The following is a 255821-nucleotide window of genomic DNA, read 5'->3' as shown; positions in this document are numbered from 1 at the left end:
GTTTCCTGACGCTTATTTACACCTCGTCAGAAAAAAGGCCGCTAATTAGTGATCATATAAAAGGACCTCTTGTTGCAGCGTTTAGATCACCCCTGATGAAGGCACTAGACAGGAGTGTCGAAACGTTGGGTCTATGAATTGTAACTTCTTCGGTTACATTCATTAAATCTGCAAACCAGTGTAGCATCAAACTATGTCTGATTGTCCACCTGGTTGCCGTGTGAACTTTAATAAATTTTTTCTAAATTATATGGAACCGTCCTTTAGTCTATATCATGAGAGGCCAAGAAAATTCAAATCTTCTCGTTCTAAGCTAATGGAAGTCCTTACGTAATATTCATTTTGATGATGAGAAGAGTTGTAAGCTACAAATAGAGTTGATCACAGCCTTTGAAATTGATTATTTGATTTATTTTCCAGATTATTAGGCTTGAACTTTGAAATATTATTCATCTGTTCCAGTGGAAGGCAGTTCCGTTGTGATTCACTTCGATTCTGCTGCCACCATCCATTCATCATCAGCAAGACATCCATTGTACACGCTGTTGATAATAAAGCTGTCGCCATATTCGGGAATTGGAGCGATAACGATAAGGTCAGCGATTCTGTTTGGATATCAGACCAGGGTTCGTTCTTCAGTCGATTTAAATCGAACTAGTTATGTTTGTTTGATCCCTTTGCATTGAAGATCAGCTCGTTAGATGAATATCCGCCTGCGTAAAGGACAACTCTTGCCTGATAAAATCATTCAAAACTGTTGCTGCTTGCAGAGAACTCAGTTTCCATCTAAAACATTTAAATCCATCTGAAATATTACTTGAGGTAATTTAGTATTATCAACTTAGTTGATGACGTAAATTGGCCACTGTAAAGAGTTCGAAAGCTGACATTTCGAGTGTTAGACCTTCGTCAGAGCAATGGACGAAGAGCTAACGCTCGAAACGCCTGCTTTTAAACTCTTTACGATGGCCAATCTACTCATCAACTCAGTTGATCATACTAAATTACCCTGTTATACTCTCCTACCGACGCAGCATCACAGTTTCTTTAGAAACTTACCCCCTTTGTATATTTTAAATCTTACTTAGCCACGAATGTGAAGTTACGCATGTCACGATGTCTTCCAAAGTTTAGAGCGAGGACAATCGAACCATGAACACCTAGACTTTTTTTTTTTTTTGCCTTTTTGTCATCATCTAATCACAAGCTCACTTCATGTCGGGGCGCACTCATTTTATATATGTTGAATCAGGTAAGAGTAATTAATGGCTGACAGAAGCGAAGTTTTCTGTTGGCTAAAATCCTTCTTCCCGGGAATGAAATTGGAAAGACTTTCGCTACAATTTGAAACAAAGGGTTTCCGTTGGCGAAGGTCTCTTGCGTCAGTTAAAACGGAGGATTTGGACTCCTTCTTCCCGTTCCCTGACAAGCTGCTAATAGGGACCTTAAGCACCGAGAACTTTCATAACGACGGCGACGTCGGTGGACGAAAGAGACTGAGGTGAGGACGGCGTTTTTCCCGCCAAAAAAAGCAAACCACGATGGCGACGGCAACGAGGACACGAAAAAAAAAAGATCTAATTGGCAGAACAATAGCTCAGCACGTGCGTTTCATAACTTTGTACATTTCTTAGCCGTCCCGTGCAAAACAGCAACGTGAAATCATCACAACTTGCGTCGTCTACGAACAGAAACCGCGACGGCAAATTATTTTAATTTCCATTAGGAACTCAACACTTCCTTCCTACGTGATGCTGAAGTTGAGGTGTGGCGCCGTATGAGACAGTAACTACAGGCAGCCATTTTCGAAATTCTAATTAAAGGCAGAAATTCATTTTTTCAATCGACATCTTCCATGGCGTTGCCGTCCTGACTGCTTAAGGTCCCTGATATAAACCTTTAGCACCCTTCATTTTCCGACAGCAACTTGCCGGGTTCTTTAAAAATAAACAAATCTAAGACTTGTCGAGAGATACTTTTGCTTATCAATGCAGACAACAACATTTCGGACGAAGAATTTGTTCCATTATGCGACAGTTATTGTTAAAAAAAATCCAGATTTCGGCTATCAATCGTATCATGTTTTCGATCAAGAAAAAATGAATTCAGCTGACTGAAAGGCCCGCTTTCGAGTTGAAAAGGCAGAACTTCCTCGCCTTGCAGATTCCCGTAGTGTTCCATTGCAAACAGAGAAGCATTTTTGATGGTTTGGAGGAACTGTGTGTGCTACTGAGACGAACAAGTTATCCCTGTAGATTCAGCGATATGATTCGATATTTTCCAGGACCAGTTTCTTGTTTTTAATGAACTTTTGTTTCAGAGGGACGAAAACATGACGCAAGTATGCTTGCTGACTCTGGGCTTCTGAACGACATGGGGAACTTCGCCTTTTCCTCAGCTGACCAACCTATGTGCGTTTTTGGCGACCCTGCTTATCCCCTCCAGATTCATCTTCAGGCGCCATATCGTCAGGGACGTCTAACCCAACAAATGGAAGATTATAATAAAGCAATGAGTACAGGACGAGTGTCCTTGGAATGGCTTTCCGGGGACATAATAAAAACAATAGAATAAAAATATAAAGATTGGTCTAAGCAGCGTAGGAAAAATGTATATTGTATGTTCCTCTATTAACGAAACAACAGCTGCACTATCCGCGACGGCCATCTTGTTTTCGTTTTTTTTTTTTCTCTGATGAACTAAAGCTCTGTTCCTTTGATGCACCCGTGATCTGAGCGATCTTGGGTCGCAAATCCTAATCCGGATCCTCCCAAAGGAACACACCTTTAGTTCATCAGATCAGTTACCATGACAGCTGGCGCGAAATCGTAGAGCGCGTCAACGGAATCGCGCGCTAAATTTGAAAACGAAAACAAGATGACCGTCGCGGATAGAGCAGCTGTTGTTTCGTTAATAGAGGAACTTTCCGATAAGGGGTCTGTCAAAACATCAAAGTAATCCACTCCAGTGGCGGAATGAAGCAAGTTCAGCGTCTAGTTTACGTTGGAGGCGTAGCGCTGAATTTCAATCGCAGGTTCACCAATGTAGGAATTACCGTACACTCGATTTCCTGATTTTACAATAACACTAAATTAATCCAAAAAATATGTCCAATTTGTTCGAGAAAATAATCGGTATAGTCCGTATTTGCTTGTGACAATGACTCTTTGGGTACTTGGGAAATCTTTTTCCGTGTCATTCTACAGTCTTCCCGAATGCACTTTTTTATTCCTGACTGAGATGGCAAATGACCAGGGGGAGAAATTCCATGCAGTAAGAGACGCTGTTGAAGCTCACTTGTATACACAGTAGGTTTTCTTAATTTCTTGGTTCCAAATATTCAACAATAGTGGCTGACAACTTATTCCGAACCGGTGTTTTCAGCGGTGGAGCCAAGGAGGAGTTAGTGTCTTTCGTAGAATTGAACAACTTTATTTACATACCCCACGCTAAGTCGCATGTTTTGTGTAATTTGCCTTTGCGATAAGCCTCGATGATGCAAGTCAAGTACTCTTTCCCGGTAGCCTTGTGGCAGAGCCTTACCATTATCGTATATTCCTTGCTGTCGACTGACACTTAGTTTGCATTCACCTTTGCGAAAATGAAATAAAAAACTCTGCGCACCATCAGAAACCCAAAAAACTGCTCGAAGTCAGTGAGCCAAATTGAACTTACCAGCCTAATTTATGGGCACAAAGGCCATTCCAAGCTAAAAAAATGTTCAGCCGAATCACCCGAGACGTTGATTTGAAAAAAATTAAAATTATATTTTCCCGTCAATGATGTGATTAGACAGTGCTACAAAAATTGCGAATTCTTTTGTCTATTTTAAGAGCTCTTATTGGATAATCATCAAAAAGAGGCAGAAAGAAGAATCAAGCATTCACGGTTCGAGTGTCCTCACTGTAAGACTCTCCAAGTTGTTTGCAATCCTCGTTTCCTTGTAAATCATTATTACCCCTTTATTTGGTTGACTAAGGAAAGAGAGTGTAGAGTAGTGAGGAGAGTGAAGTTATACGATATCTCAACACGGTTGAAAATGACTCACAACCACAACCTACTAATGATAAAAACGAAACTTTCGTGCGACAACTTTATCTCAAGACTTTATTTCAAAATGAATCAATAAATAATCACGTGTATAGTGAACACATATGTAAGTCAGCTACTGTTATTTAACCACCTCACTCAGGAACGTACTTGTTTATCTTTGTCCTTAATCAGTTCCCGACCTTTAGATCATAATACAGCAAAAATTAAATTTGCAGACGTCAAGGTCATACTGACGAAACATTATCACAAAAAGGTTCCGCTTCTAGCTGTCACAGCTAAAGGGGTTTAAGCCTTATTCTTTAGCCTCAAATTAAAAATTACCCTGCCAAACATTTAACCCAGGATCTACTAAAATGCACCTGTATAAACGAAAAATGGGCACTTTTACCATTGGACCGACATTCCCATCTCTCGGTTGAATTGATTCAACCTCACCCCACCCCCTTTCCCGCACAGAAAGAGGAAATAAATTCTGAAAATCAAAATATTCCGTTACTTTCTTTCCTCTGACATTAGAATTCTTGATTGTTCTTTGAATCGAAACGTGTTATTACGTCATAGATTCGACTTAAACTGTGGTATAAACGTTGGCTTTCTTCTAAATCTACGTTTGCAGTGAAGGGGGATGCGATGGAAACAAACATTCACGTATGTTGGAAATGAAAACTTACCAAATTTGACTGCTACCATCCCTCCAGAGTGAAGGACTAACGCTCGAAACGTCCACCGAACCCACCCCATCGACGCAGCACCGCAGTTTCTTCTTCGCGCGATAGCTTACTTCATAGCTCAACTCAGTTCCTCTTCTTTCTAAAACTGAATAAGTCAAACAGACCAAATCCTCTACGACGAAACATGACTTTTGCTCGTAGAGGAAGCCAACACTTAAATTGCAATGGAGGACTTATTTTTTTAGCGTCTGCACGTAAGAAATAGGGTTTCCTGTGATTCTGATTTACGACAAATTTTGTTTCAGGAGCTTTCGGAAAAAAGAAAGTGCGTTTACAAGGTTGAGCGAATTTCGAGTGGCACATCAATAAAAAAATGAATATTTTTGTGCGGTCGCAGAATCTCCCGTAACCCTCAATTTTCGATCATTTATTTGGTAGCTATGGTAACGGTATAGCCTTCTTAAGATACCTTAAATAAGTGCCATTTTAATTTCAGTTCTTTTCATTATTTGGACTGAGCCTGCTTTTACTCTCCTACTAGTCGTTAGGCGTAACGGCCCATGGAAGTGAGAAAAACACTGTCTTGTTAACTGGTTCAATCTACGAGTTCGACCTTATGGTTTTTCTTGGTGTTGCGTAAACTATTGCTGGAGAGAAGTTTCGTTTTTGAATAATCATTATTCACTGACCTTCAATCTGTTGCACGTATTAAGCCATTTCATTATTGCTTTATCCAGAAAACCAAAAGGCAATTAATCTTTTATATTTCTGTGATAATTTGCTTTTCATTTAGCCCAATTAATAACGTTTGCGTAGTCTCGCGTTTGTTTTGCATTCACATTGAAAAAAAACATTGATTTTCGGAATGTTTATTTTATTTGAACAATTCGCCGGTCTTTCAGAGTAGATAAGTAATTTAATTTTGTAAAGTCATCAATTTCTTGATATGATATCATTAGTTTGGTAAATTCGTAAAGAAAATATGAAAATAGAACTGTGAAACAGCTATGAATTTGACTCAAAAATGTATTTCATAGATGCAGGTGGGTAAAAAATGTCTGTATTCGAGTCACGTGGCCAACCAAGCTATAGTTTAACTCGGTTCCCTTGGCATGATGGGATGCTAGTACGCGAGATTACCCCCCAGCATTTCATCAGTCTTTCTTAATAATTATTCGGTGCCCTTTTATACTCCTGGGTGGATAGAGGCACTGTGAGAATGAAGTGTTTTGCTCAGGAACACAACACAATACCCGGTCAGGTCTCGAACCCAGACCTCTCGAAACGAAATCCAGCGCACTGCCTATTGGGCCATCGCGTCCGTAGGTAGATAAAAAAAATGGTCGGTTTAAGTTAAAATGTCATATCAGCGCGGCCTATTTTTCATTTTCAACCAATTTATCCCTTGGGTTGATTAAGAAATGGTTGTTAATAACAAAGAGAATCTACCACAGACTTTGAGTTGATCATTTGTTTATTTTCCAGATAACGAGGCTTAAAATTCGGCAATAAGCACAGCGAAAAAACCCCTTACATTAGCAACCCAGCTCATTCCTTCACCCAACCCAAATCATGCAAGAAAAATGATACTACTGCCTCAAATCTTTTCCATCTGATCCGGAAGAAGACAGGTCAGAAGGTTTTATTTTGATCCTGTAATAAGAAAAAAAACACCACAATGATTAACCAAAGGCAAATATTTGTACCATAGTTGAACTGCATTTTAGAAGTTTCACCTCTATTTAAGTCAATTTTTCTTGAAATTGGAAATTCCTCCTACCGCTGCCATCGTTTTCCTTTTGAACACCTTGTTATCTCATTAGAGACCTCTCAATTTAAATACGAAAAGGGGGGAGATCTTCCTAATCCATTCTCATTGGTCTTTTTCCCCATTACGAAAGCCATTTTAAAAAACCATTTGAGCCACATTTATGAATTTAAGAAGACAGCTGTTATTACGGACAGGGTGACAAATCGCACTTTTTGTCAAGAGAGATAAACCTCTGTGATTTCATTTTTTTTTTATTGTTTTGTTTGTTTGTTTTTTTTTAAGAAAAGAATGCTCATCACCACATATAAATAACTAAGCGAATTAAATGAGACACAAAACACACATTTTTAAAACGTTTTAAAGTTTCCGCTAATGTATTTGATTTTTTAAACGATTACTTGTGCACATGCTTACCTAACAGAAGCGGCAAGTTTTGGGGCAATTACGCTTCATGTAATTTTTGTTTTTCGTGCATTCACTGTTTGCTGCCTTAGATTTACAACCTTTGACTTTATCCTTACAAACTGAAAGGAAAAAAGTAAAGCAGTGTAAATGTAAGTGCATCGCGTAATCTTATCAGATTTCATCAACATTTCTGTTTGAATCGTATTCCCGGCCCTGAATCAGGATCTCTTCATGCCTGGTCACCCGTGCTGCCGGACCTTTTCTTTTTTCCTAATCTCGCCTCTCTACTCGTTCCTTGTGAATTAATTCCTATGTAATTCGTTTCAGTGAGTGAAAGAGCTGTAATTATACAAGGGCCTATACAGAGGGTCGCAATTAAATTCAACGAGAACTCACCCATTGTGGTATATGGCATGCGCTGATAAACGCAAAGGTCTTTTTTTTTCTTTGATGTCTTCACAAGAATCACTTAAATTTAATGATGAACTGGCATGTTGACTGCAAAGAAAGCTAACAGTTATGTGGAGGAGGCCGTCAGGGAAGGAGTAGAGGAGAGGGGGGGAGGGGTGGAGGGGAAAGAGCTTGAACGTTTTTTGAAGAATAACACTATGATTGAAAAGTCAGGGAATGCCCATTGGTATAGATGAATTGGCAGCAGAATCAAAATGTAAGCACAAGAAAGGGATAAAAAGCATTACATGGATCTATTATCGCAAATTTTTGTAACGTTATGGGTAATCTATTTCACTTCTTGAGCATCATGCATACCTGGACAGACTCCGCAACTTTTGGAGCAATTGAACAGCATGAAATTTGGATTTTTTCCGCATTCACCGATCGATGCCCAGAATTTACAATTTTTGTTTTTATCTTTGCAACCTGACGGAAAAAAAGTAAAGCAATAACATGTAAGTGCATCGCTTCATCTTACCAGATTTCATCAACATTTCTGTTTGAATCACATTCCTTTGAATCACATTCTTCTGAATTAGGATCTCTTCATGCCTGGTCACCCGTGCTGCCGGACCTTTTTTTTTTTCTTAATTTCGCCTCCCCAATCGTTCCTTGTGAATTAATTCCCATGTAAGTCATTTCAGTGAGGAGAAGAGCTGTAATTACGAGGGACTGTGCAGAGGGTTGCAATTAAATTCAACGAGAATTCACCCATTGTGGTATGTGGCATGCGCTAATAAACGCAAAAGGTCTTTTTGCTTTGATGTCTTTACAAAAATCACCCAAATTTAACGCTGAACTTGCATCTTGACTACAAAGAAAGCTAACAGTTATGTAGAGGAGGCCGTCGGGGAAGGAGAAGAAAGGGGGGGGGGGTGGAGGGGAAAGAGCTTGAACGTTTTTTTGAAGAATAACGCTCTGATTGAAAAGTCAGGGAATGCCCATTAGTGTATATGAATTGGCAGCATAATCAAAATGTAAGCACAAGAAAGAGAGAAAAAAGCATTACATGGATCTATTCTCAAAAAACTTTAAAACGTTACGGGTAATCTTTTTCACTTCTTGAGTATCATGCATACCTGGACAGATTGTGCAACTTTTGGGGCAATTGATCACCATGAACTTTGGATTTTTTTTGCATTCACCGCTCAATGCCCATGATTTACAATTTTTGTTTTTATCCTTGCAAGCTGACGGAAAAAAAGTAAGGCAATGAAAACATAAACTCACTCCTAAAGAATTCCGTGAGTCAGATTTCTTTAACATGTCCCTTTGAATAATATTTCCTTGCTTCTTTTGGAAAAAATCAATATGGCAGTCTTTCGTTAGGAAAGCAACGATTTTACCAGTCATTCTTCTTTGCTCGTTTACCTCTCCCTTCACTTACTATCAGCAATAGATTCAAATCCCTTGCTATCAGTCAGGGCCTTAGTTAGAGTGTTCCACTTCAAGCATAATTTTGAGTTTAACAGCGAGGAAAAATAATCAAGCATCTAGCATAAAAAAAAAAAAGTACAAAAAAAAGGACAAAACTGAAAAAGCAAACAAAAAGTAATAAAGAATGAAATCGAGGCCAGGCCTGGTTACAAAGAAGCAAAAAAAATGGCTTACAGCAGTTCTGGAAGTTCTCATATTGCTTGTAATGCAACACAAAAGTGATGCTAACTGAGCGTAATCGTGACATTTTCTGAACATTAAGAATTCACTAAATAGTGTAACATATCGAGCATAATGTGGCGAACCCTAGCCTTGGATCCGAGCTGACTATAGTTTCCTACATCACGCCCCACCACTCTCCAATGTAGAAAGTTTTCATGAGGGGAGGAGCTGTAACCAACCAACTCCAGCTCACAATCTCTCCTCCTTCGCATTCAGAGTCACTTGAAAGAATTTTGAGCTTCCTTCTGCACTTACCAGCCGCCACAGACAATGCACAGCTCACGAAAATCAACAAAATGACCAAGTTTCTCATGTTTAGCAAATATCTACAGAGAGACAAAAATGAGGTAGAATTTATAATATTATCCCATTCAAACATAATGTTACATCCGTGGATCGGGTTTTGGTTAAATCAACCATAAGTAATGGTGGTAGAACTGAGTGGAAGCCCAATTAATTAGTTCTGTAATCATAGGAGTGATAAAGGAAATGAACCGACTCATTAAAGCAGTAACGGGCGTGGATGACAGAGGAAGTGAATTCATCAAATTCAGATAATCTTTAAATTCTCAAGATAAAACCCCGTTTTTCTTACAGCAGATTTTGTTCTAAGAGTTTTCCTCGCAGTTTCTCCGAGGATCATGTGGTAAAGGTTTTACATGCGAAAGAGGGTGAAGGTCAGGATTTTTGAAACGACAAGATCGATGACTGTTTAGAACTGTTACTGGTATATTAGGAAACCTACTAGTCCTGCCAGAGCGCCATGCCCCACTAAATGATAACGATTACTGATCGAATCTAACCAACACAAAAAATTTGGACCAGAAACAACCTCATAAAGGTTTTTTATTGCTAAGTTTTGAGAGAATTGGCTCGAACTGACTTTTGTTTTTTGGCTCAAAAGGAACAGTTCTTTGATATTTTGCCTCTGTGCTTCTGTGATGAACGATCGGTTATAAGAGAAACTGTACATACCGTGAATCTTCTTGAAGTTTCAACGATTCCACAAGTCTGAATTCACGCAGTTTGGAACCTGTGAAGAATGGGCGTGAACGTATATAAGTTTTCAACCGTGTTTCATAAAGAACGAGGAAGTTATTGTGCAAAAGATTGTCTTTCGTCATCTTAGGCAGAGACTTAGCATAAGTGGTCTCCGTTCTTTTAAACTTGAATCAGCTTAGCATTCTAAGACGATCCATAACCTACCTTGGTTGTGTTCTGACTCAGTTCTCCGGGAAGGACACTTCTACTAAACGATTGTCGTTTTGCCGTTGATTTTTTATACAAATCAAAACCAGAATACACTGTCAATCAAGCATATTCCTGAGCGGTTCTGTAAGAGAAGTCATGAGATCAATATATTTAAAAAAACAAGGCGTTTTTTAAAAAAAAATTGATAACAAGACTGTTGAAGACGGAAATTGATTAAAACCCCGAAGGAATTAGTTCGGGGAAAAATACAACTCAGATATCTGTGAAACATGGGTAATTTTTCAGCAAAAAGTGCGATGGTTGGTTTACTTAGCGTTACTGAACAAATGTAGTAATGGTAATTAAATATACTTAATTTCTATACTTTTGCCTCATCTGGTCTCGTATTACATTGCAATATTTATCAACCTATCAAAATTTATACCTGTGCTTTAGCATGTCTTATATTCAATTTCTGATACATATTATTTACCAGGGGGTTGGGTGGGGGTCCTTATGATCTCCAGTGAGGATAGAACAAGTCCGAAAGCTGAATGCGGCAATCAAGACAAAAGGCACAGTTTTTCCCATGCAGACTAACATACACCAATGAATAACTTTTTTTTCGGCTAGTTTGCTTTCTTTGCTTTGCTGCGTGTGTCGTGGAAAATTCCAGACCGTGGTCCCTATTGTAAAAAGATAGATTGTTTACGAGCGCGTGATTAGCCGATAAGTTTCGAGGATTGAAGATTCCGGCCCTCAAAGATGCTTAAAAATAGCTCCCATGTTGTTGTGCGTCTGCAATCAATTTGTTATTCAATTAGTACTTAGATTATTTCTCACAGGTAGAATTTCGGTCGGGCACCTTTTTCATATTGTGATCGTGAAATTGACATGGAGACAGATGTTTTTACGTAAACACAAGTTCCGGCTAAAAATTGGAATATTTCCATGTTGCGAAAAGATGTTTATTTACGAAGAAAATGACTTTAAGTTATAAAGAATTGATCCTGCACAGGAATTTCCTGACAATGACCCTTCTCACATTTTTAACCTCTTTGATATTCTCGTTTTTTAGGTTAAATCCATGTTGAATTCCCAATCAACAAATTAGTTCTTAAATTTTACTATAACATAGCTAGTAAATTTGTCTAATCAAAGTCAATTGCGTGAGCGTGCTTCATATTTCTTTTGTGCACGCTCATGACGTTAGCAAACAAATCCCTTGAGGAAAAAAATTTGAAAATGTTATAAAACAATTGATTCATACGTCAACTGTGCGTTCATCGGGATATGAAGCACTTGGGAGGTTTGGAGAGCACTCAAGAAGCGGGAGTTGCTCTCGGCTACGATTCAAGCAACTCTTACGCATCTTTCGTGCTCTCAAACTTCCCGCGTGCTTCATATCTCGATGAACGCACGCTGACGTATGAACCAATTGTTAATTGTAACATAGCGCGCGTGCTTGCCCCATATAAGTCCTATTGAGCCGCTATACACTCAAAAAGCTAAAGTTGCTCTCGGCTGTGTCTCGAGCTACTCTTACGCAGTTTTCGTGCTCTCCAAACTTCCCGTGTGCATCCAGAACTCGATATACGCATGCTAAGCATGAACAAATTCTTAAATTTAGCACGTTCGACATCTCTTTTCCTCAGAGGTGACTTAAGGTGTAAACAAGTAGTACTTTTCATCCTCCGCACTGAATTTATAATCAGGTAACTCTTACGAATAGCACCCAGTTCCTTTAAAAATACTTTTAACAATATTGTGCTTTGGATAAAAGTCATGTGCGCCAATTTGTTATTCAATTGGTATTTAGCTTGTTTCCGGAACCTCTCAAGTGATATACGACATGAGGTCTGGATAGAAGCAGATATGTAACGAATTTAAGAAAATGAACGACACTTTTTAAAGACATGTTTCGATAGTTATTCTGTCATCTTTACTTCTGAATAATACAAAGTACAAAGTTTAATTTAAAGTGTGTAACAAAATGCTGATTGGACAAAACAAGCAACAGTAACAGAATAATGTATGCTTTTACAAGGAAAGTTTTAAATTAACATGATAAAGTTGATAATTGTGTAGTGTAGGTTTCTCCCATTGAATGCGGATAGCTTCTTAGATTTAAAGTTGAAAAGTTGTGGAAGCGTGATCTAAGATGTTAAAACACTCATCAGAACAAAGAGGCGACATTGTGGAGAGTTATGTCTAGACGTCTTAAAATGTAAGAGGTCCTATCACTGACCAAGTGCTCACGTACGCGTGTGGATAAATGCCGAGAGGTTTCGCCAACATAGTAGGCGTTACAGCCCGCCCATAAAAACTTGTAAACCACAAACGTACAGAGCCCACGAGGGATTGGGTCTTTCACACCAAACATATTACCTATTTTAAAAGATGAAAAATCCAACTTAACATCGATGTTGTTACAATAACGCTTCACAAATTGGTGAGCCCTTTTTTGCTTGACCACAGTAAAGGGCCAATGTAAGGTAATTTAAAATAAAAGGTAGGCGTAGGGTCTGAAACGGAGACCGGGAGATTGCACTCATTATGGGTGAGCGTCAGGTACCGATTGACAACCCTTTCAACCAGATGGGCTGGAAAAAGATTCTTTTCAAGGATTTCAGTGAGTTTCTTGATGTCTTCGTGGAAACCCGACCATGCGTTGTTGATCTTGTAGACTCTATCAACAAGAGTGCAGGTGAGACCCAGTTTGTAGGGATAAGGTATAAAACTAAAATAATTAGTCTACAGGCCCCTGAAGATTTTCTTACGGTAAACACTTGTGACAGAAAAATGGGTCTCATTGTTGATTAAAACATCGAGGAAAAAATACCATTCCTTGAACTCGATATATGACATATATTGTGCTTTGGATAAAAGTCAGCGGGTCTTTTTTAACTTCTTGTTTGGACTCCTGAAACTATTTATAAATAAATATATTTGATGTTAATAAAATCATTATGCATCGTTGTTTATGAATACGAACTTTCAAAAAGTTTAAACGCTTACCTAATTTTTAAAATGTACTATGGGCCTTACAATTTTACAAAAGTATAATACAATATGTTCATACAAGTAAAATCCACAAATGTATACGTTATGTGACGTGTTAAGTTCCCTAAAATCCCTTAGTTACAAGTTATTGGCATGGAGGTACATCATCGGAGAACAACTTCTTTTAAAGCGCTCGGTTTTGTCATAACGAACGGCCTGTCATTGTCACATAGGGAGCGCCCATGCACCCGTTATCGGATTCGTGGAATCACGCTTTTTTATCTTGGTGAATAGTTTGCTTCCTTGTGGTAAGTGACATACACTCAGCAGTTACTACCTTATTTTTTAATTACTAGTGGAGTCGTTTCTTGGAAGTACATCTTTAATTGGAGAATCGGTGAAAGATTCGTGTGATTCTACCGTTATTTAAAAAGGCTAACTCTGATAGTTTAAAAGAGCTGAAAATCGTGACAAAATGCAGAATTGTACCCTCTTTCTGTATGAAATCCTTAATTATAATCGACTCACATTAGAGTCCCAGAGTTCTGAGAAATATATGGGAGGAGAGATGAAAAGAAACATCTCTTTAAAAGGGAATAATAATGCTAAAAATAATAGAAAAAAAGGAAGAAGTCTGATATATTCTACAGAAAAAGTTTAATTTCCGAAAGTTACAAGAGGCTTCAGAATGAAACGTGCGAGTGCTTTTGGTGAAACCGAAGTTTTATATTTTTTCGCTAAGTTCGCGTTCGCTACATGTTCGCTACATGTTCGCTACAAGTTCGCTACATGTTCGCTTCATGTTCGCTTCATGTTCGCTACATATTCGCTATATTTAAATACATGTTCACTTCATGTTTTCACTATTCAACTTCGAGCTCGCTACATCAGCAAACCCCCTGAATAACTTTTCAAATTACAATAATTAATAATTACTGCAATCTCTCAATACCTTCTACTCGTAGCTTCGGTCGCCAAAATATACTCTAATTGTACGGCCAGCAACTCACCTCATCTGCTCAAGATTCTAGATATAAGTAACTAGATTTGAAATGGTAGCAAGACAACGTATGGAAATGTTTTCGTTAGTTAAGATATTCGTAGCAAATTACACTTAGGCAAGAAATGTTCTCCCGAGCATAAACTTTGCGTTCTAAACTTAGGCGTAGACTTACAACAACAAACGATCGAGATTTACATGAGTATGAATATTACCTATGAAAGTTAGAAACTCCAGACATAAATTTTTAAAGTTACATAATTGTACAAGTGGCTGGGTGCCAATATATTGTAAACTCTCCTTAGTTCTGTGGTAAATAAAGTATTGAAATAGTCTTCCTCATAATGTTGGTGAAATCGACTTAGGTGTAGTGAACTTCGGTCGCGGCAGTTATCGGGGGTAGGGGGGACGCTTACTCGTGTAAACACTGAATTCAACGTGACGAGAAACTTCAACGCTCAAAACGTCCGCTTCTAAACTCTTTGCGATGGCCAATATACGTTATCCACTCAGTCGATAATTCTAAATTACCTTGTTATACTCTCCCACCGACGCAGCATCACAGTTTCTTTAGAAACTTACCCCCTTTATTCATTTGAAATATTACTTAGCTACGAAAGTAAAATTACACGTCAAAATGTCTGTTAAGACTCTCCAAGTTTACTGTTTGCAATCCTCGTTCCTTTGTAAATCATAATTACCCCATTTTTGGTTGACAAAGGAAAGACAGTGTAGAGTAAGGAGAGTGAAGGTATGTGATATCTCAACACGGCTGAAAATGAATTACAACCACAACCTACTAATGACAAAAACGAATCTTTCGTGAGACAAATTTATCTAAAGACTTTATTTCAAAATGAATCAATAAATAATCACGTGTATAGTGAAGACATATGTAAGTCAACCACTATTATACGACCGCCTAGCTCAGTAATAGAATACTTTATCTTAGTCCTCAATTCTGTTCCTGCACTTTAGATCATAATACAACAAAGATTAAATATGTAGACCCCAAGGCCATTATGATGAAAAAGTATCACAAAAAGGTTCCGGTTCTAGGTGTCACAGCTGAAGGGGTTTAAGCCGTTTTCTTTAACCTCAAATAAAAAATTACCCTGCCAAAAATTTAACCCAGGATCTAATGAAAATTAATGCACCTACATAACCGAAAAATGTGCACGTCCACTGATGGACTCACATCCCCATCTCGGTGGATTTGATTCAACCTCCTCTCCCCACCCCACCCCCTATAACAGAAAGAGGAAATAAATTCTGAAAATCAAAATATTCCGTTATTTTCCTTCCTCTGACAATAGAATTCTTGATCGTTCTTTGAATCGATATGTGTCATTACGTCGTAGATTCGAATTAAACTTTGGCATAAATGTTGGCTTCCCTCTAAATCTTCGTTTGCAGTGAAGGGAGATATGATGAAAACAAACATTCACGTATGTTGGAAATGAAAACTTGCCAAAATTGACTGCTACCATCCTCCCAGAGTGAAGGGCTAACGTCCACACAACCCACCCCACCGATGCAGCACCACAGTTTCTTCAGAACCTTAACCCCCCCCTACTCCCCACCCCCTATTCAAATGCACGATGGCTTATTTAATAGCTCAGCTCAGTTCCTCTTCTTTCTAAAACTGAATAAGTCAAATAAACCAAATCCTCTACGACGAAACATGACCTCTTGCTAGCAGAGAAAGACAACACTTAAATTATTATGGACGAATTATTTTATTAGCGCGTACACGTAAGGAATATGGTTTCCTGTGATTCTGATTTACGACAAATTTTGTTTCAGGAGCTTTCCGAAAAAAGGTTCGTTTACAAGGTTGAGCGAATTTCGGGTGGCAGCATCAGTAAAATATGAATATTTTTGTGCAGGCGCAGAATTTCCTGCAACCCTCAATTTTCGATCATTTATTCGGTAGCTATGGTAACGGTAGAACCCTCTATAGATACCTTACATCAGCGCCATTTTAATTCCGGCTCTTTCTTAACTTGTCGTTAGGCGTAACGGCCCATGGAAATGAAAAAAACACTGTCTTGTTAACTGGTTCAATCTTCGAGTTCGATTTATAGTTTTTCTTGGTGTTGCGTAAACTAAAGCTGGAGAGAAGTTTCGTTTTCGAATAATCATTATTTACTGACCTTCAATCTGTTGCGCGTATTAAGCCATTTGATTATCACTTTATCCAGAAAACCAAGAAGCACTTTATCTAATTCTGTGATAATTTGTTTTTCATTTAGTTCAGTTAATAACATTTGCGTAGTCTCGTGTTTGTTTTGCATTCGCATGAAAAAAAAACCATTGAATTTCGGAATGTTTATTTTATTTGAACAGTTTGCCGGTCTTCAATTTCTTGATATGATGTCATTAGCTTGGTAGATTCGTAAAAAAAATATGAAAATGAAATTGTGAAACAGCGTCAGATTTAACTCAAAAATGTATTTCATAGATACAGCTGAGTAAAAAATGTCTGTATTCGAGTCACATGGCCCACCCGGCTATAGTTTAACTCGGTTCCCTTAGCATGATGGGATGCTAGTACATCGCGAGATCTCATCATGCCTGGTCACCCATGCTACCGGACCTTTTCTTTTTTCCTAATTTCGCCTTCCCACTCGTTCCTTGTGAATTAATTCCCATACAAGTCATTTCAGTGAGAGAAAGAGCTGTAATTACGAGGGCCTATACAGAGGATTGCATTTAAATTCAACGAGAACTCATCGATTGTGGTATATGGTATGCGCTAATAAACGCAAAAGGTCTCTTTGTTTGAAGTCTTTACACAAATCACCCAAATTAATGCTGAACCGTCATGGTGACAACAAAGAAAGCTAACAGTTATATAGAGGTGTCCATCGGGAAGGAGTCGGGGGGAGGGGGGAAGAGCTTAAAAAATTTTAAAAAGTTATGGGTAATCTATTTCACTTCTTGAGCATCATGCATGCCTGGACAGACTCCACAACTTTTGGGGCAATTGAACAGCATGTACTTTGGATTTTTTCCGCATTCACCGTTAAATGCCCAGGATTTAAAATGTTCGTTCTTGTCCTCGCAAGCTGACGGAAAAAAATAAAGCAATATACATGTAAGTGCATCGCTTAATCTTATCAGATTTCATCAATATTTCTGTTTGAGTCACATTCCTCTGAATCAGGATCTCTTCATGCCTGGTCACCCGTGAAGCCGGACCGTTGCTATTAAATTCAACCAGAACTCACCCATTGTGGCTTATGGCATACGCTAATATACGCAAAAAGTCTTTTACTTTGGTGTCTTTACACGAATCATCCAAAGAAAGCTAACAGTTATGCAGATGTGGCCGTCGGGGCAGGAGTAGGGGGAGGTGGTGAAAAAGTATTTTTGAATAAAAAAAACTATGATTGAAAGGTCAGGGATGCCCATTTGTGTGTACAAAATGGCAGCCGAATCAAAATGCAAGCACAAGAAAGAGATAAAAGAGCATTACATGGATCTATCATTACAAAATTTTAATTATGGGTAATCTATTTCACTTCTTGAGCATCATGAATACCTGGACAGACTCCGCAACTTTTGGGGCAATTGAACAGCATGTACTTTGGATTTTTTACACATTCACCGTGAAATGCCCAGGATTTACAATGTTTGTTCTTATACTCGCAAGCTGACGGAAAAAAGTAAAGCAATATCCATGTAAGTACATCGCTTAATCTTATCAGACTTCATCAACATTTCTGTCTGAATCACATTCCCCAGAATCAGGATCTCCTCATGCCTGGTCACCTGTGCTGCCGGACCGTTTTTGTTTTCCTAATTTCGCCTCCCCACTCGTTCGTTGTGAATTAATTCCCATAGAAGTCATTTCAGTGAGGAGAAGAGCTGTAATTAAAAGGGCCTTTATTGAGGGTTGCAATTAAATTCAACGACAACCCACCCATTGTGGTATATGGCATACGCTAATATACGCAAAAGGATTTGGCTTTGATGTCTTTACACGAATCATCCAAAGAAAGCTAACAGTTATGCAGATGTGGCCATCGGGGGAGGAGTAGGGGGGAGGGGTGAGATCCGGCAGGGGTGGGGTTGGTGTTAAAAAACAAAAAGTATTTTTGAATAAAAACACTATGATTTTTGACGCATTTAAAGAATCCTAGGGAATGCCCATTGGTGTATATGAAATTGGCAGCAGAAAATCGGAAATGTAACGCACAAGAAAGAGAGGAAAAAAAAAGCATGACATGGAGCTATCGTCACAAATTTTAAACACGTTATGGGTAATCTATTTCAGTTCTTAAGCATCATGCATACCTGGACAGACTCCGCAACTTGTGGGGCAATTGAATAGCATTGTGACTTTGGATTTTTTCAGAACATTTCACCGGTTTAAATGCCCAGGATTTTTACACTGTAACGTTCTTATCCTCGCAAGCTGACGCGAAAAAAAAAAAGTAAAGCAATATTACATGTAAGTACAGCGCTTAATTCCTATCAGACTTCCGCAAACATTTCTGTTTTAAGTCTCATTCCCCCTAATTCAGGATACCTTCGATGCCTGGTCACCAGTGCAGGCCAGGGACCGTCCCCCCCCCCCCTTTTTATCTTCCTTCTTTCGCTTCTCCCCACTGGTTCTTTGTGAATTAATTACTATGTTGTAAGTCGTTTCAGTGAGGAGTAGAGCTGTAATTTTTTATATTTTAGGCTGTAAGATCGCCGCAGTGCAATGGCTTGCCGACCCTAAACGACTCTAAAATACCCAAAGCAACAAAGAAAAAAAAACTTAAAATACCGCCAAGGTGAGGGGGGCACACCCACGCGGGGCCGGCCCACCAATTCGGCGGGGGGGGAGTCGTGTTTGGGGTTTTTTTTTTTTTTTTTGAGCGAAAAAGATCGTCAAGTGATCAAAACAACACCGGCCAGATTATGGTCACGTGCTCGGCAACGACTTGTAGAAACCGATCATATATTCATGCTTACCATCAGAACAGTCACGATTGCATAGAAAAATAACAAAACCGAAACGACTATTAAACGAAAAAGGACCGTAAAAATTGGCGTTAAACGGACAGAAATTATGCTGTAAATTAACATTTCTTTTCTGTCCATGCGTGTTGAAGTGTGGACATCTTGTATTCTGCAGCATACGCCTTTATTGATATCTGAAGGGGACTATACCAGCAACTCAACTACTCGCTACATCTAGTTACAAGCTCGGCTTTTATAGGTACGGTTGAGGATCTAGAACGTTCAGTAACCAGTACAATAGATTCTATTTATATATTGATTCAGGGATGAACCAGCTACTTCTAAAAAAAATTCTGGAAGATCACACAACAATGGGTACATGTTTCCGTGGGATTTCCAATTTCCATGTACCACAGCTCTCTCTGGCACTCACAACCACTTAGTGATTCTCGGCTGCTATCGTTATGTTTAGCGGATGGACGATTCGAAGATCATTCAAATTTCGCGACTAATTACGAGGAGTTCACGCCAATTTGCATATCCCAAAAGTCCCCACAAAAAACTCGTTTCTGCGCTATCGCGTATCCGCGAGTTAAAAATAAATAAGGAATAACATATTTTTAAACTTTAAGACTAGGCCTAGTTAAAAATTAGCCAGGTACCATAAAAAAACAACAAGAAAAAAAATGGCTTCCAGCAGTTCCAGAAGTTCTCATATTAATTGTGATGCAACACAACAGCGATGCTAACTGAGCGTAATTGTGACATTTTCCGAGCATTAAGAAATAAACTAATGATGTAAAATATCGAGCATAATGTGGCGAACCCTAGCCTTGGTCACCGAGCTGATTAAAATTTCCTAGATCACATCCCACCATTCTCCAATGTAGAAAGTTTTCATGGGGTAAGGAGCTGTAACCAACCAACTCCAGTTCACAATCTCTCCTCCTTCGCATTCAGAGTCACTTAAAAGAATTTTAAGTTTCGTTCTGCACTTACCAGCCGCCACAGACAATGCACAGCTCACGAAAATCAACAAAATGACCAGTTTTCTCATGTTTAGCAAATCCCTACAGAGAGACAAAAATAAGATAGAATTTATAATTTCATTCAATTCAAACATTACGTTTCATCCGAGGATCGGGTTTGGTTAAATCAACCATAAGTAATGGTGATTGAGTATAAAAAAGTACGAAGCTAAAAAAAAAAAAAAAGTAATGAAGAATGACATATTTGAGTAGAAGCCCAACTAAGTCTGTAATCAGAGGAGTGATAAACGAAATGAACGACTTACTGAAGCAGTATCGGGCGTGAATGGCAGAAGAAGTGAATTCATCAAATTCAGATAATCTTGAAATTCTCAAGTGAGGTAATAACTGTTTTTTTTTTCTTACAGCAGATTTTGTTCTAAGAGTTTCCCTCGCGGTTTCTTCGAGGATCATGTGGTAAAGGTTTTACATACGAAACAGGGTGAAGGTCAGGATTTTTGGATTTTATGTGGTCTCTGTTTTTATAAACTTGAATCAGCTTTGCATCCTAAGACGAACCATAACCTACCTTGGGTGTTTTCTGTCTCAATTCTCCGGGAAGGACACTTCTAATAAACGATTGTCGTTTTGCTCTTGAGTTTTATACAAACCAAAACTAGAACACACTCAATCAAATATAATCCCAAGGGGATCGGTAAAGGAAGTTATGAGATCAATACAATTAAAAAAAACAAGGCGTTTAAAAAAAAAAAAAAAAAAAAAAAAAAAAACAAGACTGTTGAAGACGGAAATTGATTAAAGCCGTATAGGAATTAGTTCGAAGAAAAATACAATTCAGATATATATAAAGCATGGGTAATTTTTTTTTCCAAACAGTGTGATAATTGATTTACTTAGCGTTACTGAACAAGTGTAGTTATACTAAAAAGTTATATCAACGTTTATTATCTGGAATATTTAATGTATTTAATTACTATATTGATTATTTTCGAAACCTCCCACTCAGAAGCGATACTATACTTATTCCTTATCTGGTCTCATACTAAATTACAATATCTATCAACCTATCAGAGGTGATACCTGTGCTTATAGAAGCAGATATGTAACGAATTTAAGAAAATGAACGACACTTTTAAAAATAAAAAACATGTTTCCACAGTTTTTCTGTCATCTTCAGTTCTATGTGCTCATATTTCTCTGCTATGTCGTGGATGATATTACCAAAAGATCTGGATAGAAGCAGATATGTAACGAATTCAAGAAAATGAACGACACTTTTAAATCAAAAAACGTTTCCACAGTTCTTCTGTCATCTTTAGTTCTATGTACTCATATCATCCACGACATAGCAGAAAAATATGAGCGTATAGAACTGAAGATGACAGAAGAACCGTCGAAACGGGTTTTTTTATTTTAAAAGTGTCGTTCATTTCAAGAAATATATTTAAGGTGGCTCTATAGAGAACTTTACAAGGCTTTGGATATCACATATGCATAAATAATTTCTCCCTTGGCAAATGTTTATCACATAGCACTCGGTAGAAGGTCAGTAATAAAAACCTACAGCCTTGGACTACTATGGACGACTCTTTCAGAACCTAAATGTTGTTGCTATGGCAATTACTGATAAAAATTCATGGCTTGTTTTTGAGTTATTATTTTTTTCTTCAAATAACAGCCCCTAGTCAGAGCAGTAGACGAAGGGCTAACGCTCGAAACGTCAGCTTTTAAACTCTTTACGATGGCCAATTTACGTTATCAACCCAGTTGATAATACTAAATTACCCTGTTATACTCTCTCCACCGACGCAGCATCACAGTTTCTTCAGAAACTTACCCCCTTTATTCATTTGAAAAATTACTTAGCCACGGATGAAAAATTACACGTCAAAATGTCTTCAGAAGTTTAAGACTCTCCAAGTTTACTGTTTGCAATCCTCGTTCCTTTGTAAATCATTATTACCCCTTTTTTTGGTTGACAAAGGAAAGAGAGTGTAGAGTAAGGAGAGTGAAGTTATGTGATATCTCAACACGGCTGAAAATGACTCACAACCACAACCTACTAGTGACAAAAACGCATCTTTCGTGCGACAAATTTATCTCAAGACTTTATTTCAAAATGAATCAATAAATAATCACGTGTATAGTGAAGACATGTTTAAGTCAACCACTATTATATGACCGCCTAACTCAGGAAGAGAATACTGTGTTTCTGCACTTTAGATCATAATACAACAAAGATTAAATATGTAGACCCCTAGGCCATTATGATGAAAAAGTATCACAAAAAGTTTCCGGTTCTAGGTGTCACAGCTGAAGGGTTTAGGCCTTTTTCTTTAACCTCAAATAAAAAATTACCCTGCCAAAAAAATTAACTCAGGATCTAATAAAAATTTAGTGCACCTTACGTAGCCGAAAAATGGGCACGTCCATAATGGACTCACATCCCCATCTCTCGGTGGATTTGATTAAACCTTCGCATGTTGGAGATGAAAACTTGCCAAACTTGACCGCTACCATCCTCCCAGAGTGAAGGGCTAACGCTCGAAACGTCCACCGAACCCACCCCACCGACGCAGCACGGCAGTTTCTTCAGAACTTTACCCCCCCCCCCCCTCCCTCCCCGTCCCCTATTTAAACGCGCGATGGCTTATTAAATAGCTCAGCTCAGTTCCTCTTCTTTCTAACACTAAATAAGTGAAACAAACCAAATCCCCAACGACGAAACATGACTTCTTGCTAGTAGAGAAAGCCAACACTTAAATAACTATGGAGGAATTATTCTATTAGCGCATACACCTGAGGAACATGGTTCACTGTGATTCTAATTTACGACAAATTTTTTTTCAGGAGCTTTCAGAAAAAAAGGGTTCGTTCACAAGATTGAGCGAATTTCGGGTGGCAGCATCAATACTGCACACCTTCGACTTCCCCTTTGTTATCTACTGCATCATATTTGACCCAGTCTCTGGCAATTGGGGCATTAAGCATTTCGTCGGTGAATCCAAATGCATCACACAGTGCAGTGGCCTGCGGTGCCACTTCTCGACACAGGTCAGCAGCTGCCTTCCCAACTTTAGCCCCAGTCCACGTAGACATCAGCCCCGAGGTGGTGAAGTAGCCGAGATCCTTCTTGATGACTGACATGATAGAGATGATGAAGTTTCTGGAGAACTGGTTGCAGACCAGGGTCAGCTTTGTCAAGAGCTTTGCCAAAACATTCACTGATGAGTCGTTCACCATACGCACGAGCAGCAGCTTGGACAAGATCCTGTTCCATGTACATCCAGGTGTCAAATCTTCCCTCCTTCCCAGCCTTCATCATCTTCATTCCAAGGCTCAAAAATAGATCTTTCTCTCGTGACTCTAAAAGCTCCTACAAGTATTTCGGGTTGTTGAGATTGGCCCAACCGAAGATCCGGGTCACAGCCTTCGGCACATAGCTGGCCGCTACCTCCAACATGGATGGCTTGAGACTCATCAGCCTTTCTGAAGCCACCTTCTGCATCAGGACTGAGTTGTCCCCTTCGGCTGTCATGGAGGAATGCGAACCAGCGATACCACTGCCAAACTTGTTACAGGACAGATACCCTTGGCCCCCACACCTCTCGCGGGAAATGGCAGCTGTTTCAGCAACATGCCAGCCAGTTATAGCCTTTATAACACAACACATAATCACCACACATCCGCATTCTCAGATCCATCAGCTGCCTATGAAGGAAATGGAATGATAAGATCTTAAACAAAGCTGTATCAGGACCTCGCTGAGCCTCTGCTGCTCACAGTTTTCCTCGAGCTTTACTCTCGCAAAACTGTTCACTCGTTGGAACAGATAAGCGTATTTTCAACTTCCAAGAGTGGAATAATAACATTGTCCACTAAAAAACAAGGACAAAAATACACGTACTGTTCCAATCATTCTTTGTTAGACACAAGACGTTTTGCAAGGCCACAGTACCTGAAAAGCCCAGCGATCTTTTATATATTGCAGTGCAAAATCCATGGCGTAAGTAGCAGCCAGAAGTGGCACCAGAGCGTTCTGTTGGAGCTGATACTTGAGAATGGGTGTGTCAGATTTGCCATCAGGACCCACTGTAAAGCGAGTTGCTGAGTAACGGATGGCAATGGCAAGACAAGCTTTGGCTGCACCTTAAGACATAATAAGACATACCGCTATTTCCTTTTCTTGTTCTTTACAGTGGTGCAAAAATCCAGAACAGAGTGTATAGGTGCAAACAACTAACCTTAGAGCCTACAAAGCCCATTCAAGTCAAGGCAACACTAAATTCTAGATGTTACAGATAAACCTTCCCCCCCCCCCCCCCGGAGAGGATGCCGATTCTTTGCAAGGTTACCTCCCCAAAATTTCATCAGGCTTCCCTGACAATTCACTACTCATTTATACTCCTGGTAAAGAGAGGCACTCTGAAAGAAAAAACCTCACGGCAAAAAGAATAACCTCAGTCACTTAGATAATTCTAAGGTATTTTTAATAACAGGAAGATGTCGCTGGTTGGAGTAGCAATCTTCTCTTTTGCGTTCGTTTTAGCGATATACCAGCTTAAAAATCGCGATATTACCTAAACGACAACAATGATGAATAGACACCTTCCATACCCACAACAGTAACTCTAAACCAATTTGGCTAACCTGCGAAGGGAATGAGACCCAGTTATTTACAATTTTTGATTCATTTGCAGGTGGCCCCGATGTTTTTCTAGTTTATTGTGACATGACAAATATCCGTCTATATAAGTGGACATCGCAAGGGTATTGTTGCGTTGTAACGTCAAATGGATGCTTTAACCAAGTGGAGAAATTTCTACGACCCTTTCCCCTCGGTGTTGGCTTTCGTTATTATGATTAAATTAGAAGAGGTGCTTTGAACGGTTGTACAAGCGATTATATTCCTTCATGAGATTCTGTTGGCAAGCTACAGATTACGGCTTACGAGTTAGAAGGTCTTCACAAAAGAGAATTCGTCGAGAGTGTTAAAAAAAGGACCCCTGATTATAAAAAAAACGCACACTCGGTTGAAAAGATATGTGTTCCTGTTAGGCAAAGCACAGATATTGCTGCCGCTGAGGTTGAGAACATGAAGAAGTGGGCGGATAAAAACGAGATGTCTCAATTTTACCAAAACATAGGAAATGTGCATACACGGCAAAACTACTAAGTTATCGCCTTCAGAATTACCAGGAATAAAAGGAAGCCATGGCTAAAAATATTAGGAATCACATTTCAGGAAGATGCTACGAACTGGGACATCCATATCGACGATATGCTATCCAAAGCCAGTAGTTGAATGTACATTCTAAGGGTATGCAAATCCTATGGATCTTCCAAAGATCAACTCAATAATTTGTTTAACTCGCTCGTCATGTCCGTATTCTTGTATGGGATTGAAGTTTGGGGTGCAGCTTACCAGCGAAAATATCTAGACAGAATCGACTGGTTTCTCAAGAAGGCCCTCAGGTTTGGCTTCACCACAAAGAAACAACTGTACTTGACTAAATTAAAGATAGGGACTCTAAGCTTTTTAACAACGTAATCAGTGATGATCATGTACTTCATGATTTTCTACCCCTAAAGAGGAGACGTGTGCCCCGTGAGTCAAGTATGACTTTATATTACCTAGAGTTAAAACCGAACGCTTCAAGCATTGTTTCCTCAATAATTGCCTCTTCAATTAAATTCACCATATATAGGGAACTTCATAATATTACATGTTGCAATGCAACGATTTATACATATTCCTAAATATACTCATAATTTTCTTACTGATATATTGTAAAGTTACACGTTTGTTGTTTCTGATTTATTAAAGACAGATTATCATTTTTATTATTATTATTTTTATTATTAAAAGAATGGAAACATAATTTTTTGAAGCGCTTTCGGCCATTAAATCTTAATCCGTGATTTCATTTAGTATTTGTACTTTAGAGGGGTTTGTTACTGTGGTACTGTATGAAAAAAACACGTCTATATAATAGAAACTAACTAAATAGTTCAGTTCTTCTGCATGAGTGTAACTTAAGTTGAGGACCTAAGGAACCAAATTTTTATTTAAACGTAGAAAGCTTTCGTCCGAATATCCTCAGTGATACAGGTCTAGTATTTTTACACGGTCTTGCCCTTTTCCAGGACACAATCTCCATCAAACATCCCCGGCAGCTTACTTATCAATTACAGGCAGTTCGAGGTCTGCAGCTGGTAGACTCTCGGTCCCTTCTTCAGAAGAAACCCTTGGTTGTTCAGGGAGAAAACAAAGTCGTCGAAACTACGAATCTGCAGTCGTATATCCTATCACAAGTAAACATGAAAAAAAGGTGTTTTTCAAACTGAAACTTTTTTAGATGAGATCCCTCTGAGAGAATCATTCAAGAAGAAGTGACTGGCAAACCAAGCACTTCAGACACACATTAAATGATTGCGAAACTTCAGGGCGCGCGGCACGCCAGTGGAGCAACCATATTTAAGAAAAAGTACTCTTAACTTGAACTTTGTATCTCCAGATTTAATGGGTGGAAAAAGGCGAAAAACAAAGACACCTTCTTAATCTTATTTGCCTACTTAAATTTCTAAAATCATCGAGAACCCAACGACTCTTGGAATGTAATCTCTTAAGTGCTGATATCAAATATTTTAATGTTAATTATAGAAAGGAGTGCCAGCATTTTGATACATTAGAATCAATGAAAAAATGCGCACAATCTGCTCACGTGAGGAACATGCAGGAAAATATATCCCAAATAAATAGCGCCCATATGAGAAGCCGATCTACTCTCGCTCTAATTGCATTCATTTGTTAGAAAATTAATCTTATTAAAGTTAAGTTCTTACTAAAGAAAAGCGTCCCAGTTACCTTCGCAACAATGAAAAGTGAGTTGTATTCCCTCTCTGAAATGCGACTTAGCTCTGCAACGAAGCGTTTTGACTGCAAGATAAAAAGAATTCAGCAATCACGGACTACAACTCCTTCTTAACAAACTGAGACAAAGTCTCCCAAATAAAACCATAACAGGAATGATTCAACAGACCCATAAGGCGAATAATCCATTATTGAGTACCCGTCTCACCGCAAAGAATGGCGTTTGCTCTACCCTTGGTGGCCTAAAATGGAGTTTTCTGTGCGAATTTGATGCTTGTGTGTTAAAAAAAGAGATTTATAAGCGAACGAAGGAAAAATGAACGCAGTTAGCTCTTCTGTCAATTATTTAAGACAGACTTTGCTGGGTACGTGACGATGAGTACCGAACCTCCTTTCATACGAAGACTAACCTGTGCTCTTGAGCTCTTTCCGGAGCCATGTTGAGAGCGTTGAAAATCCAGATTTCCAAAGTCGTGGTTAAACGTGTCCAGGAGCTTGTAATTCATGATCTCCACCACATCCTTGCCGTCTTGTTGGCTAGCCTTTTCGCGCATCTCAAGCCGTGATCGTTAGAAATCGCCTCCTTGTACGCGGAATGGCGTTTCTTTCTGTAAGTTTGCAAGAAAAAATTTTTGCGGTTCGATGTTGGGGCATTTCTGTTGGGAGATGTTTTCATTACAAGCAATGACGCAAGCATTGACGGCACAACACGTACAAGAAAATAATTAAAAAATCAGTTCAAAACAAATAACATTAATTGGCACACATAGAATGGAGTTTTTTAGTAGAATGATGGTAGCAAATTTTTGCAGTGTTTTCTTTTGATAGAGTCTTATTTCTGCGGAAAACCGAAGACTATAAACAAGCGAAGAGGTAAATACCTTCTTCATCCTTTCAGCCTTTTTAGTGCACTGAGACCTGCATTCTCGGCGGCACATCTTGTTTAATCAAGGCTTTTGTTTGTGTGCGCGGTCGCGTGTGCGACAATTCTGCTTTTGTTGATTAACGGTAAACTAAAATCAATACGCGACTTTTTCGCTTTTTTGTAAGTTTATGAAAGAATTTACAATAAACTTGACCGATCTTTACTCCCCAAACAACGGTGCGCCTTATAACCAAGTATTTTAGCGATTTTCTCAGTTTGAAAACATGCAATAATGAAGTTGCCGAATTGGGGGTGCGTCTTATAGCCAAGTGCGCCTTATAACCGAATAACTACGGTAATAACTACTATAATAGCTCTCGGATATTTCTACGCGTGCTCTCTACACTGTTATCTACAAAAAATTTCTATGGTACTGACAAGGAGACATCGTTAAACAATCAAGAGCTTCTTTAAATGGTGATGATGATATCTATCTTTCTCGTTACCTTAATGCTTGATTCAACAGTAAGACTTTATGGCGCAATTAATGTTTATACCTGAGTGAGTCTTATGAGTGACTCAAGTTGCCTGATTGTGATAGGAGTACTATCCGCACTGTGATGCTGTTGTCTTAAGTCCAAATAAAAATTCTACAGAAGAAACATAACTAAGTCAGCGACAAATGAATCGGAAAATGAAAAAAAGATTAAAAACTTCGAAGGGATTTTAGCCCGTAGTTCCTCGATACCCGTTGGCACTACTTCAACTAGGTTACAAAGCCACCTTAAATCTCTTTCTAGGCTTTACCTGATAAGAATACTAACTTTTCTCTGGTTTTTTCCACTGTTCACATCGACGCTGTTTTTGATTTAGTGGTTCATTTCGAGACCGAATGCTTCTTCGATCGTTTTGATGCAAATTTACCTCAGAGGACCTCTTGACTCGCATGCAAATTTGGTTAGTAACTCGTGCAGTAAGAGATGCCCTCTTATGTAGGTAGTAAACCTAGAAATGGATAACTCGCTATAAATGGGTTCTTTTTGACATACTAAGCGGTCAGATAACAAGCGACGCACTGTGGAAGTAAGGTGAGGTATTTTTTTGGAGAATTTGACCATATTTTTTTCGTTCCTAAGAGCGGTCGTAAATATTCCCAGACAAACTCTTATAATATCGTGGTTATCTGAGCAATTAGTTGATTTGATGTATGTTTACTTAGCGTTACTGAACAAATGTAGTAATGGTAATTAAATAACTTAATTTCTATACTTTTGCCTCATCTGGTCTCGTATTACATTGCAATATTATCAACCTATCAAAATTATACCTGGCTTTAGCATGTCTTATATTCAATTTCTGATACATATTATTTACCAGGGGGTTGGGGGGGGGTCCTTATGATCTCCAGTGAGGATAGAACAAGTCCGAAAGCTGAATGCGGCCATCAAGACAAAAGGCACAGTTTTGCCCATGCAGACTAACATACCCCAATGAATAACTTTTTTTCGGCAGTTTGCTTTCTTTGCTTTGATGCGTGTGTCGTGGAAAATTCCAGACCGTGGTCCCCATTGTAAAAAGATCGCTTGCTTCCGAGCGCGTCCTTAGCCGATAAGTTTCGAGGATTGAAGCTTCCGGCCCTCAAAGATGCTTAAAAATAGCTCCCATGTTGTTGTGCGTCTGCAATCAATTTGTTATTCAATTAGTACTTAGATTATTTCTCACAGGTAGAATTTCGGTCGGGCACCTTTTTCATATTGTGATCGTGAAATTGACATGGAGACAGATGTTTTTACGTAAACACAAGTTCCGGCTAAAAATTGGAATATTTCCATGTTGCGAAAAGATGTTTATTTACGAAGAAAATGACTTTAAGTTATAAAGAATTGATCCTGCACAGGAATTCTGACAATGACCCTTCTCACATTTTTAAACTCTTTGATATTCTCGTTTTTTAGGTTAAATCCATGTTGAATTCCCAATCAAACAAATTAGTTCTAAATTTTACTATAACATAGCTAGTCATTTGTCTAATCAAAGTCAATTGCGTGAGCGTGCTTCATATTTCTTTGTGCACGCTCATGACGTTAGCAAACAAATCCCTTGAGGAAAAAAATTTGAAAATGTTATAAAACAATTGATTCATACGTCAACTGTGCGTTCATCGGGATATGAAGCACTGGAGGTTGGAGAGCACATCAAGAAGCGGGAGTTGCTCTCGGCTACGATTCAAGCAACTCTTACGCATCTTTCGTGCTCTCAAACTTCCCGCGTGCTTCATATCTCGATGAACGCACGCTGACGTATGAACCAATTGTTAATTGTAACATAGCGCGCGTGCTTGCCCCATATAAGTCCTATTGAGCCGCTATACACTCAAAAAGCTAAAGTTGCTCTCGGCTGTGTCTCGAGCTACTCTTACGCAGTTTTCGTGCTCTCCAAACTTCCCGTGTGCATCCAGAACTCGATATACGCATGCTAAGCATGAACAAATTCTTAAATTTAGCACGTTCGACATCTCTTTTCCTCAGAGGTGACTTAAGGTGTAAACAAGTAGTACTTTTCATCCTCCGCACTGAATTTATAATCAGGTAACTCTTACGAATAGCACCCAGTTCCTTTAAAATACTTTTAACAATATGTGCTTTGGATAAAAGTCATGTGCGCCAATTTGTATTCAATTGGTATTTAGCTTGTTTCCGGAACCTCTCAAGTGATATACGACATGAGGTCTGGATAGAAGCAGATATGTAACGAATTTAAGAAAATGAACGACACTTTTTAAAGACTGTTTCGATAGTTATTCTGTCATCTTTACTTCTGAATAATACAAAGTACAAAGTTTAATTTAAAGTGTGTAACAAAATGCTGATTGGACAAAACAAGCAACAGTAACAGAATAATTTATGCTTTTACAAGGAAAGTTTTAAATTAACATGATAAAGTTGATAATTGGTGTAGTGTAGGTTTCTCCCATTGAATGCGGATAGCTTCTTAGATTTAAAGTTGAAAAGTTGTGGACGCGTGATCTAAGATGTTAAAACCCTCATCAGAACAAAGAGGCGACATTGTGGAGAGTTATGTCTAGAGGTCTTAAAATGTAAGAGGTCCTATCACTGACCAAGTGCTCACGTACGCGTGTGGATAAAAATGCCGAGAGGTTTCGCCAACATAGTAGGCGTTACAGCCCGCCCATAAAAACTTGTAAACCACAAACGTACAGAGCCCACGAGGGATTGGGTCTTTCACACCAAACATATTACCTATTTTAAAAGATGAAAAATCCAACTTAACATCGATGTGTTACAATAACGCTTCACAAATTGGTGAGCCTTTTTTGCTTGACCACAGTAAAGGGCCAATGTAAGGTAATTTAAAATAAAAGGTAGGCGTAGGGTCTGAAACGGAGACCGGGAGATTGCACTCATTATGGGTGAGCGTCAGGTACCGATTGACAACCCTTTCAACCAGATGGGCTGGAAAAAAGATTCTTTTCAAGGATTTCAGTGAGTTTCTTGATGTCTTCGTGGAAACCCGACCATGCGTTGTTGATCTTGTAGACTCTATCAACAAGAGTGCAGGTGAGACCCAGTTTGTAGGGATAAGGTATAAAACTAAAATAATTAGTCTCCAGGCCCCTGAAGATTTTCTTACGGTAAACACTTGTGACAGAAAAATGGGTCGCATTGTTGATTAAAACATCGAGGAAAAAATACCATTCCTTGAACTCGATATATGACATATATTGTGCTTTGGATAAAAGTCAGCGGGTCTTTTTTAACTTCTTGTTTGGACTCCTGAAACTATTTATAAATAAATATATTTGATGTTAATAAAATCATTATGCATCGTTGTTTATGAATACGAACTTTCAAAAAGTTTAAACGCTTACCTAATTTGTAAAATGTACTATGGGCCTTACAATTTTACAAAAGTATAATACAATCTGTTCATACAAGTAAAATCCACAAATGTATACGTTATGTGACGTGTTAAGTTCCCTAAAATCCCTTAGTTACAAGTTATTGGCATGGAGGTACATCATCGGAGAACAACTTCTTTTAAAGCGCTCGGTTTTGTCATAACGAACGGCCTGTCATTGTCACATAGGGAGCGCCCATGCACCCGTTATCGGATTCGTGGAATCACGCTTTTTTATCTTGGTGAATAGTTTGCTTCTTGTGGTAAGTGACATACACTCAGCAGTTACTACCTTATTTTTTAATTACTAGTGGAGTCGTTTCTTGGAAGTACATCTTTAATTGGAGAATCGGTGAAAGATTCGTGTGATTCTACCGTTATTTAAAAGGCTAACTCTGATAGTTAAAAGAGCTGAAAATCGTGACAAAATGCAGAATTGTACCCTCTTTCTGTATGAAATCCTTAATTATAATCGACTCACATTAGAGTCCCAGAGTTCTGAGAAATATATGGGAGGAGAGATGAAAAGAAACATCTCTTTAAAAGGGAATAATAATGCTAAAAATAATAGAAAAAAAGGAAGAAGTCTGATATATTCTACAGAAAAAGTTTAATTTCCGAAAGTTACAAGAGGCTTCAGAATGAAACGTGCGAGTGCTTTTGGTGAAACCGAAGTTTTATATTTTTTCGCTAAGTTCGCGTTCGCTACATGTTCGCTACATGTTCGCTACAAGTTCGCTACATGTTCGCTTCATGTTCGCTTCATGTTCGCTACATATTCGCTATATTTAAATACATGTTCACTTCATGTTTTCACTATTCAACTTCGAGCTCGCTACATCAGCAAACCCCCTGAATAACTTTTCAAATTACAATAATTAATAATTACTGCAATCTCTCAATACCTTCTACTCGTAGCTTCGGTCGCCAAAATATACTCTAATTGTACGGCCAGCAACTCACCTCATCTGCTCAAGATTCTAGATATAAGTAACTAGATTTGAAATGGTAGCAAGACAACGTATGGAAATGTTTTCGTTAGTTAAGATATTCGTAGCAAATTACACTTAGGCAAGAAATGTTCTCCCGAGCATAAACTTTGCGTTCTAAACTTAGGCGTAGACTTACAACAACAAACGATCGAGATTTACATGAGTATGAATATTACCTATGAAAGTTAGAAACTCCAGACATAAATTTTTAAAGTTACATAATTGTACAAGTGGCTGGGTGCCAATATATTGTAAACTCTCCTTAGTTCTGTGGTAAATAAAGTATTGAAATAGTCTTCCTCATAATGTTGGTGAAATCGACTTAGGTGTAGTGAACTTCGGTCGCGGCAGTTATCGGGGGTAGGGGGACGCTTACTCGTGTAAACACTGAATTCAACGTGACGAGAAACTTCAACGCTCAAAACGTCCGCTTCTAAACTCTTTGCGATGGCCAATATACGTTATCCACTCAGTCGATAATTCTAAATTACCTTGTTATACTCTCCCACCGACGCAGCATCACAGTTTCTTTAGAAACTTACCCCCTTTATTCATTTGAAATATTACTTAGCTACGAAAGTAAAATTACACGTCAAAATGTCTGTTAAGACTCTCCAAGTTTACTGTTTGCAATCCTCGTTCCTTTGTAAATCATAATTACCCCATTTTTGGTTGACAAAGGAAAGACAGTGTAGAGTAAGGAGAGTGAAGGTATGTGATATCTCAACACGGCTGAAAATGAATTACAACCACAACCTACTAATGACAAAAACGAATCTTTCGTGAGACAAATTTATCTAAAGACTTTATTTCAAAATGAATCAATAAATAATCACGTGTATAGTGAAGACATATGTAAGTCAACCACTATTATACGACCGCCTAGCTCAGTAATAGAATACTTTATCTTAGTCCTCAATTCTGTTCCTGCACTTTAGATCATAATACAACAAAGATTAAATATGTAGACCCCAAGGCCATTATGATGAAAAAGTATCACAAAAAGGTTCCGGTTCTAGGTGTCACAGCTGAAGGGGTTTAAGCCGTTTTCTTTAACCTCAAATAAAAAATTACCCTGCCAAAAATTTAACCCAGGATCTAATGAAAATTAATGCACCTACATAACCGAAAAATGTGCACGTCCACTGATGGACTCACATCCCCATCTCGGTGGATTTGATTCAACCTCCTCTCCCCACCCCACCCCCTATAACAGAAAGAGGAAATAAATTCTGAAAATCAAAATATTCCGTTATTTTCCTTCCTCTGACAATAGAATTCTTGATCGTTCTTTGAATCGATATGTGTCATTACGTCGTAGATTCGAATTAAACTTTGGCATAAATGTTGGCTTCCCTCTAAATCTTCGTTTGCAGTGAAGGGAGATATGATGAAAACAAACATTCACGTATGTTGGAAATGAAAACTTGCCAAAATTGACTGCTACCATCCTCCCAGAGTGAAGGGCTAACGTCCACACAACCCACCCCACCGATGCAGCACCACAGTTTCTTCAGAACCTTAACCCCCCCTACTCCCCACCCCCTATTCAAATGCACGATGGCTTATTTAATAGCTCAGCTCAGTTCCTCTTCTTTCTAAAACTGAATAAGTCAAATAAACCAAATCCTCTACGACGAAACATGACCTCTTGCTAGCAGAGAAAGACAACACTTAAATTATTATGGACGAATTATTTTATTAGCGCGTACACGTAAGGAATATGGTTTCCTGTGATTCTGATTTACGACAAATTTTGTTTCAGGAGCTTTCCGAAAAAAGGTTCGTTTACAAGGTTGAGCGAATTTCGGGTGGCAGCATCAGTAAAATATGAATATTTTTGTGCAGGCGCAGAATTTCCTGCAACCCTCAATTTTCGATCATTTATTCGGTAGCTATGGTAACGGTAGAACCCTCTATAGATACCTTACATCAGCGCCATTTTAATTCCGGCTCTTTTCTTAACTTGTCGTTAGGCGTAACGGCCCATGGAAATGAAAAAAACACTGTCTTGTTAACTGGTTCAATCTTCGAGTTCGATTTATAGTTTTTCTTGGTGTTGCGTAAACTAAAGCTGGAGAGAAGTTTCGTTTTCGAATAATCATTATTTACTGACCTTCAATCTGTTGCGCGTATTAAGCCATTTGATTATCACTTTATCCAGAAAACCAAGAAGCACTTTATCTAATTCTGTGATAATTTGTTTTTCATTTAGTTCAGTTAATAACATTTGCGTAGTCTCGTGTTTGTTTTGCATTCGCATTGAAAAAAAAACCATTGAATTTCGGAATGTTTATTTTATTTGAACAGTTTGCCGGTCTTCAATTTCTTGATATGATGTCATTAGCTTGGTAGATTCGTAAAAAAATATGAAAATGAAATTGTGAAACAGCGTCAGATTTAACTCAAAAATGTATTTCATAGATACAGCTGAGTAAAAAATGTCTGTATTCGAGTCACATGGCCCACCCGGCTATAGTTTAACTCGGTTCCCTTAGCATGATGGGATGCTAGTACATCGCGAGATCTCATCATGCCTGGTCACCCATGCTACCGGACCTTTTCTTTTTTCCTAATTTCGCCTTCCCACTCGTTCCTTGTGAATTAATTCCCATACAAGTCATTTCAGTGAGAGAAAGAGCTGTAATTACGAGGGCCTATACAGAGGATTGCATTTAAATTCAACGAGAACTCATCGATTGTGGTATATGGTATGCGCTAATAAACGCAAAAGGTCTCTTTGTTTGAAGTCTTTACACAAATCACCCAAATTTAATGCTGAACCGTCATGGTGACAACAAAGAAAGCTAACAGTTATATAGAGGTGTCCATCGGGGAAGGAGTCGGGGGGAGGGGGGAAGAGCTTAAAAAATTTTAAAAAGTTATGGGTAATCTATTTCACTTCTTGAGCATCATGCATGCCTGGACAGACTCCACAACTTTTGGGGCAATTGAACAGCATGTACTTTGGATTTTTTCCGCATTCACCGTTAAATGCCCAGGATTTAAAATGTTCGTTCTTGTCCTCGCAAGCTGACGGAAAAAAATAAAGCAATATACATGTAAGTGCATCGCTTAATCTTATCAGATTCATCAATATTTCTGTTTGAGTCACATTCCTCTGAATCAGGATCTCTTCATGCCTGGTCACCCGTGAAGCCGGACCGTTGCTATTAAATTCAACCAGAACTCACCCATTGTGGCTTATGGCATACGCTAATATACGCAAAAAGTCTTTTACTTTGGTGTCTTTACACGAATCATCCAAAGAAAGCTAACAGTTATGCAGATGTGGCCGTCGGGGCAGGAGTAGGGGGAGGTGGTGAAAAAGTATTTTTGAATAAAAAAAACTATGATTGAAAGGTCAGGGATGCCCATTTGTGTGTACAAAATGGCAGCCGAATCAAAATGCAAGCACAAGAAAGAGATAAAAGAGCATTACATGGATCTATCATTACAAAATTTTAATTATGGGTAATCTATTTCACTTCTTGAGCATCATGCATACCTGGACAGACTCCGCAACTTTTGGGGCAATTGAACAGCATGTACTTTGGATTTTTTACACATTCACCGTGAAATGCCCAGGATTTACAATGTTTGTTCTTATACTCGCAAGCTGACGGAAAAAAGTAAAGCAATATCCATGTAAGTACATCGCTTAATCTTATCAGACTTCATCAACATTTCTGTCTGAATCACATTCCCCAGAATCAGGATCTCCTCATGCCTGGTCACCTGTGCTGCCGGACCGTTTTTGTTTTCCTAATTTCGCCTCCCCACTCGTTCGTTGTGAATTAATTCCCATAGAAGTCATTTCAGTGAGGAGAAGAGCTGTAATTAAAAGGGCCTTTATTGAGGGTTGCAATTAAATTCAACGACAACCCACCCATTGTGGTATATGGCATACGCTAATATACGCAAAAGGTATTTTGCTTTGATGTCTTTACACGAATCATCCAAAGAAAGCTAACAGTTATGCAGATGTGGCCATCGGGGGAGGAGTAGGGGGGAGGGGTGAGATCGGAGGGGTGGGGTTGGTGAAAAAAGTATTTTTGAATAAAAACACTATGATTTAAAAGTCAGGGAATGCCCATTGGTGTATATAAATTGGCAGCAGAATCGAAATGTAAGCACAAGAAAGAGAGAAAAAAAGCATGACATGGATCTATCGTCACAAAATTTTAAAACGTTATGGGTAATCTATTTCACTTCTTAAGCATCATGCATACCTGGACAGACTCCGCAACTTTTGGGGCAATTGAATAGCATGTACTTTGGATTTTTCCGCATTCACCGTTAAATGCCCAGGATTTACAATGTACGTTCTTATCCTCGCAAGCTGACGGAAAAAAAGTAAAGCAATATACATGTAAGTACATCGCTTAATCCTATCAGACTTCATCAACATTTCTGTTTAAGTCTCATTCCCCCTAATTCAGGATCCCTTCATGCCTGGTCACCAGTGCAGCCAGACCGTTTTTATTTTCCTTCTTTCGCCTCCCCACTGGTTCTTTGTGAATTAATTCCTATGTAAGTCGTTTCAGTGAGGAGTAGAGCTGTAATTTTTTATATTTTAGGCGGTAAGATCGCCGCAGTGCAATGGCTGCCGACCCTAACGACTATAAAATACCCAAAGCAACAAAGAAAAAAAAACTTAAAATACCGCCAAGGTGAGGGGGCACCCCCACGCGGGGCCGGCCCACCAAATTCGGCGGGGAGTCGTGTGTTTTGAGCGAAAAAGATCGTCAAGTGATCAAAACAACACCGGCCAGATTATGGTCACGTGCTCGGCAACGACTTGTAGAAACCGATCATAATTCATTCTTACCATCAGAACAGTCACGATTGCATAGAAAAATAACAAAACGAAACGACTATAACGAAAAGACCGAAATTGGCGTAAACGACAGAAATTATGCTGTAAATTAACATTTCTTTTATGTCATGGGTGAAGTGTGGACATCTTGTATTCTGCAGCATACGCCTTTATTGATATCTGACGGGCTATACCAGCAACTAAACTACTCGCTACATCTAGTTACAAGCTCGGCTTTTATAGGTACGGTTGAGGATCTAGAACGTTCCGTAACATTACAATAGATTCTATTTATATATTGATTCAGGGATGACACAGCTACTTCTAAAACATTCTGGAAGATCACACAACAATGGGTACATGTTTCCGTGGGATTTCCAATTTCCATGTCAACAGCTCTCTCTGTCACTCACAAACACTTCGTGATTCTCGCTGCTCCTCGTTATGTTTAGCGGATGGACGATTCGAAGATCCTTCAAATTTGCGACTAATTACGAGGAGTTCACGCCAATTTGCATATCCCAAAGTCCCCACAACAACTCGTTTCTGCGCTATCGCGTATCCGCGAGTTAAAAATAAATAAGGAATAACATATTTTTAAACTTTAAGACTAGGCCTAGTTAAAAATTAGCCAGGTACCATAAAAAACAACAAGAAAAAAAATGGCTTCCAGCAGTTCCAGAAGTTCTCATATTAATTGTGATGCAACACAACAGCGATGCTAACTGAGCGTAATTGTGACATTTTCCGAGCATTAAGAAATAAACTAATGATGTAAAATATCGAGCATAATGTGGCGAACCCTAGCCTTGGTCACCGAGCTGATTAAAATTTCCTAGATCACACCCCACCATTCTCCAATGTAGAAAGTTTTCATGGGGTAAGGAGCTGTAACCAACCAACTCCAGCTCACAATCTCTCCTCCTTCGCATTCAGAGTCACTTGAAAGAATTTTAAGTTTCGTTCTGCACTTACCAGCCGCCACAGACAATGCACAGCTCACGAAAATCAACAAAATGACCAAGTTTCTCATGTTTAGCAAATCCCTACAGAGAGACAAAAATAAGATAGAATTTATAATTTCATTCAATTCAAACATTACGTTTCATCCGAGGATCGGGTTTGGTTAAATCAACCATAAGTAATAGTGATTGAGTATAAAAAAGTACGAAGCTAAAAAAAAGACAAAAAGTAATGAAGAATGACATATTTGAGTAGAAGCCCAACTAAGTCTGTAATCAGAGGAGTGATAAACGAAATGAAAGACTTACTGAAGCAGTATCGGGCGTGAATGGCAGAAGAAGTGAATTCATCAAATTCAGATAATCTTGAAATTCTCAAGTGAGGTAATAACTGTTTTTTTCTTACAGCAGATTTTGTTCTAAGAGTTTCCCTCGCGGTTTCTTCGAGGATCATGTGGTAAAGGTTTTACATACGAAACAGGGTGAAGGTCAGGATTTTTGGATTTTATGTGGTCTCTGTTTTTATAAACTTGAATCAGCTTTGCATCCTAAGACGAACCATAACCTACCTTGGGTGTTTTCTGTCTCAATTCTCCGGGAAGGACACTTCTAATAAACGATTGTCGTTTTGCTCTTGAGTTTTATACAAACCAAAACTAGAACACACTGTCAATCAAATATAATCCCAAGGAGATCGGTAAAGGAAGTTATGAGATCAATACAATTAAAAAAAAACAAGGCGTTTAAAAAAAAAAAAAAAACAAGACTGTTGAAGACGGAAATTGATTAAAGCCGTATAGGAATTAGTTCGAAGAAAAATACAATTCAGATATCTATAAAGCATGGGTAATTTTTTTTTCCAAACAGTGTGATAATTGATTTACTTAGCGTTACTGAACAAGTGTAGTTATACTAAAAAGTTATATCAACGTTTATTATCTGGAATATTTATTGTATTTAATTACTGTATTGATTATTTTCGTGGATGATATTACCAAAAGATCTGGATAGAAGCAGATATGTAACGAATTCAAGAAAATGAACGACACTTTTAAAATCAAAAAACGTTTCCACAGTTCTTCTGTCATCTTTAGTTCTATGTACTCATATCATCCACGACATAGCAGAAAAATAAGAGCGTATAGAACTGAAGATGACAGAAGAACCGTCGAAACGGGTTTTTTTATTTTAAAAGTGTCGTTCATTTCAAGAAATATATTTAAGGTGGCTCTATAGAGAACTTTACAAGGCTTTGGATATCACATATGCATAAATAATTTCTCCCTTGGCAAATGTTTATCACATAGCACTCGGTAGAAGGTCAGTAATAAAAACCTACAGCCTTGGACTACTATGGACGACTCTTTCAGAACCTAAATGTTGTTGCTATGGCAATTACTGATAAAAATTCATGGCTTGTTTTTGAGTTATTATTTTTTTCTTCAAATAACAGCCCCTAGTCAGAGCAGTAGACGAAGGGCTAACGCTCGAAACGTCAGCTTTTAAACTCTTTACGATGGCCAATTTACGTTATCAACCCAGTTGATAATACTAAATTACCCTGTTATACTCTCCCACCGACGCAGCATCACAGTTTCTTCAGAAACTTACCCCCTTTATTCATTTGAAAAATTACTTAGCCACGGATGAAAAATTACACGTCAAAATGTCTTCAGAAGTTTAAGACTCTCCAAGTTTACTGTTTGCAATCCTCGTTCCTTTGTAAATCATTATTACCCCTTTTTTTGGTTGACAAAGGAAAGAGAGTGTAGAGTAAGGAGAGTGAAGTTATGTGATATCTCAACACGGCTGAAAATGACTCACAACCACAACCTACTAGTGACAAAAACGCATCTTTCGTGCGACAAATTTATCTCAAGACTTTATTTCAAAATGAATCAATAAATAATCACGTGTATAGTGAAGACATGTTTAAGTCAACCACTATTATATGACCGCCTAACTCAGGAAGAGAATACTGTGTTTCTGCACTTTAGATCATAATACAACAAAGATTAAATATGTAGACCCCTAGGCCATTATGATGAAAAAGTATCACAAAAAGTTTCCGGTTCTAGGTGTCACAGTTGAAGGGGTTTAGGCCTTTTTCTTTAACCTCGAATGAAAAATTACCCTGCCAAAAATTTAACTCAGGATCTAATAAAAATTAGTGCACCTACGTAGCCGAAAAATGGGCACGTCCATTAATGGACTCACATCCCCATCTCTCGGTGGATTTGATTAAACCTTCGCATGTTGGAGATGAAAACTTGCCAAACTTGACCGCTACCATCCTCCCAGAGTGAAGGGCTAACGCTCGAAACGTCCACCGAACCCACCCCACCGACGCAGCACGGCAGTTTCTTCAGAAACTTACCCCCCCCCCTCCCTCCCCATCCCCTATTTAAACGCGCGATGGCTTATTAAATAGCTCAGCTCAGTTCCTCTTCTTTCTAACACTAAATAAGTGAAACAAACCAAATCCCCAACGACGAAACATGACTTCTTGCTAGTAGAGAAAGCCAACACTTAAATAACTATGGAGGAATTATTCTATTAGCGCATACACCTGAGGAACATGGTTCACTGTGATTCTAATTTACGACAAATTTTTTTTCAGGAGCTTTCAGAAAAAAAAGGGTTCGTTCACAAGATTGAGCGAATTTCGGGTGGCAGCATCAATACTGCACACCTTCGACTTCCCCTTTGTTATCTACTGCATCATATTTGACCCAGTCTCTGGCAATTGGGGCATTAAGCATTTCGTCGGTGAATCCAAATGCATCACACAGTGCAGTGGCCTGCGGTGCCACTTCTCGACACAGGTCAGCAGCTGCCTTCCCAACTTTAGCCCCAGTCCACGTAGACATCAGCCCCGAGGTGGTGAAGTAGCCGAGATCCTTCTTGATGACTGACATCTGATAGAGATGATGAAGTTTCTGGAGAACTGGTTGCAGACCAGGGTCAGCTTTGTCAAGAGCTTTGCCAAAACATTCACTGATGAGTCGTTCACCATACGCACGAGCAGCAGCTTGGACAAGATCCTGTTCCATGTACATCCAGGTGTCAAATCTTCCCTCCTTCCCAGCCTTCATCATCTTCATTCAAGGCTCAAAAATAGATCTTTCTCTCGTGACTCTAAAAGCTCCTACAAGTATTTCGGGTTGTTGAGATTGGCCCAACCGAAGATCCGGGTCACAGCCTTCGGCACATAGCTGGCCGCTACCTCCAACATGGATGGCTTGAGACTCATCAGCCTTTCTGAAGCCACCTTCTGCATCAGGACTGAGTTGTCCCCTTCGGCTGTCATGGAGGAATGCGAACCAGCGATACCACTGCCAAACTTATTACAGGACAGATACCCTTGGCCCCCACACCTCTCGCGGGAAATGGCAGCTGTTTCAGCAACATGCCAGCCAGTTATAGCCTTTATAACACAACACATAATCACCACATCCGCATTCTCAGATCCATCAGCTGCCTATGAAGGAAATAGAATGATAAGATCTTAAACAAAGCTGTATCAGGACCTCGCTGAGCCTCTGCTGCTCACAGTTTTCCTCGAGCTTTACTCTCGCAAAACTGTTCACTCGTTGGAACAGATAAGCGTATTTTCAACTTCCAAGAGTGGAATAATAACATTGTCCACTAAAAAACAAGGACAAAAATACACGTACTGTTCCAATCATTCTTTGTTAGACACAAGACGTTTTGCAAGGCCACAGTACCTGAAAAGCCCAGCGATCTTTTATATATTGCAGTGCAAAATCCATGGCGTAAGTAGCAGCCAGAAGTGGCACCAGAGCGTTCTGTTGGAGCTGATACTTGAGAATGGGTGTGTCAGATTTGCCATCAGGACCCACTGTAAAGCGAGTTGCTGAGTAACGGATGGCAATGGCAAGACAAGCTTTGGCTGCACCTTAAGACATAATAAGACATACCGCTATTTCCTTTTCTTGTTCTTTACAGTGGGTGCAAAAATCCAGAACAGAGTGTATAGGTGCAAACAACTAACCTTAGAGCCTACAAAGCCCATTCAAGTCAAGGCAACACTAAATTCTAGATGTTACAGATAAACCTTCCCCCCCCCCCGAGAGGATGCCGATTCTTTGCAAGGTTACCTCCCCAAAATTTCATCAGGTTCCCTGACAATTCACTACTCATTTATACTCCTGGGTAAAGAGAGGCACTCTGAAAGAAAAAACCTCACGGCAAAAAGAATAACCTCAGTCACTTAGATAATTCTAAGGTATTTTTAATAACAGGAAGATGTCGCTGGTTGGAGTAGCAATCGTCTCTTTTGCGTTCGTTTTAGCGATATACCAGCTTAAAAATCGCGATATTACCTAAACGACAACAATGATGAATAGACACCTTCCATACCCACAACAGTAACTCTAAACCAATTTGGCTAACCTGCGAAGGGAATGAGACCCAGTTATTTACAATTTTTGATTCATTTGCAGGTGGCCCCGATGTTTTTCTAGTTTATTGTGACATGACAAATATCCGTCTTATAAGTGGACATCGCAAGGGTATTGTTGCGTTGTAACGTCAAATGGATGCTTTAACCAAGTGGAGAAATTTCTACGACCCTTTCCCCTCGGTGTTGGCTTTCGTTATTATGATTAAATTAGAAGAGGTGCTTTGAACGGTTGTACAAGCGATTATATTCCTTCATGAGATTCTGTTGGCAAGCTACAGATTACGGCTTACGAGTTAGAAGGTCTTCACAAAAGAGAATTCGTCGAGAGTGTTAAAAAAAGGACCCCTGATTATAAAAAAAACGCACACTCGGTTGAAAAGATAAGTGTTCCTGTTAGGCAAAGCACAGATATTGCTGCCGCTGAGGTTGAGAACATGAAGAAGTGGGCGGATAAAAACGAGATGTCTCAATTTTACCAAAACATAGGAAATGTGCATACACGGCAAAACTACTAAGTTATCGCCTTCAGAATTACCAGGAATAAAAGGAAGCCATGGCTAAAAATATTAGGAATCACATTTCAGGAAGATGCTACGAACTGGGACATCCATATCGACGATATGCTATCCAAAGCCAGTAGTTGAATGTACATTCTAAGGGTATGCAAATCCTATGGATCTTCCAAAGATCAACTCAATAATTTGTTTAACTCGCTCGTCATGTCCGTATTCTTGTATGGGATTGAAGTTTGGGGTGCAGCTTACCAGCGAAAATATCTAGACAGAATCGACTGGTTTCTCAAGAAGGCCCTCAGGTTTGGCTTCACCACAAAGAAACAACTGTACTTGACTAAATTAAAGATAGGGACTCTAAGCTTTTTAACAACGTAATCAGTGATGATCATGTACTTCATGATTTTCTACCCCTAAAGAGGAGACGTGTGCCCCGTGAGTCAAGTATGACTTTATATTACCTAGAGTTAAAACCGAACGCTTCAAGCATTGTTTCCTCAATAATTGCCTCTTCAATTAAATTCACCATATATAGGGAACTTCATAATATTACATGTTGCAATGCAACGATTTATACATATTCCTAAATATACTCATAATTTTCTTACTGATATATTGTAAAGTTACACGTTTGTTGTTTCTGATTTATTAAAGACAGATTATCATTTTTATTATTATTATTTTTATTATTAAAAGAATGGAAACATAATTTTTTGAAGCGCTTTCGGCCATTAAATCTTAATCCGTGATTTCATTTAGTATTTGTACTTTAGAGGGGTTTGTTACTGTGGTACTGTAGGAAAAAAACACGTCTATATAATAGAAACTAACTAAATAGTTCAGTTCTTCTGCATGAGTGTAACTTAAGTTGAGGACCTAAGGAACCAAATTTTTATTTAAACGTAGAAAGCTTTCGTCCGAATATCCTCAGTGATACAGGTCTAGTATTTTTACACGGTCTTGCCCTTTTCCAGGACACAATCTCCATCAAACATCCCCGGCAGCTTACTTATCAATTACAGGCAGTTCGAGGTCTGCAGCTGGTAGACTCTCGGTCCCTTCTTCAGAAGAAACCCTTGGTTGTTCAGGGAGAAAACAAAGTCGTCGAAACTACGAATCTGCAGTCGTATATCCTATCACAAGTAAACATGAAAAAAAGGTGTTTTTCAAACTGAAACTTTTTTAGATGAGATCCCTCTGAGAGAATCATTCAAGAAGAAGTGACTGGCAAACCAAGCACTTCAGACACACATTAAATGATTGCGAAACTTCAGGGCGCGCGGCACGCCAGTGGAGCAACCATATTTAAGAAAAAGTACTCTTAACTTGAACTTTGTATCTCCAGATTTAATGGGTGGAAAAAGGCGAAAAACAAAGACACCTTCTTAATCTTATTTGCCTACTTAAATTTCTAAAATCATCGAGAACCCAACGACTCTTGGAATGTAATCTCTTAAGTGCTGATATCAAATATTTTAATGTTAATTATAGAAAGGAGTGCCAGCATTTTGATACATTAGAATCAATGAAAAAATGCGCACAATCTGCTCACGTGAGGAACATGCAGGAAAATATATCCCAAATAAATAGCACCCATATGAGAAGCCGATCTACTCTCGCTCTAATTGCATTCATTTGTTAGAAAATTAATCTTATTAAAGTTAAGTTCTTACTAAAGAAAAGCGTCCCAGTTACCTTCGCAACAATGAAAAGTGAGTTGTATTCCCTCTCTGAAATGCGACTTAGCTCTGCAACGAAGCGTTTTGACTGCAAGATAAAAAGAATTCAGCAATCACGGACTACAACTCCTTCTTAACAAACTGAGACAAAGTCTCCCAAATAAAACCATAACAGGAATGATTCAACAGACCCATAAGGCGAATAATCCATTATTGAGTACCCGTCTCACCGCAAAGAATGGCGTTTGCTCTACCCTTGGTGGCCTAAAATGGAGTTTTCTGTGCGAATTTGATGCTTGTGTGTTAAAAAAAGGGAGTTTATAAGCGAACGAAGGAAAAATGAACGCAGTTAGCTCTTCTGTCAATTATTTAAGACAGACTTTGCTGGGTACGTGACGATGAGTACCGAACCTCCTTTCATACGAAGACTAACCTGTGCTCTTGAGCTCTTTCCGGAGCCATGTTGAGAGCGTTGAAAATCCAGATTTCCAAAGTCGTGGTTAAACGTGTCCAGGAGCTTGTAATTCATGATCTCCACCACATCCTTGCCGTCTTGTTGGCTAGCCTTTTCGCGCATCTCAAGCCGTGATCGTTAGAAATCGCCTCCTTGTACGCGGAATGGCGTTTCTTTCTGTAAGTTTGCAAGAAAAAATTTTTGCGGTTCGATGTTGGGGCATTTCTGTTGGGAGATGTTTTCATTACAAGCAATGACGCAAGCATTGACGGCACAACACATACAAGAAAATAATTAAAAAATCAGTTCAAAACAAATAACATTAATTGGCACACATAGAATGGAGTTTTTTAGTAGAATGATGGTAGCAAATTTTTGCAGTGTTTTCTTTTGATAGAGTCTTATTTCTGCGGAAAACCGAAGACTATAAACAAGCGAAGAGGTAAATACCTTCTTCATCCTTTCAGCCTTTTTAGTGCACTGAGACCTGCATTCTCGGCGGTACATCTTGTTTAATCAAGGCTTTTGTTTGTGTGCGCGGTCGCGTGTGCGACAATTCTGCTTTTGTTGATTAACGGTAAACTAAAATCAATACGCGACTTTTTCGCTTTTTTGTAAGTTTATGAAAGAATTTACAATAAACTTGACCGATCTTTACTCCCCAAACAACGGTGCGCCTTATAACCAAGTATTTTAGCGATTTTCTCAGTTTGAAAACATGCAATAATGAAGTTGCCGAATTGGGGGTGCGTCTTATAGCCGAGTGCGCCTTATAACCGAATAACTACGGTAATAACTACTATAATAGCTCTCGGATATTTCTACGCGCGCTCTCTACACTGTTATCTACAAAAAATTTCCTATGGTACTGACAAGGAGACATCGTTAAACAATCAAGAGCTTCTTTAAATGGTGATGATGATATCTATCTTTCTCGTTACTTTAATGCTTGATTCAACAGTAAGACTTTATGGCGCAATTAATGTTTATACCTGAGTGAGTCTTATGAGTGACTCAAGTTGCCTGATTGTGATAGGAGTACTATCCGCACTGTGATGCTGTTGTCTTAAGTCCAAATAAAAATTCTACAGAAGAAACATAACTAAGTCAGCGACAAATGAATCGGAAAACATGAAAAAAAGATTAAAACTTCGAAGGGATTTTAGCCCGTAGTTCCTCGATACCCGTTGGCACTACTTCAACTAGGTTACAAAGCCACCTTAAATCTCTTTCTAGGCTTTACCTGATAAGAATACTAACTTTTCTCTGGTTTTTTCCACTGTTCACATCGACGCTGTTTTTGATTTAGTGGTTCATTTCGAGACCGAATGCTTCTTCGATCGTTTTGATGCAAATTTACCTCAGAGGACCTCTTGACTCGCATGCAAATTTGGTTAGTAACTCGTGCAGTAAGAGATGCCCTCTTATGTAGGTAGTAAACCTAGAAATGGATAACTCGCTATAATGGGTTCTTTTTGACATACTAAGCGGTCAGATAACAAGCGACGCACTGTGGAAGTAAGGTGAGGTATTTTTTTGGAGAATTTGACCATATTTTTTTCGTTCCTAAGAGCGGTCGTAAATATTCCCAGACAAACTCTTATAATATCGTGGTTATCTGAGCAATTAGTTGATTTGATGTATCTTTGATCAAATACCGCAAACCACGAGGATGAAACCTCATTCTTGTCGTCATGACAGTTTGGGAGTTGTCTTGTCAAACAAAACGGTCCAATGGGTTAATTCAACGTCATCAAAGACCCACATTTCCCTTTTTATTGAAAACCGTAAACCACGTGGATAAAACCTCATTGGCTGTCATTATGATTGTATGGGAGGTTTCTTTTCAAATAAAACAGCCTCTCCCTAGTTTAATTTTGCACATCGATACTATTCCTAGTCTAAGAAAGATCTGTGCAAGCCTCAGACCAACGAAAATATGCAGTGTGACTGGGTGCCCATACAAACTGATAGCCTAGGCAAACTTCCAGGATTCCACGAATCTGAGATTACCTACTCGTTCGATCTCCCTGAAATTCCAGCCGAAGCAAAAGAGGTCCTCGTTTATACATTCATGACTACGATCGGAAATGGTTCCTTTCAGCGAGGCTACTACGAGATTTTCACGAGTGGCGGTGGCAAGGATTTCAAGCAGTACATGAACGTAGCCACTGGCGATGGCATCAACATTGTCAACTCCATCAACGCATGGTTTCCTGTCAAGGATAAGAGGGAGTTGAAAGTGAAGTTGTATCACCCCACGAGTCTGAAAAGTAAGAAAAAGCACATTGCAGGCGAGCTGGAAGCCCAGGAATGGAGTGATGTGTACATCATCGGTTACAGAACCTGAAGTTCAACTAGACTCTAGCACTTTCTGGTGGAGCACCATGCCTTTGACATTTAGCACGTAGACATATTTAAAGTGCGCATTTAAGGAGAGAACATAACTTGGTTTTTCAATTTTTGTGTTGTAGATTTTGAAATGTTTGTCAAGGGTTAAATTAAGCTTAATAAAGAACGCTAATGTAGGAGTAAATGCGTTTTCAATTTTGTATGATCTTACACAAAGAGGGACGAACCGTAATAATTGAAGTGAAGACTGGTTAGTTGGATACCTTAGCTGATATCCCTAGCCTTGTCTCTTGTGGTCAAGCTATGACTGATGTTGCATGGATGATGGTAAATTATGACCTCTTAAATCTTGACAAGGTGGGGACTGATGCACGACTTACTAACCAAATTTGCATGCGAGTCAAGAGGTCCTCAGTACGTGCTTGCCCTATATAAGTTCTATTGAGCCGCTATACACTCAAAAAGCTAGAGTTGCTCTCGGCTGCGCCTCGAGCTACTCTTACGCATTTTTCGTGCTTTCTAAACTTCCCGCGTGCATCCATAACTCGACGCTAAGCATGAACAAATTCTTAAATTTAGTATGTTCGAAACCTCTTTTTCTCAGAGGTGACTTAAGGTGTAAACAAGTAGTACTTTTCATCCTCCGCACCGAATTTATGATCAGGTAACTTATACGAATAGCACCCAGCTCCTTTAAAAACTACTTTTAACAATATTGTGCTTTGGATAAAAGTCATGCGCGCCAATTTGTTATTCAATTAGTATTTAGCTTGTTTCCGGAACCTCTCAAGTGATATACGACATGAGGTCTGGATAGAAGCAGATACATGACGAGCCAGAGCAAACCGGATGTTAAAAAAATTCGTGGGGTTTGGTTGCTATGGTGTGACGTCATGATCCAGCTCAGTAGCTATCATCGCTCTCGATTTGTGGTTTCAACAGGGGAGCGTTCGGTGATTACATTAACACCGTTGTGTACAACCTCAAATGGCGTCAATCCTGTTTATTTTGAGGGGCTGGATTTTTCTTTTGACATTTCTTGAGGTTGAATTTCAGACATTACTCACAAGAGCGGGAAATTTGTTCTCATTTCGATCAGGTGCTGTGCGGCATGGATGCCTTTGATATTCGAAGAGCTGAATTGCTGCACTCCACGAGCGATTCGAGGGACTGGTATCTCCTGAATTCCAAAATATGCGGCATTCCTGTAGGAAAATTCATGTCGAGTAGCCCTTTGGTGTCAAGCTTTCCAAAAGAATTTAACACAGTGCAACTCTCGAATCTTAAAAATGGCGGGCACTTGGATCGACGACTAGTTCACAAAGAAGAGGTATTCATAGCCTCTTCTTTCGGCGTTGTTTCCGCGATACTTCGGCAAAAACTAAAAGCGGGCGAAGAAGAAAAGTACAGTTGGTTGGTTGATGGCATCAAAAGCCTAAATATTGGCCAAGATAATGAAGATTGCCAAACAGCGACTGACACACGTGACAACAACAAGGACAAAATTCATGACCCTGTACAAACAGTATTTGGAGTCGATTCAAGGTCAGCCATATCCATAGAGGATATCGAGAAGAGTCAAGATGAAAATCTTAAGCTTAAGGCTGAACTTGAAGTTGTGCTTTCCCAGTTAGAGATGAGTGAAAAACGGCAGTCAATGGACGCTGAGCTCAGGCACACAGGACCCGGCAAAGGACAACCCGGACAGTACAAGCGATATGTGGACCTTGATCGGCGATGTTTGCGATAAGTTCCAGGTGCCTCTTGCATCTTTATTCGCCGATCAGGTGGACCAGAATGTTGAAGTGGCTAAAGTGATGAGCGATATCGCAGAACAGCTGCTGAGAAAAAAAGACCCGAAGCAAGCCCTGGAAGCAATACTGGGGGACAGTGCCCCAAAATTCTTTAAATCCCTTCGTGCGCCCGATTGGACGTTGCTTTACTTCAAGCTGCAGTCCCGGATCCCAGACCAAGGATGGCAAACCTTGTTGAACTTTACAAAGTTAGGGCGAACTAAGGTAAATCATTTTATCTTTTTCAAATCATTTTGTATTGCCAGTTAGTGTGTTTGATTAAATTGGTGAGTGGGGAAAATCTGCCACCCCTGTATTTAAATTCTGGTCAACTTTATCCGTTTCTTTTGGAGGTCAAAATTTATTTAATTATGATATAATAAAACAATATACCGATGCAAAGTACAAAGATAAATAGAAAAATAACAAACAGAAATATTGTTTTTCCTCTTTCTTTTTTTATTGCTAAACTTTGTCAAGGGCATGGCTGGAGGGGTTCCTGAGGTGCCCCTGACCCCCCACCCCCCTTTCACCTTTGTAAAAGTGTCTACCCTATAGCAATTGCAAATTGTGAGGAAAACAGGTGATAATAATAATATTTAGGTCTTCAATGGCTAAAATATCACATTAAGAAATGCATTTAGCAGACTGCTAAATGCGCTATTATGATTTCATAATTCAATGCCCATCATTAAGTTAGGAGTTCAATTAAATGAGTTTAAACTGTTTTTTTTTTCTGTAGGATCAATGTTGAAGCCCTAATAAAGGAAATCAATGCCCAAAAAAATGCCATCAAGAAAAATGGAATAACTATTGATGGAAGACACTTTAAAGTCAAATTTACAGGTGATTAAATATACTTTCCTAGGCCACTGTAGGGCCAAGGAAAAATATCCAGCTTATTGCTGGAGTTCCTTTATATATTGAAGTTATATTTATTTTCAGAATTACATGTATTTCTTTCTTCTGCTTGCTATTAAAACATATAGTATAATAATAATATTGTAGAATACCTCCATCTGCTGAATTTGTAAGTGCCTAATGTTTCACGTGAGCACTGGACTCCAGATCAAGCAGTCCGGATTGAAACCCTAGCCGAGGCCATTGTGTTGTGTTCCTGGGCAAGACATTCAACTTTCACAGTGCTTCTCTCCACCCACAAATGATATAAATATATATTTGTGTGTATCAATTGGCAAATTTAATGCTGGGCAGGGATAACTCTTTTATTGACCAGCATCCCATCCAGGGTGCAGTAGAAATACTCCTAGTCCCTTAGTGGTACTGAAATCCGGATAAGCTTTGACGCTGGTGGGTGACTTCTGGGCCCAAACCCAGACCTTACCTTACTTAATAAGGGAGACATAGTGATCTGCATTGTAATTATTAGTGGTGAGTGTGCTGAACTTGAGATCTAGTGATCTGGGTTTCAAGTCCTGGCCAGAGTAATTGTGTTGTATTCATAGGCAATACTCACAGTGTCTGAGCTCAGGGGATTGAAAAAGTACCAGTGAACTTAATCCTGGCATGTATAACCCTTTGATGGGCTAGCGCCCCATCCGGGTGCGCATAGAAATACTCTTGTCACTTTATGCTCCTGAATCCAAGGTAAGGGTACAAAGCCTGATGGGCCACTATAGGCTTGAATGGCCCTTTACCTACTGCTAAATTACCGACTCCATCACCTTAAAAAAAACAAGACTTAAGAATCAATTTCCTCATTTTCTTCTTGGATGTGTTCCTAAAGATTGTAACCATCTGCATTTCTAAGTCAGGCTGTAGAAATGCTGATGACAGTAAATGCAGACTGATTAATTAAAATAAAAGGCATTTTGGGATGTGATCCCAGAAGAAGCCTGTTAATGGACATTAAAATCATATTTGTTAATGTCGGGATGTGACATTCAAGAAAATTTAATTATTCATCTTGTTTTTTTATGACAGTTACGCTTGATTACAAGGCATTGATAATGCTTATCAAACGAAAGAGTAAAGATAATGAGTCAGATGAAGAAATGGAAGGTCTATGTCAGAGAGGGTTGGACACAGAGTGCTGTATGTTCTGTAAAGTTATACGGGTAAGTTATCACAGAAGTATCCATGAAATGTAGTTCCTATGTCACTGGATGTGCACAAGTCATTTTATAATAGTGTTTTCACTGTAAGTTTTGGTATATGGGTAATTAAAATTCATACTCAACTTCAACTTCTTCACAGTTTTTAATTGTATCAAGCTTGTTAAGGATACTATTATAGACAAAGGATTCAATTTCAATTCAATCAATTATCAATTACTTTGATTGTGTGCCTATTTATGGACGTAGTTACAATTTTTTTTCTGTTTTCCTATTGGCTTGTAATCAGATCCTTTAGTGTCACCTCACATTTTCCATAAGATTTTGACTTCTTGTCCATTGTTTGCTTTGTTTGTTGTCTTGATTCATAATCTTTGGCACGAGTGGGACCGATATTTTATGATCGTTTATAAATCGTTGTTAACCGTAATCCTTGGTTTCCTTGTTTTGTGGTTCCTTGATGTCGACCTGTAAAATAGTCCTGTTACTCAGCAAACATACCTTAGCGATACCCCTTGAATTTTTGTCTTGTCTTGTTGCAAGCTGTCACTATCTGGTAAACAATAAAATATCGTTCTCTATTTTATTGCAGGGATGTGCATGTCCAGGGGTTGAACGTGGTGAATCCTGTGCAGAATGCTTTATCAAGAGCAAGGCAAATGTTGGAGGGTCAGTAAGCCCATTTAATTTTTTAATGCAATCATTTTACAAGGGCAGCTGTATGTTATTTATGTGTTTTTGGTTATGTGATTAATTTTTTTGTACACACCTCAGACTTTAGACATGCATCTATGTATTAAATTTTGATTACAAAACTATTTTCAGTAAACAAGTATTTTATTAATCCCTGTTTAGCCTTCTCCATTATACCTTACATTAATTTTCTATGGTTGTAGATATAAGCGTTATTGTCCTTAGAGAAACTGCAGACAACTTCCTAGGAATTAGCTTGACTGTAATTGTGCATAATTACAATCTGGCATAATTGTAATTACATTATATGCACAGGAGAAACTGATAAATACCTAAGCTTGATAATGTTTAGGTATAAAATAAAAGGTCAACTTTCAGTAATTTTTGATATTACTTCTCCTTTGCTAATATTTTAGATGGAAGGGTGTTAGGGATGACTTGCTGTTTCTCCTTGAAGAAGAGTTGTATGATGTAAACCTATGCGCTCTTCATTGCAAGCTGCGGAATACAGAGCAGTTGCTATGTTCACTGGGAATGTTTGCGTATGAGTATGGGAGCCTTAAAAATTGCAATGCTGTTTTAGCCGAGTATGGACCAGACAGTATGAAGGGAAGGGACAGAATCGTAGTAAAGACAAAGCCTGGCCAGGAAAGTGGTATTGAGCGGCACATCATTCAAGTGTTGTCATTCTCAGGTATACAGTCATACATCAGATTGATGCAAACAGCTATTGTGACAGTCACTTTTTCTACAAAAGACTCCAACAGAGTAAATAAGCGTACTTCATTGACCATAAAATTCAAGAATGTTTTTTTTCCTCTCCCTCTTTTCCCTTGGCCAAGTGCTAATACCAAGCCAATGTAGCTAAACAAGTCATGCAACATAAATACAACAACCAACACACAACTAGGAAAGTAAATTATGTTGTATTTAATGCCATATCTTTAATACTATAATTAATGTATTGTTTTCTTCAAGCTTTTAGAACAAAAAGACTATTCCTTACTTAGTGTGGTTGTCAAAGCTGATAACAATAACTAACAATCATACAGAAAAATGAAAAGCTATAGTAACCATGAACTATTGTTAACTGAACAACTTTTAATCCCCACCCCCAGCCTAAGGTGATTTAACAACTTTAGCAGTATTTACTAAAGCGTGATCTTTGTATCGTTTTTAGGTTCAACAGAACGCAGGTTTCTTGAGAACATTGAAGAAATTGTCACCCAGTCACTGCCATTAGAAAACCTGAGAAGGTTTTTTAAAGACAAAGATGTTGCTGAAACATACTTATTAAATCAGATTACATTCTGTGAGGAAATGATCCAGGTAAACTTCCAAGGAGTTAGGAAAAAGAGGAACACTGACTTAGTGTGATAAGGAAAGTGAACAATATTGTTGCACATGAAAAGTAACTAAGGAATTTTACCAAAGAACAATGCAGGAGTAAGAAAAGTCTGGTTCACTTTTCATTTTTTCAGCAGATCTACTTGTTCATTATCTAGATTGAAATCATTGTGTTACATAAACTTTTAAGCCTAAGCTTCAGTTACGAGATCTTCCTTTTTCAGCATAAATCTTTGATTTCTTCAGAATACCAGTAGAGACCCTCAAATGTTATATGTCCTCTCTGGTTCACCCAGGTTGAAGTCCTGGCATAGTTGTATGCCTGAGTGCTTCTGGGATATATAACATAATAAGTATTTTGGTTCGCACATGGTAAATCGAAGTTCTAGCAAGTGTAATACATCCTCTTTGGTTCACCCAGGTTGAAGTCCTGGCATAGTTGTATGCCTGAGTGCTTCTGGGATATATAACATAATAAGTATTTTGGTTCGCACAAGATATTGAAGTTCTAGCAAGTGTTATATATCCTCTTTGGTTCACCCAGGTTGAAGTCCTGGCATAATTGTATGCCTGAGTGCTTCTGGGATATATAACATGAGCAGTACTTTTGGTTCGCACATGGTATCGAAGTTCTAGCAAGTGTTATATATCCTCTCTGGTTCACCCAGGTTGAAGTCCTGGCATAATTGTATGCCTGAGTGCTTCTGGAATATATAACATGAGCAGTACTTTTGGTTCGCACATGGTATCGAAGTTCTAGCAAGTGTTATATATCCTCTCTGGTTCACCCAGGTTGAAGTCCTGGCATAATTGTATACCTGAGTGCTTCTGGAATATATAACATGAGCAGTACTTTTGGTTCGCACATGGTATCGAAGTTCTAGCAAGTGTTATATATCCTCTCTGGTTCACCCAGGTTGAAGTCCTGGCATAATTGTATACCTGAGTGCTTCTGGAATATATAACATGAGCAGTACTTTTGGTTCGCACATGGTATCGAAGTTCTAGCAAGTGTTATATATCCTCTCTGGTTCACCCAGGTTGAAGTCCTGGCATAATTGTATACCTGAGTGCTTCTGGAATATATAACATGAGCAGTACTTTTGGTTCGCACATGGTATCGAAGTTCTAGCAAGTGTTATATATCCTCTCTGGTTCACCCAGGTTGAAGTCCTGGCATAATTGTATACCTGAGTGCTTCTGGAATATATAACATGAGCAGTACTTTTGGTTCGCACATGGTATCGAAGTTCTAGCAAGTGTTATATATCCTCTCTGGTTCACCCAGGTTGAAGTCCTGGCATAATTGTATACCTGAGTGCTTCTGGAATATATAACATGAGCAGTACTTTTGGTTCGCACATGGTATCGAAGTTCTAGCAAGTGTTATATATCCTCTCTGGTTCACCCAGGTTTAAGTCCTGGCATAATTGTATGTGCTTCTGGGATATCTAACATCGGCATCACGACATCACGTCAACGTGAATTTTGGAGACATGCATGCCGAAAGATTTGGTAAGTGTTTATTATTATTGTATTTGGTTATGCCTACAAGTCCAAGGTGTGCTATGCTTATTATTTATTGTTAGAGTGCCATTTTTTTTTCTCAAGAGTACATATATCTGACTTTCAAAATCCCACTGGTCTAACAAAACTTTTTATGATTATTTTGATTCTAGTTCTCAAATTTATTTTTAAATTTCATCCTGTCGTATGTGTAGCAACTGAACTAAATGAGAAATTGTTTCTAATCTACAGCATTATGTTGAGCAATTAATTTTGTTACTTAAATGTTTGACCACAGTTTGCAGTTTTGTCAAACATGACCAAACTGGCTGGCATTTTCCTTATGACCGACTGTCAGTTCTAGCTCATGATTTCTTATATAATACTGGTAAATTCTCAGTCATATTGATCATTGAAGTGCTTGCCATATGCACTATTCCTTGTGTTGTCCTTTATGTGAATCGCATACTTATGTTATCACTGCAACACACTTATTAAAATTATTGCATCTGATGTTTTGTAGCACTACACCAAACTGAACGAGTCAGGAAAGTTTTTTAGAGATTGGGAAACTCACACTGACACACTTGACATTGCCAGTACAGGTAAGCAAATTCACTTTTCACTGGGTTCAATGTAATACCCAGCTTAGTGAGTTTGACACCTGCAGACAAAACAATCCGGTTATAGGCCCCCCGATAACCCCCCTTCCCCCCTCTGCTGGATGACAGTGCTAACTGGAAATTTTGCTTTCATATGACTTTAAATTAAAAACGAATTTAGATCAACATTACCATGGCTTGTTTCCAAACGCTTTTCAATCCGCTAAACCTACCCAAAACCCTTTACAAAGTTTTATTATATGGCTGCGATAGTACGCGCGCTCAGATTGGTTAATTAGCGGTCCGTAATCCCCCGGTAAACGCCCACGGGCATAGCAGATTTTTTCCGCCACGGTTTTGGTTTACAAAACCTAGCGAACTTAGTGACTTTCGCTGAAAGGAACTTCGTTAAAAAAGCAAGAAATTGAACAAAAAACGTATCTCTTCTTTAACTATGCGTTCTGAAAAACATTTCTTTTCTGAATTTTATTATCCTGACGAAATTGTGACGGAAAATGAAGGCAATGTAGAAGTTCACTCTATTTCGCGCGCTTTACCTATTTGAAGCCATATTATAAAAAAACTTAATAACCTTGTTTGCTCGGGCTTTACTGTAAAATTCCATAATTTCGGGCTGAAATTTTGATTTATGGACCTCGCCCAGAGGCTCGGTCCATAAAGCAAAAATTTCTTCCCTCAGTCTGGAATTTTACAGTTAAGCCCTCGCGCCCGGTTATTAAGTAGTTAGTATTAGCCAAGGGCTTATAACCGAAATTTTACAGTATCAAAAATTTAACATGCTGAATTCGCACTATAACGAACGGCCTGTCATTGTTACTTAGGGGAGCGCCCATGCACCCGTTATCGGACCGTGGAATCACGCTTTTTTATCTTGGTGAATAGTTTGCTTCCTTGTGGTAAGTGACATACACTCAGCAGTTACTAACTTATTTTTCAATTACTAGTCGGAGTCGTTTCTTGGAAGTACATTTTTAATTGGAGAATCGGTGAAAGATTCGTGTGATTCTATTTTTTGTGATTCGTTATTTAAAAAGGCTAACTGTGATTGTTTAAAAGAGCTGAAAATCGTGCCCTATGGTTTCGTGTTATATGGTTTTCACAAGACAAAATGCAGAATTGTTCCCTCTTTCTGCATGAAATCCTTAATTATAATCGACTCACATTAGAGTCCCAGAGTTCTGAGAAATATATTGGAGGAGAGATGAAAAGAAACATCTCTTTAAAAGGGAATAATTATGCTAAAAATAATAAAACGTAAGAAGAAGTCTGTTATATTCTCCAAAAAAAGTTTAATTTCTGGAAGTGACAAGAGGCTTTTCAGAATGAAACGTGCGAGTGCTTTTGGTGAAACCGAAGTTTTATATTTTTTCGCTAAGTTCCCGTTGGCTACATGTTCGCTTCATGTTCGCTACATGTTCGCTACATGTTCGCTACATGTTCGCTACATGTTCGCTACATGTTCGCTACATGTTCGCTACATGTTCGCTTCATGTTCGCTACATGTTCGCTACGTGTTCGCTACATGTTCGCTACGTGTTCGCTATATTAAGCTATTCAACTACATGTTCGCTTCATGTTCTCAATATTCAACTTCGAGCTCGCTACATCAGCAAACCCCTGAATAGCTTTTTAAATCACAATAAGTAATAATTACTGCAATCTCTCAATACCTTCTACTCGTAGCTTCGGTCGCCAAAATGTACTCTATATGTACGGCCAGCAACTCATCTCATCTGCTCAAGATTCTATATACAAGTAACTAGATTTGAAATAGTGAAAGTCAACGTCTGGAAATGTTTTCGTTAGTTAAGATATTCGCAGCATATTACACTTAGACAAGAAATGTCCCCCCGAGCATTAACTTTGCGTTCTAAACTTAGGCGTAGACTTACAACAACAAACGATCGAGATTTACATGAGTATGAATATTACCTATGAAAGTTAGAAACTCCAGATATAAACGTTTAAAATTACATAATTGTACAAGTGGCTGGGTGCTTCTGTGGTAAATAAAGTATTGAAATAGTCATAGTAATAGTATAATGTTAGCGAAATCGACTTAGGTGTAGCGAACTTCGGCCGCGGCACTTATCGGGGGTAGGGGGGACGCTAACTCGTGTAAATATGGTATTCAACGTGACGAGAAACTACAACGCTCGAAACGTCAGCTTCTAAACTCTTTACGATGGCCAATTTACGTTATCAACCCCGTTGATAATACCAAATTACATTGTTATACTCTCCCACCGACGTAGCATCACAGTTTCTTTAGAAACTTACCCTCTTTATTCATTTTAAATGTTACTTAGCCACGGAAGTAAAATTACACGTCAAAATGTCTGTTAAGACTCTCCAAGTTAATTGTTTGCAATCGTCGTTCCTTTGCAAATCATTATTACCCCATTTTTGGTTGACAAAGGAAAGAGAGTGAAGAGTAAGGAGAGTGAAGTTATGTGATATCTCAACACGGCTGAAAATGAATTACAACCACAACCTACCAATGACAAAAACGAATCCTTCGTGGGACAAATTAATCTCAAGACTTTATTTCAAAATGAATCAATAAATAATCACGTGTATAGTGAAGACATATATAAGTCAACCACTATTATATGACCTCCTCATTCAGGAACAGACTAATTTATCTTTGTCCTCAATTCTGTTCCCGCTCTTTAGATCATAATACAACAAAGATTAAATATGCAGACCTCTAAGCCATTATTATGAAAAAGTATCACAAAAAGGTTCCGGTTGTAGGTGTCACAGCTGAAGGGGTTTAAGCCTCTTTCTTTAACCTCAAATGTAAAATCACTCTGCCAAAAATTTAACCCAGGATCGAATAAAAATTAGTGAACCTACACAACTGAAGAATGTGCACGTCCACTAATGGACTGACATCCCCATCTCTCGGTGGATTTGATTCAACCTCCTCACCCCACCCCCCTATAAAAGAGAGAGGAAATCACAATATTTCGTTCCTTTCCTTCCTCTGACATTAGAATTCTTGATCGTTCTCTGAATCGATACGTGTTATTACGTCATAGATTCGAATTAAACTTTGGTATAAATGTTGGCTTCCTTCTAAATCTAGTGAAGGAAGATGCGATAAAATCAAACATTCACGTATGTTGGAAATGAAAACTTGCCAAACTTGACTGCTACCATCCCCCCAGAGTGAAATACTAACGCTCGAAACGTCCACCGAACCCACTCCACCGACGCAGCGCCGCAGTTTCTTCAGAAACTTACCCCCCCTACCTACCCACCCCGTAGTCAAATGCACGATAGCTTATTTAATAGCTCAGCTCAGTTCCTCTTCCTTCTCATACTGAATAAGTCAAACAAACCAAATCCCCAACGACGAAACACGACTTCTTGCTAGTAGAGAAAGCCAACACTTAAATTGTTATGGAGGACCTATTGTATTAGCGCATAAACGTAAGGAATATGATTTCCTGCGATTCTGATTTACGACAAATTTTGTTCTAGGAGCTTTAAAAAAAAAGGTTCGTTTACAAGGTTGAGCAAATTCCGGGTGGCAGCATCAATAAATGTATGAATATTTTTGTGCGAACGCAGAATCTCCTGCAACCCTCAGTTTTCGATCAGTTATTTGGTGCCACTTTAATTTCAGTTATTTTCATTATTTGATCTGAGCCTGCTTTCACTCTCCTACTTGTCGTTAGGCGTAACGGCCCATGAAAATAAGAAAAACACTGTCTTGTTAACTGGTTCAATCTACGAGTTCGATTTATGGTTTTTCTTGGTGTTGCGTAAACTATTGCTGGAGAAGAGTTTAGTTTTCGAATAATCATTATACACTGACCTTCAATCTGTTGCGCGTATTAAGCCATTTCATTATCACTTTATCCAGAAAACCAAGAGGCAGTTAATCTATTACTGTCATAATTTTTTTTCATTTAGCTCAATTAATAACACTGGCTCAGTCTCATGTTTGCTTTGCATTGACAAAAAAAACATTGATTTTCGGAATGTTTATTTTATTTGCACAGTTTGCCGGTCTTCAATTTCTTGATATGATATCATTAGTTTGGTAGATTCACAAAGAAAATATGAAAATAGAATTGTGAAACAGCGTCGAATTTAAATCAAGTATGTATTTTGTAGATGTAGGCGGGGAAAAAATGTAAATGTCTGTATTCGAGTCACGTGGCCCACCCAGCTATGGTTTAACTCGGTTCCCTTGGCATGATGGGATGCCAGTATACCGTAAGGCATTTCATCTTCCCTAATAATTCCTCGGTACCCTTTTATACTCCTGGGTAGAGAGAGGTACTGTGAGAATAAAGTGTTTTGCCCAGGAACACAACACAAAACCCGGTCAGGTCTCGAACCCAGACCTCTCGAAACGAAATCCAGCGCATTGACTATTGGGCCATCCCGTCTGTAGGTAGATAAAAAAAAATGGTCGGTTTAAGTTAAACTGCCATATCAACGCGACTTATTTTTCAATTTCAACCAATTTGTCTCTTCCCCTTCGTCTTTCCTTGTTTTGAACCTCTTGGGGTTAATTGAGAAATAGTTGCTAATAACAAAGAGAATCAACCATAACCTTTGAGTTAATCATTTGTTTTATTTTCCAGATGATGAGGCTTGAAATTCTACAATAAGCACAGCGAAAAAAAAACCCTTACATTGGGAACCCAGCATTTTCCTTCACCCAATCCAAATTATGCTGGCAAAATAAGACTACTGGCTCAAATCTTTTCCATCTGATCAGGAAGAAGACAGGTCAGATGTGTTTCACTTCGATTCTGCAATAAGAAAAAACAAAACAAAACACCACCGTGATTCACCGAAGGCTGAGGTTTGTTCTATAGCTGAATTGCATTTTCGAAGTCTCACCCACTTAAGTCAATTTTTCTTGAAATTGGAAATTTCTCCTACCACTGTCCTCGTTTTCCTTTTGAACTCCTTCGTATCTCATTAGAGACCTCTCAATTTAAATACCGAAAGGGGGGAGGTTCTCGTTCGTTCTGCAGCGAGCGTGATTGTGCATTTTCCTCTAATTTACTCACATTGGTCTTTTTCCCTTTTATAAAAGCCATTTAAAAACCATTTAACCCACATTGATGAATTTAAAAGGACAGCTGGTAAGAAGGACAGGGTGACAAATCGCACTTTTTTCGAGAGAGAGTAAATCTCTGTGACTTTTTTAAAAGAAAAGAATGCTCATCACTACACGTAAATTAGTAAGAGAATTTAACATACCATTAAAAAGAAACACAAAATTTCAAAACCTTTTAAGGTTTCCACTATTCTATTTGATTTTTTTAACAATTACTTGTGCGCATGCATACCTAACAGACTCTGCAACTTTTGGGGCAATTGAACAGCATGAACTTTGGAATTTTTTTGCATCTACCGACCAATGCCCAGAATTTACAGAGTTTGTTCTTGTTCGTGCAAGCTGACGGAAAAAAAGTAAAGTAATATAAATGTAAGTGCATCGCTTAATCTTATCAGATTTCATCAACATTTCTGTTTGAGTCACATTTCTCTGAATTAGGATCTCTTCATGCCTGGTCACCTGTGCTGCCGGACCGTTTTTTTCCTAATTTCACCTCCCCACTCGTTCCTTGTGAATTTATTCCCATGTAAGTCGTTTCAGTAAGAGAACGAGCGAGGGCTTACACAGAGGATAGTAATTAAATTCAACGAGAACCCACCCATTGTGGTACATGGCATGCGCTAATAAACACAAAAGGTCTTTTTGCTTTGATGTCTTTACACAAATCACCCAAATTTAATGCTGAACCGGCCTATTGACTACAAAGAAAGCTAACAGTAATGTAGAGGAGGCCGTCGGGGAAGGAGAAGGGGGGGAGGGGTGGAGGGGAAAGAGTTTGAACGTTTTTTTGAAGAATAACATTATGATTGAAAAGTGAGGGAATGCCTATTGGTGTATATGAATTGGCAGCAGAATCAAAATGTAAGCACAAGAAAGAGAGAAAAAAGCATTACATGGATCTATTATTACGAAATTTTTAAACGTTATGGGTAATCTATTTCACTTCTTGAGCATCATGCATACCTGGACAGACTTTGCAACTTTCGGAGCAATTGAACAGCATGTAATTTGGATTTGTTCCGCATTTACCGCTCAATGCCCAGGATTTACAATGTTTGTTCTTATCCCTGCAAGCTGACGGTAAAATATAATACAATATACATGTAAGTGCATCGCTTAATGTTATCAGATTTCATCAACATTTCTGTTTGAATGACATTCCCCTGAATCAGGATCTCTTCATGCCTGGTCACCCGTGCAGCCGGACCTTTTCTTTTTACCTAATTCCGCCCCTCCACTCGTTCCTTGGGAATTAATTCCCATGTAAGTCATTTCAGTGAGGAGAAGAGCTGTTATTACTAGGGACTATACAGAGGGTTGCAATTAAATTCAACGAGAACCCACCCATTGTGGTATATGGCATGCGCTAATAAACACAAAAGGTCTTTTTGTTTGATGTCTTTACACAAATCACCCAAATTTAATGCTGAACCGGCATATTGACTACAAAGAAAGCTAACAGTTATGTAGAGGTGGCCGTCGGAGAAGGAGAAGAAAGGGGGGGGGGGAAGAGCTTGAACGTTTATTGAAGAATAACATTATGATTGAAAAGTCAGGGAATGCCTATTGGTGTATATGAATTGTCAGCTGAATCAAAATGTAAGCACAAGAAAGAGAGAAAAAAGCATTACATGGATCTATTATTACAAAATTTTTAAACGTTATGGGTAATTTATTTCACTTCTTGAGCATTATGCATACCTGGACAGATTCTGCAACTTTTGGGGCAATTGATCACCATGTAAATTGGGTTTTTTTTGCATCCACCGTGCAATGCCTGGGGTTTACAATTTTCGTTCTTATACTCGCAAGCTGACGGAAAAGTAAAGCAATATACATGTAAGTGCATCGCTTAATGTTATCAGATTTCATCAACATTTCTGTTTGAGTCACATTTCTCTGAATCAGGATCTCTTCATGCCTGGTCTCACGTGCTGCCAGACATTTTTTTTTCTTAATTTCGCCTCCCCAAATTGGCAGCAGAATCAAAATATAAGCATAAGAAAGAGGAAAAAAAGTATTACATGAATCTATTATCACAAAATTTTAAAACGTTATGGATAATCTATTTCACTTCTTGAGCATCATGTATACCTGGACAGACTCCGCAACTTCTGGGGCATTTGAACAGCATGGACTGTGGATCATTTTGGCATTCACCGCTCGATGCCAAGGATTTAGAAAGGTCGTCGATATCCTTACAAAAAAGGTAGAGCAATGGAAACATAAACTCACTGCTATAGAATAATGTGAGTCAGACTTCTTTTACATTTCTCTTTGAATAATATTTCCTTGCTTTTTTTAGAAAAAACTACGATTTTACCCGACGCTCTTCGTTGCTCGTTTACCTCTCCCTTCACTTACTATCCGCAAGAGATTCAGTTCTATCAGTCTGGGCCTTGGTTTGAGTATCTTACCTAATGCCGGCATAATTTTGAGCTTAACAGCGAGGAAAAAGAATCAAGCATTATGCTTACAAAAATGTACAAAACTGAAAAAGCAAACAATTAAAGGGCGCCTGTGGCCAACTCGTGGATAAAGTATCAAAGAGATTTATACTTGTAAGGTTGCTATCAGTAAACTAAGGTGTAAAGAGCATATCGAGCATAACGTGGCGAGCCCTAGCCTTGGTCACCGAGCTGACGAAAGTTTCCTAGATCACGCCCCACCATTCTCCAATGTTGAAAGTTTCATGGGGTAGGGAGCTGTAACCAACCAACTCTAGCTCACAAACTCTCCTCCTTCGCATTCAGAGTCCCTTGAAAGAATTTTAAGCTTCGTTCTGCACTTACCAGCCATTGCCACAGACAATGCGCAGCTCACAAAAATCAACAAAATGACCAAGTTTCTCATGTTTAGCAAATATCTACAGAGAGACAAAAATAAGATAGAATTTATAATTTCACCCCATTCAAACATTACGTTACATCCGTGGATCAGGATTTGGTTAAATCAACCATAAATAATGGTGATTGAATGTAAAAAAGTACGAAACTGAAAAAGCACACAAAAAGTAGTGAAGAATGATATATTTGAGTGGAAGCCCAACTAAGTCTGTAATCATGGGAGTGATAAACGAAATGAACGACTTATTAAAGCAGTAACGGGCGTGAATGGCAGAAGAAGTGAATTCATCAAATTTAGATAATCTTGAAATTCTCAAGTAAGGTAATAACTGTTTTTTTCTTACAGCAGATTTTGTTCTAAGAGTTTCCCTCGCGGTTTCTTCGAGGATCATGTGGTAAAGGTTTTACATACGAAACAGGGTGAAGGTCAGGATTTTTGGATTTTATGTGGTCTCTGTTCTTATAAACTTGGATCAGCTTAGCATTCTAAGACGAACCATAACCTACCTTGGGTGTGTTCTGTCTCAATTCTCCGGGAAGGACACTTCTTATAAACGATTGTCGTTTTGCCCTTGAGTTTTTATACAAACCAAAACCAGAACACACTGTCACTCAAATATAATCCCAAGGGGTTCTGTAAAAGAAGTTACCAGATCGACATAAAAAAAAAACAAGACGTTTTTTAAAAAAAAAACCACAAGACTGTCGAAGACGGAAATTGATTAGAGCCATAAAGGAATAGTTCGAAGAAAAAATACAACTCAGATATCTATGAAGCATGGGTAATTTTTTTCCAAACAGTGTGATAATTGATTTACTTAGCGTTACCGAACAAGTGTAGTAATACTGAAAAGTTATATCAACGTTTATTATCTGGAATATTTATTGTATTTAATTACTGTATTGATTATTCTCGAAATCTCCCGCTCAGAAATGATACTACACCTACGCTTTGTCTGGTCTCATATTAAATTGCAATATTTATCAACCTATCAGAGGTGATACCTGTGCTTATAGAAGCAAATATGTAATGAATTAATTAAGAAAATAAACGACACTTTTAAAATTAAAAATACATGTTTCCACAGTTTTTCTGTCATCTTCAGTTCTATGTGCTCATATTTCTCTGCTATGTCGTGGATGATATTGTCAAAAGATCTGGATAGAAGCAGATATGTAATGAGTTTAAGAAAATGAACGACACTTTTAAAATTAAAAAACATATTTCCACAGTTTTTCTGTCATCTTCAGTTCTATGTGCTCATATTTCTCTGCTATATCGTGAATGATATTGCCAATATCATGATGGAATATTTAACATATTTAATAACTATACTGATTGTTTTCGAAACCTCCCTCTCAGAAGTGATTCTATACTTATGCCTTATCTGGTCTCATATTAAACTGCAATATTTATCAACCTATCAGAGGTGATACCTGTGCTTAAAGAAGCAGATATGTAACGAATTTAAGAAAATGAACGACACCTCTAAAATTAAAAATACATGTTTTCACAGTTCTTCTGTCATCTTCAGTTCTATGTGCTCATATTTCTCTGCTATGTCGTGGATAATATTACCAAAAGATCTGGATAGAAGCAGATATGTAACGTATTCAAGAAAATGAACGACACTTTTATAATAAAAAACATGATTCCAGAGTTCTTCTGCCATCTTCAGTTCTATGTACTCATATCATCCACGACATAGCAGAGAAATATGAGCGCATAGAACTGACGATGACAGAAGAACCGTCGAAACATGTTTTTTTTTATTTTAAAAGTGTCGTTCATTTCAAGAAATATATTTAAGGTGGCTCTACAGAGTACTTTACAAGGCTTTGGATATTACATATGCATATGTAATTTCTCCCTTGGCAAATTTTTATCACAGAGCACTCGGTAGAAGGTAAAAAACCTACAGCCTTGGACTACTATGGACGACTCTTTCAAAACCTAAATATTGTTGCTATAGCAATTACTGATAAGAGTGCACGGCTTGTTTTTGAGTTATTTTTTTTTCAAATAACGGCCCTTCGTCGGAGCAGTAGACGAAGGGCTAACGCTCGAAACGTCAGCTTTTAAACTCTTTACGATGGCCAATTTACGTTATCAACCCAGTTGATAATACTAAATTACCCTGTTTTACTCTCCCACCGACGGAGCATCACAGTTTCTTCAGAATCTTACTCCCTTTAATCCTTTGAAAAATTACTTAGCCATGGATGAAAAATTACACGTCAGATGTCTTCCAAAGTTTAAGACTCTCCAAGTTTTCTGTTTGCAATCCTCGTTCCTTTGTAAATCATTATTACCCCTTTTTTTGGTTGACAAAGGAAAGAGAGTGTAGAGTAAGGAGAGTGAAGTTATGTGATATCTCTACACGGCTGAAAATGACTCACAACCACAACCTACTAATGACAAAAACGCATCTTTCGTGCGACAAAGTTATCTCAAGACTTTATTTCAAAATGAATCAATAAATAATCACGTGTATAGTGAAGACATGTTTAAGTCAACCACTATTATATGACCGCCTAACTCAGGAAGGGAATACTTTATCTTAGTCCTCAATTCTGTTCCTGCACTTTAGATCATAATACAACAAAGATTAAATATGTAGACCCCTAGGCCATTATGATGAAAAAGTATCACTAAAAGGTTCCGGTTCTAGGTGTCACAGCTGACACAGGGGTTTAAGCCTTTTTCTTTAACCTCAAATAAAAAATTGCCCTGCCAAAAATTTAACCCAGGATCTAATAAAAATTAGTGCACCTACGTAGCCGAAAAATGGGCACGTCCATTAATGGACTCACATCCCCATCTCTCGGTGGATTTGATTCAACCTCCTCCTCCCCCCCCCGCCCTCACCCCACCCCCTATAACAGAGAGAGAAAATAAATTCTGAAAATCAAAATATTCTGTCACTTTCCTTCCTCTGACATTAGAATTCTTGATCGTTCTTTGAATCGATATGTATTATTACGTCGTAGATTCGAATTAAACTTTGGTATAAATGTTGGCTCCCTTCTAAATCTTCGTTTGTAGTAAAGGGAGATGTGATGAAAAGAAACATTCACGCATGTTGGAGATGAAAACTCCTCCCAGAGTGAAGGGCTAACGCTCGAAACGTCCACCGAACCCACCCCACCGACGCAGCACGGCAGTTTCTTCAGAAACTTACCCCCCTCCCCATCCCCTATTTAAATGCACGATGGCTTATTAAATAGCTCAGCTCAGTTCCTCTTCTTTCTAACACTAAATAAGTGAAACAAACCAAATCCCCAACGACGAAACATGACTTCTTGCTAGTAGAGAAAGCCAACACTTAAATAACTATTGAGGAATTATTTTATTAGCGCATACACCTGAGGAACATGGTTCACTGTGATTCTAATTTACGACAAATTTTGTTTCAGGAGCTTTCAGAAAAAAAAGGGTTCGTTCACAAGATTGAGCGAATTTCGGGTGGCAGCATCAATACTGCACACCTTCGACTTCCCCTTTGTTATCTACTGCATTATATTTGACCCAGTCTCTGGCAATTGGGGCATTAAGCATTTCGTCGGTGAATCCAAATGCATCACACAGTGCAGTGGCCTGCGGTGCCACTTCTCGACACAGGTCAGCAGCTGCCTTCCCAACTTTAGCCCCAGTCCACGTGGACATCAGCCCCGAGGTGGTGAAGTAGCCGAGATCCTTCTTGATGACTGACATCTGATAGAGATGATGAAGTTTCTGGAGAACTGGTTGCAGACCAGGGTCGGCTTTGTCAAGAGCTTTGCCAAAACATTCACTGATGAGTCGTTCACCATACGCACGAGCAGCAGCTTGGACAAGATCCTGTTCCATGTACATCCAGGTGTCAAATCTCCCCTCCTTCCCAGCCTTCATCATCTTCATTCCAAGGCTCAAAAATAGATCTTTCTCTCGTGACTCTAAAAGCTCCTGCAAGTATTTCGGGTTGTTGAGATTGGCCCAACCGAAGATCCGGGTCACAGCCTTCGGCACATAGCTGGCCGCTACCTCCAACATGGATGGCTTGAGACTCATCAGCCTTTCTGAAGCCACCTTCTGCATCAGGACTGAGTTGTCCCCTTCGGCTGTCATGGAGGAATGCGAACCAGCGATACCACTGCCAAACTTGTTACAGGACAGATACCCTTGGCCCCCACACCTCTCGCGGGAAATGGCAGCTGTTTCAGCAACATGCCAGCCAGTTATAGCCTTTATAACACAACACATAATCACCACATCCGCATTCTCAGATCCATCAGCTGCCTATGAAGGAAATGGAATGATAAGATCTTAAACAAAGCTGTATCAGGACCTCGCTGAGCCTCTGTTGCTCACAGTTTTCCTCGAGCTTTACTCTCGCAAAACTGTTCACTCGTTGGAACAGATAAGCGTATTTTCAAGATACCAAACGGAGGCTATAGTTCGGATATCCCATATGCAACTTCCGAGAGTGGAATAATAACATTGTTCACTAAAAAACAAGGACAAAAATACACGTAATGTTCCAATCATTCTTTGCTAGACACAAGACGTTTTGCAAGGCCACAGTACCTGAAAAGCCCAGCGATCTTTTATATATTGCAATGCAAAATCCATGGCGTAAGTAGCAGCCAGAAGTGGCACCAGAGCGTTCTGTTGGAGCTGATACTTGAGAATGGGTGTGTCAGATTTGCCATCAGGACCCACTGTAAGGCGAGTTGCTGAGTAGCGGATGGCAATGGCAAGACAAGCTTTGGCTGCTCCTTAAAACATAATAAGACATACCGCTATTTCCTGTGCTTGTTCTTTACAGTGGGTAGAAGAACATCATATAAAATAAAGAAGTGCACATCTATGAAGGCTGCAACTAGCATACAGTTCTTTAGCTTGGATGTGTGTGGTGCAAAAGTCCAGAACAGAGTGTATGGGTGTAGACAACTAAACTCTGAGCCTACAAAGCCCATTCAAGTCAAGGCAACACTAAATTCCAGATGTTACAGATAAACCTTCCCCTCTGGAGAGGATGCCGATTCTTTGCAAGGTTACCTCCCCAAAATTTCATCAGGCTTCCCTGACGATTCACTACTCATTTATACTCCTGGGTGAAGAGAGGCACTCTGAAGGAGAGTGCTTTGCAAAAGAACACAACACGATGGCTCTGCAAGGTCTTGAAACTGGATTTTTTCGACCTAGGATCCAGTGCACTAACCATTAGAACACCATATCTCCCACAAGTGGTTCTGTAGTGTTTATCAAATTTAGTTCAAATTGGATGTTTGCAAATGTCACATCTTAAGAAAAAACACAAAAGCAGTTATAGAGATCAGTGAAAGGAGGGGGGGAGGGGGGGGGGGGGGGTAAGGCTGATTAGTGCACCAGGCCCAAAAAGTTCGAAGGTTAGATAACACTATCCACCAGATAAATTGCTGTACAGCAGACAATGCTAAAGATTTTGCATTTGCTTATCCACCACATTGCAATTTATCTCTTGGATAGCATTATCCATCCATTATACAACTGGGCCCAGAGCTTTAGTACTTGGGATATAGTAAGCCACCCAATAAACAGTACCTTGTGACATGCTGGCTATACACAGACGGCCTGAGAGAAGCTGGTCTGCTACAGTCAAGAAACGTTTCCGAATACTTCCTTCTATGTTTGTCTTGTATGTTCCATCCTCTTCAACATCAGAATACAAGTTGAGCAGGTTTTCTCTGGGTACACGGACATTGCTGAAGAAGAACTTAGCATTGTCCACTCCATTCAGACCCATTTTATGTCCCATGTCATGAATCTGAACTCCAGGCATCACATTAAGGTTCTTGTCTCTGATGGGAACCAGCACACCATGGATACCTGAAACAATCAATTTTGTTGGAATATGATTTGTAACATGACTCAGGTACAGTGCACACTGTGATGATATCTAGAGGTAAAGATGAGACATCCATCACTAACAGGAACAAGGGGAAAAAGCTTCCAGAGATATGAATCCATATTCTCATTGAAGGGTCACTCTGAGCAATTGATTACATGCACATAGTTTTATGCTGTGTAACCACTCATTCCGACTGATGAAAGCTGAGCAATTCAGTTGGAATATTTTCCAAGAGAAACCAATAACACTTCAGTCAGTTTCTTCTCCATTATGTCTTAGGAATGTGAAACGAACACTTTTGCTTTTACAATCTCATTAGTTAATGGTTTGTTTAACCCTTTAACTCCCAGAAGTGATTAACATGAAACTTTCCCCTATAATGTCCATACATTATTCAGCAAACAGGTACTGAGAATACTCTAACTTATCAGGTAGAAGCTGCTATCTTGATCTAGCACCAGGCTCTCATAACTAATTAACAAGGAAATGTGTAGCAGCTAGAGGAGAGAATTAACAATCAGATTTTGGGAGTTTAAGGGTTAAATGAGAGCATGTAACTGTAAACACAGGCAATGTTTACAATTTGTACATGTGCATCAGAAATATGTTATAAAAGCATTAGAGGCATGTTTACATGCTTGCATAGCCTCAGCTCACAAATGCAGGATGGATAGGAAATCTCCAAAGTTATGAAAACTCAAGATACATTCTCATTTTAATAATTGTTAATCTTTCAAACCCTTAGTGACTGGCCTCCAATTTTTTCTTACAGTATCACCATTAAATCAAATACAAAGGTTATAAGAATAAAGGAAATGATAACCAATTTATGAAGATCTTAATTGTGAAACAAATTCTCCTTGTCAGTACCAAAGGAAAATTAAACAGGGCAGTATAGAAAATATGAATTTGTAAGAGATAAATACCAAAAATGGAGGTATTAATCCATATACATCCCGAGGGCTGTAGGGCTGAGGGATGTGTATGGATTAATACTTCTGTTCAAGGTATTTATCTGACTGAGGGATCTTTATATAATGATCCTTTCTCTAAGGGGCCAAACACAGGCTAATTAGTACAGTCACACTTTCATTGGATCAAAGCAGATACCATGAAAGCAACCTGATGTGTGTGTTTCTCACACAGCTGTGAAAAGTTGTTGCAAATTCCTCTGTGACAAGTGCTAAACTTTTTTGTACTTTGATATTTTAGCGAGTCCACAAGGGACTTAGCATTGCATTTTCTTTGTTTTTTGCTATGTTTGGTATTTTGTTTTTGTTCTTGTTTACTAGTTTTTCAATAAACATGTACAAATGTTTTCCAACAACTCATTTCTCTGTTTTTGTGCCAGCATTATGGACAGCATGCATAATGACAAGGAGCTTTTTCTTACTCAAAATAGTTTTTCGGAAGAAATATTACAACAAGATTTTAGTATTGATTCTACTTTAGACGGCCTAGATAGTGATGAGATAGTGATGAGCCTGCTCCATGAAATTTATGTGCAAAAGAATTAAAACAAGTAGTGACTGAGGAATGCATCAAGGATAGACAGACTGACCCATCGAATTGCCCAGAAGTAGTAAGGAAGATTTTGATTGTTGACGATGAAGAACTTGAGAAGAGGAAGGAATCTTGCATACCACCAAATACAAGAATAAATACATTGTGGGCAGTGGGCAGTTCATACTTGGTCTGAATAAGCAGTGGAGTGAAACAGAATGATCACAACCAGTCTCAAATACTGCCAAATACAAGAATAAATACATTGTGGGCAGTTCATACTTTGTCTGAATAAGCAGAAGAGTGAAATGGAATGATTGCAACCAAAGGAGGGATTTATACAGATAAATTCTTGAAACAAGGGATTTACACAGATAAATCCCTCATTTAAAATCATATTCAATTCAACAGCCCTGCTCTTCTCTGCGACATTATCAAGCCCTCCCCGGAATTTTCAGTTCATTAGTATTCAACAGGGTTGTAGGTCAAATAAAGATTGTTGAATAACAAAGAAAAAGGTGTGAATCATGAAATAATAATGGTTAAGAGCCCTGAATACAAACTCTAGCTTTCACAACTGAAAAGTGAGAGTATAAAATATCTATTCATTGAATTAACCTTGACATTTTCCTACCTTGATTGACACCATCAATATAAAGCTGAGAGAAGACAATGACATGATGGGCATGGCAAGCACCATTGGTGATCCAATATTTCTGTGCCAGTGCATTTGGTGTGTTGACAATGAACTCCTTGGTCTCCTTGTCATATGTGGCTGTTGTCTCCATCTGTACTGCATTGTTTCCGTATCCAAGTTCTGTCAGACCAAAACAGCCCACATCTTCCAATGAATCAATACCCTTGGTTTATCAAAAAGAAAAGAGAGGCCTTGCCATCAGTTCTAAAGTCAAAAAAAACTTTTTACTACAATTGGCAGTAATGTCACAATCTGCTTGGCAAATTTCCCACTGTTGAAAAGAGTACGGACAACCTTACCCATGTTAATGTGTCACACAATACCTTTGTCACCTCTTAAACATAGATGACTTGGAAATTTTGACATAGATGTTGTAGTAAATTTAAAAAGTCAACTGTGGTATAGCCTGGTGTGTACTCTCACAGACAACAATATTTGTCATCACTGTGGTCAAAGCTACAGCCAAGTGAGTCCAACATGACAAATGAAGAATATTGCTGTTGCTAAGAGCACAGATGCATGCAGATTGATGCAATAAAAATCTTAAGCAAATTGCTAATCATTTTACAACAACTATAGAAATCCATGGTCCCTTGCCAGTTCAGAGGCATGGTAATCTTTCCTTCATTTTTAGTCAATTAACAGTCATATTCATCACGTAGATGAATACATCATTTACAAATATACAATTAAAAACAACATTAACCCTTTAACTCCCATGAGTGACCAAGAGAGAGTTTCTCCTTACAATATCAATACAATAACAACCAGATAAGTGATGAGAATAAAGAAAAATGTCAATTTGGGGATAATTAGTTGAACCAATAGTAAATTCCCTGAACTAATATTGTAAGAATTGTATGGTTGACAATAAGGAGAATTACAAATTTGATCTGGAGTTAAAGGGTTGAATTCATAGAGAGGGTAAAAAAAAACTTACTATCTGAAAAGGTAAAGGTGTTGTTATAAGTGGAAACAAAAATACCCTAAGAGTGACCAGTGTCTAATTTCTCCTTACAATATTTCTGCTTAATTATTTATGAAAACCATGAGAATAAAGGAAATGATCACCAAATGAATTCTCCTGGTCAGAGCCAAAGGATATGTACAGAGAAGATTAGGGAGAAAATAGATGCTGATGTTAAAGTGTAAGGCGTATAAGATTACGGAGGAAATAGAAGCTGTTGATAAGATGTAAGGCATATAAGATTACGTAAGATTACGGAGAATATAGAAGCTGATATTAATTAGGATGTAAGGCTTATAAGACCAAATAGCAATACTCTGACTAAATCGAAAAACGAGTAAAAAGTTCCTACCTCTAATAGTTTGTCATGGTGTCTTTCTGTGCCCAGCTTCAACACAGTACCACCAAACAAGTTAAACTGGACCGTCATTTTGGTAGCCATTGCCGCATCTACTACGGCGGCCATTTCGTGGGCTGCAAAGATCCAGTGAGGGTTGCTTTTGAAGTCTAACACGGAAATAAATCCTTGGTTACAGAGTGTCTTCAGTCTCTTCAAGGCTAAGTCTCTCTCTTCGTCCAAGGAAATGTTGTATTTTGGGGTCATCAAAGGATCCTCAGAAAAGATTTTGCGAAATTTCGCTCTCTTGTCGTGGTTATCGTGATCCAACAGATGGGTCATTTTCGCCACATCAAAGGATGGTTTACCCCATACATCACGGAGTTTTTGTGGATCAAACCGGGCTGCAGAACATGAAAATGGACGAGTGTTTTCCGAATCCTGATATTGTATCCCTTTCGTCATGGCCGCACTCGTCGATCGAGTTGAGGGTGAATAAAAATATTTTCCAAAGCCAGATCTAGAGACATACCTCGGCAATCCCCTCAGGGCATTAAATCCGGCCGAAAACATTGCTAAAATGGACAAAATGAAAGCTTTTAGAACTGTAATAACAGGTCCATAGTTCACATCTCTATTCCTTCCATTGTCGCTGTGTCGTGTCTTCGTGTGCAAACCATTTGATTGGTTTCCAGTCTCCTCGCCATCCAGATCTGGTAAAACGAACAAATCAAAACTTATGAAGACACGAGTTATGTTTTTCACGAGCGTAAGGTATTGCTTACCGCATATATTTGCACTTCTAAATAACTTGCGTATTTAAGGGAAACCAGAGTAATACAGTCAAACCGTTATTATAAAGAACATTTTAGAGGGGGAGGGGTAGGTACCATAAAAAGAATTCGACACGTTCCTGCTCCTCTCCCACCTGTCACGTCCCTGTCTGCTCGCCATGCCTACAATTGACGCAAAGATACCAAACCAAAATTTTCTACTTGTTTATTCTCCACAGTAACGCTGTTATTAAAATTCCGTCGCCAGATCGAAGATTTTGGCAGCTTGCCCCGATAGCAAGTAGCCGATTGACCGCGAACTTCACGGGTCAGCGCTTATCTGCTTGACGTGAACTCGTGTTGAAGGAAGGATAAGATTTAGTTTCGGTTGACCAAATAGCCAAATATATCAGTGCCGGCTTGGTTTTTTTTTAAATGAAGCAAATAAAAACGGTCCAAGGGCGATTTGAAGTAAGAACTACCAATTTGAAATATTTACATTAAGGAACACCTGGCACCAGCGCCATCTAAAATCGAAAGATTGTGCAATTTTTTGTCGCTAGATTTTGCTATAAAATGTTTCGTAATCGTACCTTTCACTCCGGGATTTTCTTCCTTCTCCTCCATAGACGACTCTGTTGCAGTAGCGTTCGTTTTCCTACTCCTAATCATCTTAAGATCGACGAAAGGCTTCTTAAATTGCTTCTCAACTCTAACTACTTGCGCAACTTGACATTGCGTGACAGTTTTATGACCTTACCGGAAACGATTCTCTCACGTGACGGAAGTGAACCTACCGTGATTACTGAGATAATTTCTTGATTCCTCATTCCCAACGATAGATAAACAGGTATATTTTTGGATAAAAAACAAACAAACAAACAAATAAATATATGATAGGAAAAGTGTGTATATCAACATACAGAATCAAATAAATGAACTAAGAAAATTAACTTTCTTTCGCAAACATCGATGGAGCAAAAGAAAAATATATGGAACGATACGATTATTTTTTTGTTACAAGACAACGAGGACAAAGTCGCGGATTACCTTTAAGACTACGGCTTTGTTTTAGAATAATATGGGGTTCGACGGAAATCTCTCCAAAAGTTTAAGGAAAAGCACAAAGGAAATAATTAGCCCTACTTACCATTCCGGTTGTATTCCGGTAGCCATGCAGTCTTTCCTACTCTTTTGACCCGTTCTTACGGCGGCCCACAACTGTCCCGGCAAAAAAAATAACCTCGCGGCAAAAGAAATAACTTCGCAGCGAAAGAAATAATCTCGCGGCAAAAGAAAAAACCTCACGACAAAAAGGACCGAAAAGACTCACGGCAAAAAAGAAAAGGGTCACAGCAAAAGAAAAAACTTCACGGCAAAAAGAATAACCTCACTTAGATAATTCTAAGGTATTTTTAATAAACGGAAGATGTCGTTGGTTGGAGTAGCAATCTTCTCTTCTGCATTCGTTTTAGCGATATACCAGCTTAAAAATTGCGATATTACTTAAACGACAACAATGATGAATAGACTCCTTCCATACCCACAACAGTAACTCTAAACCAATTTAGCTAACCTGCGAAGGGAATGAAACCCAGTTATTTACAATTTTTGATTCATTTGCAGGTGGCCCCGATGTTTTTCTAGTTTACTGTAACATGGCCAATAATCGTCTTGTGAGTGGACATCGCAAGGGTGTTCTCAAGTTGTGTTGTAACGTCAAATGGATGCTTTAACCAAGTGGAGAAATTTTCTACGACCCTTTTCCCTCGGTGTTGGCTTTCGTTATTATGATTAAATTAGAAGAGGCGTTTTGAACGGCTGTACAAGCGATCATATTCCCTCATGAGATTCTGTTGGCAAGCTACAGGTTACGGTCAGGAGTGTTAAAAAAAGGACCCCTGATCATAAAAAAAAACGCACACTTGGGTGAAAAGATAAGTGTTCCTGTTAGGCAAAGCGCAGATATTGCTCCCGCTGAGGTTGAGAACATGAAGAAGTAGGCAGATACAATCGAGATGTCTCTCAATTTTACCAAAACATGGGAAATGTGCATACACGGCAAAACTACCAAGTTATCCCCTTCAGAATTACCAGGAATAAAAGGAAGCCATGGTTAAAACTATTAGGAATCACATTTCAGGAAGATACTACGAACTGGGACATCCATATCGACGATATGCTATCCAAAGCCAGTAATCAAATGTACATTCTAAGGGTATGCAAATCCTATGGATCTTCCAAAGATCAACTCAATAATTTGTTTAACTCGCTCGTCATGTCCGTATTCTTGTATGGGATTGAAGTTTGGGGTGCAGCTTACCAGCGACAATATCTAGACAGAATCGACTGGTTTCTCAAGAAGGCCCTCAACTATACTTGACTAAATTAAAGATAGGGACTCTAAGCTTTGTAAGAACGTAATCAGTGATGATCATGTACTTCATGATTTTCTACCCCTAAAGAGGAGACGTGTGCCCCGTGAGTCAAGCATGACTTTATATTACCTAGAGTTAAAACCGAACGCTTCAAGCATTGTTTCCTTAATAGATGCCTCTTCAATTAAATTCACCGTATATAAGGAACTTCATAATATTACATGTTGCAATGCAACAATTTTTACATATTCTTAAATATACTCATAATTTTCTTATTAATATATTGTAAAATTACGCGTTTGTGGTTTCTGATTTATTGAAGACAGATAATCATCATTGTTTTTTTTTTATTATTAAAAGAATGGAAACATGATTTTTTTGGACGCGCTTTCGGCCATTAAATCTTAATCCGTGATTTCATTTAGTATTTGTACTTTTTAGATGTGTTTGTTACTGTGGTACTGTAGGAAAAAAACACGGCTGTATCATAGAAACTAACTAAATAACTCAGTTCTTCTGCACGAGTGTAACTTAACTTGAGGACCTAAGGAACCAAATTTTTATTTTAACGTAGAAAGCTTTCGTCCGAATATCCTCAGTGATACAGGTCTAGTATTTTCACACAGTCTTGTCCTTTTCCAGGACACAATCTCCATCAAACATCCCCAGTAGCTTACTTATCAATTACAGGCAGTTCGAGGTCTGCAGCTGGTAGACTCTCGGTCCCTTCTTCAGAAGAAACCCTTGGTTGTTCAGGGAGAAAACAAAGTCGTCGAAATTACGAATCTGCAGTCGTAGATCCTATCACAAGTAAATATGAAAAAAAGGTGCTTTTCAGACTGAAACTTTTTTAAATAAGATCCCTCTGAGTGGATCATTCAAGGAGAAGTGGCTGGCAAACCAGACACTTCGGACACACACTAAATGATTGCGAAACTTCGGGGCGCGCGACGCGCCAGCGGAGCAGCCATATTTAAGAAATAGTACTCTTAACTTGAACTTTGTTACACCAGATTTAATGGGTGGAAAAAGGTGAAGAACAAAAACACCTTTTTGAACTTATTTGCCACCTTAAATTTCTAATATCATCGAGAACCCAACGACTTTTGGAATGTAATCTCTTAAGTCCTGATATGAAATATTTTAATGTTAATTATAGAAAGGAGCGCCAGCATTTTGATACATTAGAATCAGTGAAAAAGTGTGCACAATTTGCTCATGTGAGGAACATGCAGGAAAAGATATCCCAGTTGAATAACGCCCATATGAGAAGCCAATCTACTCTCTCTCCAATTGTATTCATTTGTTAGAAAATTAAGCATTTTACAGGCAAGTCCGTACTAAAGAAAAGCGTCCCAGTTACCTTCGCTATCCTCCTCATTTGTTCAACGGTGAAAAGTGAGTTGTATTCCCTCTCTGAAATGCGACTTAGCTCTGCAACGAAGCGTTTTGACTACAAGATAAAAAGAATTCAGCAATCACGGACTTCAACTCCTTCTTAACAAACTGAGACAAAGTCTCCCAAATAAAACCATAACAGGAATGATTCAACAGACCCATGAGGCGAATAAAACTCAACACTCAACACACTCAACACTCTTTATTTAAAGAAGAAATATAAGGTTTACAAAACTTCATGTCCTGCAAATAGCTACAATGCTAATCTAGGCAGGACAAGACTTTAACTAAAGGCGTTATTAAATTACATAAGAAAAAAGAAATACAAAAACATACAGAAAGAACACCTTACATATAAATAAAACCATTATTGAGTACCTGCCTCACCGCAAAGAATGGCGTTTGCTCTACCCTTGGTGGCCTAAAATGGAGTTTTCCATGCGAATTCGATGCTTGTGTGTTAAAAAGAGATTTTATAAGCGAACGAAGGAAAAATGAACGCAGTTAGCTCTTCTATCAATTATTGAAGACAGACTTTGCTGGGTACGTGACGATGAGTACCGAACCTTCTCCACAAAGACTAACCTGTGCTCTTGAGCTCATTCCGGAGCCATGTTGAGAGCGTTGAAAATCCAGATTTCCAAAGTCGTCGCTAAACGTGTCCAGGAGACTGTATTTCATGATCTCCACCACATCCTTGGCGTCTTGTTGGCTAGCCTTTTCGCGCATCTCAAGCCGTGCTCGTGCCTTCAAGGGCAGATTTGAACAGAGAAGTAAAAGAGATGTCAACATGACGTCAAAATTGAAGTTGATGCGCTTCCCTGACGTCTAGTGACGTGCATGCGTACCTTTGAGTTGGGTAGCGAATTGCGAATAATGTACTATCCTCGGAATAAAAGGTCGACATATTGCATTAGTGAAGGTGAAAAATGAGGTCGACGTAAACGTCAGAAATCGCCTCCTTGTATGCGGAATGGCGTTTCTTTCTGTAAGTTTTGCGAGAACAAATTTTTGCGGTTCGATGTTGGGGCATTTCTGTTGGGAGATGTTTCCATTAAAAGCAATGACGCAAGCATTGATGGCAGAACACGTACAAGAAAAGAATTAAAAAATCAATTCAAAACAAATAACATTAATTAACAGATGGAGTATGGAGTTTTTTTATTAGACTGATGGTAGCAAATTTTTGCAGTGTTTTCTTTCGATAGATCTTATTTCTATGGGAAACCGAAGACTATCTACAAAATTTGCAAAAACAAATAACACCCTGACATTACTACGCATTCTCACTATACTGTTATCTATAAAAAATTTCCTGTGGTAGTGACAAGGAGACATCGTTAAACAATCAAGAACTTCTTTAAATGGTGATGATCGTATCCTTCTTTCGTGTTATCTTAATGCTTGATTCAACAGTAAGACTTTACGGCGAAATTAATGTTTATACCTGAGTGAGTCTTATGAGTGACTCAAGTTGCCTGGTAGTGATAGGAGTACTATCCGCACTGTGATGCTGTTGTCTTAAGTCCAAATAAAAATTCTAAAGAAGAAACACAACTAAGTCAGCGAGAAATTAATCCGAAAACATGAAAAAAAGATTAAAACTTCGAAGGGATTTTAGCTAGGCTACAAAGCCACTCGCTGATGGCGAATTTGCCGAATCCACCTTAAATCTCTTTCTAGGCTTTACCTTCTACAACTGCCCTGATTAAGATTTGGCTGTGAAGATCACTGTTCGTCCCTTTCTATGTAAAGGTCAAACATTACTTGTTTCATAAGTTCTTTGCGATCAAAACCATTACTTTAACTGCAAAAAGAATTTAGAACTTCGTACGAGGCTAATACATGCCTCTGGCAAAAACTTATGTACAAATAAAAACAAAACAAATAAAACAAAGGATTTTGCGTATTTACGCACGTAACTCTACACATATACCACAAATGCATAGATTCTTGGCTACCATCAACAAAATTTAATACAAGCCTTTTTAGTTTTCGCTTTGTCGCTGAGACAATTCCTTCAGAAAGCTGATACATCACACCAGTCAATTATAACAGACGTCGCTTAGTCCAGTCTGTAAATCAAAATCTTGGACCAAAGTTCTCAGTACTCCCGAAAAATTTACGGCTTTTTCATAAAAGCATGGTCCACCAGGCTGGCTCGGGGTCTGAGATTTTACCAAACGATTCCTCTTCCCTGTCCATGGCTTCGCATGACAATTGGGCAGAAAATTCTCCCATATATATAGCTCGCTTACCAAAAAAAACCTTTGAATGGTGGCACTGCCATGATCTAGGTAACTAAGGCTTAACTGTCTAATTGCAAATGAAAAACGAAAAAAGAAAATGACCAGAAGTTTGTGCCACCGTCATGTGACAATGAATATTTCACCTGTAAGACTTCTGCTGCTGCAGGAGTTAGTTTAGGATGCACATACGTCCTGGCGTAACCCACGTACTGTAACGCAAATGACCCAAATTAGTGACATAATCATCGTATTCAAAATTGTATTTGTTAGAGAAATGTTTCGTAACCATTGTGGTGGTTCCTTTAATGCCTTTTGCGATAAATTCCAATAATATTAATTCAAATGGTACCGAAGTAGAGAACAAACATTGCAGACTGAGTATACCGCTTGAAAGTAAATTCCATAAAAGATAAACTCAAAATGCAAATTATGTCAGGAATTTGGCAATAATAAGTCAGGCCAAGGAGTTAAAGTGTCCACTGATAACAATACTAACTTTTCGAAGTAGTTGGCTGGGAATGGCATCAAACTCTTCATTTCGACCAATCTGGCAAAAAAAAAGCCAAACGTTATTCACCCTTTATCCGCGTCAAATATAAGAGAAGCAACATCCACCCGCCAGGTTAACTTAAAAACCTGGCAATGCCCTAAATTTACCTTTAGACGTTCAGAGAGGGGTTTATCAGCTTCCCATTGTCTCCTCATCTCGTCCTCATCACTGCTACTGTCCTGTGGCCATCCGAAAATAATTAACAGCTATAAATGGGCAACTTGATCGTAGTAAGTATCCGATAAAATAGAGTCATTCATTCTTAGCCTGAGCAAATAAAGTAAAACTAGGGGACAAAACTATAATATGTAATTTTCATTTCCTAAGGCACAAACTGCTCTGAAAATCATTTTGTCCTCCTTTTAAGATCATGAAATAGGTATATCTTCCGACGCATGTTTTTGTTATTTTTGGCTGTTAATGTTTTAATCGTCGTTAATGTTACGTGCTGCTCTGTCTAGCATCGCCTTACTCAATCGGACAGCTTAGAAAGGTCGTTACGTTGCTGTTAAGTCTTCCTTTCTGTATTTACAAAGGAGTGGGACTGACGCCTCAGCAAAGTTTGTTTTCACCATATCCTCGAATCTTGAAGATGCCCAATATAATTTCTTTCCCTGCTGCGGAAACCCCTTTTAACTTTTGATCAGGATTTTAATCACGCAAACTCACACAGCAACATTGTTCATGATATGAATGTCATGTGCAAGAAACTATTCCCAGTCTCGATCATTCAACGATGGCTGTAATAAAATACAAAGCCCAGGTTCTTTTTTAAAGTTGAAATCCGCCAGTGATAAAACGAAATTCGTCGAATATTCTTAACAAGCTCGAAGAAACTTTCCCTGTCATCTCAGTTATGCGTAATGGGTAATTTACCGCGTCATTAAGCTGTTTGCATTTTAGAACGAGCGCTTCTTCGCCCGCGAATAAGTTTGAAGCTTTGAGCTACGTAAGCCGGCAAGGGGTCGGCAAATGGTCTTGCACTCATTAATGGCGCCAGACCACCGGTAAACCCCGGCCTCCAATCCTCTCGTCCTGCAGCGCTAATAACGAGGGCGTGCACGCGAGCTAGGGAATTTTAACCTTGGATGAAGAATCTCTGTACCTCTCTTGAACGCCGTCTTGCTGTCACCACTCCAAATGCACTACAAAGATAAAGAATCATGTACCATTATTACAGACATTTCTATTCTAAAATCTGGGCAGCAGACTGTAGAACGGGAGATGTCGAGTTCAAATCTCGACCGGATCCGGTACCGATAGGGGATTGAAAAAACAAGTCCATCAACGAACTCCACGTAATTGAGATGATCGCCACATCTTTACATCAAAGTTTCCTTACTGTTGACGATTGAATTTTTACTAGGAAATGAATTTGGCATTCTTTAGGGACTTGCCCATTTGATAATCAAAGCTCTTGGCCTCTTTCTTCTACACCTTGTAACAGAAGGTGCAAGACAAATCGTCCTTTCTCACTCTTAAACCTCAAAACAGTAGTTAGGCAGTTTTGTCAGTCAAACATCCTTGAGATCATCAGCATGAAATAATTACAAAAAAGTTTAATGATTTACCTCTTTTTCCCAGCATGCAAGGCCATAACATGTTCGGACAACATACAATCCATTTCCTGTTGAAAAATGAGCAGCATTCAGCTAACTTTTATGGCGTAAGTGATCATCCACAGCTAACCCTTTCATTCCCAATATCTCATCAGAAATTCTCCTTACTGTCTGCTATACAAATCTTGACGTTAGTTCGGAAATTTGGTATTGTATCAACTACTAATCCGCTAACTGTTATTTTCTTTATCTTCATTACCTTTTTGCTTAACAATGTATTGATATTGTAAGGAAGCTACAATTACGATATCTGATGGCGTCCCTTGGAGACGAAGAAAATTACGCTTTGTTAGTGTAGACAAACATCATCCAAGAGGTGAGAATCTTAAACCGATAAAAAATATTGATACAAAATATCATCTCGGAATACTGTTACACGTAAGACTGAGCTCGCATCATGACTGAGGACATTAGAAAGAAAAAATGTGGAACGGTTCTCAGGAAATCAACTAACCTCGTCTGGCTTGTCCAACAAAATGAAAACCTAAAAATACAACAAAAATTTGTCTCTATCTGAATTCGATTGCTGTGTGTCGAACACATGTTTACAACGATCTCAATGCGTTCGCCCCAAAGTGGAGCGAAGTCAGTTATGACAGATTTTCTGAACTAACCAGGTCGAAGCGTGACAACAAAGCACTCCCCATCCTAAGAAAAAAAAAATTTTAAGGATCGTATGAATACTCAGTTTAGTCAGCACTAACTAAATTAAATGTAAGAGTCAGCTGACTTACTTGAGATTCTCGGACACAGTCTTTGCTTTGTTGTAGTGACCACCCACAGGGTTGGCGGCCGCAAGGATTGATGTTCTCGCCGGTAGGCTGAAATGAGTACGCCAAATCATTTACTACCCAGATACTGACGAAATAGCAGACTTTTTCCTGTTTCGAACATGATAGTGGCTCTGCGCGCAGTAAACTTACCATTCATATCTTCACATGGAAAGACAACGATGTCAGTCTGGGTAACCGATTTATCATTAACTTTTGTCAAACCACGAAAGATTCCATTTGACCAAATAACGTCAAGAAAACGTGCAAAATTTTAGAAAGAACACACTGATACGAAACCGGTTCGGCCGGTTTTTCAGAGAAGGCAGCGTGGCAGAATTGTTTGTACAGAGGAATTGTAATCTAATGGTCCCCGGCGCAAGCCATCTTACTTGCTACCCACCAGACTTGTTACCACTTTCTCCGAGTTTAACTCCTTTACTGAGTATTGTAAATATTCAACAGATTGGTCTCCTACTAACTGGTCATTTTGCCCGTTCTATGTTGTTTTTTTTTTCTCTCGTTCTTTGTCCTTGTAATAATTTCTATCATTATACTTTTCTTAAAGGAATAAAAAAAGAAGAGGACACGATATAAAATAAAATACACCTTTACTGACCTGCAAACAACGCCGGCTTTTGCGATACTTATACTTTGCTGTTCCTAAAAGGACAAGATGAAAAGATCCTCAAGACACACATGAACTAGTAATCTTGTTCTTTTCACATTTGGAGCCTTTCATTCTGAGCACATCATCAAGGGGAAAAGTTGATTCTCACATAAGCCTCGTGTACACTAAACAATTCAATTATGAGTTCGAGATTGCTATCGCGCAATGATCAATCAGGGCGAAGCCCGAAAGAAATATTACGCGTGGAAATCGAGAGCGAATAATCTAGTAATTGTTTGGTACATATCTACTCGTCGTTCAAAACTTAGCAGGATCATGTCTTGCGTTCAATTTGTTTATACAACCGCATACTGCCTAGTCACCCTCTTTACTTACCATCTATCATGGTATAGACAGCGGGTAGAATGACCCATCAGATTTCAGGATTTACGATAGGACACCACTAGATTTATTCTGAATGTGGATAAAGATAAGTTTAATGTGAATATTCAAACCTCACCATTGCTTCAAGCAAAGCCTGATGTTGGCTCCCCATCTTGTCGAATTCATCAATACAGCAGCAACCTAAACCAGTGTATTACAAGGGAAAAAAGAACTGAATTTGATTGGGCCATCATTATAACTAATGTTTCCTTTCCCCATCGCCTTCCGCCTCGTTTCATGGGCTCAGTTCATTGGGTAAAGCAAACAAAAAAGGAAAGAAAAAAGGATTTGAAAAGAAAATCGACACCAACTGTTGGCGTGGTGGAGGGGGAATAATTTGCTTTGAGTAAGAATTCTTTCAACTCCTGTCCAGAGTATTTTTCCAGTCTAGATATATTTGCGAGAATCGATTTTTTTTCTTCTGAAATCAATCAAATAACGAAAAAAGTAAATAAACAATGCATACAACGTACCTTGGTCTCCTAACACAAGTGCTCCAGCCTCTAAAGAATAATCTCCAGAGGAGCCTTCCTTAGACAGTGTAACCTAAAAAACAACGTGGCAAATGGAGTATAAAAGGTGTTTACTTCAAATTGTCCTTCCCTCCCGTTTGATTTTCGCCGCTTCGAGCGTCTGAATCAGGATATCAACCTTTCTATTAAAAATACAAAGGTTTCTTCATAATTAAGTTCTTCCAAGAGAACGTAGATGGAAAATTATGTAGACAAAACACAATAAATTTGTTACCGTGAGTCCTGAGGTTGACGTTGCATTTCCACAGACATAGACGCCTCTTGGAGCAACATTGGACACTGCCTGAAGCATCTGCACTCAAGACACACACACGAGAAGTATAAAATAATAGAATGCTTTCGCTTGGTGCCTGATTGTTATCGCCCCAAAAGTAATTCGGCCCGTTTCACAGATTCTGTCAGAAAATATTGCAGATACCATAGGCCCTCGCACTGGTCCACAGGTGTGTTTAGATGAGAGTATGGAAACACGGTTGTGAGACTTTAGTCGTCTGTTTGAGAAATATTTAATGAACGCGATAGAGAACTTAGCTGTGTCTAAATGGCTACATTTTAACACTCTCGAAAGTTATGCAAATCTTATACTTGTGACTCAAGTTTTAGATCTTCAAACATCCCTCTTGTAAAGATAAGTTTACCTTACCACTGAATCCCTGAATTTAAAACAGGTACTCTTACGTTTATTCGCAGTTTTAAGCTGAACTTCGATTCCCACAATTTAATTATTACATTAGCCTAGACAATGATATAAGCCACCGAGTCATAATCGTTTTGATTTTCCTTGATCCTATGGCTCTGCGCCTCTGAACGGCTCCAACTTCAACATTGATGAAAACCAGCCTTAAGCTTTGCAAAATACCATGCACTCATCTCAAATTTTAAAGGGAAGAGATTGGTGCAAAAAACAAAACTAAGAAGGTTAATCAAACCAGCATCTATTCCAATCACCTGGCTTTTCCCCAATCCTGGGTCTCCAACAACCAAAATGTGTGGATTGCCTCTCACTGGAATACGATTCTGTAAAAAAAATTGTAAGCAACGTTTAGATGAGGTGAATCTTAACATTACATCATTCTTTTTTTCCTGGAGGCATGTGACTTCATTTACATAAATCCGAAAGTATGCTTCCTAATTCACTTTTCACCTTTACATAACTTCAAAGGTCAGATCCACAGTTCCCCCTTCTAGCTTTCAAACATCTCCGTGTAAATCATAAGAGAATTTAGTGATTAAGGCAACACCCTCAGCTGATAATTTTACCTTTTCTCATCACCTGTTTTCTTTGATAGAACACTACTAACCCAATGCATTCAAAAAAAGGGATGTGATTGTTTGTCTCACGATGTGGTCACTTTGAATGTGGATCGCAACGTTTCGAATACATACTGCTGGTCTTCTTCGGGCGAAGATTTAAATATACGTGTGTGTATTATAATCCATTATCATCTGAAGAAGACAAACAGTATGTAGTCGAAACGTCGCGAACCACATCCAAGGTGACCACATCGTCCGGCAAACGATTATATTTCTCTTTTGAAAGTGTTATTTACCATGATGACTTATCAAACCATTTTACGATATACCACCCTAATGGCTGGCAAATCTCGCCTCCCCCTCCTCCCCCAGCCCCAATCCAGACGACTATCAACACTGAATCGATCATTGGAAGGGAAAAAGGTAGCGAGGTACGGTGGGAAAGTTTAAAACGTGTTTTCAGAGACAGTGTCAGAGAGACAGAGATGAAGGCAAGTACAGTACATTCCTGACTGTCAAAGTTATCAGCAAAGGTAAAAAAAAATCGACATTTTTACCCCTGTTAAAGATAGGGTAACAAAATTAAAACTGTACCTTATCATTCAGGTATCTCTGGGTTCCACCAAACAGGCCTAACACCAAACCTGCTTTCACCATCTAACAAAAGGAATAATAATGATGATGAATGAAGAGGTTTTTGGCATCAAAATCAAATATCAATTGATTACAAGAAAATTCCCTTTTATTTACTCAGTCTAAGTCATTTACAAACTAGGTAAATTAGAAAACAATACCTCGTGTCCATAGATTGAAGGGCACAAAGAGCTGCAATTGAAAATGAGGTAGAAAATGTTTTACCTTACAGAAAAAAAAAAAACACACTTTTCTCAAATCACTAACAGACTTAATCCAAGTAATTTTATTACTTAATTTTGCAAATCTCTCAAAAATGTTTTAGAGTACTCAGAATTAATCATAAGCAAGAGGCAGTCCACAATTTTCTTGGAATTATTGAAAATTCTACGTAATAGTCTCAGTAATGAAAATAAATAAAATATACGCATACATACACTTGAGGGAGTAAAAGAAACAAACCAACTTCAATTAAAAATGCATTCTAATACTCTCACCCAACGATCAATCGAAACAAGTTCTTCTGAGCCTGAATTTCTTGAATCGCATACAGTTCCTATCAAATGAGGAAAAAAAAAAGAAAAAAAACTCCAGGCTCAGAAAAATATATATTTTCCTAAAATTAGCTTAAAGTACTTGTTAGACAATGAGCATTATATAGTCAATGCCACAAAAGTAGCATATCATAGGTGAACAACAAGATAAAAAAAGGAAAGTTTTGATGTGAATAGAAATCATTTTAAAACAAGGAGGATTTTTCAAATACAAAGTGTAAATGAAAAAACCTTAATAGAAAATTCCATGGCCAGTCCACTGGTTTGTTCGGTAGCCCCAGTTCCTCCCTTGTTATTATTCACAGCATTGACATGGAGGTAAAGTAGGAACATGCACTTGTCTTTGTTGCTCTTGTTGCGATCTACCAGTAAACAGTTCAGAAATGTACTGTCAGTAATTAAAAAACAGATGCAAGGAGGCGTAAAAGGGGTCTTCTTTAATTGGGACACTGATGGTGCACAGCAGTGAATCAATTTCCTGAGGACACAAGGACTGATCGTTGTTATGATAGGAACCAATTATGTGTAATTTGAGGCATGACTTGATTGACAAGAGGCACACACCTGTAGAAACTAATATAACAGATCTTATATGTAACTGCAGGCATGATTTCAGCCATATGAAATAAACTGGTTGTTTTGAAACCGAAAGCTGTCTTCTCCCAATCTACCACACAAACAAAACAATCGTGGTTAAATTGTGGTATATTTGACAAGGGCTTAGTACCAGCAGATTAAGGTATAACCAACTTGAAAATTTGAGTGGTATGATATGTCAACTACCTGTGCATTGTAGTTCTCCAACTCTGAATGTATAACCCAGCATTAAAGACAGACCAAAGAGCTCATTGACTAACATTTTGCAGTTGCACATTAAGCAAAACAAATCCATACACAAGCTTTTGAACAAAATTCCCTTGTATGTACTTCGCTTGACTTGATGAAAATGAGCTTTCCCAAGATAAATTGTTTGTTCCAAGTGCTATTGTTTCTTTTCCTTTGAAATTGTTTGGATTTTCATAGAAATTTCATTTCATGGGCACCATGTTTAATGATAATGCTTGTTAAAAAAAAAAAAAAGGGTTTAATTAAAAGACAGCTGGATCTATTTGCTCTACAGTTCTTTCTTCCAACTACCTACTTTCTTCTGTTCCTGTAGCCTTCACAATCCCAGTAACGGTAACCATATCACCTGGAACACAGCTGTCCACTAGCAAAAAGAGGACAGAGAACATAGGAAAAAAAAAATCATGTTACTCTAACTGACAAAATGTACTACAGGTATCCATGTCGGACAGGAAACCAAGTTTGACTTTTATCAGTTCCTAAATTCAGGAGATTACTTAACAGGGAACAGATACATGGAGATGTTCCTTCATTATTCCGATGAGTTTATTCAATTGCTCTTCTTCTCTTTTCACTGCAGTTACTGTAACTAATAGCTAAGCAAAGTCCTAATAAAAGCAAACAAACCTAGAGGTACATGTATCACATCGGTTTGGATGATAAGAATAAATGTTACAGAGAAAAGAAGATATATTTAGTATGAAAAAATCTTGGATACTATTAACCATTTAACTCCCGTGAGTGACCAAGACAGAATTTCTCCTTACTATATCTTTACATACAGACAAGTGATGAGAATAAAGAAAACTGTCAATTATGGGATTACTAATTGATCCAACATCAAATTCTCCAAACTAACATAATGATAATCGTTTGGCAGACAGTAAGGAGAATTACTAATGTGATCTTGGGAATTAAAGGGTTAACCCTTTAACCCTAACATCAGTATGCATATTCTCAACATTGCTCTATAATCACATTTCAGAAAATGCTGTTGGGGAGGATTTGTTTGAAAATCAAGCACTTCTCTAGTGATCATTTTCCTTTATTATTGTGAAATAGCTTTGTGATTTGGGTAATTTTGTCAGGAGAAAATATATACTTATAACAGACTCCTAGGGGTTTAAGGGTTAATTTTCATATACATTTAAAAACAAGAGGAAGAAAATCTTCATACACCAAATTAGAAGATCATAGATTCATACCTAGATCAGCAGTCAGTTCACACTCAACAGTTCTTGGAATTCTTCCAGATTCACGTTGGTCATCGTCCATGATTTCCTGAACTCTTTGGGAAGGGAGAACAAACATTGAAACCAACATCTTTGCTAAAACCATTCTTTTTAATTTAGTCACCATGGTTTCAAACTATTGTAGACTGAAAGAAACTTATGATATTCTCTTTAAAGAATTTGATATGAAGAACGAGTAGGTAACCTTACAGGGTAAAACAAAGTTCCACAACTACAGCTCAACCAAACAGCTTACAAGGATTTTGAAAGCTGTGCAGTTAAATTTTATTCAGTCTGATCCTCTTTGTATTTTTTCATAATTTTTTATCTTGTTCATCTACATGTACAGAATATACATTTATACATGGGCACATCTGCATCTCATGTGTCAAGCAGAGGCCTACAGTACACTGCATACACTGTCTGAGGTAGAAGTTAACCCTATGTTACACTCTAAGATTAGTAAGCATATTCTCTGTACTGTTCTCTATACCTCTCTGAAGGTGCTGACAGGGGGAATTTGTTTAACAATCAAAAGCTTCATTAACTGCAGATCAATTTGTTTATTATCATGGCCTTAATATTTGATTCAGGGGTGGTATTGTAAGGGAAAATAAGATCCTAGTCACCCTTACATGTCAAAGGGTTAAACTCTTAAACAGGTCATTCAATGAGCTCTGAGCCACAATACTTCACTCTCACAGTGTAGACCTCTCTCCTCCCACAATACTTCACTCCCACAGTGTAGACCTCTCTCCTCCCACAATACTTCACTCTCACAGTGTAGACCTCTCTCCTCCCACACTACTTCACTCTCACAGTGTAGACCTCTCTCCTCCCACAATACTTCACTCTTAAAGTGTAGACCTCTCTCCTCCCACAATACTTCACTCTCACAGTGTAGACCTCTCTCCTCCCACAATACTTCACTCTCACAGAGTAGACCTCTTTCCTCCTACAATACTTCACTCTTACAGTGTAGACCTCTCTCCTCCCACAATACTTCACTCTCACAGTGTAGACCTCTCTCCTCCCACAATACTTCTCTCTCACAGTGTAGACCTCTCTCCTCCCACAATACTTCACTCTTAAAGTGTAGACCTCTCTCCTCCCACAATACTTCACTCTCACAGTGTAGACCTCTCTCCTCCCACAATACTTCACTACCACAGTGTAGACCTCTCTCCTCCCACAATACTTCACTCCCACAGTGTAGACCTCTCTCCTCCCACAATACTTCACTCCCACAGTGTAAACCTCTCTCCTTCCACAATACTTCACTCTCACAGTGTAGACCTCTCTCCTCCCACAATATTTCACTCTCACAGTGTAGACCTCTCTCCTTCCACAATACTTCACTCTCACAGTGTAGACCTCTCTCCTTCCACAATACTTCACTCTCACAGTGTAGACCTCTCTCCTCCCACAATACTTCACTCTCACAGTGTAGACTTCTCTCCTTCCACAATACTTCACTCCCACAGTGTAGACCTCTCTCCTCCCACAATACTTCACTCTCACAGTGTAGACCTCTCTCCTCCCACAATACTTCACTCCCACAGTGTAGACCTCTCTCCTCCCACAATACTTCACTCTCACAGTGTAGACCTCTCTCCTCCCACAATACTTCACTCTCACAGTGTAGACCTCTCTCCTCCCACAATACTTCACTCTTAAAGTGTAGACCTCTCTCCTCCCACAATACTTCACTCTCACAGTGTAGACCTCTCTCCTCCCACAATACTTCACTCTCACAGAGTAGACCTCTTTCCTCCTACAATACTTCACTCTTACAGTGTAGACCTCTCTCCTCCCACAATACTTCACTCTCACAGTGTAGACCTCTCTCCTCCCACAATACTTCACTCTCACAGTGTAGACCTCTCTCCTCCCACAATACTTCACTCTCACAGTGTAGACCTCTCTCCTCCCACAATACTTCACTCCCACAGTGTAGACCTCTCTCCTCCCACAATACTTCACTCTTACAGTGAAGACCTCTCTCCTCCCACAATACTTCACTCTCACAGTGTAGACCTCTCTCTTCCCACAATACTTCACTCTCACAGTGTAGACCTCTCTCTCCTCCCACAATACTTCACTACCACAGTGTAGACCTCTCTCCTCCCACAATACTTCACTCCCACAGTGTAGACCTCTCTCCTTCCACAATACTTCACTCTCACAGTGTAGACCTCTCTCTCCTCCCACAATACTTCACTACCACAGTGTAGACCTCTCTCCTCCCACAATTCTTCACTCTCACAGTGTAGACCTCTCTTCTTCCACAATACTTCACTCTCACAGTGTAGACCTCTCTCCTCCCACATTACTTCACTCTAACAGTGTAGACTTCTCTCCTTCCACAATACTTCACTCTCACAGTGTAGACCTCTCTCCTCCCACAATACTTCACTCTCACAGTGTAGACCTCTCTCCTCCCACAATACTTCACTCTCAGTGTAGACCTCTCTCCTCCCACAATACTTCACTCTCACAGTGTAAACGTCTCTCCTCCCACAATACTTCACTCTCACAGTGTAGACCTCTCTCTTCCCACAATACTTCACTCTCACAGTGTAGACCTCTCTCCTCCCACAATACTTCACTACCACAGTGTAGACCTCTCTCCTCCCACAATACTTCACTCCCACAGTGTAGACCTCTCTCCTCCCACAATACTTCACTCCCACAGTGTAAACCTCTCTCCTTCCACAATACTTCACTCTCACAGTGTAGACCTCTCTCCTCCCACAATATTTCACTCTCACAGTGTAGACCTCTCTCCTTCCACAATACTTCACTCTCACAGTGTAGACCTCTCTCCTTCCACAATACTTCACTCTCACAGTGTAGACCTCTCTCCTCCCACAATACTTCACTCTCACAGTGTAGACTTCTCTCCTTCCACAATACTTCACTCCCACAGTGTAGACATCTCTCCTCCCACAATACTTCACTCTCACAGTGTAGACCTCTCTCCTCCCACAATACTTCACTCGCACAGTGTAGACCTCTCTCCTCCCACAATACTTCACTCCCACAGTGTAGACCTCTCTCCTCCCAAAATACTTCACTCTTACAGTGAAGACCCCTTTCCTCCTACAATACTTCACTCTTACAGTGTAGACCTCTCTCCTCCCACAATACTTCACTCTCACAGTGTAGACCTCTCTCCTCCCACAATACTTCACTACCACAGTGTAGACCTCTCTCCTCCCAAAATACTTCACTTTCACAGTGTAGACCTCTCTCCTCCCACAATATTTCACTCTCACAGTGTAGACCTCTCTCCTTCCACAATACTTCACTCTCACAGTGTAGACCTCTCTCCTTCCACAATACTTCACTCTCACAGTGTAGACCTCTCTCCTCCCACAATACTTCACTCTCACAGTGTAGACTTCTCTCCTCCCACAATACTTCACTCCCACAGTGTAGACCTCTCTCCTTCCACAATACTTCACTCTCACAGTGTAGACCTCTCTCTCCTCCCACAATACTTCACTACCACAGTGTAAACCTCTCTCCTCCCACAATTCTTCACTCTCACAGTGTAGACCTCTCTTCTTCCACAATACTTCACTCTCACAGTGTAGACCTCTCTCCTCCCACATTACTTCACTCTAACAGTGTAGACTTCTCTCCTTCCACAATACTTCACTCTCACAGTGTAGACCTCTCTCCTCCCACAATACTTCACTCTCACAGTGTAGACCTCTCTCCTCCCACAATACTTCACTCTCACAGTGTAGACCTCTCTCTTCCCACAATACTTCACTCTCACAGTGTAGACCTCTCTCCTCCCACAATACTTCACTACCACAGTGTAGACCTCTCTCCTCCCACAATACTTCACTCCCACAGTGTAGACCTCTCTCCTCCCACAATACTTCACTCCCACAGTGTAGACTTCTCTCCTTCCACAATACTTCACTCTCACAGTGTAGACCTCTCTCCTCCCACAATACTTCACTCCCACAGTGTAGACCTCTCTCCTTCCACAATACTTCACTCTCACAGTGTAGACCTCTCTCCTCCCACAATATTTCACTCTCACAGTGTAGACCTCTCTCCTTCCACAATACTTCACTCTCACAGTGTAGACCTCTCTCCTTCCACAATACTTCACTCTCACAGTGTAGACCTCTCTCCTCCCACAATACTTCACTCTCACAGTGTAGACTTCTCTCCTTCCACAATACTTCACTCCCACAGTGTAGACCTCTCTCCTCCCACAATACTTCACTCTCACAGTGTAGACCTCTCTCCTCCCACAATACTTCACTCTCACAGTGTAGACCTCTCTCCTCCCACAATACTTCACTCTCACAGTGTAGACCTCTCTCCTCCCACAATACTTCACTCTCACAGTGTAGACCTCTCTCCTCCCACAATACTTCACTCTCACAGTGTAGACCTCTCTCCTCCCACAATACTTCACTCCCACAGTGTAGACCTCTCTCCTCCCACAATACTTCACTCTCACAGTGTAGACCTCTCTCCTTGCACAATACTTCACTCTCACAGTGTAGACCTCTCTCCTCCCACAATACTTCACTCTCACAGTGTAGACCTCTCTCCTCCCACAATACTTCACTCTCACAGTGTAGACCTCTCTCCTCCCACAATACTTCACTCTCACAGTGTAGACCTCTCTCCTCCAACAATACTTCACTCTCACAGTGTAGACCTCTTTCCTCCCACAATACTTCACTCTCACAGTGTAGTCTTCTCTCCTTCCACAATACTTCACTCTCACAGTGTAGACCTCTCTCCTCCCACAATACTTCACTCTCACAGTGTAGACCTCTCTCCTCCAACATTACTTCACTTCCACAGTGTACACCTCTCTCCTCCGACATTATACTTCACTCTCACAGTGTAGACCTCTCTCCTCTCACAATACTTCACTTTTGCAATGTAGACCTCTCTCTCCTGCCAGGAGTTTAAATTGGTACTAGCAAACTCTTAACAAAAACAGATGTAATGTTAGAGGGGAGGGAAGAAGAGATTTCTGCAATTATATGGAGATCCCTTCCAAGAGGAAAAGCATTACTCAAAGTCAATTCACACAGCAGAAACTGGAATAAGCCATAGTTGATTTTGTTTTTCATTTAAATGACCACTCACTTGATAGTTTGCCAGTCAATTGTCTCAGTCATTGGTGAGCTTCTCTCAGGAGTGAAAGATTTGCCACGACAATCCACTGAGGAACACTAATAAAGAAATAAAATTCAAAAAGAGGATAGTCCTGAAAACATTAATTACTTCCATGTGCACTGATGACTACCTCTGAGGGTTTTGCTGACTTGCTTTAACTTTTAATTAAGTGAGTTTCCAGCAACAGCTCAACAACATGCAGCCACTGAAAAACTTCTTTGCACTTCAAAGTAGATTCATTTGATTTGGATCTAGGTTTTGGCATGTTTTATCATGAAAATACACATGTAGTAAAGTATGCCTTGTTGTGTATAATGCACATGGGAATATGGGAGATAATCAAAGAAAGATTAGTAAATTATAATTATAATATTATTATAACAGATTCAATGATATCCTAATGATGCATATACAATTAACTTCGCCCTTCAGAGCATCCTAATTTCAAAATTAATGAACTCACAATTCTTAATTTAACACCAAAATGCATGCTGTATACTGCAAATTAAAGTTTTTTTGTCTGCTACTATGGTGAGCTTCTGAAATTATGGTTCAAATAGCCCTTCTGAGTAATTTTTAAATGTGAGACAAGTTAAAGAATCAAATTAACTTGCCTGAGTTGGAATTGAGTACTTCCCGTCGGTGAGATGAACAACCTTGAAATGACCATGAAAAAAATCAATGTTGCCGTCAGAAAAATTCAGACATGAGATTGCTTTATTTCTACCACTTAGTCTTGAGAATTTTTTAAAGAAAATAAATTGTCTTCTCATTTTGAGTCTTGCAAAAATTTAGTCACACATTCTTATTTCATTTCAAGTTGCCTTGGAAATCTTGAAATGGCCTACAAAAATCAGCATTTAATTCTGAAATAGTCAGATTCACAAACCAAACATGAATAAAAAATAACATGACTGCATAATTAAGACATAGACACCGTACCTGTGTCTGGCTGCACAAGTTGCATGAAAATGCCATCTTTTTCACCAGAGGTTTAACATTGCTAACTCTTATTACTGTTCCATGGATTGCCACAAATTTGCCTGCAGTTGTTACAGCAAACAAGTGAGTGCAAGGACAATTCAAAGGTCTGAGAAAATTTAACTCTGTGTGATTTGGATGATTTTCTGAGAGTTCAGAGGTCTTAACTCTTCAACCCCCAAGAGTGACCAACATCAAATTTCTCCTTATAATATCACCCCTGAATTACACATAAAGGTCAGGAGAATAACAGAAATGATCACCAACTAATAAAAGAATCATTTCTTTATTAATTAAACAAATTCTCCTTGTCAACACCTTGGCAAATGTAAAGAGAGCAGTAAGGAGAATATGCATACTGATCTTGGGGTGTAAAGAGTTAAAGTTCCACAGCATACAGAGAAGGTGAAATCAGTTAAAGAACTGAAAACTCACAAGTCATCAAGATCAAATTTTTTAAAGAGGTACATGGACACATTTTACATACCCCAATAGCAAGACTTGAGGTTTTTGAGTGGAATGGCAGGCTCAAAGTTTGTTATTCTGGTGGTTAAAATTAAAGCAATTGACATTTAGCTAGTATATAACATATGAGGCACAAAAATGAATCTGCTAGGTAAAGACTGTAAGGAGAGTAAATATCAAAAGACATCACCCTTGAAATAGAAAAACATATATATAAATTGGGTGTGTTCATTTTATTTCTACAAGTCATCTAACATTATGCTCTCCAGGTAACCAAGCAAGCAATGTATTAAAGGAATACCATCTAAGGAGAATTTTAAATTCCGTCACTATACACAAATGCTAAAGTAACAAGCAAGCCTCCCTATGTTAAATACATAACGTTATTTTCTCATGTCTGGTACAAGCTGGAATGTTTGCAAAGCCTACAAATTCACATACCTTGCTTGTATATATGGCAAATCAAACAATGGTGCTCCATGGGGGCTCTCAGCTGTCTCCACAGTCAACAAAACCTTGAATTTAAAAAAAATTAACAAAAAAGGGAAGAAAATCTTTGGAGTCAGTCATAAATCACATCTACATGTCAAAGTATTTCTGTAATTATCAACCTAGCAACATGATCATAACATTTTTTTTAAAAAAAGTCGAGACTCATCCTTTTAGGAAAGCATTTATAAGAATTAAAGATTTTACTACATTAAGACATTCTACCATCTTTGTACATTAAAATATAAGAAAAATAATTTGTTTTCATAGTTTATACATTTCATCAATAGTTCAATTGAATAAGTATGCTATAAAATTTTAAGGCACTATTAGAAATTACTGGAAATTGTAACATATACTTTAAATAAAGTAAGTATTGTAATTATGATAATTATTAGTACATATATACAAAACAAGTGAAATATGCTATTCGTGCACGCTGGCTAGTTTTGAAGTGAATAGGAAGTACTAGTCATCTCCAAGCAGCCAATCACACAAAATCATGCACCACAAGTTCAATTTCCAACCATTTTTCCCCATGATATTGAAAGAAACAACCTAATTTATTGGTTTCCGTGTGGCATATACTTAAAACAGTTATTCACCTCAGTCAGTGTAAGGGAAAGTGATGGATATTTACCTCACTGCTTTATGGCTTGAAGTAAATATTGCCCTCTATTTACCTCCGATGCACCAAACAATTATTACATAATATAAATTATGTATATATTTTCATAAATTCAAAAAATCAGACCATCACAGTTCTGCGCTACATTCATAAAAGAGCATACCTGAGAAACTGCCAAGCTAATACTATGAAGAACTTCTGTTGGCTGATCTCGTAAATCTCCAGCGAAAGATGGAAAACTCTCAGCAAGCTCTGGAGTAATGTTTGAACAGAAAGTTGCAAAAGTGTAGACCAAACAATGACTAGCATGATACAGTTAATTTTCAATTTAAGAATGATATTTTTGTTTTTAGAAAACAAAAAACATTTAGAATTCAACCCAAAGAGGCAATCTGAAAAAATTTATTTCTAAGTGAGAACAATAAAAAGGAAGACACCAACTTGATGCAAATTGTTTTTTTTTTTCTTTTAGCTACTTCATTGAGAATTTCTGTCCCAATGTATCTTGTATTTCCTTGAATAATCACCTACAGTGTAGGAGCTTATTTCAAATTTTTGCCCAAAACAAGGAACACTTAAAAAGAAGGAGGGCACCTTATCAAGGATGGGAAGGGGGGCTCATCATTCCCCTACACTCCTATTCTGCTGAAGTTGAAGCTTAAAAAGTTATGGATAAAGTGGGAATAAAACATGTTTTTGTGAGAGAGGAGCGGTGTACTAATTTGAAGAGGACACTTGTTTGAGAGGTTGGGGCTCATTTGACATGTAGAGCTGGAGACTTATTCAATTAAATATGAGCTTTGATCACCAAAGTTGTATGTTCTCTATAGATTTTAAAACATTTAAAAAGTTTGTAACTCTGCATTTAATTCTATCCATGACACAATTTACCTGTATCTGATATTAGATCCATATAGTCAAACATCACAGCTGCTTTGCTTTCAATCTCATCCTAGGAAAGTGCATTATTTAGATCATTGTTGAGTCAGACCAAGACAAAATTTCTCCTTACAATATCAAGCAAACAAGAGATAAGAATAAAGATAATTATTTGTTGGGGGATTACTAGTTGATCCAATAACAAATTCTTAGAACTGATATCATGAGAATTGTATTGCAGACAGTAAGGAGTAAATTCGTTAACCGTTTGTCATCCGTGCGTTTTTGCCATTCAAACAGATTTCCATCAGTGTCCGTTTTGCCTTTCACTGTCACAATTATTAATGAGATCTTATGAGTGACAGGGTCATATAAGTAAACATGATAAAATATAATGCACACCCTTAAGATTGGTGGAGATCACTACAATCTGGAAGTAACTGAACAACTACTATGGCTTTTTCTATTTTTACCTTAGAAAGTTGAGCTGCATGTGATTCCACAAACTTCATAATGGCTTTAACTTTGGTTGCAAGAGCTGAGTCTGGGTTATAAACTTCAGAAGAATAATTATTTGAATAAATAATTCCTTTAAGTCAAGATACATTAAATCAAATATATATCCAGTCAACTGGTAAGGGATTCAAGTTAAAACTAGACAAGTGTACCATTTGTAACCCTTAACTTCCACAAGTGGTGAACACATAACTTCTCCTTACAATTATGTTTGTGCTTTCACTCCAAATATCTTGATTAAAACCCTTCGCCATGCATTCCTTATAATTTTTTTTTTTAAATTCTGAAAGTTTGGTTTTGGATCATATGATAATCCCTCAATTGATATTTGTCTTTATTCTCATCACTTGTCTGCTTCATACTGTATGAATACTGTAAAGAGAAATTATGTGTTGATCACTTCAGGGAGTGAAAGGGTTAAAGGGTAGGTGTTCTGGGATGAAAAATGCACCTGGTTACAAACTAAGCCCACAAAACTGCCGACTCACCAATGTCTGGGAAGTAAAAGTTCCATTTCTTGAAGGGACACGGCGTTAAGCTTGTCTGTATTTGCCGTGCTCTTTGATGTTCCACTTGAGGACTTGAACTTCCCTGGTCTGAACCCCTTTGTGCTAAAGCGATAATTTCATGAAATTACTAACAAATTTTTTCGTCGAGTCACAAGCGTGGAACACAGAAATTTCCATCAATTTCACCTCTTCCTGTCTGGCTCGTTCCTCGAGCACTCTTTCTTCCTCGGAACCTCTGTCCTCTTCCTCTCCAGAAGTTACCTCTTGCTCTCCCAGAGCTCATAATGGGTGAATTGGATTTATGTTTTCATGAGTTATTGTGACGCACGACCTTTGGAATCGATAAATAATGTTAAAACAAGGCTCATTTGGGCGCCTAGATAAATTTCAAATCTGCCGCCATTTTCCCTCCAAAGATCCATGAGCTCTCCTATAAGGCTGTACTTAATTGGTTTAGTTCCTTAAAAAAAGAGCCAATCAACGTCGCGCATCTATCTCCTTTTCCAAATTTTCAACATGGCGGCTGTCGTGAAACAACGATATAGGAAACGTCCTAGACCTCAAGCTCAAGAGAGCAGCCCTCTGAAGAGAAAAGTCGATGAGAACTCGCCAGTAATACTATCATTTAAAAATCATCGGCAAGAGCTGGATTCTCGGCATGACAAACACGAGCGTTTAGTTAAATGTAGCAGAGATGTTACTATTGCAAGCAAACGGATCATTTTTAATCTTCAGCGAGCAGCCGGAGCGAGTGATACGGAGCAGATCTTCAAAGAAGCAGATGAAAAGTTTGTAACGGTTAAAGAACTCCTAAATACGATAGCTTTGGAGTTAGAGGGAGAAGACCCTTTCTTGTTCACCCGAGCGTACTCTCCTGGTGTGCAGGAATACATCGAAGCATTGTCTTTCGCGCATTTTCTCAAGAGAAAAACTTTGATTTCTTTCGACCAAGTTGAAGCGGAGTTGAAATTTTCAAATGAGGATGGTAAAGATCTTGGCTTAAGCTTAAATCCGTTCGACTACGTACTTGGAATCGCGGATCTGACGGGAGAGCTCATGCGTTTCTGCATAAACAGTGCGTCGAGCGGGGACCAAAACACTCCTTTTGAGGTGTGCAGCTTTCTGCGGGAAATTCACAACGCTTTCGTGGCGTTCGGGAATGTTTCTAGGGAGATTGCCTCAAAATTGAGAGTACTGAAGGCCAGTATGAATAAGGTGGAAGTCGCTTGTTACACTTTGAAAGTTCGGGGTTCAGAAATTCCTCAATTTGCTTTGGCTGAAGCACTGGGTGGAGACTTTACTTCTGAAGAAAGGGATTTTAATTGAAAACTGCTATAGCCTTAGCTGTTTCAAAAGTCAGTTATCAGGTTAAATTTATTTATTTGAGAAAACTGAAGCTGTTTGAAAAAAGGAGAGTTATTTCAAAGATTAAATTGTTGAAGAAAATGAATGACACTTTTTAAAAACATGTTTCAACAGTTCTTCTGTCATCTTCGGTTTTGAATAATACAAAGTACAAAGTTGAATTTAAAGTGTGTAACAAAATGCTGATTGGACAAAACACACTATAAATTCAACTTTACTTTGTATTATTCAGAACTGAGGATGACAGAAGAACTGTCAAAACATGTCTTTAAAAAGTGTCATTCATTTTCTTAAATTTGTTACATATCTGCTTCTATCCAGACCTTTTGGCAATTAAATTGTTTCTGTCATTTGATACTGTGTTGTTCTAAGGCAGGTAATACAGTTGTGTTTTTGTGAGGCATTTATCCCACTCAATCATTTACACCCTAACATGGATATCAATATTCTCCATACTGTTCTCTCTACATTTCTTAATAAGCTGACAAGGAGAATTTGTAAACAATCACAGACTTTTCTAATCAGTGATCATTTCCTTTATTCTCATTATCTTAATGTGTGATTCAGCAGTTTTAAAAGAGCTGAAACATTAGCAGATATTTTAACCATCATTTTTACATTTGTGACTTATTGCCATGCCATGTGAATGTTCTGTTTTGTCAGCTTGGATTTTTAACTAGACTTTCAGCTTCTTTAGCACCTAAATGCCTCAGGATATAGTGTTCGAGTGATTGTTGCCCCTGACCATGTATCAAGGAGCCCTAGTTCTTGTCCTAGCTGGACCATTTTGTTATTTTTCTTTACTCTCAAAGTCTATTCCTCTGTTCAGAGGCAGAAATGTCAAAAATTATGAATGGAAGCCTGTCAAGGAAAGATGGCAAATTGCTGTTGGGTTGGGAAAGGGTGGGGGGTGGTGGTGGGGAGATGACCTTGCATGTCCTGGCATACTATCCAAGGGGGAGTAAGAATAAAAGAAAAATTGGTGGTTTCTCCCCTAGCACCTCTGGCAAAATTGGCCTTCTTGTCTGTAGCCTGACTTGACCAAACTGTATCACTTCAGGTCAGACAGGGTCTCCTTACACTGGCTTTCAAATTTGGCATGAGTGCAACTTTAAGTTTTTAGACAAGTTCTCCTTATGCTGGGTTTCAAATTAGGTGCAAGTGCAACTTTAAGATAAGGGAAATTACAAAGTCAGAAACTGATACAGCTCCTCAAATTAACATACTGTTTTATTGGATTTAAATTCGAGGCCATATTTTTTCTAAGCTTTAGTAAGGGCAAGAGACTTCAAATCTCCGCCTTTTAGCTTGGTTCATCAGCGAATCCCTTCACAAGCAACCCTGTGGAAAAAGCAAGTAATCTACTGCCTCGATTTTCTGCCATCTGATGTTGTACATATTCAGTGGCAGTCAGCTCTGAAACAAAAAGTTGGGCAGTTTATTTAGTGTTGAAGGCTTTTTGTCACTCATCATTTATAAGGCTAAACTCAAATTATTGTCTAAAGTAACAGAATATAAAAAATGTGGTACATTTTGACTTACCACATATAGCATGTTAAGATGAGCATTAAAGGATTAAATTTAACAACAATTTTCAGAACATACACATTACCTAGGAAATGAAAAGGCCATTCTTTGTTCAAGGCTTCTGGTGAAGAAGAGTTCTGGGGAAGATCCCAGATATAGTAAATGGGGGTCCCGATAAATGTCTGCTGAGGGCACGGGGGTCAGGGGTGTCCCCCCCCTTGGAAATTTTGAAATTTAGGTCCTGGGATGGGTGATTTCCAGCATTTAATATTGAGGGACAATTGTAGGCTGTTTCATGCCTTTTACACAATCTCCATTTTTAGCTATTTCAGACATACTTTCTGTCCACTAAAGTTTTGCATCGGAAATTGCATTTGTTTAAATGTTCTTCAATCCAGTTTAGGAGTTTTAAGCTCCCACTCTATACCTACCCCAAGGAATAAAGGTAAAGTACATTACAAGGGTTAATAACAGTCTCTCAACTTATCCCAGTTTTGGAAGCAGGAGGTGCATTGAAGTATAGCTACATAGCCACACCCACACCCCTTGGATGGGATACTTGTCCATCCCAGGTTGCCTCCCTGGCCTCTACCCTGTCCCCGCCCTTGTATTTTGTCAGGTTTTCCTGAAAGTCTAATTGAACTAATTTATATTCTTGTGAGGGAGAGAGAGACACTAGGTGAGTAACGTGTCTTAGCCAAGAACACAAACACCATTTAGGAACAAGAATGGGAGGTCTCCTCCTTAGGAGAGTGTGTGACCTAATTTGAGTACTTTCTCCACCAAAGCTGTTTATTTAACAAATTATACTTTTCATCTCACACAGGGAATAAATTACAGGGACGTTTTTATTTCAATTTTTACCTTAACGCAAGAAAACCGCCAGAACATCTGCCTTAGCAACATTAGCTGAAAAGTGACAGGAAAAAAAGAGGATCTCAGTTTTCAGAAAACCAGTCAAAATGCTGCGGAATTCACATCATTATTATGATTGTAACTAAAACTCTTATGATCATTATTTTTTAATTCATCGAATCAATTTTTACCGAAAAGTTATATCCCTGATTGTAATAACAGGGAAATTAGAGGAAAAAAGAAAAAAGCCAAATTCAAATTAACTAGCATAGTCATATGACATTAGCATATGATTTTTATTTTTTGCCTTCTTGGAACCACGTTAAATTTCCAAACAGACATCTGACACGCTCCAGAAGTTTGAGAGAATTTTTCATAGGAAATTCTGTGAAAATTTTCCTGTTGAGGGATTATGGTCAGATCCAGTACTTTTATGTGCCAATCACTTCCAACTGGGCTTTTTCCTTTTCTATTTTTGTTTCTTTCAACAACATTATTTCATTGAATATGAGAGTGATCTTCCCAGTAATGAACACAAAAACTGTTTAGGAACAAGAAAGGGAGGTCCCTACCCTTAAAAAAGGTATGGCCTATTTTATATACTTGCTCCACAATAGGAGTCGTTAGGTTTTAATTAAGTTTCAATTAGGTGTATGATGCTCCAAAGTAATTAGCAATTTGATAAAATGCAAAAATCAACTCTTGAAAAGCTGAAGCCTCGATGGGGCTTGGATCCGCATTCAGATACTGTTTGGACGCTGCTTCCAGCTGAACTACGACGACACAAGATAGAATTAAGTTCTCAATTTTTCTTTGCTGTACATGATTGGTCCAAAAGAAAAAATGCGCCACATTAATTTTCAACCAATAAGATTGAAATAAAAATCAATGGAGATTTGGCAAGCCGCGTTTTTTCGCGCTTCAAGCCGTTTGTTAGTTGTTACTTTCATTGTCTTCTTGTAATATTTACTCATCAATTGATTGGCTGTTGTGATAATGTTGGTTTTGGTATCACAACACTCATTCCAAAGCGCCCTAATATATGAAGGGATTCAAGTAATGCCCACTGATAATCAATAATCAATGCTGAGCAGAGAGCGAAAGCTTAAAAAGTTTTCTCCCTCTCTCAGCCTCATCAGCTTTGCATTTTAGTTTTGTCATAGGAAAAGCGTGGCGGTCTTGTTCAGTTTCCTCTTCTTAGGCTGGGAGTTAATTCGTAACGTCAATATAATCACCTTCAGTGTTCCAGTTGGTGTGTGTAGCCAACGTGCTGTACAACACAGCGTTTACTCCATAACGCTTTTCCCATTCACAAGGAGTTGAGGTAATACACAGCCAGCCTGAATCAACATGGCAGCCACCATAATTCCTGTTAATGAAGAAGTTCCGATTGGTCAATCCTTGGATGGAAAAGGAGTTCTGTACCTCTGTTTTCACATTTTCCCATGGCAACGGCTCCTTCAATTTGTCCTTTGAAAACCAGTTCAATTTGTCCGTTCCCGTGGCGTCGAAGAAAAGCTTCTTGACAGCGCTCCCGTCTTCGTAAAGGACAACTTTGGCCTGTAAACGCAGAATAGATAATTATCGCTCCTAGTTTCTTTTAAAGAACTTCTGCCCGATGAACCCTGTGTAAATTATATCTTGTTTGGCTACCGTTACGGTTGAGTTTAATCCGGTTCATCGTGATTTCCGGTGCGTGTCATACCATGTCATATGTACCTCTGCCTGCATGTGAGACGCGTGCGAGAAGCTAGAGAAGCGCTCCTCTTACAACTGACTTTTATCACCCAACGGGTACATGACAGACCTATGCACCTCAAGATTTCTTATGGCCCTCATGTTTAACGTTATTAACACCCTTGTTACCTCAGATGCAGCAAACTCAGCCCACTTCAGGATTATCCTGCTTTTGTAGTCGCCAAGGTGCTGGTTAGTGACGTCGAGAGCGCTCATGTCATTCTCAGCGAGAGTTTCACCCGAATTGAACGTGTTGAAAGCACTCTCCTTCGCCCCGGACACCGCCTTGAATATCATGGTCCATCCTTGTGAAAACAGGAGAACAGGTAATAAACAAAATTAGTCTACATATTACAGTCATAGGTATTTCAGTACCACGGTAACAAACCCAAATTTCACAGTGACAAAATGAAAATACTATTTCCATTTTTGACAAACAAATTTAATTGCTGACCAGTGCTTCCTAAGAACTATTCTCCTTCTCTTCTTACCTCGATATAAAACATTTTTTATAATTAGGTTTTTCTTTTTTTTTTTAATACTCCTAAAGATTTTTTTGGAAGACCTTATAATTTGTATACCATAACTTGTCATGCCAGAAGCTTGCCCGCAAAATCCCATGAAGGAATGCAATTGCTCGTTTAGCAACATTTCAATATTATGTTCTACCCTCAATCACAAGGAATAACGCTGAGGAAAAGTAGAACATTTTTCCAGATGTTAAAACATCAGTTTGACCTTACAACGCAAACTGAAAGATCGTTATTTTCAAAATAAAAGAAAAGGAGCGTGAAAGAAGCACTAGCAAACTGTAGAAATGCAAAAGCGTATAAAGGCCTGAAGCAGATGCTCAAGTGTCAGGACATGACACTCTTCTTTTGTTCAAATCAAGCTAAACTCAAACTAATTTTAAACTCACCTCCATTAGACATGTCACAGTAAACTGGAAAAACACTGGGATCACCTGGATATGAAACGAAAATTTTATAAAAACTTGGTTCCCCTTGGTGAGCTTCATTCCTAACTGATTTAAAACTCATATTGTACTTACACCCCACTGTTTGAAGGATTAATTGTAAAACAAAGAGTTTTTAATCAATCAGAAACAATCAAAGGTGAAACTCCTGCGTTCAATTCATCCTTTCAGTGAGCGTCCGTAGGCAAATTTGTTCCAAGCGAGGATAGACCTATGATAAGCCATTGGTACAACTGTGGCGAATGTTACCTAGAAACTTGATCGGTCTTGGGTCTTGCAAATGTTTTATCCAGACGTGAAAAGCGTCAACCTTTGCGATGAGGCTCAAAGTTTCACAGGGAAGCTGAAGTTTTTTAGGGTTATGGTTGTGGATGTGGAAAGTCTCTATACCATCCATGCCGTTCGAAAATATTGCAATTTTTAATCAGAGATCTATGCCAAGACAAACTCGAAAGAGAGGTTTGACAATCTAAACAGCGATTTATAATACGTGAAAAATATTTCTGAGTGGGTCGAGGTTATTAAACGATGAAAAGTTGTTCAGCCAACATTATTTATTCTCGAACTTTCAAACCGAGGTCAGGGTGTTTTGACGAGACTTAAATTTTACCATTCGCCCTCTCTACATGACTAACAGAGTTTACTTAAAAAGCTTCCAGAAATTAAAGTTAAAAATATTTTTGATCTTACTCTTGAACGTAAGCCAGTAAATTCCATCGTCGGCTGCGGCGTCTTCCTCCATGATTTCCTTACACGAATAAGCTGGATTCGCCCTTGAATTTTTGGGAGTAGACATTTCAAACTGCAGAGGTTTATATTCACTGCCATCACACATCAGCAATTTCCCATCTTCAAGTTTCAATTGGCCCGCTGATTTGGCTTTGCACTCGCAGTTGTGTTTCTTAACAATGGGACCACATTTGTATTTCTTGCCAGCCGATGTGAAAAGCACGGTGCTGATCAAGATAAGGCCCAGAACGACCAGATATCTCATGTTGACGGTTTATCTGAAGAGAGAGCAGAAAGCGTTTAATACGAAGATGAATTTGTGCTCTGGTGGAACACCGAGTTGTTTATCAATATGGGATATTCAAATCCTCAGAAACTCTAGTTATAGGAGTACAAAAATGCAGAATTTACTGTAGCAAAGTGATGCATTAAGCAAGCGTAAAGTTCAAAAAATTTCCACCCCTGCATGTTCATTGTCCACGGAAATTTCCCAAATGGGTGTAAATTTGTCCATCACCAGCGATGCAACAATGTGCAATTAACGTTGTTATCGGAAAGTTTAAGAGTATCGAGAGACAGAGAGGCTTTGTTACACATGTACTTCAGCAAGATTAAGTTCTTTTTTTGGATCATTGAGGAGAAACTCGCAAGGCAGCCTATTCAAAATATATACGCGAAAACAATAAAGCGAAGTCCCTTTGTGAATGCGTGGACAACTGACGACATCTAGTTTCAGAGTCTGAAAACTCGTTAATCTGGTAGACAATATGTGAAAGTTCTGACCGAACAGCAAACTAACTGGAAACATGAAGCTAATCTAAACGTGGTGGGAAAAACTTGATCGGCATCTCTATGTGGGAAGGGCAAACCTTTAGGACAAGCAAAGGGTAATTAAAAAAAAAAAAAACCTTCAGCAAATTATATTAGTTAAAGAGAGTTTCGAGAGAAGGGAGAGCACTAATTTGTCTCAGAGCTTGGTCTCTTTTTTTAAGGTGAATCTCCTCAGCATTCTGAGACGAAATGAAACCTACCTTGAGTGTGCTCTGACTGAATTCTCGGCGAAGAACTTCTAAGGAACGATTATCGCTTTGCTATTGAGTTTTCATACAAACCAACACCCGAAGACATTGTCAATCAAACACAACAACCCCCCACAAGGTTCTGTAAAAGAAGCTATGAGTTATTTCCAAGAAACAAGGCATGTTCACCAAAAATGTAAAGAACGATCCTGTACAAAATAAAAACTAATTAAAACTAATTAAATGAGGCGAAAGATAAATGCCAATAAAGTGCTCTCTTAGGACGCACGGGTTATTCGTTTTCAAACAGTTCATATTTTTAACACTCGTAATTGGTAAAAGTAGAATTAGTAAATGAAATTATCCTACCTTTTTTTATTGAATTGCTATTTTTGTTATTTTTAGAATTCCTCTGGGTGAAAATTGTACCTTAGCAAGACAATTTTATTTCACCTCGGGATCCGCTGAAATATTTGCGTGAAGCGTGATTTAATTCGTGATCCCGATTTTAAAAATAATCCTGTCAAACCCAGGGACCAGTCAGGATTGCAATGCCGAGGAAAACGTCGATTAAAAAAAAAAATTTACATTGCTTGTGAATTTTGCGAATAACTGGTTTTGTTTACCGTCTCTTAGGGCGCCAGACTCCGACTCCTTTCGGCATAACGTGTGTTCGTGATTGAGTATTACATGGAAATTTCTTTGCACCTGTTTTTGACAAAAAGTCAGTATTAAATAGAAAATTCAATATTTCCATATAACCGTTTTGGTCAGAAATGTTTTATACTGTTTTGTATACATGAATGAGTATTACATGGAAATTTCCATGGATCATTTTGGCGAGGTGCTTTCTTAATGAAATCGTAAAAATATTACATGGAAATTTCCATGTACCCGTTTTAATTGTTCAAGAATGATTGATACTGTTTTGTGTGATTTAATTCGTGATCCCGATTTTAAAAATAATCCTGTCAAACCCAGGGACCAGTCAAGACTGCAACGCCGAGGAAAACGTCGATTAAAAAAAAAAACTTACATTGCTTGTGAATTTTGCGAATAACTGGTTTTGTTTACCGTCTCTTAGGGCGCCAGACCCCGACTCTGTTCGGCACAACATGTGAGCTGCGTTGGCTTCCAAATTGGAACAAACTAAGTATTATGCCAATTGGACCAGTGGTCGGGGTTTCTTTTCACTTACTACTCAAATTTGATAATTTCACGCTCCAGTTTTGCGGGGAACATGAACAGAATTTAAGAAAGCGCGTGCTGAGCTTTTGTTCTGCTCGTTAAATATTTTGTTTTACTTACTTTGCCTTCGCCGCCGTGGTTCACCTGTAAACTACTTGCGAATGCGAACGAAGAATCAAAAACAGCACGATTCGTTCAGTGTCTTGTTTTTTTTTCGTTTAATATTTTTGCTATAAATGTCTGATTAGGACATTTACCTTTGCTTTCAGTGTCACGCGAGTTTGTTTTTAGTGTTTTGCGCGTTTGGAATTTGTTGAAGGATCGATTAACGCATAAAATCCATTTCGAATTGTCGGCTACAGGTTCTATGCTTTGAAAATACAAGTCCCTCACCTGGTTACAAACTAATCCCACAAAACTACCGACTCACCAATGTCTGGGAAGTATAAGTTCCATTTCTTGAAGGGACACGGCGTTAAGCTTGTCTGTATTTGCCGTGCTCTTTGATGTTCCACTTGAGGACTTGAACTTCCCTGGTCTGAACCCCTTTGTGCTAAAGCGATAATTTCATGAAATTACTAACAAATTTTTTCGTCAAGTCACAAGCGTGGAACACAGAAATTTCCATCAATTTCACCTCTTCCTGTCTGGCTCGTTCCTCTAACACTCTTTCCTCCTCGGAACCTCTGTCCTCTTCCTCTCCAGAAGTTACCTCTTGCTCTCCCGGAGCTCATAATGGGTGAATTGGATTTATGTTTTCATGAATTATTGTGACGCACGACCTTTGGAATCGATAAATAATGTTAAAACAAGGCTCATTTGGGCGCCTAGATAAGTTTCAAATCTGCCGCCATTTTCCCTTCAAAGATCCATGAGCTCTCTTATAAGGCTGTACTTAATTGGTTTAGTTCCTTAAAAAAAGAGCCAATCAACGTCGCGCATCTATCTCCTTTTCCGAATTTTCAACATGGCGGCTGTCGTGAAACAACGATATAGGAAACGTCCTAGACCTCAAGCTCAAGAGAGCAGCCCTCTGAAGAGAAAAGTCGATGAGAACTCGCCAGTAATACTATCATTTAAAAATCATCGGCAAGAGCTGGATTCTCGGCATGACAAACACGAGCGTTTAGTTAAATGTAGCAGAGATGTTCCTATTGCAAGCAAACGGATCATTTTTAATCTTCAGCGAGTAGCCGGAGCGAGTGATACGGAGCAGATCTTCAAAGAAAAAAAAAACTCCTAAATACGATAGCTTTGGAGTTAGAGGGAGAAGACCCTTTCTTGTTCACCCGAGCGTACTCTTCTGGTGTGCAGGAATACATCGAAGCATTGTCTTTCGCGCATTTTCTCAAGAGAAAAACTTTGATTTCTTTCGACCAAGTTGAAGCGGAGTTGAAATTTTCAAATGAGGATGGTAAAGATCTTGGCTTAACCTTAATTCCGTTCGACTACGTACTTGGAATCGCGGATCTGACGGGAGAGCTCATGCGTTTCTGCATAAACAGTGCGTCGAGCGGGGACCAAAACACTCCTTTTGAGATGTGCAGCTTTCTGCGGGAAAATCACAACGCTTTCGTGGCGTTCGGGAATGTTTCTAGGGAGATTGCCTCAAAATTGAGAGTACTGAAGGCCAGTATGAATAAGGTGGAAGTCGCTTGTTACACTTTGAAAGTTCGGGGTTCAGAAATTCCTCAATTTGCTTTGGCTGAAGCACTGGGTGGAGACTTTACTTCTGAAGAAAGGGATTTTAATTGAAAACTGCTATAGCCTTAGCTGTTATTTGAGAAAACTGAAGCTGTTTGAAAAAAGGAGAGTTATTTCAAAGATTAAATTGTTGAAGAAAATGAATGACACTTTTTAAAAACATGTTTCAACAGTTCTTCTGTCATCTTCGGTTTTGAATAATACAAAGTACAAAGTTGAATTTAAAGTGTGTAACAAAATGCTGATTGGACAAAACACACTTTAAATTCAACTTTACTTTGTATTATTCAGAACTGAGGATGACAGAAGAACTGTCAAAACATGTCTTTAAAAAGTGTCATTCATTTTCCTAAATTTGTTACATATCTGCTTCTATCCAGACCTTTTGGCAATTAAATTGTTTCTGTCATTTGATACTGTGTTGTTCTAAGGCAAGTAATACAGTTGTATTTTTGTGAGGCATTTATCCCACTCAATCATTTACACCCTAACATGGATATCAATATTCTCCATACTGTTCTCTCTACATTTCTTAATAAGCTGACAAGGAGAATTTGTAAACAATCACAGACTTTTCTAATCAGTGATCATTTCCTTTATTCTCATTATCTTAATGTGTGATTCAGCAGTTTTACAAGAGCTGAAAAGCTAGCAGATATTTTAACCATCATTTTTACATTTGTGACTTATTGCCATGCCATGCGAATGTTCTGTTTTGTCAGCTTGGATTTTTAACTAGACTTTCAACTTCTTTAGCACCTGAATGCCTCAGGATATAGTGTTCGAGTGATTGTTGTCCCTGACGATGTATCAAGGAGCCCTAGTTCTTGTCCTAGCTGGACCATTTTGTTATTTTTCTTTACTCTCAAAGTCTATTCCTCTGTTCAGAGGCAGAAATGTCAAAAATTATGAATGGAAGCCTGTCAAGGAAAGATGGCAAATTGCTGTTGGGTTGGGAAAGGGTGGGGGGTGGTGGTGGGGAGATGACCTTGCATGTCCTGGCATAACATCCAAGAGGGAGAACAATAAAAGAAAAATTGGTGGTTTCTCCTCTAGCACCTCTGGCAAAATTGGCCTTCTTGTCTGTAGCCTGACTTGACCAAAATGTATCACTTCAGGTCAGACAGGGTCTCCTTACACTGGCTTTCAAATTTGGCATGAGTGCAACTTTAAGTTTTTAGACAAGTTCTCCTTATGCTGGCTTTCAAATTAGGTGCAAGTGCAACTTTAAGATAAGGGAAATTACAAAGTCAGAAACTGATACAGCTCCTCAAATTAACATACTGTTTTATTGGATTTAAATTCAAGGCCATATTTTTTCTAAGCTGTAGTAGGGGCAAGAGACTTCAAATCTCCACCTATTAGCTTGGTTCATCAGCGAATCCCTTCACAAGAAACCCTGCAGAAAAAGCAAGTAATCTACTGCCTTGATTTTCTGCCATCTGATGTTGTACATATTCAGTGGCAGTCAGCTCTGAAACAAAAAGTTGGGCAGTTTATTTAGTGTTGAAGGCTTTTTGTCACTCATCATTTATTAGGCTAAACTCAAATTATTGTCTAAAGTAACAGAATATAAAAAATGTGGTACATTTTGACTTACCACATATAGCATCTTAAGATGAGCATTAAAGAATTAAATTTAAAAACAATTTTAGAAAATACACATTACCTAGGAAATGAAAAGGCCATTCTCTGTTCAAGGCTTCCGGTGAAGAAGAGTTCTGGGGCAGACCCCAGATATAGTAAATGGGGGTCCCGATAAATGTCTGCTGAGGGCACGGGGGTCAGGGGTGTCCCCCCTCTCAGGAAATTTTGAAATTTAGGTCCTGGCATGGGTGATTTCCAGCATTTAATATCAAGGGACAATTGTAGGTTGTTTCATGCCTTTTACACAATCTCCAATTTTAGCTATTTCAAAAATACATTCTGTCCACTGAAGTTTTGCATCGGAAATTATACTTTTCATCTCACACAGGGAATAAATAACAGGGACGTTTTCATTTCAATTTTTACCTTAGCGCAAGAAAACCGCCAGAACATCTGCCTTAGCAACGTTAGCTGAAAAGTGACAGAAAAAAAGAGGATCTCAGTTTTCAGAAAACCAGTCGAAATGCTGCGGAATTCACATCATTATTATGATTGTAAATAAAACTCTTATGATCATTATTTTCTAATTCATCAAATCAATTTTTACTTAAAAGTTATACCCCCGATTGTAATAACAGGGAAATTGGAGGAAAAAAGAAAAAAGCCAAATTCAAATTAACTAGCATAGTCATATGACATTAGCATATGATTTTTATTTTTTGCCTTCTTGGAACCACGTTAAATTTCCAAACAGACTTCTGACACGCTCCAGAACTTTGAGAGAAATTTTTCATAGGAAATTCTGTGAAAATTTTCCTGTTGAGGGTTATGGTCAGAGCCAGTACTTTTATGTGCCGATCACTTCCTACTTTGCTTTTTCCTTTTCTATTTTTGTTTCTTCCAACAACGTTAATTCATTGAATATGAGAATGATCTTCCCAGTAATGAACGCAAAAACTGTTTAGGAATATGAAAGGGAGGTCCCTACCCTAAAAAAGGTATGGCCTATATTATATACTTGCTCCACAATAGGATTCATTAGGTTTTCATTAGGTTTTAATTAGGTTTCAATTAGGTGTATGATGCTCCAAAGTAATTAGCAATTTGATAAAATGCAAAAATCAACTCTTGAAAAGCTGAAGCCTCAATGGGGCTTGGATCCGCAGCATTCAGACACTGTTTGGACGCTGCTTCCAGCTGAACTACGACGACACAAGTTAGAATTAAATTCTCAATTTTTCTAAGATAGAACAACTTTTCACAGAGTGTCTAGAGCAATTGGTTTGGATTACCTTTTCTTTGCTGTACATGACTGGTCCAAAAGAAAAATGTGTCACATTAATTTTCAACCAATAAGATTAAGATTTTCAATTAAAACCAATGGTGATTTGGCCAGCCGCGTTTTTTCGCGCTTCAAGCCGTTTTCTAGTTGTTACTTTCATTGGCTTCTTGTAATATTTAATCATCAACTGATTGGCTGTTGTGATAATGTTGGTTTTGGTATCACAACACTCATTCCAAAGCGCCCTAATATATGAAGGGATTCAGATAAGGCCCCCTGATAATCAATAATAAATGCTGAGCAGAAAGCGAAGGCTTGAAAATTCTTCTCCCTCTCTTAGCCTCATCAGCTTTGCATTTTAGTTTTATCAAAGGAAAAGCCTGGCGGTCTTGTTCAGTTTCCTCTTCCTTGGCTGGGAGTTAATTCATAATGTCAATATACTCACCTTCAGTGTTCCAGTTGGTGTGTGTAGCCAACGTGCTGTACAACACAGCGTTTACTCCATAACGCTTTTCCCATTCACAAGGAGTTGAGGTAATACACAGCCAGCCATCATCAGCAGGGCAGCCACCATAACTCCTGTTGATGAAGAAGTTCCGATTGGTCAATCCTTGGATGGAAAAGGAGTTCTGTTCCTCTGATTTCACATTTTCCCATGGCAAGGGCTCCTTCAATTTATCCTTTGAAAACCAGTTCAATTTGTCCGTTCCCGTGGCGTCGAAGAAAAGCTTCTTTACAGCGCTCCCGCCTTCGTAAAGGACAACTTTGGCCTGTAAACGCAGAATTGATGATTATCATTCCTAGTTTCCTTTAAAGAACTTCTGCCCAAGGAACCCTGTTTAAAATATATCTTGTCTGTCTACCGTTACGGTTGAATTTAATCCGGTTCATCGTGATTTCCGGTGCGTGTCATACCACGTGATATGTACCTCAGCCTGCATACGAGACGCTTGCGAGAAGAGACGCGCTCCTCTTACAATTGAAATTTATCACCCAACGAGTACATGACAGACCTGTGTACCTCAAGATTTCTTATGGCCCTCATGTTTAACGTTATTAACACCCTTGTTACCTCAGATGCAGCAAACTCAGCCCACTTCAGGATTATCCTGCTTTTGTAGTCGCCAAGGTGCTGGTTAGTGACGTCGAGAGCGCTCATGTCATTCTCAGCGAGAGTTTCACCCGAATTGAAAGTATTGAAAGCACTTTCCTTCACCCCGGACACCGCCTTGAATATCATGGTCCATCCTTGTGAAAACAGGAGAACAGGTAATAAACAAAATTAGTCTACATATTATAGTCAAAGGTATTTCAGTACCACGGTAACAAACCCAAATTACGCAGTGACAAAATGAAAATGCTATTTTCATTTTTGACAGACAAATTTAATTGCTGACCAGTGCTTCCTAAGAACTATTCTCCTTCTGTTCTTACCTCGATATAAAACATTTTTTATAATTAGGTTTTTCATTTTTTTTAATATTCCTAAAGATTTTTTTTTGAAGACCTTATAATTTGAATACCATAACCTGTCATGCCAGAAGCTTGCCCGCAGAATCCCATGAAGGAATGCAATTGCTCGTTTAGCAACATTTCAATATTATGTTCTACCCTCAATCACAAGGAATAACGCTGAGGAAAAGTAGAAAATTTTTCCAGATGTTAAAACATCAGTTTGACCTTACAACGCAAACTGCAAGATCGTTATTTTCAAAATAAAAGAAAAGGGGTGTTAAAGAAGCACTAGCAAACTGTAGAAATGCAAAATTGTAAAAAGGCCTGGAGCAGATGCTCAACTGTCAGCACATGATATCCTTTTTGTGATCAAATCAAGCTAAACTCAAAATAACTTTAAACTCACCTCCATTAGACATGTCACAGTAAACTGGAAAAACACTGGGATCACCTGAATATGAAACGAAAATTTTGTTAAAACTTGGAATAGGTGAACTTCATTCCTAACTGATTTAAAACTCATATTGTGCTTACACCCCTCTGTTTGAAAGATCACTTGTAAAACAAGCGTTTTTAATCAATTAAAAACAATCAAAGGTGAACTTCCTGTGTTCAAAATAGTGAAATGAATTCACCCTTTCAGTGAGCATCCGTTGGCAAATTTGTTCCAAGCGAGGATAGACCTATGATAAGCCATTGGTACAACTGTGGCGAATGTCACCTAGAAACTTGATCGGTCTTGGGTCTTGCAAATGTTTTATCCAGACGTGAAATCGCGTCAACCTTTGCGATGAGGCTCAAAGTTTCACAGGGCAGCTGAAGTTTTCTAGGGTTATGGTTGTGGATGTGGAAAGTCTCTATATCATCCATGCCGTTTGAAAATATTGCAATTTTTCATCAGAGATCTATTGCCAAGACAAACTCGAAAGAGGTTTGACAATCTAAACAGCGATTTATAATATCTGAAAAATATATCTGAGTGGGTCGAGGTTATTAAATGATGAAAAGTTGTTTAGCCAACATTATTTATTCTCGAACTTTCAAACCGAGGTCAGGACGTTTTGACGAGACTTAAATTTTACCATTCGCCCTCTCTACATGACTAACAGAGTTTATTTAAAAAGCTTCCAGAAATTAAAGTTAAAAATATTTTTGATCTTACTCTTGAACGTAAGCCAGTAAATTCCATCGTCGGCTGCGGAATCTTCCTCCATGATTTCCTTACACGAATAAGCTGGATTCGCCCTTGAATTTTTGGGAGTAGGCATTTCAAACTGCAGAGGTTTATAATCACTGCCATCACACATCAGCAATTTCCCATCTTCGAGTTTCAATTGGCCCGCTGATTTGGCTTCGCACTCGCAGTTGTGTTTCTTAACAATGGGACCACATTTGTATTTCTTGCCAGCCGATGTGAAAAGCACGGTGCTGATCAAGATTAGGCCCAGAACGACCAGATATCTCATGTTGACAGTTTATCTGAAGAGAGAGCAGAAAGCGTTTAATACGAAGATGAATTTGTGCTCTAGTGGGACAACGAGTTGTTTATCAATATGGGATTTTCAAATCCTCAGAAAATCTAGTGATAGGAGTAAATTTTTTACTGTAGCTAAGTGATGCATTAAGCAAGCTTAAAGTTCAAAACATTTCCACCCCTGCATGTTCATTGTCCACGGAAATTTGCCAAATGGGTGTAAATTTGTCCATCACTAGCGATGCAACAATGTGCAATTAACGTTGCTATCGGAAAATTTAAGAGTATCGAGAGACAGAGAGGCTTTGTTACACATCTACTTCAGCAAGATTAAGTTTTTTTTTTTGGATCATTGAGGAAAAACTCGCAAGGCAGCCTATTCAAAATATATACGCGAAACAGTAAAGCGAAGTCCCTTTGGGAATGCGTGGACAGCTGACGACATCTAATTTCAGAGTCTGAAAATTCATTAATCTGGTAGACAATATGTAAAAGTTCTGGCTGAACAGCAAACTAACTGGAAACATGAAGCTAATCTAAACGTGATGGGAAAAACTTGATTGGTTTCTCCATGTGGGGAGGGCAAACCTTTGGGACAAGGAAATGGTAATTTCTTTAAAAAGAATCTTCAGCATTTTTTGTTTACCATCTCTGTCGTCTCTCTGATTAATTGAATTGAATTAATGAAATGAATTAATTGTACGCTAAATGAATCGTGATGTCCCCCTAAGAGATGGTAAACAAAACCAGACATTCGCAAAATTCATAAGAAATATGTTTACCATCTCTTAGGGCGACATCAGGATTCGTTAATTCATTTCATTAATTCAATTCAATTAATCAGAGAGCCGAGAATTCAGTCAGAGCACACTCAAGGTAGGTTTCATTTCGTCTCAGAACACTGAGGAGACTTACCTTGAAAAAAGAGACCAAGCTCTGGGACCTCCCTTACTTTTTATTTTGTACAGGATCGTTCTTTACATTTTTGGTGAACATGCCTTGTTTCTTGGAAATAGCTCATAGCCTCCTTAACAGAACCTTGTGGGGGGTTGTTGTGTTTGATTGACAATGTATTCCGGGGTTGGTTTGTATGAAAACTCAATAACGAAGCGATAATCGTTCATTAGAAGTTCTTCGCCGAGAATTCAGTCAGAGCACACTCAAGGTAGGTTTCATTTCGTCTCAGAATGCTGAGGAGATTCACCTTAAAAAAGAGACCAAGCTCTGAGACAAATAAGTGCTCTCCCTTCCCTCGAAACTCTCTTTAACCAATATAATTTGCTGAAGATTCTTTTTAAAGAAATTACCATTTCCTTGTCCCAAAGGTTTGCCCTCCCCACATGGAGAAACCAATCAAGTTTTTCCCATCACGTTTAGATTAGCTTCATGTTTCCAGTTAGTTTGCTGTTCAGCCAGAACTTTTACATATTGTCTACCAGATTAATGAATTTTCAGACTCTGAAATTAGATGTCGTCAGCTGTCCACGCATTCCCAAAGGGACTTCGCTTTACTGTTTCGCGTATATATTTTGAATAGGCTGCCTTGCGAGTTTTTCCTCAATGATCCAAAAAAAAAAACTTAATCTTGCTGAAGTAGATGTGTAACAAAGCCTCTCTGTCTCTCGATACTCTTAAATTTTCCGATAGCAACGTTAATTGCACATTGTTGCATCGCTAGTGATGGACAAATTTACACCCATTTGGCAAATTTCCGTGGACAATGAACATGCAGGGGTGGAAATGTTTTGAACTTTAAGCTTGCTTAATGCATCACTTAGCTACAGTAAAAAATTTACTCCTATCACTAGATTTTCTGAGGATTTGAAAATCCCATATTGATAAACAACTCGTTGTCCCACTAGAGCACAAATTCATCTTCGTATTAAACGCTTTCTGCTCTCTCTTCAGATAAACCGTCAACATGAGATATCTGGTCGTTCTGGGCCTAATCTTGATCAGCACCGTGCTTTTCACATCGGCTGGCAAGAAATACAAATGTGGTCCCATTGTTAAGAAACACAACTGCGAGTGCGAAGCCAAATCAGCGGGCCAATTGAAACTTGAAGATGGGAAATTGCTGATGTGTGATGGTAGTGATTATAAACCTCTGCAGTTTGAAATGCCTACTCCCAAAAATTCAAGGGCGAATCCAGCTTATTCGTGTAAGGAAATCATGGAGGAAGATTCCGCAGCCGACGATGGAATTTACTGGCTTACGTTCAAGAGTAAGATCAAAAATATTTTTAACTTTAATTTCTGGAAGCTTTTTAAATAAACTCTGTTAGTCATGTAGAGAGGGCGAATGGTAAAATTTAAGTCTCGTCAAAACGTCCTGACCTCGGTTTGAAAGTTCGAGAATAAATAATGTTGGCTAAACAACTTTTCATCATTTAATAACCTCGACCCACTCAGATATATTTTTCAGATATTATAAATCGCTGTTTAGATTGTCAAACCTCTTTCGAGTTTGTCTTGGCAATAGATCTCTGATGAAAAATTGCAATATTTTCAAACGGCATGGATGATATAGAGACTTTCCACATCCACAACCATAACCCTAGAAAACTTCAGCTGCCCTGTGAAACTTTGAGCCTCATCGCAAAGGTTGACGCGATTTCACGTCTGGATAAAACATTTGCAAGACCCAAGACCGATCAAGTTTCTAGGTGACATTCGCCACAGTTGTACCAATGGCTTATCATAGGTCTATCCTCGCTTGGAACAAATTTGCCAACGGATGCTCACTGAAAGGGTGAATTCATTTCACTATTTTGAACACAGGAAGTTCACCTTTGATTGTTTTTAATTGATTAAAAACGCTTGTTTTACAAGTGATCTTTCAAACAGAGGGGTGTAAGCACAATATGAGTTTTAAATCAGTTAGGAATGAAGTTCACCTATTCCAAGTTTTAACAAAATTTTCGTTTCATATTCAGGTGATCCCAGTGTTTTTCCAGTTTACTGTGACATGTCTAATGGAGGTGAGTTTAAAGTTATTTTGAGTTTAGCTTGATTTGATCACAAAAAGGATATCATGTGCTGACAGTTGAGCATCTGCTCCAGGCCTTTTTACAATTTTGCATTTCTACAGTTTGCTAGTGCTTCTTTAACACCCCTTTTCTTTTATTTTGAAAATAACGATCTTGCAGTTTGCGTTGTAAGGTCAAACTGATGTTTTAACATCTGGAAAAATTTTCTACTTTTCCTCAGCGTTATTCCTTGTGATTGAGGGTAGAACATAATATTGAAATGTTGCTAAACGAGCAATTGCATTCCTTCATGGGATTCTGCGGGCAAGCTTCTGGCATGACAGGTTATGGTATTCAAATTATAAGGTCTTCAAAAAAAAATCTTTAGGAATATTAAAAAAAATGAAAAACCTAATTATAAAAAATGTTTTATATCGAGGTAAGAACAGAAGGAGAATAGTTCTTAGGAAGCACTGGTCAGCAATTAAATTTGTCTGTCAAAAATGAAAATAGCATTTTCATTTTGTCACTGCGTAATTTGGGTTTGTTACCGTGGTACTGAAATACCTTTGACTATAATATGTAGACTAATTTTGTTTATTACCTGTTCTCCTGTTTTCACAAGGATGGACCATGATATTCAAGGCGGTGTCCGGGGTGAAGGAAAGTGCTTTCAATACTTTCAATTCGGGTGAAACTCTCGCTGAGAATGACATGAGCGCTCTCGACGTCACTAACCAGCACCTTGGCGACTACAAAAGCAGGATAATCCTGAAGTGGGCTGAGTTTGCTGCATCTGAGGTAACAAGGGTGTTAATAACGTTAAACATGAGGGCCATAAGAAATCTTGAGGTACACAGGTCTGTCATGTACTCGTTGGGTGATAAATTTCAATTGTAAGAGGAGCGCGTCTCTTCTCGCAAGCGTCTCGTATGCAGGCTGAGGTACATATCACGTGGTATGACACGCACCGGAAATCACGATGAACCGGATTAAATTCAACCGTAACGGTAGACAGACAAGATATATTTTAAACAGGGTTCCTTGGGCAGAAGTTCTTTAAAGGAAACTAGGAATGATAATCATCAATTCTGCGTTTACAGGCCAAAGTTGTCCTTTACGAAGGCGGGAGCGCTGTAAAGAAGCTTTTCTTCGACGCCACGGGAACGGACAAATTGAACTGTTTTCAAAGGATAAATTGAAGGAGCCCTTGCCATGGGAAAATGTGAAATCAGAGGAACAGAACTCCTTTTCCATCCAAGGATTGACCAATCGGAACTTCTTCATCAACAGGAGTTATGGTGGCTGCCCTGCTGATGATGGCTGGCTGTGTATTACCTCAACTCCTTGTGAATGGGAAAAGCGTTATGGAGTAAACGCTGTGTTGTACAGCACGTTGGCTACACACACCAACTGGAACACTGAAGGTGAGTATATTGACATTATGAATTAACTCCCAGCCAAGGAAGAGGAAACTGAACAAGACCGCCAGGCTTTTCCTTTGATAAAACTAAAATGCAAAGCTGATGAGGCTAAGAGAGGGAGAAGAATTTTCAAGCCTTCGCTTTCTGCTCAGCATTTATTATTGATTATCAGTGGGCCTTATCTGAATCCCTTCATATATTAGGGCGCTTTGGAATGAGTGTTGTGATACCAAAACCAACATTATCACAACAGCCAATCAGTTGATGATTAAATATTACAAGAAGCCAATGAAAGTAACAACTAGAAAACGGCTTGAAGCGCGAAAAAACGCGGCTGGCCAAATCACCATTGGTTTTAATTGAAAATCTTAATCTTATTGGTTGAAAATTAATGTGACACATTTTTCTTTTGGACCAGTCATGTACAGCGAAGAAAATGTAATCCAAACCAATTGCTCTAGACACTCTGTGAAAAGTTGTTCTATCTTAGAAAAATTGAGAATTTAATTCTAACTTGTGTCGTCGTAGTTCAGCTGGAAGCAGCGTCCAAACAGTGTCTGAATGCTGCGGATCCAAGCCCCATTGAGGCTCCAGCTTTTCAAGAGTTGATTTTTGCATTTTATCAAATTGCTAATTACTTTGGAGCATCATACACCTAATTGAAACCTAATTAAAACCTAATGAAAACCTAATGAATCCTATTGTGGAGCAAGTATATAATATAGGCCATACCTTTTTTAGGGTAGGGACCTCCCTTTCTTGTTCCTAAACAGTTTTTGCGTTCATTACTGGGAAGATCATTCTCATATTCAGTGAATTAACGTTGTTGGAAGAAACAAAAATAGAAAAGGAAAAAGCAAAGTAGGAAGTGATCGGCATATAAAAGTACTGGCTCTGACAATAACCCTCAACAGGAAAATTTTCACAGAATTTCCTATGAAAAATTCTCTCAAAGTTCTGGAGCGTGTCAGAAGTCTGTTTGGAAATTTAACGTGGTTCCAAGAAGGCAAAAAATAAAAATCATATGCTAATGTCATATGACTATGCTAGTTAATTTGAATTTGGCTTTTTTCTTTTTTCCTCCAATTTCCCTGTTATTACAATCGGGGGTATAACTTTTAAGTAAAAATTGATTTGATGAATTAGAAAATAATGATCATAAGAGTTTTATTTACAATCATAATAATGATGTGAATTCCGCAGCATTTCGACTGGTTTTCTGAAAACTGAGATCCTCTTTTTTTCTGTCACTTTTCAGCTAACGTTGCTAAGGCAGATGTTCTGGCGGTTTTCTTGCGCTAAGGTAAAAATTGAAATGAAAACGTCCCTGTTATTTATTCCCTGTGTGAGATGAAAAGTATAATTTCCGATGCAAAACTTCAGTGGACAGAATGTATTTTTGAAATAGCTAAAATTGGAGATTGTGTAAAAGGCATGAAACAACCTACAATTGTCCCTCGATATTAAATGCTGGAAATCACCCATCCCAGGACCTAAATTTCAAAATTTCCTGAGAGGGGGCGACACCCCTGACCCCAGTGCCCTCAGCAGACATTTATCGGGACCCCCATTTACTATATCTGGGGTCTGCCCCAGAACTCTTCTTCACCGGAAGCCTTGAACAGAGAATGGCCTTTTCATTTCCTAGGTAATGTGTATTTTCTAAAAATTGTTGTTAAATTTAATTCTTTAATGCTCATCTTTACATGCTATATGTGGTAAGTCAAAATGTACCACATTTTTTACAATCTGTTACTTAAGACAATAATTTGAGTTTAGCCTAATAAATAATGATGAGTGACAAAAAGCCTTCAACACTAAATAAACTGCCCAACTTTTTGTTTCAGAGCTGACTGCCACTGAATATGTACAACATCAGATGGCAGAAAATCAAGGCAGTAGATTACTTGCTTTTTCTGCAGGGTTTCTTGTGAAGGGATTCGCTGATGAACCAAGCTAATAGGTGGAGATTTGAAGTCTCTTGCCCCTACTACAGCTTAGAAAAAATATGGCCTTGAATTTAAATCCAATAAAACAGTATGTTAATTTGAGGAGCTGTATCAGTTTCTGACTTTATAATTTCCCTTATCTTAAAGTTGCACTTGCACCTAATTTGAAAGCCAGCATAAGGAGACCTTGTCTAAAAACCTGAAGTTGCAATCATGCCAAATTTGAAAGCCAGTGTAAGGAGACCCTGTCTGACCTGAAGTGATACGTTTTGGTCAACTAAGGCTACAGACAAGAAGGCCAATTTTGCCAGAGGTGCAAGAGGAGAAACCACCAATTTTTCTTTTATTCTTACTCCCCCTTGGATGGTATGCCAGGACATGCAAGATCATCTCCCCACCACCACCCCCCACCTTTTCCCAACCCAACAGCAATTTGCCATCTTTCCCTGACAGACTTTCATTTACCATTTTTGACATTTCTGCCTCTGAACAGAGGAATAGACTTTGATTGTAAAGAAAAATAACAAAATGGTCCAGCTAGGACAAGAGCAAGGGCCCCTTCATACATGGTCAGGGGAAACAATCACTGGAACACTGTATCTCTCTAACTGAGGCATTTAGGTGCTAAAGAAATTGAAGATCTAGTTCAAAATCCAAGCTGACCAAACAGAACATTCGCATGGCATGGCAATAAGTCACAAATGTAAAAATGATGGTTAAAATATCTGCTAACGTTTCAGCTCTTGTAAAACTGCTGAATCACACATTAAGATAATGAGAATAAAGGAAATGATCATTAATTAGAAAAGTCTGTGATTGTTTACAAATTCTCCTTGTCAGCTTATTAAGAAATGTAGAGAGAACAGTATGGAGAATATTGATATCCATGTTAGGGTGTAAATGATTGAGTGGGATAAATGCCTCACAAAAATACAACTGTATTACCTGCCTTAGAAAAACACAATATCAAATGAAAGAAACCATTTAATTGCCAAAAGGTCTGGATAGAAGCAGATGTGTAATAATTATAAATTTAAGAAAACAAATGACACTTTTTAAAGACATGTTTTGACAGTTCTTCTGTCATCCTCAGTTCTGAATAATACAAAGTAAATTTGAATTTATAGTGTGTTTTGTCCAATCAGCATTTTGTAACACTTTAAATTCAACTTTGTACTTTGTATTATTCAGAACTGAAGATGACAGAAGAACTGTCGAAACAATTTAATCTTTGAAATAACTCTCCTTTTTTCAAACAGTTTCAGTTGTCTCAAATAAATAGATTTCACCCGATACCTGACTTTTGAAACAGCTAAGGCTATCAGATAAATTAATAAATTATGATCAATGGATAATAACATTAGCAGTTTTCAATTAAAATCCCTTTCTTCAGAAGTAAAGTCTCCACCCAGTGCTTCAGCCAAAGCAAATTGAGGAATTTCTGAACCCCGAACTTTCAAAGTGTAACAAGCGACTTCCACCTTATTCATACTGGCCTTCAATACTCTTAATTTTGAGGCAATCTCTCTAGAAACATTCCTGAACGCTACGAAAGCGTTGTGAATTTCCCGCAAAAAGCTGCACACCTCAAAAGGAGTGTTTTGGTCCCCGCTCGACGCACTGTTTATGCAGAAACGCATGAGCTCTCCCGTCAGATCCTCGATATCATGAGAATTGTATTGCAGACAGTAAGGAGAATTATTAATGAGATCTTATGAGTGACAGGGTGACTTGACAGAATATAATGCACACAATCTGGAAGTAACTGAACAACTACTATGGCTTTTCTATTTTTACCTTGGAAAGTTGAGCTGCATGTGATTCCACAAACTTCATAATGGCTTTAACTTTGGTTGCATGAGATGAGTCTGGGTTATAAACTTCAGAAGAATAATTATTTGAATGGATAATTCCTTAAAGTCAAGAGACATTAAATCAAATATATATCCAGTCACCTGATAAAGGATTCAAGTTAAAACTAGACAAGTGTACCATTTGTAACCCTTAACTTCCACAAGTGGTGAACACATAACTTCTCCTTACAATTATGTTTGTGCTTTCATTTCCAATATCTTGATTAAAACTCTTTGCCATACATTCCTTATAATTTTTTTTTTTGAAATTCTGAAAGTTTGGTTTTGGATCATATGATAATCCCCCAATTGATATTTGTCTTTATTCTCATCACTTGTCTGCTTCATACTGTATTAATGCTGTAAAGAGAAATTATGTGTTGATCACTTCTGGGAGTGAAAGGGTAAAGGGTAGGTGTTCATGGATGAAAAATGCACCTGGTTACAAACTAATCCCACAAAACTACCGACTCACCAATGTCTGGGAAGTATAAGTTCCATTTCTTGAAGGGACACGGCGTTAAGCTTGTCTGTATTTGCCGTGCTCTTTGATGTTCCACTTGAGGACTTGAACTTCCTTGGTCTGAACCTCTTTGCGCTAAAGCGATAATTTCATGAAATTGCTAACAAATTTTTTCGTCAAGTCACAAGCGTGGAACACAGAAATTTCCATCAATTTCACCTCTTCCTGTCTGGCTCGTTCCTCGAGCACTCTTTCTTCCTCGAAACCTCTGTCCTCTTCCTCTCCACAAGTTACCTCTTGCTCTCCCAGAGCTCATAATGGGTGAATTGGATTTATGTTTTCATGAGTTATTGTGACGTACGACCTTTGGAATCGATAAATAATGTTAAAACAAGGCTCATTTGGGCGCCTAGATAAATTTCAAATCTGCCGCCATTTTCCCTCCAAAGATCCATGAGCTCTCCTATAAGGCTGTACTTAATTGGTTTAGTTCCTTAAAAAAAGAGCCAATCAAGGTCGCGCATCTATCTCCTTTTCCAAATTTTCAACATGGCGGCTGTCGTGAAACAACGAAATAGGAAACGTCCTAGACCTCAAGCTCAAGAGAGCAGCCCTCTGAAGAGAAAAGTCGATGAGAACTCGCCAGTAATACTATCATTTAAAAATCATCGGCAAGAGCTGGATTCTCGGCATGACAAACACGAGCGTTTAGTTAAATGTAGCAGAGATGTTACTATTGCAAGCAAACGGATCATTTTTAATCTTCAGCGAGTAGCCGGAGCGAGTGATACGGAGCAGATCTTCAAAGAAGCAGATGAAAAGTTTGTAACGGTTAAAGAACTCCTAAATACGATAGCTTTGGAGTTAGAGGGAGAAGACCCTTTCTTGTTCACCCGAGCGTACTCTCCTGGTGTGCAGGAATACATCGAAGCATTGTCTTTCGCGCATTTTCTCAAGAGAAAAACTTTGATTTCTTTCGACCAAGTTGAAGCGGAGTTGAAATTTTCAAATGAGGATGGTAAAGATCTTGGCTTAAGCTTAAATCCGTTCGACTAGATGGCAAATTGCTGTTGGGTTGGGAAAGGGTGGGGGGTGGTGGTGGGGAGATGACCTTGCATGTCCTGGCATACATAAGGGGGAGTAAGAATAAAAGAAAAACTGGTGGTTTCTCCCCTAGCACCTCTGGCAAAATTGGCCTTCTTGTCTGTAGCCTGACTTGACCAAAATGTATCACTTCAGGTCAGACAGGGTCTCCTTACACTGGCTTTCAAATTTGGCATGAGTGCAACTTTAAGTTTTTAGACAAGTTCTCCTTATCCTGGCTTTCAAATTAGGTGCAAGTGCAACTTTAAGATAAGGGAAATTACAAAGTCAGAAACTGATACAGCTCCTCAAATTAACATACTGTTTTATTGGATTTAAATTCAAGGCCATATTTTTTCTAAGCTTTAGTAAGGGCAAGAGACTTCAAATCTCCGCCTTTTAGCTTGGTTCATCAGCGAATCCCTTCACAAGCAACCCTGCGGAAAAAGCAAGTAATCTACTGCCTCGATTTTCTGCCATCTGATGTTGTACATATTCAGTGGCAGTCAACTCTGAAACAAAAAGTTAAGCAGTTTATTTAGTGTTGAAGGCTTTTTGTCACTCATCATTTATTAGGCTAAACTCAAATTATTGTCTAAAGTAACAGAATATAAAAAATGTGGTACATTTTGACTTACCACATATAGCATGTTAAGATGAGCATTAAAGAACTAAATTTAACAACAATTTTCAGAACATACACATTACCTAGGAAATGAAAAGGCCATTCTCTGTTCAAGGCTTCCGGTGAAGAAGAGTTCTGGGGCAGATCCCAGATATAGTTAATGGGGGTCCCGATAAATGTCTGCTGAGGGCACGGGGGTCAGGGGTGTCCCCCCCTTTGGAAATTTTGAAATTTAGGTCCTGGGATGGGTGATTTCCAGCATTTAATATTGAAGGACAATTGTAGGCTGTTTCATGCCTTTTACACAATCTCCATTTTTAGCTGTTTCAGACATACTTTCTGTCCACTAAAGTTTTGCATCGGAAATTGCATTTGTTTAAATGTTCTTCAATCCAGTTTAGGAGTTTTAAGCTCCCACTCTATACCTACCCCAAGGAATAAAGGTAAAGTACATTACAAGGGTTAATAACAGTCTCTCAACTTATCCCAGTTTTGGAAGCAGGAGGTGCATTGAAGCATAGCCACATAGCCACACCCACACCCCTTGGATGGGATACTTGTCCATCCCAGGTTGCCTCCCTGGCCTCAACCCTGTCCCCCTCCCTTGTATTTTGTCAGGTTTTCCTGAAAGTCCAATTGAACTAATTTATATTCTTGTGACGGAGAGAGAGACACTAGGTGAGTAACGTGTCTTAGCCAAGAACACAAACACCATTTAGGAACAAGAATGGGAGGTCTCCTTAGGAGAGTGTGTGATCTAATTTGAGTACTTACTCCACCAAAGCTGTTTATTTAACACATTATACTTTTCATCTCACACAGGGAATAAATTACAGGGACGTTTTTATTTCAATTTTTACCTTAACGCAAGAAAACCGCCAGAACATCTGCCTTAGCAACATTAGCTGAAAAGTGACAAGAAAAAAAGAGGATCTCAGTTTTCAGAAAACCAGTCAAAATGCTGCGGAATTCACATCATTATTATGATTGTAACTAACTTATGATCATTATTTTTTAATTCATTAAATCAATTTTTACCGAAAAGTTATATCCCTGATTGCAATAACAGGGAAATTAGAGGAAAAAAGAAAAAAGCCAAATTCAAATTAATTAGCATAGTCATATGACATTAGCATATGATTTTTACTTTTTGCCTTCTTGGAACCGCGTTAAATTTCCAAACAGACATCTGACACGCTCCAGAAGTTTGAGAGAATTTTTCACAGGAAATTCTGTGAAAATTTTCCTGTTGAGGGATTATGGTCAGAGCCAGTACTTTTATGTGCCAATCACTTCCAACTGGGCTTTTTCCTTTTCTATTTTTGTTTCTTTCAACAACGTTATTTCATTGAATATGAGAGTGATCTTCCCGGTAATGAACACAAAAACTGTGTAGGAACAAGAAAGGGAGGTCCCTACCCTTAAAAAAGGTATGGCCTATTTTATATACTTGCTCCACAATAGGAGTCATTAGATTTTAATTAGGTTTCAATTAGGTGTATGATGCTCCAAAGTAATTAGCAATTTGATAAAATGCAAAAATCAACTCTTGAAAAGCTGAAGCCTCGATGGGGCTTGGATCCGCATTCAGATACTGTTTGGACGCTGCTTCCAGCTGAACTACGACGACACAAGATAGAATTAGGTTCTCGATTTTTCTTTGCTGTACATGATTGGTCCAAAAGAAAAATGTGCCACATTAATTTTCAACCAATAAGATTTAAATAAAAATCAATGGAGATTTGGCAAGCCTCGTTTTTTCGCGCTTCAAGCCGTTTGTTAGTTGTTACTTTCATTGTCTTCTTGTAATATTTACTCATCAATTGATTGGCTGTTGTGATAATGTTGGTTTTGGTATCAACACTCATTCCAAAGCGCCCTAATATATGAAGGGATTCAAGTAAGGCCCACTGATAATCAATAATCAATGCTGAGCTGAGAGCGAAGGCTTAAAAAGTTTTCTCCCTCTCTCAGCCTCATCAGCTTTGCATTTTAGTTTTATCAAAGGAAAAGCGTGGCGGTCTTGTTCAGTTTCCTCTTCCTAGACTGGGAGTTAATTTGTAACGTCAATATACTCACCTTCAATGTTCCAGTTGGTGTGTATATCCAACTTGCTGTACAACACAGCGTTTACTCCATAACGCTTTTCCCATTTACAAGGATATGAGGTAATACACAGCCAGCCGGTATCAACATGGCAGCCACCATAATTCCTGTTAATGAAGAAGTTCCGATTGGTCAATCCTTGGATGGAAAAGGAGTTCTGTACCTCTGTTTTCACATTTCGCCATGGCAAGGGCTCCTTCAATTGGTACTTTGTAAACCAGTTCAATTTGTTCGTTCCCGTGGCGTCGAAGAAAAGCTTCTTGACAGCGCTCCCGTCTTCGTAAAGGACAACTTTGGCCTGTAAACGCAGAATAGATAATTATCGCTCCTAGTTTCCTTTAGAGAACTTCTGCCCAATGAACCCTGTGTAAATTATATCTTGTTTGGCTACCGTTACGGTTGAGTTTAATCCGGTTCATCGTGATTTCTGGTGCGTGTCATACCATGTCATATGTACCTTTGCCTGCATGTGAGACACGTGCGAGAAGCTAGAGAAGCGCTCCTCTTACAACTGACTTTTATCACCCAACGGGTACATGACAGACCTATGCACCTCAAGATTTCTTATGGCCCTCATGTTTAACGTTATTAACACCCTTGTTACCTCAGATGCAGCAAACTCAGCCCACTTCAGGATTATCCTGCTTTTGTAGTCGCCAAGGTGCTGGTTAGTGACGTCGAGAGCGCTCATGTCATTCTCAGCGAGAGTTTCACCCGAATTGAAAGTGTAAAAAGCACTCTCCTTCGCCCCAGACACCGCCTTGAATATCATGGTCCATCCTTGTGAAAACAGGAGAACAGGTAACAAACAAAATTAGTCTACATATTACAGTCAAAGGTATTTCAGTACCACGGTAACAAACCCAAATTACGCAGTGACAAAATGAAAATGCTATTTTCATTTTTGACAAACAAATTTAATTGCTGACCAGTGCTTCCCAAGAACTATTCTCCTTCTGTTCTTACCTCGTTATAAAAAATTTTTTATAATTAGGTTTTTCTTTTTTTTAATACTCCTAAAGATTTTTTTTTGAAGACCTTATAATTTGTATACCATAACCTGTCATGCCAGAAGCTTGCTCGCAGAATCCCATGAAGGAATGCAATTGCTCGTTTAGCAACATTTCAATATTATGTTCTACCCTCAATCACAAGGAATAACGCTGAGGAAAAGTAGAAAATTTTTCCAGATGTTAAAACATCAGTTTGACCTTACAACGCAAACTGAAAGATCGTTATTACAAGAAAAGGGGTGTTAAAGAAGCACTAGCAAACTGTAGAAATGCAAAATTGTGAAAAGGCCTGAAGCAGATGCTCAACTGTCAGCACATGATATCCTTTTTGTGATCAAATCAAGCTAAACTCAAAATAACTTTAAACTCACCTCCATTAGACATGTCACAGTAAACTGGAAAAACACTGGGATCACCTGAATATGAAACGAAAATTTTGTTAAAACTTGGAATAGGTGAACCTCATTCCTAACTGATTTAAAACTCATATTGTGCTTACGCCCCTCTGTTTGAAAGATCACTTGTAAAACAAGCGTTTTTAATCAATTAAAAACAATCAAAGGTGAACTTCCTGTGTTCAAAATAGTGAAATGAATTCACCCTTTCAGTGAGCATCCGTTGGCAAATTTGTTTCAAGCGAGGATAGACCTATGATAAGCCATTGGTACAACTGTGGCGAATGTCACCTAGAAACTTGATCGGTCTTGGGCCTTGCAAATGTTTTATCCAGACGTGAAATCGCGTCAACCTTTGCGATGAGGCTCAAAGTTTCACAGGGCAGCTGAAGTTTTTTAGGGTTATGGTTGTGGATGTGGAAAGTCTCTATATCATCCATGCCGTTTGAAAATTGTTGTTGGCAACCGTCTGTCTCGGAAGACAATGGAAATCTGCACCTAAGAAGTAAAATCACGTCAAGCTGCACCGCCGGCTGTGGCTGTGAAGCCCAATGCGGGAGCCGCAGACCCGCTGGCATTTTGCGTAAGTAAAGTCATTTGTGGGGGTTGGTGGAATGGGGGGAGACTGGAGCCTCTGTCGCCTGCGAGTCCTCTTCACCTCCCACTGGCTCTCCCTCTTCAACTCGGCTTGTTTGACGCCGGCCTTGACAGTCGATCGCCAGAGTGTACGGTCGGCTGTTGCTGACTCAAGGTTTCCAGGGCTGATGTTGCAGGTCTTCAAGTCACGCTTGCAGACATCCTTGTAGTGCAGAGTTGGTCGTCCTGTTGGCCGCATCCCTGTGGCGAGCTCACCGTACATGATGTCCTTTGGGATGCGTCCATCATCCATTCTGCATACATGGCCGAGCCAGCGCAGTCGCCTCTGGGTCAGCATGGTATACATGCTGGGTAGACCTGCCCGTGATAGGACCTCTGCATTTGTGATGCGGTCTTGCCAGGTGATGCCAAGGAGTCGTCTAAGGCAGCGCATGTGAAAGGCATTCAACCTGCGTTCTTGGCGGGAGTAGAGGGTCCATGTCTCACTGCCGTAGAGAAGGGTGCTCAGTACGCAGGCTTGGTACACCTTCATCTTTGTGTTGATGGTCAACAGGGAATTGTCCCAAACTCTCTTTGCAAGGCGAGCCATTGCCGTTGCTGCTTTTCCTATCCGAACATTGAGCTCAGAGTCCAGGGATACGTTGCTGGAGATACAGGAGCCAAGGTAGGTGAAGTTGTCGACTACCTCTAGGGCGTGCTCGTCAATGGTGATGTGTGGGGTGACGCTGAAATCTTGGCCCATGATGTTAGTCTTTTTCAGGCTGATGGTTAGGCCAAAGTCATTGCAGGCTTCCGCAAAGCGTGTGATGAGCCGCTGCAGTGTTTCCTCGGTATGGGCGGTGAGGGCAGCATCATCCGCAAACAACATCTCCCTGATGAGAACTCTGCGCACCTTGGTCTTAGCACGGAGGCGGGCCAAGTTGAAGAGGTTCCCGTCGCTCCTGGTGTGGAGGAAGATGCCATCTTTAGACTCGCGGAAGGCATAGCACAAGAGAAGGGAGAAGAACACACCGAAAAGTGTCGGGGCCAGGACACACCCTTGCTTCACGCCGTTCTTGATTGGAAAGGGGTCTGAGGATGATCCGTCAAACTGGACTGTACCATTCATGTCGTCGTGGAAGGATGTGATCATCTTCAGAAGCTTTGGCGGACACCCAATTCTTTCCAAAAGGGCAAAGAGACCGTTTCTGCTCACCAGGTCGAAGGCCTTGGTCAGGTCGATGAAGGCAAGGTAAAGTGGGCGTCTCTGTTCGCGGCACTTCTCTTGAAGCTGTCTGAGGGAGAATACCATGTCGATTGTCGATCTCTCTGCACGGAACCCGCATTGCGACTCTGGGTAAACGCGGTCAGCCAGCAACTGCAGTTTGCTAAGCACGACGCGAGCAAAGGCCTTTCCTACGATGCTGAGAGGGGATATCCCACGATAATTGTTGCAATCGCTGCGCTCGCCCTTGTTCTTGTAGAGCGTGACAATCTTAGCGTCCCGCATGTCCTGGGGTATCGTGCCCTCCTCCCAGCATTGGAGCAGGAGATCGTGCAGGTGGCCGAGAAGAGAACTCTCACTTGCTAGCTTGACAATCTCGGGGGGAAGGCCATCACTGCCTGGTGCTTTGCCGCTGGCAAGGGACTTGATGGCTTTCCTCAGCTCGTCGACTGTGGGTGGTGTGTCAAGCTCTTCCATGGTGGGTAGGGTGGTGTTCTCGATGGCGGTGTTGGTGACAGTGGTCTCCCTAGAGTACAGCTCCTGGTAATGCTCCGCCCATCCCTCCATCTGTTTGCCGCGGTCTGTGATGATCTCGCCTGTGGTGGACTTGAGGGGAGCAATCTTGATGGCGCTAGGGCCGAACGCTTTCTTCATGCGCTCATACATGGCGCGGATGTTGCCACAGTCCGAGGCGATTTGGATGCTGTGACACAGGTCGAGCCAGTAGTCATTTGCACACTTGCGAGCAATCCCCTTGACGTTGTTGCGAGCAGCTCTGTAGGCAGCCAGTGTTTCCTTGGAGGGCTGTTTCTTGTGCTCGAGGAGTGCGGTGCTCTTGGCAGTGATAGCGGGCTCCATCTCTTTGATCCCCGCCTCGAACCAGTCTTCACTTTTTCTATCCCGCATTCCGAAGGCGTCTGAGGCCGCCTCATACACGGCGTCTCGGATGTAGTTCCATCGCGCTGTGGCACTGTCAGTTGGGCAGTCCTCTAAGGCTTTCTCCATGGACGATACGGTCGGTGCCAGCGCAGCGGCAGGAGTTGCCGAAAGGTTTCACATTTGTTCCACCAGCCGCCTACGGAGCTCCACTCCGGATTTTCTGTCAGGGTTTACTCCCATAGCCTTCGCTTCTCCCAAAGCAACCACAAGGCAGTGGTGGTTCTGCGGCAGGTAGTATTGGGTTACAGGGTACCAGTAGAAGGCAAAAGATGTACCTGACCTGACTTGCAATTTTTAATCAGAGATCTATTGCCAAGACAAACTCGAAAGAGGTTTGACAATCTAAACAGCGATTTATAATATCTAAAAAATATATCTGAGTGGGTCGAGGTTATTAAATGATGAAAAGTTGTTTATTTAACATTATTTATTCTCGAACTTTCAAACCGAGGTCAGGACGTTTTGACGAGACTTAAATTTTACCATTCGCCCTCTCTACATGACTAAGAGAGTTTACTTAAAAAGCTTCCAGAAATTAAAGTTAAAAATATTTTTGATCTTACTCTTGAACGTAAGCCAGTAAATTCCATCGTCGGCTGCGGAATCTTCCTCTTTGATTTCCTTACACGAATAAGCTGGATTCGCCCTTGAATTTTTGGGAGTAGGCATTTCAAACTGCAGAGATTTGTAATCACTGCCATCACACATCAGCAATTTCCCATCTTCAAGTTTCAATCGACCCGCTGATTTGGCTTTGCACTCGCAGTTGTGTTTCTTAACAATGGGACCACATTTCTTGCCAGCCGATGTGAAAAGCACGGTGCTGATCAAGATTTGGCCCAGAACGACCAGATATCTCATGTTGACGGTTTATCTGAAGAGAGAGCAGAAAGCGTTTAATACGAAGATGAATTTGTGCTCTGGTGGAACACCGAGTTGTTTATCAATATGGGATTTTTAAATCCTCAGAAAATTTAGTGATAGGAGTAAATTTTTTACTGTAGCAAAGTGATGCATTAAGCAAGCTTAAAGTTCAAAACATTTCCACCCCTGCATGTTCATTGTCCACGGAAATTTGCCAAATGGGTGTAAATTTGTTCATCACTAGCGATGCAACAATGTGCAATTAACGTTGCTATCGGAAAATTTAAGAGTATCGAGAGACAGAGAGGCTTTGTTACACATCTACTTCAGCAAGATTAAGTTTTTTTTTTGGATCATTGAGGGGAAACTCGCAAGGCAGCCAATTCAAAATATATACGCGAAACAGTAAAGCGAAGTCCCTTTGGGAATGCGTAGACAACTGACGACAACTAATTTCAGAGTCTAAAAATTCATTAATCTGGTAGACAATATGTAAAAGTTCTGGCTGAACAGCAAACTAACTGGAAACATGAAGCTAATCTAAACGTGATGGGAAAAACTTGACTGGCGTCTCCATGTGGGGAGGGCAAACCTTTGGGAGAAGGAAATGGTAATTTCTGTAAAAAGAGTCTTCAGCAAATTATATTGGTTAAAGAGAGTTTCGAGAGAAGGGAGAGCACTAATTTATCTCAGAGCTTGGTCTCTTTTTTAAGGTGAATCTCCTCCGCATTCTGAGACGAAATGAAACCTACCTTGAGTGTGCTCTGACTGAATTCTCGGCGAAGAACTTCTAATGAACGATTATCGCTTCGCTATTGAGTTTTCATACAAACCAACACCGGAAGACATTGTCAATCAAACACAACAACCCCCACAAGGTTCTGTTAAGGAAGCTATGAGCTATTTCCAAGAAACAAGGCATGTTCACCAAAAATGTAAAGAACGATCCTGAACAAAATAAAAACTAATTAAAACTAATTAAATTAGGCGAAAGATAAATGCCAATAAAGTGCTCTCTTAGGAAGCATGGGTTATTAGTTTTCAAACAGATCATATTTTTAACACTCGTTATTAGTAAAAGCATAATTAGTGAAATGAAATTATCCTACCTTTTTATTATGAATTGCTATTTTTGTTATTTTTAGAATCCCTCTGGATGAAAATTATACCTAAGCTAGACAATTTTATTTCACCTCGGGATCCGCTGAAATATTTGCGTGAAGCGTGATTTAATTCGTGATCCCGATTTTAAAAATAATCCTGTCAACATGACGAGCTTTGAACACCAAAAGAATTCGGCCCTCCACCATCTACTCGAGGCGTTAACTCCTGTCAGTTATACTTATGGCTTTATTGACTTTTGTTGGATAAAATCAATTAACACGTTTAATAAACAAAATATAAATTAGCACGTTTCATTAAATAATAACCCACGGCAGATCTTGCAATGGGATAGTTCACAACATCTGCGGACTTTGCAAGCGAGCAACCTGTTTTCCCACCCCAGAAAAAAACTCAAATGAAGTAAAATAATGAAAAAAAATTCTTTTTGACAAAGTCTTGAGCTCGAACTAGAAAAATTGAAATGTACAAGAAGTTTTTAATTTGAACGAATGCCGCAACCTCGCTACCCGTAAACAACAGAGATGCTTGGGTGCATAGAACACCCGTAATTCGGTGTGAATTCGTTTCACCTGGTGTTTACAAGGGTATTTTCACAAGAAATTTACTAGATTGACCCGAGCTTTGAAATGCCACATTTCGCTACCCGTAAACAACTGAGATATTTGGGTACTTGTAACACTTGTATTTTGGTGTGAATCCGTTTCACCTGGTGTTTACAAGGGTACTCTGATAAGAAGATTTTAAGTTGATGTTAAGTTAAATGCCCGAGGTTCACTACCCGTAAACAACCGAGATGCTTGGGTGCTTAGAATACCTGTATTTCGGCGTGAATTCGTTTCATTAAGGCAATACTGTAGGGACTAAGTTGATAGCTCGGCCCCGGCTTTAGTAATAGATCTCGAAATAATATGACAAACGCAAAAATTATGGAACGCGTAACGTGAATTTAATATTTTCAGGAGTAAACAGATGTAGTTATACTAATTCTGCAAATTTGTTAAAAGAAGGAAATCATTTAAAGTTGTGTCTTAAAATTGTGTCCGCTTTTAGTTATAATAAAATAAATGTAAATGTGACCCCGTTTGCGTCGAGCGACACGAGCCACGTTCTCGAAATTTGTTACGTCTGACTCACGCGCTTTCAGAACTACCCTCGTACACGCGCTGTGGAATAAACAAGCTATTGATCGAAAACTTGTAATAACTCTCAACAAAATGAAATATTGCAATGGAAAATATTCTAACGGCTTAAAGTGATGTTACACCATATAATTTTTGACGACCACTTGCACTCATTATTTTTGTTTTGGCAGCGTGCTGAGAAAACTTGCCCGCAGTGTCCTTGTTAAAAATTGTCCGCGCTAATAAGTGACACGAATAAGTCGTTCCGTGTGAAATCAACTTTATGCCGAAGTTGTGGTTGAGCATGTAAAGATAACATAACGAAATTTTCAGAGGGGATTCCCAGTTTAGTGGTTCACTAGTGAAATACTTTCCCAACGTAATACCGCAATGACATTTTGCCGTAGCCACTGCTCTCATACATGTCCGGCCACCAGACCACTTCGAACTCTCGTGACGAATGACGATATACGCTGTCTGGTCATTCTGGCACGTTTAATAGCTGCATGAATGGCGTCCTCATTTTCATCATCATCGTTTATAGCTCTGTTAACGCACCAGGCCTGTGCTTTCTGTATTTCCACTAACGCAGATCGAATTGCTTTCATTTCAAACATCTTGAAAGAAATCCGTCTCGTACTTGTATGGAGTATAGGAGCTCTCCAGTGACTGGTGTCTTTGACGGAGTACACTTTTGGCTTGCCCAGATCGGCTAGAAACTGTCTGAAGAACTCAGCTGGAACGAAATTCAATTCCTGTTTAGGCCATTTTGCTGTATGTTAAAGAACAAAGTGAAATCAATGGCAACCTCAAGCTCCTCAAAACACAGCACCACTACGTGCGACGCTCACACAAACATGTAAAACATGATATACAGACGTATGATATTCAAAATTACCTCGCGTTCTTGGGTGGTGGGCATCGTTGATCCCTTTCAGCACACTTTCTCTCCATGTTTTATAAGCGTGATACGGTCCGGTCCTCTTGCTTATTCTTTGTGGTTTTGGAAGTGGCGCTTCGATTCCTTCACTCACAAAGCTTATTCTCTCCGGTAAAGTTCTAATTGAATGCGACTTAACTAGGTGCTGTTTTAGAGCGAAGCTTGTGTTGAAACGGTTTCGCATTTATGGCACGAAACCTTGTAGATTTTCGAAGTCATATTGTAACAGAGGGCGCTACAGATGCAAGCTCTATTAGCACCTTTTAAAGTTTCTTTTTGATTAGCTATGGAAACTTGCTTTCCAAAGTTTAACTACGTGTATTAATTAGCTAAATATGTTATAGATTGATCAAGCATATCAGCATGCGAATAACTCCTTCAAACAGCTTTTACGCCTTTCCAAACGTGGCTCAATTTAGTTGAATTATGGATGCGGCTTATCAGCAGAAGTCAAAGAATATAAAGAAACACAAGATAAAGCAATGGAAGGCAAGGAAGAAAGCAAGAGTAGCTGAAGAGAGGCAAAAAGAGAGGCGCGATCGTTTTATCGAGTCGTTACGGCAAACCGGGGATTTAAAGGTCGCATACCATACTTCCAGAACTGAAATACCTGGTCAACATATTGTTTTGATTTAAATAAAATGTTGTTATGGATAACTGCGAAATCATGGATTGCTAGTAAAATGCTTAGGAAAAAAAACAACCGTTTCTGTCTTTTTAGTTTTTTGTTGATCAATGAAACTATTTAGTTCCTTCGGCTTGTTTCAGACAAGCAGTGTTGTCTGCTTAATTCAAGTTACTGACAACAAAGTACCTATAACAAAGGAATACAAATATCTATCAAAGCTTATTTCATTTTCTTGAAAACGCTCACCTTTTAATCGAGCAGTCAAAATATTTCCTTCTAAAATACTTTTTGATAATTGATTTTAAACATTTTTCTTAAGAAAACGTTTCTTTTGGGGACCAACGGTCTGATTGGAAACTTGGTGGAGATTTCGGAAATCCTGTAAAAATGCCTTTGTGAAATTTTGCGCATTCTTGATCGGTTCTATGATTAAAAGCACAGTTGATTGACGTGTCCGGAAGAATGAGGCATTCGTACAACTAATTCACACCTCGTTGGTTTACCATTTGGAAGTCGCCTGTGTGAGTCAGAAGTATCTGGTTACTATGCAAATGAGCTTTGTGCGAGATTGAAGCTCGCATTAGCTCATTTGCATAAAAGGATTAAGTGGTTCAAAGCTCGTCATGCCGGGGACCAGTCAAGACCGCAACGCCGAGGAAAACGTCGATTAGAAAACGAACTCATATATTTCTTATGAATTTTGCGAATGTCTGGTTTTGTTTATCATCTCTTAGGGGCGACATCAGCACGATTCGTTTAGCGTCTTGTTTTTTTTCGTTTATTAAATACTTTTGGTATAAATGTCTGCTTGGGGCAATTGCCTTTGTTTTCAGTGTCACCCGAGTTTGTGTTCAGTGTTTTGCGCGTTTGGAATTTGTTGAAGGATCAATTAACGTATAAAACCCATTTCAAATTGTCGGCTACAGGTTCTATGCTTTGAAAGTACAGGTCCCTCGTGCGTTTTTTAATTTTTTTCCAACACCAAATATGTCAGCCGGCTTTCCTTTTGCATGAACATAAAATAAATTCGTTATTTATTTTTTATTTGTATAGCAAAGATGATAACCACCTTGCTGGATTAAGGCAGCAAGTGTTGCAATGCTAATTACTCCGTTGTTAACTTTTAGCTTTAACTAGAAAAAATGAAGAAACCTGCTGACTCAATCAGCAGGGGATGAAGGAACTCTCACAGACAGAGTTATATAATTACTTTAAAACTGATTTTGAATTTGTAACTTAGACTTTAATACCAAGAGATAATACCAAGGTCGATTTTTCTCTTGCGTCCGGTGAATTACCGATTGTTTGCCTGAGCTGTCGTCTCTCTGATTAATTGAATTCGTAACTGAACTTAGACTTTAGAATTTAATACCAAGAGATAATACCAAGGTCGATTTTTCTCTTGCGTCCGGTGAGTTACCGACTGTTTTCCTGAGCTGTCGTCTCTCTGATTAATTAAATTCGTAACTGAACTTAGACTTAAGACTTTAATACCAAGAGATAATACCAAGGTCGATTTTTTCTCTTGCGTCCGGTGAATTACCGATTGTTTGCCTGAGCTGTCGTCTCTCTGATTAATTGAATTCGTAACTGAACTTAGACTTTTGACTTTAATACCAAGAGATAATGCCAAGGTCGATTTTTCTCTTGCGTCCGGTGAATTACCGACTGTTTACCTGAGCTGTCGTCTCTCTGATTAATTGACTTCAATTAACGTTCGATTTATTTCAGCTGCTGCTGTGCTAGCCTATGCGCGTGTAGCCGTACCCTCCCCCGACGGTGAAAGGGAAGCGAGGGAACGACATGAACTCAAATATAGTTACTGTGGAATCAAACGTTGTCTAATCATTGACGTCCGTAGCAGTTCGCTTGAAGCAAGTCTCCGTGTTTCAGGAAACCGTGACGAATTTCAGTTCCTGTCGCAAGTGGTCTCTACTGAATTATTTTCCCCCGTTATTGCTGCGTTCCCCGCAATTTCCAGTTAGTGCGGAAAACCTATCGTCACAAAATCAAAGGCATTTAAAAAGCGCGACGCGCATGCAAACGGATGAACTCCAATTCCCCAGACGCTCCGAATCTTGTCACGAAGGTTACCAATCATTTATCTCCATAAAGAAATTCAATATTTTTTGGAAGGAAGAGAAGGACCAAAAGGGCATACGCAGCTAATTTACGTTACTGATTCTTGTCGGTCTCGTCTCTAAAAGAAACACACCTTGTTCACGAAAATATGGCCACAATATCCTTATGTTCTCGTGACGAATCATAGCAAATAATTCACACGGCAAGGTTAATCTTAAAAGTCAAAAATTATATATGCACCGCCAATGGTTATAAAAAAAAGAGGCGCTTGGAGCCTTAATTTTTTTTCTCAAGGCATAAAGGGGCTTGGCAACAAGTTGCGGACATGGAAAAACAAAAAATGAAAATAAAAGCTACAGTTTTCTCAAGATAATATAAACTATTTCTTTGTGCTCAGAGCGAAAGGCGAACAACTGAAAACAGAAGGGACTTGGCGAAAAACAGCAAAACCCTTCTGCAATTCTGAATGACTATCGACCTTCGAGCGAGAATTTCTCAAAAAGTGAACAAAACGCGACAAATTAAACTGAAACATTTCGTTTCTTAATTCCTTTTATTGAAGTCATCAATCCTTACTGTTGTGTCTCACTGTCCATCAGTCTGAAAATGAAAAGAAAATTTAATTTCCAGAAGGATTTTTGGTAAAAAAAAGGGATGAATCAACGTTGACATTTTTATGTTTCGAAGCGCTACTTTACCTCACATCAGGAAAACGGCCAGTACATCAGCAACTCCTACATTGTCTGGTGATATTGAGAAAACATATGTATTAGTTCAGAAACTGGTTTTGGGGTGATAATTTCAAAGTTTTGATTTTTTTAAGTGTTTGTTTTCTCAGAACAGTTTCGGTGTCTTCAGGGACCAACAATTTGAGGAAAACGGGGAGACTCAAAAGGGACAGAGAGACAAAGCATTCCTTAACAGTAGGGACCATTTTTGCAAGCGAGGTGGACAGCAACGCCGAGGAAAACCTCGATTAAAAATGAATTTATATTTTTGGCAAGAATTTCGCCAATGGCTGGATTTGTTTACCGTCTCTTACAGCGACACACGCCAACTTCAACATAACGTATGTCAAAAAGCGCTGAGTTCCAACTGGAAACTTGAATAATCTGCCGTCGAGATTTCTGTCCTTAGACCTTAGACGCATATTTTGGTGATTTCACGTTGCTGTTTTCCAGAGAAATGCTAGGAAATGTACAAAGTTTTAAAACGAACGAGCTGAACTATTGTTCTGCCTAATAAATCTTTTGTTTTTCATACATCCTCGTTGCCGTCGCAGTCGTGGTTTGCTTAAGATCCTTAAAGACAGGCAATAACGAAAATACTTAAGAGGTGAACGAGTGATTGTTACTCTAAGTTATCAGCCATCTTTAACTGTTGCTCAAAAATGTTCTCTTGTCCGGAAACAGATCTATTTTCGTATGATGATTTCCTACGGTAGGTAAAAACGTCCTCCGTTACTTATTCAGGATCGAAAAGAAATTACACTGCGCAAATTTTGATTGCTAATTATAGCAGTACGCAGGACGCGTATCAGATATGAAGCTACTGATGGCCTGACTTTGAGGCTCATTGTGAAAGAACATTAGAGCGCGGAATCCTAAGGTCTGGTTTTCGATTTCTCGTAGTGGGCTCAAGAAATTTTTTCTTTCGTTCCATACTCGTGACAAGAGGAGAAAAAATTTTCTTCAAAGTATTTCTTCGGTATCGTAATCACCTTGTACGGGTTACTACTATGGATGTTATAGACTCATAAGTTATCAACCAATCCATGACCATTAAGGGAACACACATTCCTTTTATCACCTGAGGAGTTAAGCTGAAAATGAATATTGCAAGAATTCTATTTTTCCATTTTTGGTCCCTCGTTTTTAAGCTTCTTCATACGAACACAATCAAGTTGACCAGATCTATTTTCGCGATCTCATCGTACAAAAATGTTCGGCAATGTTTCTGTGCTTGTAAACGCGCCGTCCATGACGCCTTAAAGTTCTAATATAAAACTTCTGGCCCCACACAGAGGTCAAACGTCTGCGCGAACGTTGTAATGGCGATATGGTGTGCATGCTTTAGGCTGTTAGAGCCAAGTTGTCTTACAGGAGTTATACTAATTCGCACAAGCCATTAAATCCCGTTGTTTTCATTAAAACCGTACGACTCTTTTGATAAAGCTCAAAAGAAAAACCTTCATCAGCAGGAAACCCGTAATTAGATAACCTTTGTATTTGAAATGTCTCCAGTTTCTGGGCTCCTCTGAAAAAGTCACATGATCAGACAAGCTAAAAAAATCAATAAATGAATGACTTTGGAGTCCTTACTTTTAACATTCCAATCGGTATACGTTGATAGTTTGCTGTACAAGACTCTTTTGGTGTGGTCAGCATTGGTTTCCCACGAGCACCACACGCCAGCGGTTACCAGCCATCCAGCATCCACCTCACACCCGCCATAGTTCCGGTTAATGAAAAAGCTCCGACAATTTCCGCCACTGCATCCTCCCTGAATTGAAAAGTAGTTCCTTCGTTCGCTCTTGATATCAGTCCACGAGGAGGAAACAAGTTTATCCACGGAGAACCAATTCAGTTTGTCCGTTCCAACTGCGTTAAAAAGGAGTTCCTTTTGACTGGCTGCACCTGTGTACAGGACCACTTTTGCCTGAATAAATGGATGAATGAAATAGAATGAGGGAAATAAACGAGTGCATGACGTGAGTGAGCGAATGAATGAAATTGAATGAACAAATGTATGGAAGAGTTGATTGAATGAACCGGTGAATGAATGACCTTCTTCCAGTTCAGAATTGAAAAAAAAAAAAAAGAACACTTTTAAAACTGCAAATGAAAAACTTGACTAAAATGCTATCTGAGGGGGGCAAATCGAATTCATCATTCCACAGGTGGAACGAAGTTTAAGTTTCAAAAAATACATAATGATAATTCTCAAAAAAATCATTTAGTGGTTAAGAGTACTTGATTAATTGAAATGTCAAAATAAATAAAAGTTTTAGCGAAAAGTGGGGCTAAACATGTTCGTGATAAAATTTTGGAGGTATGAATAGCATTGCGCCTTCGAGTGTCGTGGATGTTAATTTTGAAGTTTTATAGAAATACACCAAAGCCTCCAACTGTATGCTCAGATATTTTTACGCAGACATCTTCTATTCCGAAAGGCGAGCTCTTTTCCAAGTGAATGTCAAAATAAAGCTTTCATTGATGCGTGAAGGATTATTGGGCGAGGTCAGGGGGATGTTTGGGTACTGCAGATTGGCTCAATAGTTTTGAATCCTATTTAAGCCTGTTACAAAGTTTAAGCCTGAAGTAAAATTTTGACTTTCATAACCTGAGATGGATTGAAGCTACTCCAGTATAACACCGCTCTATTCTTGTAGTGATCTTTGAACTGGTTTGTGACATCAAGGGCAGCATCAACTGACTCGGAAGAGGTCTGGGCCGAGTTATACGTGTCCCAGATCTTCTTATCAACACCACTCACCGCCTTGAATACCAAGGTCCAACCTAGTAATGAATAACATGAAATATATGGCCGGTTGCCCGAAGTTTGGAATACTGAATCTGAACCTTGAGCCTCCAGAAATCATATGATTTTTATCTCCGTCTATAAAAGTATCATGATCTAAGGAACAGACTAAAGCGGAAGTCCGTTGGGCAAGTCAGACTTTTCAGAGTTCCACGCAGCACGCTAATATGAATATTTGTTTTGTTTTGGTTTTTTTTTTTGAAAGAGCTGCATGACGCGAAAAATAATTTTTTCGCCAATTCAGTTCTATGCGATAAACAAAGTAATAGCTGTTTGTGAACCCTACGTTGAGAAATTTTTAACGAAACCCACTGATATTTGACAAAACCTTAAGATTCTACGATTGTTTTCTTCAGTTTTCATCACCGATTATTTTACATAGAACTTATTCTGTGCCACAAGAATACGCTTACCTCCTGCGTCCATGTCGCAATAAACTGGAAAAGCACCCGAAACGCCTATTGGAAAAAAATTATGCCAAGGATGTGAAAAATAGGTCGCTAGAGAATGCGCTAGAGAATTCGTTAGAGCTCATGCATTCATTACAACAGATAAAAAATTGTTTGATTACTCTCTAACAATGTAGCTAAGTTGATTCAGTCGCTGATAATGAATGATAATTATGCTTTTGGAGTGTTACGTATCTTAGGTATCTCGCTAAAAATGTGTCAAGCAGTAAACTTTTTGCACGACTTATGAACTTAAAATGCTTAATCATGAAAAGAGTGCAGTCTCGAAAACTTAAATAACATAAAAAACAACCTCAGAGTAAAACTTGAATAATTGCTGAGTCAATCTCGCCAAGGTGTATAGTACGCAGCAATAAAGAGTGAGCTAGCAACTGCTCCGATACTAAACGATACTAAACGCATGGCCTTTACAAATCTGAAAAGCCAATTTTGGATTTGTGCTTATGCAATAAAGGATACCGAAATGAGAGAGTCAGTAAGACAGGTACTATTTATTCAAATACCCATGAAACTCTCAAATGAAGGCTCGAGAGTTAGCCTTACGCGGTATGAGGCATGAACCTATAGGAACAAATCACACTGATCAGTATATTATTTTATTTTAAGATTCCCTAGATTTCAATGCCCTTAACCTTTAAAAGAGACAGTAGGGACCTGTAATCGAGGCTGAAAGGACAATAAATCTGAAATCTTGACTATACCTTGCAGTTTGATCCAGAAGACTCCATTGCTAAGCTGTTTTCCAACAGCTTTATCCTTGATATCTTTACAGGATGAACCAGGATTCTTCTCGGTGCCGTATTCGATGTCCTCTACAAACTGAAAGGTCTTCCACTCGTTTCCCAAGCAAACTTGTACCTTGCCGTTTAAGAATTTCAGTGCTCCGGCATGACCTGCGCTATTGCAAGCACAAGATTGATCACCCAACTTAAAGATGGTCGGAACGGGGTCATCGCAGTTTAACGTCTCCTCAACGCAATTTTGGCCTCTTACCTGCGCCACCAAAAGGGCTACGCACAGAATTTGGGAAAAACGTTTCATTGCAGTTCAGCACAAGGATGACTCACAGGATTCACTTCAGCACAATGATCTAGCAGGGAAAAACGTACAATTATATTTTAGACCGAATGTAGTATTCATGACGTACACAGCTGTGTTTAAACAGCTTTAGTCCAAGTTAGAATTAGACTCGAGGCTGAAATCACACAGCTTTAGTCCAAATAAAAATCGGAATCGAGGCTGAAAACATACGTGTTGAGTTTCTTAACCAGAAAAGGCTTTTACAAGCTTAGGTTGGTATATGAGATGATTTGTCATATCATAGTTTAAAACAATAGAGACACAATTTTTTGTTTTCAACTAACGTTGCCAGAAATTCGATAACGAGACATATATGTTGATATGAAAAAAAAATGACGCAATTTGTCAACTTTTTTACTTAACACTCAGTAACAGTGCTTGCTCTTCAATCAACCTCAGCTCGAATGTATCATTCATAACATGAAAATGGGCGCCCTCACTTACGATAGTCTGAGAGGATTTGTCATGCCATTGCAACAATGAAAATTAATGTTTTCTTTCCAAATAACGCTACTAAAAAAAAAAATGATAATGATTCATTAATCATGCTTAGCACAGACAGACTTGTTTGATCAGGAAACATTGCAACAGTTTCATCAAAAGTGTAAAAGTTTTCTCGAAATGTGCTTCAATCATCTTTTATTTGTCATGATTAAGCTAAGTAAAATACATGAATATACGGCAAGTGGCCAAAATTTTCCATGTCATTCATTATTCATAAACTGATTACATGTTTGCTTTTCATTCCTGAATAGTCGATGTCTCATTTGTAGCCTGACCATGGATCTTTTTGAGTTTAAAAGAAAGAGAGAGAGAGAGTGAGTTTCCAGCCGATAAACTGAAAAACTCAATAGAATATTAGAAAATTGTTTTTTCAACTTATTCTATCAGGAATTTTTATAGCCCAGCAACCATAAATCACCATATTAACCCAGAAGTGAAAGAACTCGAAAATTCGACGTGTTTAAAGGGCTTAACCCCTTTTCAGTAAATTCCTTGGCGTCTTCATTACTCACTACTTTACGATCTCTCAATTATCTTATAAGATATGTTCGCATAAAAAAGAATTTGTATTTATTAGAGGTAGAAACTATTTAACATTGTAAGAACTCGGAGAAACGTTAGGTCTATCATTATCGAGAAGAGATTGGCTCAGATGCCCTAAGGCTTTCATTTCTTTTTAAATGTCTCTACTTTCATCGACAATCATTCTTGCAAGACGTGATGCTTAGCATGAAACACAGATTTCGACTAATATGAAAGAGCATCTTTATACCAAGTTCAAATAAAAAAATTAAGATCAAAAGTCTCAGTTATCTACTCGATTTCTTCCAGTAACAAAAGCATGAAGTGCATGCTTTTCTTAGGGTGATTAGTTCAGGACTGCGTCATATCTCGTAATGATCACCTCTCGCGAGGTGATTGTAGCAGGGGCGCTAAATTTCAATACGGCAGCCTTGCGAGGAAGTGCAAAACGTGCTAGAAGAAAATTCAAATGCTTCTGAGTTTGGAGAAACACTTTTCAAAGTAAGACGCGAAGTTTTTGCTGATTGAATCAAGTAAACTTGTTTAACTGCCTGTTTATCGTGATATGGGTAATCAACAAAATATGCGCGATGCTTTCTTTATCTATAGAATTTACTACAGAATTCGGAAGTGCCTGAGCAATTAAACTAAAACTAGTTGCCTCAGGCTCAATGAACAGTGATTAATAATCTCCTCGACTTTTTCTCGGGGATTATTCAACAATTTAACAGTTTTACGTAATGGCAGTAATGTCGCAATCTGATTGACTGCGCCTCGTAAGTCCACAACATTTTGACCAGTGTGATGACGAATATCGCGGTCAATAAGAGTATAGACCATACTTGACCACTGTCCATTTGTTTTTTTGCTTTTTTTTTTTCTTTTTTTAATCGCAATATTGACTTAAGATAAAACGATTCTTTCAGTGCGTGACCATTGCGTTAACGTTGAATGAGTTTGGAGAATTGGCTTCTCCTTCATTTTACAAATATCGACCATTTTTTTTTCATTCTCTAACTTAATCAGTTTCTACTAATGTGAATTAATTGAATTCGTAATTGAACTTATGCCCCATTCACACCAAAGCTTAAACATGTTTAAAAGTTGTTTTGTTAAACACGGTTTAATTTTTTTTTCTTCATAGAAACTATTTAACCGAATATTTTTGACTTGAATGTAGCACATTGGAAATGCAAGTTAGCAAGTACTTGAATCCAATGGAAAATCAAGTTTTTCAGTTCTCTGTTTATAATTTTCATTCAATGAAAACCAGTTTAACAAAACATGTTTTGCTGGTGTGAATGGGGTATTAGACTTTAATACCAAGAGATAATACCAAGGTTGATTTTTCTCTTGCGTCCGGTGAATTACCGATTGTTTGCCTGAGCTGTCGTCTCTCTGATTAATTGAATTCGTAACTGAACTTAGACTTTAGACTTTAATACCAAGAGATAATACCAAGGTCGATTTTTTCTCTTGCGTCCGGTGAATTACCGACTGTTTGCCTGAGCTGTCGTCTCTCTGATTAATTGAATTCGTAACTGAACTTAGACTTTTGACTTTAATACCAAGAGATAATGCTAAGGTCGATTTTGCTCTTGCGTCCGGTGAATTACCGACTGTTTACCTGAGCTGTCGTCTCTCTGATTAATTGACTTCAATTAACGTTCGATTTATTTCAGCTACTGCTGTGCTAGCCTATGCGCGTGTAGCCGTACCCTCCCCCGACGGTCAAACGGAAGCGAGGGAACGACATGAACTCAAATATAGTTACTGTAGAATCAAACGCTGTCTAATCCTTGACGTCGGTAGCAGTTCGCTTGAAGCAAGTCTCCGTGTTTCAGGAAACCGTGACGAATTTCAGTTCCCGTCGCAAGTGGTCTCTACTGAACTATTTTCCCCCGTTATTGTTGCGTTCCCCGCAATTTCCAGTTAGTGCGGAAAACCTATCGTCACAAAATCAAAGGCATTTAAAAAGCGCGACGCGCATGCAAACGGATGAACTCCAATTCCCCAGACGCTCCGAATCTTGTCACGAAGGTTACCAATCATTTATCTCCATAAAGAAATTCAATATTTTTTGGAAGGAAGAGAAGGACCAAACGGGCATACGCAGCTAATTTACGTTACTGATTCTTGTCGGTCTCGTCTTTAAAAGAAACACACCTTGCTCACGAAAATATGGCCACAATATCCTTATGTTCTCGTGACGAATCATAGCAAATAATTCACACGGCAAGGTTAATCTTAAAAGTCAAAAATTATATATGCACCGCCAATGGTTACAAAAAAAAGAGGCGTTTGGAGCCTTAATTTTTTTCTCAAGGCATAAAGGGGCTTGGCAACAAGTTGCGGACATGGAACAACAAAAAATGAAGATAAAAGCTACAGTTTGCCCAAGATAATATAAACTCTTTCTTTGTGCTCAGAGCGAAAGGTGAACAACTGGATTTGCAGGGATTTGGCGAAAAACAGCAAAACCCTTCTGCAATTCTGAATGACTATCGACCTTCGAGCGAGAATTTCTCAAAAAGTGAACAAAACGCGACAAATTAAACTGAAACATTTCGTTTCTTAATTCCTTTTATTGAAGTCATCAATCCTTACTGTTGTTTCTCACTGTCCATCAGTCTGAAAATGAAAAGAAAATTTAATTGCCAGAAGGATTTTTGGAAAAAAAAAAAGGGATGAATCAACGTTGACATTTTTATGTTTCGAAGCGCTACTTTACCTCACATCAGGAAAACGGCCAGTACATCAGCAACTCCAACATTTTCTGGTGATATTGAGAAAACATATGTATTAGTTCAGAAACTGGTTTTGGGGTGATAATTTCAAAGTTTTTATCTTTTAAGTGTTTGTTTTCTCAGAACAGTTTCGGTGTCGTTAGAGACCAACAATTTGAGGAAAACGGGGAGACTCAAAAGGGACAGAGATACAAAGCATTCCTTAACAGTAGGGACCATTTTTGAAAGCGAGGTGGACAGCAACGCCGAGGAAAACCTCGATTAAAAATGAATTTATATTTTTGGCAAGAATTTCGCCAATGGCTGGATTTGTTTACCGTCTCTTACAGCGACACACGCCAACTTTAACACTGAACGTATGTCAAAAAGCGCTGAGTTCCAACTGGAAACTTGAATAATCTGCCGTCGAGATTTCTGTCCTTAGACCTTAGACGCATATTTTGGTGATTTCACGTTGCTGTTTTCCAGAGAAATGCTAGGAAATGTACAAAGTTTTAAAAAGAACGAGCTGAACTATTGTTCTACCTAATAAATCTTTTATTTTTCATACATCCTCGTTGCCGTCGCAGTCGTGGTTTGCTTAAGATCCTTAAAGACAGGCAATAACGAAATACTTAAGAGGTGAACGAGTGATTGTTACTCTAAGTTATCAGCCATCTTTAACTGTTGCTCAAAAATGTTCTCTTGTCCGGAAACAGATCTATTTTCTTATGATGATTTCCTACGGTAGGTAAAAACGTCCTCCGTTACTTATTCAGGATCGAAAAGAAATTACACTGCGCAAATTTTGATTGCTAATTATAGCAGTACGCAGGACGCGTATCAGATATGAAGCTACTGATGGCCTGACTTTGAGGCTCATTGTGAAAGAACATTAGAGCGCGGAATCCTAAGGTATGGTTTTCGATTTCTCGTAGTGGACTCAAGAAATTTTTTCTTTCGTTCCATACTCGTGACAAGAGGAGAAAAAATTTTCTTGAAAGTATTTCTTCGCTATCGTAATCACCTTTTACGGGTTACTACTATGGATGTTATAGACTCATAAGATATCAACCAATCCATGACCATTAAGGGAACGCACATTCCTTTTATCACCTGAGGAGTTAAGCTGAAAATGAATATTGCAAGAATTCTATTTTTCCATTTTTGGTCCCTCGTTTTTAAGCTTCTTCATACGAACACAATCAGATCTGTTTTCGCGATCTCATCGTACAAAAATGTTCGGCAATGTTTCTGTGCTTGTAAACGCGCCGTCCATGACGCCTTAAAGTTCTAATATAAAACTTCTGGCCCCACACAGAGGTCAAACGTCTGTGCGAACGTTGTAATGGCGATATGGTGTGCATGCTTTAGGCTGTTGGAGCCAAGTTGTCTTACAGGAGTTATACTAATTTGCACAAGCCATTAAATCACGTTGTTTTCATTACAACCGTATGACTCTTTTGATAAAGCTCAAAAGAAAAACCTTCCTCAACAGGAAACCCGTAATTTATAGATAACCTTTGTGTTTGAAATGTCTCCAGTTTCTGGGCTCCTCTGAAAAAGTCACATGATCAGACAAGCTAAAAAAAAATCAATAAATGAATGACTTTGGAGTCCTTACTTTTAACATTCCAATTGGTATACGTAGATAGCTTGCTGTACAAGACTCTTTTGGTGTGGTCAGCATTGGTTTCCCACGAGCACCACACGCTAACGGTTACCAGCCATCCAGAATCCAACCCACACCCGCCATAGTTCCGGTTAATGAAAAAGCTCCGACAATTTCCGCCACTGCATCCTCCCTGAATTGAAAAGAAGTTCCTTGGTTCGCTCTTGATATCAGTCCATGAGGAGGAAACAAGTTTATCCACGGAGAACCAATTCAGTTTGTCCGTTCCAACTGCGTTAAAAAGGAGTTCCTTTTGACTGGCTGCACCTGTGTACAGGACCACTTTTGCCTGAATAAATGATGAATGAAATAGAATGAGGGAAATATACGAGTGCATGACGCGAATGAGCGAATGAATGAAATTGAATGAACCGGTGAATGAATGACCTTCTTCCAGTTCAGAATTGAAAAAAAAAAACACTTTTAAAACTGCAAGTGAAAAAACTTGACTAAAATGCTATCTGAGGGGGGCAAATCGAATTCATCATTCCACAGGTGGAACGAAGTTTAAGTTTCAAAAAATACATAATGATAATTCTCAAAAAAATCATTTAGGGGTTAAGAGTACTTGATTAATTGAAATGTCAAAATAAATAAAAGTTTTAGCGAAAATTGGGGCTAAAGAGGTTCGTGATAAAATTTTGGAGGTATTGTATGCTCAGATATTTTTACGCAGACATCTTCTATTCCGAAAGGCGAGCTCTTTTCCAAGAGAAGATCATTGCTGTTATTTAAAACTGAAGTGAATGTCAAAATAAAGCTTTCATTGATGCGTGAAGGATTATTGGGCGAGGTCAGGGGGATGTTTGGGTACTGCAGATTGGCTCAATGGTTTTGAATCCTATTTAAGCCTGTTACAAAGTTTAAGCCTGAAGTAAAATTTTGACTTTCATAACCTGAGATGGATTGAAGCTACTCCAGTGTAACACCGCTCTATTCTTGTAGTGATCTTTGAACTGGTTTGTGACATCAAGGGCAGCATCAACTGACTCGGAAGAGGTCTGGGCCGAGTTATACGTGTCCCAGATCTTCTTATCAACACCACTCACCGCCTTGAATACCAAGGTCCAACCTAGTAATGAATAACATGAAATATATGGCCGGTTGCCCGAAGTTTGGAATACTGAATCTGAACCTTGAGCCTCCAGAAATCATATGATTTTTATCTCCGTCTATAAAAGTATCATGATCTAAGGAACAGACTAAAGCGGAAGTCCGTTGGGCAAGTCAGACTTTCCAGAGTTCCTCGCGGCACGCTAATATGAATATTTGTTTTGTTTTGGTTTTTTTTTTTGAAAGAGCTGCATGACGCGAAAAATAATTTTTTCGCCAATTCAGTTCTATGCGATAAACAAAGTAATAGCTGTTTGTGAACGCTACGTTGAGAAATCTTTAACGAAAACCACTGATATTTGACAAAACCTTAAGATTCCACGATTGTTTTCTTCAGTTTTCATCACCGATTATTTTACATAGAACTTATTCGGTGCCACAAGAATACGCTTACCTCCTGCGTCCATGTCGCAATAAACTGGAAAAGCACCCGGAACGCCTATTGGAAAAAAATTATGCCAAGGAAGTGAAAAATAGGTCGCGAATGAATACGTTAGAGGACATGCATTCATTCATTCATTACAAAAGATAAAAAAAAAGGTTGATTACCCTGCTAAGTTGATTCAGTCGCTGATGATGAATGATGATTATGCTTTTGGAATGTTGTGTATCTTAGGTATCTCGCTAAAAATGTGTCATGCAATATTGAAACCTTTTGCCCGACTTATGAACTTCGAGCTGAAAATAATATGCCTTTTGATTAAATGTTAATCATGAAAAGAGTGCAGTCTCGAAAACTTAAATAACCTAAAAAACAACCTCAGAGTAAAACTTGAATAATTGCCGAGTCAATCTCGTTAAGGTGTATTGTAGGCAGCAATAAAGAGTAAGCTCGCAACTGCTCCGATACTAAACACATGGCCTTTACAAATCTGTAAAGCCAATTTTGGATTTGTGCTTATGCAATAAAGGATACCGAAATGAGAGAGTCAGTAAGACAGGTACCATTGATTAAAATACCCATGAAACTCTCAAATAAAGGCTCGAGAGTTGGCCTTACGCGGTATGAGGCATGAACCTATGAACAAATCACACTGATCAGTGCATTATTTTACTTTACGATTCCCCAGATTTCAATGCCCTTAACCTTTAAAAGAGATAGTTGGGACCTGTACTCGAGGCTGAAAGAAAATAAATCTGAAATCTTTACAAGACCTTGCAGTTTGATCCAGAAGACTCCATTGCTAAGCTGTTTTCCAACAGCTTTATCCTTGATATCTTTACAGGATGAACCAGGATTCTTCTTGGTGCCGTATTCGATGTCTTCTACAAACTGGAAGGTCTTCCACTCGTTTCCCAAGCAAACTTGTACCTTGCCGTTTAAGAATTTCAGTGCTCCGGCATGACCTGCGCTGTTGCAAGCACACGATTGATCACCCAACTTAAAGATGGTCGGAACGGGGTCATCGCAGTTGAACGTCTCCTCAACGCAATTTTGGCCTCCTACCTGCGCCACCAAAAAGGCTACGCACAGAATTTGGGAAAAACGTTTCATTGCGGTTTAGCACAAGGGTTACTCACAGGATTCACTTCAGCACAATGATCTAGCAGGGAAAAACGCACAATTTTAGACCGAATGTAGTATCCATGACGTACACAGCTGTGTTTAAGTAATGCTACGAGGCGTAGCCGAGTGGTTTTTGACCCGATAAAACGCGTGCTGCGAGTTTTTTGAACGGCTTCAAAAACATTCTTGGAAAAGCGTGTGTCAAGAGAGTTCATAACAATTATGCTTTTGTGAACGTTAGAAATTAGCATACGAGAAAAACATGACTTTGAATTCGAAGTTTCAGATGATGTATAATAATATGCCTTTTCCAGATTACTATACTAATGGAATAGAGAATTTTTCCAGATGTGTATTTCACAACTGTACTATTCATTTGGTGCAAAAGTAAATTTACTGTGTGAAATTTGTTGAAAGAACATTAAATATGTTCCCACCATTTGTTGTGTCAGTTTCTGTGTTGATAATTAATTAATATTCATAAGTCACGTGCAGTGTCTTTATATCTGATAAAACACCGAATACTAATAAGGATGAGGTTTATCTACCATTTGATAGGTTAATGGGCTTATGAATTATTAATGAGTTTTTGAAGTAATGTTTAAAAAACGAGCAGGAGTGTTTTATCGGGTTTAAAACCACGAGGCGTAGCCGAGTGGTTTTTGACCCGATAAAACACGTGCTGCGAGTTTTTTTTAACGGCTTCAAAAACATTCTTGGAAAAGCGTGTGTCAAGAGAGTTCATAACAATTATGCTTTTGTGAACGTTAGAAATTAGCATACGAGAAAAACATGATCTTGAATTCGAAGTTTCAGATGATGTTTGTCTAATATGCCTCTTCCAGATTACTGTACTAATGGAATAGAGAATTTTTCCAGGTGTTTTTTTCACAATTGTACTATTCATTTGGTGCAAAAGTAAATTTACTGTGTGAAATTTGTTGAAAGAACATTAAATATGTTCCCACCATTTGTTGTGTCAGTTTCTGTGTTGATAATTAATTAATATTCATAAGTCACAGGACACAGATAACACCACAGATTACTTGCGTTCGATTAAAAATGACCGGTTTTAACAAAACATATAGCAAAATTTGACAGCAGTAAATGAACTAGTCCTCACTATTGCTTATTGTTTGAGCCCTTGCGTTGTCCCAGTAACTTCAGGCCGATCTCTTGGCTCATGAAAGCCATATATTTCATATCATTTTTTCTCAAAACTCTTATAATTTTCTTCCAAAAATGAGTCCTTTAAATAAAACAGAAGCCAAATTTGGCGTCAATATATGAACTTATCCTTACACTTGTTAAGCTTGAGCCCGCATTGTCTCTATGATCATGTTTAATTTTCTAGACTGAGCCTATGGGTTATGATGAGATACAGTTTTGATACTTGAAAAGGGAGTTTTAGAGTTTGTTAAGGAGCAGCAGTTCTATAAAGATAGCCATATAATTCTAGTAGTACAATGTTTCGACTACTTGCTTAAAACGCCTTTCCAAAACATTGCTCATTTTCTCCTTCATTGAGGATGGGTTTGTATTTTTTAATTAAAGAAAGGGTGTTTCCTTAATTCTAAGAGAAAAAAAAGGTTTTTATTTACTGCACCTGTTTGCCAGTTAAAGGGACGTTTTACCTTTATCGAAAGGTCAGACTATACAGGACAATTCTCCATTTTTTAAATGTGCGCGATAGGTGCACAGTAAGTGTGTGCAATGAAAAATTGCGAAATGACCTTATAAAGGGCACAGATTACACCACAGATCACTTGGGTTCGATTAAAAATGACGGCTTTCAACAAAACATATAGTAAAATTTGACAGCAGTAAATGAACTAGTCCTCACTATTGCTAGTTTTGAACCCTTGAGTTGTCCCAATAACTTCAGGCTGATCTCTCGGTTCTCTCGGAGAAAGCCTCCTAAGTTTATTAGATAAGCTAAACAAACTCGTGTTGTTGATCAAGTTGTCAAACAATCCCTCCGGTAAAAAGGTTATATTATTAGCCTCCAGGTCCCTGTAAACACATCGACTCATTAAGGTTATTTTATTGCACAAGTTTGAGCCCTAGAGGTGTCACAATAATCTCAGCTAGACTGATCCTTAGCTCTTGCAGAGAAAGCCTTTCGATTTTAAAAGAAAACCTACACAAACTTATGTTCACTAACAGCCTTTTAAGGTTGATCAAGTTGCCAAACAATCGGCTTCTTGAGGAGCAGCAGTTCTTTGTATATAGCCATATATTTCTTATCATTTTTTCTCAAAACTCTTATAATTTTCTCTCAAAAATGAGTGCTTTATAAAAAACAAAAAGCCAAATTTGATGTCAACATATGAACTTATCCTTACACTTGTTAAGCTTTAGCCCGCATTGTCACTATGATCATGTTTAATTTTTCAGACCAAGCCTATGGGTTTTGACGAAATACAGTTCTGATACATGAAAAGGGAGCAGCAGTTCTTTATAGATAGCCATAAAATTCTATTAGTATAATATTATATTGACTACTTGCTAAAAACGCCTTTCCAAAATATTGCTCATTTTTCCCTCATTGAGGATGGCTTTGTATTTTTTCATTCAAGAAGGGGTATTTCCTTAATTCCAAGAGAAAAAAAGGTATTTACGGTTACTGCAGCTGTTTGCCTGTTAAAGGGACGTTTTACCTTTCTTGAGAGGCCAGATTATCTAGGGAAATTCTCTATTTCTTGTGTGCAATGAAAAATTGCGAAATGACCTTATAAAGGGCACAGAAAAATGACGCAATTTGTCAACTTTTTTACTTAACACTCAGTAACAATGCTTGCTCTTCAATCAACCTCAGCTCGAATGTATCATTCATAACATGAAAATGGGCGCCCTCACTTACGATAATCTGAGAGGATTTGTCATGCCATTGCAACAATGAAAATTCATGTTTTCTTTCCAAATAACGCTGCAAAAAAAATGATAATGATTCATTAATCATGCTTAGCACAGACAGACTTGTTTGATCAGGAAACATTGCAACGGTTTCATCAAAAGTGTAAAAGTTTTCTCAAAATGTGCTTCAATCATCTTTTATTTGTCATGATCAAGCTAAGTAAAATACATGAATATACGGCAAGTGGCCAAAATTTTCCATGTTATTCATTATTCATAAACTGATTAAATGTTTGCTTTTCATTCCTGACTAGTCGATGTCTCATTTGTAGCCTGACTATGAATCTTTTTGAGTTTAAAAGAAAGAGAGAGAGAGTGAGTTTCCAGCCGATAAACTGAAAAACTCAATAGAATATTAGGAAATTGTTTAAACGTGTTTAAAGGGCTTAAGGCGGGGGTAAACCTGAAATTTGCTCAAAAACTGAGTTTTTTGTTTTCCTCGGAATTTGCAGCTTTGGGTATTCAACTTTGCTGTGGAAAAATAATTTTCTACTTATTTTCACTATTTTTGCCTTTTTGAGCGATTTCAAAATTCCCGCTCTGGTTAATGGTGTGGTTACCATGGCAACGAGAAGAGCATTTTTTGATTTTTCAGTTGTTTATGATGTGTTATTCTGGCAACCAAGCTCCCAAACGGGCAGGATTTAACGAGAGATACTTTATGTAGTCTTATCTGAAGGGTTTTCTAGGGTCAAACCCATTATGGGATAGATTTAGAGGCAGTTTTTGTCGAATGTGACACTCGGTGTACTCGGAGCAATCAAAGGAAAAGTTATAATCAAAGGAAAAGTTATATCGAAAATGTTCGGAAAGAAAAGTAGATCTGTCTACAGGAAGAAAAGAAAGAGAAGTTTTTCTGGAAGGCGAAAACAAAACAAGAGTCTGAAGAAACAGCTCCCGATGTTGACGAAATCGCCGCCTCAACTCCGAGCACTTCGCTGGATGAAAATCAGCTCTCTGACTCGGACTCTAAAGAAACCGTTGGTTCCTCCAGAAAGAAAATGAAATATGCCGCTTCTTTTAGACAGCTCTGATGAAGAGTATACCTTCAATACCGAGGAAAGCGAGGGATTTAGATTAATAAATGAGAAAAATTTATCCACGGCCGTCTCAAAGGCACACGTGTGTGAGAAAGGTGAGAAATTTTTTTAAATCTCTGTCTTTCTCTGTTCTCGATTATGACTTATTTCCCATATCATATCGACCCATAGTTCCAGTTTTTCCCTGCTAAATACACTGATTTATCTATTAAATCTTGGATTGGGTAAGAGAAAGATTTTTAGGTATTGTGCATATACACTGTAAACAAAAAATTATGGGGAAAAATCACAGAATGTGTATTTCTGACTTGAGGTCTTTACTTTGCTTATAACAAAATTGCCCGATTTATCTAACAATTTTCACTTGATTTGTCTTTAGGCACCTTAACTCTTGAGGAAGATAAAAGTGCAAGAGTGGGGGTTACAGTTTTCCCTTCAGTGTAGTTCCTGTGAGGAATCCAGTCCACTTCCACCATCCAGTGGTGTGACCCAGTTAGGGAAATCATATGACATTAACCGCCGAGTCTTTTAGTAGGCTAAAAATCATGGAGAGGCTTTGTATCCCTGGTGGTGTTTGTACAAGAGTGGCAACACATGCAAAAGACAGTAAAAGATAGGCTAAGTCCGATTTGCAGGTTATGCAGAAGGAAAAGAGACAGCGTCAAGGGGAGCGACTTCTGAGGACTCGTCGAGAGGAAGCCCTTCGAGAAGCTGAAGGAGTTACTTATGAACCAGGATGTTTTTAAATTACTTTTAGATACTCCTGTGGACAAAATATGGACACTTGGGCCACTATAGTGGTTACATATTGTAAAAAATTAAGTTTGATTGCTATCTGTAAGTTTAAAGGCCATTTTCTCATTACGCAATAATTTTGTCTTCCAGAAAGGATATCTTGACAACAATTTATCCAATTGATCTGAAATTTTCAGCATTTGTTCCTTTTGATAAGTTTTGTGTTATAAGCAGAGCAATTTTCCATATGATGTATGTACTTAAAGTTATGAAGTGAAACACCCCTCTGATTTTCCATGTCAAATTTAATTGATCATCATTTAAAATGTTTTCAACGTATTAGAAATCCCTCTGCTTATAACAATAAGCAACATGTCTTCTTTGAATTGATACTAAAAACGTTATTTTTCATTAATTCCAGAAGGAGTTATCTTTTCTGAAGTAACCCCTGGTAGAACCCAGCAGGTGGCTCAATTAAATGAGTGGTATCCTATTACAATTGACATGTTGAGTCTGAAATATTTTTTTTCATGATCTTCAAGTCATAAGCTTTCCAGGGATATATAGTTTGCCTAAGTTTTGAATTAAGTCCTAGCTGTGAAAAATGAGTGAAAAATGGGCATTTTTTCAGGTTTACCCCCGCCTTAACCCCTTTTCAGTAAATTCCTTGGCGTCTTCATTACTCACTACTTTACGATCTCTCAATTATCTTATAAGATATGTTCGCATAAAAAAGAATTTGTATTTATTAGAGGTAGAAACTATTTAAAATTGTAAGAACTCGGAGAAACGTTAGGTCTATCATTATCGAGAAGAGATTGGCTCAGATGCCCTAAGGCTTTCATTTCTTTTTAAATGTCTCTACTTTCATCGACAATCATTCTTGCAAGACGTGATGCTTAGCATGAAACACAGATTTCGACTAATATGAAAGAGCATCTTTATACCAAGTTTAAATAAAAAAATTAAGATCAAAAGTCTCAGTTATCTACTCGATTTCTTCCAGGTAACAAAAGCATGAAGTGCATGCTTTTCTTAGGGTGATTAGTTCAGGACTGCGTCATATCTCGTGATGATCACCTCTCGCGAGGTGATTGTAGCAGGGGCGCTAAATTTCAATACGGCAGCCTTGCGAGGAAGTGCAAAACGTGCTAGAAGAAAATTCAAATGCTTCTGAGTTTGGAGAAACACTTTTCAAAGTAAGACGCGAAGTTTTTGCTGATTGAATCAAGTAAACTTGTTTAACTGCCTGTTTATCGTGATATGGGTAATCAACAAAATATGCGCGATGCTTTCTTTATCTATAGAATTTACAACAGAATTCAGAAGCACCTGAGCGATTAAACTAAAACTAGTTGCCTCAGGCTCAATGAACAGTGATTAATAATCTCCTCGACTTTTTCTCGGGGATTATTCAACAATTTAACAGTTTTACGTAATGGCAGTAATGTCGCAATCTGATTGACTGCGCCTCGTAAGTCCACAACATTTTGACCAGTGTGATGACGAATATCGCGGTCAATAAGAGTATAGACCATTCTTGACCACTGTCCATTTGTTTTTTTGCTTTTTTTTTCTTTTTTTAATCGCAATATTGACTTAAGATAAAACGATTCTTTCAGTGCGAGACCATTGCGTTAACGTTGAATGAGTTTGGAGAATTGGCTTCTCCTTCATTTTACAAATATCGACCATTTTTTTTTCAATCTCTAACTTTATTAGTTTCTACTAATGTGATATAATTACTCTCAGCCTGTTTATCTCATTTTTAGAAATTTCTACCATGCAAAGAAAAATACGATTGAAACTCGTAAATAGAATTATCAATTTACTACCTAGGGTTAACATAAACATTTAAGCCTCCCTCACTCCCTCAAAGCTAATCCTGATATTTATGCTGTTCGTTTCCTGCGGTAGAATAGGAGGTTCCACATTCTCTTCTGCTTTTCACTGGTAGCCTTTTTCAAACTAAACTCCGACAGTTTTTGGTCTTTTTTAGAATAGACCCCAGTCCCTAAATTTGCCGCTAGTTCTCTCTTCTTTCGACATCCTGCATCGCAGTTTCTCCAACTGTTTGAGCAACTGAAACAATCCGCTTGCACTTTGCAGATTCCCACACATTGCCTGTAAGTACTGTAACAATTATTAGCACAGGCCGCGTAGTCGGCTCCAGACCTCAGGATTGCGAAACTCAGGATAAGGACCATGAGTAGTATTGAAACGGAATGCATCTGAAATGTAAAAAGTTTAAGATTAAAAAACGCAAAAAACAAACAAACAAAAAGAAGAGGATGAACCGAGAATATTTTTGATTTAATGTAACCAATCTGTGCACACATGTTATTGGAGCTATTCAGTTTCAATTGAGAGTCTAAGGTAATCCGAGACCGCTTTGGTTTTACTTACTTTGCTCTGTGATTGGTCAGAAGATTTGCACCATCCTCTTACCCACTCAGATGCAAGACTAAAAACAATCGCGAAGTGGTCGCCCGCGTTTTCCCGCGCTTTCCCGCGCTTCAACTATTCGATTGTTTTTTTACTTTGAGTTCTCATTGGCTAATGATAGTGTAAACTTTTATTCTGATTGGTCCCTGGGATTACTCTACGCTCCAAGCAATGTTGAAAACAACTTCAGATTTTCTAAATGTTCCAAGATTATTGCCAAGCTTGTAGAGAGATGGTACGGTTGGCTTCAAAGTTTTAAATGTGTTCAGTATCAATTCAGATTCTTCTTAGGTATCGTAATAAATTTATCAAGGATTGTAGCAAAAATCAAGAGGCCCCATCGTTCCAAACAAGAAATGACCACGAGACACCACACGCTTGTATAATTTGTGACAGAAAAGTTTGCTCGTGTTAGCTTTCTATCCAGCCATCTTATTAACGCTGGATAAATACTCAAAATATTTTTATGTACACAGCTACTTGAAAGGTATAATTTTGTTCTTTTAATCTCGCAAAAAGTAATGAAAACATAAACTGGTGAATTTTCTGCGAATCGATGAAGAAATGTAGTCCAACTTGTGTTTTCACATAGACTTCGTTTTGCTACCCCGACAGAAAGTTTAGCTATGCGTTTGTTTCTTTGAGAAAAGTTCTTTCATTTCCTGACATATCTCTACGATTACTGTCTACTCAATGCTCTTAGCCTACGGAAAAAGTGTCATTTATCTGGCGTTTTCCAGCGGAGACACATATTTACAACATTTGGATTAACCGTGCAATACAGCAGATTTTCCGAATTGATAACCAACTAAGAAAGGTTAGGTTACGGATTGCGTGATCAACGCAATTTTGTGGCCGGGCGCGAAGAGAACGCGGATGAGGGTAACGCGATCATTTTCCTAAATTTGACACAGCGACTGTCCTTTTTCGTTTTATCTTTTTATATGCAAGGAGTCCCGCCAAATAAAATAATTGCAGTCAAGAGTGAACACCAATTGAAAAGAATACTTTTCAAATAAAATATTTAGTGTTCAAGAAAATTAACCTAACTCTCGCGGATAAGGACGCCCCGTTTTCCGATAGTTGTTGAAGCTGTGAGACTGTGCAAGAGGAAATCGCTTAACTTCCTTAGACACGAATCAATACCTGCCACTGTTATGTTAAAATTGTTTCAGCAGAATAGTTCGTTTCCTGACGAAAAAAAAATATATTTGTTATGTCTCGACTAAAGGCGTTTTGCTAAGATTAAAATCAACGGAAAAGCATTTTTTTTTTAATTGGAAACACCTTTTTGTTTGAGTCACGTTCCCGTCTATACACGTGGTGTGAGTAAATAAGCCAATAATACAATCAGGTTCATATTCAATCAATAGATCGGTTTATTTTCTTCACCCGTTTGTTTGATAGACCGTATCGGTAAATGGACGGAGAAAACGGAAGATTTTCATTCATGAATTTAAGCAAGAGCCTAGTTCATAAAAATACAAAAGCTGTCTATGTTACAGACGCAGTTCTCCAATTTCATTTTTACGACGAATATACAGGAAAGCTTATGCTATATTTCCATATTTAATATACCGGCTTATCCTGTTCAAAATGAAAACAAAGAAATTAAAAATTGGAAAGTCAATTATCTCACGTCTTGCTCTTGTCTAAGTGTCAACATTTTCATCTTCTTTTGATGGGTTAAGGAGCTTTTCTGACAATCAAGGCGAGACAAGTCAAACCTGACAGCGTTCGACGGATTTCGCTGTTTGAGGGGCTTCCGTTTGAGACTGTCTGGCTCAAAATTGCGATCATAATCGTGGATCATCACTTTTTTTAATGACAATTAATTACATCTGGTTTTATTGGCACGATAATTTTTAGTCTAAGATCTTGACAAGAAGGACTCAGTTCCAAACTAAGGTTTCAATCACCGCCTTTTAAAATTCAATTTTCAATTTTCCAAAGTGAAACTGACTACTATGCAGTGAAATAGTTTGGTGTACAAGTATGCATTGAAGAAAAGAAATTGCCTCGATGAGCTCTATCTTTAAAACTTTTACTCATAATTTGATTAGTAAGGGTTGAAAAGGAAATTTTTAATTTTTAACGTTATTTAATTTAAAAGTATGAAACTCGCTGGCCCAAATGCGTTTCTAGGCGTGTGAAGTCGTTTTAATTTGAATTTTTTTCCGAATGATAAAACATAAATCACCGCCATTTTCGGGCCTAAGATACCAGCCATAGAATTTTTCATAAGTTGCGACTACTGTTTTTAATGAAACTGTCTTTTTAACTTCTAAGTCTCCATTAAAACTGAATAAATTGTTGATGTGTTTATAATGCCTTATGAGTTCGACACAGTATATCATCCTCGTTTTATATCTAACATAAACAACATGATGAAATTATCAGAAAATGGCTTCAATTTTAATTCCCCAGTCATTGTTCAGTGCAAATTAACTTGTTCTCATAGAAGACTAAATTTTTCAACTCTTAATCACCGCATAGCATTTGTTTTCATGATGTTCTATAACCTACAGACAATTTATCTCAAAAATACAGAACACCAAGACAACTAGAAAATCTAGTTTTTGTTATGCTTTCATTTCACTTAAACTTATCCCAAGGAATCAAGTTTTTAAACATGAGAAGAAGAAATATCAGACTTAAAGAGTCTGAAAGGAACGAGCAATTTCAGCGTGAGTCTTGAAACTAGCGTATCTAAGTGAACTTTTGATTCTTAAAGCTTCCACAGCATTTTTCCGTGGACCTTAATTGGCGTTACTTATTTGTCCGTAAAATGAGATTTCAGCATTTCCATAATCGTGACCCGTACACTTCCTTACCCAGAATTTGGCGTAAAAAAGGTGAAAGAACCTTGAGTATAATCCGCGACGTCGCGTGAAAAAGCTTTATATTTTGCGCGAGAGGTGTTCTCGCAGAACAAACTTACCCTGGTCATCGAATAGATGGTCAGTGACTCCAAGTTTCAGTTGCCCTAAGGAACTGTAGAAACTGTTCAGCTGTCTCTCTTAGTGATTCTTTTATAGGGAAGCTTAGGTACATTTATCGCTTTTATTGTTGTCAGTTCATCCACCATTTACGCCGAAGAAAACACAAAGGCAGAGTAATTAATTACCGGTCTGTTGGATTGTGGCATGCATGTAATTAGCTTTTTTGTTGTTCATTTCATTTTCCCTGTGCGCTATTTGTTAAAATTGATTTGAAAGGTATTGTGCGCGATAATGGAAAGAATTTTTCATTTCATTAAAAAATCCGGCCAAAGCAATCTGTCATCTCACCTGTTTCGTCTTATCTTCTCATCTCTAACTCTATTTATGACATTTTGAATACATTCTGTTGAAATCATGAAACGCTACGAAGTGTTACGGCCTCCCACATCGGGAGAACCCGTAAAGAATACATTTACTATTGAGTATTATCGAGCAATTTAACCATTGATTTCTTCATTCATGGTGAGTAATTTAGATGCCCTTAATTGCAGTAATAGTACGCGGGTTATAAACTCAAATGTAATTGGCTCCATTGATTATTACTCTAGCGTGGTTACAAAGAGAAACATCTTCATTTCAAGCCTACTAACACGAAAGGGATCGTTGATAATAGTCTCAACATTGTTTTTTACATGGTAATGTATTTTTCAACTCAAGATCTTCAATTTACAATGTTAAACTGAGAAAGGCTCGGCAGATAGACGGGTGTGAAAATAAAGAAACCTTTATTGCTTGATCTCAATTCGTCACTTTCCACCTGCGTTTCATTTGGACATCCAAAGACACTGTTCTATACGCATCATTCAGTACGTCTGCAAGAATATGTCGTAGGTTTCGTCATATTTCTTCAACAATACCCTTCCGTTTTTTAACAGTGAAACTTGATGAAGGAACAAAGTTCTTAATTCCCAGTTTGATCGTGTTGTTTTAACAGCACTCCGAGGTGGGAGCGGAGATTTCGTCGGAGATTTCGTCGGAGATTGTGACGGAGGTTGCAGATCTATTATCTTTATTGTTGAGAGCGATATGATTCGACGCATATTAGGCAAATCGCGTGAATCAATTTTAACTTCAAACCAGGAGATGATTTGAATATATATTTAGATACCAAAGTTCGTTTTCAACCAAGGCTTCAACTCAATTCTTGATCCAGTTCCGTGGGCCGCCTACGGACCTTAGTTGTTTTGTTTGTTTTTTTAACCTTATGGTAGTTTTTGTTAACTGATGTCCGCTGTGCCCGCGCACGGAAAGTAGTAACAGTGAGTTGGTTTTCGCTTAAAGCGTACGCGTACCTCACTGGTATACGCGCGAAAGATAAACAAATATAACCAATCTATAGTATTACTCGCGATGGACGTTGGAAGTGTTAAAATTTTTTTACGAAACAAACTCTGCATATGATGTCCCTGAGCTCTTAGAATACACTCTGGACAGGCCGTGATGAATTTAACCGACTCCATGAGCGAAAAATTGATGCTTGCTTTAGCGGAAGAAATTAAAATATATATTTTGATCCGACAATTTCCGCTAAAACCAGCGACTTATACATTATCCATATCTGATGTATGCTCGTGAAATTATTAAAATAAACGCCCGCTTACGTGACTAAAATTACAGTTACTCCGTTGGTGAACGTTAGAAATTAGTTCGGAAGTCGTCAGTAAGTCACAAAAACGACATGTTTGAAGAAATCAGTTTGGCATGGTACAAATCATCTTTCAGCTATTTGAATTTGAACAATTTCAGAGTTCTTTCTTTAGCCAAGTTTATTCTAATCATGACCATAAACTATAAAGTAAAAATATTTCGAAAAAGCAGTGAAGTAAATCCATGCAAGAGAATCACTGATCTGCTATTAATGCAAAAATAGGGAAGAAACTTTCAAATGGTTGCTCGCCACGGAACGTTTTCAAACATTTGTCGTCACCGGGGTCGATTTTGGTCTCGACGGAACGAAAACTAAGAAGTAACGAATGCATGCCCGTCATTACTTTAAGGAAAAATGATTTATTGTAATCTTTCTGTGAAAGACGGTTTGAAGATCATTCCTCTGAAAAAGAAACTTCGCCGTTTTTTTTTTTTTTTTATTCATTTTAAAAACTTGCAAGAACTAAGAATTATGAAATGAAAACGTGAGTACTCAAGTTTACAAGCTCTTATATTCTTCAATTACTTTGAATATATGAAAATCATACATGTGAACTACGGTTTTAAAGAAATGAATATCCAGGCGATCTTCGCAGTAATGGACGCTACTTAAGCAGTAGTGAAAATAAGGCCTGAAAAAAATTCAGGCTTGTGCGGGATTTTAACCCACGACCTCTGCGATACCGGTGCAGTGTTCTACCAACTGAACTAACATGCCAACTGGGAGCTGGTCATTGTGTTGGTAGGATATAAACCCGTGAAGTTATGAACGCTACTCAATAAAATAAGACCCGAAAAAAACTGCAATCGAGGAATTCTTTATATTATAATTCCTTGACACTCATTTCGCAAGAAAATAAATAATGCGTCATCAAAATAGGAGAAAAGATAAATAATAATGGCGGGTTTGGCGCCACACTGCTACACAAGTAACTGACGATTTGTCCAACTTTGAGATCCAGCGAGAAATAAAACGAGGCCATTTTATCAATGCACGTGCTGATCACTGCTATCATTATTATATACACATTGAAAGGAATCGAACAAAATCATTTTAAATTGATTTGAGGTCAATCTCTACAATCTTTATGCTCGGCGTGGCCTTAGGTAACAGGTAAACAGATTACCAACACTGCTAAGTGCAAGGGATTGAGAGAAGAGATTAGAAAATCATTTTTCATTAATTAAACAAACATGCTTTTTTTTTTTATTTAAAACGGACACCACTCAAACTTTAAAACTGCCTAAGTAACAGTCACTGTTAGAATAAGGTGCCTTTAAAGAGAAAAGGTTATGTAACGCGGATATGCGTCCTTGCGGTCTGCGGGACGCGTTTTACATAAGAACCTTGCATTGGCCCTGCTCACCTGCGGCTCAGGGGTAGAGCATCGAAGCGCGGAATCCGAAGGTCTGTGGTTTAGTTTCTAGTGAAGACTCAGAAATTCTCTGTCTCACACTTGTGACAAGACGAAAAACATCTTGTATTTAGTCAAGTTTGCGATGGATTGCGTTGGAAGAAATGTACTGTAAGTAATGTATTGCAAGATAGTCCATATATTGTAAATAGTGTAATGGTGTTGAAAAACAAAATTTAGTGGCTCAATTGAATAATGCAAGATTGCTTCGGTGTTACTTAACTTTGCTCCATGATTGGTCCAGAAATCTCGCACCATGCTCCCAACCAATCAGACGCTAAACTAAAAAAATTTCGGCTTGGTTATTAGCATTTTTCGACGCTTCACGCATTTTGGTTTCTTTTTTTTTTTTTTTTAATTTGAGCTCTCATTGGCTGATGGCAATGTAAAACTTTTTTTCCCGATTGGTAGCTGGGATAAGTTTGGTTTTGGTTTCTTAACACTTAATTGAAACTGCTCTAAAGCAAGTGAACAAATTAATGTGTTCAATTAGAGAGCAGATGCAACACATTAAGACATCAATTACCGAGTTCCAAAAACCCGTGTTTTCAAAATAGGACCACTCGCAAAACCTTATTTAAGAAAGTAAGTGTTATTTACATAAGAATGAAAAAAACTCTTTGTATTTGCACTTGAAATAGATTGATTTTGGGAATATCGGAAATGGCCTTTATCATTGATAGCGCTTCCTTTTTTTTATACAGTAATTGCAAGATTTTTCAATTTCCAAGGCTACGCAGATGATGACCGCTTCACAAATGAGAAAACAGAAAGCTATATTCTCCGAAGGTCAGGCGTCCTAATAAGCTATCAAATTGGAACTTGGTGAAGTGAATCAATTACAAAGTTAAGAAAAATATTCTGGGAACGAAACTGATTTGAACATCAATCAAAAATCTCTCAGGTATTTTAAGTACTTGTAATGACTTTGATTCAGTGGTTTCTGGTTATAAAGACATGCAGGACTTATTCCCTTCTTGTAATGCTACTTCTCTATTGGGCACTATCTTTTGGATATCACGGTTTTAGGACAAGTCAAATAGCGTATACGAAGTTTTCAAGATATTTGTCCATCAGCGCTCCAAAACTAACTTATTTAGAGGTTCTGCATGGCTGTGGGGCTTCACATGTATGTCTAAATCTTAAGTAGCTTGCATGCTCTGAGTGACATAACACTCTGTTTATGACCTTGGAAGTTCAAAACCCTTCAGCCAATTATATATATTTTTTTCAAGTTTTGAACGTACCATTAACCTCTTTCTATAATATTTAGCTCCACATGTGGAGATTTGTCTGTCATTAAAGATTTTTGCCGCCGTTTAAATTTCCTAGGTTTCGTTCACGCACCTGACTAAGAATTCACAAATGATGAACAAATTACGCTTATATTTATTTCTGAAAAGCGCTAATTAAAAGGCTGACAGAATTTTTTCAGTTTGCTTTGAAGTGAACTTGTTTCGCGATTTAAACCTGATATTTGAACTAAAACTGACTGGCTATGGGCATGAACGTAGTAGTTACCTCAACGAAGAGTGATTTGTTCCCAGCACTTAAACTGTCCTTCGACTGTTCGACACTGGCTCGGAATAAGTCTTTAGTAGGAAAATCAGTTCCCTTATAGTATAGAAAGATGAACAAAACAGTACGTAAAAAGCTGTTTTGTTGCTGGGTTAGACATCAAGTGAATTTACCGAATGAAGCATTAAAGGCCAGCGAAGTCTTGTGAATTACAATAATTTGCACACTTTGAAATGGACGCCCAATTAGTGATCAGTTGTTCCTCGAAATAAAAATGAATTTATGCAACTAGCCGGCTCTGTCTGAGATAAAAAGTTTTTGACACGTAAATTGCATTCATTAATACAAATACTTGGCGATCACAAACGAAACAAAAAACCTGAAAATTTCTGAACCATAATTTACTTCTCTGCACGATGCAAATTTCTTTGAGCAAGACTTTGCACTGCACATACAACTTGCGGTCACACAAGAGACACTTTCGTTCAAGAGAGTAGCCCTAGAGCCAGAAGAAACAGGCACTATCGTGTTCGAATCATTCTCTTTTAGCAAATCGTCTGTTAAATCAGCTGCATCAATTAGCTAAAAAGAACACCAAATGCATGCTGTCAAACCAAATTATATCTCTCTGCATAGATCTACCGCTAAATAACTGGCACTTTTAAGTCAGACAAGTAAATTCACAAGTTTAGTGGCTCGGCGCTAATAAAGAGTTCAAGCCAAATTATTTTTTTTACAAAGATGCTTAAGTAGGGGGGCATATTCGAAATTTCTATCGGTTCTTAGTTTACAAGAAACGGTGCCATGAAATGTGAACTTTCTGCTGAAAAAATAACTTTAGCCTCTTCAAATCCAAAGATATTTCTCACCTTCGTATGGAATACTTTCCTTTAGTAAATCGTTACCTTCATGATTGCCTATGATTGGAAGATTCTCTCTTCATTTGCGTAAATTAAAGTTAAAGGAAGCAGATGCGACCATTTATTATGATAAGAATCTTAACTGGAAATACCAAACAAACAAACTGGGGAACACATCCAAACGAAAATCAAACGATGATTTTAATGATATAATATCAGTGTGCCATCACCAAGCTTCAGAAAGTTGAAAACACAACTTTGTTCCACGGATTAACCCTCACGTCCAAAGTAATCCAGAGAAATTATCTTCTGAAAACTAATGCTCTGTAGGCCGGGTGAATTTTAAAACGCTGCTCCTCAAGAAGGAAAACATTTTGAAAACCTATTTTTACAAAAAATGCCGACGTCACTTCTTTGTCTATTCATCGGAGGAATTAGCTCCTTATCAGGCGCATGCGTCAGGATAGAGTTGCGCCGATAGCAGCCCGTTGCGCGGATTACCACGAACCTATGCACTGTACGATCATCGAATAACACTATGGGCTCGTTTGGGGACAGTGCATATCCAAGATGGCGAACAAGAAGTCGGAAAGGTTGAAAATTGAAAAGTTTTCATGATAAAAATTTAGTTTTACGCATCTGAAGCTCAGTATAACTGTCGAGCGTTCGGATGATTACACTCATTGAGTTATCAAAACGGGATAGTCCAAAGTTTTTAATTCTGTTTATTAATTTATAATTTTAATAAGTGCCTCAATCAAATGCTGCTATATCCGGCAACGTCGCCACATGTATTTCACAACTACCACATGTATTAAATTATTATCAAAACCATGCGATGAAAATTAGCTGAACTCTACGGGTAATTTTACATTACCGTGTAGGCATAAAATAATTTAATTATTTACTGCATCAAGCTTCAAGTTTTTTAGAAGCCTGCTTTTGCAATTTGTTATATTCTATCACAACTTAGCGATTAGCCTGGGTCCGTTCCTGAAAACCTCTGGCGTAAAGGTGCCATGGAAACCATAAGGTACATGGTGCTTCAGTTTGATGCGTGCCAAGGGGCCCTTCCCAACATCCTTTGCGTCCAGCACACAGAACTCGGTTAGGTGCTTTTCCGGTATGTACACTTGAACGATGACGTAGCCATCATCTTCGTCGCCTTCTCGCCATGAATCGTAACCTCGTCGGGGCACGAACACAGGTTCGCCCAGGCAACCGTGAGAGTACCAGACTTGACGCTCCCCATTTTCAGCATTCAACTGCGTATCAACAATAAGAAAGAAATCACTGTTTTCGAGTACTCTCGAAGACAGTTTAACGCTAAAATTGGTGTCCCACAACCGCGGATAAAACGTTTGAGACAACTAAGCTGTTTTATGGTATTCTTATTTCTAACTTAAGCGAGGTCATTATTGGTTAGTGGGAGGAGGGAGAGAAGGTTTTCTTTTCATGTCGGTTGGTAATATTTTGCGAAGTAAAGCCATTCTATTCTTGTGAACATACAGTGACAACATATTTTGTCGCGATTTTAGGGAAAATTTAATTCTAACCTTCACCACATCCCTATAAGGGAGGTTAAACCCTGGCCTGTCGCACGCCATGAAGTAGTTATAACGCGTGCCTCGCATGCCATGCCTGTATGGATGCGTGGAAGGGAACTCCACGCTCGCACGATCAATTTGTGTTCGAGTACAGCGCTTAGTGTCCAAGTCGATGGTGAATTTGTAAGCGAGACCCGGGGAGACTGAGGTGTTGCTGAGCCAAATCTCGCTATCAAATGTCATGTCGAACTTTGTGTCCAGACACACCGCGGAGAACTCAATCCTGTTCCCATCCTGCTGAGCCGTGCCAAAATGGAAAATCTGTAGCATGATATAAACAGATTTCATTATTAATCCTACTTAAAAATTTAATTTACATTCAGACATGGTTTGATGCTACTCTGGTTTACAGATTTAATGAATGTAACTGAAAAAGTTACAATTCATAGGCCCAACGTTTCGACACTCCTGTCTAGTGCCTTCATCAGGGGTAGGGTCAGGCACTAGACAGGAGTGTCGAAACGTTGGGTGTATGAATTGTGACTTCTTCGGTTACATTCATTAAATCTGTAAACCAGAGTAGCATCAAACCATGTCTGATTGTCCACCTGGTTGCCGTGTGAACTTTAATATATTTTAATTTACATTGTTTGTTATTTCATTAGACCTGTTTTCAATTTCTCGATACTAGTATGCTTCAAAAAACTTGATTTCTGTTCTGTTAAAAGCTCACGGAATAATGCTTTTCGCGCGCTGTGAAAAGGAACATCTGTCCGTCCAGTCCTCAAATGTTTCCTTAAGTGTTCTCCCCTGCTTTCCTCCCACTCCCCTAGTCCGAGCGGAGTCTGGGAAGGATAAAAAGGACTCCCGATTGACAAAGGGGGTCCAGGTTTGGCAGAGCTGAGAACAAACAGGCATTAAACCCATTTCACTACAATTTTTTTCGGCGCTAAGGTTTGAGACATGGATTTGCGTTCGATAAGGTTACGAAAGGGACGGAGAGCCACAGAGCCAAAACCGATAATAATCATGACATCCAATCGGAAAAAAAGGAAATAACCTTAGCGGACAAACGAGAGAATCTTATAGGACCAGACTCGACACATGAAAACCGCCTTGAGCGCGGTAAAACACAATTTATAATTGGTTTTTGAGCGCCTATCGATTTAGTGTAATCTCAACGGCCAATCAATATCAAGGAGAAAGCCTTTGAGAGCCAATGAAAATGTAAAGTAAAAACAACCAAACTGCTAAAGCGCGGGAAAACGCGGACGAGCAAGTTGTGATTGGTTTTTTAGTTTTGCATCTGATTATTAGTAAAGCAAGTGGCGTGAGTTTTCTGAAGCAATCACAGAGCAAATTAAGCAAAATCGATGCAATCCCGTAGTAGTTATGACGCTCAATCGGAAAGCCCTCTTATAGCTTAGCATCTGATTAGTTGAACGGGAAGTCTCAGTTTTCTAGACCAATCACAGAGTGCCACGAAGCAAAACCAATGTTTTCCTAGCTTTCCTTTGATGCTCCATTGAAAATTGCCCATGCTTTGGATATGGAAAATCCAAAGATAGAAACTTACGTGACAGGGATCCGTATCAACCAGTATTACACCTGCGCTATCACCACTGCCATGTCGTGGTATGATGACAAAGCGAGAAGGCAATTCTGGGTAATATCGCATTTCCTCCCCCGGGGAACTCAATCCAAGATGAATCTTTGCCTGGGTCCACCATGTTCCCTTCACAAAAGGCGTCATGTGGAACACATAGTAGTCTGGCAAAAGGATAAAATCGTGAGCGTAATTCAGTCCTTCAATGTGATGGACTTGCCTCTGACAGAGCTGCCATGACGGATCAAACTCGTACACTGCCAAACTGGGCCTCTGTGAAAATCCTGGACGGTGGCTTATGCACACAAGTCGCTGAAAAAAGAGAATACAGCTCAAATATAAATGAGGAATGTGTAAGGGCATGGGGAAGGGGAGACAGGGTCCATTTCCCCCCCCTAGCTAACTTGAACCAGGCATTCGGTCGGTGGAAAAAGCAAGCATCCGAAAAAATGGCGCGGGTCACGCAAAAAAAAAAAAACCACAATAATACTTGGAATAATAATAATAATAATAATACAATGTAATAAGCAAGGGGGGGGGAGCTGTCTCCCTTGTCTCCTGGGCGACTATGAGAGAGAGACTATGACAATTTTAATTGTAGTTGTAATTGCAATTTTGAATTAAAACAAATTAAAAAATTTCTACATTATTATTAAAAACCAGTTCACCTTTCTTTCTGAATCAATTCTAAAATGAGCAGCAAAGCATCCAAGCTGTAAATGACCATTCAGATAGTCAGGACCCAGAGTCTCCAGTGTGTGTGGATCCAGACAGTAGGGAACTCCAGTCTCGTAACTTGTCAGTACCTTAGAACATAAAAAATATTATCATACATACAGACTATTTGCAAAGGATCATGCAAAATGTATTTAACTGGTGCAGATGTGCAGATGGTATAATTGGATTTTAAATCCCATGCAAAATCAGGAGTACACCTCTCTGGAGGGTGCAAGAAAATCAGCAATTGTCTACCCACTTATTTACTCCTCATTATTCTTGCTCTTGACCAAAATGAAGAACTTCATATTGTAATTTTATTTAAGCCCCATCAAAAGCTCAAATGAAGATTGGTCATACAAGGTTTCTTCCATACCGTAAACAACAAGAGGAAAAACACTTAATTTGGACAGGAAACCAGAATTATAGTAAGTTACAGTCAGTCAGGTGAGTAATTTTCATGAACCCTGTGTCAAGGCAGTGGTGAGGGGTGACGAGGGAAGGTGAGGGGAGGGGAGGGGAGAGGAGGGGAGAGGAAGGGGTAAACACACCAGACTGTACAGTTCCTACTTGTCCATCAAGCAGAAATATGATTGAGAAACATTTGTTTCAATGTGTGGGCTGTGGGGCAGATGAAACTCTGGCCAGTGATTTATGCTTGTCTGAGAAACTTAATGTGTCTTAAGCACCTGGAATTATGTTAAGTTACAGATTGAACAAGAAAACTGAAGTGGTCAGCAAATGTTCCCACAAAAAAACTTAATTCCAACTACCATTGAATTTTAATTTCAATTCAAAATTTTGGTTGAATGTGCAGAAAAAAACATATGTAGGATGACATGATTGCTGTAGTGCATTAAATTTGAGTCATAACTCTCTGTCTTAAAAGCAAATAATCACATCACTTAATATAATTACGTATGTACTAGGCAATAAATCTCAGTTAACCCTTTAATTCCCAAGATGTGATTGATAAATTCTCTCCTCTAGCTGCTATACATTTCCTTGTAAATTGGTTGTGAGAATTTGATGTTCTATCAAGATAATATCTTGTACCTAATAAGTTTGAGTAATCTCATGACTTGTTTGCTGGATAATTTATGGATACAATATGGAGGAAGTTACATGTTAATCACTTGTGGGAGTAATAAAGGATTAAAAGCAGAATTTCTAAAGCTAATCACAAATAAGGACAATTTTACTGTCACTATTGAGGTATACCTTATATCTGGGATTGCAAAAGGATGCATACACATCCAAATGTAGAAGGTTTCAAACTAACAGTCAAATTAATTATCAAATAGCAAAATACCTTTCCTCAAAAAGTAAAGACTTGGAAACTTTCTATAAGAAATGGACTAAAAACATTCCACTCTAATCTTGGGTGTTTCTTTCTTTCACTTTGCATCAGTAATAATTAGTAATTAATAATACAATAATTATTATTGTATTAGTTTTCCCAATAGTAACTGTATTTCACTTCATTGTAATAGTAAGACTGTACAGTAATTTAAATGTCTTATTATTGTTAATATAATTAATATTGTTTTAGAACAATTGTAATGTTTAATTTTGATGAAAATGCTCATAATAGTAATTGCACTGCTGTTGTTGGCCAAACTTCCTTGTTTCTGTGTAGTAATTTTAATTATGTCTGTAACTTGTATTTGAAATATGATAAAAAAAAATTGAAGTATACCTTGCCACCCCAGTAAAATGAATTTGTATTGGACGGGTTGCGAAATTTGATTGGTGGAAATCTCCAGGATGTCAAAAGAGTTCCAAAGGCCTTTAAAGTTGAATGGGACGGCATTGTTCCCATCTGACCTTGATACAGAAACTGTTTCTTGGCATTTTCTTCCTGCCGATGCTTACTGTTTACAAATTTGGATTGAAAATGCACTTGACCATCTTGGAATGTCACAGCACAAAGCATTCCATCTCCATCAATTGCTTAAATGGAAAATATAAAATAAAAAAATTAAACTACTTATAATTGATATCTTAATTTATTTGATTGAGATATTAAAGGTTAGATCTTGTCTTAAAAGTTCAGATGCCCATTTCTGTAAGGGCTTGAGGCTGATTGCTTTGTGTGGCATTTAAACATCAGTATGCATATTCTGTTCTCTCTCTCAATTTCTTATGGTATAGACAGGGAGAATTTGTTTAACAATCAAGAGCCTCTTTAGTTGGTGATCATTTCCTTTATTCTCAAGACCTTAATGTTTGATTCAAGGGTGATATTGTAGGGTAAAATATATATTTTTTAGCAAGATATGATGCAATCATTAACCAATCAGAGCACATGCACCTCTATAATCACTGGAGCAATTATTTTCATGCATATTTCAATACCTGCCTGGATATACAAAATGACATGGCAATGGTAGTTTTCCCGAAAAATATTGTTGAAAAAAGGGACAAAGCTAATCTGGGTATGCCGTAACCAATGAATTTAGTAAGTGAAATGAATAAACTAATTCATCAAACCTGTAATGGCTCATCCTAACAGTAAAATTTTCTCAGATTTCTCTGAAAGCAAGGAATCGCCGGTGACGTAAAAAAAATTACCAGCATACCTTTCGGGGTTGTCCCGTTTACTGTTACGATTATTTCTTGAAACAGCTGTAATCGACTCTAGCATCTACCGTTACTTTTAACTAAACATCTTCGCCTTTAATGTTCTCTCGTTAACTTTAAGGTATATTTTAAATTCGTTTTGCTGTTTGTTTTGTTTAATAGGATCTGAGTACGTTCAGCTTTGTACGCGTCTTGACAGCCGTAATCGACTCCGGCATCTACCGTTACTTTTAACTAAACATCTTCGCCTTAATATTAACTTGTTAACTTTAAGGTATATTTTAAATTCGTTTTGCTATTTATTTTTTCTAATATGATCTGAGTACGTTCAGCTTTCACGGAAAAAATTTCCGGAACATTAACGCGATTCACTGTCGTTAAGCTTTAAAACGTGCACTGCAATTGTAATTTTTTGCCCTTTGACCTTTCTCAAAGCTTCCAAAGTTTTGCGAGAAAACAATTCATCGTTATGGGTTTTTTTCATTCTTTTGGCTTCTCTACAACATGCAAGAGTTTCCACGCATAATTGTATCAACAACTTTGAGCTGTATCTAGCTTTGTTAGATATTTACTTACGATGTTTTAACCGAGTGCCATAGACTTCGCGAAGACCGGGGCCATTGCGAAACAGAGTTCCTCGCAAATCTTTCGGTATTTCGCCGACTATATCTGCTTTGGGAATCCAGTAGCAGTATTCCCTTTGAGTTTCCCACCCTCTCTTGCATTTATTGGGATCTAGAGGCCGTCGAATGTCACCACAAAGAGTATCCACATCTGCCGACATGTTACAAACGCGGTGGAAGGCAGAGGTTGAGGGCGGGGCATGGGGAGGGCATTGTTTACTCGCTTCCAGTCTCTACTCAAGGTCGTGAATTCAAAGTTCGTAAGCGATTTGAGATCAGGCCTGAGTAAAATTAGACGCTAAGGAAGTGTTATCTCGAGTTCAGTTGGGGAATTTTTGTGGGCAATAAAATGATTTCGATTGCAGTTTGGTGACAATAAGCGCGATTAAATTTTTCAAAGACAACAAAATTGTACGAGTCCTTATGGCAAGTGCAGTTTGTAGTCTTCGAAACATTTACAAGTGCTTATTGCACCACATTGCAAGAGAAATCATGTTATCACTGGTTAATATGTACATGAAAAACTTCACAGAGTGTCAGGACAAACGAAATTTTGAAAGATTGTATATTGCACTCGTGTTACACGAGAATGCACCTGTTTTCAGCCGATTGGAAGCGCGTAATTTTTTTCGTATACATCATTAGTCGTGTGATATGCGAGGTCGTAATAACAAGTGTGCGTAGCTGGTGCTTTAACTTTTGGTACTGATTTAAGTTCAGTTAAGATCAAAAAAAAAAAAAACGCTGTGACGTATTGGCAGTCTGATAAGAAGCGTACAATTTCTGAGGTCGAGAACCAAGCGATATAGCGATACATATTTTAGTATGCTCAAGCTCACAAAAATCGTCATCTTATAACCCAATTAATTTTTGGAATCGCTTGACATTTATATACCAAAATCTGGTACTCTTTAAAAGTTTCCAGGAACTTTTCAGTGGCACTTTGGTAAAAATTTTATAACTGCCGGGCATTTAGTCCATTCAAGACCATGCCCGGAAGTCTGATCAGAGGCGTACAAGCGACAACCGAGCGAAATAAAATTTAAGGTATGCTCCAGCTCGGAGAATTTGTCCACTAAAAAGTATGCAGAAATAATTGTCGGAATCACTTAACATTTCTAAACGACCATTTGATATTCTTAAGAAGTTTGAAATAACCATCCGGTAGAAATTCTGGTAAAATTTCCGACTGCCGTGTAATAAGCCTATTTGCCATAGCGCTGAAAAAAATGTAGCTGTAAGCATACACTCGAGGCATTGAAAATCGACGTACTACAGATCTCGGCTCTTTTTCGACTCCTATCACATCCCCAGGAATTTTCCGTCAAAGAATCCCTTCTGACCCTAACTGCTCCACCACCCTAGACAACAACTCAATTTGTGAGTGGAAAAAAATTAAAGAAGCCACGGCAGTCACATGCATGACCTATGACCACGGTGAACTCTGTTATCCCCTCTTCACTTACCTAGAAAGATCTCGTTCTTATTCCTTATCACGCGGACTGGGATAAATAAAGCGTTTTAATCCTCTCATAACATACCGATGATGCACGTTCCGTCGTCATTTCCATGAAAACGAACATTCCTGTACATTACTCTCCTTCCTGTAAAATTTTTCCTTTTTCCTTTTCTCGTTATCGAACAGGAAAAGTTGAAATCACGGTGTACTGTTACATTATTTAAATAACTTCATATCACCGAAAGAATGTTCCAACTGTTTTTTTCCTTTTTGCCCTCCTTTTTTATGTTTTTATTTGATTTGACACGATGTCTCGTTAGTTGTTTTCGTCTTGTATTTTGCTGGCTTGAGTGTCTATATCTCAGTTGTGAGATATGCAGGCCTGGAGATATGATAAACATGCCATTTATATCTTGGCAGGATTAAGAAAAGTGTCAGGGATAATTCTGTTATTTACCAGGAATGAACAATGGCTTACACGTAGATGACCCCTACAAAGGGATATCTTCCACGTTCCTAACACCTCATTATGAGAGAATGTCCCTCAATTGACCAATTTGCTCACGCTTACGCGAAATGTCTCTCTGACCTTGTCTCTCGAATAAAACGACTCGGAAGCTCTTATGAACTATCATTAGTAATTATTAGCCACAAAGGAAAAATACTATTTAATTTATACATCTAAATATGGAACGAAACAAATAGTCTTCAAATGTGTGACCAGTCAAATGATCTTTCGGAAATCTGCACGTTACCAGCAGGTGATCTTGTTGCGGCAACCCCTTATTTGATAACATTCCAAATAAATTTCTGTTATTTCTTTCACTTGTAGTTTTTTCCATGACTTAATATCAAATTGTAACTCTTAGTTATTTTACTTTCAAACCGGAAGGCACTTCAGTACCGGTCCTTTCATTCGATCACGTTTTCGAAATTGAAAATCGATTACCAGAAAGTGGTACATTGTACATTGTACTTCTACGCACTTGTCATGATCGGGGGCGCTGTTTAACCATCAATACTGAGTAATACTGCAGCAATTTGACGGGAAAAGAGATATGTTAAAGCCTAGCTTGTTAGAGGGACTCTTCATAATATTGGGTAAAATATATTGGATATCAACTTTACCACAGCTAAATACCAACTTCATCATTCAAAATGTAAATATTTTTTTATGACGATCATTGTGAAGGCATTAAGGAAAAAACTTAAACCATCGGGGGGATTACGCATGATTTTTACGTGAGAGCGCGTCTTAACACTTTAAATCAGTCAAAATTAAAACTTGAGTACCGCAAAAATTAGTATCTCTCGAATTCATTAAGACATTCTTTTTCAGACAGCACTGTCTGAAATACGATAATTTTGCATGGAATTCTTTCAAAAAATTCACTAATATCAAAATTTTAAAGGAATGTTGTCCAAAATATGAAAAATACGATTGATCTGTCAAAATATGCTTTTTTGTTTTCGTAGCGACGAGTAAACAAACTCCCTGCACGAAATAATGGGATCAATCACGCGAAACGGAAGTGACGTAGCAAAAACAACAGGTGTGAACCTGGAAGGCTCGTGGTTTTTGTTCCGCTATTGCTGGTGATTACGTGAGACGGTGTTTGCATTTACCGCGCACTTAAATCGCGAGGCTTCACTTGAGACTTAAGTTTGCTTATAGGAAGTTATTAACGATTCTGACCTCACCGAGGAGGGGTATAGTTCAGTAATCACGTTCTGACGAGAAACAAGCTTCTGTTTGAGCGCAACCTTTGTTCAGCAGAAAGTTAACTCTTCAAAGACCGATTTTCTTTCGTTTGTGGTTTCGGTTTCGCGTCTTCGTAACATCTAAGTGGGTCTTTTTCCGGCTTTGTTTACAGCAGAGAAATGGTAGAAAGGCAATGGAGAAAATGTGTGGCTTGTTTAAGGTACGTTTTCGTTTTCTGTGGGCTGTTAGTCGCAGCGAAACCATCAACTACAGATTCAAACTCAAGAGGAACTTGCAATTTTGTCAAGACTGACTCTTCAGGGGAAATTCTCAGCCCGAGCTATCCCCAGCCATATCCAGAGGACATTGAATGTACATGGGAAATTAAAATGCCGTTGTTTGAAACTATAGTTGTTGTGTTTAAACATTTTAACCTGAACTCGCCTTCAGGGGACTTCTTCTGCGAGAGAGGTGACTTTGTCGAAGTTTACGACGAGCAAGGTGGTCTTTTAGGCAAATATTGTGCGGGGAATTTACCCCCAAGACAGATAACTTCTAAGAGCAACATCTTAAGAGTTGTTTTTAAGTCGCATAATCGAACAACAGAGAGCACGGCTCTCACTTATCAAAGTGGTTTTAGTGCAATTTATGCCTCTTGTGGTGGGTTCTTCACGGATGCTGAAGGTCTTCTTCAGAGCCCAAGTTATCCTGATCAATTTCCAGCAGATATTCATTGTTTGTGGCAGATAAGAGTACCATCAGACTATGTAATCGAGCTTCGTTTTAAGGACTTTCAAATGGATGGAATGTATCCGTGCAGTGTTGACTACGTTAGAGTGAAAGATGGTTTTAATACTAATTCCACTGAGTTAGGGCACTTCTGTACCACGCGACTTCCTAATAAGGAGACTCCCGTTCGTTCAACGGATAACAAAATGTCCCTGGAGTTCAAATCATACAAAGAAAGCAATTCACGGGGATTTAAGGCTGAGTACACTCGAGTTTCTCATTGCAATGGGCTCTTGCAAGGTGATTACGGAAGATTCACTTCTCCGGGTTACCCCGGTTCGCGGCAAATGGACAGAACCTGCAGTTGGCTTATAACAGTCTCAGAGGAGAAGATAGTGTCATTGAGGTTTGATTTTTTCGCTGTCGATTCTTTCACTGGGATGTTTTCAATTTCTGGAGACTGTGGAGATGATTTTGTAGAATTGTTTGATGGTACCAGTTCTGATGACCCCTCCTTGGGAAAATTCTGTACTGTCAATAATAAACCTACTGATATGGTGCGCTCAAGTGGTAGACAGATGTTTGTAAAACTAAAAACAAGTTTCCGAAATGAAGGAGATGGTTTTTCAGCCAGTTATTATGGTATGGATCCCTATAGCCACTTTGCAGGATGCAGCTTATTTGACCAGCAACTGTTGTTTACATGCAATAATGGACAGAGGATCCAATGCCAGTGGAAATGCGATGGTACAAACGATTGCACAGATGCATCAGATGAATTATTCTGTAAACCTACACCAACTCCTACCAGCCAGTCAAGTAGTGATATACGCAACTACGTCATTGTCATTCTCTCTATTACTGGTTCTTGTCTGTCCATTGTATGCATTGGGTTTATGATAGATCGTTTGAGAAGGAAGCGCACTGTACGACCAAGAAGAAGACACAACCTTAGAAGACCACGGCGTTCAAGGCTCTCATCTTCTGGTGATGCCCCCTTAACAGATGAACCATCATCTCCTCCACCTCCTTATGAAAATGCATGCTATGGGGTGTCTTTCATTCAACCGCACCTCACTAATTCTTCTCCACAAAGAGGTAGTCCTGGTGCATTTCAGAACAGCAGAAGGATTCAAGCCCCAGAGCAGGTTTTATCTAACAGCAGCCAAGAAAATACTTCTGCAAATGTCAGAACAGAACAAATGATCAACAACAGTGAACAGACCAATGCACAAGAAATCCAGCCTATGATGTTAATAGAAGAAGAAGAAAGAAGGGATGGCATTCATGGTAATGTAGTCATTGGAACAGTCTCCCCTTCAGAGTCTATTAATTCACTGAATGACACTGCTCCTCTCATTCACCGATCTGAAAGTGTTATTGAACTTTAAATGATAAAATCATATGCTTTATTAACCTCCATAATTGAGGAAAAAAGAGTTGGTAAGTTTTTTTTTTATGTATTTAATATATAATTTATTAATAATGATTGGGTAGATTCATGATACTTCTATTTGAGTGATTGATTAATTCTCCCACAAGCCTAGTAATAGCCTATGATGTGTAAAATTGCATTTTTTTTTTCAATTTATAGTGTCTGTTTTACTTGTTCATTAATGTTTTGCTGCTACATTTACCACATAGTGTTCATTCAATCAAAAACCATGCTCATGTGTTAACAGCCAATGTTTCAAGAGTGAACAGTTATCAAAAAAATATGATAGGGCTCAGTTTCCTCGTTAATGCCCAAAGTGTCTTCCTGGTTGTTCAGGTTAAAATACAGGTTTTAAACACCACATTATCTTACTTTGGAATGTATTTTTAAACATCCTCCAAGTTGTTAACCCTTTAACTCCCTGATCAAATTTGTAATTCTCCTTACTGTCAACCATACAATTCTTATAATGTTAGTTTAGAAAATTTAGTATTGGATCAACTAATTATCCCCAAATTGATATTTTCTGTATTCTCATCATTTATCTGGTTGATACTGTATTGATATTGTAAGGAGAAATTCTGTCATGGTCACTCATGGGAGTTAAAGGGTTAATCATAATTTTTTAATTGCCTCCCTCTACATGTAAACTTGATCCAAAGTCTGGGAGGCTACTCAACACTAATGATAATTACAGACATTTTCCTGGTACAAAAAAGGTTTCAAAGAATCAGAAAATGTGGTGGAAGATTGAAATCGAAAGATAATTAATATATAACAAAAAACCATTACAAACAGAGCAGCAAGTTTTTTAAGGTTAGAACTAGTGACTATTACTATAATTATTTAATTCTAGTTAATGACAAAAAAAAAGGATTTGTAAATTTGTTATATAATTATTTACATAGAAGATGGACAGAATATACATATTTAACTACAGTGCACCTTAGAAAAATTGTTGTTCTGTTATTGTTTTGCCAGTCAAATATTAATGTCAGGCTTTTTGGAATTTCTCCTCAACTTGCTCAAAGGTGATAGGATTGTGTATATATGAGCTGAATCCTTTACACTCTAACATCAATATTCATATTTTGCATGGTCTTTCCTTCTCATGTCTCCACTGAAAAAGATAATTATTGGCTAAACAATTACAGCTTTGTAGGTTTGTGATCAGTTTTTTTATTCTCATGATCTTAATGAATGATTCAGCAGTATTACTGAAAGGAGAAAGAGGATGCTGGTCAGTATTAGGGTTTAGAGGTTTAGTTAGGCTAGTCAGGTCTCTATTTTGACTCAACACCAAATTTACGTAAGCCTTTACAAGCTAACACCAGTATGCATATTCTCCATACTGTTCTGTACTCATTTCCTAAGGTGCTAACACGGATAGTTTGTTCAACAATCAAGAGCTTCTACAGTTGAATTAGTCATCATTTCTTTTATTCTGACTCGTGATCCTAATGTTTGATTCAGGGGTGACATTGTAAGGAGAAATAGATGCTTGTCACTCTTAGGGCTTTAAAGGTTAACTTTCTCATAAGGAGATTGATACAATCTCTGCTGTTTTAGGAGAATTCGAAACCTACTGCTACATGCTACATGCATCCTCTTTCCCTTTGCATAGAGAGAAATGAGATTAAATAGTGTATGTTGAATGGGGGGGAATGGGGGGTAAGCGTGTGTGTGCTCATACAAAACTCAGTAATTTAATTTTTATTGATATTGTATTTTTAGGTTTAAGTAATAAATTAAGTCTAGTCAGGTTGAAAACATATAAATTATATTATTTTTAAGTGGTATTTATCATATTTACATGTGACAATAAGTAAGTCAGTGGTCTTGCAATTATTTAAAACATTGATGTATAATATTACTCTATTTGATTGTCGTGTTTAGTTGAATTTAAACACTGTTTGGAAGTAGCTGATATGCCATTATTTAATTAGAGGTTTATGATTTCAAAAGAGAGTTTTCCTTGTTGATTCCTTTTATCTATGTTTTGGCAGTTCATTAGTTTTTTCACATTATCCCTTTTCATGAAGTTCACAATTCAAACATTTTGTGATTATCATGACTATTGAACTGATCAGTTTGATTTATAGTGTCAAAACTAAGGTCACCTCTTGAAGTCTTGGTTATTACCATGTTCAACTCTTACAGACCATTACAATGTATAGTGTATTTATGTCTGAGACAGTTAACTTTATTTGATATGTTAAATTATAAAAGTTTGGGTGCGAGGCATGAAGTAGTCGCACACAATTTGTGTTTTTGATGGTAAACGTAGTTTTACAGGTTGTGAAGGAAATAAAATTGAATTCAATTTCAAATTTTGTGGATAATGTTTTTGTGTACTAATTAATCAATCTGTAAGTGACCTCTAAATTAAATTCACAGCCACAAATTTTGATTGAATCAAATTGGTGAGCAACCTTGAAACAAGTAAAATTTTGATTATACTTATAGGTAGTAGTATCCTATTACTTTCAACACTCTTTGCAATATTAACTATAAGTTTGATCTGATGTATGAACAGCAAAGAATGGAAAAGACTGAAGTGCGAGTGCAGCGATAAAGCCCACGAACTCATTGCATCCCTGAACAGTTTCATTTCTTGTGCATACATCAAGGTCCGTGAAGAGTTGTAAAATTTTAAACTGAAAAGTCTTTGAACTATTGATTTTTCTTCTGCAGATGCTCATCAACCTCTTATGTGTTAAAGTACAAAAGACCAACTTTTCGGCCTAAATACCCCAGAAAACATAAAGAAAAACAAAATTTCACAACACATCCACGTTTGTGACGTTTTGACAAGAAAGAGCTTTTCTGACTCAGGTGAAAAGTTGACCTAATGATTTCTGCATGTAACAAAACATTTGGAAAGGGGTAAATAATGTGCAATACCACTAGATAATAATTATCATGAAAAAACCTGAGGGTATTACCTTTATTTTTAAAATTTGAGGTAACAGAACTGCACTAGTGTTGGATAAAAACATGAGAGATGACAACTGTACCATTTTCACCATGATCAAAATTTTTTTATTAAAATTGTTTTTAGGGGGAACAAATAAAGTTAAATAATAATTTCAAAGTTTACTTGCTTTATTTCTCTTGATGGATACAATTTCTCAAATGTTTTCCATTTTTTTTACAAATGGGAAGACAGCTTAAGCGCAATGATCATATACAACCTTGATGCATTATTTTTGATAAAATTTGAAGCTAACCACCTATTACATTGTAAAGTCCACCTATCATTGATATTAAAAAGCCCAAGACAAGATTAATTTATAAGTATTTTACATGAAGAGATTATCTTTTTTTTGTGATATATCAGAAACCCCAATCCCAATCAATTTGTGGTTTAATGACGTTCACAGTGTAACATTGAACCACATCTCCTTCTTGGACATCCAAGAACTTCTCAAATGACAAGCCACACTCTGTTTCCCTTTTAGCTTGGCTTATATCATCAACACCATGCTTCATGGAGGCCAGTCGTCCTGGTAAAAAAAAGTCAGTTTAGAAACATTTAGTTACCACGACAGCCAAACAAATTTGATTCTTTATTTTTGGACTTTTTAACCAATAGCTCTATGGGGAAGTCATCAAAGTAAAAAATAAGAAAAACAAATCCCCTCTCTAGTCTCTTAACAAGCTTTGAAATTGCAGGAGAAAGTTACAGCTCTTTTGTGGAGAAAACACAGAACGTGTCACAAGAAAAAACCAACTGCCAAAATTATCTCTTTCATTGATTTTATCATTCTTTTGTCTAATTGTTCTCTGCTGCTTGACATCTACTGTGTCAACTACAGCAAGTTACATATTCATCATTAAGTTGCAAGCCTAGTGTGAAATGATTTCATGAAAAAACATTGCTTGCATCAAGTCTCACCCTTTTCAAAAGGGGAAACAGTATTGAAAGTTGTGGACAGGATATAAGTAGGAATAAGTATGCTAGCTGAAAAATAAGTGAAATCAGAGCCTTTCCAGTTTTATCATCAAAAAATACAGACAAATACATAAAAACAGGATTATTTTTATCAACCCAAATCAAATTAAAACAAGACATCACCTTCATATACAACTTCATTATTCCTTGTTATTCTGTACAAACTCTTGCGATCAAGTGTCCCAGTCTTGACCTGACAACCAGCTACTGTGGCCTTCCGTCGGCCAGTAAGTTTAAACACTTTAAGAACTGCTGCCTCACCAGTAACGCTTTCTTCATGAATAGGAGTGATTCTCTTGTTTAGTTCAGCCTGCAAGTGCAATGCAAGATAATTACAACTGTAAGATTAATGACCCAATAAATCCATAACAAAACAAATGGCACAAAAATAGTTATCTAACAGCATCAGAGAATTTAGGGTTCTAATAAAAATACTATGAGCTTTTTAGTGCTCTCTATTAAAATTTTAAGATTGTTTGCTTTGCTACTGTAATTTAAGATGCATTATAATTCCTTCTGCACCCAGTAGACATGTGCTATAGGTGGCTTGTTCCAGGTGTTCACTACATTAAAATGAAGCAAAATAGTAAATGGCACAATACTAACGTCAGAGTAAAAGAGAGAGGGAGACCAGGACCAAGTTGAGTTAATAAAACTGGTGGAACATAGCAGATGAGATAATTTCATTTACATATTAACCTTTTCAGAATAATAATCTGGCTGGAAAGTTGAGACGACATACTAATTCGATATACCTTAACATCTTCCAAAAGCTTGTAAATTATTCTGTGCTGTTTCACATCCACACCACGCTGTCTAGCCAAAGACAAAATCTGTTTTGTAATCTTCACATTGAAGCCCAAAATTATACCTGTAATTAATTGAAAGTACAGAGGGAAATAAAAGATTCTGAAATCATTATCAGGTTAAAATTACTATTCCTTTAATTTATGACATTTGATCCTGGGTGTAAGTTACTGTAATGTAGTTGGTTGGAGCATAAGTTCATCTCAACTAAATCTTAGTCTGAAAGGTATTTATGTGGTGCTGTAATTGACATTTTTAAGAACTGCAATGGGGAATGACATCTGCTACCTATTTGACGTAGTTGGCATGAGGTGGAAAGGAAAGATAGTGATAGTAATGATGACAATGATGGTAAATTGACAATGACAGAAACAACAACAACAACAGCACCAATTGCAACAATTTTGATGATCCAGAATAATTGTGAACAGACTTGTACATAGGTAGAGTGTGAATAAACATTTGCAGTTCAGAGAAAAGAAAATAGATTTCAGTTTTCTTACCATGAAAAGTCTCTGCAAGCTTGATGTCACTTTCAGTGACAGTTCCAACTTGGCTGGATAGAACTGTCAACTTCACCATCTTTGATTTGTATGTCTTTAAAGCGTCGCTGATTGCTTCTAAGGAACCATCAACATCACCTGTTTGGCAAGGATTGAAGAAAAGTCAACAACTCTGCACCCACATTCAAATTTGACCACAACAGTTTCACTCACAATTACTCAAGAAGAGACCTCAAATTGATTGTTATGATGTATATATAGTGTATTTACACCTGAGACAGTTAACTTTATTTGATGATATGGTAAACTATAAAAGTATAAGTGTGAGGCCATAGTACTCACAAACAAGTTATGTTGTTGATGGTAAATTTATATAGTTTTACAGGTTGTGAAGAAAATAAATTTCAAATTTTGTGAATAACATTTGTGTTGTAAGGAATCGCTTCTTTCAGTGACCTCTAAATTAATGCATATCATGATCAGTCACATCAATTTACAGCATCACAACAATGAAGAGCAGAATAGCTAGATCTCTGATTAGGAAAGAGTTCAGTCAGATCATTTTTAGGAGATCCTAACTGTTTACCCCTAACATTCTTTGCTTTTCTAAAGGTGCTAACAAGGAGAAAATGTTAGCAGGCCCATTTAACCTTGAATTCTAACAACTGTATCATTTTGCACAAACCTTTAATGATAATATTTAATTTGTCTTTACAGTCATATTCACTGCTAGGCTGCTTGGGAGCTGGTTCCTTTCTGTAGCTCAGCTCTACATCCAGTAGGGCATTATGCACATCTTCTGAAAGCAGTTTTCTTTGCCGTAATACTGCCTTTCTCTTCTCTACAGCATCCCTAGCTTCTTCCTACAAACATATTTTGTAAGAAGGATGTTGAATGAGTGATTTCCAAGGACAGTTTCAAGAGTGGTGTAGCTCCAGCTATGTTTAATGAGGATGGCGTGTCTAACTTTGAAACAAGTTATACTTTTAGATTTAACAGAAGAAGTAGTATTTAAAAATAATTGTTGTCTTACACTGTGTCAAAGTAAACTACTTTAATCTAGTAATTTGTCTGTTGCTCTCTCCACTTTTTGAATTATTGCTAACTGATCCTTTACCTCTTACAAGTGACAATAACAGGATGGATTTATCCTTACCAAATCAACACAATATCAAGCAAACAGGTGATGAGAATAGAGAAAAATATCAATGAGGGGTTTATTAGTTGATCTAATACCAAATTCTCCAAACTTACACCAACAGAATTGTACAGCAGACAGTAAGGAGAATTACCTTGATGAGATTGGGGGAGTGAAAGAGTTAAGTTAACTAATAAATCTGTAGAATTTACCTCTGTTTCAACTTGGATAACCTCATCTCCTGCAGAAGGAGTGTCCCTCCAACCCACTACTTCCACTGGAGTTGAGGGCATGGCCTCTGTCACAGTTTGACCATGGTCATTAAGAATGAGACGTACCTTGAGGTCCAAAAAAACCAAACTCCATTATGATATCATCAAATAACAGTTACTATTTCTAACCCATAATTATAGCTGGACTGGGAACACTTACTTTGTACCATGGGAATTTTGCTAGAAAACTGGTTATATCTATTTGTATTTAGTAGGAAGAAACTCTTATACTCTGAGATGACCAAAATTTTTGCTGTAAACAAATTTTTTCAATTTTCTGGGCAATTTACTTATTCCCTATACCCTTCCAGTCCATTTATTCAAATGTGTTTAATTTAGAGAAAGGTTTTAACAACCTCAAGTCAGCATGAAGTTTACCTTTGCAAATGCTTGATTACAAAGCAGAATATCACCTATCCTCAGTGTTCCACTATTCACAAGAATGGTTGCAATGGAGCTGAAATAAAATTTGTCCATGATTAAATTAAAATGAGTCTAACTTCATCACCCATAATCAAATGTACAGATAGCCATATATGACACACAAAATCTCCCCAAGACAAATATAATTAGTCTATTTGAAGTCAATTAAGGGTGTTCCAGACATGACTGTTTTACACTATAGTGAAAATTGTCAACTAGGATAAAATATAACTACTGCAAATACTTTTAAGAACAATTAGACATACCCCCTTCCTTTGTCTTTGCCTGACTCTAGGACAATTGCTTCCACTGGCCCATCTACTTTGGCTTTTAGATCTTGTAACTCTGCAAGAGTGTGGATTGCCTCCAGCAGTTCATCAAAATTGGTTCCCTTCAACATGAGAGAGATTACTTTCCTTATAAAAGTGTTAATCAAATAAACCGCGATTGTAGATCATTAAAATTTAAGGTTTCATTTCAACCCTTTTCACTGTTACATCAGTATGCAGATTCTCCATACTGTTCTCTACACATTTCCTATGGTGCTGAAAAGGAGAATTTGTTTAGTTAAAGTAAAGAGCTTCTTTAGTTGGTAACCATTTCCTTTATGCTCATGACCATGTGTGACTATGTGTGATTTAGGGGTGATATTGTATCAACCGAAATTAGATGCTGGTCACTCTCAGGGGTCCAAGGATTTTGGCCAAAAGATTTTTTTTTCTTCTTTTCTTTCTCATGAATTACCCTAGCTTCCATTTGCACTTCTCCCTTAAAAGAAGCTTTATCTTTTAAATAAAAGTTAATAAATATTAATAACTTGACCATTAGGCATTGTGCTATGGGTCAGAATGCACTCATTGCATGTGGAATGATTCTTTTAGTTATCATTTTGACTGACTAATCATTCATACATTTAAGGCAGACACTGCTACAGCTTGGATGTCCCCTCCAAACTCCTCTAGTTGAATTCCATATTGCAGAAGCTGTTTTTTGACTTGCTCCTGCATAAAATTATTTAAACAGTAATAGAACAAAGACTCTGTCAGATTTGATAACAAAGAACTCACCATGATTTGTAATTTACTGTGTACATGTGTCATGTACACTTACTTGAGGATTTGGGGATTTTCAGGCCCAATACAAACAAATTGGAAACATTGTAAATAAAACAGTGTTTAAAAATCCTGACTGGCAGGAGACTGACCAGTTGGCTATATAAAAAGTGTAGCCAAGAAGTTGACATTGCTGGGCAGCCAAGAACAAAAATTAAGTGAGAAGGAACCTGTTGGAACCTGGGAAAACCAGATTTGAAGTCTAACAGCCAAAGCATTCAGCCACACTGCTTTCTAAACTGTTTTCTATAAATCCCTCTCATTCTAACATGTCAGTGCTACACTGTAGGGCTAATGTCGATTGAGTGAGCCACTTTAAGGTAATTGGGGATTAATTGTCCTGGTTATTCTATTCTCTGTGGTTTGTCTGTAGAACTTTCACCAAAAGTTAGACAGGAAACTACTGATAAAAAGTAATTAAAAGTAAACCCAATCTGAATCTGCTTGTCAGTAATTTTCTTTTGGAAAATCAAAACAGACCTGACGTTTCCACTTTTAGTTCAAAATAAGTATGCTACAGTATAACTACTACAAATACCATTAGAAGTAAGTTAAATATCTGCAGTCCACAATATTAATGCTAGTATAGCTGTAACCATTCATTTTAACCCTATACCCTTAAGATCAATATGCATCTTCTCCACACCATTCTCTATATATTTCCAATGGCACTGAAGAGGAGAATTTGTTTGACAACAAAGGATCAATTTCTTAAAATGATGATCACTTCCTTAATTCTCAAGAATTTTAAGTTTGATTTAGCAATGATACTGTGAGGAGAAATTAGATGCTTGTCACTCTTAGAGGCTAAGGGTTTAGTTAATTAATTTGCAGCAACTGAAAGATTAGACAATTTTACATAAAAAATAAGAAAAAACATACCACATTAACTCTGGGCTTGTCTATTTTATTGAGTGCAACAATTATTGGAACTGCAGGTGAGAAACATCAGCATTATGTTAAATTTAAAACAATAATTACAATTTCACATTCTGCATTTCAATAATTTTGAAATGAACCAAAGGTATATGTTGGAGTCTTCTACAGAACAGTAACCAAATGGAATGCAATCTCATTAACAGTCATACTTTAGAATTCAGAGATGTTTAAAGGATCAAATCTAGTTCTTGAAATACACTATATCATCACATCTCTCAGTTTGAGTTAGCATGTGCTGCGCTATGATTGGTCAACTGAATGGGCTATATTTCATCATACAGCCTGCTAAATTAGAAGTTGCTTTGACTTGTCTGGATTTAAATCTTCCCCCCTCTATCTGAACCTGCACATAATCATAATACACATCTTACTACCCTTGTTTTCTTACTTTGTACTGCATGTTACAGAACCATGTTGTTTCAGCTCAGATTTAAGGCCCACATGCTCAATAGAGCATGGGCCATTTATCCAAGTGGAAAAAACTTGTTGTGTATCTTAGCAACACAGAAAGCAAACTTGACTGCTAAGAGTTATTTATAGAAACTACATGTACACCAAGAAAGGTGATCTGCATTTGGCTGCTCTGGCCTGTGGCTAGTCTCAGAGGACTTCAAGGCATGGACTTCATGAATTTCAGCCAAATCATTCATTTATACAAATGAATTTAAGTCTTCGTTGAATTTTGACCAGTACATCTCATTTAGTAATTTTTCTTACTGCCTGCCATGCAATTCTTATTGCTATAAGTTGATTGGATCAACTAATAACCCTTTAACTGACATTTTTCTTTATTCTCACAACTTGTCTGCTTAATGTTGTATTTGATAATTTGTAAAGGGAGAAACTTTTTCTCAGTCAGTCATGTGAATTAACGTGTTAGCAGGTACAGGGTTAGATTCCTTCTAAGCGGGGCTAGGAGGTATTAAGAAATAATAAAATTCAGCCTACTGTAACTAGAAATATTTTTACCTGCAAGTAAAATCTGATGGCAACATGCACACAATCTTATACAATACTATTGACTGACATCATACCTTTTGCTCTGGTGGCATGTCTTATGGACTCTACTGTCTGCTGCTTCACACCTTCATCTGCTGCCACAACAAGTACAACAATGTCTGTCACATTAGCCCCCCTGGCCCTCATTGTTTCAAATGCAGCATGGCCGGGTGTATCAATGAATGTAATTGTCTTGTCTGTTCCTTTAATGCTGACTGCAAAAGGAAGACAACAAGGGTTTCAAAATGTTTTGCAGTAGACTCCGCAAAAGCTGTGAAAAGTTCATTCAGGGCCAAAAGGTATTTATTTTGACCAGAGTAACCAGTGACATGCTATCAAGTAGCCAGCAAAACTCTGGTGATCACTGCCTTGTTTTGATATCCCTGCAACATAACTTTTATTTGTATATATGCTTCTTTAACCCTTTAACTCCCAAAAGTGATTAACATGTGACTTCTCCCTAAGATATCCATACATTAACCAGCAAGCAGGTAATAAGAATGCTCAAACTTATCAGGTTAAAGTTGTTATCTTGATCTAACACTAAATTCTTGCAGCTATTACACATGGAAATGTGTAGCAGCTGGTGGGGAGAATTAACAATCAGATCCTTGGGAGTTAAAGGATTAATATAGGAATGAAGCTAGCCTGACAGCTTAAAGAGACCAATTTAAGGAGGACTAGGAGTGATAAAAACTACTTTTTGCTATTATTGATATTAACTGCTGTCAGTTTTACAAGGATTTCCAGCTCTGAGAAAAGCCATCACTGCACATTAGTAAAATTACCATAATTCTTTATGTGTTTGATTATGCCAATCAGCTACTGACAAGTCACTGATCTTTCCCATAACTGTTGCTAATAAAGTCAACTTTTTTGGTCAGAATAGGCCCATGGTGTCCATGTCATAAACAAAATAATGCATGGTTACTTGTAGATAGTTCACCTTAATAACTTACTTGTTTCCTGCCCTCACCCACAAGATACCTAATTCAACACTTGAAGAGAAATTCTATAACTACGCACACCAATGTATTAGTCTCTTTTTATTACCTGAGAAAGCGCCAATATGTTGTGTGATTCCTCCCGCCTCCCTGGCCACTACTGATGTTCTTCTCAGTGTGTCAAGTAGAGTGGTTTTGCCATGGTCAACATGACCCATAATTGTCACTACAGGAGGCCTTGATTCAAGGGAATGGCTGTTTTTTTTTAATGAAGCCAAATTGAAAAAAAAAATTATTAGTCATTACAGAAAATAATCTTAAGTTTTTCTTACAATAAACATAAATGTATACAAAGCACTTTACATGCATTGAACACATAATACACTCAATTGACAGTGTAAATATAAATTCTAAAGACAACTGGATCTTGTCAAAATGATGAACTTGAATATAAGGGAACTTGAGATCCTTGATATTATTTATTATCATTAACTATCAAGAGTCATATTTTCAACCATTTTTCAGACCTTGTTTCTGTTTTGAGATCTCGGTGAACAGGAGTCATGTTGTGTTCCATTACCAACAGCTCGGCTTGGTCTGGTGAAAGCACTGTACATAAAAATACCACAGAACATGAACTTTTTTCAGTCTCTTTAAATAACCCATTACACCCTAATGCAGATCTGTGTTCTCTGTACTCTTTGCTGTACATTCTCCCTAGCACTTACAAGGAGAATTTGGTTAACAATCAAAGCTTCTCAGTATGGTGATCCCTTCCTAGATATTCCCATGATCGGTGGGAATTATTCAGGCTGCACTTACAGTGTATGACTGTAAGAAGAAATTAGATGTTGGTCACTCTTAGGGATTGAAAGGTTCAGTAAATCTGTCTCTTTCACAAGCTAAGTTTTGGAATTTTCAAGTACTTACTAATAATAAAACAAAAAATACACAAAAACATGACTCTAAAATATTTCACTGTTTTCTACAATGAAAAGACATTTCCATGTACCTGTGAGCAGACCATTGGGCAATTCTTCGCCAAGTTCAACCAATATATCAGCTAGAGAACCTGTTTAAGCATTCAAATTAATTTTGATTAACCTTTTCACTCCCAAAATCCCTGTAAATTCTCCATACTGTTTTACTGTTCTACCATACAATTCTAGTGATGTTAGTTCTGAGAATTTGCCATTGGATCAATTAATAAACTGGTAGCTTAACTGATATTTTTCTTTATTCTCATCATTAGACTGCATGATATCATATTGATATTGCAAGGAGAAATTCTGTCCTGGCCACTCATGAGAGTTAAAGGGTTAAATTTTAGTAATATTCATGTGATTTTGAAATCATCTGAAGACAAAGATTTACTTGTTACTAAGAACATAAAATTTTATTGGCACATTACCTGGATCACAACTCATCTCAGCAGCAAGCTGTCTAATGGTCATACCTGGTCTTAATGCAATATATAACTGAAAAATCGAGACGAGAGTGAAAAAAAATTTTACTTCAGAACACATCAATAATCATATAATTGGTGTTCAACTGCATGGCTTCATGAAACTTTCACCAATATTTTAAATTTGAAATCCAAGGTAAAAGATTGTCTTTTTCTTAAACTTTTGTGTTTACTTAACAATATCAAACCATCCATGCATAATCCTGTTATCATGTACTTCTCTTTAGACACCACTTTCAAATGAAACATTGAGTTACTGGAGTCATAACTGTGTAATACTATGGATTTTATCATGAGAAGTAAAATGTCCCACAATCCAAATAACTGTAACTATTTTCAAATGGTGGATAACCCTTTTGAGGGCTGCATGATCTCTACTCCATGTTAACCACATTCCCCAAAAGTTTCTTTCCAAACCTTAACCCTTTCACCCCCAAGATCTCATTAGTAATTCTCCTTACTCTCTGTCATACTGAATTCATATGATGTTAGTTTGGAGAATTTGATATTGAAATCAAATAATAGTCCCCTAATTGATAATTTCTTTATTCTCATCACTTGTCTGCTTGATATTGTATTGATATGGTAAAGAGAAATTCTGTCTTGGTCATTCACAGGAGTTAAAGGGTTAAACAACACAATTCTATTAACTATATGTGCAATGCTGGGAACCTTTAATTGCTGGGCTGTGCGGCAAATGTTGCATTTCAGATAACAAGTGACAGGTATATAATATGTGATAAAATTTTTGGGTGGTCGTAAAAAAATTACAGTGTACCTGTGAACCAGGTTTCTGTGGTAAGGAATGCTGCCATCTTCTGTGGAGTGCTGTCCTTGCATGGCCCAGAAACTGTCATAAAAAAAGAAAAACGAACAGGATATGAATATTAAAAATTAGATTAAACCAAATACTGTTCAGTAAAAATACAAATACCACCCTAATTTCCTGAAAAAAGCAAGACTACTGGATCTCCAAGATGTGGCAATGTGTCTGAAGGAGTTAAAAGACAAAGTTTTATCACATCAGAAAATTAAGAAAAGGTACCTTAAAGGCATTTGAAGAATCTTGATGTTTACATCTTTTTTCAATATGCTTCCATACACAAGTAACTGGCCTTGTGAACTGCAAGGAGTACTTGCCACAAATGTGGTGGATGATCTGAAAAGCAAACATTCCTCATCCATTTAAAACTGCAGTTTTCTCTCAGTGCATACAAAGTTTAGGTGTTTTTCCTCAACAAAGATTCAGGGAGTTATTGTTCAAGAGGAACTCAGGTAATCGACATAATGAGTTTTTTAACTGAAAGTATGTTACATAATTATTTTCTGAAGACAATATTGCTTCACCGGCTTCTATCATATTGTCAGTCATAAATGTACTCGACAAAGAGTTCAAACATTCAAATCACCCTTACAGTAGAGAGCTCACATGATGCGACCCAGCTTTCATCTATCTAGAAAATCGTAAACAAAATACTTCACGTGGAACTCGTCGTGATCTCAACTGTGACAAGTTGCCAAGAGCAGTTCCTCGCCACCACCGGCGCTGAAGCAAATGACAAAAGTACCGGCTACACCGATTTTTTCTCTTACCTGGCTCCTTAGAGAAACTCTTAAAGTCCTATTCATTGTAAAGGGGCGTCATAACATCACACAATTAAGCGTGACGCGCTAGAGAGAACATTTGGAAATTGCAAAGATTTCTCTCGTCTGTTTCATGCGCCATGATATAGACTTCAATAAGTCAGCGGTATTACACCCCAACATATCTAGTGAAACAAAATGTCCTTTTATGCTGGGAACGGCGTTGACGGTTTTCAAATAATGATTGCAGAAGATTTTGAACGTGTCTAGTACATGTATTGAAGAGGATCTAAAGATATAAGTGCAGTTTAGTAATCTTTCATTTGTTGTTCTAAAACTGCTTCTTGAAATGGTAGTCAGTTCCAATGATACACAAAATGTTGTTTTACACGACATAGGGGTAAATTTGCTTCTCTGCACGTCTTGCCTTCGCATTTCCATTTGGAACATTTTGAAATGGCCGGTGGACGGAAAGAACTCATGGAATACCTTGAAAACTTGGGAATCACTTCAGAAACGGTGGAACATCCCGCCGTTTTCACCGTGGAAGCCATGATGCCGTATATCGGCCATCTCCCAGGAGCGCACAGCAAGAATCTTTTCTTGAAGGACAAGAAGAAAAAACGCTTATGGCTCTTCACGGCTTTGGCGACTCGCGAGATCAACTTGAACGATCTTGCCAAAAAAGTCGGAGCAAGTGGAGGATTTCGGTTTGCAGATGAAGCAGTTATGTTGGAAAAACTTGGTGTCGGACAGGGTTGCGTGACACCCCTATCTCTGTTCAACGACACCCATCAAGAAGTCACGTTCTTACTAGACGCAAGTTTTGTGGAGGATAATCACGAGAAAGTGCATTTCCATCCGATGACTAACGAAGCAACAACAAGCATGAAACCCGAAGATTTCATGAAATTTGTCAAAGCAACCGGGCATGAACCAATCATCGTGCACTTCTAGAATCACTGTTAGTGGGAACGTTGCTAGTGGACACGAGTCTGAATTGTGTACAAAATGTGTTCGAAATTTGTTACGTGTACACAAAAGTAACGTAATCAATTATTTAGGATTACTTTTTTATCTGAACCATGAGGCAGTCCCTCTCTTTCAGCGCAATCCTCAGCATGGGGTCATAAAATTGGCAAAAGGCAATTTCTTTGCAAAAAAACCGTGCCTTAGAGGAGTGAGACACGTGGACAAATGTGACACTAACTGGGAATTTTTCTTAGACTATAATAATGATAATTTCGCAGATGACTGCTGAACTAGTGACTTACTCCAAAGGTTATACTGGGAAAGAGGGATTTCAAATAATCTATTTGTAAATCAGTCCTTGTATTACAGACATGTACCAACATCGTCAAAATTATGGTAGCATTTTGATTCTTAGTTGAAATCCAGAAAGAAGACTACTTTGTCATGTACTTAGTGCACTAGTCAAAGTAAATACTGCAATTTCAGGCCGATTACCCGCGGGTAATCCGTTAATTTTTCCACAAACAGTTGTTAGTGCAGGTTATAGGAAGGTGCGGGTAATACGATAATTTTTAAAGCTTATAAGTCTTAAAACTATAAGCAGGAAAAAACCAGAGATGATAAGATGCGCTAAAGATACTCTTTAAAAAACCTCTGTAATAACTTGTTTATTTCGTGCAGATTGCACGTTACAATAAGAGACTTTAAAACTCTCGATGAAAGCTGATGCAAATCGAAAACATACAAAACTCGATTCAAAGCTTTTATCTTGTTTGTACTCTTACTTTCTTACCTTGTCAATTTCACAACTTGTTTCTTTTTAATTTCAAAAAACAATTCTCACTTACACGGGAAGCAAACTTGATATTAAAAGACTTTAATTGTGAAAATTTGAGCAATTCACACGGAAAATGATGCGACATGTTCATTTCGTGGCGCCGCATAATTAATGACGCGAGATAATTTTTGACGCACAAGTGAAATTTCTTAGCTGGCATTGCCTTGAGTGAAAGACTAATTTCCCGTTTCAAGGGATTTATTCGACTTATAGATCTTGAGATATCGATTTTTTTAGAACAGATTTTTACAAGTGGTATCATTCTCAATGAAAAAGCAAAGACAAAAAGTGTGAAAATTTATTAGTTGCACGCTAAAGGTATCATGTTAACAAAATCAATGAAGGAACTTTGTGCGAGTCGACGATTTCCTCTTGTTTTTGGGTGCGGGTTATCTGCCAGTGCGGGTAATCTGTTGAAACTTTTTTCTCGTTATTGCAAAAATTGACCGATGCGGGTAATCTGCCATACGGGTAAATGAACGGAAATTACAGTACTCACTCCTCACCCCTCATTCCTCTTTCCTTCTCCCCAGGTTATGTGGGGCTTTGTTTACCATTAGCAGCTTTTTGCCCCCATTACGTAGAGAATCCATGTTTTTGTTGTCTGTCTGTGGGAATGTAGGGCAGTGGTTGGAATTCCATGAAATATGTACACACGATGGTGGCTACTCTTCCTGCACAGATTTATGGAGTTTGTAAGATGAAATTAAAGTCTGCTTTTGCAAAGATTTGAAATAAGATGAATAGTGTTGTAAAGTAACGCTGTTATGAGAGAGTTAAAATTTTATTCCAAAAGTGTCTTGCAGTGTATGTAACTAATAGAATTAAAATATTATCCTAATTCTGGATAACATTTCCTACTCTGTACAACAGGACCCAAGCTCATCCAACTTAATCGTTAAATTAACATCAGTCTGGAAACAATCAGTGAAATTCTGTCTACATTTTGAAACTTTTTAAAAGCCTCATTTATTATTCAATCTGGTCAACTTGTGCTACCTGTAATTACATTAATCGATTATCTTTCCAACCTTACTTGTCTTTCCTCATACTTACATTGTCTGTTCTCACTCCTTGAAAATAGTTACACTTCAGACAAAAAGGAAAAAACATGCGTTTGGCATAAAAATGCAGACCATTACGTATTGTCGATAACAGTTAATATTTACTAGTGATGCGACATAATGTTGCCTTGATTTTCAGCCTTTCAAACAATTTTCCTGAAGATCTGGAAGACTTTTAAGGCTTGTAATGAAAAACATAACAAAATTCGCAATTCATGTAGTTTGTAAAAAAGCTTGAATGTGTTACTTACTATTAGTGTTCTTAATGACAAAAATTTTAACCACTACCATTGTTTAATTACAGTACAGTAGACCTATTTCAAGTTTTGCAATTAATACTGAGTGCAAGCATTTATTTTACAGACACTGATTGTGAAAACAGTTCTTGTTTGTTAGCACAAGGTAAGTAAACAGGCCAATATTACCCATTATCACCTCAAAGTGAAACTCCCTGAGAAACTTTCTTGAAGTCAAATTCCTTACCAAATAAAAAAAGAACACTTTGGTGATCAGAAAAACTATCAAAGTAGGGTTACCCAAATATATCTAAAACCCTGGCTACTTGGTGCTCCAGAAGAGAGAAACATTTTCATTACAAAAATTGACTGCAGACATTATTAATAATAATCCATTTAACAGTTGCCAACTTGTCTGCCATGCCTTTGAACAGAAGTGAGGCTGCTAAGATTGACCTTGTTGGGATAAAAATGTTGCTGCTTTTCAAATGTAAATTACTTTGTTATCATGCTTACTAGATATTGGTCTCTATCACAAGGTCACCTTCAGCCTCACTCCAAATCAAAGGCTTGGCAATTAAGAACACAACTGTAAAATGGCTTATTAGGAAAGTAAGCTTAAAATAAAAAAAAAAATTCAAAATTGCATGCTATAAAATTAGGGCTATTTTAACCCTTTAACTCCCAAAAGTCATTAAAAATTAATGTGACTTCTCATGATATTCAAACATCATTTTGCAAACAGGAAATAAATATACTGAAACTTAGGCTTAGGCTTAAGTTGTTACTTGGATCTAAAATCAAATTCTCGAAACTAATTCACAAGGAAATATGTGGTGGCTAGAAGGGAGAATTAACAATCAGATCTTAGGAGTTAAAGAGAGAAGGATGTGTTGAAAAAAGAAATTTTTTATGATCACTGTACACTCAGATGGGTATCTATGAATGCCAATTATTTTAACATCAGTTCAGTTTCTTAACCCTTTCCAGCTCAAAAGTACCATATAGCACAGGATGCCATTACATACTAAATATTTATTCATTTTTTCTGAATTTTTTGCAACCAAAAGGTCATTGAAAGATCTGCACATTGAAGGCATAAAATCATGGTCCCCTCCAATATTAGACTTGGTTTACCACTCCTGCAACTTTTGGAACTTTTTGTCTTTGCACTGTTTTGGTTCAGGTGATATCTCACCACAATCAATGCTCTGAGGGTTGCAATTTAGCCTATAGTTTAGTGGTATACTCTACATGTACAAGGCAAACAAAAAATGTCAAGGTTTTTTATTCTACACTTTGGACACTTCTCAGACAGTCTTTCAGTTACCTCCTCTACATCTGTTGGTGTCCTTTATAGCATGCACCCCAAAAAAACCTATAAAATGATATATTATACATGGTCTATATCTAGTGGTTCATTACTCTCATTTTAGAAAAAATTTGGCATTTCCCTTGGGCAGGAAAGGGTAAGAATTCCATTTCAAGAACTTCTAAAGAGAGGCAGAAGGCTAGCAATTTCTACCAGTTGGTGAGTCATAACTTTCAGGTCATCTACAATACCTCTATATAATTTTTTGCTCTACTGTGTGCCCAAACATTTATTTGAAAAAAAAATCTTGACAAGAGCTTTTATATGGACATACAGCATAGTCATAAGAACAAGTATTACTAATAACTATTATAATGAGGATTCCAATGGATGCCATTGTAACATTACTTTCAGTCCTATTACAAGAAATAATAACTTACTGTTATATACACTACAATTTTAAGAAATTTGTGTCCCCAACCAATCTTGACTAGTAATTATAAAGTACCCCAAAATCTTGTCATTATGTATTGCAAATTATTTGAGTGTGTTTTCTAAAAAAAAATTGTTAAAATGCAACCTTGTGCACTACAAAAACTCATATCACACAATAAATTATAAAATTTCATTCTCACCACAACAGCAAATTGTTTAACATCCACCTTCAAACTACATTTCCAAGTGAACTTAATATTGCTATTATTCTTAAAATATTTTATTAACAAATTATACTTGTCTATCAGTCATACAAACTGCAATTCATTCATTCTTACACGGTATTTGCATCACTCACAGTGTGCCATATCTACAGTTTTTCTCCATTTGTAACAAGTTCGAAATTATTCAAAAAAAATTTACCATTTGAGTGACCAGTGTCATCTTGGATTTAATAAGGGGGATGTTCCTCCACTGTTGCTTAGATCACTACTTGTGGTAGACCTACTTTCTGTTGACGTTGTCTTGTTCTTTTTCCGTCTCTTGGCAAGTGGTGCTTGTTGCACATCCATTAAGGTAAATCCCTCCTTATGTGCTCTGTTAAAAGCATCATATGTTACATTTAATGCAGACTCCACGTAAGTCCTTTTATGTCCTTTGCCCAAAATTCCTGGGGTCATGAGAGGGGTATGGGGCAGACATGTACCACCCCTAAGCCACTCGTGGTTCACAACTTCTCTAATTTTTAGTCTCTTGCTTGGATCCACTGTTAAAAGCCCTGGAGAGGAGAGAGAGAGAGACACACACACATTAAATTTAGCTAACTATTGTATTATGATTGGATAGAAAAGTGCCAGACAAAAGGCAAAAAGAGAAGTAGTCATGAGTCAAAATACTTTTATATAATAAGCTCAGTTACGCACACATTCTGATTGGTTCTCACTTATGATCTATTGGAGGACAGACATATAGATGACGTCATCATTAAAACTTTTTTTAATTCTTTATTATATAAAACAAATAGATTCCAAGTTGCCATGCATCTGTTCAGTAATAGATCACAGAGGATGTCAAAATGTGGTAAGAACATCAGTGACACACTTGGCTGCACCTTATGTGCCACTTTTTTGTTCTTACCCCATTTTGATGTCATCTGTGATCTATTACTGAACAGACGCATGGCAACCTGGAATTTATTTGTTAAGTTGACTAAGTTACAGTTACAGGTGTGGCTGGAGAAGAAAACATTTGGCAGGTGTACCTTCGCTACCCTGCAATCAGTCTGTACTTCATGACTTCAAGAAAAATAATTTCTGTCTAGTACCCCATGGCCAACTCAGTTAATAAATAACTCTTACTTAAAGTAAGTTTGAGTTATACACTGTGGTTTACAGACTGATTGAAAAAAAACGAGGTTCCATAACTAACAGTACAGACAGAGAAAACGAGTGGAGCAAACAGGGAAATGCGGCCCACTAAATTGACCAATCAAAATACATGTACTAGCTAGTTGAGAGATATAATTAGTACTATTATTTACATAAATGACTACCTGAGAAACTGAATAAAAATATTATGACTTGCATAGGAGGATCAAGCTTCAATGAACTGATAAACTCTGACATCAAACCTTTGATGAGGTCTTTTGCAGCTGGTGATATCGACTCCCACTGCTGCCCTTCAAATCTGATGTCACCATGTGTTATTCTTTGCATGATGAAATCTGAAGATCTAAAGCTACGACTGCTTTGGAATGGTACCTGACCAGACAACATGGTGTACTGTGGTGAAAAACATGAAAAGTATCTTATAACTTCATTCATAAATCAGACACAAAGTGATAACAATGGTTATGACTTTTATTTGCCCTTTAACTCCCATGAGTGACCAAGATAGAATTTCTCCTTACAAAATCACTACTAATAATATCATACAAACAAATTATGAGAATTAAGGAAAATATTAATTAGGGGGTTATTAGTTGATCCAATACCAATGAGCATCGTAAAAATAGTATGGCAGAGGGTAAGGAGAAGTACAAGGTAATCTGGTATCATCAACTGAGTAGATCAGTTTACATAAATTAGCCAACATAAAGAGTTTCTAAGCTGATGTTTTGAGCACTAGCCCTGCATTAATGTAAGGAGAATTACTAAAAAAGATCTTGGAGGTGAAAGGGTTAAAGTACACCTTAAGAAATCATAGATTGTGGCTAAAAGCCCATTTAATGAGATCCATCAACCTTCACCCAATCTACACTAACTCTGGTCATGAAAACTCCGTACCAAATTTGCAGCTTAACTGTTTAACTCCCAGATCAAATTTCAAATTCTCTTTACTGTCAACCATACAATTCTTATAATGTTATTTCAGAGAATTTAGTATTGGATCAACTAATTATCAGTCCCTAAATTGACATTTTTCTTTATTCTCATCACTTATCTGGTTGATATTGTATATATATATAATGTATTGGAGAAATTCTGTCTTGGTCACTCATGGGAGTTAAAGGGTTACCAGCTAAAAATTTGTCTTTCCTGTAAAACTATATAATCATAATTATTTATTAAATATTAAATAGGATTCTTCAGGACACCCTGTCTGGGAAAAAAAAACTTTTTATCAGTCAAAAGACCTGACAGGAGCAATTTCTGTTCTGCTCACCATTATAACTCCAAGACTCCATAAGTCGCATGATTCATCATAGCCACTTCTGTTCATAGTTTGGCTGATTACTTCAGGTGCAGCATAAGCTGCCGTGAAGCAAGGCGTCCTTAAGGGTTGATTTTCTGGCTTAAGTCTTGCAAAGCCAAAGTCCACAATTTTTAGTTCTGCATCCTCTGAATTATCTACAAACAGTAAGTTCTGAAGAAAGCAAGTGCAGAAACAAAATCATTGTTAGGAACAACTAAATTTATGACTCTCTTCACAGTTTTTCTGCTTTGAAATTTCCTTTTAACCTCTCAACTCCCAGAAGTGATTATCACGAAACTTCTCCCTGTTACATCCAATACTGTATCAAGTTATCTGGTGAACAGGTAGTGAGAATACTCAAACTAATCAAGTAGATGTTATTATCTTGATCTTTCCCCAAATTCTCATAACTAGTTTAAAAGCTAGAGGTAGGATCAAAGAATAAAGTCTGAAGACAAATATCTGAGTATATTTTTGCACCAAGTAGAAGCTACTGTTTATTCATAAACACCACACAGAATGAGATGTAGTTAACCCTTTACACCCTAACATCTTTATGCATATTCTCCATACTGTTCTCTATACTTTACCTAGGTTCTAACAGGGAGAATTTGTAAAACCATCAAGAGCTTTGTCAGTTGCGGATCAGTTCCTTTATTCTTGTAACTTAAAACATTGATTCCAGGGTGATATTGTGAGGCAAAATTAAAACCTTGTCACTCTTAGGGATTGAAGGGACGTTAAAGCACACACCTCAGGTTTTAAATCTCTATGTACAACTCCTCGGCCATGCATGAATTCCACAGCAGAGGCTAATTTCCTAATTATGTTGCTTGCTTCCACTTCACAAAAATTTTTCTTTTTCCGTATTCTTTCCAAGAGCTCTCCACCTCCAAGTAATTCCAAAACTAAATAGGTATGGAACTGCAAATTAAAGAAAATCATCCAAATGAAAAAAAAAATTGTTTTATACATAGATGACAAAATCAAGTCAAAAGTTTTGCAGCTAAAAACATAAGGAAGTAGTTTCACATTTCATTGTATGCTAACTTCTCTTACAAAATCATACATGGCCAGTTTGCCGTAGAAAACTCATGATGAGGATGGACAAATCTGTCCGCTAAAGAATGACCAAATTCTGTATATCAATTGATCTGGAAATGTATAACAGTTAATAGGGAAAAGTATGAATCACATCCTTGTAGTTTGAAGTTTAAATGAGTGCACTTACATCATCCTGAAACACCTCCTGCAGTCGCACAATATTAGGATGACCTTGACAGATTCTTAGAGACTGTTCTTCCCGGATATGATCACGCCTGCAAAAACACAGTAAATTAAGATGTGAATTCCTCATAAGAGCCTTGTTTCTCTAATCAACGTGTTTCACAACAGGAAAATACACTTTTGCATAATAATCAATCTACACAGCTACTGTGCCATCACTGATGCCAAATATAATAATAATAATAATAATGATAATAATAACAACTTTATTAATCACCAAAAAGTAAAGCATAAAGGTGAGTCTAACACACTGTGAAAAGTACCAGATTTTACTCACCTTCTGCTCACAACTTTCACTGCATACGCAACCCTAGTTCTAATGTGGACACATTTTCTAAAAAAAAAAAAAAACACTGACCAACATTAATCTAACATACATGTAATTTCCATTTTTATATTTTTTATCATATCATATTTTTATTATTTTTATGGCCCACCATTTTAAACTCAAAGGCATAATTTCCATATGAGCTCAGAATATAACGTTTTTCACACTTAATTGTCTAGTTTGCTAAATCTTCTGGATAAAAGTAAAATTAGATTAGATCTGTTACTTCATGTTTCTGGTCTGAAGAAAACTTGACAGCTATATTTCTCAATTGCAGAACAAAAATGGTGGCCAATGAGTACTTTTTAATTTTGTCACTTTGGGTTGTTAAATGGCAGCTTGAAATTAGTTGAGCTTGGAGCCCCATGCTCAGGCTTTTCTTTTCAAAGATTGCAATCAATGTAGCAAGGAATCCAGTGTGACATTACCTACAAGTTGAAAAACTTCCATCACCAAGAACTTCATCACTAATAGCATAGTTTCGAAAAAAAGGAGAATCCTGAAAAAAAGAATGACCATAAAATTTTCAAATGAGAACCACTGTGACATTATTTCAAAAGTTACAAAAAAATCATTGAAAAATTTATCAAAATTAGATGATGATAGTGCCATGAGATGCAAATCGGAGCACAGTGTTCTGCATCCATGGAAACCAAGTCTGCAATAACCAGTAAAAACACTCTCTTTAAATGAAAGAGTATTCTTAGTGATTTGATAGAGAGATCAGTTTGCCCAATTATGACACTGTTAAATCATGAATATTTCTCTCCTGGGAGAACCAATTACTGAAAATAAACTGTCTAAAATCATTTTAATCTACATGATTATACAAATGAATTGTTACCTCAAATAAAGCTGCATAATCTACAGCACCTGGAGCTGGCCTGTGCTCTGAGGGTTTGTTTGCCACCAGACGCTTGGTAAATTCATTTTCTCCAAATATTATTGAGGGTGCTACAAATGAATAACCCTGGACAAAAAAATATTAAAAGTAGAATGTAACAATAAAATTTTACTTGTTTTGTGCAATTTTGCCACAGTGTAGTGTAATGTTGATAATCTTCTACAAAGTACACCAATAAATCAATAAAGGCTGTGAGCCGTAACACCTGTTACAGCTGAGTATCCTTGATGTTGTGAGTGAAGAGGTCAATCACTGTTTAGTTACACCTGGGCATGTATTACAAAGTTACAGATGTTATCTCCCATTCAATGGCCGCTTCAAAACTTTGTGACAGCCTTGCTATCTGTCTTACCTTGAAAATTCTATCCGCAGTCTTAGGTATGGCTGCTGGTGAATATGTGGGGACCATGTCTGTGAATTCTTCTGCAAAGTTACTCACATCAGTTTCAAATCCAATGCGAGGTTTAAAGGGAGCAGCAATCTTCCTCTCAGCAAGCAGCCCCCAATCAATTGCCTTAAATTAATTCAATGATGAAAGCAAGTAAATAATTAAGAACTTTTCAGTAAAGTTGAGGTGGCTAAAAGTGGATATTTCCCAAGCCGCAAAGCAGTGAGGTAAATATCTGCCACTGGCCACCAACACTGAGGTGAACAATTGTTTTTAGTAAATACTAAGACAGTGAGATAACATTAATACAGCACAAAAAGATGATTTTAACTGATTTACAATTACAACATTTTCAGGCAAAAATCATGTGCACATTGCTCAGAGGTGAAAAGCAAAGGATATGTAAAGTTTGAGTAGCCAATCAGAAAGTACTTTCATCACTAACAACTGTTTTTAATTGGCATAACTCATGCACAATTTTTTTTCTTATAATGGTACCACTGTCCAGGCAGCTAATTTGAAAGGAATGAAATAAATGAGTTTACTGTAGAGTTACAGGCATAGAGAAGTGACTGTCAATGACCTTGTCATGTTGCTTTAGTGACAGAGTTAGTCAGGGGAAAGGCCCCATAATAAATGATTCAAATGATTGGTTGCCAGGAACCTTTTTGGAAACCTCTGAACAAATTAATCAAAGCTATAACGAAACATTTACGGAAAATATTTTGCATTACATCAACCTTGAAGAAAGGATGATCCTTTATGTCTTGGGCTCCCTTTGCTCCAAGTCGCACTTTTGGATCTTTCTGCAAAAGCTTCAGAAGTAAATCCACAACTTCTCTTGAAATGTCTGCTGGCATGGGCGGGTTGTTATACAGAATTCGTCTACAGAGCAGAGAAATTCTAGAGTTAAAAAAACTAGTCTCATCTCACATGGGAGTACCATGTGGCTTTTTCTGTCTTAGTTAGTTACACAGCACATTTGCCGCAGCTTTGTAAACCCTTTGATCTGATCAAATCATGATATGATCCCTGAGAGTGACTAGCATCTAATTTCTCCTTACAATATCACCCCCACATTACAAATTAAGGTCACAAGAATAAAGGAAATGATCACCAAAAATGGGAGCTCTTGATTCTTACACATATTCTTCTTATCAGTACCTTAGGGAATGTGTAGAGAACAGTAGAGAGAAAATGCATACTGATGTTAGAATACATAGGGTTAAGTTTTGGAGCAATAGGGAATTTGGATTAGGCACTCCAGTATACTTAACCCTTTCACGCATTGATTGACCAGGATAGAATTTCTCCCTACAATATCCATACAATTTCAAGCAGACAAGGATGAGAATAACAAGAAATATCAATTAGGAAATTATCGGTTGATCTAGTGACAAATTATCACAACTAAAATCATAAGACTTGTACAGCAGCCAGTAAGGAGAATTTGGAGTGAAATGGGTAAAGCAAGCCTCAAAGAGTTCTACCCACCCCCTCCCCCCTCCTCCTCCCATATTTTGGAGCAAACATTGACACTAATATGCTGTGGTTACCAGGAGATCATTTCTTTGTGTAACTGAATCATAATTTGAAGCATCAATTAATACAGTCAGCCACATATTATACTTACTTAGAAATCTCAGACTGACTATTTTTCTCGCCATCAACAGTAAAAGGTGAGGCTCCCGTGAGCAATTCATACATGAGAACACCCAGACTCCACCAGTCCACTGCCTGTAAGGATAAAGAAAAGAAAAAATGGGTAATATTTCAGAGCAAATAAAGTTATTTTTTAATTATGTTACTCTTCAAAAGAGAGTAGAGTAATGGAGAAGATTAAGGACTTTGTAAATGAACTGTTTACATTGACCTCTTTTTCCTTTGAGGTAGTGAGTGTGATGATGAGATTCACAAGCACAACACGGAGGACCAAATAAGTGATAGTGGGATTTTTGTCCTGATTGAAACTTTTTTGTAATCTACAGTAATATTTCATGTCTACCATATTTCAAATTATTGTTTCGATCACTTTGTCACACATTGTGACACAATTTGCAAGCAGAGCACTAAGGACAAAGGAAGTGCAAATAGGATTTTTGTGCTGATTGAAGCTTTTTTTAATTTAAAATATTTCATGTCCACCACAATTTGAATAACATTTATCATCACTTTATCACACATTGTGACAAATTTGCAGGCTAAATTGGGCCCAAAACATACATCTGCCCACCAGAATCAACTCCATCTTTTTAATCTAAATTGCTCACTTCGACAAAAAAAAACAACATTTATTTCAATATTTTATTCGATCTGTGTTGTACCTTATCATGCCCTCTACTACCACCTTTGACAACTTCAGGGGCCATGTACTCAATTGTTCCACAGAATGAATAAGCTCTCTCGCCCTAAAAACAATTAATAAAAAATTCGATTTACAAAGTTACTTGACTGGTAGAAAACTGCTACACACCAAAAACGTCGTGCTTACCGAGTTAGGCGCTGAAAACTCCTTGCTCAGCCCAAAGTCTGTGATCACCACATGCCCATCAGAGTCCAATAAGATGTTCTCTAATTTGATGTCACGGTAAATTATACCGAGCTGAAAGCAAAAATTAGTTTATCTCGTCAACGAGTTGTTTGCATGGTCACCTTCCTAAACTACTGTTTAGATAGATTGCGTGCAATAAAATAATGCAGAAAGAGAAACATTGCGCAATCTGTCAGAGTTTTCAGAGAGTGTACGTTCAATGTTTACTCTCCTGAATAAAAATGCCCCACACAAACAACCAAATTTGAAGAATATGGACGTAAAAATACACGATTATAGCCACCAATTTTGGACCTTGTTTATTTTTATTTACATCCCTTGTAAACTCTGACCAATGAAGCTGAGGAGATCTAATTAGGCGTAAAATCCGACAGGTTTTGTCGAAAACCGGACAAAAAGAGTCTAAATAAAACGTTTTACTCACCCTATGAAGATGTTCGATAGCAATAATAATTTCTCCAATGTATATTCTAACTTCGTCTTCTGTGAACTTCTCTCGTTGATACAAGTGGGTGAAAAGTTCGCCTCCATTCACATAATCTGCGGGATTCACAATAATAACAAATATCATGATTGTATTAAATGAAACTTAGAAGAAGATTTGAGCTTACTAATATTTCGATATTGAATCAAGTCTTTACAAGGCCTATTTAAAAACGAAACCTAAAGCACGGAAGTTTCGCAGAGAAATACGCCAAACTCACGAACCATTCTAGAAACGTGACATTGCTAAATAAAAAAACACGATTTGAAGATTGTACGAAATTCTAAACCTGACGGAAATGATTCCTCAAGTCGTGATTTCGCTTGCTCGATATGAAGGGTTTCTTCAGACTTCTAAAAAAGCGAAGAGAAACTTACACAAATGACATTAAACTTACCCATTATCAAATGTAGTTTTGATTCTGTTTGAAAAGCCCAGTGTAATGTGACAAGAAATGGACACCGGCGAACTGCTTCCAGGACTTGTCGCTCAGTGCGAGTATGTTCAGCTGTCTTCGCTTTCTGAACGATCGTAGCCTTTTTCAGCACTTTCATGGCGTATAGGTTCCCGGTGAAGTAGCCACCTCTTTTACGAACGAGAAAAACTTTTCCATATGCTGTACGTGAGAAAAAAAATTGAGTCAACATTTCCTCGAGGGGTTGAGCACGAAAACTCAAGCAAGTTGAGTTTACGCAGGTTTTGCGCAGAACAGGATCCCTCAAAGAATGAAACTAAATCGGGTGTTCCTTACCTCCCGTTCCAAGAACTTTGAGAAGCTCAAAATTCTCCAGTCCAACCTTTTCGTCTTCATGAGCTGTCAAATTAGCTACGGGAAAAACAAAAAGTTATGCAGAACTGATCGTCACCAGTAAATTGTTTATGTTCAGACCACCAAAATGCCCGACTATTTTAACTTCGCTACAGCAACTGTACGAAATCTGTACCGTTTTTCAGCTCGTGGTGAATCAGTTTCGTGTTCTCATAGCCATTTTCCACCATTTTTGCCGCGCTTTGAAGCCTAAAAGGCTTTCAACAGCGAAAAAGCAGAAATTACACAAAGTTCGCCCGACATAGACGGTTTCGGTAGCAATCCCCGAATCTTATTTCCGACCCTCTGATTGGTTTACCAATTGTAATATATTTGGCTCACGTGACAAAATAATTTCCCCCTTTCCCCAAATTTCACAACTACTTCCGGTCATTTTCGCTAAATTTCTCTCTTTTTACAAATTAAATCAAATCTCAATTGCCAAGAGAAAATAATTCAATTCAAATCGTCAAATTACCAAAGGAGAAAAGAACAACAGAAAACAAAACAAAACATGAAAATGATAAACAACTTTTAGTAACAAATTGCTGGAATGTTCTTACTACTGAAGTCTTACGGAAGCGTAAATGAACAAGGAACTTGGAGCTGTTTGGTTTCCGGTCTGAAGTAATGATTGTTCTTTACGAACTTTCAAGTAGCTAAAACTATTACGATGATGCAAATTTGAAACTCTGGCAAAAACCAACTTATTTTCATTTGTTATTATCTCAAGAGAAAATTAACCTCAGAACACTTCTACGCTTGATCGAGATGTTTATGAGTCACAACTTAATGTTGTGAGATGGTGCGCAAAATGTCTATCTCTATTTTTGCCTTATTACTAAAAATAAACACATTACAGGGTAGTTTCCCGTACCATCCTTCTTTTTGTTTCATTTTTTAATCGCGGAAAGTCCGCTGAATTTCTAATCAAAAGAAAATGTTTCGAAGAAGTCATGATGAGTGACTTTATCGGGCTGTCAGAAGTACTACATTGTAATAAATACAACGATTACAACCACAACTTTACTATCTTTTCTTAGTATTTATTCCACAACTATTTTTGATGATTGTTAAAAGAAGCAGAGCTTACGTCTAGATCGATCCGTTTAAGTACTGACCCTGTCTCGTCGTAGATGCTAAAAAATGGATAACGAATAAAATATTTAAATCAGCGATGAATGATAAATGTGTATTTGTGGGAGCGAAGAATTACGAACAACAGAGACATGCTACTAGCATAATGAATACAAATGATCTTGTTTGTAATGTTGACTAAAAAAACTTCAAAAAATGCAGACAGGCGTGTGCTCTCCTTATTATTTTGGACACAAGTGTCCGGTTTTTGCGATTCTTTTTGCGAGCAAGCCGCAAAATACGATACTTTCAGTTCACTGAAGAGGGAACAGTGAACAGTGAACAGTGAAAGGGAAAAGTATGGAATGGCGGAACGGCGGGATGACGGAATAACCTAAAACGCAGAATGCCTTGTTGTAAGAAACAGAAGTCTCACAAAAATGGAATTGCAATAAAACAAGAAAATTGTTTACAATCAAAAGTAAAAATTTAAAGAAGCATAACTCAATTACTATTGGAGCCTATAGGATAAGGGAACAGGGGGCTTTTGGGCTTGCGCTTTTTAATAATTAATTTATTGGTTGAAAGTCCATTAGTCACTACATTCTTCAATCATCTCTCTCTTGTATAACGCTGTGTTCATAAATATATGGAATATGACAGGATTTATTTTTTGCATGAGAATACAAATCGTCAGCAAGACTAACTGTTTGTAAATCGCAAATGGTGTTACTGAAATAGTCCGCCATATTGGAATTAGCCGACAATTTCCGATAATCATCCAACATGCAACATGATTTTGAATCATCCGACTCGGAAAGTCGTCACTAGTGCTGCTCGGGCGTACCTCTAGATAAACAACAGATGTCACGCGCTAAACGCCTGAGTAACCATTCAATATTCTGCAAGTTCTAAATGATGGCGGGGTTTTCCGTCACACGAAAGCTAATCCCCACAAGAATACCCTCTATCTTGTGCCGTCGAGTGTCTTCTTTCTTCACAGAGGACTACGCTCCACCTCAGCTCGATCATGTCACTTCTGATTGGGAAAAACTTTATAAGCAAAGTATCAAAGATCCCGAAACTTTCTGGGGACGGCTTGGTGCGACGCGGTTAGATTGGATGAAACCTTTCGATTCAGTCATGGACGTAGATTTGCAAAAGGGCCAGCATAAATGGTTTTTAGGTGGCAAACTCAATGTTTCAGGTACAGAGATAGTTGATGATTTTTACCTTTCTTAATCGTACGCTAGATTCTTGGAGCGAGAGTATTGAGTGAGAAATGTCTAGGATCAGGTCCTATTAATATTTCCCTAGGGTGGAGAGGGTAATTGGGCGGTTACTTTCTAGTTAATGTTAACTTAAGTTAGATCATTCTTGTTCATAGAGACTAACATAAATTAGAGGTAGCATAAGGGTGCATTCCTGGTTAGGGCTTTTATTCTTCTTTTTTTTGTAAAATTAGCTATTAATTAGCTACACAATTGACAAGTGAGTTATCATCTCCTCACTATACCCATATATATAACCAAAGATTCAACAAGAACAAACAATCTTGTCAGCCATGGCCTATTAGTTCGAAGGACAGATAGGGTTATCTCAGGGATGAATTGTTATCCAACAGACAAGTGCTAGTAAAACACTGCACTGAGCAGATATTTATCCAGTGGATAGCATTATCCACTTTTGAACAGCTGATGCTAGGGGTCTTATTTGTTCACAATACCAAAATCTCCTCACTGATATGGAAATGTGTAGCAGTTAGGAGGGAGAATTACTGGTGAACTCTAGGAGGTTAGAGGATGAATTTGATTAAAAAAAGGATCCATTTGCAAAACAGAGCAGGGTTTGAGTGGAGTCAGTATGTTTGGTTTCTCACATAACAAATTGGATATTCAAGGACAGAATTTTGTCCTGTATCTATTGGCAGCACTTCTCTGTTGGATTTTGATGCTTCTTCTGATATTTTTTTGTTGGATTCCTCTTCATTACTGGCATGAGGTTGTAAGAAGAAGGTTACTTTTGTCTCATATAACTGTCACCCTGGAGATTAAGAATACAACTCCAAAGCCTTGTGCAGTGGCCTGATGGTGAGTGCACTTGACACTAAGTGTTGAGAGGTGTGGGCTTGAGACTTGACCAGGTACTATATTGTGTTCTTGGGCAAAACTTGTTACTTTCACAGTGCCTCTCTTAACCCAGGAAGGTAAATGGAATCTGGTGCATCATCAGGGAAGCCTGATAAATGCTTGGGGTAACCCTACCTACCTACTACAAAGCTTAAAATCTTGGTTAATATTTTTTATTATTACACTTAATTTTAGTGCGAGCTTAGTTAAACTCAAGCTGTTGCTGGCTAGGATTTATATCAACCAGCAGAAGCTGGTGAGAATTTACAGTACCTCTGCTAAGGTCACTATTTATTATATCCCTGTGTCATTTCATATCATAAATACTTGCAAAGTTTTTCATGTGCTTGCTTGCATACTCTGCCAAATCAAAGCAAGACTAATATTCATTTTCACTCTCATGAAGGGCTAATGCTTGAAACGTCAGCTTTGAAACTCCTAACTGTGGCCAATATACATTATCAACTTACTTGATAATACCAAATTACCTTGTTATACTCTCCCCCTGACACAGCACCACACACAGTTTCTTTAGAAACTTACCCCCTTTATTATTTTGAATTGTGTTTTTTAGTAAACTGTGTTGACAGACACATGGAGGCAGATCCTGATCGCTGTGCCTTGATATGGGAGAAAGATGAACCAGGGGATGTGGAAAGGATCTCCTACAGGTATTCTCCCAACTCTCTGCCTTAAAATTACAATTACAATCTGCCTTGTTAGTGTGGAGAATTTGGTATTGGACCAGCTGATAATCCCCTTTATTGATATTTTTCTTTATTCTCATTACTTGTCTGCTTATTATTGTATTGATATTGTTAGGAGAAATTCAGTCTTGGTTGGTTGTGGGAGTTAAAGGGTTATTGTAAATTAGCCACACTGTTTTTTTGACTCGTATCTTGAAATGTTCTCAAAAAGAAATAAGCAAGAAATCAAGCAGTATCTTTCCATGGATATTTTTCTGTGCATGTGGTTACTGTATATATTGTGGATACTGTATAATGGATATTTTTCCGTGCTTGTGGTTACCGTATTTGCCAATGAAAAAAATTGACCTCCACAGATATTTAATTGGCTGCATTTTAGCTTTTTTAAAAACACTTATTCACCTCTGATTTGTTGAACAATTGTTCTAATAAATTTTCAGAGAGTTGTATGAAATGGTCAACAAGATGGCAAATGTTTTCAAGAGCCATGGAATCAAAAAAGGAGATGTTGTATGTATCTACATGCCAGTCAGTCCATTAGCTGTTGCTGCCATGTTGGCTTGTGCAAGAATTGGTGCACCTCACAGGTAAAGACTTACTAAGGGACACTTATCTCCCTTCTTTGAAGCATGACGTAAAAGAAAATTTTAAACCAGAAGGGAAACCCTTTTATCTGTTGGATTTTTAAGAATTCCAAGCAATTTTAGGCAGTAATAGGGTAACTATAAGCAGTAATATTCATTTTTTTGCTTACTGCCTGACATCATAAAACAGATCTACTTGAAATAGGTAGAGACATTTTATGAAGTCTTAACATGGGTTTAATGTCTTAGTGTGACAAAAGTTATAAATTAGTTATAAATTAATGAAAATGTCCGGTTTCTGTGTTTACCTGTCTCAGACCTTCAGTTTGTTAAACAAAGTACAGTAGTGCTAGAGGATGGTGTGATAGCAGTAGTGAGGCAAAAAAAGGATTCAGGTTACAAAAAAATAGAAATTAGACCAGCCCAACCGACAGGAAAGGAAGTGACAAAGGGTATGGCTTCCTGTCTTTGGCCTGTCCTAATGCAAAGCTAATTTATGCTTTTTTTTAATTGCAGTGTCGTATTTGCTGGGTTCAGCTCAGAAGCTTTAGCCAGCAGAATAAATGATGGTAAGTTGAATATCTGTGTTCTCTTTTTTAAGCCAAGTATAATCACAATTAGTGGGCAAAACATTGCCCTACTCAACTTTGTTAGGGGTGTCCATTTTTTTTTTTTTAAATCACTATTTGGTCAATTTCATTTACCTGGGACATGTGCAGTTTGCTAAATTTTCCTTTGAATTCTTATTAGGTTGTTGTGATATTTTCATTTTCCCTTAGTAGCTAATGTGGCTACTTCTGTTAGTTTTGGTGTTGAAACATGTTGTATTGCAATGGCATTTGACTTGTACAAGTAATTCTAGTTAACTAGGCAATCGAGATATGACTCTCATGGAAGGTATGTTGTTTTGGGAAGTGTAATTTTATGTATTTTGTTACATAGCAAAGGCTGAAACTGTGATCACAGCAGATCAAGTGGTGCGAGGTGGAAAGGTTGGTGAGCTAAAACAGATGGTTGACAAAGCTGTGGCTGCCAGTCCATGTGTAAAGCGAGTGTTTGTTGCCAGTCGTACTGGAGCAAATGTTCCTATGGGAAAAATGGACATTCCTCTTGAGAAGGTAACTTTCCTATTTAATATTTTACTGGGACTGTAATTTTATCAAGGTAAGTTTAGTTAATTCCTCAATCTCAGATTGCTTCTCACATGGATATGGCTTGACCTGCAAATGACGTAGGTCAAATTTCTGGTTAATATAGCTGTAGATGGATTTTTTTCTCCTTTCTGATAGATTTAATGATGGTGAATACACTGTATGAGGCAGAGTAAACAAGAAATGAGACCCTAAGCTTGAATTTGACCATTTGCATTAATGAGTGTTCTTTTTTAGCTCAGTTGATAGAGCTCCTGGCCACAACATCTTCATTTTGGCTGTTTCCCTAAATACTGTAGGAACAAAATTTCCAACCTCCTCCCCCATGCTCTTTGAAAAAAAAAAATAAAATAAGTATTGTACTTCTAACCTTGTTTGTGCTGCTTATTAAAACTGTTTATGTTAACAGTAATCTCAAGTAGTAACTGTTGTTACCTTGTTCATGTAGGAAATGAGTAAACAGTCGACGGAGTGTGAACCTGAGGAAATGGATAGTGAAGACATTTTGTTCTTATTGTACACATCTGGTAGCACAGGACAGCCAAAGGGTGTGGTCCATACACAGGCTGGGTACCTTCTCTATGCTAAATTAACACACAAGGTAAGATTTTCCAGTTGATGTTCATGATATACATCCCTTTTTGTAAATTATAAACTTCTATCCTAAAGAGTCTTTTGAGTTGCAATTTTTTGGATTGTGTGGATTGTCTGCTTTCCTAAATGTCACAGCAAGTGAGTTCTTTAAAAAGGTTAAAATTACAACTAAAGAGAGTTTATTCAAGGAGCCTTATCCTTAGTTGCTGTTTTGCTGAGTTCAGTTTTGGCTGAATGTGATTTAGAGCCATATTGATGTTGCAAATATTTTTCCTTAAGCAATGGAGCAGAGAATGAAACCAATTTCACTATCACTCCAAGGTGATGCTGAAGCCATTATGCTAGTTAAATTTATGCTTTTACAACGTTTTTTTCAGTATGTGTTTGATTACCACCCTGGTGACATTTTTGGCTGTGTAGCTGATATTGGTTGGATCACAGGGCACACATATGTTGTATATGGCCCATTATCTAATGGGGCCACCACGGTTCTGTTTGAGAGCACCCCTACATATCCAGACCCGGGACGCTATTGGGAAATGGTGGAGAGACTGCGGGTGAATCAGTTCTACGGCGCACCGACTGCAATAAGATTGTTACTGAAATCAAGCAATTCTTATGTCACAAAGTATGACAGATCGTCTTTGAAACTTCTGGGAACAGGTTAGTTATCTTAGCATCACTAACTGGGCTAAATTCTCGGGCACAATGAAATTTTTTGATAGTTGAGGTAGTTGGACGTGTAAATTCGAGCTCCGCAACTTGGGATTGGATCCTAAAATTCAGGTCATAAGGGCGGAACTTGGCAACGGTGCACGATTACCTATGCGGACAGCAGCTCTTAACAAAAAAATTGTTGAAAAACAATTTAAAAAGTTGCTTCTTTCAGGCGTTAAGTCAGCGAATAAACAGCGGGAACAAGATGCTTGCGGAGCGACGCCTAACAAAGCGAGGGAAAGGGGAACGATTTTTTCCAAGCAATATGAATGTGAATCGTTAAGGTCTCTTGAATCTATAGTAACATATATTTCCTGTCATTAATTAATCTTAAAATTTGAGCAACGAGTCACACCTAACACGGTGAGGAGCACCTCTTTTCTTTTGTCTTGGTTTGGTCAAGTGAATTTTTTTCATTGAAAAACACAGTTGGTGAGCCAATCAATGCGGAGGCTTGGTACTGGTACCACGATGTTGTTGGGGAGAAGCGATGTGCCATCGTGGACACGTGGTGGCAGACAGGTGAGAATACACTTCATTAAGTTTACCGTGTTCTTCACTTATTTCAATTAATTGTGATCAGATTCACGTGCGAGAATTAAGAACCTATTAAAGTTATCTCTGCTCGCAGCTCAGTTGGAAGTAGCCCCTCAACTACAGTAGTATCTGGGAAGTATGTGTTTCCAGAAGGGCAATCTCTTTCTATGGCCGAGGCTTTTTATGCATAGACGAACGATAAGAAATAAATAAGAAGCTAGTTAATGCGTAATTATCAGGTAAACCATTTTTGACACGTCTTGTTTTGTTTTTTGTCTTGCAGAGACCGGTGGTATTCTCCTATCTCCCAGACCTGCACCAGATGATTCACCCCTCAAACCGGAATTTCCCACCAGACCTTTCTTTGGAGCGGAACCTGTCCTACTGGATGAGAAGGTATTGGAAGTAAATCGTCGATAGATTAGTCTGCGAAATTAGGCTACGAGTATTCCCTCCTTCTCGGCAAAGTCCGTCGTGTGAGTTAGGAAAAAAAGAATCAGCGAATTAACTTAGAGTGGTTACTACGCCGCGCAGAACTCTGAGCCTCACTCCTAGAGTTCCGCGCAGCTCACTACTATCAATTTTTTTCTCTGATTTTTTATCTTCGCCAGAAAGGAGGGACTACTCATAGTCTCTCTGCAAAGTATATATTGTCTCTCGACACTTAAAACCTTTTGCACACAATGCAACCTAACCCTCACCCTAACCTTGGGTGCCTCTATCCTAGAAGACCTCTCACCGCCGTCGGTGTAGCCTACAAGCTTACTCTCGTGTTTAGGTTTTGCTTTACGGCCCATTTTCCTGGCATAGCCGCCTATTACATCATCAGCAGTCGCTTATGGAAAACATTATTTAAACTCCTGTCTAATCCAATCTCCGTTAATGTTAGAAACGGCTCTGGGGTAGAATAACATCATATCAAACGATGGATTGGGAGTTTCTTATACAGCAGTGAAAACTAAACCAATAAGGGATTCAGTCTTTGCTATTTCCTGTCATTGCCATCCCTGTCCTTGCTATTCTCTTAAAATTTCAATTCAATGTCTGTTCAATGACTGTCACAGGGTCGAGAGCTGACTGGAAACGACGTGAAAGGCGCCTTGTGTATACGTACATCGATTCCCAGTATGTCTCGCACCATATATGGTCATCATCAGCGGTTTCTAGACACCTATTACAATCCTTTCAAAGGTATGCTCTTTGTAATGTGAATACTGATATCAAAAAAGTATTATGTAGTTAAGTAAGGAAACGAAATCTGGTTGTTATGCTTTACTGCAGTGTTCAGATCGAACAGCTTATTCGGTTATTAAAATACGCTTATCTAATTTTCGAGCGTTTTGCATCGGCTGTTTCCGGCCCACGTCTAAGACCTGGCAGTCCATTTTCCCGCCTTACGCACCGTTCGCATGTTTTCCCGCGCTGCATACCGGTTGCAGTAACTACGTTACGGTCTGTTTCTCTTCAGAAACTTTGCTTCATTTTCAATTTACTCGTGGGTGATCTTTGTTAATCTTCTTCAGCCTCTGCCATCCTTGATCCTTTTTGGATTTTCATTGCATCTTTGCCCTTATCTGCTAAACTTAACTAAGTTTTTTAAGCCTCTTTCAATTTTAAGGTAGTTTTCATGTTTGCCTTAGAAGACACAGAGGTATAGACAGATGAAGACAAACATTTTAGGCTCGAATTTTGATTGGCCTTTGGTTTCGCTGACGGTCAGTGCAATACCTTGTTGGTCACCAATTTTACCCGTTTTCAGGATTTTACTTTACCGGTGACGGTGCTTTACGAGACAAGGACGGAGACTACAGAATTACGGGAAGGATGGATGACGTCATCAACGTCAGTGGCAAGCGCCTGGGAACAGCAGAAATCGAAGACGCCATGGTAAGCAATGATTGTTTTAAAATTGTGAGATTTGATCGATTCCAATGTTAACCCACAAAAGTCATTTCTCTAGATTTCTTATTTGATGAAAATCATCTCTGTTTAACGCGACATTAGTCACTGCCTAAAATCTGCCTTTCTTTCAATCGCTCTGACGAAGGGCTAACGCTCGAAACGTCAGCTTTTTTACCCTTTACGGTGGCTAATTTACGTTTTCAACCCAGTTGTTAACACTAAATTACCTGCTATACTCTCCCACCGACGCAGCACCACAGTTTCTTTAGAAACTTACCCCTTTATTCTTTATGCATGTTATGTTTACTATTTCTCATTACCAAATTATTTTTATTCACTTTTTCTCCAGGATTATCACAAATCAGTCGCTGAATCTGCTGTCGTTGGATTTCCACATCCTGTGAAAGGAGAAGGTCGGTTTCTTAGTATCTCAGTGTGACATTCTTTAGAAATAGTAAACTGACCAAGGTTTTACTTTCAATTTAAGAGAATGTTAAGGTTTCAAGTTCCTACAAATGTAATGGACTGGTTGAATTTTTTTTTTCCTCCACCCAGGAGAAGTCGACCTAATTCTAGTCGCATCATGTGACAGAAACTTGGGAAGGGGGGGAGGGGGTGGGGGGGGGGGAAGATCTCAATGGAAATCATAGGCCACTCAATCTCAAAGAATTAACCTCTTTCTCGGCGAACTGTTCCCGGGCAAGCTATTTATATCACCTTGTTTAGATCACTTCATTTATATCACCTTGGCTTGTTAAGAGACAAACAGCTGTATATTTGGTTGGTGTTTTTGCTAGGTATTTATGCGTATGCAACACTAAAGGACGACGCCACAATTTCTGCGGAAGATTTAAGAAAAGAACTGAAAGCCATCGTCCGAGAGAAGATAGGTTCCTTTGCTGTCCCAGAAGTCATTCAGGTAATTCTTCTCTGATTTTAATTTGTGTTTGAGACGCGACTCTTCGTCTCTGAAATTTAGAACGTGGGGGATTTATTAGTGCCGGTTGCGCCTTGAACCCTCAACATCTTTTACCTTTTTTTTAGGGGGCGGGGTAGGGGGTACCGCTTAATTTTTTTCGTGCTTAGCACACTAATTAAGAAAGTGTGTAAGTAACCGAATTTGACGAGGGTCTGATTCAGAACGCTTGGAATAGTTTAAGTACTTTTCCACCCTTGGAAAGGGTTACGAGTTTCCGTCCTTGGCATCGTTAACGAATTTTCCATGCTTGGACTCGTTACCCATTTCACCGCTTTGTGACGCCGGTTTTTTTTTTTTTCTTTTTTTTTTCCTTTTTTCACCTTCATTAATTCTCTGGTTGGCACCTGTTCTAATCTTCATGATTTCCCGCCACTGACACTTGTTGTATATTTCCCCGCACCTGACTCCGATTGTAATTGCCGATTGGGTTTCTCAGCGAGCTGTTATGATTCTTGGAATTCGTTACGTACGAAGCATATCGGAAGCGTCGGTACTCTATTTGGCGTCTTGCAGTTTGGAAATTTGAAAGGATTCAAAGGATAGTCTGTTGTAAAAACTTTCACTTCCGATTTTCTTACCGAGCTATTGTTTACCATTTCAATCTGATATTCCGGAGGGTGGCCTGGAAACTAACATATATTACCTCTCTTTAATCGAACCCGGTTTTCTTTTCCTTAGGTTGTGTCTGGTCTTCCAAAGACCCGGTCTGGAAAGATAATGCGTCGTATTTTGAGGAAGGTAGCCCAGAATAAACCCGATGAACTGGGCGACGTTTCCACCTTAGCGGATCCTTCAGTTGTGGAGGAAATTGTTCAGCAACACACCAAGCATATGCAAGAGGTGCGAGCGAAACACGGTTGAGGTGTACCACTTGCTGGTGTGAAGGGACGGAAATGGCAAAGTCTTCTATAACCACCATCATCTTACTCTTACCTCGCCTTGCAAATTCTCAGAACTAGTTTCAACAGAATATATAGTAGTGAGAAAGGAGAGTTAACTGATTGATAATAGGAGTGAACGAGTTCGGAGTTGGCCGTAGTACTTTGTAAGAGTTGACTATTTTTAAAAACGTGGCTTTGCTTGATTCTTAAAGGGTGTCACGCTCTCTGGAGTTGCACTCGGCCAAGAAAAAATTACCTTCAACTTGAGGAATAGTTGAACATTCGTAATTTACAGAAAATATTCCCAAAATGTGAATTGAAAGATTTGAAAGGGATTGAGGATGATTGATTTAAGATGAACAATAGGATGAATAATCATTCTTTTTCGTTTCTTTCAAAGCGACATTATTTAGTAAATTTTAATGTAAAAAAATGAATTATCCGAATCCGTGGTTAAAAAATATTGTAGAGAAAACAAACAAAAAAGTACTAATACCTAAGGATACTCTCCACACGAAAATTGTCAGAACCGACGCGAGAGGCGCGTAAAGAGTTAACTGTTTTTCCCGCTTCTATTTTTTGAACGCCATTCACGATTTTAGTCAACACTGATGTTTGCTGAGATTACCAGACCAAGCTTTCATAATGATTACTTTTTCCTTTTACTTCAATCTTACGCTCTGGTCTGCTTTTTCTGTGAACATTACTAGCTATATGTAGGCACCTTTAGGAAATTAAAAATAGTGAAAAATAAGTATAAACCAGAAAAAAAAATTACCATCACGTACATTAAGAGCTACAAATTCACTGCAAATGCGAAAGGAAAAAATCTCCGACTTTGAACTTTTCTTCTTAATACTGGCTTTAGGGGAGTGAATTATTAGAGCCTAGTCCTCGCTGTTGGTGTTGGCGTAGCTCTTAACTTCCCTTCGGTCATAATCCATGGTACTTTCCTCCTGTTAACTTGTATTTTTTTTTGTCATCTGAATTAGAGTATAAATAGGGACTGTAATTATGGGAATGCAGGACCAGTGATAGTAACACTACTGTGACACATTTTTTCGTTTTGTAGTGAGTGCTTCTGTAGTTTGTGAGCTCCAACTAGTACAATATATTTTTGTGCATATTGAATTAAGGAAATATACTGAAAGTATGATGAAAACATTAATCAGAAAGTAATTTTGTAGTAACAGCATTCCAGCTAAGAACGCCAATGTTAATTAAAAAACAACAACAACAACAACAACAGCACCTGTGAAATTTATACAGGACAATAAAGAATATTTGCAAAGATGCCGGAGGGGGAGGGGCGGGGGTAGTGTGTGGGGTGTCACTATGGACTGATCCAGGTTAAAGCAAGAGAGGATCAACTGCGATCTGTTTCTGGATTCAATTTATTTTATCAACATTTATACATAACTAATTCCTAGCAGATGCGACACAACCCAGTGGTATTTGGTTGCTTTTGTCTCTATTACTCCTTGTTGTGGACAAGTGCGGTTGTCCTGTTTTAGACAATGGGACCCTCTTTGGTGAAATGTGATTCCACTGCAGGGTTATCATCCCACGCTTGCGCCCAGGCCACTCTCCCAATATTCCACCTGTTTACTCCTGTGTTTAGTGTTTACCCGAGAACGAGCCTGTCAGGTTAAGAAGGGACTGTGCTCATGGAACAACTTGCTTTCTCTTGGAGTCTGCCAGATTTTCTCTAATGTTTTCAAGATAAGTCTGCAGTTTCTTGTATCTTTTAGTAATATTCCTACTTTTCAAGTTCTCAAGTTGGTTTAAATTTTCTTTTTCTTGCCTGGGGGTGGTTTTGTGGAGGAATCAGTACTCGCTGTTCTCTTGATGGCCTGATGCGAGTTAAGAGAACCACGTGACACGTTGGTGCCTGAGCCCCCGGTCACAGTAGCACCATTTGGAAGCGGTTCTGCAGATGCTGAAGAATCTGCCTCTTTCGATTCACTGTCGTCATTAGAATTTTTGTCTCCGTTCTTCTTGACTTGGCCTGGATGAAAACAAAACAACAAATAAAAAGGTTCAAATGATATTTTCCCTTTGAAGATATTTCTTGTCGTAGTTAGCTTCTCTGGAATTATTCTAAATGCAAAGCGTCTTGAAGGAAAGTAGTTTGAGTATGTAGCTTTCTACCTACACATCCCACAAGATTTAATGCCATTTTGAATTTTTGAGCCAATTTTACTGGACATCTCTGTTCAGGTATCATCAAGAGCGCTTTTCGATTGTGTCATGATACTCGAACAGCAATAGCCAATCAAAGCAAAGGTAGGTAAATTATGGGAACTCAAAAAACACGTGACCGGCCTCAAGTTACGCAAATGGTTTCAGCTTTGCATCTAATTGGTTGAAAGGGTGGCACGAGTTTTCTCGATCAATCAATTTAAAGACTCATCACGTAAAACAAAAGCGTTTCTAACCAAGAGGGACACCCCAAGGATGCCCTTGGAACCAATATATCGTTGGAGGTTTTTCAGGGCAATGTACAGGATACAACTCAAAGGAATTCTACAGGGATTAGAGATTTCTCTCTCGTGATGTGGTATAAAACGAAGGCACCTACACATAAGAACTGTGGAATTACCTCGAAATTGTTTATACTGTACTTCGATTTTGTGTATATCCTTCACATCAAATCATTTGCGTCGGCGTGTAAACCTTAATAATTGCGTTTTGATTACCTGTGGAAGTCTGGCCTTGAAGAAACTGTGGTGGAAACTTTCTTGAAAGTTCCCCAAGCAACATGTGAACACCTTCCCGTTGAAACTGTGAACTAGGCTCTTTATCGGGATCCCTCGCCGTCTTATTCTTGTTACTTTGGTTCCGTTTAGAAGCTACAGTAAAAAAACAAACAAAAAAACAGAGTAAACAAGTATTGTACAACAAGGAAGTTAGCTAATAATTTAAGCCAAGGGATACAAAGAGCAATTTTCAATTGAAAGGCAAACGTAATCTACGATTGCTTTGGTCACTCGCTTTTTCCCGCGCTTTTTCCCGCGCTTTTGAGCAAATGTCAATGAGGTGTGGAAAGTAATCTGGGATGGCATTGTTTTGCTTCTTTTGCACTGTGATTGGTCCAGAAAACTCCCAACATTCTCCCAACCAATCAGATGCAAAACTTTAACCAAACAACGTCATTTTCTGAGTATAAACTCGTCACTTCTTAGCAGAGATTATTTTTTCAGCTTGGTACTTGAAAGGCTCACCTGTCAAATGTTTCTGTTGTTTATCTTTAAACTCCCACCAGTAACCTTTCGATGGATGATACCTGGAGTATGATGACGCTGTTTATAACCAAAAAAATTTTGAACTCAGTCACTCTAAACACTTTCTTTGAACCAGCCAACATTTAATGATAACAACAAGAGCTACATCTTGTGCAAGTCTCAAACAAGCATGTTGTTTAATGCTTGCAATGGTTTAACTCAAGTTTCACCTCTCACTCCTCATACCCACTTCCCACCCCTCAATACCCACTGCCCACCCCTCAATACCCACTTCCCATCCATCAATACCCACTACCCACCCCTCAATACCCACTACCCACCCCTCAATACCCACTGCCCACCCCTCAATGCCCACTTCCCACCCCTAAAATTCCCATCCTCTCCCCTCAAATCCAACTCCCCACCCCTGAATTCCAAGTCCCCTTCCAACAATTGCCACTCCCACACCTTTAATTCTCAATTAAACCCCTCGTATCATTTCATTCCTTGCCCAGAACTCACTCCTCAAATACTGACCCCTTCCCTTTTCCATCAGCCCTGATCCCTTACATCACTGAATTGCTATTTACCTTGGACATTGCTAACTGTTAATAAAGCTGTATAAGGCAAAATAAATGACACATTGACTGTCTCTATTGACTAAGAGTCAGAAATTTCCATGTATTCTTGAATATTTTACTCATACAACATTCACCTTCATCAAAAGCTGCTTGTATGTGGTGCAAGGTAGACAGCTGGGGAAGCATAAAACAACACTTTCAGACTGATGATTTTGCTTGGTATAAAAGCTTAAAGGCTTCAGTCAAGGCTAAAATGTGAGGAAATGGGGGGTAAAATCCCCCCCCCCCCTGTTCCAAGACACCCTACTCCCAAAACCATCTAAAATCAAAAACAAATGATGGTTTGTAGTTTGTATTTACAAATTGCATGTGTTTCTAGAGCTGTTGGCCAAGAATATTTCTGATATGTGAGGAGGTAAAACAAAGTAAGAACAGAACTTAATTTTCAGCCAACAGAATAAAGAATTTCTCCACACAATATCAAGCAAACAAGTGATAAGAATAAAAATAGTGAAAATTACAAATAAGGGATAATTAGTTGATCCAATACCAAATTCTTCAAACTTACATGATATAATTTGACTATAGCAGACTGTAAGGCGAATAACTAATGAAATCTTGGGAGCAAAAAGTTTTAGCAAAGAGAAAGCCTATAAAAAGTCAACAATGGCCTAATAGCTTTATAGCTTTACTCAATGTTTATTGACATTTCTTTGAGAGCAAAACATTTTCCACTCTTAGGAGGATGATATTATAAGAAAGAAAAAAGGCTTCATCAGTTAACAAGTCTAATCACTTTTTACTAACCAGTCTGGAATTTATGACTGAGCAAAGATCGGGTGCTTGGTAAACCACTCCTGCCAACATGTAGTAATCTGCAAGTGGAGTAACTGCAAACAGGCAATCAAAGAAAGGGTTAGAATCTGCACTTAAGCAGAGGGGCCCCATTAGGAGCTAATACTTATCCTGGTCTCTCTCCACCAGGGTGGGATTCTGTTCCAGTACAGGTCAACACTCCCTTCACTGGTACCCATTTATACTCCTGGGTGCCTCCAGAGAGGCACTGTGAGAGAACAGTGTCCAACCAATGAACACAGCAGAATGAGCAGGCCAGGTATTGCACCCAAACCTCTTAACAACTACACCTTACTTGAACACTATAATTTTGGTTACTTTTATGATAAATGGCAATTGTTACACCGCAACACATGGTTAGCCTTTCATTCCTAAGATCTAATTGTGAATTCTCTCCCAAAGCCACTAAACATTTCCTTAGACAATTATTCACCGAAAGCCAGATAAATATCGCTGAATAATCCCTGAGACAAGGTCAAGGGGATTAACCGACCTTCTCTCTCCATTTCACATGGGAACACAAACCATTTTGAAGGGAGAATCTAGCAGTGAATCAGAATTTGTAGCAGTTTTACATTTCATCATGCATGTGATAATCAGTCTACCACTAAATTGTATACATGACCAGTATATTGAAAAAGAGATCTTAACCAGTGTATTACAAATTAAGATACCTTGAGTTGGGGAAATTCTGTGTTGTTTTCTAATGACATATAGGATTGGATCTTGAACATGAAGAACTACGTATTCAATTCCTGTCATGGTACTTTAAGAAAACAAAAGTAAACTAATTTAATAACGACAATTTGACTAAGCATGTGCAAATCCACAAAGCATTCACAGTTAATACATGATTTTTAAAAGCAGTAGGATAACAGCCACAATGAACCCCATTGACTACAAGTTTAGTAAATTGGGCTCGTTCACTTCCCATGATCCCACCTCAGCACTCAAGATCAATGTCAGTATGTGAGTAACTGCACATGTACCCCTCCCTTAACCCTTTCACTCCCAAATCAAATATGTAATTCTCCTTATTGTCAACCACACAATTCTTATAATGTTAGTTTAGAGAATTTAGTATTGAATCAACTAATTAACCCCAAATTGATATTTTTATTTATTCTCATCACTTATCTGGTTGATATTGCATTGATATTGTAAGGAGTAACTCTGTCTTAATCACTCATGGAAGTAAAAGGGTTAACACAACAACAGTCAACTGTTGATAGGTTTGGGCTGATGTTGGGGCAGGGGAGGGGTAGGCGTGATATTGCTCACATACTGGCATTGATATTGCACTTCTTCATTTGATTTATCTTACTAGTCTCATAAAATCATAATAAGAGGCAAGCTAAGAATGCAAGTATTGAATTATTGTTCTGTAAAAGAATGCAATATTTTAAAATTATATCAGAAATTTTAACCAAGAACATTCCAACCCAACAACCAGGGTGAACTTTGCCAGATCACACCAAGTTCATCTCAGTATGTGAACTTAATCATCCCACATCATCAGCCCTAGGTTCACTTCCTTAAAAATTTCCTCTGAAAAGTAAGCTGCTGTGGGTTGAGTATGTCCAGGCGACGTTCACACCTTATATAGTGCAATAAATAAAAAAAATATGCCTTTCTTGCATCAACAAAGAAAGAATTATCTAAATTTACACGTACATTTACGGGCCACGTGAAAGTAGAATATTACATCGCAAAGGTCGGCAGACGTAATAAAAACTGAATCTCCATTTTACAGTTTAACCATTGAAAATTGTCGTCTCTCATTCTGATAAAAATCTACGAACCTTTAATTTCAAGAATGGTACGTTTGAATCCAAAAGTAGGAGGTAATTCTAAAAAGACTGCTTTTGGTAGACTGATGCTGAGGATTCGTTAGTTTATCGAAACGTCAGACATTTCCGTCAATAACGACTCTTTTCAGATCTACCCTCCGATATGATCATACCTCTTACTTTACACGAGAAATTACTTCCATACTTACGACAAGGTTGACGGGTCGAGTCGCTGCATTTTAACGACTTCATTATTGCATGTGCGATCATAAAAGGGGTTCGTTCTTTGTGAAAAATATTCCAAAACATTATCAGGATTGAGAACCGGAATCCACGCACTATCATGCCACGAAAGACCTAATTGAGTTTCCGATGGTTCGGCCGCCATCTTGTTATTCTTCTCAAGAGAGAGGATTGGGTGCTTGTACGCTTCACTCCTTACATGACGTACCAACAGCGCCACACGCCGCACCGCTTTCCGTCATGAAGAAACAAAAAGACTGAAGCAAACTAAAATAAATAAACACAGTGGCTTTATTTTATCATTTTATTCACCCATTTGCTTTCGTGTATCCCGTGCATCTCGTATATAACGTAGCGCCCATGGAACCTAGAGACAAAAAAACCTTGAACTACTCTTAGGGTTGAATGAGACCAGAGTAACTGTACTGTCTCAAGTGGAAGGCCAATAAGGAGTAAATGAAATGAATAACTCCTTCAAGAGTCACTTTTTGAGCAATTTTTACGAGGAACAATATTATAATTAACTCAGTACAGAGTGCAAATGGAGACTGAAACCCTTCCAAAAGGTTGATTTTTTTGAAAATGTCTTTTGTCTTATAAATTGTCCTTGGGTATTGGCCCTTACAGATTGTGCTAGCTTATTTTTTGGAATTATTTGTAAAAGCCAGCATGATCTTAGCACTTTTTATTAAAAGTAGCACTGCTAGCCTAATCAGCATATTTTAGTTTTTGAAGGGAACATAAGCACAGCCATGAATTGCTTGGTCTCAAAGATTGATCCATGGTTCAGTCTATTTTCACAGGCCACAAAATAACAGTAGTTAGTTCTGTTTTAGCAGAATAAATGTGTAACTTACGATAAAGAATCGAAAATATGGTTATGTTATTAGCAATGAATACAACATTTGGATTGCTTTGTGTTTCTTTTCTTTCTTTTCTATTAGCACAATCTCTAAGGATCTACTTGAGTGTTGGAGGCTTTGGTTGTGTCACAATGGAATTTGCCTGATCCCCCATAATGCTCCGTAGTATTCAAATGATTCCTCCCCTCCCCCCCCCATTGGCAGTCAAAATATTTTAGTTCACCTTTAAACTTTTCTGGATACGACTGTTCTCCCTGAAAACCAGGTGATCCTCCAAACGCGCGACTCAAAAATAATGCGGGAAAGAAGGTAATGATGATACCGCGCTGCTCAGAACTTTGGGAGTTTCGCGCTGTGCGCTTACATGGTTTTTTTTTTTTTTTTTTACTCGCCAAATAAGGACAAAATACTCGTAGGCTAATTGTTATTCACCTTACTAGCTACGTCCACAACTTATCTCGGTCACGCTACGCCTTGCCATTCCCGCAGACGTCAGCTTTTATCGTAATATATAGTGGGTAAAAACCTCTCAAGCGATATAAGAAACAGGTTCCTCGCAGCGAAATTACAACCATAATTACATTCGGACTTAGCGCCGACACATCATTTATATGTTTCCTCGGTAGCGACGACTGGGTTATTGAATTCAGACTCGTTTCGTTTAAGCTCAAGCTGTGCCGGATAATAAAATTACTGAAAGAGAAAACTGATGACAGTCTAACAACACAACAACAACTTGAGTTGGAGCTACTAAAACTGTTGTCGGAGACGGAGAGAGCGAGTTAAACGGTGAGATGTATTTTGAAATATTGACGTCGGTCTTGCAGCATCTTGTCGAACCATGAGTGTTCACTTATGAAACTACCTAGGGCTCACATCATGAGCTGTAACATTGTAGAGTAATACCTTATGTAAGTAGGTATTTACGTAGCCGCTTTCTCTCTCAAAGTTTTTCATTACTTTTTGGCAGGGAAGTGCGAAGTAAGCTTTCGTATTTACTTTCGGTTTCAGTTCTCTTGTTTCGTCGCGGTTCTAATTTCGTTCTATATTCAGGTGTGCAAAGTTCTGTATGTGTTGTTTGCATCTACAATCGAAAATTAAAATGTTTTGAATGAAACTAGTATTTGATTATTGTTAGATGTCCTAAGAGAATACTTCACCTCAAATCGTTCGAGAAAGACTAAATAGTACTGAAATTTACATCGAATTTGTGTGATTCATATCAACCGTTACGACTGTTGGCCGGAGTACGTTATTATGTTATGTCGGTCAGATCTGTAAGATAAGTAAAACGATGTTTGGTGCTCCTACATAATCTTAAAATTTAACTTAATGGTTAGTGAAGTACTTCAAGGCATTTTTATGTAATTTTGTCATGATACATCCTTGACCAAGCTGGAAGGTTGCCGATGATCCCAGCTTGCGTGCGGTCATGATAAAACGCAGACTGCAGATCTAGACCGTGCAGACTGTGAAATTTTTGTTGTTTTGTTTGTTTTTTTTTCAATTTCAAGTCCCCTCTTCCTTAGTTTCTCTTTAGTTCTTAAGTGTATTATTTAATCAACAAACGAGGCAAAACGCTATTCCTAGATTAAGATTGTTCACAGTATTTGAAGTTTGCATTTGATACACATCAGTGACTCTTTCACACTTGCAGATATTGTGTGTCTTTATAATTTGTAAATATGTGAGCGGTCAGTGTAAAACCCTCGCTGGGGGTGAAGGCAGACTGAAGACCGTAGACCAGGGGTAAAGTGCAGACTCGATTCTAAAAGAATCAACCGTTTATAACCGGTTGAAAAAGAATATTAAAAACTTACATATCGATCCTGCAACGCCGATGGCACGCACAACTAAAAACTGATAAAACTAAGTGAAATCGTAGCCTAATTGTAGCGCACAGTCACTTAATAATTACAAAGGGCAAAATCGTAGCCCAACTGTAACGCACAGTCATGCAATTACACTGTTAGTCGATTCTGCTCAGCCAATGAAAGAATTAAATTCAACAGTCTTGTGTCTTACTTGTAACTGGTAGTTGCCGATGTGTGATGAAAGTCTATCGCTACTACTTTTAAGGCCGAACAAAGTATACATGAGCTACATGTTTCTTTAATGTTGCTCAGTAGAACTGTTTATTCCTCAACAAGGGATATGTATTTAGTTGGCTGTGATCAACATATTCAAACACTTACGTTTCTAACCGTTTTACCTTAAAATAATATGTCAACGCCAAAACCATCTGAGGAAATAGAGTTCGAAACACCACTCGCCATGACGATTGTTGTCAGCTTCTCACGACTTACGCGGCCTAAAGCCCGGCTCACTCTTGAAGTTTTTCCGGGGAAGCGGGTTGTTTTAGAACTGAGTCTGCATTTTACCCCTGGTCTGCAGTCTTCAGTCTATATTTAACCCACAGTCTGCATTTTACTCCCGGTCCGACCGGACTGCAGACCGCGGACTGCAGACGGTCTGTAGTCCGCGGTCTGCAGTCCGCAGTCTTCGTTTTACACTGACCGCTTTAGATAGGCCTTTAAAGTTGACTTTCATTAAACCTTCGCCAAAAAGACAGAAAGTACACTATTTCAACAGTTCACCATGAAGACTTAGTCGTAACTTGATATGACAAGAAATTTACATTTTCAAAAGGATAAAAGACCGTCTGCTGGCATAAATAATTTTTAAGTCGGAATGCTTCGCGTTATTCTTGTTTGATTCTTGGAGACCCATCTGCAGTGGAAAATAATCAAGCGAGGGTAGAAGCGATTTCGATAGAACGGGAAGTTTACCTGACGGATGAGAGCTAAAGAAAATAAATTTTTGCGTCCACCTGCCTGAATGCTAATTTCCTCTGACGCGATTATTTTGACTGAACATTCCTGACAGTTGTCAATGGCAACGAAACTCTCTTTGTGATAAAACTGACATGTTGTTTTATTACTTGCAACATTTACTGAAAGGATGGTTTGCCGTTGTAAAAAATTAATTCTATAGTAAAGTGTTGTACGCCATCGAATTGACGAATTTTAATGGAACAGAACGATATTTGGCGAATTTTTTTGCTCTTACTGATTGCCTTGCCTTATAGGGTCTTTGAATTTTCACACAATTAATATTTAGCCTTCTTGGAAAGAGAGGGGATTCCCAGAAAGAAAAAAGATTTCTCGGAAATAACTGTCAAGGCTAATTTTAATTATTTCTTTCTGACACAAGGACCTCTATTTTCAGTTTCTTGGAAAATTGTTTCCAAATAAGTAGAATCTGAAATTCAATTTCACGTTAGTTTTACAAAATAAAAATTCAGAAAGTTTCCAAGTCGCGAGGGTTTTGTCGAATTTCGCTAATGTCAAGAGGCGAAGAGACCAGTCTTTTACAAATTGCCAGGTACCAGTAGTTTAAATTCTGTTAGATTTATTTCATTTTCCTGCACAAGAGAACCAACAGATATACCCTTTCGTTTTCCAGCAGATAACTTCATAAAAGACGGCGTCACATGAAATTTTCCCATTCAGCAAAGGACGGCATTTTGGATCCTAACTGAAATGTGGCTAAGTCTATCGGCTTCGTCCATGGCGTTCATTCCGCTGTTATCTTGTTTATTTCAACTCTTTGTCCTTCCTAGCATCTGTGCAGGTTAGTTGAAGTTTCCTCGATTTTAAGGGAACAAATAAGATAAGTTTTTGGTTTTCGGTTGTTTTGGTGTCTGGAACTTGGAAGAACATAGTTATTTATTTTTTAAAACGAGTCATTTATCTATGAAAATATTACAGCGATTGTAAACAACCTTTTAGACACAATAGAAACAGTCCTCGATCAGATATTGGAAATCGGCCCTTGAGAAAAAAAAAACATTTCAGGAGATACGACAAAAACACATCTGTGCTCCTCATTAAAATAAATTATCTAAGTTTCTATAGTAAATAAATACACCTTATTTGATGGTTCAACATATAATTCACTTTTTTCTTGGAATTCTTTTTTAAATGCATTTTGTTTGGGAAATGTATTTATAAAATTTTTGTGAATTTTTAAATCTGTACAAATACATACAAAATCGGTATACATGTATAAAAGCTCGTCAGTAAATGCGACCGCATTACAGCATCAAGCAATAATGGAAAGTTTCAAATCTTCATTCCGCTTGAGTAATTTATTCCAGAAACCGCAAACCTCCTCATTTGGAAAGCCCGCTCTCTGGCTTTCTCAACTAAAGTTCTTTCTTTGTCAAGATTCTTCAAAATTTCCGAGAATTGTCCGGTTCTTCCTTGGAATTTAAAACTTAAGGGGGTGGAGGAGGCGAAAATTCAAATTCGTGCTTTGATAGATACGAATGAATATAAGCACAGGTGAAAACCTCAATCAAAATAAATTGATCATTCAACCAATTTATAATATGTTTTCACGGTCGAAAATGAAATGAGTCATTCGACCAAATAAAATAAAGAAACTTGGCATTTTTCACGAGTGTGGGTTAAGTGTTTACCATCTTCTTTTATTTGAAGGACTGAGATCGAAATTTGCCATCTTTCATATCCAATCATGACACATAAAGATAAACTTGCTTTTCGCTTCTTTTACTGTGAAATGGCTTATAGTGAACCGACCACGTGGCGAAGTGGCTGAATACTTTTGTATACTTTGCAATTGCATTACAACGAAAACATCCCTCAAAATAGTTAATGTCTCCTAGCCATGGATACTAAACAGTTGTTAAACTTTCAGATACCCAAGGCCAAGCATCCAGAAATATCTATGTCTCGCTTTCAGGACGAGATACAGAAAACTGCGGCTCTATCGATGAACCTTGTCAGTCAATATCGCAAGCATTCTCCCTCATAGCCCCGGGCGGATTTATACACCTGAATGGGACAGGAACCGATGAAAAGCCATTTAACTGTACCAATCGGATGGCGCGTAATTATCTTCCGGGACTTTATCTCAAAAGGAGTGTAACAATGAAAGGTTTTCAATCCACCCCACATGTGTCGTGCGCGGAAGGAATCCACTTTGAAGGTGACCCTACGGAGAATCGCTCGAAATTCAAAATGATGGTGACTTTGTCTGGAATTGTATTCAAGGGAACTCCTATAAATTTTCAAGACTGTGGTCGAATTCATCTCATAAACTGTTCTCATCGAGAATCTAAAACCGCTGTTAGTGTTCGTGCACTAAACGCCTCTAGCGTCACTTTCGATATCCAGGGTCCTTCTCTATTTACAAACAATTATAATTGTGTGGAAATCTTATTGCACAATTCCAGCGTTCTCTATGCGAGTATCAGCCAAACAAAATTTATAGCAAACGGCATTGATGGACAACACTTAGCAACGGGTATAATTTCCATGACGAAAGTTGCAGGGAAAAGCGCAAGTCTGTCAGCAGCTGTTAAACTTTCATGCTTCAAAATCAGCTGTGTTGGTAACTGGGTTCCATTTGTTGTTTTGGACCTTGGAGCAGCAGTGACCAAGGAGACATACAGCCACATTGAACTGGTGGACAACAACTTGAAAACGCCCTTTAGTAAGAAGAGCAGACGCTTTAAAGATAGCATGTATATATCTCGAACAAGGAAAGTCGACGTAACGTTCACACACGTACACTGTGCTAACAACAAGAACGACCAAGCTCTAAGATGTATAAAGATTTATTCAGACGAGGCAAAAGTTTCCATAGATAATTCCGCTTTTGTCGGGCAAAATGCGAGCAAAGGCAATGGTGGTGCTATCTCCCTTGAATCAAAAAAGCATGCATCTTTAGTTGTGACTAATACCGTGTTTAAAAGAAACAAAGCTAACGCCGGTGGAGCTGTTTACCTCAACGTTGATCGCCGTGCGACATGGGAAACATAAGGCTGAGTTTTACCAATGTTAACTTCACTGATTGCGTTGCTACCACGGACGGTTCTGCTATTCTGATCGGGAAAACGCACAAGCCGCAGTCAAAACCATTGACATACGCTTTCTATGCCTCACTTAAAAAAGTCAATGTGGAAAACTGCGTCAGCCATAAACTGAAGTATCGATTTGGAAGCTTTTGCCTCACGCTCCATAGCGGACTGATCATTTTGGACGAGTTCAATTGGACCAACACACGACAAAATGCGGAGAGTGCTGTTTACATCGGAACAACGGGAGGCAACACGAATGTAACGATCGTTCGATCTTCATTTGTTGGTGGAAAATCCAATCAAAGTGCTTTTGTTGGGGTCCAGATATTTGGAAAACAGAGAGGAATCGTCACGGTCAAAGATACTACCATGACTAACAATACGGAAGGCGCTCTAGATATCACGCCTAAATGCAAAATCAGACTTGAAAACGTCACAGTAGCCTCGTGTAAGTACGGACTGCAGTTGTCCAAAAGATGGCTGAGTCAGGAAACAGATCCATTCCGTGTCAACATTTCCATCGCCAGTTGCAGATTCAAGCATAATGTCTACGACTTATCATTAAATATTAGCAATCCGCGATCAGTTTTTTTAAAAGTTATTGACTCTATCATGACAGGTCGGCCAAATCACGGTGATAAAAAAGGCTACGCAATTGGCCTCTTTGTTCCACCTTTGAAGAACACGAATTCCTCCAGCGTTGCTGCCATTGAACTAGACAGAGTAACTTTTCACTCTCGGCCGTCCAGTATCTTTGTGCTATATTTTAAGGGAAATAAAACACTAACAATACGTCGAACAGTATTTCGATACTGCACTGCTCTTAGTAGACAGCACTTGAACTTTGGAAAAAACACTTACATCTACGAGACATCAACAGGAGCTGTCTCGATCCTCTCCATTCCTGATAAACCCTGGAAACTAGGATGCGTGCAACAAGACGATATTAACAACACCCACCCTCTGTGGCGATACGAAAGCCAAGTGTCCATCGAAGATACATTATTCCTAGAGAATGCTGGGTTTTTCGCAGGCGCTGTGTATATCAGTAATGGAAACACAACATTTAGAAACTGTTCTTTTCAAAATAATTTTTCGATTCGGAAAAGAGGGCAGGTGTATTCTGCCTATGGAACAGGCAGAGTAGAATTCAAACAATGTTCTTTCTCAAGCAGACAGAACAATAAAGTTATCGACAACAACAACTTAAAAAATGCTGCGTTCTTCTATTCCGAAAGTGAAGGGCCTATTGTCTTTCGAAACACGACAATGATCTCGACCATTCCAGAAAGGAAGTCGCACTATGTTCTTGAAATCTTTAGCGGAGGTTATGTGGACATCGATTACAACACAACAATACAGTGCAGCAAGGGGAGTATGCTGACATTTGAAAATGCGTCACACTTTGCTTACACAGAGAAGAGGAAACGATTCTGCAGAGTCAACGTTACAGTAATTAGGTATGCCTGCAAACTGTGTTCCTCCGGTTACTACAGTCTTGAAACCGGGAAGGCAAACGGTTTTTCTGTGAATAACTCGTTTGAGTGCCACCCTTGTCCGTTAGGCGCAACTTGCATGAGAAATGATATCAACATCGCAGCCAAAGCAAACTTCTGGGGATACGAAATGAGAAACTCACATCCTTCACCATCGTTGAAGTTTATTCCATGTCCTAACAACTACTGTCAATCCCCTAGCAGGAAATCCGCTGACTATAACAGTTGCCGTGGAAACAGGACTGGATATCTCTGTGGCAAATGCGCTTCGGGATATACAGAGTCGCTATTTACCACGAGCTGTCGTAAAATGAGTCAATGCAGTGACTATTTCCTATGGTTGGTGGTCATTCTGTTCTCGGCTGGAATGGCACTATATCTACTGACTAAGCCACCATTCTTGCAATTCTTAAGTTTGCGGCAGATCTTCTGGTTTATGAAAAACAGAGAGCACAATGAGGCCAGGGAGCAAAGAGGTCAAGTGAATGATGAAGAGACAGACAGTGGATACTTAAAAATCGTATTCTATTATTACCAAGTTGCTGACTTGTTCGTGGATGACTCACTCGCGGAAAAGCTACACGAACTCCCATTCGTGAACATTGTCTCATCTGCATACAACTTTCAAGTTGACTCTATTTACAAAGGTATTGGCTGTCCTTTTGTCGGATTGACTGCAGTGACAAAACAGCTCTTTCTTTCTTTGGCTGTTTTACTACAATGGGGAATGTTGTCCTTATCTACTGCGTCCATTTTGTTGTTAACATGGTGCGAAAAAAGAGGATTCCATCAGTGCATCATTACATGGCTGCTATCTTGGAGATTTTGTTGCTAGGCTACGACAGGCTCGCCGAAACCTCCCTGAACTTGATGCATTGTGTTCCCATAGGATCTGAGCACCGGTTATTCATCGATGGAAACACTGTTTGTTGGCGATCATGGCAATATGTTCTTCTTGGCTATAGCGTGATCTTTGTGGTGCCCTTTATCGCAGTTCTCTACTATGGCTCTAAAAAGCTTCATAAGTCGTCCATTTCTGCAAGAACCTTTCTGGCGGCTTGTGTAGTACCTTTGCCATTCCTTGCTTACTGGTTATACATGCACTTTTGCAAGAAGAGAAGAGAGGATTCTGCAATGAGGCCAAACGATGACGATGGAGCAGGGGAAATCATTAAAGTTTTGCAAGGGCCATTTCGTCCTCCTAATGAAGAAGATCAAGGGACGCTGCACTGGGAGAGTGTTTTAATTGGTCGTCGTCTAATCCTTCTTTCAATTCACTCTTTCATCCCAAACGCCATGTTGCGTGTTCTCTTCTTGGCTGTGGCCTGCGAGCTCATGGCGATCCATCATTTTGTCAGAAAACCTTTCCAAAATACCTCAGCCAACAGAGTGGAATCGGTGTCCTTGGTTGTGCTGTCCATCATGGCAATCATAAACCTCACACAGGCCACTCTTTTGTCCTCTGGGACCGCTGCTGTGGGAGAAAACAGGCTTTACATCGAGTGCATGCAATGGTTCCAAATTGGCGTCTTGGGTTTTGTCCCGGCCTTGTTGGCTCTGCTTGCTATCTTTGCAGCACTGTCGCTGCTAGTGCGTCTGGCCGTTAAACTCGTCAAAAAAGTCATTAGGTTCTCTAGCCCTAATAATGTTCTTGTAACAGACCCTCTTCTGGACTACCGGAGACAAAACATTCAAGATGATTTTAGCTTCGATGAAAGAGACGATTATTGACACAATTTATCAAGTAATGAGTTCTTCATGCAACTGTTTGCACTCGGCAACTCGAGAAAAAATTGTTACTCATCTAAAGAAACTTCAGCTTTTTCAGAATTATTTGTTATTGTTGCTGTCGATGAAGTCAAATTGTAGAATGTGAATATTTTATAACAACTATTTCTATAATTTGGGGCTTCTAGTCGAGTTCAAGTGCCCCAACGAGGAGAATGGCCAATGGAAACCATGTTATCGAAAAACTGATTACGAAGCTGTAAAAGTAAGATTACCTAAGTAACCTTAGTTCAAAATGCTCTTAGGAAAATTTCCTTGCGTTGAACACTTCTTGTAAGTTTTTTATGTGTTTAAGTGGACGTATTTGATAGGCAAATTCATCTTTAGATGCCCGCTAAAGTAAAACTTTACAATGCTTTTGCAAGTTTTCAAACCCGTGAGATGAAACTTGTTAGTAGAGGTAAAATTAGGGGACAATAAATGAGGATTAAACTTTGAAAAGTTTAAGCAACTTGTTCCTCGCCTTTTAAATTTTTATTTTTTTCTGATGTGTATCTTAAATAAAGCCGAAAATAATAGTAAATGCATTTAAATGAATACACGAACAGCTAATTGGCCCTATAAAATAGAGATGTAAGTGGGGAACGCGGGAATGCCGAGGAAAATGAATTTACATTTTCAGTTAGTCATCACTTTTTAGCATTTGTTCCGAAGAGTCATGCGCGAACGTTAAAAAAAAAAAACGAAAACAAATAAATGCTCTCACGGGGCCATGGTGAAAATCTAGGTTTGTGGTAGGAAATTAATAGCGAAAAAACGGAGAAATTGATTAGAATTCTCTAGTGCGGAAACAAAACAACGGAGCCTGGGAATTAAATTATGCGAAGATGCGTATCTTACTTTGACCATAAGTTATAAAAAACATCATAACTTTAACCATAACCGCTGCTCACTAGTCACTAAATTGGTGCCGCAAAACATGTTCTACCTCCAAAATTTTAATAGTTTCATATAATATAATACGGTCGCGGCTTAGAAAAAAAACATCATCCAGGGGTCACTTTTTCTTGTCCCATGGGTGTCCCTTGAATGAAGGGCCCACATTATTTCATTTTCTAACGGAATTGAAATATTTTGACACTGAAAATTTCCTTGTTAGTACTGCTTAAGCAGGGCTGTGGAAAATAAGTGACTGTTCCAGTTCAGATATAGTTGATTTCTCGATGGCAAGCCTTTGGCTGTTATCGTATCGTCTTCCCCTGGTCATGATCTTCCTTTGTGCAGGTAAGTTTTTAGTGCATGCCCTCATGTATTAAAAATGACTTACGATAGAAATGTTATGATGGTAAACGTCTGCGGTGTGGAAGAGCGGTGTGGTTGCAAAATTCCATTTCAAATTTCGGTACAATATTTTGTGATTTGTTGTAAGGGTTTTTTTTTTTTTCATCTGAGCGGATCTTCCACGAATCCGTTGATCGAACATTATGGAATTAATAAATTAACCACAAGTAACTTGACTTAACTCAACTTGTTGTAATTCACCTTCCTTGGATTTCTAAAGTTCACACATTTTAAGGAAACCATCAGGTTAATTGTCTAAATGAGGCCATTTCAACATAAAACGGGACCATTTTCTAACAGTGATCTCGAAACCTTTCCGTAGACATCCTCAGAGTTTAATTATTATGCGGATTTAGAAGAAGTTCACTCTATGATAAACACAAAAAAAATTGCCTTGAGTTTTAATTTTGATGGTTGGTTTACGCTCACTGAAGTTTTTGAACCTGTATAGGAAACGGAAATTTCATCACACAGATCTTAAGTATTACTTGAAAAAAATTAAACCTATTCCTTCAGTCTTACAGACTAGCCGTAAATGGACGGTTGCGGTCAAATCTAGGGAGCTTAGAGATTTTATTTTTCGCGGAACAAAGAAAAAATACAAATTGAAGTTAGAGAACCGTGTACACGTAGCGAAGCAGTAAATTCAAACTGTAAATGGAAACCAGTGATCGTATCTCGTACCCAGTCTTCTCGAGAGGCCCCCGTTTTCGCTGTGGCAATCCGAGTAATTTTATAGAAATTGAGCCGTTGCGACGGTTTCTGTTTGTGTCCTCGAATAAGCCGCAAAGAATTCAGCGCGAATCAGCGAACGAACCTAACACATTGTATTCACTCCAACTGTTTTCCTCGCAATAGAAACTGAAAATTGAAAAGGAAATTATTTACTCAGCAGCCTACGCTAGTGCTTATTTCGAACTTCTGCTTATTTCAGGGACTTCGGACTTGAAATTCTAAAAATATATATGTTTTTCAACTCAACTCAAATTTCACTTCGACTGCTTTTCTCGCGATAGAAACTGAAAATCGGAAAGGAAATTTACTCAGCACTAGAACTCCTTACAGGGATGATATGAAATCGACCATTTAAAAGTCTATTTCCGTGCTTACTCTCTAGGCGATGACTTTTTATAATATATTTTACCCACCTGTGTTTGCAGATTGTTTTGTGTCACACCGACAAATTGTCCACGTTTCATTATTTGGAAATGACACGGAGGCATGCGGGGCCATGGAAGCACCATGCCGAACAATAGCAGTGGCAGCATTGCGAGTTGCGTCAGGTGGAACCATTGTCCTTAATGGGAACGGGACAGACCAGCAACCGTTCGGCTGTAAGAAACTACTTACGTTGCATTATCGTGGCATTCCGCAAATTACAAGGAACGTAACGATAACTAGTTTAGACTTTACTCGAGCCCATATACAATGCCTGACAGGGTTTTGTTTTAATCGGTCAGACCAAGATCTACGAGTCACTTTAACTGGAATAACATTCTTTGAAACACCCCTGAGATTTATAGACTGTTTTTGAAATCACGCTTATCAACTGCACCCATCAGAACGCCACTGAAGCTGTCATTATTAACACTACAGCTAGCTCAATAGCAAATGTCACCATTCGAGGTTCTCTCTTTCAAAACAACTCTCTTTGCGCGAAAATACAATTTTTTGGAGGCTCTGAGACAAACTTGAAATTCTCTTTAGATATCGAGGACACTAAATTCCTGAACAATGGGATTTTAGATTACTTCAAAGCCTTTTACAGGGGTGCTCTTGTATTAAAAAGTAATATTCTCGCAAGATTGATCTGTCTATCACTGTTGCAAAGGTAAAGGTCACTGACAGCGGCGGCCATTTTCTAGCGATCGACCTCCCCACAGCTAGTACGTCAGAGAAGTACGATGACGTCGTCCTCGAGCGGAACAGCTTCGCTTTCTCTCAGAGGAAGTCTCGTAGCCTTTACTATTCAATAGTGCAGAAAGCCAAAGTAACATTTCATCGTTTACAGTGTAAGGATAATGATCAGGTTACGTGTTTAACAATCTTGGAAGGATAAATGGAACAGTTTTAGTCAGAGTTCACGAATCCAGTTTTCACAATAACAGTGCATACCAATCAGGGAATAAAGTATTGTATGCGGCAATCTTTAGAGTTGCGGGAAGCGAAAGTCATTTTGGAACTGTTACAATTTCTAATACATCTTTTGTCAAAAACAATCGAACGGCTCTAAGCTTAACTCCTAATTTTTATTTAGCTTTAGTCAACGTAACCGTGTCTTCTTCGCTGAATGGTTTGAGAATCTTCCCCTGGGACCCGCAAAATAAAAACAATTTTCATCTAAATGTTACTATTGAAGGCTGCAAATTCCAGAATAACACTTACGACATATCTGGAGTATTTAACAACACCATTAATATCGACTTTCGGGTGAGAAACACACTGTTTGACGGTAAAGAAGTACAGAGGTACGAGAACACCTCTTTTGGTATCCGTCTTATTATACCTCGTTTGGAGAGGGCAATTTTCTCAAGCAGCATTGAAATAGAAGAGTGACCTTCAAAAGCAGCCTAGCAATTCGTTTGCGTTCTTCTCCAAGGGTAACACACGATCAAGATTCGCCGTTGCTTGTTTCGAGAAGGGTTTGGTCTTGAAATAGACGAATGGACGAGACTATTACAAACACATGCCCACTTATATGAACAGCCAAGGGGCACTCATGTTCCTTTTCCATACGGATGAAATAGAGAATAGAGGATGTGTCGATATTGGTGTGACAAACGATACCCATCGCACGTGGAAATACTCCAGTCACGTCTTGCTCGAGGATACCTTGTTTCAAAATAACCTTGGACACATGGCAGGGGCTGTTCAGATCATCAATGGCTATTAAATTTCGAAAATGCAAGTTCATTAACAACTTTCCTCGGGAAAGACAGGACAGATTTATATTGGATTGGGAAGCGCCAAAGTTGAGTTTAACAGCTGCGTGTTAAACGGACGAAACAAAAAAGAGGAGTTCCGAGGGATTACGTTTACTTTCAGCAGATTTTTGTATTCAGAGAGTGGAGGTCCGTTAAAAATCCTCAACACCTCTTTTCACTCCGGTATGGGCAACAGATCTCTGGACGGGCATGTTCTATATATATCATATGGAGGATACTTCGAGATGGACTCCAGCTCAACAATCCAATGTGAAGTTGGCAGCGAACTCGTCTTCTACAATTTCTCTCATTTTATTTACTACGGAGGAGATGATAGACAGTTTTGTCCAATCAATTTAACAACTGAGTTATTTAAGTGCAGAATGTGTCCCTATCAAAGGTACAGTCTTCCAACGTGGTTTCTCTAAAGGACTAGAAGTCAGCAAAGGCTTCAGATGTCAAAGCTGTCCATTGGTGCCCACTGCCATGGACCCAACAACATTCTGGCAAAGCCCAACTTCTGGGGTTACAAAATCACCAACGCTAGTAACATTTCGTCATTGAAGTTCGTACCTTGCCCATGGGAGTATTGTCGTCCTCAACGCCAAGATATATATCACGGTAATGACTACAACAGTTGCCGTGACTTCAGGTCCGGTATCCTGTGTGGGAGATGTGCCACAGGATACTCGGAAACGCTTTTCTCGTCAGAATGTCGACAATCCACACAATGCAGATGGAATTATCTTTGGATTCTATGGGACTTTACACCGTATTGTTTACCATTTATTATTGAAAGAAGCCTCCGCTCGTTCTGTATTTGAAACGTCAAATTTCTGTGGTTTAAAACAAATCGACAGACCCCATTCGAGATGGAGGGACGTTCATCTCTGCACGAAGCTGAAGAATCGGAGTATGGAGATATGAGGATCGTCTTTTATTTTTACCAAGTTGCAGAGTTGCTTCTCACTGAATCATTGGAGAACACATTGGCCAATGTTCCCTATATTTCCACCTTAGTTGCCGCGTTTAACTTTCAAGTCCACGTTTTGGACGAAACCTCGGCTGCCCATTTGCCGGCCTCACAGCAGTGACCCAAAGAGCTGTCTCTATCTTCCCTCGTTTTTGCTGCTATTGCGCATGTATTCATCGTTTACTGTCTTCACAGGTCGCTGAATCTGGTAATGGGAAAGGGAAGACCATCATTCAATCTTACGTCGCGGTTGCTGTAGAGATTTTGTTGCTGGGCTACGAGCGAATGGCAGAAACATCTCTTAAGCTCATGCAGTGTGTTCCCATCGGCCTCCGAATGGCGCCTCAACATCGATGGCAACATCGTTTGCTGGCAATGGTGGCAGTATGGTCTCTTGGCATATATTGTAATATTTGTGGTCCCGTTTGTCGGCGTTCTGTATTGGGGCTCTGGCCTGCTCTACGCCAAAGCCATTGCATGGAAAGAGTTTGTTGGCGCTTGCATTGTTCCCCTTCCGTTTCTCGTTCGCTGGCTCCTCAAAAGTGTATGCAATAGACAGAACCGCAGAAAAGCTCAAGTGCGCCATGAATGCAGCGACGAAATATCAAAGATATTGCACGGTCCCTTCCGCCCGCCACGTGAAAATGATCGCGGCACTCTCTACTGGGAAAGTGTTTTGATAGGCAGCCGGCTCGTTCTTCTGACATTCCGCGCCTTCATTCCAAATTCCATGATCTGCTTCGTCTGCTTGTCCGTGGCCTGTATTCTGATGTTAGTCCATCATCTCGTCATGAAACCCTTCCATCATCCAACCGCAGACAAACTCGGAGCGTTGTCTTTGATCACGTTGGCCTGTGTAGCTGTAATCAACCGTACAGCGGCCACTCTTTCCTCTTCTGCCACCCAGCCTGAGGGACCCGACAAGCATGGTATGGTGGTGCTTCGGTGGATCCTGATCACCTTACTCTGCTTATTTCTGCGGTAGTTGCTGTCCTTTTCCTTTTCGCCACTTCTGTCACAACTGGCCCGTCTTGTGCTGTCCTCAAAAGGATATGTGCATTTTTTTGCCTGAGAAAATCTAATACGAGTTTTTAGACGAGAGACCGCTTTGCTGACTGACTGATAAGGAGATCAATGTCAATTTGTGGGAAACTTTCCGCACCTACCCCTCCCCTAACCAAACAACAATCAACCGATAACAAGTTGACGTGAAAGGTAGGTTAGGGGAGGGGCATGGTGCGTAGTTGTTCAGATACAGCTCTTGATCCGATAAGAACAAAGGAAGGACGGGCGAGGTTAATGGAGACTTTAGTGAACGTATTATAATGCGTCTCATTACAGACTCCCGAACAACGCTGCCTTTTATAATAGTGGAAAGTATGTTATTTCACGGTGATTTACTATTATTACCTCGGTCGATAACCTAACTGGCCACCGTCGGGAGTTTCAAAGCTGACGATGCGAGCGTTGACCCTTCATCAAAGCAAATGATGAAGGGCTAACGCTCGAAAACTTTACTGTGGCCAATTTACATTATCAACTCAGTTGATAATTACCAAATTACTGCATCATAATCTCACAACCGACGCAGAACCACAGTTTGTTTATAAATTAGCCATTGTTTTTAGCTCAAGCTTGTTGACCCTCTACCTCCTAGTAGAATCTTGTATCTATCTTCTCCTTACAGTAATATAAATAAAACTTCAAAGTCATGAGAATAAATGAAATAATCACCAAATGACGCTCTTGATTTTCAAACAAATTATTCTTGTCAGAATCTTTTAAATGTACAGAATGGAGAATATGTATTCTGATAATATATATATAGATTTAGCAAAGCCTAAAAGCGGAGCTCGCATTTTTTTCCCGCACGTCTCAAGGGCACAACGCCTTACCTGGCCAGGACTAGAACCCGGGTCGTCAGCATGTTAAAAGTAGCACCTTGTACGGTCGTACGATCGTACGATCGTACGGTCGTACGGTCGTACGGTCGTACAACCAAATTTTTTCGGCTTGATGGTTACTACTATTTTGTATAATTATGGGGCTACGCTCTGCGAGCTCCACTATATGGTGTAAAGTAGGCATGGGTTACCAAGAAAGTAAGCAAACGCCATTTACTATTCCTGTAAAATTGGGCTTAAAATTCCTTAACACTAATATCCTAACATCAGTATGTATATTCTCCATACAGCTCTCTATACATTCCTTTGTGGCTAACAGGAAATTTGTTCACAATCAAGAGCCTTTTGAAATTGGTGATCATTTCCTTTATTCTCATGAACTTAATGTTTGATTCACCAGTGACATGGTATGGAGAAATAAGATGCTTAACCCTTTAACTCCCAGATCAAATTTGTAACTCTCCCTACTGTCAACCATACAATTCTCATGATGTTAGTGCTGAGAATTTCGTATTGGATCCACTAATTATCCCTAAATTGATATTTTCTTAGTTCTCATCACGGGTTGTTATTGTATTGATATTGTAAGGAGAAAATCTGTCTTGGTCACTCATGGGAGTTAAAGGGTTAAGGATTTACGGGCTAACCCTTTAGAACCTTGCATAATCTCCACGTTTCTTTGTACATTTCCAATAGTGTTGAAAGGAAAACTGTTACCCCTAACCCTAAGCTTCTAAAGTTAGTGAGCATTTCTTTCTTCTCTCGACCTTACAGTTTGATCCAAGGGGAAAACAGTAAGGAGGAATGAGATGTTATTTACTTTTTGGGGTTCAAGGTTAGCCTAAAAATTAGCTTTTAAATGTATATCAACAAAACATCTTTTGGCCTTTACGGTCGCCGTGGATTGGTAAGTTGTTGCGCACGTTACTTTTAAGGTTCTTGCACCCTCACCATGACACACATTTTTTGGAACTGGGAACAGGTGTATTACAAAACAGCACTTAAAGTTAGCAATAAATAAAAAAAATTTACATGGTACAGTGTACTAAAGAACACCTGTAATGAACTGACTCCAGGAACACAGAGGCAGCTAGTGTCAAAGAGTGAGAATAACTTTGAATAACAGTTATCAAATCAGCTTAAGGAAATTCAGTAATTGAGTTAGTAAACCACCTGTTTAAAATGCAGATTTTTAGCTTAAAATACAATTCATATCTTCCCAATACTGTGAACTTTCTCTCATTATAACTGAGGGCGTAAAGAAATAAATTGCCACCATAAAATTTTTAAACAACAGTCTTCTTTAGTAGAGGAATAACCCCCGAAACCGCTATGACCCCCTCTTTGACTTTTTATACCATATCACCAGAGAGCATATTCTCCCTACTGTTCTCTATACATTTCCTGTAGTAGGACAAGGAGAATTTGGGTGTCAGTCATAAACTCCTTCGATAAGAGGTCAATTTTATATTCTTATAACCTTTAGCGATACTGAAAGAAGAATTAGGCTACTAACTCCTCTTAAGGTTAAAGGGTTAAAAATATTCAACGCCAATTAATGAAGTAGCAGTAAATCGATGACACGATCCGTAACACAACTGAGGCTTTAATGAAACTGGTATGACGATAACAGAACGAGCGGGCTTACAGACACTAAAGGATTAGAACGAGCGCGCGGGTCATGCATGCCTATAACTAGCGTACCAAGGTCCAGTACTGGCGTGGCTTGCTTTCATCTACCCTCGAACTTTATAAACTAGTAGACGAGCTCCATGGGCACATGACAAATACCAAGTTAGATGCGATAGCTAACAGTAATGGATATAGGAATATATGGAAAATTAATCGAGTTTATTAAGTAGGGGGCTACATAGTTGGAGTCGATAACTCGGAGTCGAAATCTTAGTTAGAGTGCTGGTGTCCATAACTCAGTTACACTTCATAACAAAGTCATCATATAGTGCGGGACGGCGTTGCACGCGTGTGGATCTGCGATGCGAGGGACAGGTATCAGAGTCATTGCCTGTGGTGGGGAGTTTAAAACTGGATCCGGGTGGGGTCTTCGCAGGGCTCATATCGTTCAGTAGGCAGGTTGACATCAGGAATCTCTTGAGTAGCAGGTGTCGAGATGGGGGCCTTCGCCTTCTCGCCGTGGGTGTGGTCGGCCATACGATGTTCGTTCCGCTTAACGATGATTTTTTGGTCATGCAGAGGATTTGCTGGTTGAGAATTGATCTGGCTGTGTCCACATCTCTCTAGAGGAAGGGCTACGTGAGCGGATGCGTGCGTTGAGGTTGGCTGTGGCTAGTGCGAGTTTCACAAAGACACAGGGCCCTTTCAGAGGGTCGGGTCGGAGAACCTCGTTTTCGGTCTCTTAAACCACCCTCTCCAATAGAGAATTCTGAAGCATTTCCGACCTCTGTGGTGATTCTGTGATGCTTTAGTTATTGATCTTCAGCTAGCGCCTTGAATCCTGGGGCAAGATCAGTACTTACGACGGCTGACGGTCCGTCTAGTGGACGCAGTTGGGCACATAGTCGGATAATAGCGTCGCGTTGGATGTGGTGTCGCTCATCCTCTAACAGAGTCGTGGCCGTGAAAGAAGTTACGCATTCACGTAGCACTAGTACGAGCTGTCTCGATGGTTTGATAACGTCTGCGGCGAACGAAACGCCAACGGAATCCGGTGGAAGGGAGGTTGACCGCTCTTCCCGCACTTTCGGTTTTTACGCAAGGCAGCACACTGGTGGCAAGCTTTAGTCACTTGGTCGATGGCCTTGTTTATATCCAGGGCATACATATAGCGCTTTGTGACAGCCTTGAGTTGATTAATGAATGGGTGACTGAGCTGAATGGGTAACGCGGTTACGAATCCCTCTAGTACCTGCCGGGGACAACAGTGCATTCGCGGGTGGGAGCGAGAGGCTCGTTTCGCTTAACAACGAGCAAGCCAACCCTTGCGATGGTTGCAGTATGAGGTACCTTTGACATCTCTCATGTGGTGAGCTTTTTCGAAGGACGCGTTCCCTGTTGTAATGCATATGCATGCGTCGTAAATCGGGACTTTCCGCCTGTGTGGCCAACCAGGCAGTGCCACTGGTGATCGGAAGATGCTTATGCTACTGCGTATGTCTTGGATTAACGTGCGTCTGATAACAGAATCCTTGTTGAGCCTTGTTAATACACAGACCTGGCAGGCTTCAATCCTTACACGGAGGAGAAATCTGACGGTAGGTATTGCAGAAGCCAGGATACGTATCTCTACAGGCAAGGTCCTGCTAACGGCTCACGGTAGACAGTGCAAAGTTTTTCGATAGCCTGTATGACAAGGTTTGCTGTCGGGTTCAATATGCAGGCCCTTATAATGGACTGTATCAGGTAAAGGCTGAAGTAGTTTAGTGGCAATGGCGATTACTAGAACCTCCATCACTACATGGTAACCCACGTTAAGTTTGTGAGCCTCGCAGGTCTTTGGCGCTTAAAAGATCGGCCAGGCAGTAACTTGTCATTACGGCAGTTTAAGTCATTACGGGTTGACGCAAAGCATGGCGCCTAGTTCCGGGTTTGCGGAGGATGCTCTGTCTGGTTACAATCCACACGGTAATCACTCGGAATGGGGGGCGAGATGGTTTAAGCGGTGGAAAGGGCTACCTGAGCCTTGTGCGAATGACGCATGGAGGGTCACCTGTCTACTGAAAGTCATGGTCTGTTTTAGACTTCACGGCCAGCGATAGTGTTCGTCAAGGGTTTGCGAGTGTGTAATGTTAAAAAGCATCCCAGGGATGACGCAGGAGAGCACCTTGAAAGCTCCGATGAATGAACCTCATTCTTCGGGCTACAGTGCCTAGGTTCAGGGCACGAAGGCTAAGAGTAGCGATGTAATGTTGGGCTGGCACTTAAAAATAGCCAGATTTTCCGATATCCAGATGAGTATTCGTTGTTGGACTGAGGGTTGACGATCGTTTTTGGATGCGGAAAGGCGGAGAAGATCTTATTTGCGCAAGGCTTGTAAGACTTTCTTTCAAGTTCAGCAAGGAGTTTCATCGGGGGAGTTCCTGCAGTCAATACAGGTTCGTTTGCGATTTTGGCCACGATGCCTTCCTTCATTAGACCATGGAGCACTCAGGCTCATGAGTTCTTTCGAGGGGCCGTCTAAGAGCCTGGTATTCCCATGGCAGACCGCACATATACCTCCCTGAGTGTGTTGCTCTACCACGGAAACGATTCTGATATTCTGCTTGGGGACGACGCAAAAGCCGGCAGTCGAGTCCCATTAAAATAAGCTCTCCTATGCTTTCATTTAAAGATTCACTGTGTGACAAAAACTGCGTCAGTCTTAAATCGAAGAAATATCGATTTTGAAGTTTCCGGTATATTAGAGCTCCGTTGTCCCTGTTTTATTTTGTTTGGGTTAAGTCTTCATGTGAACGGCCTCTTCCGCTTTCCCTTGTGCACCAAGGTTTGTCTCGATCAATAAACTTTACTGCGTTCCACAGCGGCTTGTGGTCCGGCTTCCGTTAGCATGTTCTGAAACAGTGGAATTCGTGAGTGCATGGTATCTTGTAGACTGCTGCCATCTGGCTTGTTTGGGAGCTGGTGAGATCTTTTGGTCTAACTAAGCGAGATCTTAGTGTGCTGTCGGACTTGATAAGACCATCCTTTGAAATGTATGGCAAGCACTGCGGTTGGACTTGAATTCCTTGCCTGTTTTCCCTCATCTAGTGCTGGATCCTTGGTTTTCAGTCCACCTTCTGCTAACAAGGCCGAAGGGTAGCCGTTGGCGGACGAGAACTGTGGAATAGATGTTTCCTTCTCCTGGGCTGTTCCTGATGGCTTGGTGATGATGCGTTTAGGAGCCCGGTCATGTAAAACCATTTGGACAATACCGCGTGTTTTTACTGATTGTGGATGGTGCGAATCACACGCAAGGTACGGGTCAGTGTGTGTGGGCTTCCTATAGTACACTTGTGTGTAGTTTACCGTCCTGGTACCCTTGTTACGAGCCGTGTCGAGAACGGCGATCTTGTTGGTCATTCTTATTCTTAGCTTTGCGGGGAATTAAATTATGCGAAGCTTGCGTATCTTAGTTTGATCACAAGTTAGAAAAAACATTACAACGTTCAACATAACTGCTGATCACCAGTAACGAAATTAGTGCTGCAAACTGTGTTGAACCAGACCAAAATTGTAACCAATACTGGTCGCAGCTTAGAAAAAAAAATCATCCAGGGGTCACTTTTTCTCGTTCCGTGGATGTCCCTTGAATGAAGGTTTTTCCACATTATTTCATTTTCTAATGGAAATGAAATATTCTTGGCGCTGAACATTAATTTCGTGTTAGACTGCTTAAGCTGGGCTGTTGGAAAATAAGTGACCTGTTGCAGTTCAGATATAGTTGATTTCTCGAATGGACAAGCCTTTTGGCCGTTATCGTATCTTTTCCTGTTAGTCATAATCTTCCTTGGTGATTTAACAGGTAAGTTTTTATGTGTCATGACCTCATTTGTATTGTAAAAATGACTTACGACGGACTGAATAAGCTTATGATCGTTAACGTCTGCACGTGTGGAAAGAGCGATGTGGTTGCAAAATTTCATTTCAAATTTCGTTGCAATATTTTGTGATATGTAGTTGGGGGTTTTCCTTTCAATCTGGAGTGGATCTTCCACGAATCCGTTGCATCGAAACATTATGGTAATTAAATTAATTTACCACAATGAAGTTAACTTAACTCAATTTGTTTTTAATTCACTTTCCCTTGGGATCTCTAAAGTTCACACATTTTAAGGAACCAATCAGATTCGTCAAAATGCAGGCAATTTCAACATAAACGGAACCAATTTTCTAAACAGTGATCTTGAAACCTGTTCCGCTGACATCCTCAGAGTTTATCGTATGGCGAATTTAGAAAAAGTTAACTCTATAAATTTGCCAACCCTTTAAAAAGATCCCTTTGAATTTCAATTTCGAAGGGTTGGTTATAGGCTCACTGAAGTTTTGAAAAACCTGTCATAGGAAACAGGAAATTTCATCGCACAGATCTTTAGTATTACAGGAAAAAAACTCACCCCACTTCCTTCAGTCTTATAGACTAGCCGTAAATGAACGGTTGCGGTTCGAATCTAGGGAGCCTTGGATATTTTATTTTTCGTTGGATCCAAGAGAAAAAAGACAATTGAAGCTAGAGAACCGTTGGTACACTGTAGGGATAAGCAGTAAGTATTCAAACTGTCTATGGAAATTAGCGGTCGTAACTCGTACCCAGTTTTTTTCGAAGTTTTCGAAGACCCGTCCGTTTTCGCTATGCGTAATCCGAGTTGTTTTTATAGAAATTGAGCCGTTGGGACGGTAATCTGTTTGTGTTTCCTCGAGGTTAGCCGCCAAAGGGAAATTCACGCCGAATTAGCCAACGACCCTTAACATGGAAGACAACTATAGGAACTCACGTTTCACTTCCAACTGTTTTCCCTCGCAATAGAAACTGAAAATCGCCCCAAAAGAAAAAGAAAATTTACTCCAGCAGCTGGTGGTAAATCTGGGCTATCTGCTTGTTTCAGGGAATTCCGCTGAAGCCACCCCTTGAAATTCTTAAAAAACAATATATAATTTTTTATCAGTTCTAGTAACAAAGCAAAAGAGTTGTTAATTTCGTTTTTTTACAAGCACCTTGCAATGGGTATCTCGATATAAAACGCGCACAACAGGTTGTTTGTTGGAAGCACAGGACATCCACTCATCTCTTCTCAGAATGTACTTTTTCATCTTTTAATCGGTCAATCATAGAGTCAGATCAAGTGAGATCAAATCTCCCTTTTCCTCCTATCCATTTTGGTTCTTCTCCGCTTTTTTTTTGCCGACGTTGGGGAAGAAAAATGCAAAACAGTTTCCAACATTGTTCAGCGGTTTTTCAGGTAGAGCTTAAAGTTTTGGTTACTCACTCTCAGGTTTCACCCTATAGCCCCCTGCTTGTCCAACGTATTTACAGAACTCCAAATAATGTCGATTGAAATTTAGTCTAGTTTTTTAATTCTCACCCCATTAGAACTCCTTACCGTGGGATGGATGTCAAATCGAACTATTCAAAATTCTTATTCAGTGCTTAACTCTCTATGTGATGACTTTTATATAATATATATTACCCAAACCTTTTGTTTTGTAGATAGTTTCAACGTAACCCCACACCGACAAGTTTGGTCCCAGGTTTCATTATTTGGAAATGACACGGAGGCATGCGGAGCCATGGAAGCACCATGCCGAACAATAGCAGTGGCAGCATTGCGAGTTGCGTTCAGGTGGAACCATTGTCCTTTAAATGGGAACGGGAACAGGACCAGCAACCGTTCGACTGTAAGAAACTACTTACGTTGCATATAGTGGCATCCCGCAAATTACAAGGAAACCATAACGATAAATACGTTTAATTTTACTCGAGCCCATATACAATGACATGACAGGGTTTCGTTTTAATATGGTCAGACCAAGATCTACGAGTCACTTTAACTGGAATAACATTCTTTGAAACACCCTTGAGATTTAGTAGACTGTTCTTGAAATCACGCTTATCAACTGCACCCATCATAACGCCACTGGAAGCTGTCATTATTAACCACTACAGCTAGCTCAATCAGCAACATGTCACCATTCGAGGTTCCTCTTGTCACAAAAAACTCCCTCTGTGTGAAAATAGAATTTCTTGGAGGGGCTCTGAACACAGACTTGGAAATTCTCTTTAGATATCAAGGACACTAATTCCTGCACAATGGGATTTTAGATTATTTCGAATCCTTTATACAGGGGGTGGCTCTTGTAATTAACAAGTAATACTTCACTTCGCAACGATTGATTCTGTCTATCGTTGTTGAAAAGGTAAAGATAGATGACAGGCGGCGGCAATTTCTAGCGATCGACCTCCCCACAGCTAGTACGTCAGAGAAGTACGCTGACGTCGTCCTTGAGCGGAAACAACTTCGTTATCTCCCAGACGAAGTCTCGTTAGCCTTTACTATTCAATAGTGAAGAAAGCCAAAGTACGTACATTTTATCCGTCTACAGTGCAAGGATAATGATCAGGTTAGATGTGTCACAATCTTTGCAAGGAAAAAATTTGCAACACTTGTTAGTCAGAGTCCACGAATTCCAGTTTCTCACACAATACACCCACCGCATACCAATTAGGGAAATGGGACATTGTTTGCGGCAATCTTTCGAGTTGTGGGAAGCGAAAGTCATTCTGGAACTGTCATAAGTTCCAATACGTCTTTTGTCACAAATAATCAAACGGCCCTAAGCACAACTCCTAATTTCGACTTGGCTTTAGTCAACGTAACCATGTCTTCTTCACTGAACGGTTTGGGCATCTTCTCCTGGGACCTGTATAATAAAAACAATTTTCATCTAAATGTTACTATCGAAGGCTGCAAATTCCAGAATAACACTCACGACATATATGGTTTATTTAACAACACCATTAACATCGCCTTTCGGGTGAAAACACACTGTTTGACGGTAAAGAGTACAGAGGCATGTGAAGACCACTTATGTATTCGTCTTATTATGCCTCGTTTAGAGAGGACAAACGTTTTCTCAAGCATCAATTGAAATAGAAGATGTGACGTTCAAAAGCCGACCTAGCAATTCGTTTGCGTTCTTCTCCAAGGGTAACTACACGATCAAGATTCGCCGTTGCTTGTTTCGAGAAGGGTTTGGTCTTGAAATAGACGAATGGACGAGAACATATTACAAACACAAGGTCACTGATAGGACCAGCCAAGGGGCACTCATGTTCTTTTTCGATACGGATGAAATAGAGAACAGAGGATGTGTCGATAATGATGTGACAAACGATACCCATCGCACATGGAAATACTCCAGTCACGTCTTGCTCGAGGACACTACGTTTCAAAATAACCTTGGACACATGGCATGAGTTTGTTTCAAATCATCAATAGCTATTTTAAATTTCGAAGATGCAAGTTCATTAACAACTTTGCCGCGAGTGACAAAGGACAGATTTTTTGTTGGACACGGAAGCGCCAAAGTTGAGTTGAACAGTTGCGTGTTCACACGTACGAAGCTAGGAGAGGAATTCCAAGGGATTGCGTTTCGTTACAGAAGATTTTTGTGTTCATAGAGTGGAGGCCCGATAAAAATTATCAACACCTCTTTTCACTCCGATATGGACAACAGGTCGAGAGCGGGACCTGTTATACAAATAACATCCGGAGGCTACTTCGAGATGGATTCTAGCTCAACAATCCAATGTGCAGTTGGCAGCCAACTCGACTTATCCAATTTATCTCATTTTATTTACGACGAAGGAGATGACAGACACGTTTGTCGAGTAAATTTAACAACTGAGATATTAAGTTGCAGAATGTGTTCCCCTAAAATGTACAGTCTTCAACGTGGCTTCTCTAAAGGACTAAAAGTCAATAAAGGCTTCAGATGTCAAAACTGTCCATTTGGTGCCCACTGCAGTGGACCCAACAACATTGTGGCAAAGCCCAATTTCTGGGGCTACAAAATCACCAATGCTAGTAACATTTCATCCTTAAAATTCGTACCTTGTCCATGGGAGTATTGTCATCCTCAACGCAAAGATTTATATCACGGTAATGATTACAACAGTTGCCATGGCTTTAGGTCTGGTATCCTGTGTGGAAGATGTGCCACAGGATACTCAGAAACGCTTTTCTCGTCAGAATGTCGACAATCCCACAAATGCAGATGGAATTATCTTTGGAGTCTTATGGGACTTTACACCGTACTGTTTACCATTTATCTATTGAAGAAGCCTCCGCTGGTTCTGTATTTGAAACGTCAAATTCTGTGGTTCAAAACAGATCGACAGTCCCCTTTCGAGATGGAGGGACGTTCATCTCTGCACAAAGCTGAAGAACCGGAGTATGGTTATATGAGGATCGTCTTTTATTTTTACCAAGTTGCAGAGTTGCTTCTCACTGAATCATTGGAGAACACATTGGCCAATGTTCCCTATATTTCCACCTTAGTTGCTGCGTTTAACTTTCAAGTCCACGTTTTGGACGAAAACCTCGGCTGCCCATTTGCCGGCCTCACAGCAGTGACCAAAGAGCTGTTCTTATCTTCCCTCGTTTTTGCTGCTATTGCGCAAGTTTTCATCGTTTACTGTCTTCACAGGTCGCTGAATCTGGTAATGGGAAAGGGAAGACCATCATTTACTCATTACGTCGCGGTTGCAGTAGAGATTTTGTTGCTAGGCTACGAGCGTCTGGCAGAAACATCTCTTACGCTCATGCATTGTGTTCCCATCGGCTCCAATGGCGCCTCAACATCGATGGCAACATCGTTTGCTGGCAATGGTGGCAGTATGGTCTCTTGGCATATACTGTTATATTTGTGGTCCCGTTTGTCGGCGTTCTGTATTGGGGTTCTGGTCTGCTCTACGCCAAGACAATTACATGGAAAGAGTTTGTTGGCGCTTGCATTGTTCCCCTTCCGTTTCTCGAGCGCTGGCTCCTCAAAAGTGTATGCAGCAGACAGAACCGCAGAAAAGCTCAAGTGCGCCATGAATGCAGCGACGAAATATCAGAGATATTGCACGGTCCCTTCCGCCCGCCACGTGAAAATGATCGCGGCACTCTCTACTGGGAAAGTGTTTTGATAGGCAGCCGGCTCGTTCTTCTGACATTCCGCGCCTTCATTCCAAATTCCATGATCTGCTTCGTCTGCTTGTCCGTGGCCTGTAATCTGATGTTAGTCCATCATCTCGTCATGAAGCCCTTCCGTCACCCAACTGCAGACAAACTCGGAGCGTTGTCCTTGATCTCGTTAACCTGTAAAGCTGTAATCAACCTTACAGCAGCCACTCTTTCTTCTTCTGCCACCAAGCCCGAGGGACCCAACAAGCATGGTATGGTGGTGCTTCGATGGATCTTGGTCGCCTTCCTCTGCTCATTTCCTGCGGTGGCTGCTCTCCTTGTCCTTTTTGCACTTCTGTCACAACTGGCCCGTCTTGCGTTATTCCTCAAAAGAAAGATAAGCTCATTTTTTTACCTGATAAAATTTCATTACGAGTTTATAGACGAGAACACCGCTTTGCTGACTGACTGATAAGGAAGATCAATATAAGTTTCTGAGAATCTCCGCACCTACCCCTACCTTAACCCAAAAAAAAGTCAACTGATTACAAGTTAGAGTTGATGCTGGGTCGCGGGGGGGAGGGATGGTGCGTAGCCGCTCAGATACTGCTATGGATCCGATAAGGACAGAGGAACGAAGCGGGAGGTTCATGGAGCTTTTAGTGAACATTTTATAATGCGTCTCATTACGGATTCCAGAACAACGCTACATTTTATAATCGTAAAAGTTAACGAGAGTTAGATAACCGTTTAAGTTAATCGTTAAAAAGTATGTCATTTCAAGGAACGTCTGGTTAAACGATGTATATCACTCACTAACCCTTTAACTCCCATGAGTGACCAAGAAAGAATTTCTCCTTACAATATTAATGCAATATCAACCAGATAAGTGATGAGAATAAAGAAAAATATCAATTTGGGGATAATTAGTTGTTCCAATATCAAATTCTCTGAACCAACATTATAAAAATTGTATGATTGACAGTAGGGAGAATTACAAATTCGATGTGGGAGTTAAGGAGTTAATTAACTCTTTTACCTCCCATTAATAAGAAACAGAATATCCAGACAGGTAATGAGAAAATGTAAACTTATCAGGTAAAAGTTGTTTTCTTGACTTAAAACCAAATTATCAAAAGCAATTTACAAACTGTTTCCCTTCAATGATTTTAGGTAATGATGGAGTGCTTTTCGACCGAGTGTCATGAAACCAAAACTAAAGTAATCACACAAGCAATTCAATAGAAAGGAAAGTATCACTGTTAGCTCACAAGGAACTAAAAGAAAAGAGAAGCAAACTGATTGAAGTGCAGGGAAATGCAAGTGACCAAGTCATGACTGGTTTAAGCTTTAAATCTGATTGGTGAACTAAATTGAATTGAACCTATCACTGTATGACATAAAGCTAAACTAAAGCATCAAGATCACTTTCAAAACTTTTAAGTTTAAAAGAGAACATTGTTCTCATGGAAA

The 255821-nt window shown here is 38.6% G+C and overlaps 23 protein-coding genes and 6 pseudogenes across 29 annotated transcripts in view; 12 read left to right on the top strand and 17 right to left on the bottom strand.

Moving 5' to 3' along the window:
* The window catches only part of LOC131789128 (uncharacterized), a 42653-nt gene extending 31848 nt beyond the window's left edge, over positions 1–10805 (bottom strand). The window contains exons 1-5 of the mRNA XM_066169571.1: positions 10697–10805; positions 10219–10345; positions 9988–10045; positions 9268–9338; positions 8433–8543 (exon numbers count right to left, since the gene is read on the bottom strand). Coding sequence (XP_066025668.1) covers positions 8433–8543; positions 9268–9325 — 169 coding nt within the window. The 5' untranslated portion in view covers positions 9326–9338; positions 9988–10045; positions 10219–10345; positions 10697–10805. The remainder of the gene's footprint in view (positions 1–8432; positions 8544–9267; positions 9339–9987; positions 10046–10218; positions 10346–10696) is intronic.
* Positions 10806–22770: 11965 nt separating this feature from the next.
* Positions 22771–25423, bottom strand: LOC131789131 (uncharacterized; annotated as a pseudogene).
* Positions 25424–26117: 694 nt separating this feature from the next.
* LOC136282260 (DNA helicase MCM8-like) lies at positions 26118–28916 on the bottom strand. Of its 2 annotated transcripts, none has more exons than XM_066169637.1 (5): positions 28698–28916; positions 28448–28540; positions 27436–27633; positions 27020–27091; positions 26118–26457 (listed from the first exon to the last, which is right to left on the bottom strand). In XM_066169637.1, exons 3-5 carry the CDS (start codon positions 27577–27579, stop codon positions 26341–26343), a joined length of 333 nt encoding a protein of 110 aa, XP_066025734.1. In that variant the 5' UTR covers positions 27580–27633; positions 28448–28540; positions 28698–28916; the 3' UTR covers positions 26118–26340. The 2 variants fall into 2 exon arrangements, with proteins under 2 accessions (XP_066025734.1, XP_066025733.1); XM_066169636.1 differs by having other exon boundaries at positions 28715–28916.
* A 12054-nt stretch (positions 28917–40970) lies between these two features.
* Positions 40971–42745, bottom strand: LOC136282239 (uncharacterized; annotated as a pseudogene).
* Positions 42746–42967: 222 nt separating this feature from the next.
* LOC131789101 (DNA helicase MCM8-like) lies at positions 42968–47228 on the bottom strand. 2 transcript variants are annotated; one of them, XM_066169635.1, is made up of 5 exons: positions 46896–47228; positions 46645–46737; positions 45632–45829; positions 45215–45286; positions 42968–44652 (listed from the first exon to the last, which is right to left on the bottom strand). In XM_066169635.1, exons 3-5 carry the CDS (start codon positions 45773–45775, stop codon positions 44536–44538), a joined length of 333 nt encoding a protein of 110 aa, XP_066025732.1. In that variant the 5' UTR covers positions 45776–45829; positions 46645–46737; positions 46896–47228; the 3' UTR covers positions 42968–44535. The 2 variants fall into 2 exon arrangements, with proteins under 2 accessions (XP_066025732.1, XP_066025731.1); XM_066169634.1 differs by having other exon boundaries at positions 46913–47228.
* A 1714-nt stretch (positions 47229–48942) lies between these two features.
* LOC136282258 (uncharacterized) lies at positions 48943–55315 on the top strand. The gene is made up of 3 exons (XM_066169629.1): positions 48943–49724; positions 49762–50022; positions 54457–55315. The coding sequence occupies exons 1-3, from the start codon at positions 49116–49118 to the stop codon at positions 54472–54474; spliced, it is 888 nt and encodes a 295-aa protein (XP_066025726.1). The 5' UTR covers positions 48943–49115; the 3' UTR covers positions 54475–55315.
* On the top strand, positions 50340–53942 carry LOC131789563 (uncharacterized). The gene is made up of 6 exons (XM_066169632.1): positions 50340–50380; positions 50540–50643; positions 51742–51875; positions 52465–52541; positions 52982–53259; positions 53746–53942. Exons 3-6 carry the CDS (start codon positions 51768–51770, stop codon positions 53940–53942), a joined length of 660 nt encoding a protein of 219 aa, XP_066025729.1. The 5' UTR covers positions 50340–50380; positions 50540–50643; positions 51742–51767.
* An 11095-nt stretch (positions 55316–66410) lies between the features above and the next one.
* Positions 66411–74834, bottom strand: LOC131786572 (uncharacterized). 2 transcript variants are annotated; one of them, XM_059103624.2, is made up of 6 exons: positions 74723–74834; positions 73372–74069; positions 71990–72215; positions 69546–69830; positions 68547–68737; positions 66411–68258 (listed from the first exon to the last, which is right to left on the bottom strand). In XM_059103624.2, exons 1-6 carry the CDS (start codon positions 74799–74801, stop codon positions 67455–67457), a joined length of 2283 nt encoding a protein of 760 aa, XP_058959607.2. In that variant the 5' UTR covers positions 74802–74834; the 3' UTR covers positions 66411–67454. The 2 variants fall into 2 exon arrangements, with proteins under 2 accessions (XP_058959607.2, XP_058959608.2); XM_059103625.2 differs by lacking the exon at positions 74723–74834 and adding an exon at positions 74247–74325.
* A 1852-nt stretch (positions 74835–76686) lies between these two features.
* LOC131786555 (DNA helicase MCM8) lies at positions 76687–109066 on the bottom strand. 3 transcript variants are annotated; one of them, XM_059103607.2, is made up of 33 exons: positions 108863–109066; positions 108656–108778; positions 98278–98360; positions 97817–97877; positions 97089–97177; positions 96250–96323; positions 95831–95886; positions 95305–95405; positions 94977–95018; positions 94333–94418; positions 89173–89255; positions 88263–88331; positions 87353–87483; positions 87065–87123; positions 86729–86759; positions 86529–86591; positions 85629–85697; positions 84895–84972; positions 84621–84693; positions 84224–84288; positions 83713–83756; positions 83058–83144; positions 82938–82971; positions 82778–82807; positions 82276–82331; positions 81810–81849; positions 80812–80883; positions 80651–80701; positions 80298–80363; positions 79353–79445; positions 78491–78652; positions 77871–77960; positions 76687–77308 (listed from the first exon to the last, which is right to left on the bottom strand). In XM_059103607.2, the coding sequence occupies exons 1-33, from the start codon at positions 108957–108959 to the stop codon at positions 77192–77194; spliced, it is 2475 nt and encodes an 824-aa protein (XP_058959590.2). In that variant the 5' UTR covers positions 108960–109066; the 3' UTR covers positions 76687–77191. The 3 variants fall into 3 exon arrangements, with proteins under 3 accessions (XP_058959590.2, XP_066025719.1, XP_066025720.1); XM_066169622.1 differs by lacking the exons at positions 108656–108778; positions 108863–109066 and adding exons at positions 98809–98931; positions 99016–99231; XM_066169623.1 differs by lacking the exons at positions 78491–78652; positions 108656–108778; positions 108863–109066 and adding exons at positions 98809–98931; positions 99016–99231.
* On the top strand, positions 99346–100549 carry LOC136282259 (translin-associated protein X-like). The gene has a single exon (XM_066169631.1). The coding sequence runs from the start codon at positions 99346–99348 to the stop codon at positions 100153–100155; it is 810 nt and encodes a 269-aa protein (XP_066025728.1). The 3' UTR covers positions 100156–100549.
* Positions 101407–107328, bottom strand: LOC131786567 (uncharacterized). Its single transcript, XM_059103619.2, has 7 exons — positions 107050–107328; positions 105980–106296; positions 105233–105277; positions 104443–104618; positions 103812–104136; positions 102586–102630; positions 101407–101610 (listed from the first exon to the last, which is right to left on the bottom strand). Exons 2-6 carry the CDS (start codon positions 106281–106283, stop codon positions 102587–102589), a joined length of 894 nt encoding a protein of 297 aa, XP_058959602.2. The 5' UTR covers positions 106284–106296; positions 107050–107328; the 3' UTR covers positions 101407–101610; position 102586.
* A 126-nt stretch (positions 109067–109192) lies between the features above and the next one.
* Positions 109193–110861, top strand: LOC131786571 (translin-associated protein X-like). The gene is given in 2 exon segments (XM_059103623.2): positions 109193–109451; positions 109454–110861. Coding segments are annotated over 2 exon segments (786 nt in total). The 3' UTR covers positions 109981–110861.
* A 338-nt stretch (positions 110862–111199) lies between these two features.
* Positions 111200–115719, bottom strand: LOC136282256 (uncharacterized). Its single transcript, XM_066169628.1, has 6 exons — positions 115416–115719; positions 114660–114704; positions 113871–114046; positions 113244–113568; positions 111943–111987; positions 111200–111403 (listed from the first exon to the last, which is right to left on the bottom strand). The coding sequence occupies exons 1-5, from the start codon at positions 115717–115719 to the stop codon at positions 111944–111946; spliced, it is 894 nt and encodes a 297-aa protein (XP_066025725.1). The 3' UTR covers positions 111200–111403; position 111943.
* A 1115-nt stretch (positions 115720–116834) lies between these two features.
* On the top strand, positions 116835–122171 carry LOC136282257 (uncharacterized; annotated as a pseudogene).
* LOC131786550 (uncharacterized) lies at positions 122077–124756 on the bottom strand. Its single transcript, XM_066169569.1, has 4 exons — positions 124605–124756; positions 124398–124520; positions 123867–123949; positions 122077–122133 (listed from the first exon to the last, which is right to left on the bottom strand). Exons 1-4 carry the CDS (start codon positions 124699–124701, stop codon positions 122077–122079), a joined length of 360 nt encoding a protein of 119 aa, XP_066025666.1. The 5' UTR covers positions 124702–124756.
* Positions 124757–124932: 176 nt separating this feature from the next.
* On the top strand, positions 124933–125441 carry LOC131786569 (translin-associated protein X-like). The gene has a single exon (XM_059103621.2). It carries the CDS (start codon positions 124935–124937, stop codon positions 125439–125441), a length of 507 nt encoding a protein of 168 aa, XP_058959604.2. The 5' UTR covers positions 124933–124934.
* A 335-nt stretch (positions 125442–125776) lies between these two features.
* LOC131786568 (uncharacterized) lies at positions 125777–134065 on the bottom strand. The gene is made up of 7 exons (XM_059103620.2): positions 133964–134065; positions 132911–133221; positions 129584–129628; positions 128804–128979; positions 128173–128497; positions 126954–126998; positions 125777–125980 (listed from the first exon to the last, which is right to left on the bottom strand). Exons 2-6 carry the CDS (start codon positions 133206–133208, stop codon positions 126955–126957), a joined length of 888 nt encoding a protein of 295 aa, XP_058959603.2. The 5' UTR covers positions 133209–133221; positions 133964–134065; the 3' UTR covers positions 125777–125980; position 126954.
* Positions 134066–139641: 5576 nt separating this feature from the next.
* Positions 139642–144222, bottom strand: LOC131786570 (uncharacterized). Its single transcript, XM_059103622.2, has 6 exons — positions 143819–144222; positions 143061–143105; positions 142450–142625; positions 141429–141765; positions 139806–139850; positions 139642–139707 (listed from the first exon to the last, which is right to left on the bottom strand). The coding sequence occupies exons 1-5, from the start codon at positions 144156–144158 to the stop codon at positions 139807–139809; spliced, it is 942 nt and encodes a 313-aa protein (XP_058959605.2). The 5' UTR covers positions 144159–144222; the 3' UTR covers positions 139642–139707; position 139806.
* Positions 144223–147769: 3547 nt separating this feature from the next.
* On the bottom strand, positions 147770–152331 carry LOC131786551 (uncharacterized). The gene is made up of 6 exons (XM_066169627.1): positions 151890–152331; positions 151129–151173; positions 150518–150693; positions 149574–149910; positions 147955–147999; positions 147770–147854 (listed from the first exon to the last, which is right to left on the bottom strand). Exons 1-5 carry the CDS (start codon positions 152227–152229, stop codon positions 147956–147958), a joined length of 942 nt encoding a protein of 313 aa, XP_066025724.1. The 5' UTR covers positions 152230–152331; the 3' UTR covers positions 147770–147854; position 147955.
* Positions 152332–168519: 16188 nt separating this feature from the next.
* LOC131786556 (apocarotenoid-15,15'-oxygenase-like) lies at positions 168520–175093 on the bottom strand. Its single transcript, XM_059103609.2, has 6 exons — positions 174849–175093; positions 173389–173642; positions 171641–171778; positions 170943–171284; positions 169376–169687; positions 168520–169084 (listed from the first exon to the last, which is right to left on the bottom strand). Exons 1-6 carry the CDS (start codon positions 175054–175056, stop codon positions 168782–168784), a joined length of 1557 nt encoding a protein of 518 aa, XP_058959592.1. The 5' UTR covers positions 175057–175093; the 3' UTR covers positions 168520–168781.
* A 2257-nt stretch (positions 175094–177350) lies between these two features.
* LOC131786554 (CUB domain-containing protein 2) lies at positions 177351–182550 on the top strand. The gene is made up of 2 exons (XM_059103606.2): positions 177351–177455; positions 177831–182550. Exon 2 carries the CDS (start codon positions 178236–178238, stop codon positions 180174–180176), a length of 1941 nt encoding a protein of 646 aa, XP_058959589.2. The 5' UTR covers positions 177351–177455; positions 177831–178235; the 3' UTR covers positions 180177–182550.
* Positions 182551–183233: 683 nt separating this feature from the next.
* Positions 183234–194506, bottom strand: LOC131786553 (translation initiation factor IF-2, mitochondrial). The gene is made up of 18 exons (XM_059103605.2): positions 194371–194506; positions 193823–193936; positions 193556–193627; positions 192724–192790; positions 192325–192384; positions 191840–191921; positions 191422–191567; positions 190404–190583; positions 189313–189362; positions 188230–188319; positions 187585–187709; positions 187274–187352; positions 186836–186961; positions 186171–186348; positions 185486–185623; positions 184931–185046; positions 184299–184485; positions 183234–183726 (listed from the first exon to the last, which is right to left on the bottom strand). The coding sequence occupies exons 1-18, from the start codon at positions 194404–194406 to the stop codon at positions 183557–183559; spliced, it is 2016 nt and encodes a 671-aa protein (XP_058959588.2). The 5' UTR covers positions 194407–194506; the 3' UTR covers positions 183234–183556.
* A 100-nt stretch (positions 194507–194606) lies between these two features.
* On the top strand, positions 194607–196973 carry LOC131786562 (prolyl-tRNA synthetase associated domain-containing protein 1-like). Its single transcript, XM_059103615.2, has one exon. The coding sequence runs from the start codon at positions 194818–194820 to the stop codon at positions 195316–195318; it is 501 nt and encodes a 166-aa protein (XP_058959598.2). The 5' UTR covers positions 194607–194817; the 3' UTR covers positions 195319–196973.
* Positions 196974–197104: 131 nt separating this feature from the next.
* On the bottom strand, positions 197105–208939 carry LOC131786560 (ribosomal protein S6 kinase alpha-5-like). Of its 2 annotated transcripts, none has more exons than XM_066169625.1 (17): positions 208799–208939; positions 208606–208680; positions 208252–208470; positions 207795–207910; positions 207311–207421; positions 207144–207227; positions 206453–206556; positions 205554–205704; positions 204784–204945; positions 204372–204497; positions 203956–204026; positions 203477–203533; positions 203144–203231; positions 202666–202836; positions 201883–202083; positions 200849–200999; positions 197105–199996 (listed from the first exon to the last, which is right to left on the bottom strand). In XM_066169625.1, exons 1-17 carry the CDS (start codon positions 208851–208853, stop codon positions 199659–199661), a joined length of 2280 nt encoding a protein of 759 aa, XP_066025722.1. In that variant the 5' UTR covers positions 208854–208939; the 3' UTR covers positions 197105–199658. The 2 variants fall into 2 exon arrangements, with proteins under 2 accessions (XP_066025722.1, XP_058959596.1); XM_059103613.2 differs by having other exon boundaries at positions 205560–205704.
* Positions 208940–210624: 1685 nt separating this feature from the next.
* LOC131786561 (acetyl-coenzyme A synthetase 2-like, mitochondrial) lies at positions 210625–221168 on the top strand. The gene is made up of 14 exons (XM_059103614.2): positions 210625–210946; positions 212443–212539; positions 213016–213162; positions 213676–213728; positions 214102–214277; positions 214759–214911; positions 215282–215567; positions 216051–216143; positions 216442–216554; positions 217223–217349; positions 217918–218045; positions 218410–218473; positions 218858–218979; positions 219718–221168. The coding sequence occupies exons 1-14, from the start codon at positions 210655–210657 to the stop codon at positions 219898–219900; spliced, it is 2034 nt and encodes a 677-aa protein (XP_058959597.2). The 5' UTR covers positions 210625–210654; the 3' UTR covers positions 219901–221168.
* Positions 221169–221305: 137 nt separating this feature from the next.
* Positions 221306–227835, bottom strand: LOC131786558 (mediator of RNA polymerase II transcription subunit 6-like). Its single transcript, XM_059103611.2, has 8 exons — positions 227700–227835; positions 226580–226880; positions 225255–225346; positions 224533–224615; positions 223860–223899; positions 223145–223222; positions 222620–222772; positions 221306–221928 (listed from the first exon to the last, which is right to left on the bottom strand). The coding sequence occupies exons 2-8, from the start codon at positions 226756–226758 to the stop codon at positions 221705–221707; spliced, it is 849 nt and encodes a 282-aa protein (XP_058959594.2). The 5' UTR covers positions 226759–226880; positions 227700–227835; the 3' UTR covers positions 221306–221704.
* Positions 227836–227925: 90 nt separating this feature from the next.
* Positions 227926–237098, top strand: LOC131786574 (uncharacterized; annotated as a pseudogene).
* Positions 237099–237770: 672 nt separating this feature from the next.
* LOC131786549 (uncharacterized) lies at positions 237771–242897 on the top strand (annotated as a pseudogene).
* Positions 242898–250401: 7504 nt separating this feature from the next.
* LOC131786565 (uncharacterized) lies at positions 250402–255149 on the top strand (annotated as a pseudogene).
* Positions 255150–255821: the final 672 nt, after the last annotated feature.

The sequence above is a fragment of the Pocillopora verrucosa genome, chromosome 7 (assembly GCF_036669915.1).
Source record: "Pocillopora verrucosa isolate sample1 chromosome 7, ASM3666991v2, whole genome shotgun sequence".
Lineage (NCBI taxonomy): Eukaryota > Metazoa > Cnidaria > Anthozoa > Scleractinia > Pocilloporidae > Pocillopora > Pocillopora verrucosa.
This window is presented reverse-complemented; position numbering and strand designations above follow the sequence as displayed.

Excerpts from the sequence above, each read along its gene's own strand:
- LOC131786560 (XM_066169625.1), bottom strand. The coding sequence starts at position 208,853 with ATGGTGGAAAATGGCTATGAGAACACGAAACTGATTCACCACGAGCTG. Across the intron at positions 205,705-206,452 it reads AGTCAGTCTGAGATTTCTAA|ACGAATTCTGTATAACAACC; the intron begins GTAAGTATAATA and ends TCTGCTCTGTAG. Across the intron at positions 204,946-205,553 it reads ATCCTTTCTTCAAGGTTGAT|GCAATTGATTGGGGGCTGCT; the intron begins GTAATGCAAAAT and ends AATTAATTTAAG.
- LOC131786572 (XM_059103624.2), bottom strand. The coding sequence starts at position 74,801 with ATGATTAGGAGTAGGAAAACGAACGCTACTGCAACAGAGTCGTCTATG. Across the intron at positions 74,070-74,722 it reads AGAAAATCCCGGAGTGAAAG|ATCTGGATGGCGAGGAGACT; the intron begins GTACGATTACGA and ends TCGTTTTACCAG. Across the intron at positions 72,216-73,371 it reads ACCATGACAAACTATTAGAG|GGTATTGATTCATTGGAAGA; the intron begins GTAGGAACTTTT and ends TGATAAACCAAG.
- LOC136282260 (XM_066169637.1), bottom strand. The coding sequence starts at position 27,579 with ATGCGCGAAAAGGCTAGCCAACAAGACGGCAAGGATGTGGTGGAGATC. Across the intron at positions 27,092-27,435 it reads GAAAGAGCTCAAGAGCACAG|TCAAAACGCTTCGTTGCAGA; the intron begins GTTAGTCTTCGT and ends TTTATCTTGCAG. Across the intron at positions 26,458-27,019 it reads CACTTTTCATTGTTGCGAAG|GATATACGACTGCAGATTCG; the intron begins GTAACTGGGACG and ends TACTTGTGATAG.
- LOC131789563 (XM_066169632.1), top strand. The coding sequence starts at position 51,768 with ATGCTTATCAAACGAAAGAGTAAAGATAATGAGTCAGATGAAGAAATG. Across the intron at positions 51,876-52,464 it reads TGTTCTGTAAAGTTATACGG|GGATGTGCATGTCCAGGGGT; the intron begins GTAAGTTATCAC and ends ATTTTATTGCAG. Across the intron at positions 53,260-53,745 it reads TCAAGTGTTGTCATTCTCAG|GTTCAACAGAACGCAGGTTT; the intron begins GTATACAGTCAT and ends TATCGTTTTTAG.
- LOC131786554 (XM_059103606.2), top strand. The coding sequence starts at position 178,236 with ATGGTAGAAAGGCAATGGAGAAAATGTGTGGCTTGTTTAAGGTACGTT.
- LOC131786569 (XM_059103621.2), top strand. The coding sequence starts at position 124,935 with ATGGCGGCTGTCGTGAAACAACGAAATAGGAAACGTCCTAGACCTCAA.
- LOC136282258 (XM_066169629.1), top strand. The coding sequence starts at position 49,116 with ATGGATGCCTTTGATATTCGAAGAGCTGAATTGCTGCACTCCACGAGC. Across the intron at positions 49,725-49,761 it reads CCGGACAGTACAAGCGATAT|GTGCCTCTTGCATCTTTATT; the intron begins GTGGACCTTGAT and ends GATAAGTTCCAG.
- LOC131786556 (XM_059103609.2), bottom strand. The coding sequence starts at position 175,056 with ATGTCGGCAGATGTGGATACTCTTTGTGGTGACATTCGACGGCCTCTA. Across the intron at positions 171,285-171,640 it reads GAATTGATTCAGAAAGAAAG|CGACTTGTGTGCATAAGCCA; the intron begins GTGAACTGGTTT and ends CTCTTTTTTCAG. Across the intron at positions 169,085-169,375 it reads CTTATAGGGATGTGGTGAAG|TTGAATGCTGAAAATGGGGA; the intron begins GTTAGAATTAAA and ends GTTGATACGCAG.
- LOC136282256 (XM_066169628.1), bottom strand. The coding sequence starts at position 115,719 with ATGAGATATCTGGTCGTTCTGGGCCTAATCTTGATCAGCACCGTGCTT. Across the intron at positions 114,047-114,659 it reads CTGTGACATGTCTAATGGAG|GATGGACCATGATATTCAAG; the intron begins GTGAGTTTAAAG and ends TGTTTTCACAAG. Across the intron at positions 113,569-113,870 it reads CTGAGTTTGCTGCATCTGAG|GCCAAAGTTGTCCTTTACGA; the intron begins GTAACAAGGGTG and ends CTGCGTTTACAG.
- LOC131786570 (XM_059103622.2), bottom strand. The coding sequence starts at position 144,158 with ATGAAACGTTTTTCCCAAATTCTGTGCGTAGCCCTTTTGGTGGCGCAG. Across the intron at positions 143,106-143,818 it reads CTTCTGGATCAAACTGCAAG|GCGTTTCGGGTGCTTTTCCA; the intron begins GTATAGTCAAGA and ends TTTTTCCAATAG. Across the intron at positions 139,851-141,428 it reads TACCGATTGGAATGTTAAAA|ACAATGTAGGAGTTGCTGAT; the intron begins GTAAGGACTCCA and ends CAATATCACCAG.
- LOC136282259 (XM_066169631.1), top strand. The coding sequence starts at position 99,346 with ATGGCGGCTGTCGTGAAACAACGATATAGGAAACGTCCTAGACCTCAA.
- LOC131786551 (XM_066169627.1), bottom strand. The coding sequence starts at position 152,229 with ATGAAACGTTTTTCCCAAATTCTGTGCGTAGCCTTTTTGGTGGCGCAG. Across the intron at positions 150,694-151,128 it reads TTGCGACATGGACGCAGGAG|GTTGGACCTTGGTATTCAAG; the intron begins GTAAGCGTATTC and ends ATTCATTACTAG. Across the intron at positions 148,000-149,573 it reads TACCAATTGGAATGTTAAAA|AAAATGTTGGAGTTGCTGAT; the intron begins GTAAGGACTCCA and ends CAATATCACCAG.
- LOC131786562 (XM_059103615.2), top strand. The coding sequence starts at position 194,818 with ATGGCCGGTGGACGGAAAGAACTCATGGAATACCTTGAAAACTTGGGA.
- LOC131786553 (XM_059103605.2), bottom strand. The coding sequence starts at position 194,406 with ATGAATAGGACTTTAAGAGTTTCTCTAAGGAGCCAG. Across the intron at positions 193,937-194,370 it reads GAGTTTCTCTAAGGAGCCAG|ATCATCCACCACATTTGTGG; the intron begins GTAAGAGAAAAA and ends TTTGCTTTTCAG. Across the intron at positions 191,568-191,839 it reads GATCTCAAAACAGAAACAAG|CCATTCCCTTGAATCAAGGC; the intron begins GTCTGAAAAATG and ends AAAAAAAAACAG.
- LOC131786550 (XM_066169569.1), bottom strand. The coding sequence starts at position 124,701 with ATGAGCTCTGGGAGAGCAAGAGGTAACTTGTGGAGAGGAAGAGGACAG. Across the intron at positions 124,521-124,604 it reads AACGAGCCAGACAGGAAGAG|CGCAAAGAGGTTCAGACCAA; the intron begins GTGAAATTGATG and ends TTATCGCTTTAG. Across the intron at positions 123,950-124,397 it reads CTTATACTTCCCAGACATTG|TTTATAACCCAGACTCATCT; the intron begins GTGAGTCGGTAG and ends ATTCTTCTGAAG.
- LOC131786555 (XM_059103607.2), bottom strand. The coding sequence starts at position 108,959 with ATGAGCTCCGGGAGAGCAAGAGGTAACTTCTGGAGAGGAAGAGGACAG. Across the intron at positions 97,178-97,816 it reads GGATCTAATATCAGATACAG|AGCTTGCTGAGAGTTTTCCA; the intron begins GTAAATTGTGTC and ends ACATTACTCCAG. Across the intron at positions 94,419-94,976 it reads AGTACTCAATTCCAACTCAG|TGTTCCTCAGTGGATTGTCG; the intron begins GCAAGTTAATTT and ends TTTCTTTATTAG.
- LOC131786561 (XM_059103614.2), top strand. The coding sequence starts at position 210,655 with ATGATGGCGGGGTTTTCCGTCACACGAAAGCTAATCCCCACAAGAATA. Across the intron at positions 216,144-216,441 it reads GGACACGTGGTGGCAGACAG|AGACCGGTGGTATTCTCCTA; the intron begins GTGAGAATACAC and ends TTTGTCTTGCAG. Across the intron at positions 218,474-218,857 it reads ACATCCTGTGAAAGGAGAAG|GTATTTATGCGTATGCAACA; the intron begins GTCGGTTTCTTA and ends TGTTTTTGCTAG.
- LOC131786568 (XM_059103620.2), bottom strand. The coding sequence starts at position 133,208 with ATGAGATATCTGGTCGTTCTGGGCCAAATCTTGATCAGCACCGTGCTT. Across the intron at positions 128,980-129,583 it reads CTGTGACATGTCTAATGGAG|GATGGACCATGATATTCAAG; the intron begins GTGAGTTTAAAG and ends TGTTTTCACAAG. Across the intron at positions 128,498-128,803 it reads CTGAGTTTGCTGCATCTGAG|GCCAAAGTTGTCCTTTACGA; the intron begins GTAACAAGGGTG and ends CTGCGTTTACAG.
- LOC131789101 (XM_066169635.1), bottom strand. The coding sequence starts at position 45,775 with ATGCGCGAAAAGGCTAGCCAACAAGACGGCAAGGATGTGGTGGAGATC. Across the intron at positions 45,287-45,631 it reads GAAAGAGCTCAAGAGCACAG|TCAAAACGCTTCGTTGCAGA; the intron begins GTTAGTCTTCGT and ends TTTATCTTGCAG. Across the intron at positions 44,653-45,214 it reads CACTTTTCATTGTTGCGAAG|GATATACGACTGCAGATTCG; the intron begins GTAACTGGGACG and ends TACTTGTGATAG.
- LOC131786567 (XM_059103619.2), bottom strand. The coding sequence starts at position 106,283 with ATGAGATATCTGGTCGTTCTGGGCCTTATCTTGATCAGCACCGTGCTT. Across the intron at positions 104,137-104,442 it reads CTGAGTTTGCTGCATCTGAG|GCCAAAGTTGTCCTTTACGA; the intron begins GTAACAAGGGTG and ends CTGCGTTTACAG. Across the intron at positions 102,631-103,811 it reads CACCAACTGGAACACTGAAG|CTAATGTTGCTAAGGCAGAT; the intron begins GTGATTATATTG and ends GTCACTTTTCAG.
- LOC131786558 (XM_059103611.2), bottom strand. The coding sequence starts at position 226,758 with ATGGCGGCCGAACCATCGGAAACTCAATTAGGTCTTTCGTGGCATGAT. Across the intron at positions 225,347-226,579 it reads CTCGACCCGTCAACCTTGTC|TACCATGACAGGAATTGAAT; the intron begins GTAAGTATGGAA and ends GTTTTCTTAAAG. Across the intron at positions 223,900-224,532 it reads CAGTCATAAATTCCAGACTG|CTGTCTACCTTGCACCACAT; the intron begins GTTAGTAAAAAG and ends ATGCTTCCCCAG.